Here is a 288,358-nt window from a genome sequence, read left to right as displayed (position 1 = left end):
TAAAACATTTGCAAATTTTCATGAAAATTCTGCAAATTGTAGAGGTCTATAGTGAGCATTAGTATGTGCAATTTGAAAGCCATACATTGCATAGCTTGGCGGCCATTTTGTTTCGTATGCGCCATTTTTAAAAACTATAAAATCTTCTTCTCCGAAACCGCTTATGGGACAGACTTGAAATTTTGTTTATAGAGTTATCTTATGACTAACATTCAGATTTGTTCAAGAGAAGTTGATAGGTCATGTGGTTTGGCAGCCATTTTTAATTGTTCAAAATTGCTTAACGATATATTTAAATTAATAATAAAACAAAAACCGTTTTACAAAAATGCTTTATTTTTGCCATGCTTATTGACATCTATAGTGAGCACTATTGTGCGTAATATGGAGGCTGTATATCTTACGATCGGGCAGCCATCTTGGTTTACGCGAAAATTTCGAAAGTCTATTTTCTCTGCAACCGCTTTTATAAGATCTGTGAAATTTGCTGTACAGTCTTATATTGTTACCTATATTCATAATTGCTCATTAGGAGAGAATCAGTCACATGATGCGGCAGCAATATTGGTTTTATGTTTATGGTAATTATTTGTAATTCAATACTTCCTCTTTTGAGTCAATTGCTCACAGAACACAAATTACTTATGCTAAACTCTTGAAATCAGGTACGCTGGTACAGCCTATTGCAATGCTACATCTCATGCAATAATTAACACATAGGTCATAAGGTTACGCAGCCATATTGTTTTTTGCGACAAATTTCGAGAACTGCTTAATAATCTTTAGCTCTGGAACTGCTTATGTTGCAACTTTGAAACTTGCTGTGCTTAGAGATGCTATGACCTAGATTTTCCATTGCTCAACAGAAGTGACTTGGTCACATGATGTAGCAACCATCTTCCATTTTGCGAAAATCTTTAAACATCTTATTCTCTTAAACCGCTTAGTGCAATAAAGCGCAATTTTGCACGTATGCTCCTTGCAAGGTCCTCTACCAAGATTGTTAAAATTGTGATTTTTCCATAATCAACATGGCTGCTGTGAGACATTAACCTTTTTATCGCCATTTAATTGCGTAATTTTGCACTTTATACATTAGTTTTACAATATTTAACAATATTACAGTGTAATAGACACATGATTTCACATAGTCATAACCCTTAAAGACAATATTGCAGTTAAAATTCGCATTGCGCAATCGCCTTCGTGAAATAAAACATTTGCAAATTTTCATGAAACTTCTGCAAATTGTAGAGGTCTATAATGAGCATTAGTATGTGCAATTTGAAAGCCATACATTGCATAGCTTGGTGGCCATTTTGTTTCGTATGCGCCATTTTTAAAAACTATAAAAATCTTCTTCTCCGAAACCGCTTATGGGACAGACTTGAAATTTTGTTTATAGAGTTATCTTATAACTAACATTCAGATTTGTTCAAGAGAAGTTGATACGTCATGTGGTTTGGCAGCCATTTTGAATTGTTCAAAATTGCTTAACGATATATTTAAATTCATAATAAAACATAAACCGTTTTACAAAAATGCTTTATTTTTGCCATGTTTATTGACATCTATAGTGAGCACTATTGTGCATAATATAGAGGCTGTATATCTTACGATCGGGCAGCCATCTTGGTTTACGCGAAAATTTCGAAAGTCTATTTTCTCTGCAACTGCTTATGTAAGAACTGTGAAATTTGCTGTACAGTCTTATATTGTGACCTAGAGTCACATTTGTTCATGTGGAAGGAATTGGTCACAAGCTGTGGCAGCCATATTGGTTTACGCAAATATTTTGAAACTGTGTTTTCTTTCCAACCGCTTATGTTAAAACTGTGAAATTTGCTGTATAACCATATATTGTCACGTAGAGTTACATTTGTTCATGTTGAAAGTATAGGTCATATGGTGTGGCAGCCATTTTAAAAAACGCAAACATTTCGAAAATGTGTTTTTTTTCCAAATGCTTATGTTAGAACTGTAAACAGTTGTTATATAGCTTTATTTTGTGACATAACTACTTATATTGCATTGCAAAAATAATGCGCTGGCCACCTCTATTGCTGCTTGCAGCTATATTTATTATTATTAGGTGGCCAGCAACAAAGTTGCAGGACAACCTATTGTTATTGTTCGGATTATTATTATTATTATTATTATTCTTTTTATTCCGCCAAGCTTTGTATTCAATTGCCTATAACTGCTTAACTGTTTTTGCAAAGCTCTTAAAATCAGGTATGCTGGTACAGCCTATTGCTGTGCTACATCTCATGCAACATTGAACTCATAGGTCACATGCTCTGGCAGCCATATTGCTTTTTGCGACAAATTTCGACAAATGCTTAAAAATCTTTAGCTCTGGAACTGCTTATGTTACAACTTTGAAACTCGCTGTGCTTAGTGCTACTATGACCTGAAATTGCTATTGCTCAAGAGAAGGGCCTTGGTCACATGATGTGGCAGCCATCTTGCATTTTGCGAAAATATTCAAACATCTTCTTCTCCTAAACCGCTTAGTGCAATGACGCGCAATTTTGCACATATGCTCCTTGCAAGGTCCTCTACCAAGTTTGTTCAAACTGCGATTTTTCCATAATCAACATGGCTGCTGTGAGACATTAACCTTTAAATCGCCATTTAATTGCGTCATTTTGCACTTTATACATTAGTTTTACAATGTTTAACAATATTACAGTGTAATAGACATATGATTACACATAGTCATAACCCTTAAAGACAATATTGCAGTTAAAATTTGCGTTGCGCAATCGCCTTCGTGAAATAAAACATTTGCAAATTTTCATGAAACTTCTGCAAATTGTAGAGGTCTATAGTGAGCACTAGTATGTGCAATTTGAAAGCCATACATTGCATAGCTTGGCGGCCATTTTGTTTCGTATGCGCCATTTTTAAAAACTATAAAAATCTTCTTCTCCGAAACCGCTTATGGGACAGACTTGAAATTTTGTTTATAGAGTTATCTTATGACTAACATTCAGATTTGCTCAAGAGAAGTTGATACGTCATGTGGTTTGGCAGCCATTTTGAATTGTTCAAAATTGCTTAACGATATATTTAAATTAATAATAAAACAAAAACCGTTTTACAAAAATGCTTTATTTTTGCCATGTTTATTGATATCTATAGTGAGCACTATTGTGCGTAATATGGAGGCTGTATATCTTACAATCGGGCAGCCATCTTGGTTTACGCGAAAATTTCGAAAGTCTATTTTCTCTGCAACCGCTTATGTAAGAACTGTGAAATTAGCTGTACAGTCTTATATTGTTACCTAGATTCATAATTGCTCATTAGGAGAGAATCGGTCACATGATGCGGCAGCAATATCGGTTTTATTTTTATCGTAATTATTTGTACTTCAATACTTCCTCTTTTGAGTCAATTGCTCACAAAACACAAATTACTCATGCTAAACTCTTGAAATCAGGTATGCTGGTACAGCCTATTGCAATGCTACATCTCATGCAATATTGAACTCATAGGTCATAAGGTTACGCAGCCATGTTGTTTTTTGCAACAAATTTCGAGAACTGCTTAATAATCTTTAGCTCTGGAACCGCTTATGTTGCAACTTTGAAACTTGCTGTGCTTAGTGATACTATGACCTAGATTTTCCATTGCTCAACAGAAGTGACTTGGTCACATGATGTAGCAACCATCTTGCATTTTGCGAAAATCTTTAAACATCTTCTTCTCTTAAACCGCTTAGTGCAATAAAGCGCAATTTTGCACGTATGCTCCTTGCAAGGTCCTTTACCAAGTTTGTTAAAATTGCGATTTTTCCATAATCAACATGGCTGATGTGAGACATTAACCTTTTTATCGCCATTTAATTGCGTAATTTTGCACTTTATACATTAGTTTTACAATATTTAACAATATTACAGTGTAATAGACACATGATTACACATAGTCATAACCCTTAAAGACAATATTGCAGTTAAAATTCGCATTGCGCAGTCGCCTTCGTGAAATAAAACATTTGCAAATTTTCATGAAACTTCTGCAAATTGTAGAGGTCTATAGTGAGCATTAGTATGTGCAATTTGAAAGCCATACATTGCATAGCTTGGCGGTTATTTTGTTTCATATGCGCCATTTTTAAAAACTATAAAAATCTTCTTCTCCGAAACCGCTTATGGGACAGACTTGAAATTTTGTTTATAGAGTTATCTTATGACTAACATTCAGATTTTTTCAAGAGAAGTTGATACGTCATGTGGTTTGGCAGCCATTTTGAATTGTTCAAAATTGCTTAACGATATATTTAAATTCATAATAAAACAAAATCCGTTTCATAAAAATGCTTTATTTTTGCCAAGTTTATTGACATCTATAGTGAGCACTATTGTGCATAATATAGAGGCTGTATATCTTACGATCGGGCAGCCATCTTGGTTTACGCGAAAATTTCTAAAGTCTATTTTCTCTGCAACCGCTTATGTAAGAACTGTGAAATTTGCTGTACAGTCTTATATTGTGACCTAGAGTCGCAGTTGTTCATGTTGAAGGAATTAGTCACAAGCTGTGGCAGCCATATTGGTTTATGCAAAAATTTCGAAACTCTGTTTTCTTTCCAACCGCTTATGTTAAAACTGTGAAATTTGCTGTATAACCATATATTGTCACCTAGAGTTACATTTGTTCATGTTGAAAGTATAGGTCATATGGTGTGGCAGCCATTTTAAAAAACGCAAACATTTCGAAAATGTGTTTTTTTCCCCAAATGCTTATGTTAGAACTGTAAACGGTTGTTATACAGCTTTATTTTGTGACATAACTACTTATATGGCATTGCAAAAATAATGCGCTGGCCACCTCTATTGCTGCTTGCAGCTATATTTATTATTCTTTTTATTCCGCCAAGCTTTGTATTCAATTGCCCATAACTGCTTAACTGTTTTTGCAAAGCTCTTAAAATCAGGTATGCTGGTACAGCCTATTGCTGTGCTACATCTCATGCAAAATTGAACTCATAGGTCACATGCTCTGGCAGCCATATTGCTTTTTGCGACAAATTTCAACAAACGCTTAAAAATCTTTAGCTCTGGAACTGCTTATGTTACAACTTTGAAACTCGCTGTGCTTAGTGCTACTATGACCTGAAATTGCTATTGCTCAAGAGAAGGGCCTTGGTCACATGATGTGGCAGCCATCTTGCATTTTGCGAAAATATTCAAACATCTTCTTCTCCTAAACCGCTTAGTGCAATGACGCGCAATTTTGCACATATGCTCCTTGCAAGGTCCTCTACCAAGTTTGTTCAAACTGCGATTTTTCCATAATCAACATGGCTGCTGTGAGACATTAACCTTTTTATCGCCATTTAATTGCGTAATTTTCCACTTTATACATTAGTTTAACAATATTTAACAATATTACAGTGTAATAGACACATGATTACACATAGTCATGACCCTTAAAGACAATATTGCAGTTAAAATTCGCATTGCGCAATCGCCTTCGTGAAATAAAACATTTGCAAATTTTCATGAAACTTCTGCAAATTGTAGAGGTCTATAGTGAGCATTAGTATGTGCAATTTGAAAGCCATACATTGCATAGCTTGGCGGCCATTTTGTTTCGTATGTGCCATTTTTAAAAACTATAAAAATCTTCTTCTCCGAAACCGCTTATGGGACAGACTTGAAATTTTGTTTATAGAGTTATCTTATGACTAACATTCAGATTTGTTCAAGAGAAGTTGATACGTCATGTGGTTTGGCAGCCATTTTGAATTGTTCAAAATTGCTTAACGATATATTTAAATTAATAATAAAACAAAAACCGTTTAACAAAAATGCTTTATTTTTGCCATGTTTATTGACATCTATGGTGAGCACTATTGTGCGTAATATGGAGGCTGTATATCTTACGATCGGGCAGCCATCTTGGTTTACGCGAAAATTTCGAAAGTCTATTTTCTCTACAACCGCTTATGTAAGAACTGTGAAATTTGCTGTACAGTCTTATATTGTTACCTAGATTCATAATTGCTCATTAGGAGAGAATCAGTCACATGATGCGGCAGCAATATCGGTTTTATATTTATCGTAATTATTTGTAATTCAATACTTCCTCTTGTGAGTCAATTGCTCATAAAACACAAATTACTTATGCTAAACTCTTGAAATCAGGTATGCTGATACAACCTATTGCTCTGCTACATCTCATGCAATATTGAACTCATAGGTCATAAGGTTACGCAGCCATTTTGTTTTTTGCAACAAATTTCGAGAACTGCTTAAAAATCTTTAGCTCTGGAACTGCTTATGTTGCAACTTTGAAACTTGCTGTGCTTAGTGATGCTATGACCTAGATTTTCCATTGCTCCACAGAAGTGACTTGGTCACATGATGTAGCAACCATCTTGCATTTTGCGAAAATCTTTAAACATCTTCTTCTCTTAAACCGCTTAGTGCAATAAAGCTCAATTTTGCACATATGCTCCTTGCAAGGTCCTCTACCAAGATTGTTAAACTTGCGATTTTTCCATAATCAACATGGCTGCTGTGAGACATTAACCTTTCTATCGCCATTTAATTGCGTAATTTTGCACTTTATACATTAGTTTTACAATATTTAACAATATTACAGTGTAATAGACACATGATTACACATAGTCATAACCCTTAAAGACAATATTGCAGTTAAAATTCGCATTGCGCAGTTGCCTTCGTGAAATAAAACATTTGCAAATTTTCATGAAACTTCTGCAAATTGTAGAGGTCTATAGTGAGCATTAGTATGTGCAATTTGAAAGCCATACATTGCATAGCTTGGCGGCCATTTTGTTTCGTATGCGCCATTTTTAAAAACTATAAAAATCTTCTTCTCCGAAACCGCTTATGGGACAGACTTGAAATTTTGTTTATAGAGTTATCTTATGACTAACATTCAGATTTGTTCAAGAGAAGTTGATTCGTCATGTGGTTTGACAGCCATTTTGAATTGTTCAAAATTGCTTAACGATATATTTAAATTCATAATAAAACAAAAACCGTTTTACAAAAATGCTTTATTTTTGCCATGTTTATTGACATCTATAGTGAGCACTATTGTGCATAATATAGAGGCTGTATATCTTACGATCGGGCAGCCATCTTGGTTTATGCGAAAATTTCGAAAGTCTATTTTCTCTGCAACCGCTTATGTAAGAACTGTGAAATTTGCTGTACAGTCTTATATTGTGACCTAGAGTCACAGTTGTTCATGTTGAAGGAATTAGTCACAAGCTGTGGCAGCCATATTGGTTTACGCAAAAAATTTGAAACTGTGTTTTCTTTCCAACCGCTTATGTTAAAACTGTGAAATTTGCTGTATAACCATATATTGTCACCAAGAGTTAAATTTGTTCATGTCGAAAGTATAGGTCATATGGTGTGGCAGCCATTTTAAAAAATGCAAACATTTCGAAAATGTGTTTTTTTTCCAAATGCTTATGTTAGAACTGTAAACAGTTGTTATGTAGCTTTATTTTGTGACATAACTACTTATATGGCATTGCAAAAATAATGTGCTGGCCACCTCTATTGCTGCTTGCAGCTATATTTAATGTTAGTTTTTTTAGTTTTTTTTTTTGGTAATGTAGCTTTTTTATTTTGTGTATTATTTATTTTTGTAAAACAAGTAATGTTAGGGTTTTTTATTTTAAAGGGATAGTAAACACCAAAAATGTTATTATTTAAAAAGACAGATAATCCCTTTATTTACCATTCCCCAGTTTTACATAACCAACTCTGTTATAGAAATTTACTTTTTACCTCTGTAATTACCTTGTATCTAAGCTTCTGACGACTGCCTCCTAATCTCAGATTAGACTTGCATTACAGGCAATTAGTGCTGACACTTAAATAACTTCATGTGCATGAGCTCAATGTTATCTATATAAAACACATGAACTAACGCCCTCTAGCTGTGAACAACTGTCAAATGCATTCATATAAGAGGCAGTCTTCAATGGATTAGAAATTAGCATATGAGCCTACCTAGTTTTAGCTTTCAACTAAGAATACCAAAAGAACAAAGCAAATTTGAAGATAAAAGTAAATTAGAAAGTTGTTTGAAATTACATGCCCTATCTTAATCATGAAAGTTTCATTTGGACTTTACTATCCCTTTAAACTTAGGTTTTAATTTTGTTTCACAGGTAAGTTTTTATTTATTTTAAGGTAGTTAGTATATTTTAACTTTAATTTAGGTGTATTTTTATTTTGTTAAAGTTATAAGCTGTTAGGTTTAGGGGTTAATAGTTTAATTTAGGTATTTGCATTGTGGGGGTGGCAGTTTAGGGGTTAATAGCTTTATTTAGTGTTGTGATGTGGGGGGATGGTGGTTTAGGGGTTAATAGCTTTATTTAGTGTTGGTGATGTGGGGGGATGGTGGTTTAGGGGTTATTAGCTTTATTTATTAGTTGTGATGTGGGGGGATGGCGGTTTAGGGGTTAACAGCTTTATTTATTAGTTGCAATGTGGGGGATGGCAGTTTAGGGGTTAATAGCTTTATTTAGTGTTGTGAGGTGGGGGAATGGTGGTTTGGGGGTTAATAGCTTTATTTAGTGTTGGTGATGTGGGGGGATGGTGGTTTAGGGGTTATTAGCTTTATTTATTAGTTGTGATGTGGGGGGATGGCGGTTTAGGGGTTAACAGCTTTATTTATTAGTTGCAATGCAGGGGGTGGCGGTTTAGGAGTTAATAGTGTAGTATATGGGTGTTAGTGTACTTTGTAACATATTTTTGATGTGTTTTTTGAAACTTTTTTGAATGAATGCGAAATGGATCATTGCAGGTCATATCACTTGCAGGAAAGCCATACCGCGCCACTTGTAATATCAGGTAGGTGACCATTCTGCATGCAAAGACAATTTTATGTGCGGAAAAGCCATAGGCCTCTATTTATCAAGGTCTGTCGGACCTGATCCGACAGTGCGGATCAGGTCCGACAGACCTCGCTGAATACGGCGAGCAATACGCTCGCCGTATTCAGCATTGCACCAGCAGCTCACAAGAGCTGCTGGTGCAACGCCGCCCCCTGCAGACTTGTGGGGTGTCAATCAACCCGATCGTACTCGATCGGGTTGATTTCCGGTGATGTCTGTCCGCCTGCTCAGAGCAGGCGGACAGGTTATGGAGCAGCGGTCTTTGTGATAAATATGCCCCATACTGTGTGACTTCTAATCTCCCATAGAAAAAATAAAGTTCCTTGAAAAATCCATGGGGGGGGTTGAAGTTAGCATGGGGTACACTTTAAATATTAAATACTGTAGCTAATACATCTTTTTATATGCTTTTTTTATTTGGGTAATAAGTCTTTGGTTTATTTTTACAAAATCTCGCCATATTTCAGTTTGTGAGATAAAACAGCAAGAACTGTAGGGGGCAATGTTTAGAGAACACAGGAAACCTGGCAGAGAACTTTCAGCTACATTTATGAATTGCCCCTCTTCAGCATACTGGCATAGGTGGGTAAACTCATTTTACAATAAGTAAAAATATACACTTTAAATTTTTGTATTTGTATTTAACTTTTTATTACATTTGTATTCTGTATGCTAAATATTTATTCTTGTGTAACTTAAATTCAGATCTACTTTTTTCTTAACATACAGTTTTTGAAGAAAAATGTTTACATTTTTTAATGCAATTTAACAGTACACATTTTACTGTTTCACATAATTTTTAAATTACTTGTTTTTGTGAACTCTTTTGTAATTTATGATTTTCCTTCCATACTTAAAGTGAAAGTAAAGTTAGTCCGTTTATAACACATAAATATATTCTATTACATTGTACTACTAAGATCGCTAAGTTGAATTTTTCAATTTCTTTATTATTTCAAGTTTTATTAAATTATTAAATTTCCTACCAGTACCATGCTAACTCCTCCCATCCTCTACTTCCTAATCTTTCTGTGTGGTGACGTATAGAGCGGTCCCACCCGCTCTATACGTATCTTAAAAGCACGTTCACAAATAACATTGCATGCGCATATCGGCGCTTTCTCAGTCTACCGTGCGTGCGCTTATCTGCAAAACCCTGTTTGTTTCAAAATAAGCGAGTGTGCATGCGCGAAACGGGAGCGCGCTCCTAATATAGTAAGGGCTGAAAAATAGTTGCGCATGCCCAGAACTAGAAGTAGGCGGATGACGTGGTTTGACGGCCGCCTAACGGCCAGATTTTCAATTGGGTATGCGAACAACGTGACGAGTAGAGAAAAAAAAAAAAATTAACGGGTTGAATTAGGAGAGTAAAAGAAAATGATTAATTACGGTGATAACTTTTTACCGGTAAATTTAAAAAAAAAAACATGAATGAAAGTCATATTATTTTGGCACTAAGAATGTTATTTAACACTGCAAACCAGGTAAGTTTACTTTCACTTTAATGAGCCAGTAAAAATCCTAAGACCTAGATTTGGAGTTTGGCGGTAGCCGTGAAAACCAGCGTTAGAGGCTCCTAACGCTGGTTTTAGGCTACCGCCGGTATTTGGAGTCACTCAAAATAGGGTCTAACGCTCACTTTTCAGCCGCGACTTTTCCATACCGCAGATCCCCTTACGTAAATTGCGTATCCTATCTTTTCAATGGGATTTTTCTAACTCCGGTATTTAGAGTCGTGTCTGAAGTGAGCGTTAGACATCTAACTACAAAACTCCAGCCGCAGGAAAAAAGTCAGTAGTTAAGAGCTTTCTGGGCTAACGCCAGTTTCTAAAGCTCTTAACTACTGTACTCTAAAGTACACTAACACCCATAAACTACCTATGTACCCCTAAACCGAGGTCCCCCCACATCGCCGACACTCGAATAATTTTTTTTAACCCCTAATCTGCCGACCGCCACCTACGTTATCCTTATGTACCCCTAATCTGCTCCCCCTAACACCGCCGACCCCTGTATTATATTTATTAACCCCTAATCTGCCCCCCTCAACGTCGCCTCCATCTGCCTACACTTATTAACCCCTAATCTGCCGACCGCAAAGCGCCGTCACCTACGTTATCCTTATGTACCCCTAATCCGCTGCCCCTAACACCGCCGACCCCTATATTATATTTATTAACCCCTAATCTGCCCCCCACAACGTCGCCTCCACCTGCCTACACTTATTAACCCCTAATCTGCCGAGCGGACCTGAGCGCTACTATAATAAAGTTATTAACCCCTAATCCGCCTCACTAACCCTATAATAAATAGTATTAACCCCTAATCTGCCCTCCCTAACATCGCCGACACCTAACTTCAATTATTAACCCCTAATCTGCCGACCGGAGCTCACCGCTATTCTAATAAATGGATTAACCCCTAAAGCTAAGTCTAACCCTAACACTAACACCCCCCTAAATTAAATATAATTTTAATCTAACGAAATTAATTAACTCATATTAAATAACTTATTCCTATTTAAAGCTAAATACTTACCTGTAAAATAAATCCTAATATAGCTACAATATAAATTATAATTATATTATAGTTATTTTAGGATTAATATTTATTTTACAGGTAACTTTGTATTTATTTTAACCAGGTACAATAGCTATTAAATAGTTAAGAACTATTTAATAGCTAAAATAGTTAAAATAATTACAAAATAAATACTAACCTAAGTTACAATTAAGCCTAACACTACACTATCAATAAATTAATTAAATAAACTACCTACAATTACTTACAATTAACCTAACACTACACTATCAATAAATTTATTAAATACAATTCCTACAAATAAATACAATTAAATAAACTAGCTAAAGTACAAAAAATAAAAAAGAACTAAGTTACAAAAAATAAAAAAATATTTACAAACATAAGAAAAATATTACAACAATTTTAAACTAATTACACCTACTCTAAGCCCCCTAATAAAACAACAAAGCCCCCCAAAATAAAAAATGCCCTACCCTATTCTAAATTACTAAAGTTAAAAGCTCTTTTACCTTACCAGCCCTTAACAGGGCCCTTTGCGGGGCATGCCCCAAGAAGTTCAGCTCTTTTGCCTGTAAAAAAAAACATACAATACCCCCCCCCCAACATTACAACCCACCACCCACATACCCCTAATCTAACCCAAACCCCCCTTAAATAAACCTAACACTAAGCCCCTGAAGATCATCCTACCTTGTCTTCACCTCACCAGGTATCACTGATCCGTCCTGGCTCCAAAATCTTCATCCAACCCAAGCGGGGGTTGGCGATCCATCATCCGGTGGCTGAAGAGGTCCAGAAGAGGCTCCAAAGTCTTCATCCTATCCGGGAAGAAGAGGCGATCCGGACCGGCAACCATCTTGATCCAAGCGGCATCTTCTATCTTCATCCGATGACGACCAGCTCCATCCTGAAGACCTCCACCGCGGACCCATCTTCTTCCGGCGACGTCCAACTGAAGAATGACGGTTCCTTTAAGGGACGTCATCCAAGATGGCGTCCCTCGAATTCCGATTGGCTGATAGGATTCTATCAGCCAATCGGAATTAAGGTAGGAATATTCTGATTGGCTGATGGAATCAGCCAATCAGAATCAAGTTCAATCCGATTGGCTGATCCAATCAGCCAATCAGATTGAGCTCACATTCTATTGGCTGTTCCGATCAGCCAATAGAATGCGAGCTCAATCTGATTGGCTGATTGGATCAGCCAATCGGATTGAACTTGATTCTGATTGGCTGATTCCATCAGCCAATCAGAATATTCCTACCTTAATTCCGATTGGCTGATAGAATCCTATCAGCCAATCGGAATTCGAGGGACGCCATCTTGGATGACGTCCCTTAAAGGAACCGTCATTCTTCAGTTGGACGTCGCCGGAAGAAGATGGGTCCGCGGTGGAGGTCTTCAGGATAGAGCCGGTCGTCATCGGATGAAGATAGAAGATGCCGCTTGGATCAAGATGGTTGCCGGTCCGGATCGCCTCTTCTTCCCGGATAGGATGAAGACTTTGGAGCCTCTTCTGGACCTCTTCAGCCACCGGATGATGGATCGCCAACCCCCGCTTGGGTTGGATGAAGATTTTGGAGCCAGGACGGATCGGTGATACCTGGTGAGGTGAAGACAAGGTAGGATGATCTTCAGGGGCTTAGTGTTAGGTTTATTTAAGGGGGGTTTGGGTTAGATTAGGGGTATGTGGGTGGTGGGTTGTAATGTTGGGGGGGGTATTGTATGTTTTTTTTTACAGGCAAAAGAGCTGAACTTCTTGGGGCATGCCCTGCAAAGGGCCCTGTTCAGGGCTGGTAAGGTAAAAGAGCTTTTAACTTTAGTAATTTAGAATAGGGTAGGGCATTTTTTATTTTGGGGGGCTTTGTTGTTTTATTAGGGGGCGTAGAGTAGGTGTAATTAGTTTAAAATTGTTGTAATATTTTTCTTATGTTTGTAAATATTTTTTTATTTTTTGTAACTTAGTTCTTTTTCTCTTGTTAGGTGTATCCAGTCCACGGATCATCCATTACTTGTGGGATATTCTCCTTCCCAACAGGAAGTTGCAAGAGGATCACCCACAGCAGAGCTGCTATATAGCTCCTCCCCTAACTGCCATATCCAGTCATTCTCTTGCAAGCTCTCAACATAGCTGGAGGTAGTAAGAGGAAAGTGGTAAAATATAGTTAGTTTTTTCTTCAATCAAAAGTTTATTGTTTTTAAATGGTACCGGAGTGTACTATTTTATCTCAGGCAGCATTTAGAAGAAGAATCTGCCTGCGTTTTTCTATGATCTTAGCAGAAGTAACTAAGATCCACTGCTATTCTCACATATGTCTGAGGAGTGAGGTAACTTCAGAGGGAGAATGGCGTGCAGGGTATCCTGCAATAAGGTATGTGCAGTTAAGTTTTTCTAGGGATGGAATTTGCTAGAAAATGCTGCTGATACCAGATTAATGTAAGTTAAAGCCTAAATACAGTGATTTAATAGCGACTAGTATCAGGCTTGCTATCAGAGGTATATACTCTGATTAATGTGCAATATAAAACGTTTGCTGGCATGTTTAATCGTTTTTATATATGCTTTGGTGATAAAACTTATCGGGGCCTAGTTTTTTCCACATGGCTGGCTTTATTTTTGCCTAGAAAGTTTCCTGAGGCTTTCCACTGTTATAGTATAAAAGTTACAGTTGGTGCAGTTAAAATTACAAACTGTGACATTCAGCTTCCCTCAGCAGTCCCCTGCATGCTATAGGACATCTCTGAAGGGCTCAAAAGGCTTCAAAAGTAGGAGCTGTGGCAGTTGTTATGATTGTTTAAAAAACATATTTTTCGTTTTGTTAATCTGTTTTTTCTATTAAGGGGTTAATCATCCATTTGCAAGTGGGTGCAATGCTCTGCTAACTTGTTACATACACTGTAAAAATTTCGTTAGTTTAACTGCCTTTTTTCACTGTTATTTCAAATTTTGGCAAAATTTGTTTCTCTTAAAGGCACAGTAACGTTTTTTTATATTGCTTGTTAACTTGATTTAAAGTTTTTTCCAAGCTTGCTAGTCTCATTGCTAGTCTGTATAAACATGTCTGACATAGAGGAAACTCCTTGTTCATTATGTTTAAAAGCCATGATGGAACCCCATAGGAGAATGTGTACTAAATGTATTGATTTCACTTTAAACAATAAAGATCAGCTGTTATCTTTAAAAGAATTATCACCAGAGGATTCTGACGAGGGGGAAGTTATGCCGACTAACTCTCCCCACGTGTCGGACCCTTTGACTCCCGCTCAAGGGACTCACGCTAAAATGGCGCCAAGTACATCAAAGACGCCCATAGCGATTACTTTGCAGGACATGGCGGCAATCATGGATAATACCCTGTCAGCGGTATTAGCCAGACTGCCTGAATTCAGAGGAAAGCGCGATAGCTCTGGGGTTAGACGTAATACAGAGCGCGCCGATGTTTTAAGGCCCATGTCTGATACTGCGTCACAATATGCAGAAGCTGAGGAAGAGCTTCAGTCTGTGGGTGACATCTCTGACTCGGGGAAACCTGATTCAGATATGTCTACTTTTAAATTTAAGCTTGAGAACCTCCGGGTGTTGCTTGGAGAGGTTTTAGCTGCTCTGAATGACTGTGACACAATTGCAGTGCCAGAGAAATTGTGTAGACTGGATAAATATTACGCGGTGCCGGTGTGTACTGACGTTTTTCCAATACCTAAAAGGTTTACAGAAATTATTACTAAGGAGTGGGACAGACCCGGTGTGCTGTTTTCCCCCCTCCTATTTTTAGAAAAATGTTTCCAATAGACGCCACCACACGGGACTTATGGCAGACGGTCCCTAAGGTGGAGGGAGCAGTTTCTACTTTAGCAAAGCGTACCACTATCCCGGTCGAGGACAGTTGTGCTTTTTCAGATCCAATGGATAAAAAATTGGAAGGTTACCTTAAGAAAATGTTTATTCAACAAGGTTTTATCCTGCAGCCCCTTGCATGCATTGCTCCTGTCACTGCTGCTGCGGCGTTCTGGTTTGAGTCTCTGGAAGAGGCCTTTCAGACAGCCACTCCATTGACTGAAATACTTGACAAGCTTAGAACACTTAAGCTAGCTAATTCTTTTGTTTCTGATGCCATTGTTCATTTGACTAAACTAACGGCTAAGAATTCTGGATTCGCCATCCAGGCGCGTAGGGCGCTATGGCTTAAATCTTGGTCAGCTGACGTGACTTCAAAGTCTAAATTACTTAACATTCCCTTCAAGGGGCAGACCCTATTCGGGCCTGGTTTGAAGGAAATTATTTCTGACATTACTGGAGGTAAGGGTCATACCCTTCCTCAGGACAGGGCCAAATCAAGGGCCAAACAGTCTAATTTTCGTGCCTTTCGAAACTTCAAGGCAGGTGCAGCATCAACTTCCTCTGCTACAAAACAAGAGGGAACTTTTGCGCAATCCAAGCCGGCCTGGAAATCTAACCAGGCCTGGAGCAAAGGCAAGCAGGCCAGAAAGCCTGCTGCTGCCTCTAAGATAGCATGAAGGAATGGCCCCCTATCCAGCAACGGATCTAGTAGGGGGCAGACTTTCTCTCTTCGCCCAGGCGTGGGCAAGAGATGTTCAGGATCCCTGGGCATTGGAGATCATATCTCAGGGATATCTTCTGGACTTTAAAGCTTCCCCCCCACAAGGGAGATTTCACCTTTCGAGATTATCTGTAAACCAGATAAAGAAAGAGGCATTCTTACGCTGTGTGCAAGACCTCCTAATAATGGGAGTGATCCATCCAGTTCCACAGATGGAACAAGGACAGGGATTTTATTCAAATCTGTTTGTGGTTCCCAAAAAAGAGGGAATCTTCAGACCAATTTTGGATCTAAAGATCTTAAACAAATTCCTCAGAGTTCCATCGTTCAAAATGGAAACTATTCGGACAATCCTACCTATGATCCAGGAGGGTCAGTACATGACCACAGTGGATTTGAAGGATGCTTACCTTCACATACCGATTCACAAAGATCATCATCGGTTCCTAAGGTTTGCCTTTCTAGACAGGCATTACCAGTTTGTGGCTCTTCCCTTCGGGTTAGCTACAGCCCCAAGAATTTTTACAAAGGTTCTGGGGTCTCTTCTGGCGGTCCTAAGACCACGGGGCATAGCAGTGTGGCCCCTTATCTAGACGACATCCTGATACAGGCGTCAAACTTCCAAATTGCCAAATCTCATACGGACATAGTGTTGGCATTCTGAGGTCGCATGAGTGGAAAGTGAACGAGGGAAAGAGTTCTCTTTCACCCCTCACAAGGGTTTCCTTCCTAGGAACTCTGATAGATTCTGTAGAAATGAAAATTTACCTGACGGAGTCCAGGTTATCAAAGCTTCTAAATTCCTGCCGTGTTCTTCACTACATTCCGCGCCCTTTGGTGGCTCAGTGCATGGAAGTGATCGGCTTAATGGTAGCGGCGATGGACATAGTGCCATTTGCGCGCCTACATCTCAGACCGCTGCAATTATGCATGCTCAGTCAGTGGAATGGGGATTACACAGATTTGTCCCCTCTGCTAAATCTGGATCAAGAGACCAGAGATTCTCTTCTCTGGTGGCTATCTCGGGTCCATCTGTCCAAAGGTATGACCTTTTGCAGGCCAGATTGGACAATTGTAACAACAGATGCCAGCCTTCTAGGTTGGGGTGCAGTCTGGATTTCCCTGAAGGCTCAGGGATCGTGGACTCAGGAGGAGAAACTGCTCCCAATAAATATTCTGGAGTTAAGAGCAATATTCAATGCTCTTCTAGATTGGCCTCAGTTAGCAACCCTAAGGTTCATCAGATTTCAGTCGGACAACATCACGACTGTGGCTTACATCAACCATCAAGGGGGGACCAGGAGCTCCCTAGCGATGTTAGAAGTCTCCAAGATAATTCGCTGGGCAGAGACTCACTCTTGCCATCTATCAGCGATCCATATCCCAGGTGTAAAGAACTGGGAGGCAGATTTTCTAAGTCGTCAGACTTTTCATCCGGGGGAGTGGGAACTCCATCCGGAGGTGTTTGCTCAATTGGTTCATCGTTGGGGAACACCAGAATTGGATCTCATGGCATCTCGCCAGAACACCAAGCTTCCTTGTTACGGATCCAGGTCCAGGGACCCAGAGGCGACGCTGATAGATGCTCTAGCAGCACCGTGGTTCTTCAACCTGGCTTATGTGTTTCCACCGTTTCCTCTGCTCCCTCGACTGATTGCCAAAATCAAACAGGAGAGAGCATCGTGATCTTGATCGCGCCTGCGTGGCCACGCAGGACCTGGTATGCAGACCTGGTGGACATGTCATCCTTTCCACCTTGGCCTCTGCCTCTGAGACAAGACCTTCTACTACAAGGTCCTTTCAATCATCCAAATCTAATTTCTCTGAGACTGACTGCCTGGAGATTGAACGCTTGATTTTATCAAGGCGTGGCTTCTCCGAGTCAGTCATTGATACCTTAATACAGGCACGAAAGCCTGTAACCAGGAAAATCTACCATAAGATATGGCGCAAATATCTTCATTGGTGTGAATCCAAGAATTACTCATGGAGTAAGGTTAGGATTCCTAGGATATTGTCCTTTCTCCAAGAGGGTTTGGATAAAGGATTATCAGCTAGTTCTTTAAAGGGACAGATTTCTGCTCTGTCTATCCTTTTGCACAAGCGTCTGGCAGAGGTTCCAGATGTCCAGGCATTTTGTCAGGCTTTGGTTAGAATTAAGCCTGTGTTTAAACCTGTTGCTCTTACATGGAGCTTAAACTTGGTTCTTAAGGTTCTTCAAGGAGTTCCGTTTGAACCCCTTCATTCCATTGATATCAAACTTTTATCTTGGAAAGTTCTGTTTTTGATGGCTATTTCCTCGGCTCTTAGAGTCTCTGAGTTATCAGCTTTACAATGTGATTCTCCTTATCTGATTTTCCATACAGATAAAGTAGTTCTGCGTACAAAACCTGGGTTTTTACCTAAGGTAGTTTCCAACAAGAATATCAATCAAGAGATTGTTGTTCCATCATTGTGTCCTAATCCTTCTTCAAAGAAGGAACGTCTTTTACATAATTTGGACGTAGTCCGTGCTTTAAAGTTTTACTTACAAGCGACTAAAGATTTTCGTCAAACATCTTCCCTGTTTGTTGTTTACTCTGGACAGAGGAGAGGTCAAAAGGCTTCGGCAACCTCTCTTTCTTTTTGGCTTCGGAGCGTAATACGCTTAGCCTATGAGACTGCTGGACAGCAGCCCCCTGAAAGGATTACAGCTTATTCTACTAGAGCTGTGGCTTCCACCTGGGCCTTTAAAAATGAGGCTTCTGTTGAACAGATTTGCAAAGCGGCGACTTGGTCTTCGCTTCATACCTTTTCAAAATTTTACAAATTTGATACTTTTGCTTCTTCGGGGGCTATTTTTGGGAGAAAGGTTCTACAGGCAATGGTCCCTTCCATTTAAGTACCTGCCTTGTCCCTCCCTTCATCCGTGTACTTTAGCTTTGGTATTGGTATCCCACAAGTAATGGATGATCCGTGGACTGGATACACCTAACAAGAGAAAACATAATTTATGCTTACCTGATAAATTTATTTCTCTTGTAGTGTATCCAGTCCACGGCCCGCCCTGTCCTTTTAAGGCAGGTCTAAATTTTAAACTACAGTCACCACTGCACCCTATGGTTTCTCCTTTCTCGGCTAGTTTTGGTCGAATGACTGGATATGGCAGTTAGGGGAGGAGCTATATAGCAGCTCTGCTGTGGGTGATCCTCTTGCAACTTCCTGTTGGGAAGGAGAATATCCCACAAGTAATGGATGATCCGTGGACTGGATACACTACAAGAGAAATAAATTTATCAGGTAAGCATAAATTATGTATTTATTTTTTGTACTTTAGCTAGTTTATTTAATTATATTTATTTGTAGGAATTGTATTTAATTAATTTATTGATAGTGTAGTGTTAGGTTAATTGTAGGTAATTGTAGGTAGTTTATTTAATTAATTTATTGATAGTGTAGTGTTAGGTTTAATTGTAACTTAGGTTAGTATTTATTTTACAGGTAATTTTGTAATTATTTTAACTATTTTAGCTATTAAATAGTTCTTAACTATTTAATAGCTATTGTACCTGGTTAAAATAAATACAAAGTTACCTGTAAAATAAATATTAATCCTAAAATAGCTATAATATAATTATAATTTATATTGTAGCTATATTAGGATTTATTTTACAGGTAAGTATTTAGCTTTAAATAGGAATAAGTTATTTAATATGAGTTAATTAATTTCGTTAGATTAAAATTATATTTAATTTAGGGGGGTGTTAGTGTTAGGGTTAGATTTAGCTTTAGGGGTTAATCCATTTATTAGAATAGCGGTGAGCTCCAGTCGGCAGATTAGGGGTTAATAATTGAAGTTAGGTGTCGGCGATGTAAGGGAGGGCAGATTAGGGGTTAATACTATTTATTATAGGGTTAGTGAGGCGGATTAGGGGTTAATAACTTTATTATAATAGCGGTGCGGTCCGCTCGGCAGATTAGGGGTTAATAAGTGTAGGCAGGTGGAGGCAACGTTGAGGGGGGCAGATTAGGGGTTAATAAATATAATATAGGGGTCGGCGGTGTTAGGGGCAGCAGATTAGGGGTACATAGGGATAATGTAAGTAGCGGCGGTTTACGGAGCGGCAGATTAGGGGTTAAAAATAAAATGCAGGTGTCAGCGATAGCGGGGGCGGCAGATTAGGGGTTAATAAGTGTAAGGTTAGGGGTGTTTAGACTCAGGGTACATGTTAGAGTGTTAGGTGCAGACGTAGGAAGTGTTTCCCCATAGCAAACAATGGGGCTGCGTTAAGAGCTGAACGCGGCTTTTTTGCAGGTGTTAGGTTTTTTTTCAGCTCAAACAGCCCCATTGTTTCCTATGGGGGAATCGTGCACGAGCACGTTTTTGAGGCTGGCCGCGTCCATAAGCAACTCTGGTATTGAGAGTTGAAGCTGCGTTAAAAATGCTCTACGCTCCTTTTTTGGAGCCTAATGCAGCCTTTATGTGGACTCTCAATACCAGAGTTATTTTTATGGTGCGGCCAGAAAAAAGCCGGCGTTAGTTTTTCGGGTCGTTACCGACAAAACTCCAAATCTAGCCGTAAGATTTTTATATAAAATATTTAGTCATTCATAATTAAACAACTTTAAATTACATGTTCATTATTTATTTTGGCCTCTTTTCTTGTAATTTAACTATGACAATTGTGGATTTTCTAATTCTCCAAATGTGAAATGCACACTGCTGACTTATCAAAGCTAACCGTGCTACATATATAGTCCTTAAATGGCTTTAACTGGCTTTCAAAAATGTATTCCAAATACATGGTGTTTACTGTTGATTTAAAGGCAGGGAACACGCCTTTGCCAGACATTTGCCAGAATTCCACCAGAGGCTTCAGAGTACTGGCAACATTTCCTAGAGAATGCTGCAAGTCCAGAGACAATCAGACCCTTAGTTATTTTTAAGTGGTCAGATTGATCCTAAAACTCATAGCAGAGGCCAGGGTCATGCAGTTAGAGGAACTGTTAATGCAACCAGAGCCCTGTAATGTGCTGAAGAGTTGGGGCTTAGACCTGGGGTTAGTGCACGGCAAACTATGGGTATCTCGGTGCCTGAAGAGGATCTATAAGGGCGGGCTAGGTTTAGTGCCTAGGATCTGCAGGCTTCTTCATTTTTACTTTACTGACTATCAGCTAGATTACGAGTTTTGCAGTATGAGGGGTGCGGTGCTAACTTGCACGTTATTGTCACCAATCACTTACCTACAGCGCTGGTATTATAGGTTGTCATAAAACCGGCATTAGCAGGAAAGAAGTGAGTGTAGAGCAAAACTGTGCTCCATACCGCACTCCAATACCAGCGCTGCTTAAGTCAGTGGTGAGCTGGTTTTACGTGCTCGTGCACGATTATCCCATAGACATCAATGGGAAGAGCCGGCTGAAAAAAAGCCTAACACCTGTAATAAAGCAGCGTAAAGCTCCGTAACGCAGCCCCATTGATTCCTTTGGGGAAACTAAATTTATGTTTACACCTAACACCCTAACATAAACCCAGAGTCTTAACACCCCTAATCTTACACTTATTAACCCCTAATCTGCCGCCCCTGACATCGCCGACACCTACATTATACTTATTAATCCCTAACCTTCCACTCCGTACATCGCCGCCACTATAATAAACATATTAACCCCTAAACCGCTGCACTCCCGCATAGCAAACAATAGTTAAATATTATTAACCCCTAATCTGTCGCCCCTAACATCGACGCCACCTACCTACATTTATTAATCCCTAATCTGCCGCCCCCAACGTCGTCGCCACTATACTAAAGTTATTAACCCCTAAATCTAAGTCTAACCCTGACACTACCTAACTTAAATATAATTAAAATAAATCTAAATAAAAATTCCTATCATTACCTAAATAATTCCTATTTAAAACTAAATACTTACCTGTAAAATAAACCCTAAGCTAGCTACAATATAACTAATATTTACATTGTAGCTAGCTTAGGGTTTATTTTTATTTTACAGGCAAGTTTGTATTTATTTAACTAGGTAGAATAGTTAGTAAATAGTTATTAGCTATTTACTAACTACCTAGCTAAAATAAATACAAATTTACCTGTATAAAACCTAACCTGAATTACACTAACACCTAACCTTACACTACAATTAAATAAATTACCTAAATTAAATACAATTACCTAAGTTACAAAAAAACCTAAACACTAAATTACACAAAATAAAAAAAGAAATGACCAGATATTTAAACTAATTACACCTAATCTAATAGCCCTATCAAAATAAAAAAGCCCCCCCTAGCCTAAACTAAACTACCAATGGCCCTTAAAACCCACCACCCACACAACCAACCCCACAAATGAAATCCGAACTAAAAAAACCTAAGCTCCCCATTGCCCTGAAAAGGACATTTGTATGGGCATTGCCCTTAAAAGGGCATTTAGCTCTTTTTCAGCCCAAAAGCCCTAATCTAAAACTAAAACCCACCCAATAAACCCTTAAAAAAAACATAAAACTAACCGCCGAAGATCCACTTACAGTTTTGAAGACCGGACATCCCTCCTCAACGAAGCCGGGAGAAGTCCTCAACAAAGCGGCAAGAAGTCCTCAACGAAGCCGGGAGAATTCTTCATCCAAGCCGGCAGAAGTGGTCCTCCAGACGGGCAGAAGTCTTCATCCAGACGGCATCTTCTATCTTCATCCATCCATCACGGAGCGGCTCCATCTTCAAGACATCCGGCGCAGAGCATCCTCTTCTTCCAACGACTAACGACGAATGAAGGTTCCTTTAAATTACATCATCCAAGATGGTGTCCATTGAATTCCAATTGGCTGATAGAATTCTATCATTCAATCAGAATTAAAGGTGAAAAAATCCTATTGGCTGATGCAATCAGCCAATAGGATTGAGCTTCAATCCTATTGGCTGATCCAATCAGCCAATATGATTGAGCTTGCATTCTATTGGCTGTTCCAATCATCAGCCAATAGGATTTTTTCACCTTTAATTCCGATTGGCTGATAGAATTCTATCAGCCAATCGGAATTCAAGGGATGCCATCTTGGATGACATCACTTAAAGGAACCTTCATTCGAGAAGAGCCGTGGAAAGAAAAGGATGCTCCGCGCCGGATGTCTTGAAGATGGACCCGCTCTGCGCCGGATGGATGAAGATAGAAGATGTCGTCTGGATGAAGACTTCTGCCTGTCTGGAGGACCACTTCTGCAGGATTGGATGAAGACTTCTCCCGGCTTCGTTGAGGACTTCTTGCCGCTTTGCTGAGGACTTCTCCCGGCTTCGTTGAGGATGGATGTCCGGTCTTCAAAACTGTAAGTGGATCTTCGGGGGGGTTAGTGTTAGGTTTTTTTTAAGGGTTTATTGGGAGGGTTTTAGTTTTAGATTAGGACTTTTGGGCTGAAAAAGAGCTAAATGCCATACAAATGCCCTTTTCAGGGCATTGGGGAGCTTAGGTTTTTTTAGTTAGGATTTTATTTGTGGGGTTGGTTCTGTGGGTGGTGGGTTTTACTATTGGGGGGTTGTTTGTATTTTTTCTTACAGGTAAAAGAGCTGATTTCTTTGGGACAATGCCCCGCAAAAGGCCCTTTTAAGGGCTATTGGTAGTTTAGTTTAGGCTAGGGATTTTTTTATTTTGGTGGGGGGGGCTATTAGATTATGTGTAATTAGTTTAAATATCTGATAATTTCTTATTATTTCTTTTTTATTTTGTGTAATTTTGGTAATTGATTTAATTGTAGTGTAAGGTTAGGTGTTAGTGTAACTCAGGTTAGGTTTTATTTTACAAGTAAATTTGTATTTATTTTAGCTAGGTAGTTAGTAAATATTTATTAACTATTTAGTAACTATTCTACCTAGTTAAAATAAATACAAACTTGAATGTAAAATACGAAATAAACCACAAGCTAGCTACAATGTAACTATTAGTTATATTGTAGCTAGTTTAGGGTTTATTTTACAGGTAAGTATTTAATTTTAAATAGGAATTATTTAGGAAATGATAGTAATTTTTATTTAGATTTATTTTAATTATATTTAAGTTAGGGGGTGTTAGGGTTAGACTTAGGTTTAGGGGTAAATAACTTTAGTATAGTGGCAGTGATTAGGGGTTAATAAATGTAGGTAGGTGGCGTCAATGTTACGGGCAGCAGATTAGGGGTTAATAATATTTAACTATTGTTTGTGAGGCGGGAGTACGGCGGTTAAGGGGTTAATATGTTTATTCTAGTGGCGGCGATGTCCAGAGTGGCAGATTAGGGGTTAATAATTTTATTTTAGTGTTTGCGATACGGGAGGGCCTCAGTTTAGGGGTTAATAGGTAGTTTATGGGTGTTAGTGTACTTTTTAACACTTTAGTTATGAGTTTTATGCTACAGCTTTGTAGTGTAAAAATCATAACTACTGACTTTAATTTGGTTTACGAATATTGCGGGATAGGCTGTACCGCTCACTTTTTGGCCTCCCAGAAAAAGCTTGTAATATTGGCGCTATGGAAGTTAATTTGCTGTACGGCCAAAAAAGTGTGCGGTGCCCCTAAACCTGCAAGGCTCGTAATACCAGCGAGAGTGAAAAAGCAGCGTTATGAGCCTTAACGCTGTTTTTTCACTCATACTGCAAAATTCGTAATCTAGCCGTATGATACAACTTAGATTTCTGTGCTAAAGGTAGCACTATTTGTGGCCCCTACTGACGTAAGCCTGTTGCTTGGTTATTCTCATGGAAGTCCTGGCGTTTTTGTCTTTACATTGCTTTCCTGGTTTAGACCCCTGCTTAGGTCCTGGTTTATGCCTCTTGTCTTTACACTGATGTAAAAACTGATTTACTGGCTACTGACCTCTGGAACAGAACTTTAACTTTCACTTTCTTCTGTGATGTTTTGGTTTCTGATGGATACTCTGGAATTGAACTTGGCTACTGACTACTCTCTTGGATTAACCCTAATTTTACTAGATAATAATGTCTTACATGAGATTATCCCCAGAGACCTTAGGCTATATAAATGCCCAGCATTTGAATTAGAAGAGGTGGAATTCACCACCGATTGGGACAAAGTATTTCATGATTGTTCCATGACACTCATACAAATTTTTTAATTAGCTACAGAGAACACAAACTTGATAAAATAAAAATGCTATTGACGCCTTACTTCCCAAAATTCAAGTCTTTCAATCTGATGACAATTTAAAAAAACTTAATGATAACATCCAGGATAGGAACAATAAATTATGTGCAGATCTCAAGAGAGCCAAACACAAGAAATTGTGTAGGGACAAGGAGGACTATAAGAATGATGAGGTTTATACTTATAACACAAAAGAGAAAACTATTCAAGCAACTAAAGAAATGCAGGCTGACAACTTAAAACAAAATCACAGAATGAGAGAATGAGAAGCAACAATATGAGAATAGTAAAAAGCCACAACTTTTGGCCCCCAATTGGCAAAACAAAAATAAAAATCATAAACAGTCTTTCCATAATGGTACATATACCAAATATAACAAAGATTACCAACATTATCATGCACCTAAACCATCATGGAATAATAATAGACATAAGAATCAACAGAACACACATGTGCACACTCCCAATTATAGGGGTAACAATGGGAACAACACCCCAAAGTCCAATTTGTAGCATAATAAACAACATTTTTTCACTCCGCCTTACTTACGCAATGGTAGAATACAAGAAACAAAATCCACACATACACCTGATTTTAGAACTCAAAACAGTTTGAGGTATATACAGATACTGTGCAACATCATAATACTAGAAATGATTCGGATACACAGGGTGCCAAACCTAAGGAAAATTTTCATATGAATAGAACACATGCTAATAAACAATGGGAAGAAAATAGGAATAATGGCAACTAACTCCATTTTATAGACCATGCCGTTCCACCTCAGGGACGACATCGAAGTCTAAAAGAAGTTGAAGATTCCACAAATTGGAATCTAAGAACAACACCAGGAAAAAGAAGAAGGGGAAGCTGGGGATCTAGAGAGGGAGAAAGATTAAAAAACACAGATATAAAAAGAATGAGATAGAACAAAACAAGGCTAATATCTTTAATCTCTCCAGTACAACTCTTGGGAATAGGGAAATAAATCTTTTATCCAAAGGCCTAAATTTTGCCCCTAAGTCTGCTCCAGACAGATTTCAGACTTACATAGATATTCAGAAATATATACGTAATTTGACACTAAAGATATATTTTATTAAGAGTACCCCACATATTAGACCTAAACAACAATCTCTTAATAATTCTGACTATCAAACCATTGGAGTTTTAAATAGCCTGAATGACGCTCCATTAGAACCCAACACCTAAATGTCAGGGGATGACCCACTAGGGAACGTATTAAATCTATCCACCCAACATTCAGATTCCACTATTGAACATAGTCACTTCAAAAGAAAGTTGTCCTTCTACCCATATACAGCACAGGGTGAATTTATTACAACTTTTAATAAACTGGTATGTAAAGATTTAACAAAACTATGAAAAAAGAAAGACAGTGGGTCACAAAATATAATGACAATTTAACTCTAGAAGAGAGAAAGACATTAAAATCCCTACAGGAAAATAGAGATATCATAATTAGGGCAGCGGACAAGGGGGGTGGGGTAGTCATCCAGAATCACATTGACTATCTAGAAGGGGCATCAAATATTCTCAATATCATATTGAAAGACGCAAAAATTGACAGCATTCTTAACACTGATGTCAACTTTTTAACGGAATCACACCCAATCATACCAACTTTTTACCACCTGCCCAAAGTGCACAAATCCCTGATTAAGACACCTAATAATCAGTGCCCCCTAGTAGTCTGTTGCTGATGCCATGATTGTTGGCATGATACATTTAAGGAAGGGTCTCAACCCATATACATCTGATTATATTTATAGTAATAGAGATGGGTAGCAAAATTTGCATGCTTTATTTCACAGATGCTCTTTTTATTTTAAAGTCTATTTTTGTTTTAAGTCTATATATTTTTTAGTTCCTTACATTTGTTGAAGTCTAGCCATAAGAGTTAAGGCAATGATATTCTATCTAGAAAATTTGTGTATTTTAGCTGACTGGTATTGGATCTAATGAGGTATGACAATACTTAGACCCCTATTATATATGTGATATTTGAATATGCTCTAATACCAACTCTGATAACTGGATATCACATATATGTATGTTTTAATGAAAATGATTTATATTTTTGACTGTGCTTCAGTACATATGGTTTAGTGATAATAAGATACTAGGGGTGTTTACCATGAGCGTTTTTCTAGCTCTTCAGACATTGACAATTCTCTAATTTATTGCATAGTAGCTCTGTACAGATAACAAACATTCCCCTTATGCAAGTACAGGGGATGGTAAATATAACTATAATGCTCCACTTGACTTTGGCGGAGTAACAGCTGCATAGTAGGTGTGCTTTGACCAGTGACTTATTCAATATGATTTTATTTACCTCACCATAATACGAAAGTGGATTATATGGATCTGACAAAGTAGGGGTATCATCTAATCCTCATTGGACATATGATACACACTTGTCCACATAGATAGTGTACCAGGATGAGTTACTGTGTTGCAGTGTGTAACATTGTGACAGGTTCAGTATATTAAGTATCATCCTCCATATAGTATTACGTGTCACATGATTGGGCAACAGTAGTTGTGAGAATTACCGGTAGGGATGGGACTTCCGGTGTTACGAGTCTATCACATACTATCACTGATATCTAGGGACATGTACTATTAGCCCATAACATACAGAGGCCCTACAATTGAGCTACTTATCTAAACCTATGAATAACATAAGCCTTTTTTTACTTCTTTACACTTTTTCACCTACACGATTTTTCGTAAAACCGGAAGTGAAGAGACTTCCGGTTTACTGAAACGCATGCATGTGTTTCAAACACGAGTGCATAATAGACTTGTGCGTGGCGAAAAAATTAGTTTTGTTTCGGATCGATTCGGATGTTTTCGAATTTCGTTTTCGGATTGATTCGGATACATTCGAATGCATTTGTTTCGGATTCATTCGGATTCATTCAGATTCGAATAAATTTGGATTTATTCGGATGTATTCGGTTCTGATTCGATTCATAAATTCGGAAGTTCGGTATGTGTTAGGTGGGATGTGCTGTGTATTAGACTAGTATTATGTACTGTAATATTAGGTGTAACCCATAGCAGAGTGATATAAACTAATATACAGTACAATACTAGTGTAATTGTGATTAGTTCATGGCCATCCGAATGTTACAAATAAATCCGAACTAATTCGGATTTATTCGTTAGATTCGGTGCTACGGTAATTCGGAAATTCAAATCGATCCGAATCTCTGAATTTGACATATTCGGAACGAAACGAAACCCACATGTCTAGACTGAATAATATATGGGAGTGTTTGATTTAACACTAAGGTTGGTTTTATACCTCACAAGTGTAAATTTGTTATGAAGCACTATAAGTGACTATGTAAATGATTATGGCAATAATTTGCCTTCTTTTCTTTTTCTTCTTCTAACAATGTAACTAAGCTATAATATTTCACTTTACAACGGAAGTGAGGGAACTTCCGGTTTCAGTGAAACACATGGCGTGCGTTCCACTGCACTTCACAGGAACTTAATTATCTGACACAGGTGGTTTGTATTGTTTTATGAATGTGATTGTTTAGCACTATATAATATTATGATGTGACACTGTTTTCTATTCTGATGAAGGGCTCTGTGTGAACCCCGGAACGTCAATAAACATTAGTTTATGACCCACTACTAACAAGTCCTGAGAGTGCTTTCGTTTGTTGCAGTATATATATATATATATATATATATATATATATATATATATATATATATATATATATATATATATATATATATATATATATATATATATAGATAGATATACCAGTGGATATAAAAAGTCTACACACCTGTTAAAATGTCATGTTTCTGTGATGTAAAAAAATGAGACAAAGATAAATCATTTCAGAACTTTTTCCACCTTTAATGTGACCTATAAACTGTACAACTCAATTGAAAAACAAACTGAAATCTTTTAGGTAAAGGGAAATAAAAATAAAAAACTAAAATAATATGTATATAGCCAAAGTGTTACTCCACTGAAATGTTCATGAATAAAACTATATTTTTGTATAAGTTGATAAACATTTCGTTCAACATGAGTTCACACAATCACAACCAGGGCCTCCATTACATATGCAGTGTCGCCCGCAAAATCCTCCGCCGCCAGATTTTACACGATTTTGGTATTACATATACGGCGTAGCATACAAGTTACACCGTATATTTCACCCGTTGCTCGCAATAATTACTCCCATAGGCAAACATGGGACCGCTTTGTAAATCGGTATCCAATATCCAGCGCAAGGCCTTACGTGGCGAAAATGGAGAAATCTTACTCCATTTTTACCTCGCCATAAAAGGCAGCTGTAGCAGGCCTTGCGCTGAGTATGGGAGCACCGTAACTCCCGAAAATGCCTGCAAAAATAAACTAACACCTAACGCATGCGCAATGTCTATCTACCTGTCAACCGCAATCCCCCACCGCAATAACTAATAAAGTCTATTAACCCTTAAACTGCCATAGCCCACAACGCAATAAACCTAATCAAATATTAACCCCTAAACCGCCAAAGCTCACAACGCAATAAACCTAACCCCTAACCTAACCCCCCCTAACCTAACCCCCCCTAAATAAACTAAAATTAGCTCATTTACAAAATACTAAAGTTACCATTAAATATAAAAAAATGTACACTACTTCTAAAATACAAATAAACTAAGTATAAATTAAAGGGGCAGTCTAATCAAAATTCAGGAGTAGACTGTCCCGTTGAGCAAGAATTACAGAAAATAAAAAAAACTAAGATTACAGAAAATAAAAAATAAAATTACAAAATTTTAAATAAATTACACCTAATCCCTATGAAAATAAAGCCCCCCCAAAATAAAAACACCCCCTAATCTAATCAACTACCAGTAGGGCATTGCCCCAAGATAATCAGCTCTTTTGCAGAAAAAATACACACAGCCCCCCCCACCAGTATACCCCCCCACCCACCAAACCACCCCCCAAAAAAATACTAACACTAAAAACGCTAAACTACCCATTTCCCTGAAAAGGGCATTTGTTGGGCATTGCCCTTAAAAGGGCATTCCGCTCTTTTGCTGCCCACCCTATCTAAATAAAATAAATCCCCCCAAAAACCCCTTAAAAAACCCTAAGTCTAACCCCCAAGTGGTCCTCACCTGTCCTGAAGTTCAGCGGAGAAGGTCCAATAGAATTTCAGTAGCTCTTATCCTATTGGCTGATTTGAACAGCCAATAGGATTTCAGTAGCTCTCATCCGATTGGCTGAATTGAATTTGAAGGCTCAAATCAGCCAAAAGGAATTGAAGGGGCGGCATTTTTAATCGCGTACCTTGAATTCCTATTCAGTGTACGGCGGAGATCATATGAAGAGGATCCTCCACGCTCCATGGCTCCGCGGTCGCCGATCTTCAGTTTCACAGTCGCCGGTCTTCAGTTCCAGAGTCGCCAGTCCTCAGTTCCAGAGTCGCCGGTCCTCAGTTCCAGAGTCGCCGGTCCTCAGTTCCAGAAACGCCGGTCTTCAGTTCCAGAAACGCCGGTCTTCAACTCCGCTCCGCACCGGCTGGTTCCTGGAAGAAAGAAGACGTCGCCGCTTGGAAGAAGACTTCACTGCCTGGAACAGGACCTTCTCCGCTGAACTTCAGGAGGTGAGGACCACTTGGGGGTTAGACTTAGGGTTTTTTAAGGGTTTTTTGGGGGGATTTATTTTATTTAGATAGGGTGGGCAGCAAAAGAGCTGAATGCCCTTTTAAGGGCAATGCCCAACAAATGCCCTTTTCAGGGCAATGGGTAGTTTAGCGTTTTTAGTGTTAGTATTTTTTGGGGGGGGTTTGGTGGGTGGGGGGTTTTACTGGTAGGGGGGCTGTGTGTATTTTTTGTGCAAAAGAGCTGATTATCTTGGGGCATTACCCTGCAAAAAGTCCTTTTAAGGGCTACTGGTAATTGATTAGATTAGGGGGTGTTTTTATTTTTGTTTTGTTTTTTATTTTCATAGGGATTAGGTGTAATTTATTTAAAATTTTGTAATTTTATTTTTTATTTTCTGTAATCTTAGTTTTTTTTATTTTATGTAATTCTTGCTTAAAGTGACAGTCTACTCCTGAATTTTGATTAGACTGCCTCTTTAATTTATACTTAGTTTATTTGTATTTTAGAAGTAGTGTAATTTTTTTTATATTTAATGTTGCAGTGTGTAACATTGTGACAGGTTCAGTATATTAAGTATCATCCTCCATATAGTATTACGTGTCACATAATTGGGCAACAGTAGTTGTGAGAATTACCGGTAGGGATGGGACTTCCGGTGTTACGAGTCTATCACATACTATCACTGATATCTAGGGACATGTACTATTAGCCCATAACATACAGAGGCCCTACAATTGAGCTACTTATCTAAACCTATGAATAACATAAGCCTTTTTTTACTTCTTTACACTTTTTCACCTACACGATTTTTCGTAAAACCGGAATTGAAGAGACTTCCGGTTTACTGAAACGCATGCATGTGTTTTCAAACACGAGTGCATAATAGACTTGTGCGAGGGTTTTTTAAGGGTTTTTTGGGGGGATTTATTTTATTTAGATAGGGTGGGCAGCAAAAGAGCTGAATGCCCTTTTAAGGGCAATGCCCAACAAATGCCCTTTTCAGGGCAATGGGTAGTTTAGCGTTTTTAGTGTTAGTATTTTTTTGGGGGGGTTTGGTGGGTGGGGGGTTTTACTGGTAGGGGGGCTGTGTGTATTTTTTGTGCAAAAGAGCTGATTATCTTGGGGCATTACCCTGCAAAAAGTCCTTTTAAGGGCTACTGGTAATTGATTAGATTAGGGGGTGTTTTTATTTTTGTTTTGTTTTTTATTTTCATAGGGATTAGGTGTAATTTATTTAAAATTTTGTAATTTTATTTTTTATTTTCTGTAATCTTAGTTTTTTTTATTTTATGTAATTCTTGCTTAAAGTGACAGTCTACTCCTGAATTTTGATTAGACTGCCTCTTTAATTTATACTTAGTTTATTTGTATTTTAGAAGTAGTGTAATTTTTTTTATATTTAATGGTAACTTTAGTATTTTGTAAATGAGCTAATTTTAGTTTATTTAGGGGGGGCTAGGTTAGTGGGGTTAGGTTAGGTTAGGGGTTAGGTTTATTGCTTTGTGGGCTATGGCGGTTTAGGGGTTAATACTTGATTCGTTTTTTTGCGCTTAGGGTTAATAATTTTAATAGGTAGTTTGCTATGTTGGGGTTGGCGGATTTAGGGGTTAATAATTTAGTTATTACTTGCGGTATGGGTTTGATGGCGGATATAGGGGTTAATAGTTTAATTAGGCATATTGCGTTGTGGGTGGTTGTCGGTCTAGGGGTTAATACAGTTAATATTAGTAATGAGAGGGGGGACTGTGGATATAGGGGTTTTACGTGTCATGCTTATTTTTGGGAGGCGTGTTAGACTTTTACGGGAGATTTGTTATTTTATTTACTTTTCTTAGGCGCCGGCAGTTTCTAAAGTGCCGTAAGTCACTAGCGACTCCAGAAAATTGTCTTTACGCTCATTTCTGGACATCGCTAGTTTATCAGACTTACGGCACTTTATGAACTACCGGTGGGGTTTATGTAATACCCCGATGTGCGAGGTGAAATTAAGGACGGCGCAGGTTCCCACGATTGCGCCGAAACCTGCGCTGTATATTTGATTGCGCCCCAGATGAGAGGAAAAAGGGAAACAGTCTTCTGATCTACCACAAGTTCCCAACCTACCTTTGGGACATACTTGCCCTAGTCTATATCTTGCTTCCTACATATTATTCACAATTTAAGGCTTTACTTTTTTGTATTGTTTTTAACCAAAATTAGTACCCTTTATCAAATTGTAGTTTATGATACATCCATTGCATTTTTACATGATGAAATAGAAAAAGGTAACAATATCAAAGATCTACTATTAAAGGGACTACATAGTCAAACTTGAAATGTGCATGAATGCATTTCAACTTGAAATAGACAAATTTCTGCAGTATGGATGTATTAGCAAAACTACTTCTAGTAAAATTATCATTATGCATACTCAGAATGACAAGACAGGGGGGGGGGGGGTTTATCAAGGGTCGAATGGCCCCTGATGCCCCTGTTTCCGTGTGAGCCTTCAGGCTCACCGGAAACAGCAGTTATGAAGCAGCAGAGGCCCAAGGCGGAGGTCCATCAATCCGACCTGGAGGTCCTCTTCATGTGATCATCCGCCGCACACTGAGGTTTGAAATGCAGGGTACCCCTTTTATACTTGGGGTACCATTGCATTCATATTGGCTGAAAATTTTGAATCTGCCTATAGGAATTAGGGCTTCTAAAATCCTATTGGCTGTTGAAATTAGCTAATAGGATTTAAGCAGCTCTCATTCTATTGGCTGATTCAATTTTTTTTTTAAATTTGTGTTTCCATGAAATAGTGAACTGTTATCAGTGCCAGAGTTCTACATTCCAAAGACCCTAATGACTTTATTTGGGAAAACTGCAGGAACTTCCAGGTCTTTTCTTAGATAATTCAGTAAGAATCCTGTGAGACCACCACATTCTGAATGGGAACATTTTTCTTACCCCACAGTCTTTATATCAGGTATCAGAACTTTATGGTCTCTTTTATTACTGTTACTAAGTGCAAATGGTGCCGTTTCTTTTTCCTTGTAATAAACGGTTTCCAAAATAGGACATAATTTGTAACAGCATTGATGTAAATAAATAAAATTTTGAATTCTACTGTATACAAAATAGTTTGGATATGTTGTTGCACAAAACATAGATAGATGTATATTAAAACGACAATCAACACCAGAAGTTTTGTTGTTTAAAAAGACAGATAATCCCTTTTCCTTTCCTAAAATATGGAGAGTCCACAACGTAATTCCAATTACTAGTAGGAATATCACTCCTGGCCAGCAGGAGGAGGCAAAGAGCACCACAGCAAAGCAGTTAAGTGTCACTCCCTTACACATAATCCCCAGTCATTCTCTTTTCCTCTGTCAATGGAGGAGGTGAAGTTTGGTATCTGAAGATTTCTGTATCCTTTTTTGGGTTCTTTTCCCTGCAAGCAAGGATTTGGGTTTAGCTGAGTCCATGACAATCTCCTCAGTAGAGTAGTGGTGGCTTTTAAGCAGTTAGGAATTTGTGAGGCGGTCCTTACTTTGTTTCCTAACATATTGCTACCCTAGTCATAGAAAGCCAGAGTTGGTTACTCTGTTCTTTCTTTTTTCTACAGGTCTCTGTAAGGAGTATGTGTCCTTTTACACCTTGTGAGCTGTCTTCCTGCCGGACAGCTAGACTGCAGGTAAGTGCTTTTTTGTCTTCTAGGCACTAGAGACTTTGCACTTTAGAAGATCATTAATTTTTGAAGTAAAAATAATTGGGAAATAGTAATCCTTTAAGCAGGATTCACTAGGCAGTGTGCAGGCACAATGTATGGGGCTAGGGGTTAATTTTCCCTTATATAAGGAATATTCCAATGTGGCTCATTTTTATTATCTTTTTGTATGTCAAAGGGTTTTTAATTGGGCTTTTTATGGTGACTGGGAGCTGCTTACGGTATATTTGTCTGTAGATTGTTTATGAGACTTTTACTTTGACCGTCAATTGCTTACTCTTTTATTAGAGGCGGTTTCTCTGCTTACTACGCAGTTATATAGAAACATGTGCTTTTACATATCTGCACAGTTCCGGGTTTTGCCGATCATGTGACCCTAATAATTCCGACAAGGGAGCGGAGCGGTTTCACTGCTTTTTCTGCAGTTGGATATCGGCTTGTGTGCAGTCGCTTGCTATTGGTCTCTGTGCTGATTTAGAGTCTCCTAGAATCGTGGTAGGCACCTCAGTTCTGCTGAGGTGTAGAGGTCCCAAGTTTTAGTTTCCCTTTATTTTGGGCTGTTATCCATTATAACGTTTTAGAGAAAAAAGACATGGATAATGAAATTGTTGCTCTTGATAAATGTTTATTATGTCTAGATACACAAATTGCTTCACCTATGAGCCCAATGTCTTTTAGGATGATGCTGTTCAGGCAATGCCACAGCTTTCTCCTCAAACATCCCAAGCCTCAATGGTGTCACATACGGTGCTCTGCAGTTCCTCTCAGCCTGTGTCGCGCTGCTCTAGCTGTTGCTAGGGGCATGGCGACTCCTTCCCTGCTCATTGCCAGGAGTTGTGTCGGGTTCGGATGCGTGCGGCGCTGATGTCATTGCTGCACGCTCTTCTCTCCCTGATGCCAGTCCGGACACCTGTGGCGCGAATCCTGCGCCTATGTAAGTCCTGTCACAATGATCTATCATGGCCCAAGTATAATATAATGCTCGTGATATACTCTTCTATCAGACCGAACTCGGACAGTAGTCTTGTTATCCCGGCGTCTAGCCGGAATGATAGGTAATATCTCAGAGCAGAAAAAGTTAGTAAGATGAGGAAGGCGGCACTCACCACAGGCAGGACAGTCCCCAGTGTCAACGGCAGAGCAGTCCATGGCAAAGCACTAGAATGGTCAGACAAGCAGAGGAGTGAGGGGATTTAGTAGAGATCATGCTTAGAGGTACCCCTATGTTATCCCCTAAGCATTGGCTTTTCCCGGCCGAATGTCACAGTCCTTTAGTTGGTGGGTGTTGGATCCACAATAAAAGCATAGTCTCAATCTCCTTCTTCTCTGTCTTTCAGACTCTGTAGGTTTGAAGGAGGAGAGATCCATGGGTTCCTCCACTGAGGTAACTGGAGCAGCTGAGGGGGTAGATGATGCTGCTGAAACCGGATGAATAGGAGGAAGGGAGGGAAAGACCCTCCTTGTTCTGTCTCTCTCGGCTTGTCCCTCCTGAAAGCGAGAGTCCAGACTGATACAAAGCTTTATGAAGTCATCCAAAGAAGGAGGACTATCATGATAAGTGAGTTCATCTTTGATGCGTTCATGCAGACCCTTGGTAAAGGTTACCTTGAGAGCACTGCCATCCCAAGTGATTTCAAGTGCCAAGATGCGAGACTCGATGGAAAATTGTGCCACAGTTCTATTGCCCTAGCGGAGGTCCAGGAGAGACCCAGGCTAGGGCCTTGTTTTTCAGTAAGGAAATGAAAAAGGGGACCATTGACTGGTGAGACTGAATGGTGTGAGGACCATTGTGGAAGTGCAGCCTGCATTGGTTAAGAAAACCCCTGCAATCAGTAGTACCTTCATACTTGTCAGGCAAAGGTATCCGGGGTATACTTTAAGAAGCAGAGGAAGAAGTCACAGTACTAGGAGTAGGGACTGGTGGTGAGACACCATGAACAGTATTCCTCGCTGTAACTAGTAAGGAGAGTTGAGCGGTAATAGCCTCTAGCTTGGAATCCATATTCTGCAACTGTGTGGTATGGGTTCCCAACATCTGTCCCTGAATATAAACAGCTTGTGCCACCTCATCTGGCTCCATGGCCCAAGTATAATGTAATGCTCATGGGATACTCCTCTATCAGACCTAACTTGGCTAGTAGTCTTGTTATCCCAGCGTCGAGCTGGGATGATAGGAAAAATCCCAGAGCAGAGAAAGTTAGTAAGATGAGGAAGGCGGCACTCACCACAGGCAGGACAGTCCCCAGCGGCAACGGCAGAGCAGTCCAAGGCAAATCACTAGAATGGCCAGGCAGGCAAGGCTTGGCAACAGTAAAGCAGTCCAAGGGCAAACCACTAGAATGGTCAGGCAGGCAGGGTTTGGCAATGGTAAAGCAGTCCAATGGCACACCACTAGAATGGCCAGGCAAGCAGGGTTCGGCAACAAAGAGGCAATCCAGAATAACAGGGGTTAATAAGCAGAGTAGTCAGACAAGCAGAGTTCAGCAGCAGTAATCCATCCAGCAGTTTAGGGGGTAAACAGGCAGAGTAGTCAGAGAGGCAGGGTTCATACACAAATAGGCTAAATGAAGCAACAATCTATCACACTCAGTAGCACACAAAGTAACACCTTCCAATTTATCAGATACTGCAGTTGTCTGCGCCTGTATCTTGGGTCCAGGATCTTAGCTACCTCATATTCAGGGTCACCACGGACCAGAAGGAGGAAGGTCCACAATGAAATCCATTGTTATGTGTCCCCATGGTTGTTTGGGAATGGACAATGATTGGAGCAGGCCAGGAGGCAAGGATCGGGGAGTTTTATTGGAAGCACAAGTTGTGCAGGCTTTCACATAATCCTGAGCGTCAACCCTGTCAAAAATTGGGGTCTAGGTTTATCGGCCCTTACAAAGTCCTGAAAAGACTGTCTCTTGTTGCCTACAAAGTGGCCTTGCCCAAAACCCTGTGCATACACCCAGTCTTCCACATCTCACTACTCAAGCCTTACATCAAGTATAGATATACCTGACTCCAAGCTCCTCCTCTTCCTCTCCTGGTCCATGGTGACCCTGAATATGAGGTAGCTAAGATCCTGGACTCCAGATACAGGCGCAGACAACTGCAGTATCTGATACATTGGAAGGTGTTACTTTGTGTGCTCCTGGGTGTGATAGATCATTGCTTCAATTAGTCTATTTGTTTATGAACCCTGCCTGTTTAACTACTCTGCCTATTTAACCCCTAACCCCTAAACTGCTGGATTGATTACTTACCTTCCTCATCTTACTAACTTTATCTGCTCTGTGATATTCCCTATCATTCCGGCTTGACGCCGGGATAACAAGACTACTGGCCAAGTTCAGTCTGATAGAGGAGTATCCCATGAGCATTACAGCCTGCAGATTTTGCTGCACATGTATCTTCTGCTGTATCTGCAGCATTACCTGCTTTTCCTATGCTGGGAAAATGCAAGAGGTAAATTAGACATTCAGATAGTAAGGTTCCTGTTCCACCTACTGCTATGCAGCTTGCCCTCCCTCATAAGTCTGATGAGGATACATCGGTAGCCTTTGAGGGTGAAATCTCAGATTCAGACAGTATAATTCCTTCATCTGATACTGTAATGGTTATGAATAATTAAATATGATTCATATTACAGATAAGCAACTTCCATGCTTATAGTGACTTATGTGACTTATAAATGTGTGTAGTGGGATGAGCCCCCCCCCTCCTTTGATCCTTTGGTGTATGTGTGAGAGGGGGTTTGAAGCTGCTTTGTTTACCTGAAGAGGTAGTTTGGACAAACAACTGTGCTGGGGAGGGAGGAAGCAAGGAGTTAAACACAGCACATGGGGTCTCCAATTTGGAGAGGACACAGAAAGTTGTGCAGACTTGGTGCTCTGCATTTGGAATTAAAGAACTCTTTGTTACTGGACTGAACCAACACCAGAAACTGTTCTATAAGTCGTGCAGACAAGAAGTTCCCTGGACAGAGGTATTTCTGAGTATTGCTCTAACCTGAATGCACTGGTATATTGAAACCTGAAATTCAGATAGAATTGATGGCACCACTCAAAGATTTAACACTGGGTCTTTTACCGTTCTATAATAAGCTCAATGGCCTTTATTATATATAGTTAATGTGGTTAGGTGCTATGTATCAACACAGTTACATTCCAAATTTGTTAGTTAAAGAAACTAACAGAAAAAGATACTATATAAGCACTCACATGACCCCAAATTTTCTGGAGTTGAAAAAAAGAATTCACACAAATTAAAACATTAATCTTTATTAGAAATATTAAAATATGGGTTAATTTAAAACTAAAATGCTGGTGTTCCCAGTACAACGACTGAATATAGGAGACTAGAACCTCTAAATAATGTGATCTGGTGATTACCAACGACAAGAATAATTGGCAGCTACTAGAGAAACTTAGACCAATAGTGGTATGACTAAATATATGATCTCAGCAAATGCTGCACTAATTCCTAATACTGTGTATTAGCACAATAATGTTAGAGTAACTGAGAATGCTAGATAGCAATAATCAGTACTTATAGGTGTACCAGTTGCACTGTACCAACTCAGTCTGGCTGATTGAAGACTTAAATCATTAAATTATATAAGTTATTATTGGAAAAGTGATAGTGGTGCTGCTGTTATCATATAACTTATATTAAGTCTTGAATAATGGACTGAGGCTAATGTGGTTCATAGATTCAAATAGGAATTATCAACTAAAATAACAGTGGATGGCTGTTAGTAGGATTACTCAGTGTGTATAAATTAGATATGAGGAAATTAATAGTGCTTGGTGTATACTTATCCGATCAAAAGACAGCTGATTCAACCCTGATACACAGTTCAGTTACTTGAAGCACAGCAAATATTGAAACCTGAAGCCATCACTCTTAGCTAAGTATTATCTCAGTGTAACATTGTTATCTATAATTCTTGTAATTACACTTTTTGGTATATTGCTAATATTACTAGAAATTTAGGTAAAATATATCATTCTATATTACAATTGTGTGTGTATTTCTTTCCATATAATCAATCGTAGAACCAAATATTATATATATAATTTGTATACCAATATACCAATGCAAATTTAATGTTGTAAGGTTTCTCTGATTACCTTAAATATAAGAATCAGGCCACGATCACAACAGATACTGAAGAAGTAAACTTCAAATTTAAGCTTGAACACCTTAGAGTAGTGTTAAAGGAGATATTTGGAGATATATGGCTACTTTGGATGACTCTGATTCTTCTGTCGTTGTCAACCCTAAGAAGTCTAGAAAACTTAAAAAATACTATAATGTTCCTTCCTCTCTGGAAGTGTTTCCTGGTCCAGACCATGTGATGGATATTATTTTACAGAAATGGGAGAAGCCAGGGATACCTTTCTCCTGTCTCCTGTCTTTAAAAAGATGTTTCCTGTTGCTGACTCCATTAAAGATTCATGGTGCACAGTGCCTAACGTAGAAGGGGCTATTTCTACTCTGGCTAAGAGAAATACGATCACTATAGAGGATAGCTGCTCCTTTAAGGATCCCATGGACAAAAAGCTGGAGGCTTATTTGAAAAAGATATATGCTCATCAAGGTCTTCAATGGCAACCTGCAGTTTTATTTCCACAGTAGCAAGAGCGGCATCTTATTGGTGCGACACCTTGTCTGAATCAATTTTAGTAGAGACTCCATTGGAGGAGATCCAAGATAGGATTAAGGCTCTCCAACTAGCCAATTCCTTTATTTCTGATGCTAACATGCAAGTTATTAGACTGGGAGCCAAGATGTCTGGCTTCACTGTCTTAGCTCACAGGGCTTTGTGGCTAAAATCTTGGTCAGCTGATGTTACCTCCAAGTCCAAGCTTCTGGCGCTTCCTTACAAGGGTAAGACCTTGTTTGGACCTGGTCTGGCAGAAATAATTTCTGATATTACGGGTGGAAAAGAGTCTTTTCTACCACAAGACAAGAAGAACAGACCTAAAGGATATCAAAGTAATTTTCATTCTTTATGTAACTTTAAAGGTCAAAAGTCTTCCTCTCCCCCTTCCAAGCAGGAACAGTCCAAGTCTTCTTGGAAGCTCAATCAATCTTGGAATAAGGAGAAGCAATCAAAGAAGCCCTCAGCTGAGTCTAAGTCAGCATGAAGGGTTGGCCCCCTATCTGGGATTGGATCAAGTGGGGGGCAGACTTTCCCTGTTTTGTCAAGCGTGGATATGAGATGTCACAGATCCTTGGGCTGTCAACATAGTATCTCAGGGTTACAAAATAGAATTCAAAACTTTCCCCCCCAGGGGCAGTTTCCTCCTCTCAAGATTATCTGCAAACCAGGTAAAAAGAGAGGCATTCTTGAACTGCTTTCAGTACCTTTCCTCCCTGGGAGTGATTGTTCCAGTTCCAGTAAGGGAACAGGGTCTAGGATTCTATTCAAATCTGTCTGTGGTTCCCAAATAATAGGGAACCTTTCAACCCATTTTAGACCTAAAGTGTCTCAACAGGTTTCTCAGGGTACCGTCCTTCAAAATGAAAACGATTCGTTCCCTTCTTCATTTGGTCCAAGAGGGTCAGTTCATGATGACCATAGACCTACCTGAAGGATGCATATCTTCATGTTCCCATCCACAGGTATCATCACAAGTTCCTAAGATTTGACTTTCTAGACAAACACTTTCAGTTTGTGGCTCTTCCGTTTGGCCTTGCCACAGCTCCCAAAATTTTCTCAAAGGTTCTGGGGGCTCTCTTGGCAGTGATCAGGTCTCAGGGAATTGCAGTGGCGCCCTACCTGGACAACATATTGGTTCAGTCACCATCTTTTCAACAAGCAAACTCTCATACAGAGATCTTGTTGTCTTTTCTACGTTCCCACGGATGGAAAGTGAATCTGGAGAAAAGTTCCCTTGTTCCAGCTACAAGGGTGGTATTCTTAGGAACCATAATAGATTCCCTATCTATGAAAATTTTTCTGACAGAGGTCAGAAAATCCAAGATTCTTTCCTCTTGCCTCTCCCTTCAGTCTACTGTTCGGCCATCAGTAGCTCAATGTATGGAGGTAATTGGTCTGATGGTCGCTTCTATGGACATCATTCCCTTTGCTTGATTCCTTTTGAGAGATCTGCAGTTATGCATGCTCAGACAATGGAATGGAGACCATTCAGATCTGTCTCAGAGGATAGATCTAGACCAGTCGACAAGAGACTCTCTCCCGTGGTGGCTTGCTCAGGAGCATCTGTCTCAAGGCACATGCTTCTAGAGACCTTCCTGGGTGATAGTGACCACGGACGCCAGCCTTCTAGGCTGGGGAGCAGTCTGGGACTCATTAAAGGCTCAGGGACTATGGACTCGGGAGGAGTCTGCTCTCCCAATAAACATCTTGGAGGTGAGAGCGATTTACAATGCTCTGATGGCTTGGCCTCAATTGTCCTTAGCCCGGTTTATAAGGATCCAGTCAGACAACATCATCTCAGTGGCTTACATCAACCACGAGGGAGGAACTCTGAGTTCTTTAGCCATGAAGGAGGTGGCTCGGATTATTCAGTGGACGGAAACGCACAATTGTTGTCTTTCTGTTATCCATATTCCAGGAGTGGACAACTGGGAAGCGAATTTGCTGAGCAGATAGACATTTCATCCCGGGTAGTGGGCTCTGCATCCAGAGGTGTTCTCCAGGTTAAACCTCAAGTGGGTGGTGCTGGAGTTGGATCTGGTGGTGTCTCGGCAGAACGCCAAGCTTCCAAGGTATGGTTCAAGGTCAAGAGATCCTAAGGCCACTCTGATAGATGCTCTTGTGGTTCCTTGGGTTTTCGGTCTGGCATTCCTGTTTCCTCCATTTGCGCTCCTTCCACGAGTCATTGCTCATATCAAACAGGAGAGAGCGTCAATAATTCTAATAGCTCCTGCATGGCCTCGCAGGATCTGGTATGCAGATCAAGTGAAGATGTCATCTCCGACACCTTGGGGATTTCCTCTGAGGAAGGACCTTCTAACTCAGGGTCCATTCCTCTATCCAAATCTTGTTTCTCTGAAGCTGACTGCTTGGAGATTGAACGCTTAGTTCTGGCTAAGTGTGGGTTTTCTGAGTCAGTCATTGAGGCCATGCTACAGGCTCACAAGCCTGTTACTAATAAAATTTACCATAAGGTATGGCGTAAATACCTTTATTGGTGTGAATCCAAAAGCTACTCTTGGAGTATGGTCAGGATTCCTAGGATTTTGTCCTTTCTCCAGGAAGGTCTTGAGAAAGGGTTGTCAGTCAGTTCTTTGAAACGTCAGATTTCTGCTTTATCTATTCTTTTACATAAGCGTCTGGCAGATGTGCCAGATGTTCAATCTTTTTGCCAGGTCCTGGTCAGAATCAGGCCTGTGTTTAAACCTGTTGCTCCTCCTTGGAGCCTTAACCTTGTAGATATTAAGTTGTTATCTTGGAAGGTTTTGTTTCTTATTGCTATCTCTTCTGCTTGGAGAGTTTCGGAACTCTCAGTTTTGCAGTGTGATTCACTTTACCTTATCTTTCATGCAGATAAGGCGGTTCTTCGCACTAAATTGGGTTTTCTTCCGAAAGTGGTTTCGGATAGAAATATTAATCAGGAAATTGCTGTTCCTTATCTCTGTCCCATTTCTTCTTCTCATACGGAACATCTATTGCACAACTCGGATGTTGTGCATGCTCTAAAATTCTACCTTCAGGCGACTAAGGATTTTTGCCAGTCTTCTGCCCTATTTGTTTGTTTCTCAGGAAAGCGTAAGGGTCAGAAGGCTACTGCTACTTTTTTTTCCCTCTGGCTGAGAAGTATAATTTGTTTTGTTTATGAGACTGCTGGTCAGCAGCGTCCAGAGACAATTACAGCTCATTCCACCCGGGCTGTCTCCTCTTCTTGGGCTTTTAAAAATGAAGCTTCTGTGGAACAGATTTGCAAGGCTGCAACTTGGTCCTCTTTGCATACTTTTTCTAAATTTAACAAATTTGATACTTTTGCCTCAGCTGAGGTCTCTTTTAGGAGAAAGGTTCTGCAAGCAGTGGTGCCTTCTGTTTAGGTCTGCCTGTCTTGTTCTCCCTCCCTTTTCATTCCGTGTCCTCTAGCTTGGGTATTGGTTCCCACTAGTAATTTGAATGATGTCGTGGACTCTCCATATCTTAGGAAAGAAAACAAAATGTATGCTTGCCTGATAAATTTCTTTCTTTCCGGATATGGAGAGTCCAAAACCCCACCCTTAATTAAGACAATAATTTTTTACTAAACCTCAGGCACCTCTACACCTTTGTGTTATTCCTTTTTCCCTTTCACTTCGGTCAAATGACTGGGGATTATGGGTAGGGGAGTGACACTTAACAGCTTTGCTGTGGTGCTCTTTGCCTCCTCCTGCTGGCCAGGAGTGATATTCCCACTAGTAATCGGAATGACGTTGTGGACTTTCCATACCTGGAAAGAAAGACATTTATCAGGTAAGCATAAATTTTGTTATTACCCATTCCCCAGTTTTACATAACCAACACAGTTAGAATAATATACTTTTTACCGCTGTGATTACCTTGTATCTAAGCCTCTGCAAACTGTTCCCTTATTCTAGTTATTTTGACAGACTTGCATTTTAGCCAATCAGTGCTTACTCCTAGGTAACTTCACGTGTGTAAGCTCAATGTTATCTATATGACACACATGAACTAACGCCCTCTAGTAGTGAAAAACTGTCAAAATGCATTCACATAAGAGGTGGACTTCAAGGTCTAAAAAATTGGCATATGAGTCTACCTAGGTTTAGCTTTCAACTAAGAATACCAAAAGAACAAAGCAAAACTGGTGATAAAAGTAAATTGGAAAGTTGTTTAAAATGGCATGCCCTATTTAAGCATGAAAGCTTATTAGGAGCTTGACTGTCCCTTTAAAGGGCTAGATTACAAGTGGAGCGTTTTTTTGCGTTTTTGCTATAGTGAAAACTCATCTAGAATTTAAATTTTTGCGCTATTCGGATTGTGCTGGTAATACAAGTTGAAAGAATTTGTTTCTCTAGCGGTAACCCAGATTGCGCAAAAAGTAAAAAATTGCGATTGCATTTACGCATTCCCCCATAGAAGTCAATGGAGAACAAAAGTTAAAAAAAAAAAAAATAACACCCACTCTCGTGCAAACACCATGACATATTCTCATTAGCGCAAACCCAACATGAAAATATAAATATTTCATATTCCAATTTTCTTTGCGTAACGGAATATGTTCTATTTATTCATTAATAAATATTTCTACATATATCTGATATTTTTTAAAACAAATATATATTTATACATATATATATATATATATATATATATATATATATATATATATATATATATATAGGTATAGCTATAAACAATATATATATATATATATATATATATATATATATATATATGAATATCTAAATACATAGAACATATTCTGCTTTGTACAGAACATTAGAATGTGAAATATCTACAGTAAATACATAGTTAAAACCTTTATTAAATATGAATATGCATAAATATGTTTTTTTACATGTTTTAATCTACTTAATGGCGAAAGGCTCCAATCCACTTATATATATATATATATATATATATATATATATATATATATATATATATATATATATATATATATATATATATATATGTGTACATATATATATTTATGTATTTATATGTCTATATATGTTTGTAAATACATATAAACACATATAAATGCATTAATATATAAGCACACATATTTAGACATAAATATACACAAACATATAGATCTTTAGACATGTATATGTATGTATCTCAATGTTAAAGCCATTCAGCAGTTGTTTTTTTAACACCTGAGATCTCATATCTTTGAGCCCTTATTACTTTTGTGTGCAATATTTTTTGTGAATATTTTTTATTAGTCAGCGTTAATATGAGTGTAACTATACTTTGTAATGTATTTTTTAAGTTTTTTTTGTGCAACTTTTTATGTCGAAATATTTAACCATATCTCTGAAATCGTAGTAAGGATTATTGAGTAAATCAAGATTGTGCTAGCAAAATCGCAATTTTGCTCAACTTGTAATTTCAGCGTAATTGAAAGGGGGGCACAAACGATCGCGGAAACCCTCACAAAATTGTTTGCGCGCCACTTGTAATCTAGTCCATATTGATGTATATTTAGTTTGAATGGGTATGTGACTATAATGAATTATTTACAGATCAGGAAAGAAGTTTCTATTGTATTGTATTAAGAAAATGATTATACTATCTCTGCATTTCTTATGTAGTGCCAGACATTCCCATTCATTCTTTATGACTGCAGTGGTCCCTTCAATCTCTACAGTTTCTGGTACTTATCTAGGCAGCCTTCACAAAAGCACACTTCTTTCTCTTAGAATATGTGTAAATGTCTAGTTCTTAAAGGGACATTAAAGTTAAAAAAGAAAATGCTCTTATTTGTTGGAACATTTTATCGCATGGATGCTTGCATATAGCTATGTGTTTAACAACCACAAAGGGGGCTATTCACATAGTTTATTCAGTTCCAGGGCAGCAATACACTATTGTGAGCTAGCTGAACACACAAGACAAGCGGTATATGTGTGAGCCACTAGTCTCCAGCAATAGTGCATTGCTGTGTCATATGTTTATATATTTTTCAAAAAGGATAACTAAAAGTGAATTTAAAAGTGTCTTACAATTACATGTTCTATCCAAATCATGAGTATAACTTTAAATTTGCTGTCCCTTTAATAAAGATCAATATATTTTTTTAAATTGCATTTTTTTCTGGTTTCCAGGTTTGACCTTACAGCACAGCATGTCCAGTATATTATAGTTTATAATATATATGCATACCTGTAACCTATTATAGTTTATTAGGGATCTCAGATACTACCCATATGTTTATTTAAAAGTTTTCCTTTGATTTGTTTGCCAGATGGTAAAGTATATTAACCATAACATTATACAACCTAATGGCTGTAATAGAAACATTTCATAGGTAATGTATATAAGCAATTGTGATCAGCCTGCATGCAGCGCTTGCTTATGTATTCTGCTTCCACTAAAGATGTTCAGCTCAAAGAAAGAAAAAAAAAAGTGATTTCTGCTGAACAGCTGCAAATACAGAGCTGGGTATCTAACTCTTGTCATTTGTTGTACTGCAGAAGAGAAAACGGCAGTGACAGGAGTTAGAGGGTTAGGGATTCCTGAGAACAGCGATGTAGGAACCAGCAGTTTGTGACAGGCAAAACTTATACTGGTCCAGTCTTTCAGCAACAGCAAGAAGTAGTTAGGGGATCAGTTTCATTCTTTCTTTCTCTCCTGAATGTGGGCGGAGGGAAGTAACTCATTGTGGAAACCTATAAAAAGAAAGTAGCTGAGATCATAAAAGACCAAAGTGAAAAGGGGAAGCCAAGAGGAGACACACATGCACATGGCTTGTTTGTTTGTGTGTTCCAGTGAATGTGCAGAGTCAAATGGAGGTAAATTACAGCAGGAGCACTGCATCCTTATAACTTCACAGCTGAAAGAGCATCCTGAATGGGACCTGTTGAGTGTCTGAAAAAGCAGCAGCTTAATCCTAAATATACTGAGCTGAGCATTACTTTAGATCAAATTTGGATGCTTAAAATTGAAAATCTATAGGGCAAAATTATATTAAAAAAAAAAATCTGCTACCTTCTCCAATATCTCACAGTTGTATTTTACTTTATCATTTTTAACAACAAAAATAAGCAGCACTAAACCTGCAAGTTAAATTTATTTTAAAAGCTGAAGTGATAATAGAGATTTCAGGCTTCACTGAACATTTTAATGTGCTTGTTTCTCTACTAGTTCTGCAGTGATTCTGTTAAATTAATTTTAACAATGTGCATTCTCTCCTATAATTGCCTGTCCCTGATGTATTTGAAGTAGAGAAGAAGGAACAGTTTCTGCATTTTGTTCTTTGGACTGTTACTGAAGCGTTGCATTGCACTGCCCTTCTTGGCTTGTGATGAGGCTGAACATGGTCATGCTAGCATGGAATGGGGAATGCTGCTGCCTGCTGCCTCTTCTGGCTGCGGTGCTGATGGTGGAGACCTCTTCACTTGACACATCTAGATCCAAAGCTAACTCTATAAAGGCTATTCTGGTGGAGCAGACACCAGGTTTGGCCACCAACAGGTCTACTAGCATCTTGCATGGTATCTCCCACAAGAAAGGAAAAAACCTCGGACAGGTAAGAGTAGTGGAAGAACACTAATGCTTGTGCTTGAGTGCTGTTAAAAAATTCTGGTCAACTTATATACAACAATTCGTGTGTGTGTGTGTTTGTTATTAATAAATATTTTTTTCTAAAAAAATTGTGTATATTATGTGACTTTAGAAAAAAAAAAGTTTAAATGTTCCACTTGTTGATGTTCTACAATGCTAACCTCAAATGTTTTTGGGTCTTTACAGTGACTTGTGAAAGTGTGTTGGGTCATTGTGGTCACAGCAAATTCTTACCTTGCAGAGTCCCTTAGTTAACTACTTTTATTACTGTACATATGTTCCTTTATATAATATTGTTTGGCTGTGTAGAACACTATGACCTCTGTTATGAGCCTAAACTCTTTAATTTAGAATACTCAATTAATGGTAATGCAGACATGATGCCAATCAAACCAAGACTAACCTTACAAACTCACCATATAACAGGTACTCAGGTTCATTAGCATATATGTTATCAGACTGGTGAACAGATTGCTTTGTATGCTCAAAAAACATGTTGAAATGTTCATTTATGGACAAATATTATATCTTAAATATTTTTTATTAAGGTGTTGAAATTCAGGATTATCTTTTATACCTAATCAGAGATAGAAATTACATGCTGATTAATTTACTTGGTAATTCATAAAATACATTTTAAACAATATAATATCATTGTATGTGGCTATTATTATCATTATTATTAATACTAATAATAATAATTATTTATAGTGGTATGTATGGATCCAAAGTGCTCCGAATGTTATTCAGTGATTTCTGGAGAAACAAAAACTTTTTGAGCATCTTCCAAAGTCTTCTTTTGGGTTAGACCAACTTAGATTATTAAGCAAGTGAGTTGCCTAAAGGATATGAAAAATATACAAATTATTTATCCAGAAATTTAAAAGTTATGACATTAGGAGCTGATTCCATACGAGTTGAAAAGCTAAACACATAATTTGTCTATAAATATCCATATAATCTTTAAGAAAGAGTTATGTAAAAACAATAGTTTAAAATGTTTTCAGCTGGAATCAAGTCCACTCTTATTAATATTCCAGTCATATTTTCTTGGGCACATGATTACATTTCATTAACCTGAAGATGGAGTATACATAACTATAGCTTCTAAGAATAAGCCTGAAAGTGATACTTACAAATCAGAAACATTAATATTCAGTAATCAGTACATTCATATTGGCAACTGTGAACTGTACAGCTCAACCTTTACGTTTGATGGGTTATGTCTGTACATATTGATTCTATATACCACACATTAAAGCTAGGAAACTTAAAAAAAATAATCCATCTGGCAAGCAGGTATTGAATGGCTTTACTGAGGGAAAACAGATTGTGACTTAACCCATTCCGGAAAGAAACGCATTAAATATTTGCTGGTCACATAAAGCATAAACTTGGTTACTTAATCTAGACAGTTTTTTTTTTATTTATTTATTAATTAAGAAACCAGATTATAACATTTTATTTCAGTCTTCTGTAAAATTGTTTAGAGGTTCAGTTGTGATACCAAGTACCTTGTCAATCAACATCATGTACAGATAATGAATTCATAGCATCCTAAACAGACAGTTATTTCCTGCACCCCATTTTATCCCACACAGCATCTGGCTCAAATTAACTTGGTTGTAGGGTTGTTGTTTTTTTACAATGAGGTAACCTGCAATGTACATCAGAAGATGAATAAATATTTCAACCTGTCATAGGAAAACAGACATCATAATCTTCACTTAACTCACAAACTGATGTGGAAACTGCAACATAGTCTATATAAACAACAATAAAGATTCTTGTAAGGAATAAAACACAAAGCACGTTAGGTCTAGCCTCCCTTTACTATTAAAGTGCATGCCATTGAAACATATGTATGTATGTATAAATAGATAGATAGATCTTTATCTATCTATCATCTATTTATTATCTATCTTATATCTATTATCTATCATCTATCTATCTATCTATCTATCTATCTATCTATCTATCTATCTATCATGTTTCACCCCACCCATAACAGATATTTTGTTACTTTATTGTTCTAACCACTTGTGAGTCACATAAAACTTTTAAGAAATCATCTGGTCAATTGTTTTAAAGGCAATAGTGCTTTTTTGCAACCATGTGCTTAAGATTTAGCTATCTATCCTTTAATTTTAAAATTTTAGATGTTGCATTGAACTGACAATTTTGAGACATTTAAACAATACAATGCTTCTTCCCAAATGATGCAGCATTTTTTCCAACTGCTAATGTTCTCAGTCTTTTGCAGTTTGTTAATTTGTTTAGGACTCAAATTAATTGTTCACATGTAACCCATATTTGTTTTTTTGTCTCAACACAGTTAGTCTGGCAATTTGTAAATTGCTTACAATTGGAAAATTGATTTTTGGATATATCATTTGTTTTCAAGTGTGTGTTTTTTTTGTATGTGTATGTTTTTCTTAGGTTGATTATTTATTTAAAGGGCAGTTTTGGTTTTGATTATATAAAAGAGGTTCAAGAAAACTAAAACATAATCTAAGCCACAAACCTCTGACAGATGGAAAATATTAAGAGAAAAAATATTCAGTGCTAATTAGGATTTTGTAGAATGCTAAGTTCACTTTAAACATTCTATTTATCATCTTTGTACTCTTCATGGTTGCATAGTTTTAAAGTTCATATTTGTTGTAATTACATAGTATTGTCCTTTATTGGAACAAATACTCTAAACAAGCATTAGAATAAGGTCTAAATTGTAGTCTGTTTTATGTATATTTATTTCCCCCCCATAAATCAGTGTCATTATGTACCCCGACTCTTGTACCTAGAACTATGGAATTTGACAGTTAAAAAATTAAATTAATACAATAATAGTAATAATAATAATAAAAAAAAAATAATGTACCCAATGGGTAGTCTAAAAAAATTAAATTATAAATATGTAGAATTGATACGTCACTTTTACTTTTACAACAAAATCCTTAAAACAATTGTTAAAAATAAATAAATACAAAGTTGCCTTATTTTATTCTAACATAAGTTAGTATTTTTTATTCATAGCTTGAAATAACTGTCCCAAAAGAAAGAAAAAAAAGTTTAATTTGGCTTCATTTTTCCAATAATATGTTTATTTTCCTTTGCATATTTTTAGATATCCTGCCCATCACTAATGCTACTGTAAAAATAGTGATTTTTTTTTTGTTTTTCCTTGAAACCATTTGACAGGGCTTTCAAGGTAGTGTATAATATCTTACATTCCCAAAGGATTGCTCTGCATTTACTGAGTGGAATATAAAAAGTCATGTCTTGCACTTTTTCACTTCTGTATTTATGTGACAGGGTCATGAAAGCCAAACACTTTAAGTATTGGTTTTCAAATTTTCTACTTAGACATAAAGAGAAAAATATCCAGTCTAAAAAAAAAAAAAAAAGAAAATGTAAAAGTTTTAAAAAAAGAAAATCATTTATTTCAATGCAACTGCTGACCAAACTATTGGGAGGGGAAGATATAATATATTAATTGTTTTGCTGCTTCAAATGTCATTGCAGTAGAGGTATTGTCCCAGGAGTCTCCAGCAAAGAGCACACTGCCGTTCTCCTTGATATAAATATATCAGTGAGAACCAAAGAATGAAGTGACATTTAAAACTATCTGGATCAAGTATTTTCCTTCAGGGCTAACATGAAAAAAGAAACCCTTGGTAAAAAAAAAAAAAAAAAAAAGGAAATCTCAGAGGTGTTCAGGTCTAAAACATGATTTTGCCAATGATGAAAGGGCAAAGGGATGGATTTCTCAGAGTCAGACATTATTAGCACCTTGAATGCATTCTTATTCATAAGTGTATAGACAATGAGCCACATTAAAAAATACTTCAATGGGAGCTTTTGACTGGCATCCAGTAAGCACCGTGAAGAACACAACATGAACACTATAAATGAGATCATTTCAACTAACATAAAAATATATAATATAGCAAAGGAATTTATACACAGTGCAAAGGTAAGCTATTTTGTTGCATTCCACAAAAAAATATTATTTTTCAATAAAAACACAAATACTTTGATTCTGGTTTCATATGACAGTGCACAATAGGCTGAGTTAAATAAATTCCGCAAATCCTTGCAAATTAATCTTACCATTCTTTTGACTTATTTTTACTATGAAATTAACAAAGAAAAGTGGTTCAATTTCAGAGTAAGCAATTTTAAATATATATATAGAAAATAAAACTCCTCTTCTGTTATTTACAACATTCTGTAACTTCTCTCACTGGTCTCCCACACCTCCTGTCTCCATTCATTGTTCAATATATCTATGAACAATTCTATCTATATTGATTAGTATGCTTCAGACCTGAGGAAGAGAGAGCACTCTCTCATAAGGTTGTCTTTTACTATGTAATGTCAGTCCAATAAAAAAAGTTATCCCTGCATACTGTAATACTCTTGCTATTTTGATAATAAACTACTGGAATAATATGGCTACTATATATATATATATATATATATATATATATATATATATATATATATATATATATATATATACACATACACACACTATATAAAAACTTGTTAACCTACTCACCAATACTGTATTACTGTATTGAAATATGAAGTGTAAAAGGAAATATATATTTTCTCAGTTATATACAGATTTTATATAAAATTAATGTACTATTAAACTTCAGATACATTCACTACTGTGAAAGGCACACAAGTGCCATTCCATAGGATAATCTATTAAGCAATCTCCTTCTTATAAAGATCACTTCTGTTTCCTTCACTACTTAGTTGAATCACAAAATTCTTAACCTTCTAATCCAGAAGTATAAAGAACATCCCAAAGCAACCTAGAGAACCTCAAGAGATGCTGAAGAACTGGCCGTTCAGACATTAGTAGCTCAACTTAAAAATGTCATTTCATAGGAATCAAATGAAAGGTTGCAGTTGCTTTAAATGTGTTTTATTGACACCACCAATTAGCAAACTTAACCAGATACCTAGTAAACTCTTAACCATTTGGCTAAACATGGAAGCTAAAGATTATGGTTGTTACAAACCACATATCTAGCTGGGAAATAAGTAATGAAAAATAATGCTTTTGATGCATTTTCAAGATTTAAAAGGTATTTTATATTTATTCCTTCCTACTAAAAAGCATATAACTTAGTTTATTATATATTATTTTGGTGTTGGTTAAATGGAAATTAAAGAGCAGTATAAAAATGCTGTACTGCATTAAATAATTTTCTTATTGTGCCAGTGCTTGGATATGTGTTTAACCCTGTAAAGCGATTATGAGTGGAGCGTGAAATGTGCCCTGGTATTAGAAGTGAAGCGCAATGCGAACCTCTGTTTAATGAAGTCTAGAGCAAAGTACTACCGCAAGCTTGCGGTAGCATTAACCAGCCACTAGTAATGGCACATTAAATTAATGCTCCACTAGTAATCTAGCCCATAGTCAGTCTTGTAGCAACAAAACATTGCAAATCCTAAACTAAACATAGATTGATGAGCCAATCAGACAATGCATATGTGCATAGCCTCTGACGGTTTACACCTCCTCCAAAATGTATGCTTCTTTGAATAACTCCTGTGAAAGCTCTAAACTAGCTGTTGTAGGCATTTTTAAACACAGGAGAGTACCATTTCTTACAGCTCTTTATTTATTTATAACTTGTATCCCCCTTTAAATAATATTTTGAGAGTAAATATTAGCTTTTTAAAAGGCATATTTGTAATATTTAAATAAGGTTATGGATAAGAAACATTGACCACAAAAATTATTGAATGCATGAGTGGGAAACATTTGTTTTATACATAAAAAAAGATTATGTTGAAGCTCGTCATATTGAAACCAACAGTAGGTGTCTAACACCTGCAAAGGAACCTGCTGCTAATCCAATCAGCAACACATGACTCAGATGTTTGACTAGCATTGATGAATGGATCAGCAGCAGGTTCCACTCTGAACCAGCCATGCTCTGCGGGTCCTGAGGTGCTCTTCTATTGTGTGTTTAACCCCTTTGCGACTGTCAATAATCATACAATTGATTCACAATTTTTTGACTTTTATGACCCTTTAAGCATAAAACAAAAAAAAGTTATTTTAGTAAGCACAACATGCTTTTTAAATTAATAGATTAGAAACACCCTATTTTAGGATTCAATTAAAAAATGGAGTATTTTAGTGTAAACATAAAATGCTCTATTTTGTTACATTTTAATATAATCAAATTCTATTTTTTTTTTTACTATGTATTTACATAGTCACAATCATGCTTTTTGACACTCCAAATGAGGATACAGGAAAGCAAATGAAAATTAAGCATACATTTGTATGCCCCAATAACTTGCTATATTTGCATATTGAGAAATAGGGGTGTTTTTGGAGTACAAATTTGACTTCATAATTTAGTCTTTTATAATAGTTAAATGGACATTAAAGTGTAAAAAGAAAATGTTCTAATATGCTGAAGCATCTTCTTATTGCACCAATGCTTGCAAATAACTCTAAAGGGGTTAAACACATGCATTTAGTTCCAGACCAGCAATGCACTACTGAGAGTTAGTTGAACAAATCTGGTGAGCCAATTAAAAGAGGCAAATGTGCATATCCACCAATCACCAGCTGGCTCTGAGTAGTGTCCCTGAGCCTACATATGCTTTGCAACAAAAGATACAATGAGAACAAAGTAAATGTGTACAAATAAAGTGAAAAGTCTCTTAAAATGACATGCTCTGGGCCCCAAGTACAAATCGTCAGATGGTGAATGTTCCAAGCTTGGAAACTTGTCTGCCCGTCTTTGTGGTGAGCGGGCAGTGGAAGCTTTATATCTGCTGCCTGTATGCACTATTGCATAAAGATTAATTACCATGTGCAGTGCCGCCCCTTTCTCTCACCTGACTTTTAATTGCCTGGAATGATTGGGTTTGGGGGGGATTTATAGTATGATCGCTGCTTTAAAACGTTTGGAAAGCATGGGCTCCAATGTAGCGTTCCCTGTATAGTACATAAAGCCCAGCTATATGAATAATAAAAATGTAATTTTCCCTTTCAGGTACCTTTAAACACATAGTAAAAGAAGAAATAAAATTTAAAAATAAAAATGCTCTAACAAAATAGAGCAATATTCCTTTACACTAAAATGAGTTTATGATTGCATGCACCATTGATTAACCTAGGAATTTTAAATCTGTTTTGTTCGTTTGTAGAAGTTCCTAGCTTGTCTAAAAAAATACAGCTTTGTTGACTTTACAGTTAAACTTTGAACGAGCTGTAATGTGACAGCATGTAATATGGGTTTATTAGTTCTGAATGTCTGCTTATTATACATACAGTTATCGCAAAGGTCGATTTAGATGTTTCCTCTCCTTAAAACTGTATGAGCCTCCTATTGTTGACACGCAAATTTTAAGAAAACTATGAACACCTGTTTGACGTGTGCAGCTGAACTTATCTAAGATTTATGATTCTCCTCAATTGCTCATAAGATCATAAAACCAAAATTGTGTAACAACCACACATCTGCTAGGAAGTCAAGGGAAGGAACAAAACATGAGGGATTTTAGACATGCACCATAGTCAATACTGATTCATTGCTAAAGAGAGTGAATGAAAAAACAGCACTGTAGACTTAAAGATAAAGATATCACTAAATTCCATTCATGTACCAGTTTGTGCATATGAATAGAGTTCCCTACATAAAAACACTGTTTTGTTTACAACATTATTCCACTTGATAAAGTTTTTTTTAATGCTTATGTGGAAAATACTATCCATATCACTCTTCTGATCTATTGCTTTTGTATACACTAAAGGGACATCCAGTGTTTTTATTGTTTAAAAAGAAAGATAATCCCTTTATTACCCATTCTCCAGTTTTGCATAACCAACACTGTTATATTAATATACTTTTTACCTCTGTGATTACCCTGTATCTAAGCCTCTGCAGACTGATCCCATTACAGTTCCTTCGACAGACTTGCATTTCAGCCAATCAGTGCAGTGCTGACTCACGAATAACTCCACAGGATTGATCACATGTTATCTATAAGGCACACATGAACTAGTGCTGTCTAGCTGTGAACTACTAAGAAAATGCTCTGAGATAAAAAGCGGCCTTCAAGGGCTTAGAAATTAGCATATGAGCCTACCTAGGTTTAGCTTTCAATAAAGAATATCAAGAGAACAAAGCAAATAATAGTAAATTGGAAAGTTGTTTAAAATTGCATGCCCTATCTGAATCATGAAGGTTACATTTTGACTACACTACCCCTTTAATGTTAAAGGAACCTGAAGCAATGCAGCCCTGTATCTGAGTCCCTTTAATAAAGTAAACTAAGTAAACAGCAGGTGTTGTGTTATTTATTGAGCTAAAGTAAGTTTTATTTATGCCAAAGCAGCATTTTGTTTTATCAGTAAACAATGTGTTAAAGATACATGAAACCCAACATTTTTTTTCTCCATCATTCAGTTAGAGCATACAATTTTAAACACATTTCTAATTTACTTCTATTATCAAATCGTCTTCATTCTCTCGGTATCTTTTGTTGAAAAACAGGGAGCTAAGCTCAGGAGCGTGCACATGTCTGGATCACTATCCATTTGCAAGAACACTAGATGGAAGCACTGTTTTCTGCCATGTAGGGCTCCAGAAACTAACTTAGGTATCTCTTCAACAAAGAACATCACATCTTTTTTTCCGTATCCAATATGGCCAATATTTACATAAAGAAACACACACAAACCTTAGCAGTTAGCCGCACATTAATTATTATTATTATCTTTCTTTGAGAGAAAACAATTAGAATTCCCTGCTCTCTAGAAATTTACAATCATAGCTGTAGTATACATTGCAAACCATACTACAAATAGCATGAGTAAACATGAGTAAACATATTCATTATTATCATATTTGAAACAATCTATGTATATTTTTATTCATGAATAGATATCTCATATTTTATATAAAAAATAAGAGATTGCTATGGCATAGTATTCCATTTGTAAATGTTCAATAAGCCAAATTAAAAATGATACTAGTAGAAGAAACAGTTTGAGGAATGTGTGCCTGTTTTTCTTAACAATCCTATTAAAAACAGGGGCACTTTCATTCATCAAAGTTTACATTTCAGCCGTTTTGTTAAAATACTTACCTTTTCTTCATGAAGCCGAACAGCTATTTCTCCCGCCTGTTGCTCATCTCTTCTTACGTCAAAAATGAAGAACCCGGCTTCCTCCAATCACGTCTTACCCCCCAGAGCAAACATTGCCTGAGGCGATACAGTGATTGGAGGAATTTGGATTCTTCATTTCTGACGTAAGAAGAGACGAGTGGCAGGCAGGGGAATCGCTGGTCGGCTTCATGAAGAAAAAGGTATTTTAACAAAACGGCTGAAATGTAAACTTTGATGAATGAAAGTGCCCCTGTTTTTAATATGATTTTTAAAAACCGGGCACACATTCCTCAAAGTTTACATTAATTTTAAGATCTAAACAAAACCAAAAGCTATGAGTCAAAAGAAAACCCAGGTGTACATTGTTGTTATAAATAGAAATCCAGGAGTCATTAGCTCAATTGAAAAGAAAATCTGTAAAATCTTCCATTGGTAATCATAAATTAAGCATGATCAGCATCATCAATCTATTTAATTGAGCAAGAACTGACTAAGTGTGAAGTCAAATTAATGGCATCTGGAAAACAACAATACTTTAGAAAAAAGAAGCTTTGTTTTACAAATAATAAATGACAATTCACTCACAAGATGGCATCAGAGCACTGAGATTGCACAAGTGCACTCTTGCAATTTTATCCCCATTTAGAAAAAACTAATTTGAATTTTGGGATATTGGCCAGCATGTGCAAACAAATAATGCAAGCTCATATACTCATTCAACTTCAACGTATCTGACCTCTGAGTGGTCAGAATGCTACAACCAAGTAAAAATGGATTGTGAACAGATACTCATGAGGTTGCTATGGGGCCTCATTTGAAAGATGTTCAGAATTCAATGAGCCTTACTTCTCCACAGATTTGTTAGTGAGCGTTCCTGCCATTATCATCTATAAATGTGTGAGTTTCCAAAAACAAAATCTCTTTCTTTTACTTTTGTTCAAGTCTTTTTTCTGTCTTATGTTTGAGTGACCAAATGACTGTATGAGAATATGTATTTAGTTAGCCAATGGTGACTATATAGATCCCTCTCTTCATGTATATAGATTATGTTAGCACGGAATCTGTTGGCGCTCTACAAATAACCGATAATAATAATAATAATAACTGTTTTATTGGGGGTCTTTTTTCCCTTTTACAATTTATCTTATAATGTTTAGAAGGCACTTTTCACAGTGAAGTTCTTATGCTCCGAGTGATGAATAGTTACAAGATAGATGCAGATTCATTTATTATAATGGAGAGCACCACCCAACTCGCAGGTGTGACAAGAGTAGGGAACAAATCTTATTGAATTGCAAAATTTTTGTGTTGTAATTTTGTTGCAAGTTATTTTCCTCAAGTGGTTTTTATTGAATCTAGCCTAATATCTTAATAAGTAGGTGATTTACTTTCAACACAAATATGCAAATAATAATTTAAAAAGTTACTAATATGTCCTTTTAATATATTGGTTAATGTGGATAATTATTACATAATAGAAGACAAAATATTACTCAGTTCCGATACCTTTAGTGAGAACATTTAGTCATAAAACAGAAATTGTGGACATAAATCCCTTTAGAATTTAGAACAATACCAGAGAGAAAACTATAAATAGATGGTTGAAGAACAGAAAAAGAAAACACATAATACTTGCAATAATGTTCTACAGGGATTTGTATGAAAACCAGATAATTCTGAAAACATATTAGGTCAGATTATGAGTGGTGTGCTAACAGTCACGCTCGAGTGATATCTGTTTAATTGCGGCTGTTTGCGTTCGTTTGATGTAGCGCTCGTATTACAAGATAAACGTTAACAAAATCGCATAATTGAAATGAATGCAGGTCAGGATAGCGCGACCTCAGAGCTCTGGTTAAGTGTTTTGCAAAAAAAAAGCATCACAAAACACATCAAAAATACATTACAAAGTACAGTTATATTCATAATAAATCCTATTATATAAAAGGCCAAGTTTGTTTGTCCGAAGCTGTCATGCGCAGTAGAGACAGCACGAGGACAAACACACCTGGCCTTTGAGATCCCTACCTGATCTGCAGCCGAGGTTGGCGTGGCCGTAGCGTGAAAGGGGCGTGGCCGGGCGCGGTCGCTCGCAAGATAAAGGGGAGAGAGAAAGAGAGGGGGGAGAGATAAAAAGAGAGGGGGGGAGAGATAAAAAGAGAGGGGGAGAGAGAGAGAGAGGGAGGGGAGAGAGAGAGGGGGAGAGAGAGAGGGGGGAGAGAGGAGGGGGGAGAGAGAGAGAGAGAGAGAGGGGGAGAGAGAGAGAGAGAGAGAGAGAGAGGGGGGGAGAGAGAGAGAGTGGGGGAGAGAGAAAGAGAGAGGGGGGGAAGAGAGGGGGGGGAGAGAGAGGGGGAGGAGAGAGAGAGAGAGAGAGCAGGGAGAGAGGGGGGGAGAGAGAGGGGGGGGAGAGAGGGGGGGGGGGGGGAGAGAGGGGGGGGAGAGAGAGGGGGAGAGAGAGGGGGAGAGAGAGAGAGAGAGAGAGCAAAAGAGAGGGGGGAGGGAGCGCAAAAGAGAGGGGGGAGAGAGAGCAAAAGAGAGGGGAAGGAGAGAGCACAAGGGGTGGGACCGCTGTACTGCAAAATATGGCCCGTGTGAACGGGCTTTAGGACTAGTAAAAAATATTTCCTCAGGAAAGTCTGCAAAGGGCTTAACGTAGAGATACATACTATACTGTATAAATGTCTAAATATGTATATGTATGTATATATATATATGGAGGCAAGTAGAATGTTACAGTTCAGAAGAAAACTGTGAACAAGCAGCACCCAAGATTGAGCTGATTGGGGGAAGAATAATTAGCAGCTGTTAAAGAACATATATATTATAAGTGAAACCAGGTTCCACAATTAAATATATAAGTGAAAATGTGTGTGCAAGTGGAAACAGCGCTTTAAGAATTCTATTCTAAAACTTGAGCTTGATACTCTGTTTCCTTAGTACAGTTTCTTTTAATGCGTATGTATTCCCCTTTGGGGATACCTCTAAGAACATTTCTGGGATGACATGATTCATATTTTAGAAGGGTATTGCCGGCTGTATCTTTCCTGTACATCCTAGTTTGTATTGAAGACCCAACTCTGCCCTGGACTGTGAGAGCCAGGAAATTAACATTTTCACTACTGTGTTTCCCTGTGAACTCAATTTCAAATTGATTACAGTTTAGATATTTGCAGAAATCATCTGCTGTTTGTTCATCACAGTCCAGGACAAAGAACAGGTCATAAATATAGCGAAAATATTGTATTATTATGTCTTTGAAGGGGTTACTCGTTTGGATGTCTGTTTTACCATCCGTTTTAAAGAATAAAGTTTGATATATTTTTTTTTAAGTAAGCCTTGCCTGGAGTCTCCTATTTATCACATCCCTTCTGAGGGTGCTTCGAAATCCCAAATGGTATGAGCGCTTTTCTTCGCTGTGTGATGTGTATATTTCATTGGCGCGTGCTTGGCAGTTCCGCCTGGAGTAGCAGCCTATCGTAGGATCGTATCAAGGGGGTGTGTCCCCGCCCACGCTCTATCGTGTCGGTTCCCTGATCTCGCACCGGACTTACAGGTGGGCGCATCTTACAGGGTCTCTGTGACATTATATATATATATATATATATATATATATATATATATATATATATATATATATATGAGACTCCTTGCCCAGTGTGCTTAGAGGAATGTGGCTTCACCTCACTGACGAGGCCCATAAGAGGCCGAAACGATCGTCTGGGGTTGTCATGTTCCTTGTAGAACTAGCTGATGAGCTGTTGTTCGTTCCTGGTAGAGCGCTTCTGTCTTCGTATGCAAATATATATATATATATATTTATATGTGTGTACATATGTATTAATTTCTATCTATCTATCTATTTACAGACATATATACAAATATAAACACGTAAATACATATGAACACATATATAGACTTATATTTAAGTGCATTGGAACCCTTTGCAGCTAAGTAGATGAAAACATGTAAAAGCATATTTATGCAATGTTTATATTTAATAAAGGTTTTAACTATGTATTTACTGTAAATATTTCACATTCCAATGTTCTGCACATTAGAATATGTTCCATGTATTTATAAATAGATATTCCTCTCTCTCTCTCATTGGGTTTGCGTGAGAGTGGGGTATTTTTTCTCCACCTTTTTTGCTCCATTGACTTCTTTGGGGGAATATGTTAACGTGCGTGCGATATTCGAATTTCTGCTTTTTACACGAGTGAGCAAAATGTTTTAACTTTTAACTTGTAATACGCATGGTACTTTAAACTTGTAATACTTCTAGATGAGTTAGTGCATAAGCGGGAGCAATAAATACCACTCCACTCGTAATCTGGCTCATAATAGGTTATATTAAAGAAACTCTTGATTATATATGTTCATAGCAATAAATGTGTAAATCCTTAGCAATATGAGGTAGAAGAGTTTTATAGAGAGTAGTTGCATAGAATCTTGTTATAAATAATCATAGTTTAACAGCTGTAGTTTTAGTAAACCGCTAATTTGAAAAAAAAAAACAAAAAAAAAAAAAACCAACAGCAACATATAAAAACAGTAAGAGAACCAACAGAAATATACAAGATGTTAAGATAGAAAGCAAAAAACAATTAATGTAAGTGTTTTTGTGAGGCCGGTTATCACTGATATTTTTTACCCATAGTTGAAGACTGTAAAAAGTTTTCATTAGAAGCCTGATTTTTTAAAAAAAGTTTAATTCTGTGGTGCTAATAAAGAATTTGGTAATTAACAACTAAATGCAAATCACTACAAAAAATGACATTTAAAAAGTCTGGAAACTAGTGTGGAATATAATTTTTGCAAATTTATTATTTGGGCCTACTTACAGTTATGAGACAGACATGTATAAAAACTGGACTTCATTAAAAAGTAGCTCAATTTACCTAAATGTTCCCTTATAAGAAAAGTTATTTATACAGAACCTGTTTATGTTAACTAATGAAAACTTTCAGTAACATAGGGAATGTAGAAATGTGTGACTTATCTAATATATATGTAGATTTCATAATGTATTTTATTGTCATGGTTATAAGCACTAGAGAAGAACATTTTCTTAGATCATGTGTTAGTGAATATAATTTACTTGTATAGTGTGCAACAGATTAAAACTGCTTAATTTGCAGACAAAATGATGAGTACATAGCATAATCTGTAGGTGAAGAAACAGACTGAAAATATAAAAGTTTTCCTGGAGCTAAGATTTTGCTTAACAGAAATTTTAAAGTGTTAATGGGACACAGTACTGTATAATTTGCTTCCCTCAATATGTTTTAAATGAATTGTTATACCTACTACAGAATTTTAAATGTACAGGGAGTGCAGAATTATTAGGCAAGTTATATTTTTGAGGATTAATTTTATTATTGAACAACAACCATGTTCTCAATGAACCCAAAAAACTCATTAATATCAAAGCTGAATATTTTTGGAAGTAATTTTTAGTTTGTTTTTAGTTTTAGCTATTTTAGGGGATATCTGTGTGTGCAGGTGACTATTACTGTGCATAATTATTAGGCAACTTAACAAAAAACAAATATATACCCATTTCAATTATTTATTTTTACCAGTGAAACCAATATAACATCTCAACATTCACAAATATACATTTCTGACATTCAAAAACAAAACAAAAACAAATCAGTGACCAATATAGCCACCTTTCTTTGCAAGGACACTCAAAAGCCTGCCATCCATGGATTCTGTCAGTGTTTTGATCTGTTCACCATCAGCATTGCGTGCAGCAGCAACCACAGCCTCCCAGAAACTGTTCAGAGAGGTGTACTGTTTTCCCTCCTTGTAAATCTCACATTTGATGATGGACCACAGGTTCTCAACGGGGTTCAGATCAGGTGAACAAGGAGGCCATGTCATTAGATTTTCTTCTTTTATACCCTTTCTTGCCAGCCACGCTGTGGAGTACTTGGACGCGTGTGATGGAGCATTGTCCTGCATAAAATCATGTTTTTCTTGAAGGATGCAGACTTCTTCCTGTACCACTGCTTGAAGAAGGTGTCTTCCAGAAACTGGCAGTAGGACTGGGAGTTGAGCTTGACTCCATCCTCAACCCGAAAAGGCCCCACAAGCTCATCTTTGATGATACCAGCCCAAACCAGTACTCCACCTTCACCTTGCTGGCGTCTGAGTCGGACTGGAGCTCTCTGCCCTTTACCAATCCAGCCACGGGCCCATCCATCTGGCCCATCAAGACTCACTCTCATTTCATCAGTCCATAAAACCTTAGAAAAATCAGTCTTGAGATATTTCTTGGCCCAGTCTTGACGTTTCAGCTTGTGTGTCTTGTTCACTGGTGGTCATCTTTCAGCCTTTCTTACCTTGGCCATGTCTCTGAGTATTGCACACCTTGTGCTTTTGGGCACTCCAGTGATGTTGCAGCTCTGAAATATGGCCAAACTGGTGGCAAGTGGCATCTTGGCAGCTGCACGCTTGACTTTTCTCAGTTCATGGGCAGTTATTTTGCGCCTTGGTTTTTCCACACGCTTCTTGCGACCCTGTTGACTATTTTGAATGAAACGCTTGATTGTTCAATGATCACGCTTCAGAAGCTTTGCAATTTTAAGAGTGCTGCATCCCTCTGCAAGATATCTCACTATTTTTGACTTTTCTGAGCCTGTCAAGTCCTTCTTTTGACCCATTTTGCCAAAGGAAAGGAAGTTGCCTAATAATTATGCACACCTGATATAGGGTGTTGATGTCATTAGACCACACCCCTTCTCATTACAGAGATGCACATCACCTAATATGCTTAATTGGTAGTAGGCTTTCGAGCCTATACAGCTTGGAGTAAGACAACATGCATAAAGAGGATGATGTGGCCAAAATACTCATTTGCCTAATAATTCTGCACTCCCTGTATGGGGAAATGTTTCTTCATGTTTATTTTTGTACTTGAAATATCTGTTTTTGTCAATTGAAACTATCACCTGCTGTTCTCAAAGACATGTCCATAAAAATGGGATAAGCCCTCAGGTAACCACACCTGCTAATGTCATCTATGTCTAAACACACTGCCTAATAGTTAGGTGTTGAAAACCTTATTATTATTGAGGGGTTCAATGAGCACAACCAGGTATTTTAGATACAAAAACCTCTCTCTTTCTCCAACCCCCCCACTTGGATATTAATAAGTGTTATGTCAAATATTTACATAGTTTTTCTACTGGAATATGTTTGTTATTTATATTTTCAGTATATTTTGTGGTTTCTTCAGGCAAAAGCAGTTATAATAAAATAAGGGTTAAGAAGTTGTTTGTAAACAAATAAATACACTCCAGCAGGTAAAAAATGACCATTCAGAACAAATTAAAAACTGGAAAATGTTAGAGTACATTGTTTAACTCCCTACACCTCCAGCATTACCTTCTGATTTAAATATTCTGCCTTCTGTTGGTTAGTAATAATGTACAGTGGATTCAGTGCCTGCAGGAGCACAACATTTAAGTTTGAAATTTGCAGATCAAGAATTTCCCAAATTTGTATTTTTACACTGGCATTTAAATATACTTTTTTTCCTTGGTACATACAAAATAAGCTTGAGGACGTCTCTGATAAGCATCAACTTGTGGATTTGGGAATATCTGTGATAGAGGCAAGGGAACAATTCTGAATAAATTATGTAACATTCTTGTGGTTCTATACACCGCCATGTATTGCTGCAGCACCCCCCAAACACCCATGGTACTAGCTGCCCTGAATTTGGACATTATATACATGCCCAGTGTGCTACTTAGAGCAAGGTCAGTAAGTAAAATGTGGTATTAAAAAAATAAAAGATAGGGATGTATAGCAGAAGATGAGATCCTGCTTCAGTTTGTCTCTGCACCGTAGATATTTATTTTTGTGATCAGATCAACATTTTGCATCCTAAATTTTATGATCTTGAAAGTCCACTGGACCAGTCAGTAACTGAGGAATGAACAGAGGTTAGGTATGTAATGTGTGATATTAAAATACTTCTAGAGCAGCAGAAGAAGTAAATATGCTCAGAGCTAGAAAATAAAGCAAACCGTATCATAGCTAATTTGATCTATTGTATGTATTTTGATATAATTATTTATCCAGGCAAATGCTTAATAATTTTGTACAATTAACTTGTTAGTTCCCTGGTAGTAATAGAGTTAAATAGCTATTAGTTTGTGATGTTTGCTGAGCAAATGCCATCAAGATGTACCACATTTATTTTTGTTTTTCATAACTGTAGAGACAATTATTATAAGAGAGCTTGTTTAGAATCACATACTACAGATGAGTATTAGAATACTTTAGAGTGATTCAAAACAGTTAAAGGGAAATTATATTGTAAACGTTTTTCCTCTTAAATGTGTTCCCAATGATCCATTTTACCTGCTATAGTGTATTAAATTGTTTAAAATAGTTCATTTACCTTTATTTTGTCATTTGAAATAGCTGTTTTGTCGTGTTGATACTGTCACCTATACTTTACAATTATAATTCTGCAGTACTGGCTTTAGAAAAGCTATGTGAGCAAGAGGCAACAGCAGAAATCATATTTCCACTGGGAGGTGGGAGAGAGTAGCCCTTTTAAAATGGTGTTTCTGAATAAAATGAACTCTTATCAGCTGCTTGTCTGAGTATATTGTCCATTTGGGATAGAAATGTACTTATAACACTGCTTCTCAGAAAATAGCTCAGTTAGTGCTAATATTTTAAATTAAACTAACTATTGTGTGTGTGTCATGTGCTAGCAAAGGCAAACTCAGCTTGATATTCTCTTTATACTGAGTGAGACATGAGAAATAACTTCCTATATCTTCAGTCGCTTCTCTTCCAAATGTTCCACAAAGTGAATTGATCTATCTTTTATTCCTATAACCACAAAGGAAATTGATCTATCTTTTATTCCTATAACCACAAAGTGAATTGATCTATCTTTTATTCCTATAACCACAAAGTGAATTGATCTCTCTTTTACAATTTAATTTGCATGTCTTTACCCACAATCTCTAGCATGCAGTGAAAGTTCTGTGTTCCTAGGCAATATGAAGAAATTAGTCATGTGACATTCATGTTTGTGCAAATTAATGATTTTACTTAATATTTATTCATTTTGTGCACTGTGATTATGATATTAAAAAGATTCCTAAAAATACATTTGTTACTCCACAATAAAAACTGCAGGTTTTAATTAAGAAGTTTTCATTGAATATGATAGAGTTACAGCATACCTCCAAATACTAATTTATAAAAGAAAAAAAAAACATTATGGATATCTGCAAGGGATTTCTCTTAATTCCTGGGTGTAGGAAAAGGAAGACAGTTTTTTTATTTAAAAGTAAAATCTAGTAAAAGGATGTATAAAAATATTGTTATGGTACACATATTTTAGACAAATTCTAATCCCATCAGCAGTCAAATCCATAAATATGTTTTCTTTATCCATAAGAGATTGATAAGTAGCTAAACATCTGGATTGACTACATTCAATACTGTAAGTGAACAATACAGGTGTTTTAACACCATTTTCAGTAACCTACACAGAAGCAAAACCAAATGAGCCAATGCCACTAAACCCGCTGCCACATATTTTTATATGGTGTTCCCTATTATAAGGGCAACTGCACAGTTTACTGATAGATGTTACATGATACAGGCGGTGGGGAAATGGAATGAAATTTAAAAATTTGTAAGCAACAATCAATTTGTAAGCATTTTTTTTATTATGCATTTGTTTATTCAGCGATCCCATAACCAACAAATGCATTGGTTATGACGTGATATAGCCCTACTTAATATTAAAGGAACACTGAACCCAATTTTTTTTCTTTCATGATTCAGATAGAGCATGGAATTTTAAGCAACTTTCTAATTTACTCCTATTATCAATTTTTCTTCATTCTCTTGCTATCTTTTAAAGGCAGGAATGTAAATCTTAGCAGCCAGCACATTTTAGGTTCAGCACCATGGATAGCGCTTGCTTATTGGAGGCTTACATTTACCCACCAATAAGCAAGCATAACCCAGGTTCTCAACCAAAAATGGGCTGGCTTCTATGCATCACATTCTTGTTATTTAAATAAAGATAGCAAGACAACGAAGAAAAATTGATAATAGGAGTAAATAAGAAAATGTTGCTTAAAATTGCATGCTCTATCTGAATCATGAAAGAAAAAAATTGGGTTTAGTATCCCTTTAAAGGGAGATGAAACTCAACATATTTATTTCATGATTTAGGTAGAACATACAGAGAGTGCAGAATTATTAGGCAAATGAGTATTTTGACCACATCATCCTCTTTATGCATGTTGTCTTACTCCAAGCTGTATAGGCTCGAAAGCCTACTACCAATTAAGCATATTAGGTGATGTGCATCTCTGTAATGAGAAGGGGTGTGGTCTAATGACATCAACACCCTATATCAGGTGTGCATAATTATTAGGCAACTTCCTTTCCTTTGGCAAAATGGGTCAAAAGAAGGACTTGACAGGCTCAGAAAAGTCAAAAATAGTGAGATATCTTGCAGAGGGATGCTGCACTCTTAAAATTGCAAAGCTTCTGAAGCGTGATCATCGAACAATCAAGCGTTTCATTCAAAATAGTCAACAGGGTTGCAAGAAGCGTGTGGAAAAACCAAGGCGCAAAATAACTGCCCATAAACTGAGAAAAGTCAAGCGTGCAGCTGCCAAGATGCCACTTGCCACCAGTTTGGCCATATTTCAGAGCTGCAACATCACTGGAGTGCCCAAAAGCACAAGGTGTGCAATACTCAGAGACATGGCCAAGGTAAGAAAGGCTGAAAGACGATCACCACTGAACAAGACACACAAGCTGAAACGTCAAGACTGGGCCAAGAAATATCTCAAGACTGATTTTTCTAAGGTTTTATGGACTGATGAAATGAGAGTGAGTCTTGATGAGCCAGATGGATGGGCCCGTGGCTGGATTGGTAAAGGGCAGAGAGCTCCAGTCCGACTCAGACGCCAGCAAGGTGGAGGTGGAGTACTGGTTTGGGCTGGTATCATCAAAGATGAGCTTTTGGGGCCTTTTCAGGTTGAGGATGGAGTCAAGCTCAACTCCCAGTCCTACTGCCAGTTTCTGGAAGACACCTTCTTCAAGCAGTGGTACAGGAAGAAGTCTGCATCCTTCAAGAAAAACATGATTTTCATGCAGGACAATGCTCCATCACACGCGTCCAAGTACTCCACAGCGTGGCTGGCAAGAAAGGGTATAAAAGAAGAAAATCTAATGACATGGCCTCCTTGTTCACCTGATCTGAACCCCATTGAGAACCTGTGGTCCATCATCAAATGTGAGATTTACAAGGAGGGAAAACAGTACACCTCTCTGAACAGTGTCTGGGAGGCTGTGGTTGCTGCTGCACGCAATGTTGATGGTGAACAGATCAAAACACTGACAGAATCCATGGATGGCAGGCTTTTGAGTGTCCTTGCAAAGAAAGGTGGCTATATTGGTAACTGATTTGTTTTTGTATTGTTTTTGAATGTCAGAAATGTATATTTGTGAATGTTGAGATGTTATATTGGTTTCACTGGTAAAAATAAATAATTGAAATGGGTATATATTTGTTTTTTGTTAAGTTGCCTAATAATTATGCACAGTAATAGTCACCTGCACACACAGATATCCCCCTAAAATAGCTATAACTAAAAACAAACTAAAAACTACTTCCAAAACTATTCAGCTTTGATATTAATTAGTTTTTTGGGTTCATTGAGAACATGGTTGTTGTTCAATAATAAAATTAATCCTCAAAAATACAACTTGCCTAATAATTCTGCACTCCCTGTACAATTTTAAACAACTTTCCAGTTTACTTCTAATATCAAATTTGGTAAATTCTGTTGGTATCATTTGTTGAAGGAGCAGCAATGCACTACTGGTTTCTAACTGACCACATGGGTGAGCCAATGACAATTGGTATATATATGCAGCCACCAATCAGCAGCTAGAACCTAGGAGTAGGGATGGGCGAATGTGTTTATATTCGAATTCGAATGATAGAACAAATCTTATTGTAGAAATTTGATTTACATAATCGAATGCTGAAAAGAACGAATATTCTTAAAAATTCTATAATCAAATGTTATCTACAGTTTTCGAATGTCACTTTCGATTTCAAATATTCATAATTAGATTGAATGTCCACTTTCAAAATTTTAAATGCAACATTCGATTTAGCAAATACTTTTCAGAAGTTCAATAGTTCATGTGGTAGGGAATTTAGTAAATTGATACATTATAGATACAAATATATCAATTACAATGTTTCTATTTCGAATATTGCATGATTCGAATATTACATTTAAAGAAAGCATTAGAAATGCTATTACAAATAAATAACTTTGAATGTTATAATGTTGCACAAACATTCGAAATTCGAAACAAACTAACAAATGTGCTAAAATAAGTTTCATTTTTCGAATGTTGCGAAACATTTGTGCACTCCTACTCCTGAGCTTACCTAGAAAAACCTTTCAGCAAAGGATAACAAGAGAAAGAAGCAAATTAAATAAAAGAAGTAAATTGGAAAGTTAAAATTGTATGCTCTGTCTAAATCATGAATGTCTGATTATGACTTTACTTTCCCTTTAACTGAGTTGATAGATGCTTAGGGAGAATTGCACAGGCAACGTGAGTGTAGGCAGGATAAAGTTAAATAAAACAATGTATTAACAAAATCATTTTACTATGAAACATACATACTACATTGCTATTGCACACTTTATACACTAACCCATGTATAAATAAATGCCAAAACATATTAAACCACAAGCAAATACATATTTATTTACAATATATGATCATAGTCGTTAAAGGGACATGAAACCCAAATTTTTTCTTTCATGATTTAGAAAGAGCATTCAATTATAAACAACTTTCTAATTTACTTCTATTATCTATTTTGCTTCATTCTCATGATATTCTTTGCCGAAAACCATATCTAGATATGCTTAGTAGCTGCTGATTGGTAGCTGCACATAGATGCCTCTTGTGATTGGTTCACTGTGTGCATTGCTATTTCTTCATTAAAGTATATCTAAAGAATAAAGCAAATTAGGTAATAGAAGTAAATTTGAATGTTGTTTAAAATGATATTCTCTACCTTAATCATGAAAGAAAATGTTTGGGTATAGTGTCCCTTTAAGTGAGCGTGGACCACAACAACTTAATTTGACATAAAATATGTTTCCTATTTCAGTTTTTTTCCCACCAGAATAAATTAATATTCATTATAGTCAAAAACGTATTATATGCATAGATTGTAAGCTGCAATCTTTAATGTTAAAACTAATAACTTCATATACGTTCCAGATGTCAAAAACTAATGTAAATAAACAAAAATATGAAGTACAATTATCAAAGTGATTGTCAAAAAGTGGAAGGAACATTAAGTATTATCTATGTTTAAAGTACTTTTCCATTATTATATGCATAGATTGTAAGCTGCAATCTTTAATGTTAAAACTAATAACTTCATATACGTTCCAGATGTCAAAAACTAATGTAAATAAACAAAAATATGAAGTACAATTATCAAAGTGATTGTCAAACAGTGGAAGGAACATTAAGTACTATGTTCAAAGTACTTTTCCAGTAGGTTTTGTTATATACATATATATATATATATATATATATATAAATATATAGGTGTATAGATAGATATAGATATATATATATATAAATGTATTTGAAACAGTGAGAAACGTTGTTTAAAGTATTTGGAAATCTTGATAAAAATGTATGTTTTGTCAGTAGTATGCAGAAGCTGTAAAACACTTTGCATCATAACCTGTATTTTAAATTGCAGAACTGCTGATTGTTGCTGATGATTAAGTATGCTCTTACTCACAAGCTGCACTGACATTTGAGCAAGTGCGCTGTTATTACACTCTAATCATCACTTTGGGTTAAAAGAAGGCTACACATAATATCTACAGTTGTAAAATAGCATGGCAGAGTTGTCTCTTTAAAAGGGCATTCCAGTTGAAAGTTAAATACACATAAATGAATTACGTTGTTTAATAGAAACATATATATATATATATATATATATATATATATATATATATATATATATATATATATATATATATATTAGCAAAAATACTTCTATTAAAAATTATCACTATTCTAGTGTAAACATTTTTTCGTTGCATGTGCATGTGCAGCATAGCTAGAAATGGTGTGTGCTTTTAAATACTCTAGCTGCTTAGAGTGCCAGTGAGGGTCAGTATTATATTAGCAATTAACACATTGAGTCATTACTAGATGATATAAGCACCCTAAGCAAGTGCTATGTTTAAAATGCTGGTGCATGGTACATGCTAAAATACTCTCTTAAAATAGCTTTTACTATAAGTATTTTTGATAATACTTGTATATTGCAAAAAATGTTCTATTCAAAAGTAAAATGCACCCCGGTCCATTGCAATTTTGGCTGGAATGTTCCTTTTAAAGGGACAGTCGAGTCCAAAAAAAACTTTCATGTTTCAAATAGGGCATGTCATTTTAAACAACTTTTCCATTTACTTTTATCACCAATTTGCTTTGTTCTCTTGGTATTCTTAGTTGAAAGATAAACCTAGGAGGTTCATATGCTAATTTCTTAGACCTTGAAGGATGCCTCTAATCTAAATGCATTTTAATCGTTTTCACCACTAGAGGGCATTAGTTCATGTGTTTCATATAGATAACATTGAACTAATGCACGTGAATTTACCATGGAGACAGCACTGATTGGCTAAAATGCAAGTCTGTCAGAGGCTTAGATACAAGGTAATTACAGGGGTTAAATGTGTATTATTATAACTGTGTTGGTTATGCAAAACTGCGGAATTGGTAATTAAGGGATTATCTATCTTTAAAAACAACAAAAATAATAAGGTAATCTGAAGGATAATAACATATTGATTCATGAAATTTTATTAGGTATCTGTTGAGTTAATTGCACTCCACAGCTACATGTGGGAAGTGCTTAACAGACCAAGTCAACCCTTAAATTAAGTTGTCAAGAATGGAGTCAACCCCAGTTGAAATAAAATTAATTATTAGCACAGAATGCAAGCAGACATATGACTATAACCTACAGTAAAAAAAGTAACTTGCTTTAGTATTAAAGTTAAAAAACATAGCACATTGCTATTGTGTACATACTGTATGGTTGTTTAATAAAACTTGTTTAAAGTGAAGGTAAAGTTACCTTATTGTTGATGTATTCTAGCATTCTGTTTGTCAAATCAATATGACTTTCATTCATCATTTTTCATATCATTGTGTATATATGAAGTTATTCACGTTTTTTTGGGGGGGGGTTTCGTGTCAATCATGTTATTCTAAAAACCAATTGAAATTCTGGCCGTTAGGCGGCCATCAATCCACGTCATCCGCCCTTTGATTAATTTGCGCTTGCGCAATTAAATTATTCTTCCAATCAGAATCCATGCATGCTCCCGTTTTGCGCATGCGTATTTGTAACAGTAAGGAATTCCGATACTGAAAAAAGCATTGGTGATTATCGCATGCGCAGATGAAAGTGAATTTATCAAGTAGCCCAGGACATACTTGAAAACGAGAGAAATCTCAATGTATCCTTTCTGGTAAAATATTTTATAAATAAATAAATACAGTAGTGCATGCGCAGTTAGAGACGTAGAGAGTGGGTGGGACCGCTCTATACGTCACTAAGCTGAAAACCAGGAAATAGGGGTTGGGAGGAGTCACAAGCAAAACGTTAGGGATTTATAAAGATATATATTTTTTAAACTAGAGATGTAATAGAGAAAAAAAACTTAGCGATTTTGTTATATTAATATTAACAAATGCAGGGCTCTGTTTTGTAAGTAAAATTTTACCTTCACTTTAATGTTTCATGAAAATTGAAACCTTCTCAGTGTAAATTAAATAAATAAAAGTTTGTTTTGTCAATAAACTGTTAAATGATTTGTTAATTACTTTAGTATTTTATAATTACAGACACTACTAATTATTAATGTCTTGTCATAGCAAGTTGCTGTGTTAACTTGGTTATTGATGCCTTTTTTGTTCTTGCAATATTCTTAGGTTTGAAATGTCAGCCATGCTTATAAGATATGAAAACAATACTAAGAAAACTATTTCCAGTGTGTAAAAAAAAATCACTGCACATGTATTGTACAACTTTGTAATTCTTCTTGATGCCATTAGAGGGCAGATGCTTACATTAAATAAACAAAATATAACTGCACTGTATAATGTCAGTTCATACATGAGGAAGAAATCTTGAGCTTGTGTTTCATTATAGAAAAAAGATTGATAGCCCAGTAAAAAAAAGAATCACAGATACTACATTATTTTTCAGTTTGTTGTTATGAACAGCTGTTTTTTCATTCATTAACTTCTAGGCTACTCAGATGTGCAATACATATATTCTTCTTTATTTTGAAATACTGAGATTGTGAAGTCAAACACTATTTCTATAGCTTCGGTGTGTCAGTGATTATCAAGACTATTGTATTTAATTAAAGTCACATTGTACACACAGCATTGTAGACTCTCTCATCAACTTTCAGTTATTCTCATATTTTTAGTATTAACTATCTCAAATTAGGAACACATACCAAATGTTTTATTTGATTAAAGATATTAGCAAATTCCAGAAAGTTTCTACTAAAAGGGATTCAGAGAACTTTGACAATCCAGGATCAGTGGTGCACTCAGTTCTCTGTCTTATAAACATCTATTATGATCTGCACTATATTGAATTGCAACCTGCACACTGGGCTACATTCAATTAAACTAATTACTGGGACCTCAATGCACAGACAAACATGAGACAAATATAGATAAAGGTGAACTTAGAACTTGGAATCTAATGAACCTTACACCTTCACCCTTTATATAAAGCTCACTGTTTTCAGACGTAATTCAGAGGGTACCTTGAGTGACTTATTTAAACTAATTAGATGTGATATATTTTTTAAAAAATTATTAAAAGTGCTTATATTTACTAATTCAGTAATGTGTTTAATGTAAAATTCATTCAAGTATATTTATTTGAACCAACCTTGTCAACTTTGAAAGTATAAAAAATGCTCTATTATGTTAACCCCTTAGTGACCAGAGCACTTTTCCATTTTCTGTCCGTTTGGGACCAAGGCTATTTTTACATTTTTGCGGTGTTTGTGTTTAGCTGTAATTTTCCTCTTACTCATTTACTGTACCCACACATATTATATACCGTTTTTCTCGCCACTAAATGGACTTTCTAAAGATACCATTATTTTCATCATATCTTATAATTTACTATAAAAAAAAATATAAAATATGAGGAAAAATTGAAAAAAACACACTTTTTCTAACTTTGACCCCCAAAATCTGTTACATATCTACAACCACCAAAAAACACCCATGCTAAATAGTTTCTAAATTTTGTCCTGAGTTTAGAAATACCCAATTTTTACATGTTCTTTGCTTTTTGTGCAAGTTATAGGGCCATAAATACAAGTAGCACTTTGCTATTTCCAAACCACTTTTTTCCAAAATTAGCGCTAGTTACATTAGAACACTAATATCTTTCAGGAATCCCTGAATATCCCTTGACATGTATATATTTTTTTTTAGTAGACATCCCAAAGTATTGATCTAGGACAATTTTGGTATATTTCATACCACCATTTCACCGCCAAATGCGATCAAATACAAAAAATCGTTCACTTTTTCACAAATTTTTTCACAAACTTTTGGTTTCTCACTGAAATTATTTACAAACAACTTGTGCAATTATGGCATAAATGGTTGTAAATTCTTCTCTGGGATCCCCTTTGTTCAGAAATAGCAGACATATATGGCTTTGGCGTTGCTTTTTGGTAATTAGAAGGCCGCTAAATGCCACTGCGCACCACAAGTGTATTATGCCCAGCAGTTAAGGGGTTAATTAGGGAGCTTTTAGGGAGCTTGTAGGGTTAATTTTAGCTTTAGTGTAGTATAGTAGACAACCCCAAGTATTGATCTAGGCACATTTTGGTATATTTCATGCCACCATTTCACCGCCAAATGCGATCAAATTGAAAAAAAAGTTAAATTTTTCACAATTTTAGGTTTCTCACTGAAATAATTTACAAACAGCTTGTGCAATTATGGCACAAATGGTTGTAAATACTTGTCTGGGATCCCCTTTGTTCAGAAATAGCAGACATATATGACTTTGGCGTTGCTTTCTGGTAATTAGAAGGCCGCTAAATCCTGCTGCGCCTCACACGTGTATTCTGGCTAGCAGTGAAGGGGTTAATTAGGGAGTTTGTAGGGAGCTTGCAGGATTAATTTTAGCTTTAGTGTAGAGATCAGCCTCCCACCTGACACATCCCACCCCCTGATCCCTCCCAAACAGCTCCCTTCCCTCCCCCACCCCACAATTGTCCCCGCCATCTTAAGTACTGGCAGAAAGTCTGCCAGTACTAAAATAAAAGGGTTTTTTAAAAAATAAATAATTTTTTTTTAGCATATTTACATATGCTAGGGTGTAGGATCCCCCCCTTAGCCCCCAACCTCCCTGATCCCCCCCAAAACCGCTCTCTGACCATCCCCTCTGCCTCATTGGGGGCCATCTTGGGTACTGGCAGCTGTCTGCCAGTACCCAGTTTGCAAAAAAAAAGGGCTTTTTTTATATTTATTTGTCTTTTTTCTGTAGTGTAGCTTCCCCCCCACACAGACAAACCCCCACCACCTTGCTGATCTTTTTTTTTTTTTAAAAATATTAGGGCATTTAAACATTTTTACTAACTCATTTTCTGTAGTGTAGCGGTTCCCACCCGCTCCCTCCCCGTGCACGCGCCCGCCCCCGCCCTCCCGTGCACGCGCGCGCGCCCGTGCGCGCCCCCCGCTCATCCCCGCCCACGATCCCGCCCCCCCTGCACATAACCAGGGCCATCGATGGCCGCCACCCGCCTCCCGGTCCGGCTCCCACCCACCAACGCCGGGAACCACCGATCTCCGGTGCAGAGAGGGCCACAGAGTGGCTCTCTCTGCACCGGATGGCTTAAAAAAGTTATTGCAGGATGCCTCCATATCGAGGCATCACTGCAATAACCGGAAAGCAGCTGGAAGCGAGCAGGATCGCTTCCAGCTGCTTTCCAAACCGAGGACGTGCAGGGTACGTCCTCAGGCGTTAACTGCCTTTTTTTTGAGGACGTACCCTGCACGTCCTCGGTCGTTAAGGGGTTAAAGCATTTTATTATTGCACTGTGGCTTGGATTTAACTATGTGTCTTACCCCTGCAAAAAGATTAAACACATTGTTAAAGTCAGCTTCAGAGCAGCAATAGACTGCTGGGAGGTAGCTGAATACATCTGGTGTGCTAATGACAAGAGACAAATGTATGTAGCAACCAATCACCAGCTAGCTCCCAGTAGTGCATTGAGGCTGTTGAGGATATGCACATATGCTTTTAAACAAAGGATACCAAAAGTACAAAATACATTTGAAATTTAGTTTCTTAAAATCGCATGGTCTATCAGAATCATAAAAGTTTAACCTCTTAACAACAAACGGCAAGACATGCTTGTCATCAGCACAATGCATTATGTAAGGATGAAGACCATGTGAATTCATTGGGGGGGGGGGTGCGCTTTTGGAGCTACGCAGCCCCAACCTGTATTTGCCACCAGAGGAGTCTTAGGATACTGGTGATGAGAGCCTGAAGTGCTGAGCTGTAGGAGGGAGCTTTTGGGAGCTGGATAGGGAATATTTAAACCCCTTGATCTCAGCTGTTCTTTCAAATGCTGTGTGTTTTGGTGGAATATTGTATAAGCACACATAAAAAAATAGGTTTAGCTCACCAGTAATGCCTGAAGACTTTCAAGAACTTTTGTTTTAAAGCCCAGAAACACTTCTTTAAAATAAAGCCTCTGTATCAGTTTCAATAGCCAAGTAATCACTGTGGTAATTGTGATCACCTGACATGAATACATGTGAATTAGTTTGACTAGAGGATCATGGGAACCCCTATATGCAGACCAAAGCTGTATAACTATACCCAAATGCTCTTCTTTATATGAGTATTAACCCTTCTTTTGCCTATAGAGTTTAGAGGGACAAAACACAATATTTTTTATAACCTTATTTATTAAAGGGTCAGTAAACATCAACATTTTTTTCATGGTAATTATAAAAGTTGTTTATTATTTATTGTTTAATGTACTTATCTTTAAAAACTAATTTAGCTAAATGTTATAATATTTTTTTTTTGGATACTGCCAGCCCCAGCCTGTGCTCCAATTTTTTTCGTCTCTGGCTTCATGTCAATAATGATCCTATGAAACCAATGAAAGTAATCCTGCCGTGCCCCTTCCTCTCTGACTGAGCGTGCTCACAATACTGTCAATCATCACGCTGTACATCCTCTTACATAGTTTTATTGTGCAATTTTTCCTACTCCCCCACTCGCTAGATGTTATTTATAACGCTAAAAACATTCCCTCCACTCACTATTGCCTGACTTGCACTGTTCTGCAAAGTGAAAGACACTACTGATCTTTAGCAGCAGAGCAGGGGCGGAACAGAGTAGAACGCATGTGAGCTATGCCACAACAAGGAAAGCCGGACAGAGAGATGGAGAGAATTTGCTCCATTGTAGTCTATGGCACTACAGATATGGGCGGCCATAGGCTAAAGCACTGGCAGCTTTGAAAAAAGAAGAAAAGCCTACACATTGTGGGCGGCCGGGAGACCAATACAAGTAGGTTCTTTGCAGGGAAATAAAAACTTTATTATAGTCTTTTATGAAAAGAGACAGGCTTTTTTTAATATTTTGAAATAAATAATTTTTTTATTTAATTAAAAACTAAATTGTGTACTGTGCCTTTAAAGGGCCTATATGTGACCAACATCTCCAAACTCTAAAACAGCTGAACACAGGAGTGGAAATGGCTCATCAGTTAGAGGGTTCATTTGGACTTCCCCCATACTTTAAATCTCAAGTGTTTTCTTGTACTGAAGTGTGAGCAATTTTTGTTTCTTGCATTTTAATATGACCTGAAAAAAAGCCTTAAACACTGCCAGGAAACTCCATGTTCTGCCTGGTCACAAGCACTGCAAGCAAGATTCAGTATCTGTTTACAAAATAATGGCTACATGGGTAAAACTACTTTTTCTACCTACTGTATATATGTGTGTGTGTGTGTGTGTATTAGAAGTGGTGGAAATAGTGCTTAGTTGCAAGTGGGAAACAAACCCCCCCATATAATATGGATATACAGGTAGTCCCCGGGTTAAAGACATCCGACTTAAGTACAACTCGTACTTACAAACGGAGAATGTAGAGCTTTATCGCCAATCCTTCTTTCCAGGATAACCCAAAATAATCAAAATCCAAATGTCACAAGGACAGAAAGAGATGTGAAATTTTCTGAACAGGGGCACAGATAGCAAAACAAACTTTTTCCTATGCTATCCAAAACTAAAAAAATGTTTGCCTAGAATTTCATCTAAAAAAAGTACCTGTTCCAACTTACATACAGATTCAACTTAAGAACAAACCTACAGAACCTATCTTGTTCGTATCGTTATCGCACCAATAGCACAAAGACAGTATTAGCACGCTCACCTTGCTATACCTCAATGCTATGAGGTATAGTGAAAGCCCAAGGATGGAGTATTGTACCTTTATTCGCCCCACTGAAATCTTGTTATTCAAGAGTCAAAGGGGTCAATTTATCAAGCTCTGTACGGATGTGCAGCGGACATAATACGCTACATCATATCATGTCCGCTCGCTCTTTAGTAAATTGACCCCAAGGTGTTTGTAGAGCTAGAACTTTAAACTGCAATCCCTCTTAATTGGATTTAGCTTTTTTAAGTCCTGCACCCAGTTTTAATTGAAAAAACAAACAAATCTTTATTTATTTAAATACAGAGTTATTTTGCTACTCCTCTATAGTATACTGATTCCAAAGAATATATAATATGAGAAGTTTTAAGTTAAAAGTTTGTGGTGTAGATTCCTGGTTAGGGCCCAAAAACTATATGTAGTTCCTTTGAACCTGTGTAGAAACCTACTTAAATTACCTCAATCCAGTATGATGTAAGAGCCGCGTGTTTCTGGTGTCCTGGGTGGTTATCCTGTAGGGCTATGCCGCATTCTAATCGTCACCTTCACTGTCTCTTGAAGTATGATACTCTTGCAATCTCCACGTGGTACATATGGAGTTTGCAATTGGATTAAAAATAGAAAAGTAGTGACAGAAGAAAGGTTAATACTATTTATTAAAACCAAAAAACAGATTCCAAAATATGACCTCAATAAGCAATTTGAGCTATTTTAAAAGCAGTATGAACGTCTGTTCGTTTTGTGCAGTTCCGGAATAACAACCAATTGTCATGCTGTAGTGAATATATTATCCTTATTATTATTTTTATTATTATTATTTCAGTAGTGTACACGCAAAGTGTATTATGTGTTTAGACACAATAAATATTATGGAACCTCTATATCTTTCTGATAATGTAACTCAATATTTATATAATAGCGGTTACCAACTTTGCAGGGGCAATGTGTGCAATTTAATAACACTCTGAATTATATCATTTGCAAAGGATAATATATATAAAACCTTAATCCTTTTAGTTCTGATTCGTCTATTAATTAAACTGAGACAAGATCAATAAGCAAACTTAGTTTATTAAAATAATTATTAGAAATAATAAGCAATATTTGAATAAAGCAAATCAATAAGCATACATCATTACAATGATTTAATGATTATCAGGTTAAACTAATGAAAACAATCACTAAATTATTTTACTTGCAGTAGCTTGCATGTATTATAGAGAAACAGAATTTTTTGTTATTTAAATTATCAGCATAGCTGGCAAGAATCAGGTAAACTAATAATCCTGGCAAACCATAAGGAAATTATATTATTACCAGATTCCCTATTGACCCAGTGTTATTGTCGACAGATAAGACCAGGTTAACAGGAATTACCTAACAAAATATTTGTGACTATAAAGGGCAAAGCAGAATTGATTAACTCCCCTGATTCAATAATAAAACTTTGAATATAAATGTAAAGAACATAAACCATATTAACAAAACTGTTTCATATAGGTTTGATTCATATTTATCAACATTGCAGGATCCTTCACTGGGGTTCAGTGTAAAAAGACCCTCTTAGGTTACCCATGGACCCTCTCTTGCCATTATCATGACTTGTCTTGTCAGCTTAGCCTCCCATCTCCTCTGGATAGGGTGTGGTCATCATGCATGCTCAGTGTGGCCCCTTGTGCCATCTGCTTGTGTCCCCCTCTCCCCCTTTTGTGGGTGAGTGTGTATTTTATGGAAAATGCTTAATTCCACCCCAACTGATAAGGTTAGGTTCACATAAATGATTGGCTAACACTAATTACAGATTAATTAACATTTTTGTTGATAAGCTAAGATTTAGCAGTTAGAATATTTGTCCCTCAGAAGATGGCACTCGTCACTAAGCTATAACAGACAAATATGTATTTTGTAAATATATTCTGAAAAACAAGTCAGTATCTCGATTTGACCGTTAACCAAGGTTGAACCCCACTAATGTTTATAGAAAAAGAGACTTACTGGAACCATATATGAAAACATGGGGATATTTGTGGATATTTATACCAATAATATAATGATAGGAATCATGCAGCTATGTTGGGGACCTTGAATAAAAGAGGCTGCTTCCGGGTGGTAAATCGCCATAGAACAAGCCACTGAGCTGTTGTTCGTTCCTCGTAGAGCGCTTCTCTCTTTGTATGCAAATTATTATGACCCTGGGGAAGTCTCCCTATGGGTGATGGGGGAAACCAGACGTGGACTCCTTGCCCAGTGTGCTTAGAGGAATGTGGCTGCACCTCACTGACGAGGCCCATAGGAGGCCGAAACGATCGTCTGGGGTTGTCATGTTCCTTGTTCAGAGGAGAATTGCCTGGTATTTCAGGGCTGGACTGACCATACTTGGCAGGATCAGACTGATATACTTCAAGAAAGTTTTCTTCTGTGAAAAGCACACTGGTCTAAAAGAGGCTGCTTCCGGGTGGTAAATCGCCATAGAACAAGCCACTGAGCTGTTGTTCGTTTCTGGTAGAGCGCTTCTCTCTTCGTATGCAAATTATTATGACCCTGGGGAAGTCTCCCTATGGGTGATGGGGGAAACCAGACGTGGACTCCTTGCCCAGTGTGCTTCGAGGAATGTAGCTGCACCTCACTGACGAGGCCCATAGGAGGCCGAAACGATCGTCTGGGGTTGTCATGTTCCTTGTTCAGAGGAGAATTGCCTGGTATTTCGGGGCTGGACTGACCATACTTGGCAGGATCAGACTGATATACTTCAGGAAAGTTTTCTTCTGTGAAAAGCACACTGGTCTAAAAGAGGCTGCTTCCGGGTGGTAAATCGCAATAGAACAAGCCACTGAGCTGTTGTTCGTTCCTGGTAGAGCGCTTCTCTCTTCGTATGCAAATTATTATGACCCTGGGGAAGTCTCCCTATGGGTGATGGGGGAAACCAGACGTGGACTCCTTGCCCAGTGTGCTTAGAGGAATGTGGCTGCACCTCACTGACGAGGCCCATAGGAGGCCGAAACGATCGTCTGGGGTTGTCATGTTCCTTGTTCAGAGGAGCATTGCCTGGTATTTCGGGGCTGGATTGACCATACTTGGCAGGATCAGACTGATATACTTCAGGAAAGTTTTCTTCTGTGAAAAGCACACTGGTCTAAAAGAGGCTGCTTCCGGGTGGTAAATCGCCATAGAACAAGCCACTGAGCTGTTGTTCGTTCCTGGTAGAGCGCTTCTCTCTTCGTATGCAAATTATTATGACCCTGGGGAAGTCTCCCTATGGGTGATGGGGGAAACCAGATGTGGACTCCTTGCCCAGTGTGCTTAGAGGAATGTGGCTGCACCTCACTGACGAGGCCCATAGGAGGCCGAAACGATCGTCTGGGGTTGTCATGTTCCTTGTTCAGAGGAGAATTGCCTGGTATTTCGGGGCTGGACTGACCATACTTGGCAGGATCAGACTGATATACTTCAGGAAAGTTTTCTTCTGTGAAAAGCACACTGGTCTAAAAGAGGCTGCTTCCGGGTGGTAAATTGCCATAGAACAAGCCACTGAGCTGTTGTTCGTTCCTGGTAGAGCGCTTCTCTCTTCGTATGCAAATTATTATGACCCTGGGGAAGTCTCCCTATGGGTGATGGGGGAAACCAGACGTGGACTCCTTGCCCAGTGTGCTTAGAGGAATGTGGCTGCACCTCACTAACGAGGCCCATAGGAGGCCGAAACGATCGTCTGGGGTTGGCATGTTCCTTGTTCAGAGGAGAATTGCCTGGTATTTCGGGGCTGGACTGACCATACTTGGCAGGATCAGACTGATATACTTCAGGAAAGTTTTCTTCTGTGAATAGCACACTGGTCTAAAAGAGGCTGCTTCCGGGTGGTAAATCGCCATAGAACAAGCCACTGAGCTGTTGTTCGTTCCTGGTAGAGCGCTTCTCTCTTCGTATGCAAATTATTATGACCCTGGGGAAGTCTCCCTATGGGTGATGGGGGAAACCAGACGTGGACTCCTTGCCCAGTGTGCTTAGAGGAATGTGGCTGCACCTCACTGACGAGGCCCATAGGAGGCCGAAACGATCGTCTGGGGTTGTCATGTTCCTTGTTCAGAGGAGAATTGCCTGGTATTTCAGGGCTGGACTGACCATACTTGGCAGGATCAGACTGATATACTTCAAGAAAGTTTTCTTCTGTGAAAAGCACACTGGTCTAAAAGAGGCTGCTTCCGGGTGGTAAATCGCCATAGAACAAGTCACTGAGCTGTTGTTCGTTCCTGGTAGAGCGCTTCTCTCTTCGTATGCAAATGATTATGACCCTGGGGAAGTCTCCCTATGGGTGATGGGGGAAACCAGACGTGGACTCCTTGCCCAGTGTGCTTAGAGGAATGTGGCTGCACCTCACTGACGAGGCCCATAGGAGGCAGAAACGATTGTCTGGGGTTGTCATGTTCCTTGTTCAGAGGAGAATTGCCTGGTATTTCGGGGCTGGACTGACCATACTTGGCAGGATCAGACTGATATACTTCAGGAAAGTTTTCTTCTGTGAAAAGCACACTGGTCTAAAAGAGGCTGCTTCCGGGTGGTAAATCGCCATAGAACAAGCCACTGGTAGAGCGCTTCTCTTTTCGTATGCATAGTAACTAAACATGAATTATTTTGATAAGGTACAAAAACTTCACAGTAAGCAATTATATACTGACAAGCAACGCTAGCTAATAGCTACATATTAATACTGATATATAAAATATATATGTGTTTGTGTACCTAAATCTATAAGTAAATACACATGATCAATTTTAACCCTATATTATAGACATATGAGATTAATATGCAATATCAAAATGGTGAATTTTCCCAGACAATTGTCCTGACAATGCAGTAAAAATTTATAAAGGGATAGATTACAAGTGGAGTGGTCTTTCTGTTTTTGCTATTTTTCGCTAGTTGGATTGCACTCATATTACAAGTTGAAAGTAAACTTTATTTTTCTCCAGCGGTAACCAAAATCGCGCTTAAAGGGACACTGAACCCACATTTTTTTCTTTCATGATTCTGATAGAGCATGCAATTTTAAGCAACTTTCTAATTTACTCCTATTATAAATTTTTCTTCGTTCTCTTGCTATTTTTATTTTAAAAAGAAGGCATCTAAGCATTTTTATTGGTTCAGGACTCTGGACAGAACTTTTTTATTGGTGGATGAATTTATCCACCAATCAGCAAGAACAATCCAGGTTGTTCATCAAAAATCTAAACTTACATTCTTGCATTTCAAATAAAGATACCAAGGGAATGAAGAAAATTTTATAATAGGAATAAATTAGAAAGTTTATGTAAAGACAACAGTATTCCCTTGTGCAGCGCTCAGTGCTGTAGCTGTCAGTAAAGATAAAACACACTGTTCAATGTCCCAAAACTGGTAACCAGTTCAGCTATCAATTGCTGTCCATAAGATTTCAATGACTTGCCGGATACAATTAAACAAATCCCCCGTTGTATGTAATATACGGAGTGAAAAAACGTACTCAGATTATATTCACTGCTCCTCTGTATGTGGAAACCGCCTGGGAATCCCCAGTGATTCCTAAGAGGTCAATCCAAACGTACAAAAAAGGCGAGGCAAAGGGACAGGTACAAATTAAGAACATCAATTTATTTTAAATATGGTAAAAACAAACAGTCATGTCGTCAATATCAAAATGGTACAACAAGCTGGTGTAGCAGAGGTCTTACACGTTTCAGCTTACACCTTCCTCATAGAACGTGCTACACCGGTTACTAGCGGCGACTTAAGTACTATCTGATTGCTAAACACCTGTTACGATTTTCACATCACTAGAGAGCATTAAAGGGACATGTTTAAGTGCATTTATAATATCGTTGTTAAATGTAATCCTAAATATAAACTGTCACATATTGCTAGTAAGCTTTTTCTTTAACAACTATAGCACCTAGAGATTCACTATTCTCAGCCTACTCAAAGCAGTACTTATAGCTAGTTTAAATATAACCGATTCTTTCATACTGCAGAAGAAAGATAATCATTATAGTACTGCACTTATGTCATATACCTTAATATAATATAAATAGAAAAAGAAGTTAATATCAGACTTTCCCTTGGATGGGCTATTAGAAATCCCTTTGCTCAAAATTAAATCGTCCCGACTTACTAACTAGAATAACAATAGTAATAATTTGAAAATATATATACTATGAGCCTGGAATAAATCACAGCTCCAACCAAAAGTTCTCAATTTAACAGGAATAAAATATATATACAGTATATATATATATATATATATATATATATATATATATATATATATATATATACATTGTGTCAGTTCTTATATAGATAACATTGCAATAAGGACAAGTCTATAGTCTTCCTACTAGTGGCACTGTAGACCCACCACCACCTGTATACAATCAGCTATATATGAACTCAACCTTTTATGGGAGATAAATAATATTCTGTATACCAGTAGCATAATGGATACAATACAGCGTCATATTATGTAGGAAGTATATAGACATGCAAAGTTGCTCTTTTTAAACAGTATTCATATTCCTAAAGTAAAGAAAGTTGCTTACAATTTCATGCTCTATCTGAATCACAAAAGAAAAAATTTGGGTTCGATCACGTTTTCACATTCCCCAAAACCTAACACCCACTCTCTCATGCAAACACCATGACATATTCTCGTTAGCGCAAATCCAACATGAAAATATGAATATTTCATATTCCAATTTTCTTGAATATGTTTGTTTGTAATATGAGCATACCTGATCGCATACTGTAATATGTGCAAACATGATTGCATACTGTAATATGTAGGGATGGGTGAATGTGTTTATATTCGAATTTGAATGTTAGAACGAATATTATTGTATAAATTCGATTTACATAATAGAATGTTGATAAGAACAAATATTCTTAAAAATTCTATTATGGAATGTTATTTACCATTTTTCGAATGTCACATTTGAATTCAAATGTCACATTCGAATTTGAATATTACATTTATAAAACACAATTGTAGACTAGAAATACTATTTCGAATTTAAATGTAACATTCAAATTTGAATGTCACATTCGAATTCGAATATTACATTTATAAAACACAGTATTAGACTAGAAATACTATTTTGAATTTGAATGTCACATTCAAATTCGAATTTCACATTCAAATTTGAATATTACATTTATAAAACACAGTATTAGACTATAAATACTACAGGGAGTGCAGAATTATTAGGCAAGTTGTATTTTTGAGGATTAATTTTATTATTGAACAACAACCATGTTCTCAATGAACCCAAAAAACTCATTAATATCAAAGCTGAATATTTTTGGAAGTAGTTTTTGGTTTTTAGTTTTAGCTATTTTAGGGGGATATCTGTGTGTGCAGGTGACTATTACTGTGCATAATTATTAGACAACTTAACAAAAAACAAATATATACCCATTTCAATTATTTATTTTTACCAGTGAAACCAATATAACATCTCAACATTCACAAATATACATTTCTGACATTCAAAAACAAATCAGTGACCAATATAGCCACCTTTCTTTGCAAGGACACTCAAAAGCCTGCCATCCATGGATTCTGTCAGTGTTTTGATCTGTTCACCATCAACATTGCGTGCAGCAGCAACCACAGCCTCCCAGACACTGTTCAGAGAGGTGTACTGTTTTCCCTCCTTGTAAATCTCACATTTGATGATGGACCACAGGTTCTCAATGGGGTTCAGATCAGGTGAACAAGGAGGCCATGTCATTACATTTTCTTCTTTTATACCCTTTCTTGCCAGCCACGCTGTGGAGTACTTGGACGCGTGTGATGGAGCATTGTCCTGCATGAAAATCATGTTTTTCTTGAAGGATGCAGACTTCTTCCTGTACCACTGCTTGAAGAAGGTGTCTTCCAGAAACTGGCAGTAGGACTGGGAGTTGAGCTTGACTCCATCCTAAACCCGAAAAGGCCCCACAAGCTCATCTTTGATGATACCAGCCCAAACCAGTACTCCACCTCCACCTTGCTGGCATCTGAGTCGGACTGGAGCTCTCTGCCCTTTACCAATCCAGCCACGGGCCCATCCATCTGGCCCATCAAGACTCACTCTCATTTCATCAGTCCATAAAACCTTAGAAAAATCAGTCTTGAGATATTTCTTGGCCCAGTCTTGACGTTTCAGCTTATGTGTCTTGTTCAGTGGTGGTCGTCTTTCAGCCTTTCTTACCTTGGCCATGTCTCTGAGTATTGCACACCTTGTGCTTTTGGGCACTCCAGTGATGTTGCAGCTCTGAAATATGGCCAAACTGGTGGCAAGTGGCATCTTGGCAGCTGCACGCTTGACTTTTCTCAGTTCATGGGCAGTTATTTTGCGCCTTGGTTTTTCCACACACTTCTTGCGACCCTGTTGACTATTTTGAATGAAACGCTTGATTGTTCGATGATCACGCTTCAGAAGCTTTGCAATTTTAAGAGTGCTGCATCCCTCTGCAAGATATCTCACTATTTTTGACTTTTCTGAGCCTGTCAAGTCCTTCTTTTGACCCATTTTGCCAAAGGAAAGGAAGTTGCCTAATAATTATGCACACCTGATATAGGGTGTTGATGTCATTAGACCACACCCCTTCTCATTACAGAGATGCACATCACCTAATATGCTTAATTGGTAGTAGGCTTTAGCCTATACAGCTTGGAGTAAGACAACATGCATAAAGAGGATGATGTGGTCAAAATACTCATTTGCCTAATAATTCTGCACTCCCTGTATTTTGAATTTGAATGTTACATTCAAATTGAATGTAGCATTAAAATTCGAATATTACATTTATTAAACACAGTTGTAAACTAGAAATACTATTTTGAATTCGAATGTGACATTCGAATTCAAATGTGACATTCGAATTCGAATATTACATTTAAAAAACAGAGTATTAGACTAGAAATACTATTTGGAATTCAAATGTGACATTTGAATTGGAATTTAGCATTCAAATTTGAATATTACATTTAATAAACAGAGTTGTAGACTAGAAATACTATTTTGAATTTGAATCTTACATTCAAATTCAATGTCACATTTGAATTTGAATATTACATTTCGAACTTGAATGAATACATAGCTAAACATTCTATTATTTGAACAAATATTTTCGAATTTTATAAAAAAATTTGAAAATGAATATTCGAAAATAGAATGTTAGAATGTTATATAAACATTCGAAATTTGATTTGAACGAACAAATGTATCAAAATTCATTTTAAATTTTGAATTTTTAGAAACATTCGCCCATCCCAAGTAATATGCTCATACAGGACATACAAATATGAATATTTCATATTCCAATGTTCTTTACGTAATGGAATATGTTCTATTTATTAATAAATAAATATTTCTACATATATCTGATGTTTTTTAAACAAATATATATTTATACCTACAATATATATATATATATATATTATTATATATAGGTATATAGATATATAAAGATATACATATGAATATCTATTTATAAATACATAGAACATATTCTGCTATGTGCAGAACATTGGAATGTGAAACATTTATAGTAAATGCATAGTTAAAACCTTTTATTAAAAATGAATATTGCATAAATATGCTTTTACATGTTTTCATCTACTTAACGGGAAAAGGCTCCAATGCACTTTTATATTTTAACAATTTCCTGTTAGTGGAGCACGGCTATGTGCCGTAATGAGATGTTTTTTGTCTTGAAGAAGGCTCCTAAGAAAGCAGAAACGTTGACTTTGTCTTTTGATGACCTGTTGTTACTCATAATAAACATTTTTTGTGACTACAAAAATCCTGAGAGTGCCCTTCACTTAAAAAGAATTACTATATATATATATATATATATATATATATATATATATATATATATATATATATATGTCTATTTTTTGGTGGGTGGGAGCGGTCCCATGTCTTTGAAGATGGGAATCTGTTTACAGATAAAATTATACATTATTCAAGATATATGGACGATTTATTGTTTATTTTTCAGGGTAATGATGAGACCACTAATGCCTTTTGTGAATATTTAAATCAAAACAATTGTGACATGAAGTTTATAGGAGAACATAATAGGAGAATATACTATACTATTTAGAAAACCTACAGCTGGAAATACCACATTGGGTTTTGATTCGTCACCCTAAGAGTGTCTTTAAAGGGATCCCCAAAGAGGAATACATTATGGCTAAACTCAATTGTACTAATGAGAGAGATTACCAGGAACAAGCAAATATAATTACTAAATGCCTTAAAATGAGAGGTTATCATGATATAATCTTAGAAAAAGCTAAACAAACAATTAGATCATATACCAAGAAATAATCTATTGAAAATAAAAAAGAGAAATTAAGCAAAAACAGAATATCAAACCAAGATTTATTACAACATACAGTATGGAATATGGTAGCATTTGTAATATTATACAAGAGTCTTTACCAAATCTATATACAGATCCTGTATTAAAGCGTATCTGCTGGCATTTATCGATGTGCAGCAGACATGATACGCTACAATGCATCATGTCCGCTCGCACTATGATAAATCTACCCCATAGAACCTATTATGTCAAGCACAGCTCAGCACTGCATGTTTTTGATCTGTGGATATAAAGAATATAAATAGATAAAAAGAAGTCAAGAAGGTCTTTGTGAAATGAAGTGTGGATATGAGGACTTGAAATGTGATATCTAGAACATAATACATTTTGAAAGAAGGCATTACTTCATCTTTTACTGAGAGCAGTGGCTTTTAATATTGTAAAATATTTCTTATTTTATTCAGCTGACTCATATAAATACCTAGGTACATTTACATTTATAATCTTGTATTATACTCTTCATTCAACATTATGTTTTACTAGAAAATATTTCTATTATTAGTATTAATTTGAATCATGCCTCAACCGGGTTACCAGCGAAATGTAAAAAGATGATGAATCCAACCCTTGTTCACTTGCAAAATAATTTTAAAAAATTGCACAAAAACAGCTGCAGGTAGAGAACGGCAGGGACAATGAGGAACTACTGACCAAGTGACAGATCGAATAGACTAGCATGACAATGGCTGGTATAATAACGAGAAATACCAGGCACAAAAATCTAACCATCCTGCTGAAGCTTGTGTTGCTTTAACATAGTGTTCTGAGGAGTCTGCAGAAATTTTTCTCGGGGGAGGGGGCAAAATTAAATGACCAAACAAAAAATGGCCATTCTAATGTGGAAATGGAGAGAACTGCTTGTTGTGCACACTTAGTTTAAAAAACATTTGCTCATTGCTATCAAAAGATTGACTGAAGTAGGTGGTCATGCTACAATATAAAGTCCATTTGCTCCACTCTAAAATCTTTGATAGTGTTAATTGGGCGATGCACAAGTTAGCAAATGAGACATACAAGAGACAAGGAGGGCAGTCCCAGAATAAATGTGAACTTGATGGACTGCACAGTAGCCAAAAAACAAATGTAGATGTCAGTTAGCACGGTGCCTGACAGTGGTTGATTCCTGTACTGTAAATGGGTACTAAATATAGTTTATACTTTTAAGGAGACCTTAACCTTTACTTACAACAATTTTTAGTAGAAGGTAAATGATATGCTATATTAAAACCCGATATGCAATAATATTACCTGCTTGTTTTATGTAATATAAGATTGTTAAAATGAACAGGGTTTGCACACATTCTTGTTTGTGCACCGTCTTTTTATTGTCTATTTTATAATTGTCTATAATTGTCCTAGATTAATGGACCATGCGCCCTTTAGAAACTCAACAATTTTCTAAGTTAAAATTCGGGGGCAATGTAAAGACAGAATTGCAAAGTTGTTGTTTTTTTAACACATAATTAAACATTTTATATTACAATCTCAAAATGTTAAAACCTTTAGCAAGTTGCTGTTTTTTCAATTAGGCTTCTTTTTTGATAGCGAGGTCTAGCCCCCAGTGGTGAGATCGCACAATTTCAAGAGGTCTTCTGGAGGAAAGGAGGGAGGCCATAATAGCACGGTCTTGCCGCAAGTGGTGAGACCCGTGCTATCATGAGCTGAAAAACTCTTAAACCCATACAATTTCTTAACTCCATTTTTAAGGTAATGTTTTGTTTTTTAAGTCAATCCTTACGTTTTTAAGTCAATTTAGGAACTGCTGATAAAAAAAATTTCATTTATTGATTGGAATATTCAGAAACAAAATAGCTGCTATATAGTGTTATAATGTTTTTGTGTATGATTTGAAATTCTTTAGAATGTTTACATGACTTGCATGAACACCATAATCTCACAGTTCACATCTGCTACATACTGATTCCGCAATGAACGAACCTATAAATTATACGTTTTATATTAGGTGTCCCATAATTATGGGTAAGTAATAAATACATTGAATTAATCCTACAAACATTAGTTTTTTGAATATTTTTCTGTAACAGGGGCAGTTTTTAAAGGAAATGATGTATTTTCTGCAGTGAGACGTTAATTGTAATTTTATTGCAATCTGTCATTTCCACGTGAGCTAATTAACTCATTTCTAAATATACAATTACGGATTTTCTTCTGCAGTTATTTTCATGTGGTTTAAGCTTTAACATTTATTTACCAACAAACAAACAAAATTGCAGGATGTGTTCTGTAGTTGTATAGTGTGGTTTTGCAGATACATCTCAGTGATTCTTAATTCTCTCCTCCTCAGACTAAAAATCTGGTACAAGAAACCACAATTCTATTTGTAAGTCAGTTTAATTCTGTAAAGATGTTTACTGTTTCCCATGAAACAATAACAATATCTCCAAGACGTTAGCATAGGAGATTTTAGGGAATAAGTACAGTGATAGAACTACTTTAAATAATGCAATCCAGGAGGAATATGAAAGCAGAGAATAGCATTCAAGGAATATAAATTTCCCTACAACAAAAATAAAGGGGCTGATTATCTAAACGTCACTAGATCAGACGTAGTTTTTCACACCAATCCTTGCAGGGGCTGCCCTGATGGAATTATCTTCAAAAAGTAGCAGTCTCTGTGAGTGGCGAGATGTCTCCTATTAAAGTTAAGGGTGCTCACTAGATAGGGAAACTTTACTGTGTAGGATGAAGTTAGTGAACAGGAGGTGCACTTTAAACATTAAATCCTGCAGCCAATATAAATCACATTACGCTGCTTTCTGCATATAGCATCTTACAATCGCCTACATTTTCGTATGCATGTTCTTGTCTATTAGGGTTATAAGTATTTTGTCACAACGTGGCCAATTTTTCATTTACGAGAAAAAACTATGAGAACTGTTTTGCAGAAATGATTAGAGAATTACGCTGGGATCAGAGAGAATATTTCATATACGCCCATGGAACACCCATGTTCAACCCATTTTATGAAAAAACAACAATTACGCTTTGTATTTTGTAGTTATAAGTAAGAATTTTTATGTTTTTTTAGTACATCCAGTGTACTTAAATTATGATTTATGCCGTACATATTTCTATGATTTATTCCTGTGTAATTTGCTTAAAAATTTATGTTTTTGTTAAAAAACAATTTTCGGTGAACAATTTCACTACGATTTTTGATGCACCTTAACAATACATTTTTTCCCCTATGTATTTTTTGTGTGAATGCATAAATTATTAATTTTGTATTATTTTTAAATTACAATTTGAATTGTCCACATTTGTAATGTGAAAATTCAGTATATGCCCCTTATTGGCTTTATATAATTCCACCAGGGGAATAGAAGTAATATTGAGACTTTTAGATAATCGGTCCCAAAGTTTTAAACTGTGGACAGGTAAGTGCAAATGGTTAATATATTATTTGAAAGGCTGAAGGTAAAGCAAGCGCTGGCATTTTTTTAATGCCCCTCTAAAAGTTTGCTACCATGAATGATGACTGTAGTGTCTTTGGGTTTGCAGGTAATGTGCCTACAGCAAATCTTAAGGTGATATACCCATATTCAGTGTACTTTTTCTTGGCAGGGAAAAACACAGAAAGTAGCTCTGGAATATAATTTCCAACCATCCTGTAGAATTGTCACAGCACCTTGGTATCCTGATTTAAAGGGACTGATCATGCCCCAGCCAGAAATGACCACAGAACTCACAGGACCACCCACATCCCCACCCATCCATATGTATTCTCACCCCTCGCACATGTTGCCCCACCCACAAATTACCTGTATGTCACTTCACACAAGCTTTTCACCCCCCCCCCCCCCACACACACACACATTTCAGAACTTATCCTGCAGATGTTGAGAGGTATGCTGGTAGAAGATTTTAATTTATAGCACTTAAGCCTATCATTCAAGATAGAGTGTACCACTTAAACAAAGTTTCAAATTTACTTCTATTATTCGAGCTACCTTTTTTCTCTTGGTGTCCTTTTTAAAATTGTAGCTTTTTTTCCATGACAATATACTGAAGTAGGCTCAGGACAGAAACATGCATGGGTCTTGACCACCATATGGTAGTTGAGTCTACAGAAATGTCTGTAATAAATTGATATATATAGTTTCTAGACCATTGCACTCTCCTTATGCTATCTTAGTATATTTTCACAGAAAGAAGCTAAGTTTCAAATACGGATACCATTAGATAAAAAAAAAATGCATTGGAAAAGATTATATATATATTTTTTTTTAAATGGTATGCTCAATCTCAATCATAAAAGGTTAATTTGACTTCCCACTCCCTTTAATGACTCTAGCAAGAAGCCAGAGATCAAATGTATCAATGTAAAAATCAACAACAGCACAACAACAAATAAAGATGGTCCCTTGTCCAATCTAAACTGTGGGAACTGAGGCCACTGGGTTGCAGAACATATTCAAGAGAAGACATAACCAATCACATTTGTAACTGTCCTCAATCCCTGCATGATAAATGAGGGAGACTTGTCCCTTGGGAGAGAGAGGAAGATAAACTCCAATCACACTAATGGCAAAGTCAAATATGCAAAATATTTCCATTACAGCCATTTTTTCCTCTTAGTCTTCATGGGTAAAATACACTTGACCCTAAAGTGTTTACTTGTAGTGGAAACAACCATTCCCTCCAAAACTGTGCAGAGCGTCTGGGAAGAAGAAGGAAGGAAATATTGCTTGTTTAGTTTCCCTTCTCTCCAGAGTATGGACATTTATAGAAATGACAGGGATGACAGCTGCTGTCTACTAAAACCATTTAAGGTCTGAACATATTTTTCCTAAGCCAGTTGCCAAAATAGAATTTTAAATACTTTATTGAGCATTTGCTCTTCATTTTGTTCCACATTACACTATATAAAGCTTCACAAAAAATAACTAGCAGACTTTTCCTCACAGCTTCCTCCCTCGGTCCCTAAAGTTTGGCAAAGAAGTGTGAAGCCTCCTGGGAAATGTCAACTGTTTTATATAGTGATCCCGAAGAAAGGGACACTGCTGTGTTTCATCTGCTCTCAGTGACAGGGATTTCAGTGGTTTTCTTCACCTTCCTTCCTTTCTTTGATGCCAGCAGCTATGTACTGTGTGTACTATTCAGTGTGAGCAACCGCTGCTGTTTTAACAATAATATTTATATCTCCAAGGCCTAAGCTGCTCTTGCCTAACATGCGAGGTAGATAATAAATGGGCCTTTAGTTTCACAATGTATACTTTAATCACTTTTGCTTTCATTTGAATATGCAGAAAGTATAATTAAATCCTGTCTGTTGGCCATTTAGGGGTGTAATAGCACAGTTCTTACTAACAGCTCAGAAACTGTGCCATTTCTTCATGCCCTAGGCAGTTAGGCATGGAGAAATAGCTTGGTAGTGCTACTGTAGGCCAGATCCATGCTGTTACAGCCCTGAAAACTCCAGTTTATGTCACTGATGTTAAGGGAACAGTGTTAGCGCATCATAGAGCATATTGTAAAGGGCATTTTAATGTAAAACTAAAAATCCCTTTTTCCTTATAGTATTTCATTTTCAAACAAAAAAACTTTGACATTCCCACAGGAACGGGATAGTTGGGAGGTGTAATATAAATGTAATTAAATCATCACATACAGATGCAATGTATTGCTTCTTCTCAGAAGGACACAGCTGGTGATCCAATCAGGCGCGGTATAAATGAATTAGATGCAGCAGAAATTTTGCAAGGGGGAAAAATACTTATATGTCCTGACAATATTGTTACCATGTACAAATGATATAGGGCTAGATTACAAGCGTAGAGCTAATTTATTTGCACACCTGTAAATGGCAAATTCACCTGTTTACTGGCGCACGATAATTAACCAGCCATTACAAGTGGTTGGTTAATGCTACCACAAGCTCACGGTAGCAATTAGCTCTATCCAAAAATTAACCAGATCTCTCGTTAATTTTCAAAATGTGCCCCAATTGCCCCCTACATTAAGTATAGTGTGGGTTTTTAAAATAAAAAAAATTTAGCATTTTTTTAATTTTATTTTTTAAAACTGCACAAATTGAGCAGGTGTGAGGTGTTTGAAAAGAAACAGCACTGAAAAGTACCTTTACATTGTGGTCTATGGGGACTGTGTGTTCCCTGTAAATATATATATATATATATATATATATATATATATATATATATATATTATATGGGTTTAAGACAGAGAAGAAATCCTGAGCCAGGTATATCAGGATGAAAGACAGGGAATTCAGCACTCTTTTCAAAAAGTATTTTATTTAGCTCAATAAAGTAAAATGAGGAGTATCCAAAAAATAAACTTACGTGGCCACAAGAGAGGACAATCTCTAGCATTTATTTATTTAGCGAGACATATTGTTTAAAAAACAGATACAATATGTCTAAATACTATGGACCAAAAATTGTACATACAAAAGAAAAAATATAAACACAAAATTATAATACAAACCTGACCGGTCAGGGGTTAGTGTGAATGCTTGAACATAGTACATATACTGACAAAGAGTTTCAAAAGGTATACCAATATTACAGCAGATAGCTTAATCTGCTGTGTTTTATCATGTCAGACAGAGATATCTCATTGTATGAACCGTTGAGTAAATGTATTTCATAGGAAGCCTTTGTCAGACTACTACACCCTGCTGCGAGCGGCACCTTCAAGTATAAGGTTAATTGCCGGGCAGGTATAAGAATGGGATCTAAGTAGATACTGACATTGCGCCCAAGAAAATATAGTGTAACTATGGGCAGTACATATAAGGCATGTCAATGTCGTGTACATACATTTATATGAGCAGTTATATTAGTGAGACACACTTATTAAACTACTACACCCTGCTGCGTACGGCACCTTATTATGTAAGGCTTAATGCCGTGCAGGTATATTAATGGGATCTAAGTAGTTATTAATAATGTATCTCAAAATATGTACATACGTCTGTTAATAAGCAAGTAGCAAACAGTATAAGCGTAAGCATAGAAAATAGCTCAGCAGAAATGAGTAACGGACAGATAGTAGCATATATTTCTGTTAGTTGCTAGGCAGTCTCGTGCAAGCAGTCTTAAATACATGAGGATGAAAAGTTCATGATGGGAATGGTAAGCATAAATGCAAAGTAGAAGACTGCATAGTAGTTTTGCATAGTGATGGTGTTGTTTAGAGACTTGCAGTTTTACCCTTACAACCGGGTAGCGATATCCAGATCATATGTGCCTATTTATCAGGCAAGAGTTATAGTAGCATACGACCTGTTTCCTGCACATTCCTGCACATTCCAAGGACTAGTAGATGATAAAAAGTCCTTTTTGGATCCCCACAGTCATCTTACAGGAGATCCTTCGTTAGCGTTAGCGTTTAGTTTGCAAAGCGTCTATGTTCAGTGGCGTTCACACAGACCACATGTTCCGTGTCGGCTTGTCCAATGCCGACGCGCGTTTCACCCGCTGGGTGTGTCGGGCTTCGTCAGGGCGTAATGACGTAGGGAGCTTCTCCTCTCCCTTTTAAGCTTAAGGGAATGCACGCCCCTATTGAAAAGCTATAGAGTTCAATAGTGCTAAACAGGATAATTAAAAACATGAGGACTCACTATATAATATTCAGATTCTGATATTGGTAATATTGAAAACATAGCAAGCCTAACTTTTAACCTAAGTGAAAAATTATATAAAACAAAATATGTACAAAATAAGTCATGATTTGGTCATGCATATTATATGAAAAATACAGAAAAGTTACCAAATAAAATTTACGCCAATAGGGGCCCTGAATTCAAAAAACTCAATTGAAAAATTGTATTATATTACAACAGTGTAATACTACTATGAAATTAGTACTCAATTGAGTAATTTTATTATATCACTGTATGGTAAACGAATGTCTGAAAACGAGAATGGGATTAAGATGACAACCATGCCTTATAAAAAGCAGGCCATGTCTATCCTGTCATTCAACCCATTGGGTATCTGGGTTTGTAGGATCGTGATCCACCTACATTCCTTCTGGAGGAGGACTTTATCGTTATCACCCCCTCTGTTATTAGTAATACCTCTGTCAATACCAATGAATGAGAGGGAGTCAGGATTGCAGGCATGAATTTCTTCAAAATGTTTTGCCACATTACTCTTGGGATTTTTATATTTAATGTCATCCCTATGTTCAGTTATCCTGTCCTTTATGGCTCTCCTGGTTTTACCCACGTAAAAACGTGGGCAACTGCAGGAGAGGAGGTAAATAACCCCTTCAGTACTGCATGTAATGTGGTGTTTTAATTTGTATATTTTGCCTGTGTGGGTTGAAAACACTTTAGTTTTTATCATGTATTTGCACGCCACACATCTTCCACAGGGATGATTTCCAGTGGACCTATGTGTGGTAAGCCAATCTGTTTGTTTTTTGAGTGATGTATATTGACTTCTCACGAATTTGTCTCTCAGATTGGGTGCTCTTCTGGCAGTGATTGTGGGGTGATCTCCTACCTCTCTAGATACCCCTTCATCACTCGTTAAAACGTGCCAGTTTTTCTCCAGTATCTTTCTCAGGGTTTTCCAGTGACAATTGTAGTCCGCTATTAATCTAATTGGACCCTGTTTTGCTTTTTGCTTGGGTATAAGAAGTTGCTCTCGATTAGAATTAGCTGCTTCATTTAGAGCTATATTGACAACTCTTTTAGAGTACCCCCTATTTAAAAAACGTTGGTGCATCTCTTTAGCATGCTCGTAGTATTTTGTTTTAGTGGAGCAGTTACGACGTAGTCTGAGGAATTGGGGCAGTTCCTCAGACTACGTCGTAACTGCTCTAAAAGAGTTGTCAATATAGCTCTAAATGAAGCAGCTAATTCTAATCGAGAGCAACTTCTTATACCCAAGCAAAAAGCAAAACAGGGTCCAATTAGATTAATAGCGGACTACAATTGTCACTGGAAAACCCTGAGAAAGATACTGGAGAAAAACTGGCACGTTTTAACGAGTGATGAAGGGGTATCTAGAGAGGTAGGAGATCACCCCACAATCACTGCCAGAAGAGCACCCAATCTGAGAGACAAATTCGTGAGAAGTCAATATACATCACTCAAAAAACAAACAGATTGGCTTACCACACATAGGTCCACTGGAAATCATCCCTGTGGAAGATGTGTGGCGTGCAAATACATGATAAAAACTAAAGTGTTTTCAACCCACACAGGCAAAATATACAAATTAAAACACCACATTACATGCAGTACTGAAGGGGTTATTTACCTCCTCTCCTGCAGTTGCCCACGTTTTTACGTGGGTAAAACCAGGAGAGCCATAAAGGACAGGATAACTGAACATAGGGATGACATTAAATATAAAAATCCCAAGAGTAATGTGGCAAAACATTTTGAAGAAATTCATGCCTGCAATCCTGACTCCCTCTCATTCATTGGTATTGACAGAGGTATTACTAATAACAGAGGGGGTGATAACGATAAAGTCCTCCTCCAGAAGGAATGTAGGTGGATCACGATCCTACAAACCCAGATACCCAATGGGTTGAATGACAGGATAGACATGGCCTGCTTTTTATAAGGCATGGTTGTCATCTTAATCCCATTCTCGTTTTCAGACATTCGTTTACCATACAGTGATATAATAAAATTACTCAATTGAGTACTAATTTCATAGTAGTATTACACTGTTGTAATATAATACAATTTTTCAATTGAGTTTTTTGAATTCAGGGCCCCTATTGGCGTAAATTTTATTTGGTAACTTTTCTGTATTTTTCATATAATATGCATGACCAAATCATGACTTATTTTGTACATATTTTGTTTTATATAATTTTTCACTTAGGTTAAAAGTTAGGCTTGCTATGTTTTCAATATTACCAATATCAGAATCTGAATATTATATAGTGAGTCCTCATGTTTTTAATTATCCTGTTTAGCACTATTGAACTCTATAGCTTTTCAATAGGGGCGTGCATTCCCTTAAGCTTAAAAGGGAGAGGAGAAGCTCCCTACGTCATTACGCCCTGACGAAGCCCGACACACCCAGCGGGTGAAACGCGCGTCGGCATTGGACAAGCCGACACGGAACATGTGGTCTGTGTGAACGCCACTGAACATAGACGCTTTGCAAACTAAACGCTAACGCTAACGAAGGATCTCCTGTAAGATGACTGTGGGGATCCAAAAAGGACTTTTTATCATCTACTAGTCCTTGGAATGTGCAGGAATGTGCAGGAAACAGGTCGTATGCTACTATAACTCTTGCCTGATAAATAGGCACATATGATCTGGATATCGCTACCCGGTTGTAAGGGTAAAACTGCAAGTCTCTAAACAACACCATCACTATGCAAAACTACTATGCAGTCTTCTACTTTGCATTTATGCTTACCATTCCCATCATGAACTTTTCATCCTCATGTATTTAAGACTGCTTGCACGAGACTGCCTAGCAACTAACAGAAATATATGCTACTATCTGTCCGTTACTCATTTCTGCTGAGCTATTTTCTATGCTTACGCTTATACTGTTTGCTACTTGCTTATTAACAGACGTATGTACATATTTTGAGATACATTATTAATAACTACTTAGATCCCATTAATATACCTGCACGGCATTAAGCCTTACATAATAAGGTGCCGTACGCAGCAGGGTGTAGTAGTTTAATAAGTGTGTCTCACTAATATAACTGCTCATATAAATGTATGTACACGACATTGACATGCCTTATATGTACTGCCCATAGTTACACTATATTTTCTTGGGCGCAATGTCAGTATCTACTTAGATCCCATTCTTATACCTGCCCGGCAATTAACCTTATACTTGAAGGTGCCGCTCGCAGCAGGGTGTAGTAGTCTGACAAAGGCTTCCTATGAAATACATTTACTCAACGGTTCATACAATGAGATATCTCTGTCTGACATGATAAAACACAGCAGATTAAGCTATCTGCTGTAATATTGGTATACCTTTTGAAACTCTTTGTCAGTATATGTACTATGTTCAAGCATTCACACTAACCCCTGACCGGTCAGGTTTGTATTATAATTTTGTGTTTATATTTTTTCTTTTGTATGTACAATTTTTGGTCCATAGTATTTAGACATATTGTATCTGTTTTTTAAACAATATGTCTCGCTAAATAAATAAATGCTAGAGATTGTCCTCTCTTGTGGCCACGTAAGTTTATTTTTTGGATACTCCTCATTTTACTTTATTGAGCTAAATAAAATACTTTTTGAAAAGAGTGCTGAATTCCCTGTCTTTCATCCTGATATACCTGGCTCAGGATTTCTTCTCTGTCTTAAACCCATATAATCTATTCTAAGGGTCTGCACCACATTACTGTTATATTTAAGGCCATACCAGTATTTGATTATGAACTGGTGGGTCACTTTATATTAGCTCACAGCAGCTGCGTCCCCTCCGTCATTTCCCCTATATATATATATATATATATATATATATATATATATATATATATATATATATATATATATATATTGCATACATATATGCTTATAACATGGTCTGTTTGCATGACTCTATATTTGTGTTAAACATCTTTACAAAAGTTAAACAAAATAAAGCATTATAGTATTACACTAACATTTGCTTGTAATTTTTAATCTTGTGTTTCCTCACCATAATGCATTTCAAGAATTCATATTTCTTTGTTTTTATTTAAGGATTCATTTACATTTATTATTGTAGGAAAGAAAAAGAGACTTCTTTTCAATGTGATGTAAGTATGCAGACAATGCAGGAGATAGAATACCTGGCCACTGTACTGAAAGTCACAGTTTTTAACCATTTATTCAGGGCACTTGGTATTTTTGTTTTTAGTTTTCATTCTCATGCTTTGGAGCTCAGACTCCCTACATTTACCAAGCTAATTTGTGTCTATGGTGTAAGCCCAAACAAGTGGAAGGGTCACTTTACATTTTTAACTTAGGAAAACCTAGAAAACTCAGGAAATATAGATTTTTTTTAGTGGTTGTTCAAATCACACTCAAGGCAGTTTTGCAGTTTCATATTTTTTAACCCTTTTGTATTAGAGCTTATACACATATTGCTAAAACTAACACTTAGAGGCCTATCTATCAAGCTTCGAATGGAGCTTGATGGCCCGTGTTTCTGGCGAGTCTGAAGACCGCTGCTCCGTAACCCTGTCCACCTGCTCTGAGTAGGCGGACAGGAATCGCCGGAAATCAACCCGATCGAGTACGATCGGGTTGATTGACACCTCCCTGCTGGCCGCGAGTCTGCAGGGGGCGGCGTTGCACCAGCAGCTCTTGTGAGCTGTTGGTGCAATGCTGAATACGGAGAGCGTATTGCTCTCCGCATTCAGCAAGGTCTTGACATTTGATAAATAGGCCCCTTAGCATGATCCAGATAAGGATATGAGCCAATCAGTAGCAAGTACACATGCACCTATTACCAAATGTATCTTCTTCTGACGTTTCTATGGGGCACGCTTTTGTGCAACTTTATGTGTTCAACCCATTTGTAGACAAAAGTTTACATTTGTTTAAAAATAAAATTCCCTAATGAAATTATTTATTTTATTTTTGTCCATTTAAATTATTACTTATTTCATTTTTTTTTGCTTTTCAATTAAACAGGATTTTGCTTAACACTGAAAATGGCCTCTTAGGGACCAAAATGTGTTTGCCAGTATTTTATGTCTACATTTTTGCAGTTACACCTTCCAACCTGATGCTAAATTTCCAACTGTTGGTTGGGAATTCTGGGGGTATAGAGTAGAGCAAAGGATGCACTATAATAGCTTGATTGTGTAACTATGTAGTTTCAGCACTGAGGGCCCAACAATCAAAACACAAAAACAAAAAACCTCACTGACACTTGCAGGGGTGCCCACAGGAAATTATCTAAAAAAAAAAAAGAAGGTATTTTCCTGTGTGTTGCAAGATGTCTTCCATAGAAAGGAATGGACCTCGCTGAAAAAAGAAACTATACTGGGGAAAGTAAGCAGGGGTCGTGCTTTCTAAATTAAATCCCACAGCTAATGAAAATCAGATTACTTTGCTTTCAGCCATTTAGTATTTTACAATTACTTATAATTTTGTATACATGAGCTTTTCTATGGTATAATAAGTGTTTTTCTGTATTTTGACACAATTTCACCATTTTTTCTTTGTGAGAAAAAAACAGCAAGAACTGCAGGGGGTAATTTTTAAAGACTATGCCATGGAATGCCCCTGTCCAGCCCGCTAGCAGAGGCAGGAAAATGAGTGTTACAATAAGGAAAATAATATCCTTTGAATTTCCAATTATGATTATATGTATTTATTATGATTTCTACTGTGAGCCATAAATGGTTTTTCATTTTTCCATAAAAAAACAATTTATGCAGAACAATATTTTTACAATTTTGTAATGTGATTAAATAATGCATTTTTTACTGCATATTTGCATTTCAATATTATATTTATTAATTGTATACCATTTTATTTATAAATTACAATTTTGTGTTAGTCCTATCATATTGTCTGCATTACCTTCACATACTTAAAAATAGGGAATAGCCCTTTGCGAGAGGTAAAAACTTTGGAGTATTAAGACAGTAGCTTCATATTAATGGTGAGATTTTTTTTAGAAAATCTCATGAGCCCAGACAGCTTTAAATAATCAAATCCATACTTACTTAAGAGACATAGGGGCCGATTAACTATGCCCTGAATGCACCTGTTTCTGCGTGAGCCTTCACCTCTGAGGGGGCGGCATTGCACAAGCATTTCACAAGAAATGCTTGTGCAATAATAAATGCAGACAGCGTATACTGTCAGCATTTATCGATAGCAGCGGACATGATCTGCTACATCGGATCATGTTCGCCCGCACATTGCTAAATCGGTCTCCTATACTTGATTTTAGTGATAGTATCTGATATTTGAGTCTAGTCTCTTATGTTATATATAGTCCTCTATTTAAGGTATCACAAAAAGTACTTTCAAAACAAAAAGCTCAGCTCTATGTATTTCAGGGATCAGTTCACCTTCATTAGTAGAGGTAAAAAATGCAGTAACAAATAAACACAAACACAAGCAAATGTTCACAAAACCTTATATTATTTTGTGAAAACATAGTATATAGTATATCACTGCAAGAAATAATTTGTTATTCTACAATGAATATTTAGGGGTTACCAGAGGAGTAGTTGTTTATGCTTTTACTTAAAGGGACATGAAAATAAAAAAAATTCTTTCATGATTCAGATAGAGAATACAATTTTAAACAACTTTCCAATTTACTTCTATTATTTCATTTGCTTTCTTCTCTTGTTATCATTTGCTGAAAGGTTTATCTAGGAAAGTTCATGTGCAGCAGAGAACCTAGGTTCTAGCTATTGATTGGTGGCTGCATAAATATATCGATTGGGATTGGCTCACCCATGTGTTCAGTTAGAAACCAGTAGTGTATTGCTGCTCCTTCAACAAATAATACAAAGAGAATGAAACAAATTAGATAATAGAAGTAAATTAGAAAGTTGTTTAAAATTGTATTCTCTTTCTGAATCATGAAAGAAAAATGTGGGGTTTTATGTCCCTTTAATGTATTGCAAATATATCAGGGTGTTTATTCCCACAAAATAGGATTAACATATAATAAGGGGCGGAACTACAGGTGGTTCAGCCAGTGCCACTGTACTGGGGCCTGAGAAGGGGGGTGCGCTCTCAAAGGTCTGAAAAAAAAAGAAACCTTTGTGTGCTATTTTTATTTTTTAGACCCAGACCGTGGGTCAACTTTTAGTGAGTCCTCCTGATTGCGCTTGGTCCTACAGTGTGCAAGAGACTGGAAAAGTGTGTGAGACTGTCAGAGTGGAGAAGGCGACTTCGCGAAGCGACTTGTCAGTTGGGTAACTGGGATGAAAGGAGGCATTATGATGATGTTCTGTACCAGTGTTTTTATGTAATGGTAAGCTGGTGTGCCGCCAGCAGTTGTTTGTTTTTCCTACTAGGCGCTGGCGGCACATGACACTGGCTGCCACACAGATTGCTTCCCACTCAATCCCACGGTGTCTGCCTGCCTCAGTCTGTATTGAAAAGGGAAAGGGGGGAAGGTAACTGGCTGCTGAATTACTGAATGTTATTTAGACAATTTTCTTTGCTGTGTTATGTGATAACAATTGATTTGGGGCCAGATTACACGTGTAGCATTAACTGCGCTAGAATTAGGCTTTTTGCGCCTGAAAATACATAGAAACACATATAAATATATAAATACATATGTATTTATCTATATTTTTCAACAATAAAAATTCTGGAGAAGACGGTCCCTTTAAATAATAGGGAGTTAGTGTTTGACCAGTCACAGAGGAGGGGTTCCTTTAGTGCAAGGAGTGACTATCTATTTGTAGTTGCTGAGATGCCTTTCAGTTACAATTAATTCTGTTTGGGGGCAATTGTTGTTATATATTGATTGGAACTATTATTTTGAGGGGGTTTTTTTTGGGGGGGGTATGGGGGGCTTAAGACAGAAACCTATTGGTAGAAAATTCCAAACAATGTGGAATAAAAATAGAAAAATAAGTGTAATTTTATTCTTTATATTGCAGTGATAACCCTGCTTAAGGCTTTTCTTCTACCCAGAATTCACTGAAAGTGCAAGTAACTGATTGGATAAGAGAATGCAGAGATATTGACCTTATAGATGAACCTGAACTATATGAGATATATGTCTCTTAAGAGTATTGTTTTGTGTTTGTTTCTATTGTTTTATTTTGTCATATGTTCTTGCATTCCTAGTATTTCTTGGGAGACTGGTAAACATGGCTAGCAGCCAATAGTTTTGATGGCACACACCGCTGTTTTAATGTCTCTGTTAAAGTGAATTGTACAGCTCTGACTAAGCGATCAGCAGGGATTTGCATTATTCAGAGTGGGCAAAGAAAAAAAAACAGACTGATCTAAGAATAAGCTAAAAGAATAAGAGTCTTTATATGGAAACGTGAGATTATTTTAAAAAGACAACAATAAATCCAGTTTCAGTTTAAGGTTTTTCAATCTGTCCAAAAATACCATAAAATGATCATGGAAGTATTTATAATATCTTGTTTACTTCATGGTATTTTAATTTCTGTTCCTCTTATTCGCTTGGTCTTCAAATCTGCCATTCTGCTATGATATTATTCTGTGATTAGCAAAACATTGATCCATTCTATCTATTATCTATCTATCTAATATCTATCTATCTATTTATCTATGTATCAATATCTATCTATCTAATATCTATCTATCTATCTATCTATCTATCTATCTATAAAAAAAATTAAATATCAGGTCTTGCAAACAATAGTTGTAAGAGAAACACTCAAAATATTGTCAATTAATCACTTAGAATATTTAAAGCAAATGAACAGTGTTTTAAAAAAAAGTTATGCAAAATCATATCTCAGCTATATTTGACAACTTTGCCAACTTTATTCCAATTCATACAAAGAAACTGAGTTTAAATGTGTTAGGCTCCCTGAGATAAATCTATAATATCTGGAATCCTACATTTGTACAGGGTAATCACGTCATCCACCTAACAAACCCTTTAAGGGAACAACAAGGAGGGACCACATTGTGTGAATAGTAAATGACTCAAAATTCTTGAAACTGCAGATTTTTTACCCACAAGGAAATAAGCACACAAATGTGCTTGTATGAGCAGTCTGAACAATTAGCAGCGGTCCAGCATACTGTCACTCTGCTAACGATTTCCCAGGCTCAGCATCCGTCCTCTATCTTATATTGTTGCCACACTAAGCTGTTTTGACATCGAGCACACAATTGACGATCTGAACTAGCTGCTGCCCAGTGAAAACCATTCACCCAGTTTGGTTTGAGGAAGGTGAGCAGACAACAAGGGTTTTTGGAGCTGATGAGCTCTGCATGACTAAGTACATCCAGATGTCCTACACCATCAGCAGAAGCAGCAGAAGGCCACAAGCCCCTGGTAAATTTTCCACAAAGATTTTCACTGTGCAACAGGTAGTTTAGCTCTCCAACCGTGTGCTTGACATTAAAACAACTAAGTGTGGCAACTATATAAGCTAGAAGACGGGTGCTGAGCATGGGAAATCAATCCTTACCGGAATGGACTGCTGCTAATTGATCAGACTGCTCCTATTTCCTTGTGAGTATAAAATCTGCAGTTTCAATTATTTTGAGTAGTTTACTGTTCACACAGTTTGGCGCCTCCTTGTTGTTCCTTTATAGGGTTTGTTTGGTGGAAGTTTGCTGTACTGGATAAAGGAGAAGAGCTGCCTGACAGATTTGTGGACTTCTCCATTCCTATTCTTTTGGACTACTTGTTTGTGTCTCTTGGAATGGACTTGTTTAGTTACTCTTGATTAGCTCCTTATAGGAGTAGGGTAAGTAAGTTAAACACAAAAACAAAAACATAAGCAGCCAAAGGAAACAATAGAAAAGGAGACTGTCATAAAAATGATTCACTATTGCTGATTGCAGTTTGTCACAGTAGTACTGAATAATTGACATATATACAATAAAAAGACAATATAATGGACTTACTTTGAATTTGAACTGAGCAAAATTTTTTTGTGGACTATTTCAAAGTTAATTTTCCCTCCCCCTGTATCATGTGGCAGCCATCAGCCAATCACAAAATGAATACACGTTTATACTGAGCACTTTTGCACATGCTTAGTAGGAGCTGGAGACTCAGAAAGTGTGCATATAAAAACTATGTGCATATTTTGAAAATGGAAGTATATTGGAAAGTTTTTTAAATCGCATGCTTTATCTGAGTCATGAAACTTTAATTTTGATTTTAGTGTCCCTTTAATTTGTTTTATAGGTGCACTGAAACTTTTTGAATAAAAGTTCTTATAAAGTCTGATGATATTTTTTCTCATAAAGTCTGATAATACTTTTGTCATAAAGTCTGATAATACTTTTGTTGTCATAATTTAGTTTGGAAAGTGTTTTCTTTCATGACTTTAATGTTTTAATTTCACCAGGAAGCCCTTATGTTCATTACAGCAAAAAAAAAAAAAACAAAAACAAAACACATCAAAAGGCAGAATAATCTAGACCAAACTAGTTACAACAATAGATTCAAGAAGTAAATGTTCTAGAAAAATCTGTGAAAATCTTGTGGAGGCTTAAAATAAGTTTGGTGATGGGTCTCAATAATACGTTTTGATGGGTTTACACAGGATAACAAAAAAAAACAAAAAAAAACTTTTTCTCATGACTTGGCTTTAACTTTAAAAATGGATTATAACCAGAGGCTTATTTAATTTTTAATGACCCAGTCACAGGAAACTCTGCAACCCCCAAAATAATTCATACCCCTCTGCCTCATTTTTTCTGTTCATTGGAGGTAAGGCAGTCTAAAAAAGGAAAAAGAGGCACTGCATGTGTGTATCAATCAAAAACAATCAAGGAAAAAAAAAAAAATACCCTATATTATATAGCTTCTTATTTAGGAGCATATTCTTGTGGATTACAGACTTCAGTCTTTTTTGTCTACCGCAGTTCTTTGTTTATTGATTTGCTACAATAACATTAGATACATAGAAGGGCTTGTTTTTGATACACAAACAGTCGGCTAGATTACGAGTTGTGCGTTAAGGTAAAAAAGCAGCGTTAACTGGTCTTAATGCTGCTTTTTTACGCCCGCTGCTATTACGAGTCTTGCAGGTTTAGGGGCCCGCACAATTTTTGGCCTTACCGCAAACCGACTTACATAAACTTTGTAAACCCTTTTTTCTTTGGGACTTCCATAGCACCGGTATTACGAGTCTGTCTTGGGAGGCCAAAAAGTGAGCGGTACAAGAACGCATTCTAAAGTCAGTAGTTATGAGTTTTACACTACAACACTGTAGCATAAAACTCATAACTAAAGTGCTAAAAAGTACACTAACACCCATAAACTACCTCCCTCCCGCATTGCCGCCACTATAATAAACATATGAACCCCTAAACCGCCGCACTCCCGCCTCGCAAACACTAGTTAAATATTATTAACCCCTAATCTGCCGCCCCTAACATCGCCGCCACCTACATTATACTTAATAACCCCTAATCTGCTGCCCCCAACATCGCCAACACCTACATTATATTTATTAACCCCTAATCTGCCACCCCTAACATCGCCGCCACCTACATTATACTTATTAACCCCTAATCTGCTGCCCCCAACGTCACCACCACTATATTAAATTTATTAACCCCTAAACATAAGTCTAACCCTAACCCTAACACCCCCTAATTGAAATATAATTTAAATAAATCTAAATAAAATACTATCATTAACTACATTATTCCTATTTAAAACTAAATACTTACCTATAAAATAAACCCTAAGCTAGCTACAATATAACTAATAGTTACAATGTAGCTAGCTTAGGCTTTTTTTATTTTACAGGCAAGTTTGTATTTATTTTAACTAGGTAGAATAGTTATTAAATAGTTATTAACTATTTAATAACTACCTAGCTAAAATAAATACAAATTTACCTGTAAAATAAAACCTAACCTAAGATACAATAACACCTAACACTACACTATAATTAAATCAATTCCTTAAATTAAATACAATTAAATAAATTAAATTAGCTGTGAAATGGAGTGACTGTGTGAGGAGTGACTGTGTGAGGAGTGACTGTGTGAGGAGTGACTGTGTGAGAAGGAGTGACTCTGTGAGAAGGAGTGACTGTGTGAGAAGGAATGACTCTGTGAGAAGGAGTGACTGTGTGAGAAGGAGTGACTCTGTGAGAAGTAGTGACTGTGTGAGAAGGAGTGACTCTGTGAGAAGGAGTGACTCTGTGAGAAGGAGTGACTGTGTGAGAAGGAGTGACTCTGTGAGAAGGAGTGTCTCTGTGAAATGGAGTGACTGTGTGAGAAGGAGTGACTGTGTGAGGAGTGACTGTGTGAGGAGTGACTGTGTGAGAAGGAGTGACTCTGTGAGAAGGAGTGACTGTGTGAGAAGGAGTGACTGTGTGAGAAGGAGTGACTGTGTGAGAAGGAGTGACTCTGTGAGAAGGAGTGAATGTGTGAGAAGGAGTGACTGTGTGAGAAGGAGTGACTCTGTGAGAAGGAGTGACTGTGTGAGAAGGAGTGACTCTGTGAGAAGGAGTGACTCTGTGAGAAGGAGTAACTCTGTGAGAAGGAGTGACTGTGAGAAGGAGTGACTGTGTGAGAAGGAGTGACTATGTGAGAAGGACTGACTGTGTGAGAAGGAGTGACTGTGTGAGAAGGAGTGACTCTGTGAGAAGGAGTGACTGTGTGAGAAGGAGTGACTGTGTGAGAAGGAGTGACTCTGTGAGAAGGAGTGACTGTGTGAGAAGGAGTGACTGTGTGAGGAGTGACTGTGTGAGAAGGAATGACTCTGTGAGAAGGAGTGACTGTGTGAGAAGGAGTGACTCTGTGAGAAGTAGTGACTGTGTGAGAAGGAGTGACTCTGTGAGAAGGAGTGACTCTGTGAGAAGGAGTGACTGTGTGAGAAGGAGTGACTCTGTGAGAAGGAGTGTCTCTGTGAAATGGAGTGACTGTGTGAGAAGGAGTGACTGTGTGAGGAGTGACTGTGTGAGGAGTGACTGTGTGAGAAGGAGTGACTCTGTGAGAAGGAGTGACTGTGTGAGAAGGAGTGACTGTGTGAGAAGGAGTGACTGTGTGAGGAGTGACTGTGTGAGAAGGAGTGACTGTGTGAGAAGGAGTGACCAGGGGATGACAGGGGTGACTCCTGTCAGGGGCCCAATGAGCCAGGGGGCCCCATGAGGCAAGAACTAAAAAAAAAAAAAAATTTTTTTTTTTTTTTTAAATTTTGGCAGCCACCAGTGGGTACTATAGCAGAGTGCTAATTGAGCATGGGAAATGTTATTACAAGGAGTAAAGTATTAGCATTTGAGAGGATTTCTTAGTGTGCACTAAACCACTATGCTCAGTGTGAGACAGACTTTGCACTTTGTACAGTGTGTGCCTGAGTCAGCTGGCAGATCACTTTCATTTGAAGAGGAGGTAGGACTTACTTAGCAAATGTTTTTTATTTCTTTGTGCAATTTTGGATTGTAACTTCAGTGTGGTAGTAGTTGTATGGTGGGGCTAGGGGTCCATAAAAACACATTTTTTTAGCAGCAGTGTATTTATGATTATTTGACAATGCTGTAGAAATTCTATATTTAAAACCATGCAGAAATGTTTCCTCCTCAATACACAAATGGTAGATGCCCTTTTGGCAGATATGCATTTTATAGATATATTACATTCCAGTTTACTGCCCCTTTATGCAAGGACTTTCCAGATGCAAGGAGGCATTTTATCTAAGATTTTTACATCTGCATAAAATTTTAAACTCTCAGACTAAGATTGCTCAGTGTTTGAAATGAGACCGGTTAACTTAAAACTGTTCAGTTTACACTACAGCTGACTTAGTTTTGAAATACATACCAACAAGCCTAAATCCTGAATTTAACCAGATATAATGGTATGAGTACCACAGTTTATGGTCCCACCAAGACCATATAGAGTACAGCATTTTCAAAATCCATAAGTACAGCTGACAGATGGGAAAATTTGTACACTATATTTGAAGTGGTGCTCTTGGTTGGGGAAAATGGGAAAAAAACAAACAAACATATGTCAACCTTTTAAAGGTACTTTTCTTCATCTACCCATCTACCCAGCTCATTAATGTACAATTTTGAATTCACAGAATTATTTTTGTTTGCACATTTACAAATATGATTCTTTAAAAAGTGATCTCTTAATTTCTGCATTTTTTTTATCATGCATGTCACATACTGTTGATTTAGGGGATGCAAGGTGCATAAATGTTTCCTCCTGTGAGTGTTTCTGTGGGTGTATGTGTTTATGTCTTTGTGCTTTGGTTTGTGTCTCTATGTGTATGTATTTTTTATCTGTGGGTCTCTCTGTGAGGGTGGGTGTTACCATGTGTATGTCTTTGTGCATTTTCTGTGGATGTCTGTGAGGGTGTGTGCATATGTATTTGAGCTTTTTATATGGGTGTTTCTGTGAGGGTGTTTGTGTGTATGTATGTATGTCTGTGTTTTCTGTGGGTGTCTCTGTGAGGGTGTGTGTATGTCTTTGTGTGTTTTCTGTGGATGTCTCAGTGAGGGTGTGTGTATGTATGTCTTTCTGTGTTTTTCATGTGGTTGTCTCTCTGTGTGTGTGTATGTGTGTATATGTCTTTGTGTGTTTTCTGAGGCTGTCTCTGTTGGTGTTTCCTTGGGTGTATATGCAAGTTTGAGTTTGTGTGTGTGTCCATTGTCTGTTCCTTTTTAGGACATTTTGACCTTACTACTAATTATTCACATCTTTCTACAGACTTTGAGACTAACAAGACCTTTCAGCCTCCGAGTGACTCTGTGAGAAGGAGTGACTCTGTGAGAAGGAGTGACTCTGTGAGAAGGAGTGACTGTGTGAGAAGGAGTGACTGTGTGAGAAGGAGTGGTGCCTGAATACTGGTGCAGGGACCTTCATAAGATACGTGTGTATGCCGAAGAAAAAAACAGTAATATATTTTACTAGAAGCATTGTTGCTAACGGAAGTATATTGTAAAACTGCTTCTATTTTACATTGTAATACACCTATGCACAATTCAATTTTGACCTTTCTGTCCCTATAGTGGCAAATTAATATTGTGACATTTTGAATGTAGCCCACAAGTTACCTGTATCATCTCTAATAATCTGATATAAGTGTGCTAGGTTTATTGTATATTCTCTTAATTATCTGTATATATCTGCTTACTGTTTGCTGCTTATTGTTAGCGCCCCCTAGGAGTGTGGTGTATGTTTTATATGCACCACCCTCCTTATATCTTTTGTTATGACATTTTGAATGTGTCCTATAAATTTTCATGATAATGTAGCTAGTGTTGAAACAAAAAACCTTCAACATACAGTGGTAGCTTAACAATTTTCAGAAAGCTAGGGGAATGTTGCAAATGTGATAACTCCTAATTCATTAAAGGGACAGGAAACCCCAAAAATATATTTCATGGCTTGGATAGAACATAGGATTTTAAACAACTTTCCAATTTACTTTTATTATAAAATTTGCTTCATTCTCTTGTTATCCTTTGCTGAAGGGATAGCATTGTACTACTGAGAGCTATCTGAACACATCTAATCAGCCAATCACAAGAGACAAATGTGTGCAAGCACCAATTAGCTCCCACTAGTGTAAGATATGTGTGTATTCTTTTTCAACAAGGGATACCAAGAGAATGAAGCACATTTGAAAATAGAAGTGTCTTAGAATGACATGCTCTATCTGAATCATGCAAGTTTAATTCGGACTTTCCTATCCCTTTAATATTAAAATTCTAGAATAGTGTGAAAAATTCTGGAACTTTTAAATTTTGCACCTACAGTTTGTAATCACACAAGTGCTTAAATGTTTGACCCATCTAGAGAAGACTATGCAGATATGCCATCAGTTTAATTCACATATGTTAAAGACTGCTTGGCTTTAACCCCTACTCAACCTATATTAGATGAACTGTTGTGTATAAAGTACAAAACATACAAATATATATAACTGAGAATGTAAACAAATAATGTTCATGTTAGCCAACAGCAGTAGTGTTATTATGCTGAATTATAAAGACATTTGTCTAATCTTTTGTAAACTGTCAGCATTGTCTTTTCACACATTGAAAATTGTGAGAGTAATCATCACTAAGAATTCTGCGTCAGCAAACATATGTATTGCAGGTGTTAGAAATAGAAACTACTTTTTATAAAAGAAAAAAATCTGTATATGAATTAAAAATAGTGAGAAAAAATAGTCAATCCTAACATGTCATAGTTCACCTTCTAATTATGTTAATTTAGTTTTGTTATCCACTTTCTTTTGCTTGCAGTGCACCATATGATGTAAAATAATCGTACAGATTTTACAGAGAAAAATATCTCAAGGAAAAGACATCTGTTTTCACTAGACTTCTATTTGTTACTTATTTTGATTGCAGCTGACAAGAATGCACAAAATTCATAAAGGGACAGGAAACACACTTTTTTTTCTACCATGATTCAGATAGACCATACAATTTTAAACCATTTTGCCATTTACTTCTATTATCAAATGTGCTTCAGTCTATCTGTATCTTTTATTGAAGGAGCAGCAAAAGCAGTACTGGCAGCTAACTGAACACATCAGTTGAGCCGATGATGAGAGGCAGATGTGTGCAGCCACCAATCGACAGCTAATTCCCAGTAGTGCATCGCTGTTTCTGAACCTACCTAGGTATCCTTTCAACAAAGGATACCAAAAGAGCAAAGCAAATTAGGTAATAAGAGTAAATTGGAAAGTTGATAAAGGGACATAAAATTCCAAACATATGTATTTCCTGATTCAGATAGTGAATACAATTTTAAACAACTTTCCAATTTACTTCTATTTATAATTGTATGCTAATGAAAGAAGAAAATTGTGTTTCATGTCCCTTTAAATGTGCAAACTCTATCAAAGTCATGAATGTTTACTTTTGACTTTATTGACCTATTAACTTAGTCTTGAAAATGAATGTTCTAAGGAATGGTATCAGCCATTAATTATATTGAAACATAAATCAAAAAATATATATATATATATATATCATATAAAGCAAGCAGAGCTAAAGACTTATGGGTTAAATCCTGTAAGCAAAGAAAAGGTATTCAACACTTACACTTTTAGAAAAATATTTTATGAACTTAATAGTCTAGTGAATAAAGACTAAGATATAGTACAAAAAGTATTATGTTTTAACATCTCATTTTTTAATGATTGGATATTAAAATGTATTTTTTAATAAGTATTTTAACCAAGGAGTGCAGCCATTTTCATTTACAAATTTGGTTCTCCACCAAGACTTGGTCCCTCTGTGATTTCTTGTTTTACCTTGAATATGCCATAGGAGTGACACACTCGAGTAGTGTGGATACGAACAGAACATTTCCCTGTCCTCAGGGAACCATTGTTACCTTATATGTTCAAACCAGCAGTATATTATCCACACATTGCAAGTTACAGTTGATTTAAAGATTTTATTCTAAGGGGCTAATTTAACAATGCCTGGTAGACATAATTTTATGCAGCGTATCATGTCCACCAGACATCGCTGAATGCGGACAACATACACAGTCGGCATGCAGCATTGCACAAGCAGTTCGGGTTGATTGCTGTACGCTGGGTTGATCGCTGTGCGCCGCTCAGAGGCGGCGTATCCAGTTAAGGCGCAGCGGTCTTAAAGGTACACTAAACCCAAAGTTTTTCTTTCATGATTCAGGTAGAGAATACAATTTTAAGCAATATTCCAATTTACTTCTATTATCTAATTTGCTTCATTCTTTAGATATCCTTCATTGAAGAAATAGCAAAACACATAGGTGAGCCAATCACACGGGGCATCTGTGTGCAGCCACCAATCAGCAGCTACTGATCCTATCTAGATAAGCTTTTCAGCATAGGATATCAAAAGAATGAAGCAAATTAGATAATAGAAGTCAATTAGAAAGTTGTTTAAATTTACATTCTCTTTCTAAATCATCAAATAATTTTTTTTGGGTTTCATGACCCTTTAAGACCGCTGCTTAACTCCTGTTTCCAGCGAGCCTGAAGGCTCGTGCGGAAACAGGGCGAGTTGGCCCCATTCGGGGCATAGTAAATCGGTCCCTAAGAGTTCAACATAATCCATAGTTCCATTATAAGAAGAGCTGCATATATAGATAGGGCTGTATCACAAATCATACATATTTAATAGGACTAGAACACACTCATATACAATGGCAGGTCATACAAAATACCATTGCTAATTTCACCTACAAAAAATCAAGGATCCAAAAGGGCTTATTCATGCCGAAAGAACAGATATAAATATGAAGTAAGAAATTAATTTATGACAGCCAAATCCAAGATACATATTTGTTCCTACAGCAACAGAAATGCAGAAGACATAGTTCATAGTTCTATTCCTAAGATATTTGTTCTATGTGGAATTGTAATAAATATATGCTAGCTCATTCTGATCTCAGACTAGGGTTGCCAGCTTTCTTGGAAAGAAATACTGGTCATTCAATTAGCATTTCGATAAATAATTAATTATTTAATCAGCATAACTCAGGAACTAAATATTGTGTTATATGATTATTTATGTATAATTAGATTGCAACATACTTAAAAGAAGATCCACTATGATAAATAGGTCCATTATTTCTATATTTTCTACATTTACGTGAACTACCGGACATATTGATTGATTTATTTTACTTTCAGGAGTGTTTTACATTGTTTAGAAATAGTTCCTTTACCTTTATTTTGCCCTAAAATAGCTAATTATATCTGCTAAAACCACACCTATACTGAAACTATACTTTTGTATTATTTAAAGAAAAGCTTTGTAAAGAGGAATCAGCAGTAGCCCAGGGATGAATGGGAGTGGAAGAAACTAAAGTGTTCATTTTCAATTACTCTCTCTATGGACCTGATGATCTAAATCTCTCTGCTCATATGAGATGATCTAAAATGATCTTCCAGCACTGCAAAATCCCTAGTGAAATTCTTAAAAAGTATATTTTACTAAAATTCTCCAAGGGGAATTCCCTGAATTTCTGTATGTAAGGGACAGACAAGCACAGTGCAATATAGAACTACATGACATTACAGTTCTGCTGCATTTACACTTTATGTTTTGTATTTTATTATTACTTCATTTCAGATTAAGTTTTTTTTACATTTAAACTTTGCACTTTATATTTTGTGTTTTATTTTTTATACAGCGGGGTGTTTAGGATTGTGATTTTACAAATTCTTATTATGCTTTCATAGTTTCTGTGTAACAAATTTATATTTATGTGTATCTTTTATAAAATTACATTGCACTTTGTATTTCTTTTTTTTCTTTCAAATTAAACTGATGGCTTCATTTTCTTAGAGAACCTCATTACTTTATATAGACCCAATAAGCAAGATATTCTCTAATTTGGATATAAATAATAGTGCAGACTTCACAGGGGCTGAACTCACGGATTTCTATAAGAAAGTTGGAGGAACCTAGAAATATATATATATTTAGACATGTATATGTATGTATCTCTATGTTAAAGCCCTTTGGCTGCCTTTTTTTTCTAACATCTGAAACCTCATATCTTTGAGCCTTTCTAACTTTTGTGTGCAATATTTTTAATAATTTTTATTAGCTGGTGTTATTATGAGTGTAAGTGTACTTTTTAATGTATTTTTGTGTAATTTTTGTATTTTGCTAAATAGTTAACCAGAGCTTTTTTTGCAAAAAATCGCTGTTGCTCTCAAGCGTTCACGTTTACTTTGAACTCGCAATACCAGCAGTAAGTCCAACAGGCACAAAAACTTGCGATAAACCCCTTATCGCTTTTGGCGTAAACGTTTGCACTCCACTCATAATCTAGCTCTTAATTAGTAATAGACATGCGCAGAGACAAAAAAAATGTTTCAGACTAATTGTCATTAAAAATATATATTTTTTTTATCTCATGTTTGCTCATGAGTTGGTTAGGTAGTTGTTTGTTAATACAAATACCATTTTCATCTACTTCTTATCGAGAATGTCTTCAAAGCACTATAGGAACAGCTGGAGAGTGGAGAACAGCTTACATTTTTTTTTTTTAAATAGTTGCTAGTGCAACTGATAAAAGCCATCAGCAGTCCAAAAAAAGATGGATTTTTAAAAAATATTTTCTATAGGGTCAGAACTGGCCAAGAACAAAAATAAAGCTTACATAATTATTGTCTGACACAAGAATCTTTGAGCTTACAATGACATTGTTGGATTATTATTGAATATTGTACATTTGAATCCATTTCTCACCTGTAGAAAACTGCATTAAAGAATCAATACTTTTTTTGCATGCATTTATTTATTTTAGCATTTGTCAAAAATGCCCATGTCTAATAGTTAGTAATTAGTATTACAAATACTCTTTGGAATATATTGCAAAATATTATCATTGTTAATATCAATAACAATTTTATTCTTGAAGTTTGAGAAAAGACCCATTGTGGTTTAGAACTTCCCAATATCTTGAGTACCTGTAGTATAAATTCTTACTTTTTATTATACATTATAGCTGTGGCACCCAGGCAAAGCTGATTCATATTTCCTTCGCCCACTAACAGGAAAGGGAGTGGAAGACAGCTTATAAAGGAAAGCATGCGGTCATAAAGAAGGGTCAATACAGTCCCTAATGAACAGAATAAATATGAAGTGAAACTATGGAAAGTGAGTGACCGAATGGCAGGTTTCCTGTAGTTTAATGTGGGCCTGCTCCTAAGTCATTAGCAAATATGTAATAAATATCAGCTGTAGTGAATCATGTTGTGCTCTACCCCTATGATTGGCAAGCTTATGTTCTGTATTAATAAGAATCCCTGTAGAACCAGACATCTGTAAGAATGATCTTCACACAGAAATAGACCCAGAGGTCACTAAGAGCAAAATATGAAAGGAATATCTACAGAGCTGTCCCTATAACTCATATTAGTTAATTAATTAAAATGCTTTCAGGCACTACATTTGTATCCTGTTTCTTTTTATGGAATTTAATTTATATTTAAATGCATAATTATATATATATACATACATTTTAACATGTAATATTAATGCATTTTAAATACATTTTAAAGTGTATTTTAGTATTACATTTTCTGAATATCTACATTTAAATAGTTGTGATTAATTGACTCTTCTTTTCCAAACTGCCCTCGTTATAATTTACAAATATATTTCTCCAAACTACCCTAATAATAATTAACAAATACATGTGTTACGTGTCTTCCCGTATGTGTCTTTTTATTGGTATATTAAGGAGGCCTAATTAATGCAGTTGCTAGATGAAGAGTACAAAATAAAAATCATAGTCTTGAGTCAGATGGATTTCACAGGGCAGTCTCAACTTAGCTTGTGCTTTGTGGATATATACTTTTTCCAGAAACTTGGCTCATTTTCTAATAAAGACAACTTGAACCCACTTGGGCTGTTCAATAATGCTGTTTCAGTTGGCTTTCAGATAATAACCAAAACAGAGATTTGTCTCCAGATTGCTTATTTATATTAAAATAAGTTGGTATCAATCAAGACAATGTCACAACTTATATAATGTGATGTCAGGAACTATTTTAAGGAACATGAGTTGCAGTATGGGACCTGGGTAATTGCAACAAGGCAGTTGTAAAAAGATGGCTGATGAAAAATAGTAGAGAGGTTGGCTGAGACTGTTGAAAGTAAAGGGGGACAAACATATTATGTAGTCTGCACAGCTAAAGGATTAGAGGTCAGAGTAATTAGGACTGCTCTCCCGGTGATGTACAAATTGGCTCTGTGAGTAATGGATCACTTCAGCAATTTATATCAGCAAACCCCTGTAACTACATGCAATGGTGATCAGCTTGTAATACTTAATGTTATAATCTTTTAGATTATTTTATAGAATTTAAGATTATTTCAAGTACATTCTATCTACTAAAAAAAGATACAACATAGAATAGACCCCATAATCTAGAAATATCTAAAGGGTAGGCTATATGAAGCATAAGAGGATACCAGTATCCCTCCATCCACATTTACAGACATTAAAGGAACAGTCAAGTCAAACTTTCATGATTCAGATAGGGCATGTATTTTTAAACAACGTTCCAATTTACTTTTATCATCAAATTTACTTTGTTCTCTAGGTATTATTTGTTGAAAGATAAACCTAGGTATAAACTGATCTCTAAGCCATTGAAGTGCAGTGCATTTGAAAAGTTTTTCAAAGTTAGGCATTGCTAGTTCATGTGAGCCATATAGATAAACATTGTGCTCATTCCCATGTAGTTATTTAAGAGTCAGCACTGATTGACTAAAATGCATATCTGTCAAAACAACTGAGATAATGGGCAGTCTGCAGAGGCTTAGATACAAGGTAACCACAGAGGTACAAATTTTAATATAACAGTGTTGGTTATGCAAAAGTGGGGAATGGATTGGGTAATAAAGGGATTATCTATATTTTTAAACAAAAACATTTTTCAAGTAGACAGTCCATTTAATAGATGTTATTGATAAATATTGGAACATCTGCATTTGAACCATTTATCTTATAACCTAATTGTTCAGTGTGTAGGATTTAGCAGCACAAATTATTAAATAATAAATTGAAGAAAAAGGTAAAAAACAATTGCACTTTTAAGATCAAACTTGATATACTGTATTTTTGAGTAAATGATTTTATGCCAAATACATTTCCACCTTACTATGGTTTATTCAACGGTGTAATTAAGTGCAGAATTTTATTTCTATAACAAACTTAATATCTATTTTTCTTTGAAGAGAGATGGAAAAAACATTAAGCATTTAAGAAATAAAAAATAAACATGCACACAAATATCTGATGCCTAGTCCTAAATGTACAAATATTCTGCTGTTGCCAAGCATTTTGTTACCTCAGTTTCTGTGATTTGTTTGGTTTATTACTAATTTATCTATTTTAGTGTTTCCATGAGTGAATTGTTCTCTAAAAATAAAGTTGCTCATTCCTGGTTTGATGTTGTTTCTCTTGTAAATGAGTTCCTTCCTTTGATATATATTTCCCAGACAAATAAACCTTGTGAGGCTACTGACAAAAAAGGGCACATTTAAGGCATGTAATGCCAATACAGATGTTAACATATATGATTCAAATGGATAAACATATTTTTGGGAATATAACAATGTCCATGGTTTATTTTCATAGAAACATTAACATAGAAACACAGATTTTGATGGCAGATAAAGTATGATCTAGACTCTAATATGAATAATTGCCACCTATCTTCAAAATGAATCATATGTCTTTAATTGTTGTATTGTCATTAGGTTTTATAACAGCATAGATAAACAAAAAGGAATTGAAGAGATTTTGGTCTGGAAGGGCATTTAGTATCTTGAATATGGTCAACTAAGATTTTTATCTAATTCTGCTCGCTTGTCTTCTAACTTCTTCTCACTCAGAACTAGAGCTGCAACAACTAATCGGTAAGATTGATCATAAAAATAGTTGTCAAAGAATCTCATTATCAATTAGGTGGTCAGCGATTAGTTGGTTAATTGCACAGCACCCGCTGCTTCAATCCGATGAACTCTAGCACATGGTATTGTGCAAACATTTTTTTTTCTATCCGATTAATCGGATGATTATTGTCCGATTAATCAGATAGAAAAAAGATTTTAAAAATAAATAAATTCAATTTTTTTTGCACAATCTTAGCTGCAGTATATCATCAGGTTAAAGCAGCTGGTGCTGTGCAACTGACCCAACTAATCGCTGACCACCTAATTGATAATGAGATTTGTTGACAACTATTTTTATGATCAAACTTACCGATTAGTTGTTGCAGCCCTACTCAGAACACTTTTTTTGTTCTATCCAAAGCCTCCCTGTGCTTACACTGCAAAACCTAGCGAAGGTCTTAGGACCATGTAGAGACAAACACTGTCATAGCAATCAATTTATGATACATCTTTTCCATTGTTTGAGGTGTTGGGAAAGCTCCTTTAAAAGAGATGTAAAGTAAAGCAGTACAGACTGAATCAAAGAGGTCAATTTTCAGCTTAATTATTCTTGGTTTTATAGAGCAATGTTTGTGTCTTGGGGGTTGGGGTTGATTGCAATACTTTAGAAAAACGTATCAAATTATTTATCTACAAAAACCCTTTGACTTTAATGTTTTTTCTGTAGAAAATCATTAGATAGCTAAATAGTGTCAGTGCATATGCATGTTTAAGCACTTAACGACCAGCGACGTAACCTGTATATCACTGGTGTTTCTATGGGGCTTGATTTTTGAGGCCTGCAGGAGGGAGGGAGGTCATAATTGCACACGCTTGCCGCTGGCATCAAGACCCATGCTATTATGAGCCAACAAACCCTTAACGACCAGTTATGTACAGGTTACGCTGTGGTCATTAAGGGATTAAACAAAAAAAGTCTCCTGAAACTCTATATAGTTTTTTTTTTGCTTATGACTGTATGCAAGATATTTGTATTATATAAGAATGCAGATTCATGGACAAAAACTTCAGTCATAACTGAAAATAAAAAGCAGCCTTGTGCAAGCATAGCATAGCTTAATTTTGCTGTTACAGTAGCTCCCCCTAGTACAAAGGTACTTCATTACATCTACAGGGTAAGAGGAGAAAGAAAGAAAGAAAGAAAGAAAGAAAGAAAGAAAGAAAGAAAGAAAGAAAGAAAGAAAGAAAGAAAGAAAGAAAGAAAGAAAGAAAGAGCCAACAATTGAACTTTTAATTGTACTATGAATCACTAATAAAATACTTTACACATAGCCATGGAAGGAAATACGATAATAAAAGACTTTCAGGAAAATTACACATATCACTGGATTAATAAACATAGAATCTTTAAAAGCTATGTTGTGAAAAACTAACAAATTAATTGAGAGAATAAGAGAACATAATCCACAAATTCTAATAGTCTTTACCACCTTTTTTATGAATCTTTCCATAGATCTACTACCTCTTTTCTATAGCGGTTAAAATCAGCAAACTAAAGGTAGCCTATAATGTGCTGCTCTAAAGAAAGTCCAGTAGAATCATAGCGTAACCATTTATCAAGCACAAGCTGTCTAAAATACTAAGTAATTCAAGAATAACTTGGATATGCTGAAAGCCTGAAAAGATGTAAGATTACGTTTATTTAGCCACATATGGACACTGACCACATAGGTTTCTTTTTGCTATCAAAATATATATTACTTCAATCATTTGCCCTTATGTCTCTAGCTGCAGGGAATAACCAATACTTGATATTTTACTTATAAAAAGAGCAAAATATTTTTTTAAACAGGGTGCTTCTGTTAGATGTGATAAGGACCACAGAGGCATATTGTTTGCATTGGAGGAGCAAGAACATATTAGCTTTCGGAGAGGAATTCAAGAATGGTGCTTTGAAGTGGTTTGATAGCTGCAGTCTCTTGTGATGATGGGTTAAAGTGCATGCAGATCTGAAGTAAAAGGCCATTTCCTGTTTGAGCGCATTATGGTTTAATGTCTGCCTCAACAGAAAAGATTTACTTTGAAATTATATTTATTGGGGTATATCATGCTGCCTGGTCTCAGCCATCCCAACTCACTCATGTTATAAAATGATTTTGTTTCATGAATCTGCCTTTAATGTATCTTGAATGTCGACATCACACTTACTCTTTAACACGTTTTGACGTTTTCATTGAGCTTTTTGTGCCTTGTTTTGTTTTTCACAGATGGCCATAACAATAGAGTGCGCTACACAGGAATTTCAGTTCTATAAAAATATTTTATGGGCATTGGGCTTTGGCAGGAGTTATATGTTTTAGTTGGCACTATTCATTTTATTGCTATATTTACCCCTAGTAACCATGGGCATCACGTGTCTTTAGCATATCACACATATCTAATTTAACATGGCAGTTTCCATTATAAAATATAAATATTAAAAATAACACTTCCAATCTTTTTGTAAGGTTCTGCAAATAATGCCAATCCACAAAGAGTGCCAACAACTCATGGAACATTTAAGTTAAAGAGACCATGTACTAAATATAGTTTATAGATGAAAAGCAACAGCATGGTGTTTATTCATTTCTTTATATATTTATTTATTTTGCTTGACAAAAAGTGAACTAAAAGCTATTTTGAATAGAGCTAACAGATAGTCCGACTATTACCCATGTATCTTTTGCTCTCTGCCTAACAGGGATAGTTCTGACACAGGTTTATTCATTTTTCAAATGAACACATCCCTGTAATAGTCTCTTCTAGATCTAAAAATATTTTGTGTTTACCTTCCCACAGGACTTTTGTACACATTATGGGGCATATTTATCAAGCTCCGTATGGCAGACAGACATCACCAGAAATCAACCCAATTGGATACGATCGGGTTGATTGACACCCCCTGCTAGCGACAGATTGGCTAGCAGTTCACAAGAACTGCTGGTGCAATGAAAAATGCTGACAGCATTTGCTGTCTGCAATTATTGATGTGCAGCGGACATGATCTGCAATAGCGGATCATGTCCGCTCGCACTATGATAATTAGGCCCCTATAACCCCTTTTGACCACATGAGTTTTTCTAGCTGATCTTCAGTGTTCTTTGCAACTTCTCTCGGCAACTAAATGTATTTTTTCTAATTATCCCCTGTTCTAATGTTAAATCTTATTCAAAGTGAATTACTGCTATCATGTCAATATAAATTAAAATAGCACCGGTTTGCAATTAGTTGCATCTCTGTAAAACTATCCACACCAGAGAAAGATGCAACTCATTTTAAAATGTATATATATGTATACAGTAAATGTGTGTGTATTAATGTGTATATATATATATGTGTTTATATATATGTGTGTGTGTGTGTTTATTTGTATGTATGTATGCAAATATATATATTTACACATATAAACACATAAATACACATGTATACACATATATAATTTATACATACACATATACACATATTTAGACATATACCTATATACCGGTATATATATATATATATATATATATATAAACATATACATACATTTGAGCCCTTCCCAGTCAAACACCTTTCCATATACCATATCCCTTTTTACTCCTTTTAAAACCATTTTTCCAATATTAAAAATATTTTTTTTTAATTTAAACTATTAATGCTTTTTTTATGTTTTAAATGTGTTCTTTGAAAAAACATTTTTAACCCATACACTTTACATTAGGTCTTAATTTGTGTTAATTCTTCTAGCGCTATTAGGGCTTTCGTTCAAGTGCAACCCATAACTTTCAAATTGTAATATCAGTGCTATTTCTGGTAGATCTGATTTACAATGGACTTGTACTATCAAATTGCGCGCTAATGTCCAGCGATACTGTTGATCCCGTCCTGCGCTATCATTAGCATGTCATTTGTAATCTTGCCCAAAATATTTGTAATGTTACAGCCAAAAAACTGTTTTATATATGTCTGGAGAGGTTAGGCTTTGCTATACTTGAAGCACAAGTATCCAAGAGGCTAACCCTTAATGTAACCCCAGGCCTAAAGTAACCCTAACCCAGAATCCTGCAGTGGTAAACCTTTAAAATATGCTCTTATGATCAGCAATGTTTCAAGGCCAAGTTAATTTGCTTTATTGGATTGATGAAAACGATTAGATGTTGACGGTGACACCTATTCACTTAGAATGCCATATGAATTTTTATTTTGTTTACATACTCAAGCAAAATTATGGGTTTTTTTTAATATAATTTGTTTTAAACACATATTTGACATCTTGATATACTAGCACTCTCTAAGTTCAATTTCCTTGTTTTAGATAACAAAAAATTAGAACAACTGGCTGAGAGGTGTTTCTTATTGGTCAATTGTTTTTCCAGGTTTAAAGACTACTAACATTAAAATGCAGTGAGAGTATAGCCTTAATGTTAGCTTTTGCTTTTGCCTTGGTGTTAGTAGAAATAATGAATCAGTGGATAGAGAAAATTGTTCATGAAAGAGCACTAAGCAATCTGGAAACTGTAGACTAACAACATAAAACAAACAATGTGTATAACAAGTCAACTACTTGGAACATTTAGCAAAGGGAAAAAAAGCATGGCGTACATAATAGGCTGCAATCAGATTGCTCAACAATACTGCATTAAAAAGATAATAAGTTCAAAGAATAACATAGCCTTGGTGCTGCGTTAAGAATGTCTTGTCCATATAACAAGTAATTGGGTCATTAGAGAGAAGCAAGCTATTATGCTTATTGAAATGGCATTTATAGAAGAGAAATGCATTACATTTATTGCTAATTGTTGCTTTATTTGAAGAGCCTACATATAGATTTTTTTTTTATTATTGATTTAATAAATGCCTTGAATTTTATAAAGAGTTGATCATTTCTGGAATATATCATGCCTTGGAAATATCTACAACATTTGTAAGAAGACATTTGTCTCCCTATTACTTTTTATTGTCATATTGGGAAAGCCAATGCCATGTGGTACCTTCTGTGTTTTGGTTTTTGTAGGCACCTCAAGAAGAATACTGGTGGGTAAGAAGTGCTGCTTCTGAAACGCTTTAGAAAACCTTCCTTTATCATTGAACTTTTGTGGTTAAATATAGGTGCACCCTCAATAAAATTATCTTGTATATGTGGGATTATATCTATTTTGTTGGTTTGAAAAAGAAGGAGAAGCAGCAGGATATAGCAATTTAACACTTGATAATGCCGTCTTTATAGCAAGATCAGGTGTGACTAATGGACCCAGGTATCTTTTCACAAGGATGGCACAAAGGTAGAGAATATTTTGGCTAATAGTGTTTTTTTAAGAGATACTAATGACATATATTGTGAAATTTAAATCTGCTGAACTTTAAACTTTGAGACTCCTCATTATGGTTGATTTTGGAGTGTAGTGGACAGAGATTTGGGGTGTAATATCATTCTTGGACCATGGCAGCACATTGTCTCCCCTGGACAGTGACACTAACCAATTTCTAAAATATATTTTCCTTACTGGTGGTAAGTTCCATATAAATTCTTGCTCTCATCTTCAACTATGAATTTTTATTTATCTGTCATGTAGTATCATGTAGTATGTAGGGGAGATTTAGTGCACAAACCTATTCTCCAAAATTAATTTAAACACACCTCAGTCACTGTTACCTCCAAGGTGTGCGCATCTTATTTTGAGACAGGACAAAGCAGATTTTCAAGTGCACACAGCTGACACAGTGATTTTTTTTGTCTTAACGTTTATTACAACACGCAGGCTATAACTATATAACCTTCTGAAAGAGGAGGGTGGGACTGGGTGGCTATGTCTAAGTGTAATTGACAGTTCCAGAAGGGTAGTGGGTGGGGCTAGGACAAAGTAGCTGAGATAACTTTGGCAGGTCATAGAATCCCAATAAAGACTTTAGATTGTAAAGACTGCTGCAAATATCGTACTCTTGGTAACCAGGGGCCAGGGGTTTCAGCTTCTTTCCTTATCATTTTAAAGATAGCATAACAATTTTAATACAATAAATTCCATGGGTTAAATGTGCTCACTCTCACTATTGCATTCAAAACATTAATATTATTATTATTTAACAATTAGTTTATTTAATAAGAATAATTTAATGCATGGAGGCCTATTATATTATATTATTGTGCGTGTGCATATATATATATATATATATATATGTTTATATATTTTTTATAAAGCAGGATAGTATAAATTATTTTAAAGTTGAGTTCTCAAATACCAGTTAGTTCAGTCACTGCTCCACATGTGAATAAATAGTCCAATCTGTGGTCTTTTATGGGCCTATAACTGACAAAGGCTGAAGGCCCATGGATTTGATCTGAGGTGTAATTATTTGCAAAAAAAAGTAAGAGGGCAACATGGTCTGAACTGATGGCTGTTGAGAGCATTTTTATTTAATGGTGCCAATAAGCCTAATCTAATGTCTGGTCAACTCACCTACTGATTTCCCATAATCACCTTCTGGTCATCTGGTATTTTTATGGAGGACAGCTACAGAAAGACTATTATCATTGCCATTACTATTATTACTATTATTATTATTGCTGCTTTTAATCATAACAAGCTAAATTATCAACCCTAAGAACCCTTATAGATGGTTCCCTTTTTTATTGACTTCTTATACTTAGTACAATAATGTGATTCCTTTTTTCAGTTGTTAAAATGTTGGTGAGTTTTTAAAATAACTGACAAAGGCAGTCATTACTTTTTTCACATCTTGCTTACTGTTAAGTAGACTAATTTTCAGGTAGATTACGAGTTATGCGCACTATAGGGAATTTAAGGAAAGCATCAAAAGTTGCGTTATTTAACTCTCTATAGGGCTGCCATTACAAGTTTTGAAACAGCCGCCTTGTGCATTCGATATGGCTGCATTGAGCTCCATACCGCAGAAAATACAAGCGCTTTTTTGATGGACTCGTGCATGCTTTCCCCAAAGACATCAATGGGGAGAGCGGGTCAGACAAAAACCTAACACCTGCGATCGCGGAATGAAAAGCTCCGTAACGTAGCCCCATTGATGTCTATGGGGAAAAAAAGTAACGTTTAAACCTAACACCCTAACATAAACCCTAAGTCTAAACACTCCAAATCTGCTGCCCCCGACATCGCTGCCACCTACATAATGTTATTACCCCCTAATCTGCCACACCCGACATCGCCACCACATACATAATGTTATTAACGCCTAATCTGCCGCCCCGACATCGCCGCCACTTACATAATGTTAATAACCCCTAATCTGTCGCCCCGACATTGCCACCACTCCTAATCTGCCACCCCTGACATCGCCGCCACCTACATAATAATATTAACCCCTAATCTGCTGCCCCGATATCGCTGTCACCTAAATAAATCTATTAACCCGTAATCTGCTGCTCCCAATATCACTGCCACTATACTAATGTTATTAACTACTATTCCCTCGCACCCCAACATTGCCCACACTATAATAAATCTATTAACCCCTATTCCGCCACTCCCCGACATTGCTGCCACTAAATAAAGCTATTAACCCCTAAACTCCCACATCACTACCACTAAATAAATCTATTAACCCATAAACTGCCAGCCCCCACATCGCAAAAACCTAAATTAAACTATTAACTCCTAATCCTAACCCTAAACCTAACCGTAACCAAAATCAAATCAGCAAATAGAAATGCAAGGGAAGCCATTTTGAATCGCGTACCTTGCATTGAAGATTCAGTATACGGCGGCGACCGTATGAAGAGGATGCTCCGCGTCAGATGTCTTCAGGATGGACTCGCTCCGTGCCGCCGGGATGAAGATAGAAGACGCCGCCGGGATGAAGATAGAAGATGCCGCCGGAATGAAGATGGAGCCGCAGGGATGAAGATGGAGCTGCTGGGATGAAGATCCTTGAAGCGGGACTTCAGAAACTGTGAGTACCTAAAGAGGGGTTGGTGTTAGGTTTTTTTAAGGTTTTTTTAGGTGGGTATTTTTTTTAGTTTAGGGTTTGGGTTATTTTTAAAAGAGCTAAATGCCCTTTTCAGGGCAATGCAAAAGAGCTACATGCCCTTTTAAGGGCAATGCCCATACAAATGCCCTTTTCAGGGCAATGGGTAGCTTAGGTTTTTGTTAGAGTTAGGTATTTATATTTTGGGGGGTTGGTTGGGTGGTGGGTTTTACTTTTGGGGGGTCTTCGTATTTTTTTTACAGGTAAAAGAGCTATTTAACTTAGGGCAATGCCCTACAAAAGGCCCTTTTAAGGGCTATTGGTAGTTTATTGTAAGCTAGGGTTTTTTTTATTTGGGGGGGGGTTATTTTTATAGGGCTATTAGATTAGGTGTAATTCTTTTTTATTTTTGATCATTTCATTTGTTATTTGATTTTTAATTTACCTGATTTACTCATATAAAAGAGTTGTACATTGTCAGCAAATATTCATGTCCGTGAAAAAAAAAAAAATAGAAGATTTTGTCACTTTCAAAAAATGTGGTTCTGTGATTTGCTTTTATAAATTACTAAATACAAGTGGTATTTATTTTTTGTTTGTACATCATACAATATAAAGAAATACAAATTTTGATATTTAAATGTAGAACAACATACTAGAACATCTAGGCCTATGTGACACGTTCAGAGGGAATATGGATCTTAGTTTATTTATCACCTTATATAATTTTGCAACCAAAACACATTCCAGGAAACCTCTCCTCTATCACAACTGCAGGCTTTGAGACCCATTATTTTTTATGAATATTGTTTTGCTCATGCTTATATGTACTAATATCTTAAATATGTCAAATTTATTTGAGCTCTATTTTAAATACGATAACCAAAATCTTTTTATGAACGAGATACATTTCCTTCAGAGTTAACATTTTAAACAGAAATAAAAAAGAGGAATGGACGTATGTTTCACCACAATATTTCATGTGTACTAATGCCCATCCTTTTGTGGAATTACATTAATAAGCATTAGATGGTGCAAATAAATGGTGCTGTCAGCTAAGGTCATTTAAGAACCAAATAAACAAACAAATTTACCTCAGGTCTGTTATATATTTGCTCTACTTTGGACTCTGTTTAGTCTGTTTTTAAAATAAGTCAATTTAAAAATGCTGATCAAGTATTAAGTAAATGCTTGATTTGAGCTTTTCTAAGGTTAGAAAGTTAAGATTTATGACTAGAACTTTCAGTGCGATCAGCATAAAAATGTGATATGGCTGCACATGAAAGGAGCTCATAATTTACTTTAAGACAAAGAGCAACAGCTCAGTGAGAAAAAACAGAAGTACCACAGAATCAGCATTTGAAACAGACCTACATGACACTTATAAATGATCACATTATCCACTGGAAATGTGGAACTGATTCTTCTATTATTGTACTTGATATAGTGGATGTATACCTTGTACTCAGTATCTGACATACGTTTTATGTTTTTTTTTTTTAAAGCTTAACTTTATATTTGTAGAAATATTAAATGTGTGTCTAATTGTGCAGTATAATAAATATCTAAATGGAAAAATCTGGAAAAATCTCATTTAAAATAAAGAGCTTACTGTTTTGTGTGCTAATTGCAGGACCACTTATGCCCCACTCATAAAATATAACTCTGGACATGGTCTAGCCATTCACACCCCATAATAGCTAGTGCCACTGACAAAGTGCCTCGATTCTACCCCCAAACCACTGTGACGCTGCCCTAAAACAATGACAATTTGCCTATGTTGCATGGTATGAATCCTACCAACATTTATTGATAAGTTTCTTGTTAATGAAAGTCCTTTTTTGATTGCCACAAGATAGGATATTTTAAAATATATTACAGTGATTGTTTTATTGAAGGATATGCCTGTGTGCATCTTTCATTGGTTTATGTATTTGCCACTGTTCTACATAACATTATACTAAAAATTACCAGGGAAGATATTGCTATTCTAGTGAGTATATAAAATTGGATATCTCTGATTTAGAGGAACATATTAAAACACTGAAGATAAAAAGGCAGAGTAAATGGAATGCTTGATACTCAAAAAAGAAAAAAAGGGAAGCCGAACGACACATCAGTAATAATGGATAAAATATAACTTTTAAAGAACTTTTAATGAAGACACATAAAAGATACAGGTAAGTGGGAAGCCCCAGACAACCCTTACGCGTTTCGTGCCTGTTGTTGGCACTTAATCATAGGTGTCTGAAGCACCTTCCTGTTTCCTGTAGTGGCAGTGCACAGTGAAGGTCTGCAGCGGTGAGGAGTTTGAAAGCTTGATACTGTTGACTATTGTGATTTTTCATCAGAAAGATGATTCTTTTGTTGTAGGGCTTTTTCATTTGGCTAACTAGAAGTGTATTTAAAGTAAGATAGGGCATTAGGTGTTGGTCCTTTAGATTGTAATCTTGAGAGACTCTCTAACTGTAGCTCACTTTATATAAAAGTGCATCTACAACTGATTGTGCTTAATGGGCCATTAAACCCCAAATTTTTCTTTAATGATTCAGATCGAGAATACAATTTTAAACAACATTCCAGTTTACTTCTATTATCTAATTTGCTGAAATTTTTATATATCCTTTGTTAAAGAAATAGCCATGCACATTGGTAAGCCAATCAAATGAGGCATCTATGTACAGCCACCAATCAGAAGCTACTGAGCCTATCTATATATGCTTTTCAGGAAAGAATATCAAGAGAACGAAGTAAATTAGATAATAGAAGTAAATTAGAAAGTTGTTTAAAATGGTATACTCTATCTAAATCATGAAAGAAAAAATGTAGGTTTAATGTCCTTTTAAGGGCAGGGTGCTCCTTTCCTTTTACTTATGTTTGTCAATGTAAGTGTAGTAATGTACAGTGTATAGTCTTACGTAATGTCTCATTGTAAATTTTTATTATATTGTACACTTATTATATGAGTGGTGTAAATAAATAATGTGGACAGGATGTTATTGTTGACAGTGGTATAAATAAAAAATAATTACAAATTATATTATATAAAAAAAACATACTGACCCTATACAATTTATTAGAATTAATTGGCACTTTGGATGAACTTCTTTCTCTAAACCACAGTAATCTATTTGAAGCCGCTTGATCTAACACAAACATTCTAGTTAACCACACAAAGGGCTCCATTTATCAAGCTGTGGATGCAGCTTGCTAGCGCCTTTGGTGCAGGGGCGCATAAGCACGGAAGTGAGTCATGTCCGTCTGGACTGTCTTGAATGGGGCCCAAAGCCATAAGAGACAGGTGCATTAAAGGCGTCAAGGCTTTTTTGCAGATGTTCACAGAAGCAAAAGATACTCAACCAAGCAAAACATGACAGTTATGTAGTTGATGAAGATGATAATAATGGTGATTACTGCCTGTGCCTAATGTTTGTCACTTAGCCGGAAATACTGATCCATAAAATTTGTAGTGAACAGTTTTTTATAATTTTGAGTAATTTTATAAGAAATATAAAAAAAAAAAAAAAGACTAGACAATTCATTACAAACATAAATGAAAGGGACAGTCTAGATAATCCCTTTAATACTCATTCCCCAGTTTTGCATAACCAACACGATTATATTAATATACTTTTTACCTCTGTGATTACCTTGTATCTAAGCTTTTGCAGACTTTTCTCTTATTTAAGTTATTTTGACAGACATGCATTTTAGCCAATCAGGGCTGACTCATAAATAACTCCACGGGAGTGAGCCCAATGTTATATGGAACACATGAACTAGCGCTGTACTATAGCTTTGGAAACTGTAAAAATGCACTGAGATAAGAGGCGGCCTTCAAGGGCTTAGAAAATAGCATATGAGCTTACACAGGTTTAGCTCTCAACAAAGAATACCAACAGAACAAAGCAAATTTGATGTTAAGGGGCCTATTTATCAAGCTCCGTATGGCTCGCCAGAAACACAAATTATGAAGCAGCGGTCTAAAGTGTTTGACTGCAAAGTACAATAACATATATATATATATATATAAATAAATGTACCAAACAACCAGAAGAAAAGAACTGCAGCTCACAATATCAGTGCTGTAAATCAGGTAACGGTTTATTCATCCACAATCAAAGGGACATTGCAGACATTAAAACACCTGACATGTTTCACGCAGGCGTACCTGTGCTTCATCAGAGGTTATATACATATAAATGTATATACTGTACACTCCAATGTTCTTCACAATGCAGCAAATGTTCTAAGTATTTTATTTTAAATAGATCATCCTATATTTATCTGTATATACCTATACCTATACCTATATATATTAATTTATATATATATATATATATATATATATATTTTACAAAAAATACATCAGATATATTTTTTCAATCAAAAAAATGTTTGCAATAAAAAATATACGGCTAGATTTAGAGATGCGATTTAGGGGTGCGTTAGCTACGCGTGCTTTTTTTCTCCCGCACCTTTTAAATACCGCTGGTATTTAGAGTTCACAGAAGGGCTGCGTTAGGCTCCAAAAAAGGGAGCGTAGAGCATATTTACCGCCACTTCAACTCTCGATACCAGCGGTGCTTACGGACGCGGCCAGCTTCAAAAACGTGCTCGTGCACGATTCCCCCATAGGAAAAAATGGGGCTGTTTGAGCTGAAAAAAAACCTAACACCTGCAAAAAAGCAGCGTTAAGCTCCTAACGCAGCCCCATTGTATCCTATGGGGAAACACTTACTTCCTAACGCCTAGATTTAGAGTTCTGCGGCCAAAGGGGTGCGTTAGCTACGCTGGCTTTTTTCTGGCCGCATCTTTTAAATACCGCTGGTATTTAGAGTTCACAGAATGGCTGCGTTAGGCTCCAAAAAAGGAGCGTATAGCATATTTACCGCAACTTCAACTCTCGATACCAGCGGTGCTTACGGACGCGGCCAGCTTCAAAAACGTGCTCGTGCACGATTCCCCCATAGAAAACAATGGGGCTGTTTGAGCTGAAAAAAAAACTAACACCTGCAAAAAAGCTGCGTTCAGCTCCTAACGCAGCCCCATTGTTTGCTATGGGGAAACACTTCCTACGTCTGCACCTAACACCCTAACATGTACCCCGAGTCTAAACACCCCTAGCCTTACACTTATTAACCCCTAATCTGCCGCCCCCGCTATCGTTGACCCCTGCATATTATTATTAACCCCTAATCTGCCGCTCCGTACACTGCCACAACCTACATTATGTCTATGTACACCTAATCTGCTGCCCCTAACACTGCCGACCCCTATATTATATTTATTAACCCCTAATCTGTCGCCCCCAACGTCGCCTCAACCTACCTACACTTATTAATCCCTAATCTGCCGACCGGAGCTCGCCGCTACTCTAATAAATGTATTAACCCCTAAAGCTAAGTCTAACACTAACACCCCCCTGTTAAATATAATTTAAATCTAACGAAATAAATTAACTCTTATTAAATAAATTAATCCTATTTAAAGCTAAATACTTACCTATAAAATAAACTCTAATATAGCTACAATATAAATTATAATTATATTGTATCTATTTTAGGATTAATATTTATTTTACAGGCAACTTTGTAATTATTTTAACCAGGTACAATAGCTATTAAATAGTTAATAACTATTTAATAGTTACCTAGTTAAAATAATTACAAAATTACCTGTAAAATAAATCCTAACCTAAGTTACAATTAAACCTAACACTACACTATCAATAAATAAATTAAATAAACTACCTACAATTATCTACAATTAAACCTAACACTACACTATCAATAAATAAATTAAATAAAATACCTACAAATAAATACAATTAAATAAACTAACTAAAGTACAAAAAATAAAAAAGAACTAAGTTACAAATAATAAAAAAATATTTACAAACATTAGAAAAATATTACAACAATTTTAAACTAATTACATCTACTCTAAGCCCCCTAATAAAATAACAAAGCCCCCCAAAATAAAAAAAATGCCCTACCCTATTCTAAAATTAAAATATAAAAGCTCTTTTACCTTACCAGCCCTTAAAAGGGCCATTTACGGGGCATGCCCCAAAGAATTCAGCTCTTTTGCCTGGAGAAAAAAAACATACAATATCCCCCCCCCCCCCCAACATTACAACCCACCACCCACATACCCCTAATCTAACCCAAACCCCCCTTAAATAAACCTAACACTAAGCCCCTGAAGATCTTCCTACCTTATCTTCACCACACTGGGTATCACACCGATCCGTCCTGGCTCCGATGTCTTGATCCAAGCCCAAGCGGGGGGCTGAAGACATCCATCCTCCGGCTGAAGTCTTGATCCAAGCGGGCAGAAGAGGACCTCCGGACCGGCAAACATCTGCATCCAAGCCGCATCTTCTATGTTCTTCCATCCGATGACGACCAGCTGATCTTCAAGACCTCCACCGCGGATCCATCCTCTTCTTCCGACGACTAGACGAATGAAGGTTCCTTTAAGGGACGTCATCCAAGATGGTGTCCCTCGAATTCCGATTGGCTGATAGGATTCTATCAGCCAATCAGAATTAATGTAGGAAAATTCTGATTGGCTGATGGAATCAGCCAATCAGATTCAAGTTCAATCCGATTGGCTGATCCGATCAGCCAATCAGATAGAGCTTGCATTCTATTGGCTGATCGGAACAGCCAATAGAATGCGATCTCAATCTGATTGGCTGATTGGATCAGCCAATCGGATTGAAGTTGAATCTGATTGGCTGATTCCATCAGCCAATCAGAATTTTCCTACCTTAATTCCGATTGGCTGATAGAATCCTATCAGCCAATCGGAATTCGAGGGACACCATCTTGGATGACGTCCCTTAAAGGAACCTTCATTCGTCGTCTAGTCGTCGGAAGAAGAGGATGGATCCGCGGTGGAGGTCTTGAAGATCAGCCGGTCGTCATCGGATGGAAGAACATAGAAGATGCGGCTTGGATGAAGATGTTTGCCGGTCCGGATGTCCTCTTCTGCCCGCTTGGATCAAGACTTCAGCCGGAGGATGGATGTCTTCAGCCCCCCGCTTGGGTTTGGATCAAGACATCGGAGCCTGGGCGGATCGCTGATACCCGGTGTGGTGAAGATAAGGTAGGAAGATCTTCAGGGACTTAGTGTTAGGTTTATTTAAGGGGGGTTTGGGTTAGATTAGGGGTATGTGGGTGGTGGGTTGTAATGTTGGGGGGTATTGTATGTTTTTTTTCCAGGCAAAATTCTTTGGGGCATGCCCCGCAAATGGCCCTTTTAAGGGCTGGTAAGGTAAAAGAGCTTTTCAATTTGTATTTTAGAATAGGGTAGGGCATTTTTTTATTTTGGGGGGCTTTGTTATTTTATTAGGGGGCTTAGAGTAGGTGTAATTAGTTTAAAATTGTTGTAATATTTTTCTAATGTTTGTAAATATTTTTTTATTTTTTGTAACTTAGTTCTTTTTTATTGTTTGTACTTTAGTTAGTTTATTTAATTGTATTTAATTGTAGGTATTGTATTTTATTAATTTATTGATAGTGTAGTGTTAGGTTTAATTGTAACTTAGGTTAGGATTTATTTTACAGGTAATTTTGTAATTATTTTAACTAGGTAGCTATTAAATAGTTATTAACTTTTTAATGGCTATTGTACCTAGTTAATATAATTACAAAGTTGCCTGTAAAATAAATATTAATCCTAAAATAGCTACAATATAATTATAATTTATATTGTAGCTATATTAGGGTTTATTTTACAGGTAAGTATTTAGATTTAAATAGGAATAATTTATTTAATAAGAGTTAATTTATTTTGTTAGATTTAAATTATATTTAACTTAGGGGGGTGTTAGTGTTAGGGTTAGACTTAGCTTTAGGGGTTAATACATTTATTAGAGTAGCGGTGAGATCTGGTCGGCAGATTAGGGGTTAATTATTGTAGGTAGGTGGAGGCGAAGTTGGGGGCGGCAGATTAGGGGTTAATAAATATAATATAGGGGTCGGCGGTGTTAGGGGCAGCAGATTAGGGGTACATAGGGATAACGTAGGTTGCGGCGGTGTGCGGTCGGCAGATTAGGGGTTAAAAAAATTTAATAGAGTGGCGGCGATGTGGGGGGACATCGGTTTAGGGGTACATAGGTAGTTTATGGGTGTTAGTGTACATTAGAGCACAGTAGTTAAGAGCTTTATAAACCGGCGTTAGCCCAGAAAGCTCTTAACTACTGACTTTTTTCTGCGGCTGGAGTCTTGTCGTTAGATTTCTAACACTCACTTCAGCCAAGACTCTAAATACCAGCGTTAGAAAGATCCCATTGAAAAGATAGGATACTCAAATGGCGTAGGGGGATCTGCGGTATGGAAAAGTCGCGGCTGCAAAGTGAGCGTTAGACCCTTTCCTGACTGACTCTAAATACCAGCGGTAGCCCAAATCCAGCGTTAGGAGCCTCTAACGCTGGTTTTGACGGCTACCGCCAAACTCTAAATCTAGCCGATAGAGTATTGCAGCATATAGATAAATAGGTTATACCATCAGGCCCATTTATCAAGCTCCGTACGGAAGACTCGCCAGAAACACAACTTATGAAGCAGCGGTCTAAAGACCGCTGCTCCATAACCCTGTCCGCCTGCTCAGAGTGGAAACCAACCCGATCGAATACGATCGGGTTCTTTGACACCCCCCTGCTGGCGGCCGATTGGCCGCGAGTCAGCAGGGGGCAGCATTGCACCAGCAGCTCTTGTGAGCTGCTGGTGCTATGTTAAATGCGGAGAACGTATTGCTCTCCGCATTTAGCGAGGTGTTGCGGACCTGATCGGCAGTGTCGGATCAGGTCCGCAACACCTTTGATAAATTGGGTCCCATAACCTATTTATATCAATGGTAAAAATAAAATTATTCTTTACTGTCCTTTTAACCTGTAGACTAAGGGGCCTATTTATCAAAGGTCTTGAGGACCTGATCGGACAGTGCGGATCAGGTCCGCAAGACCTCGCTGAATACGGAGAGCAATACGCTCTCTGTATTCAGCATTGTACCAGCAGCTCACAAGAGCTGCTGGTGCAATGCCGCCCCCTGCTGACTCGCGGCCAATGGGCCGCCAGCAGGGAGGTGTCAATCAACCCGATCGTACTCGAACGTGTTGAATTCCGGCAATTCCTGTCCGCCTCATCAGAACAGGCGGACAGGGTTATGGAGCAGCGGTTTTTAGACCGCTGCTTCATAACTGCTGTTTCTGGCGATTCTGAAGTCTTGCCAGAAACACGGGCCCACAAGCTCCATTCGGAGCTTAATACTCAAAATTGTTATCACTGAAAAATGACAGCTAAACAGCTTTCAATGGGTCAAGGTTGCTGAATAAGAAAAGTTCAACTACATTGTGAAAATGGGCACTGGAAACTGATTTCTGGTGGATTGATATGCATGTGTTAAATTTCTCCCATGCAAGGTTTAGGGTTTAGGGAATGTTATTACCACAAATGCATTTGAAAAGCTTGTGATATTTTTTAACGGGTATTCAAAAGGATTGGAATGACTTTGATTTTGAAAAAAAACCCTGTTAAAATCTTTACAAGAATTCTAATGGAATAGAGTAAGGGACATTATTATTTGCTATTGATATCCTCACACATTTTTTTTTTTATTACCATTTATTAAAGTGAGTTATTTTACCTCATTGTTAACCCAGTTTGTATGCCACAAAACATATCTGCTTTACTAAATAAAATAACTAAGTAGAAACACTTTTTTTGTATCCACCAACATCTTCTCCTAACTTTTATTTTACATTTTATTGGGATTTTATTCCCTTTGACACTATCAGGCCCATTTATCAAGCTCCATACGGAGCTTGAAGGGCCGTGTTTCTGGCGAGTCTGAAGACTCGCCAGAAACACAACTTATGAAGCAGCGGTCTAAAGACCGCTGCTCCATAACCCTGTCCGCCTGCTCTGAACAGGCGGACAGGAATCGCCGGACATCAACCCGATCGAATACGATCGGGTTGATTGACAGCTCCCTGCTGGAGGCCGATTGGCCGCGAGTCAGCAGGGGGCGGCGTTGCACCAGCAGCTCTTGTGAGCTGCTGGTGCAATGTTAAATGCGGAGAGCGTATTGCTCTCCGCATTTAGCGAGGTCTTGCGGACCTGATCCGCAGTGTCGGATCAGGTCCGCAAGCCCTTTGATAAATGGGCCTGTGTGAATGCAAATAAATTCATTATATCTTATTTACAGAAACCCTACTGTCCCTCCTTCAACCTCTACAGTCAGGACAAACATCCCAGTCCCTAGGAACTGTCCTGGCTACACCCTTGACATGTTCTATCTCCATCCAACCCTGCTCACACTCTGCCCACAGGATGCCCATGGTGCCACCCCTCCTGCCACTTCTCTGCCAACTAAACACTGTTTGTCCACTACCCATAGGTTTTATCATCCGGTCCTGGAAATAGCTTGGGAAATGTGGGGAGGTATGTTATAGGAAGGTTGACTCATGGGGGGCCCATTTATCAAGCTCCAGATGGAGCTTGAGGGCCCGTGTTTCTGGTGAGCCTGCAGGCTTGCCAGAAACAGCAGTTATGAAGCAGCGGTCTAAAGACTGCTGCTCCATAACCCTGTCCACCTGCTCTGAGCAGTCGGACACACATCGCCGAAGATCAACCTGATCGAGTACGATCAGGTTGATCGACACCCCCTGCTGGTGGCCGATTGGCCGCAAATCTGCAGGAGACGGCGTTGCACCAGCAACTCACAAGAGCTGCTGGTACAATGCTGAATACGGAGAGCGTATTGCTCTCCGCATTCAGTGACGTCTGGCGGACCTGATCCACACTGTCGGATTAGGTCCACCAGACCTTTAATAAATATCCCCCATGGAGTAGACTTAAAAAATTCAAGAGTATTCTGTTTTTTTTTTTTATCTGCCATTAAACTGTATGTTTCTATGTTTAGAAATGTATATGATGTGATGTTTACTGTTATTCAGTACCCTCTGTAATTTGTGTGTAAGGTTTTTAGTAAAAAATGGTTTATAATCAAATTCTATTTAATAGAAATCTTAGAAATCTGTGGACAGGATAAAAAAAACACCCCAATTAAATATGAATACAAACAAATCCCTTATGTATTAATTGTCACATTACCTTGCTTTCTTTGTTATATAACATTTATTTTAACGTTTCATCATCTTTGTTGGATTGGCCATAATCATTTTTTCTGTATATGAATCATACAACTTTGAACAGGTGGATGCTTACGGTATTGTCAGAATTGAATAATCATAGGAAAAATCTGTTTTATTTTTCAAAATTGCAGTGATCTTAAAACAGACATCATTTGTATATGATGCAAGCATTGAAACACTAGCGTAGGAGGAAATAAAAAGAATGCCATTGCTTTCAGAATGCATTTTTGTTACTAGCATTCTAGACTCACATAATCCCTGCATCTCTGAAAAAATAGACTTTGCTTATGCAATAAACAGCGTCAGATTACTTTTCTTGGCTTAGAATTGTTGTTAGAAACAGCAATTTAGAGAATGCCAGCTGGGCCACCCACTATTGCGTGTGGTGACCATTATAAGGAAACTATAGCTTTCATGTGTAAAAAATGTACTCCAAAGGCTACAGGGAAAGTGTACCCAGACTGATGTTGTGCCAAGCATGCAGGATTAAACTTTTTAGAGGAGGTTGCTAAACATATCGGGAATATTGCTTTCAGCTGAGCAGTTGATCAAAAGAATGCTTAATAAGTGGCGGTGGTGGGGGGACCTGTATTAAAAGATCCAAGACTTTTGTTTAAAATGTATTTAATCATTAGGAAAATATTTTATTGTAGTCATTTCTGGGATATCAAAGCATTGGCAGCAAAGTGAAATGTGTAACCTGTTCCTGGTAAATGACAATGGATCAGATTATTACTGCAGTGCTAACAGTTACGGGCAAGCTTTTATCGGGTTTATTGCGGGCGTTGGCTGTAGCGCTCAAATTACAAGTTGAAACTAAATGTAAATGCGTGAGCACAATCGTGTTTTACGCTAGGAGGATTACAGCTTCCTCAGAACTCTGGCATTTACAGACATATACACATATAAATACATATGTACACATATATAAACACATAAAAGTGCATTGGAGCCCTTTGCAGTCAAGTAGATGAAAACATGTAAAATCATATTTATGCAATATTCATATTTAATAAAGTTTTATGCTGTGTATTTCCTGTAAATATTTCCCATTCCAATGTTCTGCATATAACAGAATATGTTCTATGTATTTATAAATGGATATTCCTTTATTATGTATCTAGATATATAGGTATAGATATATATTGTTCCAAAATACTAATCAGATATATATATATATATATATATATATATAAATGTAATAGAACAGATTCTGCTTTGTGAAAAACATTGGAATGTGAAATATTAATATTTTCATGTCGGGCTAGTGCACTTGAGAATATGCGATTGGATTTGTGTGCGAGTAGGGTTTTTTCCCCGCTTTTTTTGCTCCGTTGACTTCTATGGAGGAATATGTTAATGTGATTGTGATGTTTGAAGTTAGGCTTTTTGGGTGCATCAGGTAGACGCATGACCAAAAACATTTGACTTTCAACTTTTAATATAAGCGAGCAAAAAGCTTACTTTTAGCGCACAAGCGGGAGCATTAAAAACCGCTCCACTTGAAATCTCTCCCAATGTATTGTATGCTTAACCAGTATGATGAGCCATGCTAGAATTCATTATATCAATTTACACCAAAAAAACAAAAAATTATTTTAATAACCATAATCATAAATACTAGCTGTACGTCCATGTCATTCGCACACAGATTATTTTATCCTATCCTCAAGAACTATTTAAATGTTTCTCTTTCTTTCTTTCGCTATACTTTTCATCACACATCTCCTTTCATTATTCAATTTAAATCTAGCTTTTGCTACTTCATCTCCTCAATCTTTTTCCGATTTAACTGCTCACATCTTTTTATAAAATACTGAGGTATATTATACAAGAAATAGATATCAGTCACATACCTGAGGTGTATGTACAACCTATTCAAAACCCACCTTCATTGGTGAGATTTTGTTATGTAACAAATAATGCCTGGACTATGCAGTAATGCAATCAGCATACAATGTAATTTCTATTGTTCGACGTGACAAGTTTCATACGGTGAGTATTTTACGAGGAGAGTGAAAATAAATGTGTTTGGCCTTTGCAAGTTGTTCTGCTCCTAACACTGATTAATTAGCAATTTCCCCTCAGAAGGAAATGAAGAAGACTACTGAGACGTTGTATTAACACCCAACATTTTAATGTGGTTTGTGCACAGATGTTAATGGTGTATGTGTCTTATTGCGATGAGTATATATTTCCAAAACTCTTTAATTTCCACCAAATGTATTAATGTCACGAAGAAGTGTGAATATACTGAATCACATGAACAAACTGATTCTGGAGAAAAAGCAAAGTATGTGTAATAATTACATAACATTATGCAAAAACACCTGTTTTAAACAGAAACATTTTCCCACTTTGGGCTAGATTACGAGAGGAGCGTTATTTATCGCTCCTGCTCACACTCTAACTACGCTTGACTTCAGCTTTTTATTGCAAGTTGAAAGTAAAAAGAAAGTAAAAAGTTTTTGCTCGCGTGCTAACCGGACGCATGCAAAAAAAGTTACAATATTGCGTTAGCATATTCTCCCATAGACTTTATTTTTACAAATGTTTTATATAGTATATCAGGCCACACATTTAGACACTCGGGAAATATACCCTTCTTTATATTTTTTTGTGACTTGTAAAAAAATAAATGTGGCTGCGTTGTAATAGAAAAATATAAATGCAATGGAGAATAAATGTGCAAACTAATTGTAAATAATAAATAAAAACTAACAATTCTATATTTGAACAATGACACTTTTGCAGTAACTCCACATTTTTTAATATAGGGTCAGATTAAGTAGAGTGCTAAATTATCGCACGCCCGCAAACGGGCAAATAACCAGCCATTACAAGTGGCTGGTTATTGCTACCGCAAGCTTGTGTGATCTGAAAAAGTAACCAGAGATTAGATCTAAAAGTGCCTAAAAATAGAGAGCATTGTATTTTTTTATTAAAATTTTTGTAATTTTTTTTTTATTAAAAAAACTGTACTAGGCAGTTTTGGGGCTTTAAAGTTGGTAGGTGTGGGGCGTAAGAAAAAGTGCCTTTACATTGCGGTCTATGGGAACTGTGTGTTCCTAGTAAATATATATGTATATGCTTATATACATATATATATTTATGTGTTAATATGTGTATATACAGATATTAACACATAAATATAAATGTATATAATCATATACATTTATATTTACAAATTGCTGCCATCGCTGCACTACTTACCCCCTGCACTGCGTGAGTTCTTATGCCGTGTCTCATGGCATGAGAATGAGATTCCCATTTGAGCATTGCGTTCGCATTGCTTTCAACTTGTAATACCAGCGCACATTAGCATGCGCTGGTATTACTAAGTGGATCACTAATATCGATTTCAAGAAAACTATATTTAGCGGTCCACTTGTAATCTTGCCAATACTGTATACATCTGTGAGTGTACAAATAAACTTTTTAGAGCAAGATGGGTGGTAAATATGTTACTGCCATTTGATATCTAAAGGGTCAGTTAAAAAAAAACAAAAACAAAAAACACTCTGCTCCTTTTAAAGTGTGGTGTTTTATAGACATCAGAATAGTGACTGAAGGCTAGCTTACAAGTGGTATGCTATTGAGCTTTTGCGTTCGAGCGCAAACACCACTGGAAGTAAGTGTTTTACAAGGGAAGGTTAGTGCACGTATTACAAGTTGAAAGTAAATTGTTCAGGACTTTGGATATTGCCACAGCGTTAACTCCTTTTAGACAAAGTCCCCATAGACACTCTCCATTGAAGTCTATGGAGACTTTGCTTTCCTCAAAGAATAATCTATGTGCATGAAATATAGGGGCCTATCTATCAAGCTCTGAATGGAGCTTGACGCCCCGTGTTTCTGGCGAGCCTGCAGGCTTGCCAGAAAAAGCAGTTATGAAGCAGTAGTCTAAAGACCGCTGCTCCATAACCCTGTCTGCCTGCTCTGATGAGGCGGACAGGAATCACCGGAATTCAACCCGATCGAGTATGATTGGGTTGATTGACAACCCCCTGTTGGCGGTCGATTGGCCACGAGTCTGCAGAGGGCGGCGTTGCACCAGTAGCTCAGAAGAGCTGCTGGTGCAATGCTGAATACGGAGAGTGCATTGCTCTCCACATTCAGCAATGTCTGTCGAACTTGATCCGCACTGTCGGATCAGGTCCGACAGACATTTCATAAATACGCCTCATAGTCTTGCAGACCTTTGACATTCTAGTTGTCAATGTGTTGAGGTAATCTGAATTCCTGAAGACAAGTTAGATTGGCTTGATGGGCCACTTCTTAAGTACCATACGGCCCAGCTGCCCCCACAGCAGCTCAAGGGGTTGAGGTCTGGTGACTGCGCTGGTCACTATATTAGAGACAGAATACCAGTTGACTGCTTCGTCCCTAAATAGTTCTTGCATAGTTTGGAGCTGTGCTTTGGGTCATTGTCCTGTTGTAGGAGAAAATTGGCTCTAATCAAGCCCCATCCACACAGAGTATGGCATGACATTTTCTATGTGAAGAACATAGTAATGTAAAATATGCGTAATCTTAAGGTACGTTACTGAAATGTTACTTATAAAAATTATTTAAAATGATTAAACATACTGTAAAATATTCTAAATAATCCATAGAATATATGTTTTATAAAATGTTTAATAATTTTTATATATTTTTTTTATATTTAGTTTTTCAATAACTCGTCTTAAGAATACTAAGTTAAAATCTAAATCGCGAAACACAATGCGAAAAACGCATATTTTACATTCCTTTGTTCCTTACATAGAAAATAATGTACTTTTTTATTATTAAATATATATTTCTAAATAAATCTGATACTGTTCATGTAAAATACATATCTATACCTATACATCTGTAGTAATAGATATACAAGTATAGATGTATAGATATATATAGAAACATGTATTTACGATAAAAAGAACATTCGGCTAGATTACGAGTTTTGTGGTACAGCTATAACGCTGAAAAATTGCCCATTGCGAGTGGAATGGCCAGGGACGCATATTACAAGTAGCGGCGGTATAGCTATACCACAAGCATTTTAGCCTGTAATGCAACGTCCATTTCACACTCAAAAAAATATTACAGGTTGTGTGGTACGGCTGAAATGCTTGCGTTACAGTCTATACCGACACGATCTATACCGCCATCTGAGAGCAGTAAATATGGATTTTGCGTAACAAAAATGTTTCACAAAACTCATAACTAAAATGTTACAAAGTACACTAACACCCATAAACTACCTATTAACCCCTAAATCGCCACCCTCCCGCATCGCAAACACTATTTAAAACGTATTAACCCCTAATCTGCTGCCCACCCACATTGCGACTATTAAATACATTTATTTACCCCTAATCTACCACCCACCCACATCGCCAACACTATTTAAATACATTAACCCCTAAACCGCCGCTCCCCGACATCGCTGACACTATAATAAAGTTATTAACTCTTAAACCTCCGGCCTCCCACATCGCCGCCACTAAATAAACCTATTAACCCCTATACCTCTGGCCTCCCACATCACCGCCACTAAATAAACCTATTAACCCTAAACCGCCGGCCCCCCACATTGTAAAACACTAAATTAAACTATTAACCCCTAAACCTAACACCCCCCTAACTTTAAATTAAAATTACAATATAAGTATATTTAAGCAAAAAAAAACTTACCTGTGAAATAAAAATAAACCTAACATTAAACTATAAATGAACCTAACATTATTATTCTAATAAAATAAAAGAAACTACCAATTAAAAATTCTAAATTACAAATTTTAAAAAAATGATCCTAAGAATTTTTTTCAAAAATCTAACATTACACAAAAAACACTAAAATTATGAAAAATAAAAAATACTAAGATCACAAAAAATAATAATCTAAATTATTAAAAATAAAAACAATTACACCTAATCTAATATCCCTTTAAAAATAAAAAGCCCCCCCAAAATAAAAACACCCCCTAGCCTAAAATAAACTACCAATAGCCCTTAAAGTTAAAGTTCAAATCAGCAAACTGGATTTCAGAAGGTCTCATCCTATTGGCTAATTTGAATTTGAAGAATCAAATCAGCCAAAATGAATGCAAGGTACGCCATTTTAAAATGGGTACCTTGCATTCAACTTCAGTATACGGCAGTGACAGTATGAAGAGGACGCTCCGCACAGGATGTCATCGCCGGTCCAGGATGGCTCCGCTCCATGCCGCTGGGATGAAGATAGAAGAAGACGCCCCCGTGATGGATGAAGATGTCGCCGCCTGGATGAAGACTTCTCACTGTCTGGATGGAGATGGATGTCCGGACTTCAGGATCCATGAGTAGATATTCTGGGCTTAGTGTTAGGTATTTTTTTAATTTTTTGGGGTGTTTTTTTTTCAGATTAGGGCTTTAAGCAAATTGTAAAAGAGCTGAATGCCCTTTTAAGGGCAGGGAAATAGAGCTGAATGCCCTTTCAAGAGTTAGAGTTAGGTTTTTAATTTTGGGGGTTGGTTGAGCGGTAGGTTTTACTGTTGGGGGGACTTTGTATTTTTTTACAGGTAAAAGAACTGTTTAACTTAGGGCAATGCCCTACAAAAAGCCCTTTTAAAGGCTATTGGTAGTTTATTGAAGGTTGGGTTTTTTATTTTGGGGGGGCTTTTTTATTATTTTTTGTAATTTTATATTTTTATAATTTTTTAGTAGTGTTAGTTTTTTTTAATTTGTAATTTAGATTTTTTAATGGTAGTTTTTTTTATTTTTATTAGAATAGTAATGTTAGGTTAATTAATAGTTTAAACTTAGCTTTTTTATTTATTTTACAGGTAAGTTTTTATTTATTTTAAGATAGTTATATTGTCATTTTAATGTAAAGTTAGGGGGTGTTAGGTTTAGGGGTTAATAGTTTAATTTAGTGTATTGCGATGTGGGGGGGCAGCGGTTTAGGGGTTAATAGGTTATTGCAATGTCGGGGAGCGGTGGATTAGGGGTTAATAATTATATTTAGTGTCAGCGATGTCAGGGAGCGGCAGAATAGGGGTTAATAATTACATTTAGTGTCGGCGATGTCAGGGAGCGGCAAATTAGTGGTTAATAACTTCATTTAGTGGTGGCGATGTTGGGGAGTGGCGTATTAGGGATTAATAACTTTATTTAGTGGTGGCAATGTCTGCGAGTGGAGGATTAGGGGTCAATAACTTTATTTAGTGTGGCCGATGTCGGGGAGCGGAGGATTAGGGGCTAATAACTTTATTTAGTGTGGCCGATGTCGGGGAGCGGCGGATTAGGGGTGTTTAGATTAGGGGTTTATGTTAGGGTGTTAGCATTAAATGTAACTTTCTTTTCCCCATAGATATCAATGGGGTTGCATTACGGCGATCGACCATTCCGCAATTCAGGTGTTAGTTGTTTTTCTAACACCTTCTCCCCATTGATGTCTATGGGGGAAAGCGTGCACAGGCACGTACACTCAGCCCATGGCTTTTGTGTGGTATGGAGCTTAATGCACCATAATGCACAGCACAAGGAGGCTTTTCAGTAACTCGTAATGGCAGCGCTATGGAGAGTGAAATAAAGCAATTTTGTTGGCGTTATTTTTGCACCCTATTTAGCACAAAACTCATAATCTCGGCAATAATCCTGTAAGTGGAAAACATTGGAATGGGCCCTTATATCTTTTAATGCAATTTTTAAAAATATATATTTTAATCAGTGTAACTGTATTTTTAAATGTATTTTTGATGTTACTTTGTGCAACTTTTTTGTCTTGCATAGCAGTTAACCAGAGCTCTGAAGTCATGCTATACTGACGTGGGTTAAATTTGATTGCTCTCAAGTGAATGCATTTACTTTCAACTTGTAATAGGTGCTCTATTTCTGATGTGCTCAAAGAGCCATAAAATACGCCTTATCGTTTTGCTCAGTTGTACACCGGGCCTCCTACTCCTCATTCTATTCTGGTTAGGGCGAGTTTGCGCTCATAAGAACAAGGATAGACTGAGGAGTTTTAGAAAGTTCTCTGTTTCCGGCCATTTTGAGCATGTAATCAAACCCACAATTGCTAATGCTCCAGATACTTAACTAGTCTAAAATATATAAATACATATACATATGCAAAGTCTTCAGTCACGCTAACCAGACAAGTGCAAATCTAGTTAACGCTCAAGCAAACGTGTTTACTTTCAACTTGTAGTTTGCGTGTAAGTTAGTGCTGTCTCAATATTGCTTATCATGACTCACGCTAACAATAGCTCACCATTTATAATCTAGCCCTGAATTGGATGCTTATGCTTGGATATAAAAAGCAAATTATAGAAGAAGGGCATTTTCACCCTCTTGCCCCCCTCGAGACTCATATATGCAATTCAGTTTTCCAGGATAAGATTTAGAGGCCTATTTAACAAATGTCTGTCGGACCTGATCTGACAGTGCGGATCAGGTCCGACAGACATCGCAATACGCTCTCCATATTCAGCATTGCACCAGCAGCTCACAAGAGCTGCTGGTGCAATGCCGCCCCCTGCAGACTCACGGCCAATGGGCCGCCAGCAGGGAGGTGTCAATCAACCCGATTGTACTCAATCTGGTTGAATTGTGTCGATTCCTGTCTGCCTAATCAGAGCAGACGGACAGGGTTATGGAGCAGCGGTCTTTAAACCGCTGCTTCATAACTTGTGTTTATGTTGAGTCTGAAGACTCGCCAGAAACACGGGCCCTCAAGCTCCATCCGGAGCTTGATAAATGGGCCTCAAAGAGTCACACACTCACACATCAAGACACTCACATATGCGCTCTCATACACACGCACACACATACTCTTATACACACACACAGATTCACACACATGCACTCTCATACATGCACACACACACACATCCAGACAAACACATGCATTCTCACACACACACTCACTCTCAGACTCACAACGCCGCCCCCTGCAGACTCGCGGCCAATCGGCCACCAGCAGGGGGGTGTCAATCAACCCGATCGTACTTGATCGGGTTGAATTCCGGCAATTCCTGTCCACCTCATCAGAGCAGGCGGACAGGGTTATGGACTGCTGCTTCATAACTGCTGGGCGTCAAGCTCCATTCAGAGCTTGATAGATAGGCCCCTATATTTCCTGCACATAGAGGATTCTTTGAGGAAAGCAAAGTCTCCATAGATTTCAATGGATGCTTCATAACTGCTGTTTCTGGTGAGCCTGCAGGCTGGCCAGAAACACGGGGTCTCAAGCTCCATTCGATAGATAGGCCCCCTCGACTAGCAGTGTCCTAAGCACAAGTTAATCAGACATTCCCAATCTTTACAAACCCACTCTGCTAGCCAGTGCACAGTTATATCTCTATCTCTATATTTCCGAGTGAGAACTTATTGAGGCATGCTGCTAGTGGAAACACCAACATTCCATATTCAGTACTGCAAATAATCAGAACCATTAACACATAGAGGCCCATTTATCAAGCTCTGTATGGAGATTGAAGGGCCGTGTTTCTAGCGAGTCTTCAGACTCGCCAGAAACAGCAGTTATGAAGGAGCGGTCTAAAGAACTCTGCTCCATAACCCTGTCCACCTGCTCTGATGAGGCGGACAGGAATCGATCGGGTTGATTGACACCTCCCTGCTGGCGGCCGATTGGCTGCGAGTCTGCAGGGGGCGGAGTTGCACCAGCAGCTCTTGTGAGCTGCTGGTGCAATGCTGAATACGGAGAGGGTATTGCTCTCCGCATTCAGCGAGGTCTTGCGGACTTAATCTGCACTGTCGGATCAGGACCGCAAGACCTTTTATAATTTGGCCTCAATACCTTTTAAGCTAACAAGTGCTATCTAATTATTATCTAACCCCTATATAACTTGCTTTTATAGGTTGGAAATCAGTAATAGATTCATAACACTACATATTCCACATAAAAGATTTTTAATCATGCTGTTGAAAAATATGACAAGTGCAGTAGTATTTATTTTATTTTCTTAGCAATACAGGATACACTTATTATCTGCATAACATAATGTATATAGTGATCCCATTATATTGACCACAACAGTATTTGATTGTAAAATATTATAACAAATTGTTGCATTCTTATTCAGGTTTGATTCTGTTGCTAAAATAGAAAAAAAAGTTAAAAATAAAAAAGTTATTATGAAAAATCTCGCTCTGAACCTTTTTTCATCCACTATAAGTTCATTCTCCATTTAAAGACATCTGCCTTTCACTTAGCCAAGCAAACCTACTTCTCTTCTCTTATATCTATTCTTTTCTCAAAACCTAAACAACTCTTTTTTACCTTTGACTTTCAATTCTATCCACCTTTACCGCCCACTCCATCTCTCGTTAGTGCTCAAGACCTGGCAGACCCAGTCACACAATTTGCCACCCACTGCATCTTCCCCCAAGCCACTGAGAATTAAATGTGTTCCTTACTACCTTCCTCACACCTCAACACCTTCTCTGTCTCCCACCCTCTCCTGCTGTTAATCACATCTTCTATCCATCCCTTTCTACTGGTTCATTCCCATCTTCTATCAAACATGCAGAGGTTACTCCTATACAAACTACCACCACATATAACTGTTTCCACTAACATTAAAACTCCTGGAAAAACTAGTTTAAGACTGCCTAACCCACTTTCTGTCATCCAATGCCTTGCTTGACCCCAGGGATCAAGTCTTACAGTAAAAAAGTCTGGGAACTCACTAAGATACCAAGATTTAAACCGCCCTCACAATTATTATTATTTTATACACACTGCATTTATATGTATATGAACGTTTACATGTTTATCAATACTATACAATGTTTTTAGAAGCAAAATAACTTTGATATATATATATATATATATATATATATATATATATATATATATATATATATATATATATATATATATACAGTGGGACAAAAATGTATTTAGTCAGCCGTCAATTGTGCAAGTTCTCCCACTTAAGAAGATGAGAGAGGCCTGTATTTTTCATCATAGGTATACCTCAACTATGAGAGACAAACGGCGAGATTACGAGTTTTTGTCGGTAATGGTGTGCGTGACTAACGCACAGTTTTCCCTCACCGATCACCTAAAGTAATGCTGGTATTACAGGTTTTTTTCAACCCGGCGTTAGCCTCTAAAAAGTGAGTGGAGAGCAAAATTTAACTCCACATCTCACTGTAATACCAGCGCTGCTTACGTTAGCGGTAAGCAGGTAAAACGTGCTCGTGCACGATTTACCCATAGGAATCAATGGGGCAGTTTCGGCTGAAAAAAACCTAACACCTGCAAAAAAGCAGCGTTCAGCTCCTAACGCAGCCCCATTGATTCCTATGGGGAAATACGTTTTATGTCTACACCTAACACCCTAACATGAACCCCGAGTCTAAACACCCCTAATCTTACACTTATTAACCCCTAATCTGCAGCCTACTTTATATTATTAACCCCTAATCTGCCGCTCCGGACACCGCCGCCACCTACATTATCCCTATGAACCCCTAATCTGCTGCCCCCAACATCGCTGCCACCTACATTATATTTATTAACCCCTAATCTGCTGCCCCCAACATCGCTGCAACTATATTAAATTTATTAACCCCTAATCTGCCGCCGCCAACGTCGCCACCACTATAATAAAGTTATTAACCCCTAAACCTAAGTCTAACCCTAACACCCCCCTAACTTAAATATAATTTAAATAAAACTAAATAAAATTACTACAATTAAATAAATAATTCCTATTTAAAACTAATTACTTACTGATAAAATAAACCATAAGCTAGCTACAATATAACTAATAGTTACATTGTAGCTAGCTTAGGGTTTATTTTTATTTTACAGGCAAGTTTGTATTTATTTTAACTAGGTACATTAGTTATTAAATAGTTATTAACTATTTAATAACTTCCTAGTTAAAATAAAGACACATTTACCTGTAAAATAAACCCTAACCTAAATTACAATTACACCTAACACTACACTATAATTAAAATAATTTCCTAAATTAACTACAATTAACTACAATTAAATTAAATTAAATAAACTAAAGTACGAAAAAAACCCTACTAAATTACAGAAAATAATAAAATAATTACAAGAATTTTAAACTAATTACACCAAATCTAATCCCCCCAAAATAATATAAATCCCTACCTTATACTAAATTACAAATAGCCCTTAAAAGGGCTTTTTTGCGGGGCATTGCCCCAAAGTAATCAGCTCTTTTACCTGTAAAAAAAAAATACAATACCCCCCCACATTAAAACCCACCACCCACACACCCAACTCTACTCTAAAACGCACCTAATCCCCCCTTAATAAAACCTAACACTAACCCCTTGAAGATCACCCTACCTTGAGACCTCTTCACCCAGCTGGGCACAAGTGGTCCTCCAGAGGGGCAGAAGTCTTCATCCGATCCGGGCAGAAGAGGACCTCCAGACGGCCAGAAGTCTTCATCCAGGCGGCATCTTCTATCTTCATCCCTCCGGAGCGGAGTGGGTCCATCTTCAAGCCAGCCGACGCAGAGCATCCTCTTCTTGCGACGACTCCTGACGAATGAAGGTTCCTTTAAATGATGTCATCCAAGATGGCATCCCATGAATTCTGATTGGCTGATGGGATTCTATCAGCCAATCGGAATTAAGGTAGGAAAAATCAGGCATCAGGCGTTCGCACTGCTTCTCCTGAGATATTTGTTAATAGAAAACTTTATGGAAATTTAATAATTTTTTGGCATTAATTGGCATTTTTTCTGAAACTTGTGGGTTAATGCTAAGACCAGTGATACTTGTACTGTTACAATAGTGTAAATATAGTGGTTTTAATGCGATAGCGGCTACTCTGATAATTGCACTGTTACATATTATCAGTGCTATATATATAGTAACGTTTAAACCACACTATTTGGGTAACTAACTTGCTCCGTACACGGTATTTTCCTAACCTACCATTAGAGCACACAAGTCCTGTTACATAGGATCATCAATTTAAGTTTCTGGAAAATACTTTTCCTTTTTTCTTAAGAGAAGCTATGTTAATTCTGTAAATCTAGGGTGTTCCTCCTTTGGGACAGACCTTTTTAATCTGACTCATTAAACCAATGACATATTCTGTCATTTTAGGGATAAATTGTAGCTCATCTATATGAGATATATAGTAGTGCTACTCTATTAAGGTTCTAAAATTGAACTACTCCAATAGTAATACGTAGTAAATGTATTGAGATACATGATGTCTCTACGTAAATCACTCACACTATTCATATGATTATATAGAGGCAGGGATACACTACTTATCTAATTGAATAGTTGTTACCAAAACATTTTATCCACTACAATTATACCCTATTTTAGCTAAACTTTTCTATTTTATATGAATTAATAGAAGTTATATTTTAATTATTATTATCCTTTGTGCTAGTCTAGTATATGATAATTTAGGCTCTCAACCTAAGTGTGCCATATGATACCTCTGTTTTTCTCTCTCCTATTACTCAGTTTATGGGTGTTAGTTTACTTTTTAGCACTTTAGTTAAGAGTTTTATGATACGGCGTTAGCCCATAAAACTCTTAACTACTGACTTTTAAATGCGGTAGGAGTCTCGACAGGAGAGGCTGTACCACTCACTTTCTCCAAGACTTGTAATACCGGCGTTATGCAAGTCCCATTAAAAAGATAGGATACGCAATTGACGTAAGGGGATTTGCGGTATTCTCGAGTCGCGGAAAAAAAGTGAGCGGTACACCTGTACCTGCAGGACTCGTAATAACAGTGGGTGTTAAAAAGCAGCGTTGGGACCTCTCAACGCTGCTTTTTAACCCTAACGCAAGACTCGTAATCTAGGCGAAAATGTGGAAACAAATCTAGACAATCACATTGTCTGATTTGGAAAGAATTTGTTTGCATATTATGGTGGAAAATAAGTATTTGGTCACCTACAAACAAGCAAGATTTCTGGCTCTCACAGACCTGTATCTTCTTCTTTAAGAGGCTCCTCTATCCTCCACTCATTACCTGTATTAATGGCACCTGTTTGAACTTGTTATCAGTATAAAAGGCACCTGTCCACAACCTCAAACAGTCACACTCCAAACTCCACTATGGTGAAGACCAAAGAGCTGTCGAAGGACACCAGAAACAAAATTGTAGACCTGCACCAGGCTGGGAAGACTGAATCTGCAATAGGCAAGCAGCTTGGTGTGAAGAAATCAACTGTGGGAGCAATAATTAGAAAATGGAAGACATACAAGACCACTGATAATCTCCCTCTATCTGGGGCTCCTTGCAAGATCTCACCCCGTGGGGTCAAAATGATCACAAGAACAGTGAGCAAACATCCCAGAACCACACGGGGGGACCTAGTGAATGACCTGCAGAGAGCTGGGACCAACGTAACAAAGTCTACCATCAGTAACACACTACGCCACCAGGGACTTAGATCCTGCAGTGCCAGACGTGTCCCCCTTCTTAAGCCAGTACATGTCTGGGCCAATCTGAAGTATGCTAGAGAGCATTTGGATGATCCAGAAGCAGATTGGGAGAATGTCATATGGTCAGATGAAACCAAAGTAGAACTGTTTGGTAGAAACACAACTCGTGTTTGGAGGAGAGAGAATGCTGAGTTGCAACCAAAGACCACCATACCTACTGTGAAGCATGGGGGTGGCAACATCATGTTTTGGGGCTGTTTCTCTGCAAAGTTAACAGGACGACTGATCCGTGTACATGAAAGAATGAATGGGGCCATGTATCATGAGATTTTGAGTGCAAACCTCCTTCCATCAGCAAGGGCATTGAAGATGAAACGTGGCTGGGTCTTCCCAAACACACCGCCTGGGCAACGAAGGAGTGGCTTCGTAAGAAGAATTTCAAGGTCCTGGAGTGGCCTAGCCAGTCTCCAGATCTCAACCCCATAGAAAACCTTTGGAGGGAGTTGAAAGTCTGTGTTGCCCAGCGACATCCCCAAAACATCACTGCTCTAGAGGATATCTGCATGCAGGAATGGGCCAACATACCAGCAACAGTGTGTGACAACCTTGTGAAGACTTACAGAAAATCTTTGACCTCTGTCATTGCCAACAAAGGATATATAACAAAGTATTGAGATGAACTTTTAATATTGACCAAATACTTATTTTCCACCATAATTTGCAAATAAATTATTTCCAAATCAGACAATGTGATTGTCTGGATTTGTTTCCACATTTTGTCTCTCATAGTTGAGGTATACCTATGATGAAAATTACAGGCCTCTCTCATCTTCTTAAGTGGGAGAACTTGCACAATTGGTGGCTGACTAAATACTTTTTTGCCCCACTGTATATGTATATCTCAGGAGCGGATTGAGAGCAACCAGGGACCCCAGGCAAAAATCTGGCAAGGGACCCTCACTGCCTCCCCGTCGCCTCTTTTGCTTTTTTTTCCCTCCAATTTAAGGTTTCCTAACCTTTACTCTGAATTTGAAATAAATAGTAGATGTATTTTTCTGACAAATGTATTTTTGTTCTCCATTTGCCTGCCCCCCTGTATCATGTGACAGCCAATCACAGACTAGTATACGCATGCACTGTAAACTTAAGCACATGCTCATTAGTAGCTTGTTCCTCAGAAAAGGGTAAATATAAAAAGACTGTGCACAAATTGATAATGGAAGTAAATGTGGAAGTCTCTTAAAACTGCTGCTCTATCTGAATCAGGAAAGTTTAATTTTTACTTTAGTGTCCCTACATACCCAGAGACACAGACATATACAAAGACACACACACACCCAGACACTCACACTTATACACAGACAAACTCTCATACACACAAAGAGGCCGAATTATCAAATGTCTGTCAGACCTGATCTCACAAGAGCTGTTGGTGCAACGCTGCCCCCTGCAGACTCACGGCCAATGGGCCGCCAGCAGGGAGGTGTCAATCAACCCGATCGTACTCGATCTGGTTGAATTGTGGCGATTCCTGTCCACCTCATCAGAGCAGATGGACAGGATTATGGCGCAACGGTCTTTAAACCGCTGCTCCATAACTTGTGTTTCTGCTGAGTCTGAAGACTCGCCAGAAACACAGGCCCTCAAGCTCCATATGGAGCTTGATAAATGGGCCTCAAAGAGTCACACACTCACACATCAAGACACTCACATATGCGCTCTCATACACACGCACACACGTACTCTTATACACACACACAGACTCACACACATGCACTCTCATACATGCACACACACATACTTTTATACACACACACAGACTCACACACATGCACTCTCATACATGCACACACACACATCCAGACAAACACATGCATTCTCACACACACACACTCACTCTCAGACTCACACTAATGCACACTCACACACACACTCTCATACACACTCTAATGCACTCACACACATTCAGTCTGATACACACTCATACTCTCCCCCACACATACTCTAATACAAACACACACACCCTCTAATAAACACATATTCATTCACACACCCATACACTATAATGTGCGCACACATACATACATAAACATGCATAGATATTTACACACTAGCATACATGCACACATATACACCATCCATATGAATTCCACTGAGCAGCAGTGAAAAAGTCATTCAAGACCAGAGACAGAAGCATTTTATACCCGGCTTAAGGAGCTATTTACAATATACTGATTTCGTGCAGAGAAAAATCTCTTAATTGATATTGCCATTGACTCTCTGATCCTGGAAATCCTGGATTGACCTGCTTCATGCATCTTATTATGATTATGACCTCTTCCCATGCTAGACTGCAGGACTTCTTTCATGCAGCTACCCACACAAGATAACAAGGGCACTATTGAGGCAAACTTCTCACCTATTAAAATTTTTCTTGGATACTTTTTGTGTCAGTATCTCTGCATATTCTTTCATGTGAGAAGTGGTGCTAGCATTAATTTACACAAACTTTAGCAAACAATTGGGATTGAAGATCCCTGAAAGAATAATGCTCTAATAGCACTCTATGCCCAGACTTGTTTAGTAGACTCAAAAAAGAAATTAAAATTTAACTTTTATTGTTTATTTAAAACATGGGTGAACACACACATTTAAAATTTGTAGTCTAACCTTAGTAGCTATATCATGTGAGAACTATTATTAATCAGTATGGCCTTGTAACCATTATTGTTATCTAGTCTCACTGTATAACTGGTACTATTGATCTGGGTTGTTCTATACCTTGGTAAGTGTGATTCTGTTGTTACATTATTCACACTTTACCTAGAGAGTCAAATTAACGTGTTACTTGGCCTCTAGGGCACTATTGTTGCTGAGTGGATATATATATACTCTTGTCAGAATAATTCTGACCAACGCCACTTATTACCAAACACTATGTAGTATGCTTGCATTCATGACTATTTGACTGGAGAATATGCCAATGGCTAATTCTAGAGTGTACTTCTAACAGTGATTAAAGGGACATGACACCCACATTTTTTCTTTCATGATTTAGAAAGAGAATGCATTTTTAAACATCTTTCTAATTTACTTCTATTATCTAATTTGTTTTATTCTCTTGATATTCTTTGCTGAAAAGCATATCTAGATATGCTCAGTAGCTGCTGATTGGTTGCTGCACATAGAAGCCTCATGTGATTGGCTCACCCATGTGCATTGCTTTTTCTTCAACTAAGGATATCTAAAAAATGAAGCAAAATAAATAATAGAAGTAAATTGTAATGTGGTTTAAATTTTTATGTTCTATCTGAATCATGAAAGAAAGATTTTGGGTTTAGTGGCCCTTTAAGTATTAATAAAGCCTCTATCCAACCTAGGTTGTTATTGCTTTGTTGATTATATACATTTATTATTTATATTGTGTGGTGATCATGCAGTTCTGCACTATGTGGTCACAATTGTCGTTTGTTGACACGGGCTCCTGTATATTTTATTCTAACATTCAGTTGCTTATAATTTATATACAGTCATGCCTCCGGTATTTGTTGCCGTTACTTCAATTTTGGACCACTCATAACATTTGCTGCTGAATTTGCTATGCACTCATTGGTATGCACACCATTCAATGTTTGTATTGTTTTAACCACTTAGTATTGTGTGTTAACCTTTAGTACTACACCCAGTAGTCACAATTCTCGTGGTTATCACAAGCTCCTGTATATATCGTTCTAGTATGTAATAGTTTGTGTTACATATACGTTTATGCCTTCGGTATTTGTTACCTTAACTAAGGTTTTAAGCCACATCGAACACTTGCAAATAAATATACTATGCGCTCATTTGGTATGCGCTTGTTATATTATGATTATTATCGCTCTCGATCTGAGATATATATAGTTTTATAGATGTGATTCTATCTCATTATTGGCAAATGTGTTCATTTGGTTCACTCTTAGTCAGTTTAAGTGTTGAGACAAAATTGTAAACTGTAACTGTTATTTGAACAGTATCGATAGCTGTCCTCACTATTTGCCAATCCTGTTATACAATATCATCAGTTCTCAAGGATGATTTAGCAGGCAATAATATTGCTAAGTGATTTGTTCTAATATCCACAAATCAATCAATACTATTCTTCTGTTTGTAGCCGTGAATCATTACTTAGTTGCAACATATCATGCACTCAATTCATACACACCTCATTCATTTTTCTTACATTCTGAATTATAAAATATATATACAGCTATCTATTTTTCAGTAAGCATATATAATTGAGTGTTTTTAAACTCTTGTAATTCCACTGTTTGGCTTATGAGTAATAGTTTCGATCGAGTTTGTCGATCTTTATATACACGGTTTGTCGATCTCTATATTTAATTGGGGCTGCAAGATATATATTTATACTTGTATTATATAGTCAAATCTTTAGCTCGCCCCAATTGTTTATAGCCAACTGTGCTGTGCTTAGACGCTATAGTCTGCGCGTTGGTTTGTCAGGCTGAGTACTTCTACCTAGCCCCTATATCCCCACATGACTCTCCACTATTTTCCGGCATAGCCGTCAACCGTTAATTAGATACTGGTGTTAAGTACACTTTAGCTAGGTTAGAGTTTTAAAAAACATAACAATTGATAGTACCAGTTATACTGTGAGACTAGATAACAATAATGGTTACAAGGCCATACTGATTAATAATAGTTCTCACATGATATAGCTACTAAGGTTAGACTACAAATTTTAAATGTGTGTGTTCACCCATGTTTTAAATAAACAATAAAAGTTAAATTTTAATTTCTTTTTTGCCTCTACTAAACAAGTCTGGGCATAGAGTGCTATTAGAGCATTATTCTTTCAGGGATCTTCAATCCCAATTGTTTGCTAAAGTTCTTTCAAGCAGCATCTACCCTATGGAACACTCTCCCTTGCACTGTCAGACTTTCCCCATATCTGCCTTCTTTTTAACTTTTGTTAAGGGAAGCCTACCACTCAATTCAGTAACAAATTATTCTGCTTACATAATAATTGCCTTCATCATTCTCACGCCTGCGTCCTCATCTCCTGTTTCACACCCTCCTATCCTTCTAGTTTGTTAATTCCCATGGGAATAGGGCCCTAAATTCTTCCTGTATTTTTTTCTCAAATTTTGTCTTGTCTCTTACAAGTATTGCATTATGGTTTTACTTACATCAATTGTACTCATGGACAGTGCTGCAGAATATGTTAACACTTTATAAATAAAGTATAGTAAAAATAATAATAAAAAAAAAAATATTGTTCAAATAACAATGAGAAATATCTGAAAAAGTTTTTGCTACCTTTACTCCACATAGTCAGATAAATATTTTGTCTGTAAATGCAGAATATTGAAGGAATGGGATTTAAATCATGAATATATTAGAGAATGTCATTGACTCATACAATAGCCATAACTGCCCGCTGGTCACTGTTCATCAAAAACGTGTTATTTAGACACTACAGGTTTGTAGTGTTTGTGATTTATTGTAAGGCAATAATACAATGTAAGGGGACTTAAAAGTGCAAAAGGAAAATGTGCTCATAGGACCTAGATGAACACATCTGGTGAACCAATGACATGAGGCATATATGTATAGTCACCAATCACTAGCTAGATCCCGGCAGTGCATTGCTGCTCCAGAGACTACCTAGGAATGCTTTTCACAAAGGATAAAAAGAGAACAAAGCAAATCTGATGATATCAAAACTAAAAATCTCTTAAAATTGCATGCTCTATCTGATTTATGAATGTTTAATTTTGACTTAAATGTCCCTTTAAAAACAATGTCAACCACTGGGTGCTGCTGCTTCCTGTGAGCTGACTAAGCTAAATCTACCTGCATTACATGAACATTAGGCTATTTATTTGCAGTAGATGTTTGTATGTTCATGCCCAACTTTTGTGACAAGTCTTATTCAAACACAAATATTCTGTTGCATAATTTAAAATCATTCAGATTCTATATTTCAAATAAAAAACAAATACATGTATTTTAATATTGAACCTTATTACTTTTATTTTATAAACTGTTAAAAATGTTGGCAGAACGCTACAAGAATCACAGTGAACACAGACCAAAAAAATAAATAAATCATACTGTGACAATACAGTATAAGTTGTAGACAGTAGTCACTCTTCAGAAGGTACATGCACTAACACGTGTATCTACTTAAGATAAAATTAAAATATAAAAGGTATGATCACTATGTATCCAACCAAACCCTGTAACATCTACTAGATATATGTGTAGAACAGGAGACTAATAAATGACAGTTCTATGGATGTATCATTTTATACATAGTAAATGCATGGTTCCTTCTTCAAGTGACTTGTTTCCACTGTGCATTCCTTTGGAAGTCTAAAAGTATTATCTTCTTCATTTCCTCTCCCTTTGAGTTTCACAGCATGTGAAATATTGGTTTTCTTTTTCTAATTTCCTTTAGGGTTAAAACCTGCACCTTGTCTTTACTTTGAAGATTGCCCTTTTCCAAAGCCATTACAATGTAGATCACCTAAAGCATTTTTTGGTTGTCGTATATAATATACCCACAGGTTGGAAGATGTCTTAGAGTCTATTCCAGTCAGTAGTTTTAATATATTAGCAGACATTAAATGTGTGTGTGTGTATATATATATATATATATATATATATATATATATATATATATATATATATATATATATATATATATATATATATATATATATGTATATACATGCTATTTATACAGATTTTCTATATAAAAATGTATTAATGCATGAGTAATCCAGTATTTTATATTAAGATGAATGCCAGAATGATACAGCCAGCCAGAGGCTGTATCTCTTGAGTGTGTCTCGGTTGCTGTCATGGATGAAGCAGAACTGCTTGTATACACATCAAGTTTCTGCTATCTGCAAAATTTACACTGATATAGAGATCCATCTATAGGGGTAATCTTTCATGTCTCTCTTCCAGGTGCCAATATGCCTCTTCCTACCAATATAAACTACAGATAAAATGATCTACTAGTTAATCTACTAGTTACATCTTTAGTTAAAAAGACAATACATTCCTGTAGTTAATTTCAGCATTTGGGGGTCTGGATCCCAGATTGAGCTCATAGCATATTTAATATTTTCCCTTTCAGTGATGTTAGAAATGTATCTTTCATTTTAAATTCCACGTTTCATTCATATAGGAGATAACAATCATTAGGAATTGCTCCAAGCCATTGAGTGATATGCAATATTGCTTTAGTATGCCTTGATCTTATTCAACAAGATTATTTTTAGATGACTTAATGGGGCTACATGGCCCAACTGGGTTAAAGAAGAAGTCATTTTAAAATCTTTTTTTGCGTTGAGGTTTTTGAAGTTTTAGCTGTAACATATAGAATTGCTTCAAATGTCACTGTTATAAGACACATTAAACCAGTGTAATACTATTGTACTTTACATACAATAATCCTCATTCTTACACAGTTTGTTTATGACTAAAATTGTATTTACAATAATGCAGAAGCAAATCTATATGTGTGTGTGTGTGTGTAATAGAATGGTTGATAGATAAATAGATAGATATATAGATAGATATGTCAATATATAAGGCTTCATGTACTATGTGACGGGATGGAAAAGGTCCACGCAGTTATCATTGCAAAAGGATTTCCCTGTGGAGCACCACCCCTACAAGACCAATTGCACAAGAGCAGAGCCTTTCAATCTCCTACAACAAACAAGTTATGAGGGAGGTGGTAGAGAGGTCATCAAGCATTTTTCAAATTGGACTTAAGGAAGGGAATTTTCCGGTACAAAAAGACTACAGATACAGTGTGTATTTATGGGGTACTTGTAAAGCTCGGCTAATCACCCGTAAGGGTCTCAAGGCGCTGCTCATTTTATCGACCTCGGAAGGATGAAAGGCTGAGTGGACCTTGCCAGGGGATCGAACCTGCAACCCTTGGGTTGCTACAGAGCTCAGCCACAGTGCCTTAGCATACTGAGCTATCTGTCTGGCATTGTGTGTGTGTGGAGCTTCATGTGGTCTGTAACAATAGACTATCACACACATAGTATCCTTGTATGTTTGTACCTGTTACCCTTAGTGATCTAAAAGAACATTGGCTTTTGTTTTTAATAAATTGTACATTTGCTTTAAGCATTTGTCATTGTCTCTATCCAGTCTGCATGGGGTCTGCACAATAGAGCTAATAATCATGAGCTGTTGAAGCTCTAACTAATGTGAATATTCTTGGTCTGCCTTCCATATGGGGAGTGAATATTTACACATTATTATGCTATGATGTGTTTCTTTCTCTTCCTTTTGAGGAACATCGTTACTATTTGTTATTGTGGGACTGTTTCTATTAAATACTCTTTTCACTTTGGATATATTCCTGCATAGCGGTCTGTATTATTATCACTATTTGTGTGTGGTTTTTGTTGCACATTTTATTTTTAGTTTATATTATTTTCTGTGTTAACCACATTTTAGTGATTTTTTTATTTATTATTAGCATTCATATGACACCTGATAGGCTCCAAAGCATCCTTCGCTGCTTAGCATACAGATCTCATAGATCTGTAGACAATTGATCGTGTCGGATTGGATGAAAGATAGATAGATAGATAGATAGATAGATAGACCAATCTGTGTATCCATCATCTATCTACCTATCTAAGGGCTAGATTACTAGTAGTGCACTAACTTGCACACAAGCGAAAATGATTTATTGCAGCTCTTTGCGCTCATCAGAAGTAGCACTTGTATTACAGGTTGACAGTAAACGCATTCACATCGAGATGCCGACACTTGAGAGCTCTGGTTAACTATAATGCTCAACTAAAATGTTGCACAAAATAAATAAAAAAATATATATTTAAAGTACAGTTACTCTTATAATAAAAAGGCTGCAAAGGGCTTTAATATATTATAAACACGTCTAAATATGTATATATATATATATATATATATATATATGTGTGTGTACATATTTATTTATATATTTATATGTGTATATATGTATTTATAGACATATATACACATAAAAACAAATAAGTACATATGTATATATATATATATATATATATATATATATATATATATATATATATATATATATATATATATATATAATTTAATCAGTCCTGGACTGATAGTAGGTACACTTAGGGAGCACTTACATTCCTTATAGGCTATATTAAGTATAGAGCAATGAGATTTCCTGACTACACCACTAGTAGTGCCATTAGTGCTTTTCCTTTGTGTGATATACTGTATATATATATATACCTGTATGTATATATCTATACTATAATCGCGTTTGTAACGCATTCGTCGCCCTGTCGCCAGTTGTGCACGCATCCTCAAAGTAATATTGGCTAAGCGAGGCAGCCAAAAGAATGTTGGCTGCGTGAGCAGCTAAAAGAATCACTGCATCCAGGTGGATTCCGCAGCGCAGACAAACCCAAAGCCTTAAAAAAAAAACATGCAACTGCACGAAATAACTAAAAAACACTTAACCGCCCGCAAGAAATAAAAATAAAAACACGTAACAACTCGCACAAAGTATAACAAAAAACCTAACCTCCTGCACAAAGTATTAACAAACACCTAAATCGTCAACCCCCACATCGCAAAACAATTAAGTCATTAACCCCTAATCAGCAAATAACCACCCACATCGCAATAAACCTAATTAACCTATTAACCCCTAAACTGCAAAACCCTCACATCGCAAAAGAACTATTTAACCTATTAACTCTTAAACAGCCAACCCTCCACACCGCAATAAACTTAATTAACCTATTAACCCCTAAACCAGCAAACCCCCACATCGCAATAACCCTAATTAACCTATTAACCCCTAAACCACCAAACCCCCACATCGCAATAACCCTAATTAACCTATTAACCTCTAAACCGCCAAACCCCCACATCGCAATAACTCTAATTAATTTATTAACCCCTATACCGCCAACCCCCCACAACGCAAATAACTAATTCAATTACTAAGTCCCCTAACCTAACACCCCTAAATAAACCCCAATTACTACTAAATTACAATTCAAATAAAAACTAACATTAAATTACAAAAAAAGTCTAACATTACAGAAAAAAATAAACAAAATTATCAAAAATAAAAAAAATTATACCTAATCCCTATGAAAATAAAAAAGCTCTCCCAAAATAAAAACACCCCCTAATCTAAACTACCAATAGCCCCCCAAGTCCCCCTTAACAGTAAAAATTCCCCACCCACCTAACCCCCCCAATAAAAAACCTAACATTCAAAAAAACCAAACTACCCATTGCCCCTAAAGGGGCATTTGTATGGGCATTGTCCTTAAAAGGACATTCGGCTCTTTTTCAAGCCCAAAAAAACCCTAATCTAAAAAAAAAAAAAAAACGCAAAATTCAAATAAAAAAGCCTAAACCTAAGCCATAAATAGGTACTCACTGTTCCTGAAGTCCGGCGGAGAAGGTCTTCTTCCAGACGGATCCATCATCTTCTGTTTGCATCCGGAGTGAAGGCGGCGTGGAGCAGAGGTGCAGAGCTCTGTTCCCGATGCCTGGATCCTCAATTGCGGCGGTCCTCGGTGGTGTGGAGGCTCCTCTTCATGCAATCGTCCATCGCACACTGAAGATTAATTCAGCCAATATGATTTCAGTAGCTCTAATCCTATTGGCTGATTTCAAAATTTCAGCCAATAGGAATGCAAGAAACCCCAAATTTATTGAGGTACCTTTCATTCAATCTTCAGTCTACTTCAGTCTACCACAGACATCGGATGAAAAGGAGCCTCCATGCTGCCGAGGACCGCCGCCAAGGTCTGCCACTGAGGATCCAGGCATCGGGAAAACAGCTCCGCAACTCCACTCTGCGCCGCCTTCACTCCGGATGAAGATAGAAGATGATGGATCCTTCTGGAAGAAGACCTTCTCCGCTGGACTTTAGGAACAGTACCTATTTGGGGCTTAGGTTTAGGCTTTTTTTTATTTTTATTTTTGGGGTGCTTTTTTAGATTAGGGTTTTCTTGGGCTTAAAAAAAAGATTATTGCCATTTTAAGGGCAATGACCATACAAATGCCTCTTTAGGGGCAATGGGTAGTTTAGTTTTTTTTTTTAGTATTAGGTTTTTTATTTTAAGGGATTTGGTGGGTGGGGGATTTTTACTGTTAGAGGGGAGTTAGTATTTTTCAGAGGTAAAAGAGCTGTTAAACTTAGGGCAATGCCCTACAAAAGGCCCTTTTAAGGGCTATTAGTAGTTTAGTATTTGATTGGTGTGGGCTTATTTTGGGGGGGGTATTTTTATAGGGGTATTAGTTTAATTTAAATTTTTTATTTTGAATAGCTTTGTTTATTTTTTCTGTAATTTTTTTTTATTTTTTGTAACTTTAGCTTGGGGGTTTGTATGTTTTAAACATAGTCTGCCCTCTGGGCAGGCTTATCGTCTACTATATATATATATATATATATATATATATATATATATATATATATATATATATATATATATATGTACACTGCAGTCAAGTAGATGAAAATATGAAAAGCATGTTTATGCAATATTCATTTAACAAAGTGTTAAACTGTGTGTTTACTGTAAATATTTTACATTCCAATGTTCTTCACATAGGGGAATATGTTCTAAGTATTTGTAAATAGATATTCATATATTTATGTATATAACTATACCTATTTAGATATATATACTGTATATTTCCATATTCATATGATGGCTTTTTGATAGAAAAAAAATAAATATATATATATATATATATATACTGTGTATTCGGAGTTTGGATTTTTTATGTATTAATCTATCTGTCTGTCTATCCCAGGATAATAAATTATTTGACGATACATATTGCTTTTGATATAATCAGATTTTAAAAAGTGTGCTAAAGAATAAATCATATTTTTCACTTTGGGGAACTAGCTTGGCATGTGTAAAGATTCACCAACTCCTGACAGAGTTTAATGCCTAGGGGAGGAGCCATGACCCAAGAGCCAATGAAACCTAATTGACTGCGTCAGCCATGATGTAATATAAACAAATTATGAAAATGTCAGGAAGAAAGTGGGGCCTCATTCTGACAGGCTGCAGACACAGCTAAAAGCTACCAGTGATAGAGGACACTAAAAGGATATAAACCATGGCTAAAATGATCTGAAATCGGTGGATAATTCATTGTTAATTATTGCCTCCGATTTTTATTTTATTACATAATTCATAGTTTTATTTGTAATAGATTTATTTACTAATATTATGGATGCATGTCAACTAAGTTTATTATAAGTTAAATATGTGTACTCCCCATTCACAAGCATGTGTAGTGTGACCTTCTCTTTTTTATTAAACCCCTGTTAATCATCCTTAACTTTGTGTTTAATTGCTTAACACTGAACAGACAGAAACCATTCCAAATAAAACGTAGTTATGTTTGACTATATAAATGAACTAAGTGTGCTGGTACGTTTCTACATTTTTCTTCACTTGGAAAGACGTCATTTTAATTCACAGTAAACAGTGTGTGTGGTTTTAGAAACGTTTCACATTCTTGTGATAGATCAATTTAAGTAATAATCTTACCCCTTAATGCACCTGCAAAAACAGCAATAGCTTAGCATACTTCTAAAGCTGTTGATTTGATGAACAACTTCAAGACCTCACACATAGCAAAGCTTCCAGTCACTTACTTGCTTTTGTGATCTCCACTAAGTGCTATTTAGGTTTGTCAATCTGGAATCAATTTTTTTTTATCAATATAATAAATGTAGCTTTTAAAAAATATGTGCACAGATTAGCCCATGGCTACATATCCCATGCCATTGTGATATTGTATAATTGGAAGGATTAGGTTGCCTTTGCCTTTCGATGAGCTTTTGGGTGAAAGGGAAATGGCAATATAAAAAATAACAATATGATCAAATTCATTAGGGCATGTAATTCTTGCATTATTAAAGCAAGTATTTTATCACCTAGATTACATGTTGAATGCAGGGGACATTATTTTGTAATTGATTATGCATAAACAATAGTTCTTCATCAGATATTAAAAGTTGTTTGAAATGTTTAAAGGGACAATCTACACCAACATTTTTATTGTTTAAAAAGTTACATAATCCCTTTATTACCCATTCCCCAGTTTTACATAACGAACACTGTTATATTAATATACCTTTTTATCTCTGCAATTACCTTGTATCTAAGAATGTAATATAGTGTTTTTTTTAGGGAATACTTTTCAATTGATGCCCCACAAATAAATTATCCCATAAGGAAGTCTAGAAACTCTAGAATAATAATAATAATTGTTCTTATCAATTGAGTAACGTGGGGGGTGCTCGCTGTCCGTAATGCAAAATGTATAATGAAGGTAAAGAAAGATGGACAAGAGTTGCGAGCACTCAAGGAAACGCAGAATATATTATCACATGCCTATGCATGCAGGGACAAAGGGGACCCAGCAGGGATATAAAATAAAACTTTTATTTAGAGTTAAACTAAAAAATAATATATGTAATATGTACGTGCATTACAACTTAGATTAATATAGGAAATTATTGAGCTGGCAACCACACCGTAGTAGGAACTATCAAGGAGTTAACAAATAACACAGCTTCTAATGAGGAGCTAGTAATGGCTACAAACTGAGGAGCAGTAACTGAATGTACTGCCAAGAAAAAGCACCGTGATAAATTAACTAAGGTGCGAGGCTGTCCCCGCAATCAATACTGCTAATAAAGGTGCAGGTCCAAGGCAGACCAGGGAATAATGGCGTTTTCAGTTTAACAAATTGACACACTATTATGGGGAAGCACCATAACGTAATGAATGAAAAGCGAGGCTAGTACCCGCAACAATTAAAGCTAATAAAGGTGCAAATCCAAGTATAGGAAATTAATATAAGTAGACAAAGGTAAGTATAACAAAATGCTACCAATCCAGTAAAGTAGCCAAAATATCACACTACCCTGGAGAAGCACCATAACCAGTTAACTAAAAAGCGTGGCTAATTCTCGCAACAAATTGCGCTAATAAAGGTGCAGGTCCAGGGATAGTGAGGAAGCTGCTATAAGTTAAATAACTTAAAATATAATTATAAATCTAAACTATAATGGTGGCTGCCAGCTCAGGGAAACGCCTGATGCGCATTTCGCCGACAGTGGTTTTGTCAAAGGCTCAATAATTTCCTATATTAATCTAAGTTTTAATGCACGTACATATTACATATATTATTTTTTAAATTAACTCTAAATAAAAGTTATATTTTATATCCCTGCTGGTTCTTTTTGTCCCTGCATGCATAGGCATGTTGATAATAGATTCTGTGTTTCCTTGAGTGCTCGCAACTCTTGTCCATCTTTCTTTACCTTCATTATACACCTTGTATCTAAGACTCTGCAGACTGTCCCCTTATTCCAGTTCTTTTGACAGACTTGCATTTTAGCCAATCAGTGCTGACTCCAGTGGAGTGAGCACAAAGTTACCTATAAGGCACACATGAACTAGTGATGTCTAGCTGTAAAAAACTGCCAAAATGCAATAAGATAAGAGGTGGCCTTCAAGGGCTTATAAATTACCATATGAACCTACCTAGGTTAGCGTTTAACAAAGAACAAAGCAAATTTGATAATAACAGTAAATTCGAAAGTTGTTTAACATTACATGCCCTATCTGAATCATGAAAGTTTAATTCTGACTAGACTTTCCCTTTAGTCAAAGTATTTTATGTATCCAATGCATGTGCAGTGCACCTTATACTTTACATGGCAAGCACAAAAAGGTAGTAGTGTGTTACGTGTACTCGTATTGCAAGTTCACTTGTTAAGTTCTATACTTCTGAGATATACAAAATGCCACTTTCTTTCTTAATTCTTTTGAAAATCAGGTATTAAATGTTAGCATTTGCTATTGTGCATTCAAAACTTGTAACTTAAAAAATCCCTCTACTACTTGAGCTGAATTTTTGTTATCCATTAGGTTTGCACTCCAGCATTTTCCAACATGAATTTTAGAGCAGGGCTTCCTATAAATCTATTATCTGAAGGAAATTACGCACCTGTGATATCTCACATAAATAGTGGATGATTATTGCGCTAACCATTGTCTTATAATATGAGCGCAGAGATGCAAGCGGTATGGATTTTACCCAAACGGTATTAGCGCTATATAGTGATTGTATTCTTCTTGTACTCCACTTGTAATCTAGGCCTAGACTCCCCCCCCAAAGGCTCGGATGTTGGAAGCATTTCAGCTTCCAAGCAGAACATAGCTGGTGAATGGTGGGTTGTATAACTTTTGTTCCTAATTGTCTTGCAGGTCACATCTGGTTCAGAAGCTGCAATGCTTTTATTTAACAGTCGGGACTTTGCTTATGTGTTTAACCCCTTTGTGGGGATTAAACACATAATTATATACTGTAGAACCGGTAATGAAAAACCAACATGCTCTAATTCATTACACCTCTATGCAATGTTTCTTAAGTATTAAGTCTAAAAGTACGGCTAACACCAAAAACTGTAAGACCAGCATGCTTTGCTTCTATTATTACAATCATTTTTGTCTTTACTAATGCTCCCCTATTCTCTTTTGCAGAATTATTTTTGTTGCCTTTGTAAATATACAGTTATAATAGATAGAAAATAAAAACTAATATATAAATATGGAATAAATGCTGCCCTGAGGAAAATAGTGTAAGATAATTATATGCAAAAATAGTCTATAAGGACAGCCACAAGCAATGAAGTAACATCACAAGTGTATGTGTTTTTGGCATCTCTCTCAGTAAATTTGGGCCATACTTTATAGACAAATTGCAGATTTTGCTGAACTACGAATATAGCCCCCAGTATTATATCTTCTGGCTCAATATGAAAGACTCATTTCCAGGTTTCTTTATAAAAGCAGTCAATGTTTTGTATTAGAAAATGTTGTACATTTTCTTTATTTTCTGGCTAACTGAGCACATCGTATCTAGGGATATCAATGTCATTTTGCATTCCAGATGCTGCAGTAATGTTGAAATAAAGTTCCATAGAAATACAGCTTTCTATCTGAGATCATTTAGTATTATTCCTTTTCGTTTTAAACTTAAACGGACATTAACATATCTGTTTTCAATGTTGCTTCTAAAAGAGAGCATTTGAAAATGTATATAAATGTGCTCAAACAAATATTTGTTTTATGCTCGTATATCTATGTTTAATTTTATTATATAAAAATGAGCATCATAAGGATTTTAATGTTTATTTTACCTTGTATTGTTATTAATTATATACAAACTTTGCATAATTGTGAAACATTTAAATAATGAACACAATGTTTACTACTTATACTGTTTTAATGTGTTTGGTCGTCAGAATAATATGTTAATTAAAGGGACAGTAAAGTCAAAATTAAACTTTCACAATTCAGTTAGAGCATGCAATTTTAATCAACTTTCCAATTTACTTTTGTTATCAAATTTGCTTCGTTCTCTTGGTATAATTTTGAGTTTACTGTCCCTTCAAGTATTCTTTGTAAGATTGGTCTTTGGGACTATTTAAACTGCTGGCTTATCTGACTGCAGGATGTGTTGAAACACGTTATGTGTATCAGTCTGACTGTAATGTTTGGTGTGCTATCAGCAATGCTGGAGTTAGGTTTTTCTGTCTATGTGCAAGTATTGTTTTTTTATATATGATTTTTATTGTGAAATATAGTAGGTATGTAAAAGATCATAGACACAGTCACTGGCTTATCTATTCTAAATTCCAAAATGTATTTTCCTTTTACCCCTTAACAACAGCTGGAATTTTTATTCTAAGAGGTTAAATAGTGCAAGTCTCGCTGACCACACTATTTGTGAATGCCTCAGGGAATGAAAAAATGTAGCAATAGCACGTCTCACCACTATTGCAGAGACTTATGCTATTACAGGGGGTAAAACCCCTTAGGACATGCAACATCCAGAGTATGTCTGTGTTGTTAATGGGTTAATATTGTGGTACTAAGTGGAACCTTAATTTTCTAGTAATTATTCAATGCCATATAACCTTTCAATATTTTTCTAAACATCTATGTATAGCCAATACAGGTCATTTAAATGAATGCAAGCATACAATTCAATGCACCTTGGATTCAAAGTCCATTAAAGGGTCATGAAACCCAATTTTTTTCTTTCATGATTTAGAAAGAGCATGCAATTTTAAACAGCTTTCTAATTTACTTCTATTATCTAATTTGCTTCATTCTCTTAATATTCCATGCTGAAAAGCATATCTAGATATGCTCAGTAGCTGCTGATTGGTAGCTGCACACAAACTCCTCGTGTGATTGGCTCAGCCATGTGCATTGCTATTTTTTCAACAAAGGATATCTAAATAATTAAACAATTTAGATAATTGAAATAAATTGGAATATTGCTTAAAATTGTATTTTCTATCTGAATAATGAAAGAAAATTTTTGGGTGTAGTGTCCCTTTAACTTTGAGTCATATACATCGGAAAAAAACAGATAAAGGTATAAGACACTTTGCAAGATTCTTTGAATTGGAAAAGTTTAAGTAATTTTCTCTGCCTTTTCAGATTGTTCCAACAACAAACCACAACTGTTTTTATTTACTGTCTGCATAAATAAACATTTTTGTAGTAATGATCTTGAGGTGTAAGTGTCAGTATATGAAGAATATGCAACTTGAAATGACTGATTTGAGACCTAAACTTGGTTGTTTTTTCTGAAAATGGTTCATTATGCCTAGTAAAAAACTGTGCAATATACTTTATTATTTATTTTAATTACTAGCGCGGCAGAATCTGTTGGTGCTCTAATAATAACAATAATTTAACTCTGCAAATTGATCGCATATTCTCATGTGCAGTAACCCGACATGAAAATATGAATATTTCACATTACAATGTAGCAGAATATGTTCTATTTATTCAGAAATAATATATAATTTTGTAGGTAAAATATATATATATATCCCAACCGCCCGCGCTCCTGTCCGGTCATGCCCCCGCCATGCCCGTTACTGTCGGCCACCCCCGATCCGGTCCACCCTCTCTGCTGTCTGATCCTCAGTGACTGATCCTTCCTTATGGCCAGGTATGTTTGTTCTTGCTCAGTTTCTACTGCGCATTACAGCTTCGGACAAACATAATTTGATTTTTTTTATATATATGAGATATATATATATATATATATATATATATATATATATATATATATATATATATATATATATATATATATATATATATATATATATATATAGGTATATATATATATATATATATATATACATAAGAATATCTATTTAGAAACACATAGAACATATTCTGCTATGTGCAGAAGAACATAAGAATGTGAAATCTTTACAGTAAATATATAATTAAAACCTTTATTAAATATGAATATTGCATAAATATGTTTTTATCTACTTGACAGCAAAAAGCTCCAATGCACTTATTTATGTCTTATGTGTGTACATATTTATTTATCTGTATATATGTCTGTAAATACATATATACACATATAAATAAAAAATACACATATATTTTTTTTATATATATATATATATATATATATATATATATATATATATATATATATATATATATATATACTGTATATTTATATATACACACACATACATATATATGTATGTATCTTAATGTTAAAGCCCTTTGCCTGCCTTTTTTTCTAACACCTGAGACCTCATATCATTGTGCCCTTATAACTATTTTGTGTAATATTTTTATTATTAGATGGTGTTATTGTGAGTGTAACTTTACTTTATAATGTATTTTTGGTGTGCTTTGCACAACTTCTTAGTTTCACAAAACAGTTAACCAGAGCTCTGAGGACAAGATAATCATTCTAGCGTAAATCGTGATTGGGCTCAAGCGATCGTGTTTACTTTCAACTTGTAATACCAGTGGTGCTTTTTATCTAGGTATAAAAGTTTTAATATGTATCAACAACTTCTTTAAAAACCTACTTAGTTTTAGCATTACTTTCCATAAAATACAATTTAACAGCTTTCAGCATTGCTCTGGAGGAAGCCTTTTTAGAAACCAGTTAAAATGTAGTAACACAGAATCCAAAGGCAGAGAGAGGGAGGTTTTTAAGAAAAATAATAACTCTAGAGTAACATTATTATGAAAAAAAGCCATTGAATGCCCACATCATGAATTTACAGTTTAAGATGGCAATAATATCTCAAATTTTGTAAGACCTTTGTAAAACCCATTGTAATTACTCAGTCATGAAAAATAAAGAAGCAGGTAATAATTCATCTTTCTATCAGATTTTTTAATATTTGCACTGATATATAATAGGAATATTACTGTTAACTCTTTGGTATCACTTTTATAATCAATCTGGCTGCATGCCTTAAAGGGATATGAAACCCATTTTTTTTCATGATTCAGACAGAGCATGCAATTTTAAGCAACTTTCTAATTTACTCCTATTATAAATTTTCCTTTGTTCTCTTGGTATCTTTATTTAAAACAAGTTATTGGTTCAGAAACTGGGTATAGCTTGCTTACTGGTGGCTAAATGTAGCCACCAATCAGCAAGCACTACCCAGGGTGCTAAACCAAAAATGGCTGGCTTCTAAGCTTACATTCCTGATTTTTCAAATAAAGATTCCAAGAGAACAAAGAGAAATTAATAATAGGAGTAAATTAGAAAGTTGCTTACAACTGCATATTCTATCTGAATTATTATTAAAGAAAAAAATTGGGTTTCATATCCCTTTAACTTGTTTGCACTGCAACATTTCCTACCAGAACGTTTGAATTTGTAAGTAAACTGCAGCATATGTATTGTTTTCAAAACAGCTGCTACTTGTACAAATTAAGAACAAAAAGAGAAGAGTATTGTAATTACAAACTAAACCACCGGTGATTTAATTCTTCTCTTATTTTGTGTAGTCTTTTAAAGCAAATTAATAAGCCATACATTATGTGTTTTTATTCTGTGAGTTTTAGTGTGCCCTTTTTTTCATTATTTGTAGCCAGGTATGGGAAATGAAATTGCTCTGCATGTGATGATGAGACCTAAATAAAGGGACTTTACACATTTTCTCCTATGCGTATGAGAGAGCAGCAGTTATAACTCAAAAAATATGTATGCCTATAAAAGTTAAAAATAAAATAAAAAGTATGTCAGCATCTCTTGGGCTCCTAGAGTTGTATACTTATTAACCAAGTTTTATTACACTTGAAAAACTATGACAATTTTTTCACCATTATTTTTATCCAGTTAACTTTGATCATGATCACCTGTGCTCACAGAAAGAAACATCCTAATCTATTTGCAGATGAAATAGTTATGCAGAATGTCCCTCCATTCTCTTTATCATTATATCCCATCAGAAGTTTAATGTGTATCTAATACTGACTGTCTTAATAATATTCTATTTGGATGTATGTAGGCAATGAAAGTGTTAAACTCAAGTTTTCTGGCAAATAGGGTTGGTTACCCCTAGACATTCAAGGGTATATTGTATGTAATGAGCAATATGTACTTATATACAAAGGGTTAAAATAGCACATCTTTGTCCAATTAATTAATTGTCTGTGTTAATTAATTGGACATTAATTAACACAGACAATTAATTAATTAATTAATTAATTAATTAATATTTTGGAGAACTATTCTATTTGCTATATTTGCACCCAGGTAGCTGCACCAGGAGGGAGGATTCGTTCTAGCTGGAATTTATATATATACAATGAGGAGGAGTAGGGAGGCTGTCTATTGCTGAGAAATGTACACTTTCTCTGAGGGAACGCTATAGTGAAACACGCATCAGGGGTGTCTACCGAGAGCATTGTCTCTCTTTTTAACTGCTTACTATAGCTATTTATATATGCTCATATTTAGAAATCGCAACCTGTGTGGGGCAATATTCTAAATGAGTATATTTAATTAGAATTTTCTTTAGCAACATTTGCCATCAGTAATGCTAATTTTAATAGTAGCTCCCGGATTGTATAAGCTTAGTTTATTTGTATTAAATCAAACACTTGCTTAATTTTCAGCGTAATATTTAGATCACCCCCACATATAAATAATTTTGAATGCAGATTACCTATAGGAATGGCTATGGTTTAAGTGTTTTAAAGGGACACTGAACCCAATTTTTTTCTTTCATGATTTATATAGAGCATGCAATTTTATGCAACTTTCTAATTTACTCCTATTATCAATTTTTCTTCATTCTCTTGGTATCTGAATCTGAAAAAGCAGGAATTTAAGCCAGCCCATTTTCGGTTCAGCACCATGGGTAGCGCTTGCTGCCGGCTCTTAGGCTTACATTCCTGCTTTTTCAAATAAAGATACCAAGAGATCGAAGGGAAATTGATAATAGGAGTAAATTAGAAAGTTGCTTAAAATTGCATGCTCTATATGAATCATAAAATAAATAAAATTGGGTTCAGTATTCGTTTAAGTGAGTGTTTGAATGACTGTTTTGTTAAACAACAATAAAATAACAGTGTGAATGGGGTTATATGGTTTTTATTAATTTGGAAAAAAAAACTTTTTCTTTTGTAATAATAAATTGATTGTCACAGTATTCAGCATCTTTTTTTGTTGTTTTTCTATTCACTACTTATTTGAAGTTGTCAATATTGTACTTATATCCTGCCAAAAAGGCTTCCTATAATTGAGGTGATTTCATAGCACTCTTGGGAATTTACTTATTGATACCTCCCAAATCCCTTTTTTCAGTATTATAATACTTTCATTTGCTTTTAAAACAAGATCTCATTCACAATACTATATAATAAATGCAATCAGCTCATTTACATGTCTTGCTTGAACATTTCAAGGCACTAGTCTATGTTGCATACTGTTTTCAAACACATTACAAAATGTAGTCTATATTTAAAACAAAATGTCAAAAATCAACTCACCAACAGTTTTTTCATCATATTAACCAGATATACAGATTTTGTATAGTAGTTGAAAAGGTGATTACGATCCCTTTCTGTTAATACAGTAGGCAGGCATCTAACATCTGCATATAATCATTGTTTACATATGTATAGCTATACCACTAATGTTACTTATTTTAGGAATTGCCTGTGTCAAATATTAGTGAAGCGCTCTTTAGTGAGACACTAAAAGGGGCTGGGTAAACAAAAAGAGCAGACTAATTATGTTAGTAGTCTTAAAATCAGCACAATGTTATTAAAAAATAAGCAAAACTTTACATTTTTATAAAAATACTACCAGATGGGCTATATATATATATATATATATATATATATATATATATATATATATATATATATATATATATATATATATATATATATATATATATTAGACATGTGCGATTCGTTTTGGTTCGATTCGGAAATTCTGAAAATTCGGCAAATTCGGCGATTCGGATCGAACCGAATTTCCGAATTAAAATTCTGCCGAATTTTCCGAATCTAACCGAATCGAACCGAATCGATTCGTAAATTCGGATGGCCATTGGGATTACACTAGTATTGTACAGTATGTTAGGTTAACACCCAATATACAGTATAATACTAGTCTAATCCCACCTAACGCTTACCGAAATGCCGAATTTACGAACCGAATTGAACCGAATCGAACCGAATCCAGCCGAATTTCTTCGAATCCGAATGAATCCGAAACGAATCCGAAACGAATCGATTCATAATTTTCCGAATTCGAATCGATCCGAACCGAACTTCGAAAAATTCTGAATCGATCCGAACCGAACCGAATTTTTTCGCCATGCACATGTCTAATATATATATACATATGTGTGTGTGCACTGTGCATGTAATATTTTATTTTAATATCTTTTACATGTTTTTTGTTATGCTTTTATACTAGCCATTTAATTCTGGTCTCAAGTTGCAGTAACTTTTTCAGAGCTGCTATGTGTTGCGCTCATGGGCAACACATACCATTGACTTGTAATACCAGAATGTTTTGGGTGCCGGCACACGATATTGATAGCGCAACCTGCGCTATCATTAGTGCTCCACTTGTAATGTTACCATTATTTGTTATTCTTCTTTTATGCTAATCTATAAAAAAAGCTTATGGACAATTCTTTATCTTTAGTTAATTAGATAGTTTCTTGCTTTGCATCGTTCAACATGATCTCCTCTAAATGAATATTCATCATGTACTGAAGCCTAAATTCCTAAAACTATTTAAAAACTCCATCTATGTTTACCAAGTGTATTCCCCTAGTATCATTCTGAAAACTGAAATAATTTATTTCTTAACACCATCATTTTCAGCCTACTGGCTGTTTCTTTATCTTAAGTCTCTACATGGGCCTTTTTAGATTAAATGACAGTATTTGTGCAATATATTAAGACAGTAATAGGAAAGAGTAACAAGAGAAAAAAACGTTCTCTTCATTTCCCATGGTTTGCTTTCGATTAGAGGTGGAATATAGATTCAACATGTGTGACATTACAGCCCCGCTTTTAATAGAAGATAGAATTTCATGGTTTTGGTTCCAGGGCAAACTCGTCTTCATGAAGATGCTGCTGTTTTCAATTTGGAATTGTTTACATATAATTATTATAGCAAAAAGGCATTGGATTTGCAAACCTTTCTCCTGAGTATGAGATTCGTGAGGCCAGGCTTTTTAATGTTTTCCAATTGCTTGAATGGGTTTGTACTTGGAAATGTATTATGATCATGTGATGGACGTAATTCTGAGCTAGACTGATTGCACTGGTTACCACTGATCAATTGATGTCAATTGAATTACATACTTTCTTGTTTTCAATACATCTTTAATATATTTTTTCAGAATTCAAGTTGTTTATTAATAGAATTTACATGACTCATAATCGTGCAAAAGATTAGAAAGTTTATTCTCTTTTGTAACATGCTAAATATATTAATATAATAAAAGTACTCTTACTACAGTCTACAGCGTAATAAATGGGATTCTCTGCATTGGTTTACATAGAATATCAATATAAAATGCAAAGTAAGGTCAGATGTAAATTTAAAGGGACAGGAAACTCCAAAATGTTCTTTCATGATTTGGATAGAACATTCAATTTTACACAACTTTCCAATTTACTTCTATTATCAAATTTGATTTAGTCTCTTGTTTTCCTTTGCTGAAGGAACTGCAATAAACTACTGGCGGCTAACGGAACACATATAGTTAGCCAATCACAAGAGACAAATGTGTGCAGGCACCAATCATAAGCTGGCTCCCACTAGTGTAGGATATGTGCGCATTCTTTTTACAAAAAGGATACTAAGAGAATGAAGCAAATTTTAAAATAGAAGTGATTTTAAGTGTCTTAAAATGACATGTACTATTTGAATCATACAAGTTTAATTTTGATTTTTCTATCCCTTTAAGTTCTGTAAATAGTGTCTCATTCATATCTGTAGGTCCATTCAGTGGCGTCACACAGGGGGTGCGGGTCGCACCTGGGTGACACCCTCCAGGGGGTGACACCAAAAAAAAAAAAATTTTTTTTTTTTTTTAAATTTTATTGAAATTCAAAGAAATACAATGTTGAGATGCATAGATTTTTTTTATTAGAGGGGCTGGCATTTGTGAACATTAGTGGGACTGGGGAAGTTGTAGACACACAATTTTTTTGCCCCTTGAGCCAGTGCTGCAATTTCAACAAATAGTTTTCCCGGCTGCTTTTGCTTGTTTGTACTTTGCTTCTCCCCTGCCCAATTTCTCTATGAATGTCGGCTCTCTGGCCCGTATGTATCATTACACACTCTGCTGTGTGTGTGATACCAGCCCCTTCACTCACACAACCAATTGCAAGAGAGAAGGGACTGTCAATCACTGAGAGTGAGCAAGCTCTTGGTGATTTCTCTTTGCCACCTCAGAGGTGGCAAAGAGTGTAAGACGCAGCGAACCTACCCCACAAGGGCTCTGGAGCAGCTTACACTGCTTCGTACATGGAGCCCTAAATATTTAAATATATAGCTATGTGTGTGCATGTATCGCTCTCTCGCTCTGTATATATAGATAAATATATACATATATATATATATATATACTGTATATAATCTAACCTATCTCTCTTTCTCTGTCTATCTATGATCTACAGTATATGTTCATCCATTTATCTATATACACATCTGTTTATGTATGAAACCAAATAAAATTATGCATTATTTAAATATTGTGCATAACTTCTCCTACAGAAAATGGTATCTTTCACATGTCAACTTTCACAAATTAAAGCCCTGTTTTTAAAAATACTATTAAAAACAGGGGCACTTTCATTCATGAAAGTTTACATTGAAGCCAATCTTTTAAAATACTTACCTTTTATTCCTAGCAAGGGTGAAACACCAGAGCAGTGATTCCCCCACTTCCAGGTAGTCTCTTCTTACGTCTGAAATCATGCATCCGGCTTCCGCCAATAACGGCTTCCCCCCCAGAGCAAACATTGCCTGAGGCCACGCCGTGATTAGAGGAAGCCGGATTCGTCATTTCTGAAGTAAGAAGAGGCGTCCTGGAGACAGAGGAATCGCTGCTCCAGTGTTCTACGCTTGCTAGGAATAAAAGGTAAGTATTTTAAAAGAATGGCTTCAATGTAAACTTTCATGAATGAAAGTGCCCCTGTTTTTAATAGTATTTTTAAAAACAGGGCTTTCATTCGTAAAAGTTGACATTCACTTTAAAGTGAAGGTCAATTTCGATGAATTAGTGCCCGGTTTTTAATAATCCTATTAAAATAAGGGCACTTTAATTTATCAAAATTGACATTTCACTTGTTTTCTTCAAAAACTTACCTTTTAATCCTGACAGCTGCTCCAGCGATTCCCCCGGCCGTCGGAAGCCTCTTTGTACGTCAGAAATTACGACTCCGGCTTCCTCCAATCATGGCTTCCCCCCGGGGGAATTATGGCCTGAGGCAATGCCGTGATTGAAGGAAGCCGGATTCGTCATTTTGGACCCGCAAAGAGGACTTACGACGGGCGGAGGAAGCACTGCAGCGGCTGTCAGGATTAAAAGGTAAGTTTTTGAAGAAACAAGTGAAATGTCAATTTTGATGAATTAAAGTGGCCTTATTTTTAATAGGATTATTAAAAACCGGGTACTAATTCATCAAAATTGACCTTCACTTTAATGGTAGTAACCTTATCTCAGTGTCTTTATTAGTAAATAGCTAGTTATGGAGCCAGTGTTTGGACAAACAATCTGTGCTTTGACCTTTCACTTCTCTTAAAAAAAGTTAAACAAATATTGGTTTCAACGCATTCATTTTACACACTGTAATATTATTATTTTCCAGCTGCTAGAAAGGACATGCCTAGAACCTTAGGGATGTTAGTTTTATTATTGGTCATTTATTTGCATACTTCTAAATTTACACAAATAAGTGCTATTTCTATTCTTCTGGGATTGACATTCCAGTCATTCCAAATAATGAAAACCAGTGCACAGTACTAGAATCGTGAAATCTTAAAAAAGTTCCAGAAAAAGTTATTTCCATAATCTATCCTAGTTTGACTTGTTGGATAACTATAACCCTGAAACAATACAGTACAGTTGTAATATAGATTTACCACAGATATCATGTGAACTATCTTAAACTGTGCTTTCTCCAAACCCCTAACACTACTAGTGTAACTCCAAGTTGAGACTTTTGGTACTGTTCCCCTATGTCTTTTTAAGCACTTGTATTGGGTAACAAAAATAGAAAGCCATTTAAGGGACGTTAAACCCTTTGAGATATTTAATATAAAATGTTTAATAATGTGCAGTGAAAATACATTGCAATGTATGTTCATTATTTATTTTGCCTCCTTTTTCTGTAATTGAACTCACAACAAGCCTAACAATAGTATATATTTTTCACTTAATTGGCTAACAATAATAATGTAGATACTGCAAAACAATGTAAGTTATGCTACAAAATGACCGTATCAAGCCTAGTCTATTCCTGTAATAAATTGGGATTGACTCTTTCAAACAGTGCTTGGGGTTTGGAGAGATTGGCCATTGAAAAACAAATACAACAATTGTGATTTTAATAAAGTCAGAAAGTAATTCCCACTTAAAGGGACAGTAAAGACAGTTTTTTACTTTTAATGATTCAGACAGAACATGCTACTTTAAACAACTTTCCATTTTACTTCAATTGTCAAATTTGTTTTGTTCTCTTGGTATCCTTTGTTAAAGAGTACATCTAGACAAACTGATTGGTGCATAGGAGCATGCATAAATTTTTTTGAGCATTCTATGGCTGACTGTTTGTAACTATGTATAACATTGCTATAAACAAGATGGCCAAGGACACATGCAGGCTCCTCAGCTCACTTAGGGTTACTCTTTAGCAAAGGATGCCAAGACTGATAATAGACTGATAATAGGAGTACATTAGAAAGTTGTTTAAAGCTCAATGCTCTATCTAATCTATGTTAGCTTAATTTTGACTTTACTGTCCCTTTAAGTGGTATGTTAATTTATTGCAAGGCAACAGAAAAAGTTTAGTAAATTACAAGGTTCTTGTTTCCATTTGTGTTGCAAACTGTGTAAACTGGTGGTAACAAGTATCTTAAAGGGCCACTGTAAGTAAATATTTTCTATGCCTGTTACTAACTAACTACCCCAAATACGCTTTTTATCAATAGCATTTCATTAACATATCTCTGCCGTATATCAGAAATCTTGTCTGAAAATTTAATTTTCTTCCAAACCCAGTCCGTGGGTATCCTTTGCTCTGTACCAATCCGTTTACAATACCTAGGTTTCAAAATGGCGCTTTAAACACAAAGTTATTGGTTTAAGTATTTTAAACATGCAGTGCTTAAAATAGTGGGCAGGATAACGTGACATCATCGGCAAATAAAAGATATAACTTTTAGAACGTTATGAATCTTCGTTTTGGAGAAAATATAGGTCAGTAGGTTTTAATTAATGTTTATTAACTTTAATATGTTAGTTGTTTAGCTTAAAAATTATAGCAGAAAGTAATCCTTTAATTAAAGTCTATGGAGATGTTTTATGCTTGCACCAATTTGCAAAGTTTACAACAGCAATGGAAACTAGTGGCTTGATTATTAGTGGAGCGGTAGTTTGTGCTTGCGGACGAGTGTTAAAACGCTAGAAGTAATTTTTAGCACCTCTGAGATTTGCACTCATATTACGAGTTGAAAGTAAAAAGTCTGTGCTCTCGTATTCGCAAAGTTGCGGTAACAAATAGATTGTGAGAAGTCGCAAATGCAAAATCGCATTCTCCCATTGGGGAAGATTTAATAAGAAGCAGATGCTGCTTTCTACCCTTGTAGTTTCCAGCTCACCGGAAACTGAAGTTAAGAAGCAGCGGTCTCAAGTCCGCTGCTCCTTAACTTCTCCGCCACCTTCTAGGTGGTGGACTGTACCTACAGCGAATCATATCCGCTCGACATATAATAAATTGACCCCATTGACTTCAATGGGGCCAAAAAATGTTGAAAAATGACCTAACACCCACAAGTCCCACAAACATGATTGTGTTTATTTAAAAGCACAACATAAGAAGATAATATTGCATATTTCATAATTTGATGTCCTGTACATAGCAGAATATGTTGTATTTATTCTTTAAGAACTATTTAAATATATATATGATGGATTCTTGCAGAAATGTATATGTATACCTATATATATTTACATGATTATATATAGTAGACTTAAAATTTCTAGTGGTCCACTAGTCTGGGACGACTTAGAAATTTGACTTTTTCCTATCTTTAACATTGAGTAGACTAGTAACTTTTTTCCTCTGGGCTTGTAGCTTTTTTTTTTGAAAATCAAAGTTTTTTATTGAGGGATACCAGGAGTACAAAATTAAAGCACAATAAACATTATACAAAAAGTAAATACATTATACATCACAGGCTTGTACATTCCTAAAGTCTCCAGTATAATATAAAATAATCACGTTCTGGCGTTCCCTCTTTTCTATTTTGTTTTGTTTCCTATGTAGATACATAATAAAATGATAAAATGATAGAATTTAAACAACCCTGGTAAGTTATACTTCCTATAGAGTGATATATTAATTATAATAGAGGTGTATTTATTTTTGAAGGATTGACAAATTATAGGGAATCATAACAAGTTGCTCCTATTAGATACACGTGAACAGGGGGCAAAGAGCCTCATTTTCATGATAAACAAAAGACTAAGAGCAACTTATGGCAAAGTGATGTTTGTAGCGGGTTAATACCGCTTATTTATCCACCTAATATAAGAGTGGATTATAGCTATGAGGGCGGGGGACGGAGCTATAGATGCTATTAGAATTTACAAACTTTCCAGGCTGTCATCCTTATAGCTGAACTCTATACATACGCTTGCGTAGAAACCTGCTCAAATATTCTGGGTTTTTGTGTATAATACGGGTCAGATTACATTCTGGAACAATTATTCTCTTAGTAGAGTATCAGGATGTATGTAACATGAGATATAAGGTAGGTAATATAAAACATAGAATAAAACGAGATATAAAGTGCTTCTAGAGGAGCTCCTCTCCTGGGGAGATGCCATCTACCGGCGACAAGGGAAAAGGGAGTAGGGGTATGACCCGCAGGCAACAAGTACCGGCGGGAAAGGAAGGAGAGGAGTCCCTTCTGTATTATTTACGTATAATGCCAATTCCACTGGCCCGGCCGCAACCAGCAGAACAAGCCTAGATTAGTATACCGAACCCTTCTAAGTAAACATACATTATCCATGTATACTGCAACATCCTGACTCACAATTAGGGTGTCTAGAGTGAACTTTCTAACTTAGAATGATTTGAAAGTATAACCTTGACAGATGTCAGTGATATACCAAGAAAAGGTTACCTGTCTGGAGCAAGCTTATGTTATTGAATAGGAGCCCTATTGAAGTGCATTTAAATATAAGCAATGATATCAACTTGGGGTATCCTTTTTAGCATAAGAAAATAGATAACACCTATATCCCAAGGCCACAACACAATTCCAACCCTAGTGCACAAAATATACAGTGCTGGGCAAGAAATATGGCATAAAGGACCACGGAACATAAGTAGCATCTGAGGACGTGGGCAATCTGGGGCTAATTAAAGAATGAGGTTTCATCTCTTGGTAACCAGTCTTGAAGGGAAATACTCCAGGCTTGCAATTTTTTAGTTTTAGTAAACAGAACCTCTAAACATAAAAATATTAACATAGACTTCTATAAGTATATATCAGTGCGGGTCGTATAGTGTGACTGTATACTGTGTTGAACTAAATGAATATTAACATTAATAGAAATTTCTTCAGTGAATTATAAACTCTTACCAATAACTTTCATAACCTATACATATAGTAGGGACCCAAATTTATAGATAAATGACTCAGTTGTTAGAGGATAAATATGCTCTGTGCAGATGCCATCAATACTTATCAGAGATATAGCGTGTGCAAACAGAGATAAACCAAGCCGCCTAGTAAAACAAAGTAACTAGCATAAAGTACATTGAGGGGTATGGTATGTATAAGGGCCTATGAAATAAACTTTAAAACTATCAAGATCTAGAGTAATTGGTAAACAAGTAATGGACATATTTTACCCATAACAAAAACCTATTGGTGCAGAGTAATATATTAACTAAAATAACTTTTACATCACTACATTGACCTAGAGAAAACAAACATCTTTTAGGTAGCAACTTTGAGCACTCTGTATATATGGGAATATGCGGGAACAAGTTATATACCAGGTCCTGAAACAGTATTCAGTTTATATGGAGATAAATCTTGGGTCTCTAGGTCTTCCGAGAGGTAGATACCCCCCAGCCCTAAGAACGCAAAAGTCACTTATCCAATTCCCAGTCTATGAGGCATCTCTGTTAGCAGTTCTGTACCTGAGACCTCTATAAAGCTATGGCCATCTCCCTCGGACTGCAATACCATCCGTACAGCCATCAGTAAGAGTAGAAGCTTACCCCTCGACTGGAGATTGTTCTGTGGTTTTGTTGGGCTAATGTACCAATGGTCTCCGATAGCAGTGTTCCCCACCGAATACAACCTGACCTTTAAGTCTCTATTTCTAACTGGGGGAACGGTCAAAGTGTTCCCGTCACCATCTTGAATCGACAGGTCGGCAGTCTCCCTCTCTCTCTCTGAAAAATTTCTGTCAGTGTTGATGCTGGAGATCGGGTTCACCGTGCGGATCTGTGCCCTCTGTGAAGACCGGGCAATATCCGCTGAAGTATTAGGTTGGTGATCGGCTATATATGAATGGCAAGCGCCATTTTCCACTTGCGGTGGGGGGGAGGAAGAAACGGCTGATGATTTAGCCACATATTGTAGCTTCCTAGTGTGGGGTCTGTCTATCTCTCCGTTTATACTCCCTTCTGTAATAAGAGCTTCTTGCAACCCGAGGGAGTAGAAATCCAGTTTTGTTTCCAGCTGTCGCAATAAGAGAATGACGATCGCCATCTTGAAAAAGGTTCAGCTCTATTATAGCTTAATATGTCTTTTGCAAAGTTATCTCTGCGGGCTAGAATGTCAAGTATTGTTGTCGCATCTAATCATATAAATTCTTATCGACCAGTATACTGCAATAGAGGAGCCATATTATTCGGTAACTCTCCATTCTGTAATAAGCATGGTCGCATGGGTGATCCTCGGCAAGAAAGTAGGATCCCCTTAAGCTGTATGTCCTCCAGCCCTTCTTTATCATAATAACTGCTGTTATTCCGACTGAGACGCTAAATCTCATAGCCTTGGTGATGATTTTCAATGATAACTTCTGTTAGAAAGAATATAGAGTCAGGAGCTTCAGCTAAACACGTCTTGCTCCATGGCTGGCTAGCTCCGCCCCCTCGGGCTTGTAGCTTTTAACCCCTGATTAGTATTTTCATAGATATACACAGATATATAGAAATATATATTTTAAAATACATAGAAGATATTATGCTATTTGCAGAACATTAAAATAGATAATATTTACAATAAATATACAATGTATCACATTATTAAATATAAATATTGCATACATATGAAGTTTTATGTTTTCATCTGCTTGACTGCAAAGGGCTCCAATGCACATACATATATATATATTTAGACATGTATATGTATGTATCTTTATGTTAAAGCTCTTTACAGTCCTTACTTTTCTAACTGAGACCTCATACCTACAGTCCTTACTTTTCTAACTGAGACCTCATACCTACAGTCCTTACTTTTCTAACTGAGACCTCATACTACAGTCCTTACTTTTCTAACTGAGACCTCATACCTACAGTCCTTACTTTTCTAACTGAGACCTCATACCCACAGTCCTTACTTTTCTAACTGAGACCTCATACCTACAGTCCTTACTTTTCTAACTGAGACCTCATACTACAGTCCTTACTTTTCTAACTGAGACCTCATACCTACAGTCCTTACTTTTCTAACTGAGACCTCATACCTACAGTCCTTACTTTTCTAACTGAGACCTCATACTACAATCCTTACTTTTCTAACTGAGACCTCATACTACAGTCCTTACTTTTCTAACTGAGACCTCATACTACAGTCCTTACTTTTCTAACTGAGACCTCATACTACAGTCCTTACTTTTCTAACTGAGACCTCATACCTACAGTCCTTACTTTTCTGAGACCTCATACTACAGTCCTTACTTTTCTAACTGAGACCTCATACCTACAGTCCTTACTTTTCTAACTGGGACCTCATACCTTTGAACCCTTAGAACTTTTTTATGCATTTTTAAAAATAATTTTTATTAGGTAGTGTTACTGTACTTTTAAATGTATTTTGTAACACTTTTTTTGTCGAGCACTGAGTCGCATTAATCATTCTAGTATAAAACCCTGTTGCACTCACATGTTTACATATACTTATAACTTGTAATACGAGCGGAATTTAAATTGCATGCAAACTGTCACGAACACCCGATAGCACACCAATTGTAATCTAGCACTAGGTGTTATATATATATATATATATATATATATATATATATATATATATATATATATATATTATATATATATATATATATATATATATATATATATATATATATATATATACAGGTGTGTATATATATATATATATATATATATATATATATATATATATATATATATATATCTCAAATTTTCAAGCCCTAAGTTACTAGCCAGCCCAAAATGTTACTCGCCACATTTGATCCCACCACTACCTACCTACACCACACCCACTAACCGAACCCCTCTTTGAATATGTTTAGCCAATGTGAACACCTTATTGTGCAGTAATATTTTAATATTATTTTTGTTTTATACCAGTAATTAAATATTGCATCAAGCAGTAATAAATTAACAAAAATAGGTGCATAGCAGTTAGCAGCATCAAATAGGGTTCTGGAGAAGACAACAGCTGGACAGAAAAAGGAAGTTGTTGAACTGAGAGAATGCAGAGAGTGTTGACATTAATGTGAGGTCATAGCAGACCTGGAAAAATTGTTATATAGCTATCATCTCTCATCTATCTTTCTCCACTGCCTCCTCTCTTCAATCTCTATTTTTACCTCCTCCCTTCTCTGTCAGGCTATGGGGCCGATTTATTAACAGTCAGATGTACATGATCCGTTGTAGCGGATCATGCCCACCCGACATTGCTGAATGCCGACAGCATACGCTGTCGACATTTAACATTGCACAAGCAGTTCTGGTGAACTGCTTGTGCAATGCCGCCCCCTGCAGATTTGCGGCCAATCGGGGTGTCAATCAACTCAATCGTATGAGATTTCGGTGGATTGATGTCCGCAGCCTCAGAGGAGGCGTACGAGTTTAGGAGCAGCGGTCTAAAGACCACTGCTTCTTAACTCCTGTTTCCGGCAAACCTTAATAAATTGGCCCCAATATCTTTCTCTCCCCTCTCTCATATCTCTTCACTTTTACTTTTTTTTCTCTTCACTCTTTCTTAACACTATATTTTACTACACTATCACTTTTCCTCTCCAATCTCTCTCAATCTGCTGCTGTTTACCGTCTCAAAAGTAACAGTCTAAGATCTAATGGGGTCCCTATAGCTTTAGAGGTATATTATATCCTTTAATATTTGTAGCAGGTAGCCCAACATTCACTCACTAAATTTCACTCGCCACTGTTAAATTTCCACTCACCAATGGCTAATGGGCCAGTGGAAATTTTGAGCTCTGATATATGCATGGACTACTAACAAATTGCAGTGGCCAAATAAGACTGTTTCCCAACTATTTTGCCCACATCTGAATAGAATAAGTAAAATCGACAGCAAAGTTGCTGTATACGAATTAACTTCTTTTTGCTTTTACAATCAAAAAGTATGGATGTTTAGTGCCTTTTTTTTAATTTACAGGCCTATCCCTGCATCAGTGATAAAGAGTGTGAAGTTGGAAGGTACTGCTACAATCCTCACCAGGCTCCTTCCTCATGCATGGTCTGCAGAAGGAAGAAGAAACGTTGTCATAGGGATGGCATGTGCTGCCCTGGGAACCGCTGCAACAATGGTAAATGAGCATATTTTAAAGTGCTTAAGATGGTGGAAGTGATCTGTCAGGTGTTTTAGACTGAGCTCACACCTTTTGTGAGCTAATTTCATTCTGCAAAGACTTAATTCACTGACAAATATACATTTATGTACATAGCTTAATTATTTATTTTTAGTCTTAAATATTTATCATGAGAGAAGCACAGTATCAGGAAAACACTACATTTGTTTACCTATGATATGTTTATTTAAAGGTACAGTTAACTGAGAGTAAGCTTTTAGTCAATAATACCTTAATATGGCCTTGTACTTTGTACATATTGGCTTCAATACAGAACTAAGATGTGTGTGTATATATATATATATATGGCCATTTTACCCGCCTCACACGTTGAATTAAAGGGATATGAAACCTAATTTTTTTCTTTCATGATTCAGATAGTGCAAGCAAATTCAAACAACTTTCCAATTTACTTTTTCATTTTTTCTTCGTTCCCTTGCTATCTTTTGTTGAAAAGCAGAGATATATGCTCAGAAGCAAGCCCATTTCAGGAGCACTTTATGGCAACATCTTTGCAAGAATGTTATTCATTTGCTAAAGCACTTGATGGCAGTACCACTTTTTACTGTCATGTAGTGTTCCAAATGCCTACCTAGGTTTCTTTTCAACACAGACTACCATGGGAACAAAGCAAATTTGATAAAAGAAGTAAAGTGGAAACTTTTTTAAAATGTTTTTTTTCTGTCTAGATTACAAAATATTTTTGGGGGTTTCATATCCCTTTAAGGATGTGTGGTTAGGTAAAGATACTTACACTGTATTGTTCTAAAGTATGATCAGGAGTGTGCACGCTTATTGAGCCCTACGTGACAGCAGTGTGTGTAGCCATGTTATACAAGCAACCTGTGGAGGGAGGCTGAATGATAGCAGAGAACACTCACAGCTCTGCCTTTGCTTACTACTCCTGTGAACACTGGTTGGATATCTCCTATATAGACACAGAGAAAGATAATTTGTTCAAACTGTCTTCATCAAACAGTACTTCTAGCTAGCTATATGGTCACTAGCTTAGGTTTACCATACAGTTTTATTAAACAGTGTCTAAAGATACTGCTCTCTAAAGCTCCCTCTACAGGTTGCTTGTATAAGATTGCTACACACACTGCTGCCACATATTGCTTAAGATGCATGCACTCTTCTGAGTCTACTTCAGTATGCCCCATCCACCATTGTCCAGTTTTAAAAAAAGGACACCAAAATCTGAGATAGACATACCTTGACAATTTGTTTGCTTTTTAAATTGTTCACTGTCTGAATCATAAAAGTTTAATTTTGAGTCCCATATCCTTTTAAAAAATTTTTTTTAATATACTTAACATGTTTATTAAAGGTATAACAAGTTTGTAATGTTCCTAAGCTAAAAATAAAACAACTTTTTGTTTGTACACATATGGATGCATGTCCAGGTCAACCAAAAGAACTGTGGGGTATGTCTTTACCAACCAAAAAGCAATTACTGGGTATAAGTTGTCTCAGTTGATAATTTTGCCCATATTAAAGGGACATGAAACCCAATTTTTTTCTTCATTATTCAGATATAGAATACCATTTTATACAAAATTCAAATTTACTTCTATTATTAAGTTTGCTTCAGTTTTCAAATATCCTTTGTTGAAGAAATAGCAATGCACATGGGTGAGCCAATCACACAAGGCATCTATGTGCAGCCATCAATCAGCAGCTACGGAGACTATTTAGTTGTTTAAAATTGCATGCTCTTTCTAAATCAGGAATGTACCTTTAATATTGCCCTTATTACTTTACCATTGCAGACTTAATTATAGAACAGTGCTGTATCAAGTTAAAATGTTATCATCACATGCTTTGGATTAGGAAACAAGTTTTCAAGCATACATAAATAAATATTTTTATGAACAGGAAATTTTGAAGGGATAAAATACCATTATTGTAATATGTGGTAAACTTATATAAGACTCTGGGCAATTGTGGAATTTATTGAAATACGATTACTTAAGAAAAAAAATGATATTCTGCACAATATATGTATATAATGGGACATCTTAAATTCCAATAAATATTTACATTCAACTTTCCAGACCACATAGATATGGATAAGGTACTTAACATAAAATCTATGTGTAGTCATATTTACATTTATAACCACTTTTAAAGAGCTCAGATTTCAGTACTAAAATCATGATATTTACTGGGGAATGAGATTATGTCCATAACTGTTCATTAATATATCTGTAAAATTGGATTTATACCATAGAATAATGTCACACAAAAATAGAAATTGTAAGTCAACAAGCTTTTGTATTTTAAGACCCTGTTTATTGCAACAAATTATTGTGACAAAAAATTATTATAATAATAATATTGATGCACCTATTTTCTTTATTTGTTTTTTTTTCCAGGTACTTTTCTCTTAAAAATAGAATGTTGAAAAAAATATATGTTTAAGGGTATAATCCCAAATAAACATTACTCTCCTTTATTGCTTATACTATGTATAAAAAAATATACCACTACGACAGGCTGTATAGCCTATAGTTTATCCATTGAAAACAATATGCCATTAAATCCAAAATTGTTGATTTTTTTTAATGGCAATTTAATCTTCCAATAAAATGTGTTTAACCTATTTAAATCTGGACCTCATTAAGATCTGTTTACAAAGTGTGAGGCCAAAATGCATAAGACTGTAAACTTACCTGCGGGCCAAGTTCAAACATGTGAGCCTACTTCCTGCAATGTAAGAAGAAGCGATCATCAGACCGCTGCTCCTTACAACTCTGGTGGCAGATTGAAGTCAACCTGAACATGCTCGCTTGAGGTGATTGTCAGGCCCTTCTCTCCTGCCATTAGTTGTGCAAGAGAAGGAGGTGGAATTACACACTTGCTTGAGTGTGTAATGGTACATATGGGCAGTGGATGTACAGAGTCCGCAGAGTCTGCTCATTCATCACAAAGCCGTGCAGATAGGTCCTCAAATTGAGAACATTGTCCACACATCATGTAGTAAATGGGGCCCCATATCTATCATATTATTCTGCCAGTGAATCCATGTCTCACAACTGTTTCTTTATTATGAGGGTAGTTCCTTATTTAAAAGAAAATCCCCCTGTCCATCCTAGGGCCCGATTCTCTAAAGCTTTCTGGTCTGGCAAGATCAAAAAAGATGCCTGAGATGCCTCAGTTTCACAAGGCGCCTAAGGAATTGTTTCTTAAAGGCAATTTTTACCTTCGGAACTGAGTATCTTATTAAGAGATGTTCACTAATATGCTGTTCATGAAGGAGAGACACTTATTTTACAATAACACACACGTTTATGTCTCTACTTTTTTAACGTGAATAAATAAACTGGACGTTTACAACGGCAAAGAATTCCTTTTTTTCTTCTATATACTTATTTTACAATTTAATGCTTAATAAAATATGCTGATGATTTCTCTCCATTGATACCATCACATTTTTGAGAATTGGGCCCCTAGTCTCATAAATACCTTTCTTTCTAAAAGGTTGCCATCTTTAAATTGGAAATTCTAGTCACAATCAGTGCCCTTATGATAATACACTGTCTCTCTTCATAGAAATGCTATATTTTAATAGGCCATCTAAAAGAGAGAAAGCAGGAATAATGCACCACCATGTTAATTGTAAATATATCACTTAAAGTCATAATGTTTGCAACACTGATGTCATGCTAGTGTAAGAGGAGCAAAAGCACATACAGCTTACTACAAGATAACACGCTTCTTCTTTAGCTTTAACTGTTAAGAAGTATGCAATTATCACAGTTAATGATACTAACCAAAAAGTTTTTTTCAGACAAAGGCAAGTTTACTTCATACACCTTAAACAGGACACCACTACTAAAATATTTTTTTATAACTCAGGTTTTTATATTTTAGATATTTCATTTTTTTTTCATGATATACAGTTTCTCACAAAAGTGAGTACACCCCTCACATTTTTGTAAATATTTTATTATATCTTTTCATGTGACAACACTGAAGAAATGACACTTCACTGCAATGTAAAGTAGTGAGTGTACAGCCTGTATTGCAGTGTAAATTTGCTGTCCCCTCAAAATAACTCAACACACAGCCATTAATGTCTAAACCATTGGCAACAAAAGTGAGTACACCCCTCATGTCCAAATTGGGCCCAAAGTGTCAATATTTTGTGTGGCCACCATTATTTTCCAATACTGCCTTAACCCTCTTGGGCATGGAGTTCACCAGAGCTTCACAGGTTGCCACTGGAGCCCTCTTCCACTCCTCCATGACGACATCATGGAGCTGGTGGATGTTAGAGACCTTGCGCTCCCTCACCTTCCGTTTGAGGATGCCCCACACATGCTCAATAGGGTTTAGGTCTGGAGACATGCTTGGCCAGTCCATCACCTTTACCCTCAGCTTCTTTAGCAAAGCAGTGGTCATCTTGAAGGTGTGTTTGGGGTCATTATCATGCTGAAATACTGCCCTGCGGCCCAGTCTCCAAAGGGAGGGGATTATGCTCTTCTTCAGTATGTCACAATACATGTTGGCATTCATGGTTCCCTCAATGAACTGTAGCAACCCAGTGCCAGCAGCACTCATGCAGGCCTAGACCATGACGCTCCCACTACCATGCTTGACTGTAGGCAAGACACACTTGTCTTTGCACTTCTCACCTGGTTGCCGCCACACACGCTTGACACCATCTGAACCAAATAAGTTTATTTTGGTCTCATCGGACCACAGGACATGTTTCTAGTAATCCATGTCCTTAGTCTGCTTGTCTTCAGTAAACTGTTTGCAGGCTTTCTTGTGCATCATCTTTAGAAAAGGCTTCCTTCAGGGACGACAGCCATGTAGATGAATTTGATGCAGTGTGCAGCATATGGTTTGAGCACTGACAGGCTGACCGCCCCAACCTTTGAACCTCTGCAGCAATGCTGGCAGCACTCATACGTCTATTTCCCAAAGACAGCCTCTGGATATGACGCTGAGCATGTGCACTCATCTTCTTTGGTCAACCATGGTGAGGTCTGTTCTGAGTGGAACCTGTCCTGTGAAACCGCTCTATGGTCTTGCCCACTGTGCTGCAGCTCAGTTTCAGGGTCTTGGCAATCTTCTTATATCCTAGGGCATCTTTATGTAGAGCAAAAATTCTCTTTTTCAGATCCCCAGAGAGTTCTTTGCCATGAGGTGCCATGTTGAAATTCTAGTGACCAGTATGAGAGTGTGTGAGAGCTATAAAACCAAATTTAACACACCTGCTCCCCATTCACACCTGAGACCTTGTAACACTAACGAGTCACATGACATCGGGGAGGGAAAATGGCTAATAGGGCCCAATTTGGACATTTCCACTTAGGGGTGTACTCACTTTTGTTGCCAACGGTTTAGACATTAATGGCTGTGTGTTGCGTTATTTTGAGGGGACAGCAAATTTACACTGTTATACAGGCTGTACACTCACTACTTAACAAGTGTCATTTCTTCAGTGTTGTCACATGAAAAGATATAATAAAATATTTACAAAAATGTGAGGGGTGTACTCACTTTTGAGATAGTTGTTAACTATCACCTAGATTACGAGTTTTGTGCTAAATAGGGTGCAAAACTAAGACCAAGAAAAATGCGTTATTGCACTCTCCATAGTGCTGCCATTACAATTTACTGAAAAACCTACCGCACAAAAGTAAACCTTCCCACCCAATCAAACCCCAAAAATAAAAAAAACCTAACTCTAAAAAATCCTAAGATACCCATTTGTATGGCATTGCCCTTAAAAGGGCATTCAGCTTTTTTACAATTGCCCAAAGGACCTAATCCAAAAAAAAAAATATCCAAAAAAACCTAACACTAACCCCATGGGTGGGAGGGAAACTTTCTAGCTTTAAAACCACTAGAAATGACCTCTAGCTTCTGTGTTCACTATAATGAAAGATTAAGTGTTTTACTTTTAAACTCTAGGAATGAGTTCCAGATTCCCTTGAGGAATACACTCACCATCTATTCACCATCAAACTGTGTATAGCACCCCTATTGAGCTTTGAAGGGCAGCACATGGTCTGTCAAGAGGTTCCATATACTATGCGTTCTGTGTCTTTCAACTTTTCCACCACCTTTTAAGCACCCCCAAATTTTAAGTTCTAGAACCGCTAATGAATACACTCCCATGGCGTCTCTTGTTCTCTTCTACTCCTTTACCGGCCTAAGTCTTCCACCAGCTCAAAACCCCATCCTTTAAAGTCAAGAATTCCCTATTAAAAAAAGAATGAATTTATATTTTTTTATTCACAATTTACTCATTGCATTTCATTTCTAATTCATCTGTTTATGCCAATTGAAAGATTATTTATTTACATTTTTTGCAAAAACAATTGCCTGTTACTTCTCAGTAAGTTCATATTGTGCAACAAAGCTATAGTTTATATATTTTTGCTTCCATTTTAAAATAAAATACATGCTTTACTGCAAACCTTAATTACATGCATACCTTTTTAATTAGAGCTGATTTCAAGTTTGTAATTTGTGTCTCATATGGAGGGATAATTAATGTCAGCTAAATTCCAATGTGCTGAACCTCTCTGAAAAAGTCTGAATTCCTGAATTGTTTTTCTCAGACATCAAGCTGTGCTTTGTATGACGTCAGAACAATGATTCACATTGTTTGTCTGCTGATATGACCATCAACATTTACACTCCCTATTACCATCAAACAATTATATATATATATATATATATATATATATATATATATATATATATATATATATATATATATATATATATATATATATATATAAAAAAAACATCAGACAATATATATATATATACGTATATATATATATATATAACCATCAGACAATATATATATACGTATATATATATATATATATATATATATATATATATATATAGTAACAAGGGAGAGCACTCTCACTCAGTATATCAACTGCCAGAGTGCTAGTGTAATTAAATATAGCTGAACACAAAACTGTCACTCTCTGGTCTTTCCAAAAAAATCTTTAACTGTGAAAGTAGTGACGTTTCGGGGACAAAGTATCCCCTTCCTCAGGTCACAGTAAAAGATTTTTTTGGAAAGACCAGAGAGTGACAGTTTTGTGTTCAGCTATATATATATATATATATATATATATATATATATATATATATATATATATATATATATATATATATATATATATATATATACCAGCCAAGTGTAAAGAACATAAAATGTAAGATATTACGGAGTATATTACAAAGATTTACAAATTGATTCACCAGTAAGGTGTCTGTGAAAGAGCAACCCTAGGCACTTGCCTATATTGCCTAAGGAGAAATTCTATCCTACTTAGGTTTTTTTTCCAAACTAAGACATGGATCACAATGGATTAAAGCGACATGAAAGTCAAAATTAAAATTTAATAATGCAGGTAAAGCATTTCATTTTTATACACTTTTACATTCACTTCTATTATCAATTCTCTTTGTATTCTTTGTTGAAAACCTTCTAAATAAACTTAGCAGCAGCAACACGGTGATGAGAGTTAGATGTTGATTGATGGCTACACATATTTGAAGTGGTGGGATTCAGCCGGTTCTTACCAGTATTTGCAAACCTGCTCCTAAAATGCCCCAGGTTCTCAAGAACAGGAGGTTGGTTGATGCCATCTTCCTTAAAGAGACTGTATATTGTAAAATTGTCTTTCCCTTAATATGTTTCCAATTTCTTGTTATACCAACAGCAGAGTACACAATGTATAAAAAATTGCTCCATTAGGTCTATTTCAATCAATGCATACTACAGTCTTATCATTTGATATAGACAACTGTTTTTAAGGAGTTAAACCAGTAAGGCTGAAAGTGTAAAGCACAGTGCAAATTATATAACTCTTTGTATTATAGAGAAGTTAGAGAACCTGTGAAGAAAAAAGTGACAGACGCACCCAGCGACTCACGATATCAATTTTATTAATGTTACACACATATGCACAATATATTGCACTTACTAGAAGTAAGAAATTAAAAAGCCTCAATAGGAATCCTTATGGAGAGTTCCCTTACCTTAAGTGCTCACAAAGTCTCCGGTTCTCAGGGCAAATGTCCGTAATGAATGGATAGGGCTTGATAGATGTAATCCCGAGCTCAGGTTTAGAGCCCTCTTTTCTAACCACTGTTCCGGACTTCTTCGCCTTGCAGCACTGTTCTCCTCCTGCTCTTCCTGAACGCTTTTATGTTTGTCCCTGGATTCCATTTACTATTTAAAATTGCCGGGCTTGCTGTTAAGCTCCGCCCACGAAATCCTCAATCGTTTTCTTATTGGTCCATTAGTCTGTTACACCCCTATAATAGATTATCTGATACTTTGTTTCTAGTTCATCAAATGGACTGACATTTTTTAAAAAACAATTACTAGCATAATACTTTCTGATAAAAAACAATAAATACAATAAAATACACTAAAACAAAGCAACAATTCATTATTCCATATCTGCGATAAAAATTCTTACATTTAAAAACACCAAGTTATACAGACCAAATTCATAAAAAATGCATACTAAAATACTTAGTAACTTCCTAAAAACATTTACATATTACAACATTATCATCGGACATGATTTTCTAATTTATACCAGAAGATTATAGGTACCATTCTATTAATACCTACTAATATAGAGCTATATTCCTTATAACATAAAGGCTTGCAGATCTATATCGATATTTAACCCGTGTAGTGTCATTTGATGAAATAGAAACAAAGTATCAGATAATCTATTGTAGGGGTGTAACGGACTAATGGACCAATAAGAAACGATTGAGGATTTTGTGGGCGGAGCTTAACAGCAAGCCTAGCAATTTTAAATAGGAAACGGAATCCAGGGACAAACATGCCTGTTGATAAAGTCTGCCCGTGAGCAGACGAAACGTGTTCAGGAAGAGCAGGAGGAGAACAGTGCAGCAAGGCGAAGAAGTCCGAAACAGTGGTGAGAAAAGAGGGCTCTAAACCTGAGCTCGGGATTACATCTATCAAGCCCTATCCGTTCATTATGGACATTTGCCCTGAGAACCGGAGACTTCGTGAGCACTTAAGGGAACTCTCCATAAGGATTCCTATTGAGGCTTTCTAATTTCTTACTTCTAGTAAGTGCAATATATTGTGCATATGTGTGTAACCTTAATAAAATTGATACCGTGAGTCGCTGGGTTTCGCCTGTCCCCTTTTTTCTTCACAGTTTCTTGCATCTAATGGACTGACAAGCTACAGCAGTCCAAGAGTAAAGCGGCACCAGACTTTGGTAGTGATTTAAAAGGACCATTACACACAGGAGTATGTTGACCTTTACAGGTAACATACATCTCAAGGAATATGAAGTATATATCAAGGCTGATTCAGCCATTTGAGTTTATTATTGGACAACATCAATATTTAAAGTTAAGTATTGTATAGTGCATATGGCATTGATTACATAGGATATGTGTGTATATATTTATATATGGAAAGGTCTTGCTGAATTTGTATAAACCAGAAATACTTGAGATAGTGGGAATAGGTTCTTATTGGACATTCCAATAGTCAGTGGAGCGCAGCTACAAGTTAAAAGTTTTAGGTTAGTGAACCTGTTGCTAAAATTTCTGAATCCCACCACTGCATATTTGCCTCTTATCTTTAGCTCACCAGATGTTTTCAGCTAACTCCCAGTAGTGCATTGCTTTTATGTAGTGCATTGCTTCTATGGAGTTGACTTTAACTATGTGTTTATCCTGTTTGCTACTGAGCCATGCTGGAGGTGTTTTTAGTTGTTTGGCCCTCGTGCTTACACATAAATTTTGACTTTTTTTTCTTGGAGGTACAAAATATACACCTCGGTTTTTTTCAGCATACCAGTCATTTTTTTGAAATTAACTTTACTTTACAGAAATATTATAATATTGGTAAATGCCTCAAAATGAAATGCAAAAAAAAGAAATAAAGAAAAAAACTGTGTGATTTTTTATCATGTGCATAGTAAATAGCAGCACAGGAGTAATTATTTCCTAATTTTATTCTCCCACGTTTAGCATCAGGTCACATTCTCAAAAGAGTAAAATGTATGATTTTATACTTGTTTTGTTCTATTAAAATGAACCCTTTAACTGCTAACAGTTCCACCCCAGTGCTGAGCTGTTTTGTAGTTTTTAGATGCTGCTCACATTTAGGTCTTACTGTAGACTATATTTTTCAGTGAGACCCAGCAGATTCAAACTATACCAATATTATATTTATATCTAATGGGAATGGAGACACCTGCAACAAAAAATGTGAAACAAATGCATTTTAATTAAAAATGTAGGTAATAAACAATAGTGTGTGTGTGTTTTCTCTTAAACTCTACAGTAAAAAGTTGTTGTATTCAAATAAATAAGGTCCTTTCAGTATATTTATGTATCTTTGACGTGCACATAAGGGTTCCCATGAGCCTCTATTCAATTAAATGGATATTTATTCATGTTAGATGATCACTATTATGACAGTTATCACCTGGCTATTAAAACCATTTTTAGGGGGCCTTATTTTAAAGGGCTTCTGGGTCTTTAAACAAGGATCCTGGAGGTCCCTAGGCCTTTTTGATGGTCCATTAAAAGTTGAAACTGTGCTTAAACTGTATACCACCAGGACACACTTTCAAACCGTGAGTCTTGTGGAGTTTCTAGGGATTAAGGGATTAATTATTATCTAGCTCTAATAAACCCTGTGTGTCTTCCTGGTTCTTATGGGTTTCTACGACTTGGTGACAATACCAGCATCCTGGATTCCACCAGAGATGCGGGCAGGGGCGTCACTAGAAAATTTGGGGCCCCTTACTAAAGCAGTGTTCAGCCCCCCATACTTTGCCCCCCCCAAAAAAAAGCCTGCCACCATGTCAAGGTAGACTCTAGCAAGGGGAAAATAAAATACTTATTTTTTCTTTACATATAGTAACAAGGGCCTTTAGTTTAATCTTAATACATACACTTAAAGGGACATGAAACATAATTTTTACTTTCACAGTTCATACAATTTTAAACAAATTTACTTATATTGTCAAATCTGCTTTGTTTGCTTGGTATCCTTTATTATTATTATTATTATTATTATTATTATTATTATTATTATTAGGTATTTGCAGAGCTTCAACATATTCTGCAGCTCTATAAACTTAGGTATAATATGCATAAAAAAAACGGGTAGGGGGCCCTGCCAAGACTTATACTGTTGCAGTTCAGCTCTCATGAAGGTGATTTATAAAGCAGCAGGGCTCGTATGTTACGTGCTTGTTCAGGAGCAGCAATGCACTACTAGGAGATAGCGGCTGATTGGTGGCTGCATATATATGCTTCTTGTTATTGTCTCATCTGATGTGTTTATCTAGCTCCCAGTAGAGCAATGCTGCCCCTTTAAATAAAGAGATACCAAGAAAACGGAGCAAATTTGATAATATAAGTTAACTGGAATACCTTTATAAAACTGTATGCTTTACCTGAAACATGAAAAAAAAATTGGTTTCATGTCCCTTTAAGTTACAGATCAAAAGCTCCACAAAGTATGCACACATTTCATAACTTCAAGGGACATAAAACCCACATTTTTTCTTTTAAGATTCAGATAGAGCATACATTTTTAACAACTTTCCAATGCACTTCTGTTATCAATTTTGCTTCATTTTCTTGGTATCCTTTATTGCAGGAGCAGCAATGCACTACTGGGAGCTAGCTGAACACATTGTTAAGCCAATGACAATAGATATATACGTGCAGCCACCAATAAACAGCTAGCTCCAGCTTCTGAGCTTAACTAGGTATCTTTTTCAGCAAAGTATATCAAGAGAACTAAGCAAATTAAATAACAAAAGTAAATTGAAAAGTTGTAAAAAATTGTGTGCTCAATCTGAACCATGAAAGTAAAATGATGGGTTTCATGTCCCTTTAATACAAATGCTTCAGGAAGCCTGTTTTTAGCTAATTCCTCCTAGAAACCAAGAAATTCATAACAGAAAAAAACAAACAAAACAGCTCAGGCACAGCTTATCTGAATTAACAGTAACACAAAATGCTTTTAAAAGATCATATGCTTCTATATTTTTTCAGAACCTCTTTACTTTGTACACCAAAGTATTGCAACTTCAGTATTTATCTAGATATTTAGTTCAACACCTACCTAGAAACTACATATAGATTGCAGATATGTAGAAAACTACATATAGACTGCAGACATGTAGAAAACTACATATAGATTGCAGACATGTAGAAAACTACATATAGATTGCAGACATGTAGAAAACTACATATAGATTGCAGACATGTAGAAAACTACATATAGATTGCAGACATGTAGAAAACTACATATAGATTGCAGACATGTAGAAAACTACATATAGATTGCAGACATGTAGAAAACTACATATAGATTGCAGACATGTAGAAAACTACATATAGATTGAAGATATGTAGAAAACTACATATAGACTGCAGACATGTAGAAAACTACATATAGATTGCAGATATGTAGAAAACTACATATAGACTGCAGACATGTAGAAAACTACATATAGATTGCAGATATGTAGAAAACTACATATAGACTGCAGACATGTAGAAAACTACATATAGATTGCAGATATGTAGAAAACTACACATAGACTGCAGACATGTAGAAAACTACATATAGATTGCAGATATGTAGAAAACTACATATAGACTGCAGACATGTAGAAAACTACATATAGATTGCAGATATGTAGAAAACTACACATAGACTGCAGACATGTAGAAAACTACACATAGACTGCAGACTTGTAGAAAACTACATATAGACTCCAGACATGTAGAAAACTACATATAGATTGCAGACATGTAGAAAACTACATATAGATTGCAGATATGTAGAAAACTACATATAGATTGAAGTACTTTGGTGTTTGCTTTGTGTACAAACTAATGATATGCTTCCAACTTATTTTTTTCAGATGCTCATTATTACTTTGTACACCAATTAAACACCAAAGTACTGCAATCTATATGTAGTTTTCTACATGTCTGCAGTGTATATGTAGTTTTCTACATGTCTGCAGTCTATATGTAGTTTTCTACATGTCTGCAGTCTATATGCAGTTTTCTACATGACTGCAATCTATATGTAGTTTTCTACATGTCTGCAATCTATATGTAGTTTTCTACATGTCTGCAGTCTATATGTAGTTTTCTATGTCTGCAATCTAAATGTAGTTTTCTACGTCTGCAATCTATCTGTAGTTTTCGACATATCTGCAATCTAAATGTAGTTTTCTACATGACTGCAGTCTATATGTAGTTTTCTACATGTCTGCACTCTGTATGTAGTTTTCTACATATTTGCAATCCATATGTAGTTTTCTATATGTCTGCAGTCAATATGTAATTTTCTAACATGAAAAAAGAAAATTCTGGCAGCACATAGCATTAAAAATTCAAAAAATTATATATGTAATTTTCTATATGTCTGCAGTATATATGTAGTTTTCTACATATCTGCAAGGTATATGTAGTTTTTCAACACTAACAAAATACTTAAAAAGAAAATTAGAAGCAGTTCATTATATTAAAGGGACAGTAAACCTTAAAAATAATGTTATGTAATTCTGCACATAGTGCAGAATTATATAACATTATATTAGCCAAACATTTATAAAACATAATTTCCCCTATTAATTTAAAAAAAAAAAAAACGCTGTTTCGCTGAGTAAATATAACAGACCGCTCAGCAGAGAGCAGAGAGCGGGTCTGTGAAACAGCGTTTTTTTTTTTTTTTAAATTAATAGGGGAAATTATGTTTTATAAATGTTTGGCTAATATAATGTTATATAATTCTGCACTATGTGCAGAATTATATAACATTATTTTTAAGGTTTACTGTCCCTTTAATTCACCAAGACACCAAAGTACTGCAATTTATGCTTCTAATTTATTTTTTAGAGGCTCACTTTTGAAAAAGTTCCACACTTCTAACAAAAATGTGTTAATTGTAGTGTAGATCTTTATTCAGAGATGAAAAAGAAAAGATTAGGGGAGGCGCCAAAGGCAGTCTGTTTTAAATAATTATAGTAAAAAAACAGAAATTGATTAGTAAATATTCAAATCACTATGTATGAAACTCCAAATAGTTGTTTATAATTTATTACAATTATTTATAATTTAATACAATTCATTGGTACACAAAATCATTTAATAAAACATAGAACTTCCTTAATTCATCAATTGACACCGGTGTCTAAAAAAATAAAATCGATTCTAAAATACTCACTTATTATCTAATTGATAAAGGCTCTATGGGAGCCGATACGCGTTGATGTGATAACCTACCAGTGGAGAAAGTGGAAGTGGAAGGCAGAGGATGGAGGTCGGAAGCGCAATATCGTGCCACTACTTCTAAAAACTAAGGTAATCTGGACACCAACCATAATATTGAATAACAAAAGTCTAGAGGATTCATCACCAAGGTAAAAAGTTCATATACGTTCCAACAAACCTGCAGGTTAAATTTGTGGCTCTGACAAATATTGTTCTCACAGAGCAAAAAAACTTTTTTTCCTTTAAAGTCAAGATACAACGCTGTGGTTTTATCTACTGTGGCTGTGACAAATATTGTACATTCAGAGCAAAGAAATCCTTTAAAATCAAGGTTTTAATAGCGCTGAGTAAATAAGTATGTTTGCAATTGGGATTATCCATTGTATCTTTTTATCTGTTGGACATAGTTTTTAAGATACATTTTAGGATACTAGTATTTTAGGATATATATCATTGTTTTTGTGTACAAATGTTATAATGTTTTATTAAGATCAACCATATGAGAATATATATATCCAGATGAACTATAAGTTAAGATTAAGTTTAGATTAATGCATCTTTGACTTTTTAGATAATAAGTGAGTATTTTAGAATCGATTTTATTTTTTTAGACACTGGTGTCAATAGATGAATTAAGGAAGTTCTATGTTTTATTAAATGATTTTGTGTACTAATGAATTGTATTAAATTATAAATAATTGTAATAAATTATAAACAACTATTTGGAGTTTCATACATAGTGATTTGAATATTTACTAATCAATTTCTGTTTTTTTACTTATAATTATTTAAAACAGACTGCCTTTGGCGCCTCCCCTAATCTTTTCTTTTTCTACTTTATATGTTTTACAATTAGGTAACTTTTTTTTTAAACATATTAGTTACACTTTGTGAGAAGTGTGACTATTGGGATAGGCTAGTGCTGTGAGACTGTAGCCCTAGACAGGTTGTAAGTAATTAAATGCTTCCAAAGTTTCAATTTATTTTTCAGAAGGTCATCTTTGAATAAAGTTAAAACAGGTTGTTTTAACTTTATTCAAAAATGACCTTCTGAAAAATAAATTGGAACTTTGGAAGCATTTAATTACTTTTGAGTAGTGTGTGACTGTGAATAAAATAAATAATAATAATAATAATTAAAAAAATAAAAAATAAATAAATATATATATATATATATATATATATATTATAAATTCTCAAATAGTTTCCAGTACTTAGGGCCCCTGCTCACCCTCTCTGACTGAGGTAGTGCCAGGCCAGCAGTAGTAAACTCTGGGCACAGTGTGTGGTTGGGGCCCAGCAACCCCCTTCACCCCTCAGCAAACAAATTGCTTCCCTCTGCCTCTGCTGCAGTTCCCCACTGAGGCAATTAGGCCCCCCGGAACTCATCACTGCCCCCCAGTCCCTACTCTCCCCCTATGAGTGAGCTAGACTAGTGCTGCTTGCCAATGCAGCTGGAGCACACGGCACATTGTTCAAATTGGGCCCGGTAACACCTTAGCTCTTTCCTCTCTGCCTCTGCTCCCTCACTGAGGCTGTCTGGATGTTGGGCCCAGCCTGTTAATCAGGCCCCTGGCCCCAGCAGAGCAGAGTGAAACTTCCTGTTCCCTCTGCATGCGCGTGCGGTCCCTACTCACCCTGTCTCTCTGAAGTCACTGAGGCAGAGTGAGATTCTTCATCGCCTCTGGTCCCACTGATCCCAACAAAAATGCACTTTAAGGCAGTACCAGCAGCTGCAGCACTTAGCTGGAGGTCAGGCTGAGCAGGCCCTTTGAGAGCTTGGGGCCCCTGACTGCAGTCACCCCCTGATGGTGGCCCTGGATGCAGGAGTAAATGCAGGAGTAAATGCAGGGGGGTCACAATGAGTTCCAAAAGCCCCCAAAGATTACAAATGGTTGACATCCACATTAAATACATTGTGCAGATAAAGACTACATTTTGGTATTTGTACTAAAAGGGTTCAAAATCAGATGACAGTTATTTTTGACTCTATGCACCATTTTGACAATGTCTGCATTCTACTACCCCTTTCCAAACTCCCTCAGCATAGCAAACAAATATAAAAAAATCATAGCAAAAGCATAAAATTGTTGTACTAAATGTCATCCTATACAGAATTTTCCAAAATATCATCCAGCTTTACTTTCTTTCAGTTCTCCCAATTATTTTAATTCTTCTATTTTTTTTTTTTAGTTCAGAAAACATCAATCTATGAGCTATAATATAAACAGTACAACAAAATGAGGTTAGCGGTAACTGCCAGGTTATTAATCTTACTATGGAGATTACTATATACCTAGAAGGTCATGAAACCCCTTATTTGAATTGTGAAACCTCTTATGATATATTATTATGGGGAGGAGGTAATAAAGGCATCTTGAAAAGCAACAGAACCCCAAAAATAGAACCAAAGTTAAGAGATATTTGTCACTGCCATGAGAATCAGCTGGCAGTGGGCAGACACAGGACCACTTATTTGAAGGAGCAAGATCCCCCTGGTTTTGTTTAATTTGCTTATGGTTCTGACAGACAGTTACTGTTAACACAGTGGTGCATATAACACCTTCTTTGAAAGAGCAGCCTCACATGTTTAACAGCTTGCCCCGTTGTAGTGCACATTTTGCGGTGCAAGCGTCCCTTTTGTAACCCAGAGGACTATGAAAGGCACCAAGTCACTTGAGGCAGTTTAGGGGTTAATGGTATAGGGAGAATTTGTGCACTGGGGGTTGTAGTGGTTCACAATTTGTGCATTAGGGTTAAAAGTGTGATAGAGCAGAGGTAAGGGAAATGTTTATGCAGTTGATAATTTTTTTGTGCCTTTGCTATTAATTTGCTACAACTTTGGGCTTTTTTCCATTGAGCCTTAAAAAAATGGAGCTACCGAAGTTGCTAACAGCTAAAAGTAGTTTACGGCTTCACTTTAGTACCAGATTTCCATCAATTTATTTTGCGTAGTGCGTGCAGTCACTCTTTTTGTATAGGTTTAAGCAGTGATGTGCGGTGACTTCAGAGGCTGGTGAGGCAGTGTCTAGGAATCGGATACGCCTTCATTCTTTAGATATCCTTTGTTGAAGAAATAGCAATTGCACATGGGCGAGCCAATATCTATATGCAGCCACCATTCAGTATCTACTGAGCATATTTAGATATGATTTTCAACAAAGGATATCTGATTTTCTTCATTCTTTTGATATCCTTTGTTGAAAAGCATATCTAAATATGCTTAGAAGCTATTGAGCATATTTAGATATGAATTTCAACAAAGGATATCTGATTTCCTTCATTCTTTTGATATCCTTTGTTGAAAAGCATATCTAAATATGCTCAGTAGCTAATGAGCATATTTAGATATGATTTTAAACAAAGGATATCAAAAGAATGAAGGAAATCAGATATCCTTTGTTGAAATTCATATCTAAATATGCTCAATAGCTACTGAGCATATTTAGATATGCTTTTCAACAAAGGATATCAAAAGAATGAAGAAAATCAGATATCCTTTGTTGAAATTCATATCTAAATATGCTCAGTAGCTACAAAGCATATTTAGATATGCTTTTCAAAGGATATAAAAGAATGAAGAAAACCAGATATCCTTTGTTGAAAATCATATCTAAATATGCTCAATAGCTACTGAGCATATTTAGATATGCTTTTCAACAAAGGATATCAAAAGAATGAAGGAAATCAGATATCCTTATTCTCATTTTTTAATAAGTAACAGATATTTTCAAAGGGTTAATAACCATTGGGCCACTGACTTCACTATGAATTTATACAGGGTAGATCCCCCTCCATGTCATGTAATTGTTTTTAGCCTGGCCCAATGGTGTTTTTTGGCACAGAAATTGATGCCAACACTGGCATAGGTGACATAATTCTCATTTTTGAATAAGTAACAGATATTTTCAAAGGGTTAATAACCATTGGGCCACTGATTTCACTATGAATTTATACAGGGTAGATCCCCCTCCATGTCATGCAATTGTTTTTAGCCAGGCCCAATGGTGTTTTTGGCACAGAGATTGATGCCAACACTGACATAGGTTACATAATTCTAATTTTTGAATAAGTAACAGATATTTTCAAAGGGTTAATAACCATTGGGCCACTGATTTCACTTTGAATATATACAGGGCAGATCCTCTTCCATGCCATGCAATTGTTTTTAGCCTGGCACAATGGTGTTTTGGCACAGAAATTGATGCCAACCCTGGCATAGGTGACATAATTCTCATTTTTGAATAAGTAACAGATATTTTCAAAGGGTTAATAACCATTGGGCCAGGCTAAAAACAATAGCATGGCATGGAGGGGGATCTACCCTGTAGATATTCATAGTGAAATCAGTGGCCCAATGGTTATTAACCCTTTGAAAATATCTGTTACTTATTCAAAATTGAGAATTATGTCACCTATGCCAGGGTTGGCATCAATTTCTGTGCTCAAAACACCATTGGGCCAGGCTAAAAACAATTGCATGGCATGGAGGGGGATCTACCCTGTATATATTAATAGTGAAATCAGTGGCCCAATGGTTATTAACCCTTTGAAAATATATGTTACTTATTCAAAAATGAGACTTAGAGCACCTATGCCAGGGTTGGCATCAATTTCTGTGTCAAAAACACCGTTGGGCCAGGCTAAAAACAATTGCATGGCATGGAGGGGGATCTACCCTGTATATATTCATAGTTAAATCAGTGGCCCAATGGTTATTAACCCTTTGAAAATATATGTTATTTATTCAAAATAGTAATATTTGTAGTGGTGCCAACGTATGCCCTTTTTTCAAGTTTGTATATCTGTTATATAAAGAGATTCCACCTCTGTGTAACTACATTTATATGAATCATATTATTATTTTAATAAAACCTATTTTTTTATTTAAAAAAAAATTGAATAAGAAACCAACTTCCATGAATAAGAAACAGAATTTCACGAATAAGAAACAGCTTGAATAAGAAACCAACTTCCTTGTCGTGTGACTGAGCCTGCTGGGGCCCTGGGCCATCTTTTCTTTTCTTTTAGGCGGCACTAAGTTGAAGTTAGATAACTTGAGTTGAACTTGTCAACTTGATATACATTTATTACAACGAACTTGCAGCCTCGCTGCCTCTATAGTCAAGGGAAGTGACTTGACTATTTTGGCAGCGAGGCTGCAAGTTCGTTGTAATAAATGTATAAGTTCAACTTCAACTCACGTTATCTAACTTCAACTTAGTGCCGCACTGCCGCCTAAAATAAAATATTGACCCAGGGCCCCAGCAGGCTCAGGAGTCACTATAAAAGGCTAAGGCCCGCCACCGCCACTGACAGTCTGAGTGACACCTACCTATCAATCTAATCACAATTATTATATCACATCGAACTTAGTGCCGCACTGCCGCCTAAAATAAAAGATTGGCCCAGGGCCCCAGCAGGCTCAGGAGTCACTATAAAAGGCTGAGACCCGCCACCGCCACTGACAGTCTGACTGAGTGACACCTACCTAAATCAATCTAATCACAATTATTATATCACATCGAAGTCGATTCGAAGTTAACACAGTCACACAACAACAGAAGACAGTGAGTCAACCTGAACCCGACACCACTGACCTACCTAAAAAGATGCACCGCTGCCAAATATAGATAACAACAACAAGTTGAAGTAGTCTTCTACGCTCCGGTTGCAATCAATGCTGACTGAATGTTAATAACGGTCGTTGTTCAGTACCTCCACGTCTGACTCTAGTCTGCGTTGAGCTGCTCTGAGACACGTGACCGCACGCAGAAGGATCTATTTCATTCCCGCCCGGCACTCAGAGACAGCCAGCCCCAGTCAGATTCAGATGAGTTCTGAATTCTGAATCTGATTGGCTGAGAGTCAGACTAGTAGTGAGACGACTGAGAGGCGGCCAGGACGGAGGCTAGCCTCCTGTGGAAGCGTATGGGGCGCATTGGAGAGCACTGCATTAGCACCTTTTCTCCTCTGGTGGCAGTCTCTCAGCGTCCCATACACTTCCACAGTAGTCAATGCATTCATATTGCGCAATGCAAGGACAGCTGGCTGTCCTTGTCTTGCGCAATATGAATGTATTGATGTATAAACAGTGAGTCGGTTTTAATAAAATTTACACAGAATCATGATTTTGGTGGAGGGGTAGGGGGGGTCACCTTATTTTATAAAAAAAAAAATATGAAAAAAAAAAAATAATTTTTTTATTTTTTAATTTTAAATAAATGCTGCCTGTAATTACATAGATTGGCCAGGGGAGGCGCTGCCTCACCTGCCTCCTGTGACTGCACGTCACTGGGTTTAAGTTTATATTGTGTTAAAGCTTCCATCCGACATCGGATTTCTCAAAGTTATTTGCTATGGTAACCCCACGTTTAACATCTGTGATCCTTACCTGTTATCACCTCCTAAAGAGAAACAAAAACAAAGATACACTTAGTTATAATACATATTTTAAAGGGGCAGTCAAGTTCAACATAAACTCTTATGATTCAAATAGGGCATGTCATTTTAAACAACTTTCCATTTTACTTTGATCACACATTTTGCTTTGTTCTCTTTATATTCTTAGTTTAATGCTATACCTAGGTAGGCTCAAATGCTTGAAGGCTGCCTCTAATCTGAATGCATTTTGAAAGTTTTTCACCACTAGAGGGCGTTAGTTCGTGTGTGTAATATAGATAACATAATTAACACTAGACTCAAAAAAAAAAAACACAATTACTTGTAATATGAGCACAAAGATGTTTACACATTTTACCGCTTGTATTTTAGCCCTCCCCTTCTAATCTAGAGGTTTGTTTATAGTGAAGCAGATGATCAACTGCATCCTAGGAGGGTCAAGTCCCCTTATTTGATAGAGGGGAGTATGTCCTTTCAAATGAGGGGGTCACTTGTCCCTTTAGCCTAAACAGGAGGCGATATAGGGGCTCAATTTATGTTTCCTCCACCTCAGTTTAAACAACATTCTAAATGCTGCTGCAGGTAATCATTATTTTATCGCAGCAATAGCTTGCAACTTAATGGGCATGTGACCCTAATTTGAAAGAGTAGACTACATTCTGTCAAATGAGGGGTCACTTGTCCCTTTTTTAGAGCCCCATCCTCCTCAGGTCAATAAGAACTGTATCCCTCCCACCTCTGGTTAAAAAGCATTTTTAGTGCTGCCGCAGGTAATCACTGTTTTTAGTAGTCCCACCCCCTTGTGATTATACCACATGCACCAGTGGTGACATCACAGGGCCTGCAGAAAAGAGACAGCAATGGGGAAGGAGAATTCTTTCCCCACCTGCAGTGAAGGGGTCCCCAGGATCTAGATCCAAAGGGTCATGCACATTTACTTCTGCAGTGCAGAAGAGGTTGATAGTGTAAGTGCAATAATAATAATACAATTCATATTGTAGCGTTCTTTTTTTGCACTTCTTGTCCCATTAAGTGATTTTTAACTATCCCCCACTTAACCATACAATATATAATATAAATATATTAATTAAAAATATCTGCATACCACAAGAAGATACTTGTGTTCACTGCATTTGTAATCTCTGCCAGTTTGCAACACACTGACTGTAGTTGGCAGCTAAATGTCTATAGAATCTTATCTTTGCAACCGTCTCATTTCTGACAGGAAGGATCCAGTGTGTATGTTTCTGGGTGGGTTTCAGTATATAAAACTTGTAGAAATGCATTCAACTTTGTGGCCCTTAAAAAAGTTGGACACCCTTGTTTTAACTTTCCCCACTTTTTAGTACTGCTAAGCTACTAACATTACAGAACATTTGAAGAGTTGCAATGAGTTCTGGGAGTTAAAGTGAAGGTAAAGTTAATACCCGTAGAATTCATCAATGATTACAATATAATAAGTTTACTATGATCGCTATTTTTTTTTAAGCATTTGTTGAAAAAATTAGACTTGTGTTCATTATGTTTTTTCCTACTGTTACAGGGCAAACTCCTCCCATCTTTTACTTCCTATATTTCTGTTATGTGACGTATAGAGTGGTCCACCCGCTCTATACGTATCTCTAATGCACGGTCACGAAGATCCTCTCTAATGCGCATGCACGAATCAGAGGTTTCTCAGTCTACCGTGCATGAGCTTCACTGCGATACTGGTCTCCAATGCGCTAGAAACATAGTACTCAATGAATAACAATAATGTATTCATTCAGTACTATGTTATTTGGGAAAGAGAACAGCTTCTTAGTTTTGGAGCCGTCCATGAAAGCAGATGACGTCTGCTGTTTTTTGCCTAAGCAATCCAATGCACACGCGCAAAACGGAAACGCGCTCCACACATAATTTGGCCGGAAAAAAATTTGAGCATGTGCAGGCTAAGATGTGGGTGGGTGACGTAATTCGACGGCCGCCTAACAGCCAGAATTTCAATAGGATATATAAAAAACGTGACCTAGAGAGAAAAAAAAAATATATAGGCAGATTTAGGAGATGAAAATAAATATATGGATTATGGCTATAACTTTTTTAAGAGGGAAATTCAGAAAAAAACTACGAATTAAAACATATTGTTTTTTGGAGAACAATATTACTGTGGATCGCAAGCATGGTACGTTAACATTCACTTTAAGAGACATATACCATACAGTCTATCATAAAAACTCCCATACAACAATAATCTATTAAGAAGTAAAATATGCACAGCAAAATGTACACAGTGTCTAAACTAGGCCCTCACAGAACCTAAAACATCTCCACATGTTTTTCCAAACGAAGAAACATTTCAGAATATAATTTAATGTTTCAACTGCAGGATAAATGTCTCTCATTTAACTCTGGGTGGTCACAGTGTTTATTGTCCTGCCATGCAATATGCTGAATTCTGTTTTCCTTGCATCAGTGCATTGTGATTTGTAAATTAAAATGATTGCAGTTTTTGTTAAAAGAATACAATAGGGAACAGGAATGATGTAAAGCTGAAGCCTAATTGTCTGCAACATAAACATTGATTTAGGTGGCAGATAACAATTGAAAAGGCACATCTAGTCTCCCCATATTTCTATCTGAAATACAGTCTTAGTTAATTCTCAGTATAGCCTCATGCATATCCCTGGCATTCTTTGATTTCCTTACAGCAGTTGCCCTAACAACTCTATTTAAAAAAATGTTTCCATCACAATATATGAAGAGACCTGATTAGTGATTACATAAATTATTTCTAAACTTGCTTCTTTCAAAGCTGAGGCCTTTACCCCATCTTTGTTTGTAGGTAATGTTGTTAGAAAATGCTTTCATTCTCTTCTTTATTAAATTCAACCTTCTCTTGTCAAGGGTTTACATATTAACCCCTTAAGCCAATTGGATGTAGGTACTATTTCACACAGTACTTTTACAGCAGAGACTACAGGCAGGATCAGAAGGCATCTGCCTGTATATGGTAAATAAGAACTGATCATTCTCCCTTTAACATATGATGGCAGATTGAAGATACAGAAAGTGACACTGTCTATATCGGCTTGCGTTGATGCCGTGGGCGGTAAGCTTGGTATTGTGTGGGCGGCGCATCGCAGAAGGAAGGGGAGGGTTCCCTATGCTATAGAAAAAAAAATTGGTGAGAGAGGGGGAGGGACCCCTGCTCTAAAGAAAATGTTATGACAGGGGGAGGGGGTCCCTATAGATAATCGCTTGGAGGGGGAGGTGAGGTGGGATCCCTACACTACAGAAAACCTGATAATATTAATAAATAATTTATAAAAATATAATACAAATTTCTATAAACTAGGTACCTAATTTGGTGGCTACTAGTGAGAGGGGGAGGGTTAGAGAGCTGTTTGGAAGCGATCAATGAGGTTGGATCAATGAGGTTGGAGGGTTGAGGGTGAGACACAGGAGGCAGAGTAGGGGTCCTTCCCTAACTTTTGTCCGGGGCCCTTGATAGGCCCTTGATAGGTCTTAGTTTGCCCCTGTAATAAACTGATTCACTACCGGGAATATTAAAAGTGTGGTGCGCAGCTACAATAAATGGCCTTCTAATTACCAAAAAAACAATGGAAAAGCCATGCACGTCGACTATTTCTGAAAAAAGGGGATCTCAGAGATGCTTTTACAACAACTTGTGTTATGACTGCACAAGAGATATGTAAATAATTTAAGTGAGAAACCCAAAGTTTGTGAAAAAGCTAACAATTTTTTAATATGTTCAGATTTGGCAGCGAAATGGTAGAATGAAATATACCACAATGGGCCTAGATCAATACCTTGGGTTGTATACTAAAAATTATATATATATGGTTTTGATAGGTAAATTTAAAAAAACAAAAAAAATATTTATGTTTAAATGGAGTGATAGCAAAAATGCAAAAAAATCTCCTTTGGGCAAGTTTTTCTTCCTAGTAGCGAAGGGGTAAATATAATGATGTCTTTCCTTGTTTGTTTGATTTTTTACAACTTTGAACCATTTAAATAGCCTTTCGTTGTACAGTTTTTAGCAGTGAAAAATAAGGTACTCTCGACCCTAGAGCTAGTGTGAAATTCCCCAAAGCCTACTCTCTATATCCCGTTATTCTCCCACAACGGTTAAACAGAAATAAACATAAAAATACCAGAGGTGGAGAGAGTGGCGCTAAAAAAGCTGGGAATATAGAATTCTCAATCAAAAAATACAATATATAAATTCCGTGAATTTTAAAATATTGAATTTATTAGAGAAGATCTGAGTATGAGTTTAAAACAACTCCTGTGTCGTCTTTGTGCAGACCACTGAATCTATCAAGATCGATAGATATTTATAATAAGTTTGTTTCTGGGAGTCACTTCTACGCGTTTCGGCTCTCCAACGAGCCTTTATCAAGAACTTCTTGATAAAGGCTCGTTGGAGAGCCAAAACGTGTAGAAGTGAGTCCCCGAAACAAACTGATTATAAATATCTATCGATCTTGATAGATTCAGCGGTCTGCGTGAAGACGACACAGGAGAATTTGAAGTCGGCTGTATTTCCAATGGCTGTCTGTATCAGCTTCCACAGGATTACAACCTACACATCTCCTCTTGGATCGGTAACTCACAACTCAGAGGCCCTGTAAGACTTTCTTTTCAGCTTCACGCCAGGAGCAAGGATATATTATCTCAGATGACATTTAATGTTCTCCGGATGAAAATTTCTTTGATTAGTTTGCGCACACTCAAAATTGAGGTTACAACCTATTCTAAAAGATCAGCCGACGCTTAGTACCTATTTAGTAATTTGAAAAGTTTTGACTCTTTACTGACTATTGTATTTTTTATGAACTTATGTGTTTTGCTTAGTTATCACATCTAATCTCATATGTTATTTGGCAGACATAGGTAGCTTTTATTCGTTTAATGCATTTGTATTTACTTAGGTCATTATCTACACTGTAGCAAATTTTATTTACTGTTTCTTGTGTAGACTTTCTAGCCTATACACGCTAGATATTTTCACACGTAGAAATATTTGGATTTCCTTTTTATTTATATAGATTATATTGTGGCCACAATTGTTTAGATTGTTTACATTTTATTGTTTTATATGAGATGCAATTATACTTAGTTGTTTTAAATGAGAAACTCGTACTCAGACCTTCTCTAATAAATTCATTATTTTAAAATTCACGCATTTTATATATTGTATTTTTTGATTGATAATTCTATATTCCCAGCTTTTTTAGCGCCACTTTCTCCACTTCTGGTATTTTTATGTTGTACAATTTTTACTTCATTTTTATATTTCTGAGCATAATGTCTCCTGTAAAGTGTAATATGTGCATTACTATTTTTGCTGTTAATACCTATTCTGATAAACCAAACATTTTACTGGCCTTTCCTGCCATGATACTGCATTATTTATCAAGGTACAGATTAGTGGAAAAATGTATTTGTAGATTATTTTTTTGTTGCTGTTAGGGAAGGGTCATAAAAACTATGGGGCTGATTTATTAACCAGTGAATCGCCCCCAATGCATCTTTTTTCCTTGTGATCCTTCAGGCTCGCCAGAAACAATAGTTAAGAAGCATCGGTCTTAAGACCGCTGCTCCTTAACTCTTCCGCCACCTCTGAGGCGGCAGACAGCAATCAGCCCGATCAAATACGATCGGGTTGATTGACACCCCCTGGGCCACAAATCTGCAGGGGGTGGCATTGCACAAGCATTTCACTAGAAATGCTTGTGCAATGATAAATGCCGACAGCATATGCTGTCTGCATTTATCAAAGTGCGGCGGACATGATCCACTAGCAGATCATGTCCGCTGCACTTTGATAAATCAGCCCCTATAAGTAAACCTTGGGTTTTTGGATTATAAATAAATCATTTTAAATTTTCAGTGTTAAATTTAAGATCCCTTTTATTAATTTGATTAATTTGACAGATTTTTTTTTTTTTGCAAAACAATGCCACCTTTTTTAAAGCAATCCACCAATATGACAAATGAATATATTAAAAAAAACAGGCTCAACAACTAACTCCCGAGTCACACCACTAGGGACTGCCACAAATTTATAATCTGCCTTATGTTATAATATCTTATATATCATTTTTTATGTAGTTATATTCCTTTCCATGGTATGGTATGAAAACTTGTGCTAGAGATAGCTGGATTACAAAAAAGAATAATAATAATAACATGACTCTATATTGTGCTTTTTTTGTTCAGCGTATTTAACCCTTTCGTGACAGGGTTAAAGTGTCTACATCGGAACACCTGTTCCGATGTAGACAAATTGAAACTACGCGATCGTGCATACGATCGCGAGATTTCAATTATTGGATCGCATCTGGGGGGCGTCCCTACAACCCTAGGAACGCCCTCCAGACCGCGATCAAGTCCTTGAAGCGCAGAAGGCTTCAGGACAGCCGTTTGATATGACGTTCTATTCCGTCATAACGGCTTTAAAGCCCAGTGTAAATATGACGGAATAGAACGGCATAACGGCGTTAAAAGGTTAAACAATAATTCAGCATACAAATAAGCAATGTGTTATTAAACAAACCAATTTATTTTTGGAAAAATAAATGAACAACTGTCCAGATTGTGAAAGACTTTAATAGCCAAATAGGTCACAATGGAAAATCTAAAATCAGCACATTTATTAAAACATCATATTAAAAAAAGGCATTAGGCTCTTATCAAAGCATTTATTTAGTTTGGCAAACAAAATGCACGTTTAAATAGACACACAAAGTGCCAATAAAGCTGTTGAATTATAATAAAGAGTTCAGGTCACAGAAATATACTAGTCAACACTGTCATTTTGCACCATCTGGCTGCACATTGAGGTTTCACTAAGGAAATAAAATATAAATTCCAATGGAATGGATATCTGTTGTCTTTATTTCATTTTCCAAATGGGAATATAACTTGTATAATCATCCTTGCTCCTGGGTATTAATTTATTGAGGTGTCTGTCGTCTTGGCGACCTTGGGTTAAAGAGAAATGTCTCAGCTGTTAACTATTTTCCAGATCATTAAATCTTTTTTTTTTTTTTTTTATGTTTTTCAACCTCTACATATAATTTATTGAGAAACTGTGTTAAAAGTAATCATTACATAGATTAAAGGTAATGAGTAGATTTCATGCTTGTTAAAAAACATGTACCAAAGCACTGGAAGCAACTATTGAAATGCTGAATTATTCTACCATTAAAGGGAAAGAAATAAACCTGTGTCACAATAGTGCAACAATTACACATTCTAATTCATAAGGACTTGTCAATTTAACACTAGCACCCCTGCAATTGTTTGTTAAACACATAGTTAAAACACATAAGGAACTGCAAAGAACTGCTGGTTCTGAGTGGATACAGCTGGTGAACCAATCAGCAGCTTTAGTCACACAGGGGTCATGAAACTGGCATTGCTGATTGGATTACCAGCAATTCTCTGCTGCTCTTGAACAGTACATTTAACTATGTGTTCAACCCATTCGAGGTTGTTAAAATATACACCTGTTTGGTTGCTCGTGCTAAAACGACATGCTGCAATTAATTAGTGCATTTAACTTTTTAAAGTACTATAAATTGGGATACTAAACTTCAATAAGTTGGGCATTGACACCAAATATATATTTCTCTTGTTAAGTGTATCCAGTCCACGGATCATCCATTACTTATGGGATATTAACTCCTCCCCAACAGGAAGTGCAAGAGGATTCACCCAGCAGAGCTGCTATATAGCTCCTCCCCTAACTGCCATTACCAGTCATTCTCTTGCACCCAACGAATAGATAGGATGTGTGAGAGGACTGTGGTGATTATACTTAGTTTCATACCTTCAATCAAAAGTTTGTTATTTTATAATAGCACCGGAGTGTGTTATTCCTTCTCTGGTAGAATTTGAAGAAGACTCTACCTGAGTTTTTCTATGATTTTAGCCGGAGTAGTTAAGATCATATTGCTGTTTCTCGGCCATCTGAGGAGAGGTAAACTTCAGATCAGGGGACAGCGGGCAGATTAATCTGCAAAGAGGTATGTAGCAGCTTATTATTTTCTGACAATGGAATTGATGAGAAAATTCTGCCATACCGATATAATGTAAACTCAGCCTTAAATGCAGTAGCAGCAACTGGTATCAGGCTGTCATGTATGTATATTTTACACTTCAGTATTCTGGGGAATGGCACTTCACTGGAATTATACTGTATGCATAAAACTTTAGCCTAATTTGCAGGGACTAGCAACAGGCTTTTTAATAACACTCAATTTATTAATGTTAAACGTTTTTTGCTGGCATGTAAAATCATTTAATTTTCTGAGGTACTGGGTGAAAAAATGTTTTGGGCACTATTTTTTTTTCCACTTGGCAGTCGTTTTATTTAATTTATGACAGTTTACTGATCTCTCTCACTGTTATGTGTGAGGGGGAGATTCAGTCAGAAGTTTATTGTCTTCCCTGCATGATCCGGTTCATCTCTACAGAACTCAGAGGTCTTCAAAACTTGTTTTGAGGGAGGTAATCACTCACAGCAGAGCTGTGAGATTGTAGTTGACTGTGATAAAAAAACGTTTATTTCTGTATTTTTTTTTTATTTTTTTTTTCTGCTATCAGGGTTAGTTATCCTTTGCTAAAATTGTGTTTTTTACAAAGATTTGATGCTATAACTTTTCAGTTTATTAATTTTCAACTGTCATAACTTTTTCTGTGCTTCTTATAGGCACAGTACGTTTTCATATTATAGTAAATTACTTGAAAAGTATTTCCAAGTTGCTAGTTTATTTGCTAGTGTGTTAAACATGTCTGATTCAGAGGAAGATATCTGTGCTATATGTGCTAAAGCCAAAGTGGAGCCCAATAGAAATTTATGTACTAACTGTATTGATGCTACTTTAAATAAAAGTCAATCTGTACAAATTGAACATATTTCACCAAACAACGAGGGGAGAGTTATGCCGACTAACTCGCCTCACGTGTCAGTACCTGCATCTCCCGCTCGGGAGGTGCGTGATATTGTAGCGCCGAGTACATCTGGGCGGCCATTACAAATCACATTACAGGATATGGCTACTGTTATGACTGAAGTTTTGGCTAAATTACCAGAACTAAGAGGTAAGCGTGATCACTCTGGGGTGAGAACAGAGTGCGCTGATAATATTAGGGCCATGTCAGACACTGCGTCACAATTTGCAGAACATGAGGACGGAGAGCTTCATTCTGCGGGTGACGGTTCTGATCCAAACAAACTGGATTCAGATATTTCAAATTTTAAATTTAAGCTGGAAAACCTCCGTGTATTACTAGGGGAGGTGTTAGCGGCTCTGAATGATTGTAACACAGTTGCAATACCAGAGAAAATGTGTAGGTTGGATAAATATTTTGTGGTACCGGCGAGTACTGACGTTTTTCCTATACCTAAGAGACTTACTGAAATTGTTACTAAGGAGTGGGATAGACCCGGTGTGCCGTTCTCACCCCCTCCGATATTTAGAAAGATGTTTCCAATAGACGCCACCACACGGGACTTATGGCAAACGGTCCCTAAGGTGGAGGGAGCAGTTTCTACTTTAGCTAAGCGTACCACTATCCCGGTGGAGGATAGCTGTGCCTTTTCAGATCCAATGGATAAAAAGTTAGAGGGTTACCTTAAGAAAATGTTTGTTCAACAAGGTTTTATATTGCAACCTCTTGCATGCATTGCGCCTGTCACGGCTGCAGCAGCATTTTGGTTTGAGTCTCTGGAAGAGACACTTGAATCAGCTCCATTAGATGAGATTACACACAAGCTTAAAGCCCTTAAGTTAGCTAACTCATTTATTTCAGATGCCGTAGTACATTTAACTAAACTTACGGCTAAGAATTCCGGATTCGCCATTCAGGCACGCAGAGCACTGTGGCTAAAATCCTGGTCAGCTGACGTTACTTCTAAATCTAAATTGCTTAATATACCTTTCAAAGGGCAGACCTTATTCGGGCCCGGGTTGAAAGAAATTATCGCTGACATTACAGGAGGTAAAGGCCATGCCCTGCCTCAAGACAGAGCCAAACCTAAGGCTAGACAGTCTAATTTTCGTTCCTTTCGTAATTTCAAAGCAAGAGCAGCATCAACTTCCTCTGCACCAAAACAGGAAGGAGCTGTTGCTCGCTACAGACAAGGCTGGAGACCTAACCAGTCCTGGAACAAGGGCAAGCAGGCCAGGAAACCTGCTGCTGCCCCTAAGACAGCATGAATCGAGGGCCCCCGATCCGGGAACGGATCTAGTGGGGGGCAGACTTTCTCTCTTCGCCCAGGCTTGGGCAAGAGATGTCCAGGATCCCTGGGCGTTAGAGATCATATCTCAGGGATACCTTCTAGACTTCAAATTCTCTCCCCCAAGAGGGAGATTGCATCTGTCAAGGTTGTCAACAAACCAAATAAAGAAAGAGGCGTTTCTACGCTGCGTACAAGATCTTTTATTAATGGGAGTGATCCATCCGGTTCCGCGGTCGGAACAAGGACAAGGGTTTTACTCAAATCTGTTTGTGGTTCCCAAAAAAGAGGGAACTTTCAGGCCAATCTTGGATTTAAAGATCCTAAACAAATTCCTAAGAGTTCCATCGTTCAAAATGGAAACTATTCGGACAATTTTACCCATGATCCAAAAGGGTCAGTACATGACCACAGTGGATTTAAAGGATGCTTACCTTCACATACCGATTCACAAAGATCATTACCGGTATCTAAGGTTTGCCTTTCTAGACAGGCATTACCAGTTTGTAGCTCTTCCATTCGGATTGGCTACGGCTCCGAGAATCTTCACAAAGGTTCTGGGTGCTCTTCTGGCGGTACTAAGACCGCGAGGAATTGCGGTAGCTCCGTACCTAGACGACATTCTGATACAAGCTTCAAGCTTTCAAACTGCCAAGTCTCATACAGAGTTAGTACTGGCATTTCTAAGGTCGCATGGATGGAAGGTGAACGAAAAGAAGAGTTCTCTCTTTCCACTCACAAGAGTTCCCTTCTTGGGGACTCTTATAGATTCTGTAGAAATGAAGATTTACCTGACAGAAGACAGGTTAACAAAGCTTCAAAATGCATGCCGTGTCCTTCATTCCATTCAACACCCGTCAGTAGCTCAATGCATGGAGGTGATCGGCTTAATGGTAGCAGCAATGGACATAGTACCCTTTGCACGCCTACATCTCAGACCGCTGCAATTGTGCATGCTAAGTCAGTGGAATGGGGATTACTCAGACTTGTTCCCTACTCTGAATCTGGATCAAGAGACCAGAAATTCTCTTCTATGGTGGCTTTCTCGGCCACATCTGTCCAGGGGGATGCCATTCAGCAGGCCGGACTGGACAATTGTAACAACAGACGCCAGCCTACTAGGTTGGGGCGCTGTCTGGAATTCTCTGAAGGCTCAGGGACAATGGAATCAGGAGGAGAGTCTCCTACCAATAAACATTCTGGAATTGAGAGCAGTTCTCAATGCCCTTCTGGCTTGGCCCCAGTTAACAACTCGGGGGTTCATCAGGTTTCAGTCGGACAACATCACGACTGTAGCTTACATCAACCATCAGGGAGGGACAAGAAGCTCCCTAGCAATGATGGAAGTATCAAAGATAATTCGCTGGGCAGAGTCTCACTCTTGCCACCTGTCAGCAATCCACATCCCGGGAGTGGAGAACTGGGAGGCGGATTTCTTAAGTCGTCAGACTTTTCATCCGGGGGAGTGGGAACTTCATCCGGAGGTCTTTGCCCAAATACTTCGACGTTGGGGCAAACCAGAGATAGATCTCATGGCGTCTCGACAGAACGCCAAGCTTCCTCATTACGGGTCCAGATCCAGGGATCCGGGAGTGGTTCTGATAGATGCTTTGACAGCACCTTGGACCTTCGGGATGGCTTATGTGTTTCCACCCTTCCCGATGCTTCCTCGATTGATTGCCAGAATCAAACAGGAGAGAGCATCAGTGATTCTAATAGCGCCTGCATGGCCACGCAGGACTTGGTATGCAGATCTAGTGGACATGTCATCCTGTCCACCTTGGTCGCTACCTCTGAAACAGGACCTTCTGATCCAGGGTCCCTTCAAACATCAAAATCTAATTTCTCTGAAGCTGACTTTGAACGCTTGATTTTATCAAAACGTGGTTTTTCTGAGTCAGTTATTGATACCTTAATACAGGCTAGGAAGCCTGTTACCAGAAAGATTTACCATAAGATATGGCGCAAATACTTATATTGGTGCGAATCCAAGAGTTACTCATGGAGTAAGGTTAGGATTCCGAGGATATTGTCTTTTCTACAAGAAGGTTTAGAAAAGGGTTTATCCGCTAGTTCCTTAAAGGGACAGATTTCAGCTCTGTCCATTCTTTTACACAAACGTCTGTCAGAAGTTCCGGACGTTCAAGCTTTTTGTCAGGCTTTAGCTAGGATCAAGCCTGTGTTTAAAACTGTTGCTCCACCATGGAGTTTGAACTTAGTTCTTAATGTTTTACAGGGGGTTCCGTTTGAACCCCTTCATTCCATTGATATCAAGTTGTTATCTTGGAAAGTTCTGTTTTTAATGGCGATTTCCTCGGCTCGAAGAGTCTCTGAGTTATCTGCCTTACATTGTGATTCTCCTTATCTGATTTTTCATTCAGACAAGGTAGTTCTGCGTACTAAACCTGGGTTCCTACCTAAGGTGGTCACTAACAGGAATATCAATCAAGAGATTGTGGTTCCATCTTTGTGTCCTAATCCTTCTTCGAAAAAGGAACGTCTGCTACACAATCTAGATGTAGTCCGTGCCCTGAAATTTTATCTACAGGCAACTAAGGATTTTCGACAAACGTCTTCCCTGTTTGTCGTTTATTCTAGTCAGAGGAGAGGTCAAAAAGCTTCGGCTACCTCTCTCTCCTTTTGGCTTCGTAGCATAATACGGTTAGCCTATGAGACTGCTGGACAGCAGCCTCCTGAAAGAATTACAGCACATTCTACTAGAGCTGTGGCTTCCACTTGGGCCTTTAAGAATGAGGCTTCTGTTGAACAGATTTGCAAGGCTGCAACTTGGTCTTCTCTTCATACTTTTTCCAAATTTTACAAATTTGACACTTTTGCTTCTTCGGAGGCTGTTTTTTTGGGAGAAAGGTTCTTCAGGCAGTGGTTCCTTCCGTATAAAGAGCCTGCCTGTCCCTCCCGTCATCCGTGTACTTTAGCTTTGGTATTGGTATCCCATAAGTAATGGATGATCCGTGGACTGGATACACTTAACAAGAGAAAACATAATTTATGCTTACCTGATAAATTTATTTCTCTTGTAGTGTATCCAGTCCACGGCCCGCCCTGTCACTTTAAGGCAGGTAATTTTTCCATTAAACTACAGTCACCACTGCACCCTATGGTTTTCCTTTCTCTGCATGTTTTCGGTCGAATGACTGGTAATGGCAGTTAGGGGAGGAGCTATATAGCAGCTCTGCTGGGTGAATCCTCTTGCACTTCCTGTTGGGGAGGAGTTAATATCCCATAAGTAATGGATGATCCGTGGACTGGATACACTACAAGAGAAATAAATTTATCAGGTAAGCATAAATTATGTTTTTCTCATTGACCTGCAAACATGTTAATACAAATAAAGCTTGTTACCACAAAAAACCATCATTATACTGATCAACTAAAGCACTTGCACTCAACATATTTTTTATTTTATTTCCTAGCTTATACATTGTAAATCACTTAAAATAAAGATAAACACAAACAATATTTTAAAAGAAAAAAAAATTGCTTCAAGAGATGACTTGCCCCTGGTAGCTTATATATATTGCAGCAATGGATAGATGTGTGTGTGTGCGTGTCTATGTGCGTGTGTGTGTGCGTGTGTGTGCTTGAAAAAGTCTGCTAAGGTGGCAGAGGAAACGCGTTGTGTCTGTGGTGTTCCTGCATTTGGATGCTTTGTTTTCTAATTTGGTGTTCAGCCTTTTGACTTGATAAGCTGGTGAACAGAAGGATCGTTCTGGACCTCCAGAAGTCTGGCTGCTAACATAAGCTGTCGATTTTATCTTACACCTTGTGTGTGCATTTTTATGCGCAGTGTATTTGTTCTAATAAACTTTTAAGCTACTTTGAATCTGGGTTGCGCTTGTGTTCTTTTTTCCAGATAACTCTGTGTATGTGTTTGTGTATGTATCTGTGACTGTGTGTGTGTGTGTATAGGGCTGCACAAAACTTAAATATGTCACTGGTGCATTTAATAAATTAATAGTGTCTTTAACCACATTGCTATCAATCATAACATTAAAAATGGTAGCAAAAAATAAATAAAATAGTAATGACATCTGTGTTTTCTGACAGGTATTTGCATTCCCGTTGCTGAAACAATCTTGACTGCTCATATACCAGAGCTTGAAGGCCGTCCCAAGAAAAATGGACACGTGTCTGATAAGGATATTGATTGGCAGAACATTGGAAGGCACCATTCTAAGATGCCACATATAAAAGGTACATCTGTTTCTGTTGTACACATTTATACAAAGGGAATAAATATTGATTGTCAATGCAAAAGTGCATATGGATTTTTTTTTACTGTTTGTTACACATACAGTGGGGCAAAAAAGTATTTAGTCAGCCACCATTTGTGCAAGTTCTCCCACTTAAGAAGATGAGAGAGGCCTGTAATTTTCATCATAGGTATACCTCAACTATGAGAGACAAATTGTGGAAACAAATCCAGACAATCACATTGTCTGATTTGGAAAGAATTTATTTGCATATTATGGTGGAAAATAAGTATTTGGTCACCTACAAACAAGCAAGATTTCTGGCTCTCACAGACCTGTATCTTCTTCTTTAAGAGGCTCCTCTGTCCTCCACTTATTACCTGTATTAATGGCACCTGTTTGAACTTGTTATCAGTATAAAAGTCACCTGTCCACAACCTCAAACAGTCACACTCCAAACTCCACTATGGTGAAGACCAAAGAGCTGTCGAAGGACACCAGAAACAAAATTTTAGACCTGCACCAGACTGGGAAGAATGAATCTGCAATAGGCAAGCAACTTGGTGTGAAGAAATCAACTGTGGGAGCAACAATTAGAAAATGGAAGACATACAAGACCACTGATAATCTCCCTCGATCTGGGGCTCCACACAAGATCTCACCCCGTGGGGTAAAAATGATCACAAGAACGGTGAGCAAACATCCCAGAACCACACGGGGGGACCTAGTGAATGACCTTCAGAGAGCTGGGACCAACATAACAAATTTTACCATCAGTAACACACTACGCCACCAGGGACTCAGATCCTGCAGTGCCAGACGTGTCCCCCTGCTTTAGCCAGTACATGTCCGGGCCCATCTGAAGTATGCTAGAGAGCATTTGGATGATCCAGGATTGGGAGAATGTCATATGGTCAGATTAAACCAAAGTAGAACTGTTTGGTAGAAACACAACTCGTCGTGCTTGGAGGAGAGAGAATGCTGAGTTGCAACCAAAGAACACCATACCTACTGTGAAGCATGGGGGTGGCAACATCATGCTTTGGGGCTGTTTCTCTGCAAAGGGAACAGGACGACTGATCCGTGTACATGAAAGAATTAATGGGGTCATGTATTGTGAGATTTTGAGTGCAAACCTCCTTCCATCAGCAAGGGCATTGAAGATGAAACGTAGCTGGGTCTTACAGCATGACAATGATCCCAAACACACCACCCGGGCAACGAAGGAGTGGCTTCGTAAGAAGCATTTCAAGGTCCTGGAGTGGCCTAGCCAGTCTCCAGATCTCAACCCCATAGAAAACCTTTGGAGGGAGTTGAAAGTCTGTGTTGCCCGGCGACAGCCCCAAACATCACTGCTCTAGAGGAGATCTGCATGCAGGAATGGGCCAACATACCAGCACAGTGTGTGACAACCTTGTGAAGACTTACAGAAAATGTTTGACCTCTGTCATTGCCAACAAAGGATATATAACAAAGCATTGAGATGAACTTTTGATATTGACCAAATACTTATTTTCCCCCATAATTTGCAAATAAATTCTTTCCAAATCAGACAATGTGATTGTCTGGATTTGTTTCCACATTTTGTCTCTCATAGTTGAGGTATACCTATGATGAAAATTACAGGCCTCTCTCATCTTCTTAAGTGGGAGAACTTGCACAACTGGTGGCTGACTAAATACTTTTTTGCCCCACTGTAGGGACAATGTACATGATAATGATATAAAAAAGTCACAATTGTCGCTAAGGTTATTTTGTCTAAATGTGTTATGTGTTTGATAAAAGTTCTACAGTGCACTGTCAAGCTATACTAAAAAATGATCAAAGGAGAATACATTACATTGTAATATTCTTTATTGTTTTATTCTTCATATTATCACATCCAAAAGAATTATAAACTGTTAATTATTAAAGGTTCATTCTAATGCAAAAAGACTAATTTTCTAGATTAATATCAGCCATTTTCTACTGTCTTTTAGCACTAAAAAGGGCTTATATATGACATAGGACAGTCTTGTTCAAAGAGATCACAATCCAATTTCTTTATATCTTTTAACAGATTTTTGGGCCACTTTCCTCTAATCAAATTTGATAGCTAAGGGACTTGATAAAATTCCAAACTGGCCCTTTTGACTTATGAGCAAGTATTTCAAGATGTTTTGGAGTGAATCTTATGTTTGCCATTCTGTCATGCTTGTTGGCCTTAAAACAGAACTTCTAAAATAAGGTTTTTAAAAGATGCTATTTTCCTTTGAAGTATTTTGTTTCACAATCTGGTGACCGTAATAGAAATCGTGTGATGTTATGCAATCCATAGTATTCCTTTTAACCCCTTAACAACTAGCAACCTACCCTGCACATTGCTGGTCATTCAATGGTACTGCACTAAAATAGGAGGCCTACAGGAGTGTAAGAGGTTGTTGCACAGCTCATTTTAGATCAATAATGCACAAAACTGAGTTGGCTTGATCAATTAAGATTTAAACAAATATGATAAGCAGTTTCACAGTTTCATCAATATAAATAATTCACACAACACACATGCCACCATTACCCATTATACCCCTGTCCAAATAGTTTTATTATTTATTAACCAATATTGCTATTGTTATTATTAACTGTACAAATGGATCAATCAAAATACAAAAAGCATAGTAAATTAACAGGCACAAGTCTAATATACAGATGTTCAAAACAGCCAAAATTAACTGTTCCCCAAAATGCAAACAAAGTAGGAAACTAAAAAATACAGAGATAGAAATAGATAATAAGCGATAGAGCTCCAACGGCACAATACCATGAACAGGATATGGTTAAAGGATCAGTCAACACAGTAGATTTGCATAATCAACAAATGCAAGATAACAAGACAATGCAATAGCACTTAGTCTGATATGCAAATGAGTAGTAGATTTTTTTTTGACAATTTTAAAAGTTTTGTCTTTTTCCACTCCACCTGTACCATGTGACAGCCATCAGCCAATCACAAATGCATACACGTACCATGTGACAGCAATCAGCCATTCACAAATGCATACACACTTATTCTTACACATGCTCAGTAGGAGCTGGTGACTCAAAAAGTTTAAATATAAAAAGACGGCACATTTTGTTAAGGGAAGTAAATTGAAAAGTCGTTTAAAATTACTGCTCTATCTGAATAATGAAAGTTTAATTTTAACTTGAGTGTCCCTTTAACATCATGTTATATTCACAAAGGTTGCACACAATACAGTGTAAAATCCAGCAGTCTAAGAGTATTAGCAGCTTTCTAGCTAGCTGTGTATCATTGAGATCTTTACAACAGTTCCTAACTATTAGCCAAAGCAATATTGTTTGAAACTTTGTGACACTTTCTTTACTCCAAATGATGTATCGGTTGCCAATAGACATGTGCACATGCAAAAAATGTGTTCCATCCAAATGATTTGTTTCAGATTTTTTTCAAACATTATGTTTGGAAAAAATTTGCCCATGCAAGAATTCAGTTTGGATGAATATTGGATTTGGATTTATTATTGTTATTTCATTTGGGAACAGCTAATATTGACAACTAATATTTACAAAAATCTTACATGAACAAATGAACAAATTGATTTTGGCAAACAATCATTCATTTTTCACTCAGGCAGTATGTTTAGAACAATGAAAAAAACTCATAAGTATGGCTTGTGCGGGAGGTGATGTAATGAGAAGGATTCCATGATACATAAATGGTGGCAATGTGCCATGATACAACCCTTCTGAAATAGAGATTAATACTTTTGCTTGATAACTCTTCGGAGATTCTTTTTCCGCTATTAACTATTAACCACATGCAGATTGTTAGATTAGAAGGGGCTATTTCAGATTTCACTAAATAGTGCAAAGTCATTGATAGCAAGGGCCTGGAAATCAAAACACTTCTTATTCACTGTAAGTCTACAGGCTACACAATATAAAATTATCACCTGACTATATGCTGTGTGTCATGTGACCTTTTACATCACCGGATACGTGATTTAAACAACCAATCACATATTGTGTAGTCCGGAAAAGCGTTAAAGAAGTACAACTACATTTTCTCATACAATATATCAAGTACATATGTACATTTAAGGAACACCCACTAGCAGAGAAGTATACAATAGAGATAAAGCCAAGGTACAGGATTACACAATTTATCTGGATGTATAACAATAGATTATACAATTAAAACTACTTTCCAATTTATTTCTATTCCCAAATTTGCTTAATTCTCTTGGTATCATTTGTTGAAGGATCAGCAATTAGTTAAAAGTTCCTAGCTGAACTAATTTGTTTTGTTCTGTTGGTATCATTTGTGAAAAGCATACCTAGGTAGACTCAGGAGCAGAAATGCCCTATTGGGAGCTAGCTGCTGGTTGATGGCAGCACTTATATGCCTCTTGTCATTGGCTTACCTGATGTGATCAGCTAGTTCCCAGTAGTGCATTGCTGCAGCAAAGGATAAATAAAGAATGAAACAAATTTGACAATAGAGGTAAATTGGAAAGTTGTTAAAATAATTTTGGTTTTCATGTTCCTTTAATGTAATATCTATACCATCTTAATGGCTATTTTATTTGTATATATCAAACTTAAAGGGACAGTATACACCAATTTTCATATAACTGCATGTAATAGACACTACTATAAAGAATAATATGCACAGATACTGATATAAAAATCCAGTATAAAACCGTTTAAAAACTTACTTAGAAGCTTCCAGTTTAGCTCTGTTTAAAAGGTTACTGGAATACCCACTGCAAGCGGGAAATAGCAGACACTCCTCCCCCTTCCTTTGCATATGAAAATACCCTTTACACAAATAGAAGCAAGCTGGAGTAGGTATACGTCGGTATTCTCCTAAAACTTTCGGGCTTGGTAAGGAGTCTGAAAATCAGAGCAATGTTAAGTAAAAATAAGCAAAACTATCCATTAAAAAAAAAAACATAATCTGTATGGACTATATAAATGGATCATCTGCAAAACATTTCTGCAAAGAAAAATCTATTGTATAATGTCCCTTTAACAACTGGGAACACATTTTGTGCAATTATCATTACAAAACCCATTTGTGGCAGAGACGTTTTAACGGCCAAAACTATTAGGGATTGTGATCACTTAAAAACCATGATGGGAATATTAGCTGAACTTCAAATAATGATTTTGTCTGAAAATATTGGAACCCTTTTAATTAATCCCGATAAGTTTAACCCATGCAATGACATTTAAGGGACAGTATACACCAATTTTCATATAACTGCATGTAAATATCACTACTACAAAAGAATAATATGCACAGTTACTGATATAAAAATCCAGTATAAAACTGTTTAAAAACTTACTTAGAAGCTCCCAGTTTAGCACTGTTGAAAAGGTTAGCTGGAACACCCACTGGAAGTGAGAATTAGCAGACACTCCCCCCTTCCCCCTTCCTCTGCATATGAAAAGACTCTTTACACAAACAGGAGAAAGCTGAAAAAGGTATATATCAGTATTCTTTTCAAATTTTAGGGCTTGGTTAGGAGTCTGAAAATCAGCACAATGTTATTTAAAAATAAGCAAAACTATACATTAAAAAAAAAAAAGCTGTATAGGCTATATACATGGATCATCTACAAAACATTTATGCAAAGAAAAATCTAGTGTATAATGTCCCTTTAAACGCACAGGTAAAGCCCTGCATGGAAACTGCAAGCTTATTGAACCATTAGTATATGGACAATTAATATTAATGTATTTGTGTAGCTAAACCTATTGGAGATGGTAATTGCATACAGTATATATACAGCCATGGGTATTTATATAAGGCTGGACAATGTTAAGAACACATTTTGCAATCTGAGACAAATATATGGGAGAAACATCAGCGTATTTAAAGGAGTAAAGACTATAACATTTCTAGGCATATCCCACAGAATCTGTATACTTACTATCATCATTTTCCTGGAAACTTTCACACTGTATAAATGTGCATGTGCTGTTGTGGCTTTTATCAAATATGTTTTACAGCATTAGAATCCAATTTTTGTTAACTAGAAGGTCATGTCTTTTTCTTTACAAACATCACATGATTTTGCTTTTATTTATTTATTTTTCTCAAAATAAGCTCTGCTTAATTATGTATTGTTATTTTTTTTGGAAATGTTAACTATGTGGGTGTGTTCAAATGTTACTTTTAAATATTTGTATATTAACATTTGAACATCCTCAAAGTTTTATTTGATTGTTACATGTGTGTTGACATCTATTGTATAGAAACATTCATATAGTATATTGGATGTGGAACAGGAACACAGACACTCACTAACCTCTAATATTTATTTAAAATATTCTACTAAACTTTTCTAGTGTTTATTATTTTTCATTTGAATATTATATTTAAACAAAATGCCACATTAAAATGGTAAAATTAATTACATTGTAATTTTTTAGGGCATGAAGGAGACCCTTGTCTAAGGTCCTCTGACTGCATTGAGGGCTTTTGCTGTGCCCGACATTTTTGGACAAAAATTTGTAAACCTGTTTTACACCAAGGGGAAGTTTGCACCAAGTTAAGAAAGAAAGGATCCCACGGCTTGGAAATATTCCAGCGTTGTGACTGTGCAAAAGGTTTATCCTGTAAAGTATGGAAAGATGCAACATATTCATCAAAATCTAGACTTCACATATGCCAGAAGATATGAGCATTTGCTGAGAAGTTATGTTAATTGCAGACTGTTAAATAGCAGAAAGGTACGGAAAAGTTGCCTATAATAAAGGACATTGCTGGTACTCAGAAGCAAACACTGAACTGAAAGTGAATATAATTTGAACTGGAGATATTGGAGTCTACGTGTGTAAATATATCATTTGCGCCAATGAAAACTCATAAAATTGGTATTTACTATTTTAACAGTGCATGCCCACTGATTTTACAAAAAGTATGTATGTATGAGCGACAATAATGCATAAATAATCTATGTTTGAATATTATGTCTAAATGCGTATAAAATAGAAAATCCAGTTTCCTGTATGCTGACATTGAGTTCATGACATACAAAATACAAAAGATCTTGTCAAGGTAATACAATTATTACATTGTATGATAACCAATCAAATCTCTGCTATATCCTGTTTTTGTTTGTAAAGATTTTGTTTTATTTTATTTTTTTTAGCATACAAGATTGCTTTAATCTTATTACCATTTTTAACGTCACCAACAGTACTAGAGAAGGGGAGTATTACTCAAAGTGTATGTATAAGATAATTAGTATTAAATTATATCTGTTATGAAAAATACAAATCTACAAAACACAGAATACATAACACATTCAGAAATAGATAGAACATTTTTTTTCATCTAAAACATCATAGTGGTTTAGAGAATTATATGAAAAAGTGATATCATATATTCTTCAAATCAGTGTGGTATAATAATAATAATATATACAAACTATGATATCACATTATTGTAATCATCATGTGTAATAATAACAACTACATGAGTAAATTAGTTCTTGCTAATTCTCAATCTATTCCATATTTTTATGTGGCCTTGTCTAGAACTCAGTATTTTCTTGAATAAATAAATATGTTTTTTTGTAAACTATTATATTGTGATTCATTATATTACATAAAACAATATAAATTCAGTTTCTATATTGTCTTGAAGCCAAACATATAAACAATAATCACAAATGTAAATAAATAATAGCTCATAGACCTCTCCTTGATTTTGTTAAACAGTAAACAATAGTCTAGGAGTAATAAAGAGGTTGATACAATATAAGACAAACTTAGTTTTATTCCAGTGATAATATTCCTGAAACTTTAATTTGCCTTACAATGACACAGAAAGATTTCATTGGACCTTTGTGAATTTGATTTCCCTTTAATGGCATATTTAAGCATATGGTAAACAACTCTTTACCCACTTGAATGTAGAAAATGGTAATGCTAAAATGCTATGTGTACATATATATATATATATATATATATATATATATATATATATGTGCGTGTGTATGTGTACAAGTGTATATATGTATTTACAGACATATATACACATATGAACAGATACATACAAATGTATATATATATATATATATATATATATATATATATATATATATATATATATATATATATATATATATATATATATATGTGCATTGGAGCCCTTTGCAGTTAAGTAGATCAAAACATGTAAATACATACGTATGCAATATTCATATTTAATAAAGTGTTATAGTGTGTGTTTTTTTGTTAAAATTACACATTCCAATGTTCTGCACAAAGCAGAATATGTTCTAAGTATTTAGAAATAGATATTCCAATATATCTGTATATACCTATATATAATTATATATATATATATATATATATATATATATATATATATATATATATATACTGTATATATTGTACCAAAATACCATCATATATATGTAGAAATATTAGTTTTAATAATCAATGGAGGGTGCTACCAAAGGTATTACAAATCAAAACAAGAGCAAATAGAGTAAATATGTCTCAATAATATTGTTAACTATTATAATAGCAGCCATTATAAACAAATGAGTAGATAAATAAAAACAGAGCTATAAAATCATATATACAGAATATTTATTTCCAAATTAAAATGACTAACAATCAGTGAAAGAGTCTATAAAAGACACAGTTATATACATACTGATGCAGAAAGTAAAACATTTAAAATCTAATAAAAAACAGCAAAAGATATAGGATACTTAAAAATGCTAAAAAAATTGCTAAAAAAAAAGCTAAAGAGCTGTAAATAGCAACACTTGCCTGGCCAGACCACAGCTCCACAACGCTTTTCAGGGACACGCCCCTTCATCAACAATTCAAATGTTTTAGTTTCTGCATCAGTATGTAAATATCTTTAGCTGCTAGTAACTAGTGCGTTCTTCTTTTAGCACTGTCTTAATGCTTACTATTTGATACAGTGCTAGCATTTTGTATGTTTTTGTATACACATTACTTATGCTGTTAGTAATTAGTGTGTTTCCCTTGCACTTTTTATATATATTGCCAGCATTTAATGTGTCTTGCATTTGACTTATTGCATAAACATATTTTATATACACCAATTGCTTGTATCGATACATTGACTTTTTTTTAATCATTTTTTAATTGTTAAAATTTTGCTCAAACAAGAGATCCTGCAATAATAATATATGGTGTCAAGTGATAAGTGAGCCCCACATTGTTTGATCTTACTGACAGACAGATATATTTATATTCCTTGTGTCTTTTTTAGACTTTTTCACTGATTGTTAGTCATTTTACTTTGGAAATAAATATTTTGTATATACGATTTCATAGCGCTGTTTTCTGTGTTTTTTATATATGTAGAAATATGTATTTATGAATAAATAGAACATAGTCTGTTATGGGAAGAACATTGGAATGTTAAATATTCATCTTTCCATGTCAGGTTAGTGCACGTGAGAATATGCAATCAGGTTTGCGCGAAAGTAGTGTGTGTGGTTTTTTTGTCCATTGACTTCTATGGGGAATACATGAATGCGCTCGCAATATTCTAACTTCAGCTTTTTGTGCTCGAGCAAAAACAGTTTACTTTCAACTCATAATACAAGTGCAACCCAATGAGCACAAAAAGCTTACTTCTATCTCAATTAACACTTGAGCTGGAGCGTTAATTAGCCCTTCACTTGTAACCTTGTAACAAATTAGAATTACAGTGTGAAAGTTCAAAATGTCTATGTATTGTTATCAATGCCTGAAAAGCCTTGAAATCTTGTAATATAAGGTCAGATATCAAATTCAACAGCAGATCTTGCAAAGTTTTTTTGCAATTGCCATATAAAAAATGTCAAATGTATGTAACACACCTAGGATACATCACAGTTCCTCTTGTTCATTTTAATGCAGGCTTTACAACTTCTAAGAAGGAAACTGATGAAGAAGATTGATGGTTACTTGCAAATGCTGCTCCTAATTGGCTATGATGACTTATTCTGCCTGGGAGCTGTGTGGGCTGTTCATGTGGTTAGCTGGGATCAGTATTGCAAACATAAGGCATTCTAATGAATTAAAAGCATCTTAATCTTGCATAAGAATATCCCTTAAGATATTAACGGACAAAAACTAACATTTTTCCAGAGTTTAAAATTCTTCTTCATAGGGAAAAAGCAGTGCAATTCCTGGTATCAACTCTTCCTTGATGGAAAAATTTCACCTTAAACTAATTATTTACAATTCAATATGCTGCATGAAAACAAAGTCATAAAAATAATTGTATTAGTTTCATAAAACAACAGAATGTTTGGTAGAGAGAATTTAAAATAAAAGTTTGTTATAATAAAAAAGCTTTGTGCTCTCTAGTAAAAAATAATCAACTTTTAATGGACTTAGAGGCAAAATAGGCTATTTTACTCTTACATCGGGAGCAGTCAGTCAGATCAGGATCCTAAACTATGCTTCATCCACATCTGATAAACTACCGTTAAGTTCATAAGTATTGGACAGTGACACAATTTTTATAGTTTTGTCTCTATACACCACTACAATGGATTTTAGATGAAGAAATGTGATTGAAGTGCAGACTTCAGCTTTAATTCAAGGAGGTAACAAAAATATAAATAATATAAAAGTATAAATCAATAAGAATTACAGCAATTTTCATATATAGAGGTATAATTATCAAAGCTTCAATCCCCAACTAAGGATTGCGGGAGGTGGGGAGACCACTACACTACAGAAAATAAAAAAATAATAATAATAAAAATAGCTGCCAGTAGCTAAGATGGCAGACAATAGTTAGAGGGCGGATCCTACACTGCAGAAAACAGATAAAAAAAATTTGATTAAAAATAAATGCCTTAAATTTTCATATTGGCAGACTGTCTGCCAGTACCTAAGATGGGGGTAAATAATTTCAGTGAGAAACCCAAAGTTTGTGAAAAAGTTTCTTGGCTGCACATATCTAATGAATATATGTATACACCTATACCTATATATAATCATCTATATATATATATATATATATATATATATATATATATATATATATATATATATATATATATATATATATATATATATATATATATAGGTGTAGATATATATTTTAACCAAAAAACATTTTATATATATGCTAGTTGGTAAGCCTGCTCAGAGGGCAGTCTATGTGTTGTTAATAAAAAAAAATTAAACCTAATCCCTATGAAAATTAAAAAGCCCCCCCCCCCAAAATAAAAACACCCCCTATTCTAATGCTGAACTACCAATTGCCCTTAAAAGTGCTTTTTGTAGGGCATTGCCCTAAGTTAAACAGCTCTTTTGCCTTTACTAAAAATTCTAAGTCCCCCCTAACAGTAAAACCCACAAACCCACCAAACCTCCTAAAATAAATAAACATACCACTACAAAACCAAAACTATCCATTGCCCTGAAAAGGGCATTTGTATGGGCATTGCCCTTAAAAGGGCATTCAGCTCTTTTGCTGCCCATCCCTAATCTAAAATAAAAAAATTTAAAAAACAAAAACAAAAAATAAAACCTAATCCCTATGAAAATAAAAAAGCCCCCCCAAATAAATACAACCCCTAATTAAATGCTAAACTACCAAAAGCCCCTAACAGTAAAACCCACCACCCACCAAACCCTCCAAAATAAATAAACCTAACACTAAAAAAACTAAAGTATCCATTGACCTGAAAAACATAATTTATGTAAGAACTTACCTGATAAACTCATTTCTTTCATATTGGCAAGAGTCCATGAGCTAGTGACGTATGGGATATACATTCCTACCAGGAGAGGCAAAGTTTCCCAAACCTCAAAATGCCTATAAATACACCCCTCACCACACCCACAATTCAGTTTAACAAATAGCCAAGTAGTGGGGTGAAAGAAAAAGGAGTAGAAACCATCAAAAAGGAACAGGAAATATAATTGTGCTTAATACAAAAAAATCATAACCACCATAAAAAGGGTGGGTCTCATGGACTTGCCAATATGAAAGAAATTAATTTATCAAGTAAGTTCTTACATAAATTATGTTTTCTTTCATGTAATTGGCAAGAGTCCATGAGCTAGTGACGTATGGGATAGCAATACCCAAGATGTGGAACTCCACAGAAGAGTCACTAGAGAGGAAGGAATAAAAATAAAAACAGCCATTTTTAGCTGAAAAAATTAAATTCACACCCAAAAGAATAACGGCTAGATTACGAGTTGTGCGTTAGGCTGAAAAAACAGCGTTAACAGGTCCTAACGCTTCTTTTTCACTACCGCTGGTATTACGAGTCTTGCAGGTTTAGGGGCACCGCACACTTCTTTGGCCTTACCGCAAAACGACTTACGTAAACTTCGTAAAGTCTTTTTTCTATGGGACTTCCATAGCGCTGATATTACGAGTCTGTCCTGGGAGGCCAAACGCATTTAAAAGTCAGTAGTTAAGAGTTTTATGGTACAACGCTGTAGCATAAAACTCATAACTAAAGTGCTAAAAAGTACACTAACACCCATAAACTACTTATTAACCCCTAAACCGAGGCCCTCCCGCATCGCAAACACCAAAATACATTTTTTAACCCCTAATCTGCCGCTCCGGACAACTATAATAAACATATTAACCCGTAAACCGCCGCACTCCCGCCTCGCAAACACTAGTTAAATATTATTAACCCCTAATCTGTCATCCCTAACATCGCCGCCACCTACCTACATTTATTAACCCCTAATCTGCCGCCCCAATGTCGCCGCCACTATACTAAATGTATTAACCCCTAAACCTAAGTCTAAGCCTAACCCTAACACCCTCTAACTTAAATATAATTACAATAAATCTAAATAAAAATTAATATTACCTAAATAATTCCTATTTAAAACTAAATACTTACCTTTAAAATAAACCCTAAGCTAATAGTTACATTGGATCTAGCTTAGGGTTTATTTTTTATTTTACAGGCAAGTTTGTATTTATTTTAACTAGGTAGAATAGTTATTAAATAGTTATTAACTATTTAATAACTACCTAGCTAAAATAAATACAAAAGTACCTGTAAAATAAAACCTAACCTAAGTTACAATAACACCTAACCTAACCCTACAATTAAATAAATTAACTAAATTAAAAACAATTAAATAAATTAAATTAAATTAGCTAAAGTACAAAACCCCCCCACTAAGTTACAGAAAATAATAAACAAATTACAAGATATTTAAACTAATTACACCTAATCTAATAGCCCTATCAAAAATAAAAAAGCCCCCCCAAAATAAAAAAACCCTAGTCTAAACTAAACTATCAATAGCCCTTAAAAAGGCCTTTTGCAGGGCATTGCCCCAAAGTAATCTGCTCATTGGGGAATTAAGGTAGAAAAAATCCAATTGGCTGATCCAATCAGCCAATAGGATTGAAGTTCAATCCTATTGGCTGATCCAATCAGCCAATAGGATTGAGCTTGTATTCTATTGGCTCAGCCAATAGGATTTTTTCTACCTTAATTCCAATTGACTGATAGAATTCTATCAGCCAATCGGAAATCTAAGGGACTCCATCTTGGATGACGTCACTTAAAGGAACTGTCATTCAGTAAGAAGACCTTGTTTGAAGATGATGCTCTGTGTCGAATGTCTTGAAGATGGACCCACTCCGCGTCGGATGGATGAAGATAGAAGATGCCGTCTGGATGAAGACTTCTGCTCGTCTGGAGGACCACTTCGCCTGGCTTGGATGAAGACTTCTCCCGGCTTTGTTGAGGACTTTGGCCCAGTTGGATGAAGACTAATTAATTAAACGCAACGCAAAATGAAATTTTTTGGCACTAACAACATCCGAAAATGATGCAACTCGCGTCATGGCAGACGCAACCTTGTGCAAGGAAACCTGGCATCAACTAAGACGCCAGAAATGACTAATTTGCGACACCGAACGTACCTTTACGCCAAAAAAATTCTCGCGCCAAGAATGACGCAATAGATATCAGCATTTTGCTACCTCACAAATGTAAATTTGCCCACGAAAATGAAAAATAGTCAATTTAAAGAAAAAGACTATACCCCAGGTAAGAAAAAATAACTTCCTAAAAATGTTTTTTCCAATTTTGAAACTGATAGTCTGCAAAAGGAAATATACATAAACCTGACTCATGGCAAATATTTATTTATAAAATATTTTACCAGGAAGGATACATTGAGATTTCTCTCGTTTTCAAGTATGTCCTGGGTCCACAAAACATTGCATTGATACAATAGGGTACAATAATACAAAAAAAATATTAATACATAACATATGCAGAATTTAACATAGAACAGGTAGGAAATATATAATCAACCATGACAGGTGCATTCTGTTTTGAGATATGCAGAGAGGGATCTCTTAAAGGATTTTAGACTTGGGGAAGGTTTTAAAGTGTGCAGGAGGTTGTTCCATAATTGTGGTGCTCTGTAGGAAAAGGAGGATCAAGCTGCTTTCTTTTTGTATGGAGGCAGACTAAATAATGTGCTGGTATTGGATCGGAGGTTATAGGAGGTGAAAACAGCCGGGGAGAGCATTCTGCTCAGGTAGGGTGGGAGCTTCCCAGAAAGGCTCTTAAACACAAGGCAGGAAAGATGGAGGGTGCGTCTGGATTCCAGTGACAGCCAGTTTAGTTCTTTTAGCATGTCACAATGGTGGGTCCTGTAGTTACATTGTAGCACAAAGCGGCAGAACGAGTTATACAGTGTATTAAGTTTATTAAGGTGAGTTTGCGGTACAGGTGCATATACTACATCTCCATAATCCATGATTGGCATCAGCATTTGCTGTACAATCTTTTCCTTTACTGTAGGGCTGAGGCAGGATTTGTTTCTGTACAGGGCACCTAGATAGAGTTTAGATGCAAGTTTTTCTATGTGGAGGCCAAAAGATATATTGGGGTCTAACAACATACCCAAGTATTTGAAAGAGTGGACTGCGGTCAGTGTGCCATTTTATTTTGTTTTAATGCATAGATGGGACTTTTGTAGTTTGCATAATTTAGGTACGGTTCCAAAGATCATTGTGACAGTTTTTTCAGTGTTTAGGAAGAGTTTGTTTTTTTGAGATCCACTTTTCTACCTCTGTGAACTGGTCTTGGAGCACTGCCTCAAGCTGCGGCAGATCGGGTTTGTTTGCATAGATTACTGTGTCGTCTGCGTACATGTGTACAGTTGAGGATTTGCAGACATTTGGCAGATCATTTATAAATAATGTGAATAGTAGGGGGTTGAGAATGGAACCTTGGGGAACACCACACGTGACTGGGAGAGGGAGGGAGTCACTGTCAGAAATGGAGGCATACTGTGATCGATCCGATACATATGATCGAAACCAGGTTAGCGGACAATCACCAATACCTGAATTTTTTAGTTTGAGCAGTAGTATGTTGTGGTCTACTGTGTCAAAGGCCTTTACAAAATCAAGAAAAATAGCTCCAGTTAGGTCTCCTTGTTCCATGCCAGTTTGGATGTCGTTGCAAACTTTTAGGAGGGCAGTTGTAGTGGAGTAATTTGGGCGAAAACCCGATTGAACAGGGGTCATATAGCTAGATTGTTGATAATACTCACATAGTTGCGTATGGACGCATTTTTCTAGGATTTTTGACAATACTAGGAGCAATGATATTGGGCGATAGCTAGTAACCATGGTTAACTCACCACTTTTATGGATAGGCACTACTCTTGCAGTCTCCAAATTTTGGGTATGTATCCAGAAACCAAAGATTCATTAATTAGGGTTGTGACAGGTTTAGCAATTGCTGACGTGCTGAGCTTCAACAGCATTGCTGCGATTTGATCAGGTCCAGACTGGTTTTTCATTTTTAGATTATTAAGGTGTTTATTAACGACATTGATGGGTACAGGTCTAAAATTGAACTTATCTATATTTGGTCTTTGTAGATTTAGTGGGGCCTGATCCACATTTGTAGTTTCAGGATGCGTGTCATTTATTAGTTTGTCAATCAGGGTGGTGGAGCATCCGACAAAATAATTGTTAAAGGCATTTGCTACTTCTAAGGGAAGTTGCAGGGTTTGGTTATCCACTTTGACAGTGGAGGGTTGGGAGTGGATTGGGGGAGTGTGTAAGTTATTTATGACTTTCCAAAACTTTCAAGGGTTTGATATGTTATTTTTCAGATCTTCACAGAAATATTGGGCCTTGGCCAATTTTGTCTGTTTAGTGCATATATTTCGCCATTTTCTATATACACAGTGATCGTTCTTAGAGCCAGTATGCTTGAACTTTGACCACAATGAATCCTGAAATTGGTACATTTGAATGAGGTCAGCTGTGATCCAATTCATATGTGCTCCTTTTACTCTCACCTTATGCAGCGGGGCATGCAAATTCCAAACTTGTAGGAGTTCGGACTGAAGGAATTCAACTGCAGAGTATAAATCTGGAATTAGGTTTAATCTGTGCCAGGGGAGGTTCTTGATGTCATTTAGAAATGATTGAAGATTACATTTTTTGAAGGATCTGGTGATTTTAACCTTGGGAGAGGATTTAGTAGAAGTCTACCTGTTGCTTGCAAATGGCAGTTTCAACAGCTGAGTGAAAATCCTTGTTTTGGGGCAGAAATATATTTCAAATTAGTCTGAAAGAGAGAGATATATTAGGGTCATGATAGGCCTGTAAAAAGTGTTTTAAAGGATTGGGGAGGGTGCATTTATGGACATTTGAGCTAAGGGTTATTCATGCAAAAAACAAAAGATCAAAATATTACAGAGATAAGACTGAGGTATTACAGGGGGGTGAAATAAAACCATTAAACAAATAAATAGACAGATATATGGGCCAGAGCTGCTTAAATTAACTTAACATATTGGGCAGACATAACGTGGATAAAATATGCAATGTGCTAAGAGTATGTAAATTAAGACTAGCACAGCCTGTGATTTTAAAGTCATAGTAATATATACATTTAAAATAAGAAAATAAAAATAACCAGTAATATACAAACACATACAATAAAAACAACTTGGTAGATAAAATATAATGAAGAAATTGTTTTCCAGAAGTCTACCTGTTGCTTGCAAATGTCAGTTTCAACAGCTGAGTGAAAATCCTTGTATTTTCTGGGAGTTTTGGGGCAGGAATATATTTCAAATTAGTCTGTTGCTTGCAAATGGCAGTTTCAACAGCTGAGTGAAAATCCTTGTATTTTCTGGGAGTTTTGGGGGCAGGAATATGTTTCAAATTAGTCTGTTGCTTGCAAATGGCAGTTTCAACAGCTGAGTGAAAATCCTTATATTTTCTGGGAGTTTTGGGGCAGGAATATGTTTCAAATTAGTCTGTTGCTTGCAAATGGCAGTTTCAACAGCTGAGTGAGTATAAGTACATTACATATATTTAGAACTTTATAATAAAACATAAAGTGCCAAACCATAGCTGAGAGTGTCTTAAGTAATGAAAACATACTTACGGAAAGACACCCATCCACATATAGGAGATAGCCAAACCAGTACTGAAACAGTAACAGTAGAGGTAATGGAATATGAGAGTATATCGTCGATCTGAAAAGGAAGGTAGGAGATGAATCTCTACGACCAATAACAGAGAACCTTTGAAAAGATTTTCTGCGAGGAAAACCATAAAATCAATAGGCAATACTCTCTTCACATCCCTCTGACATTCGCTCTACTCTGAAAGGAATCGGGCTTCAAAATGCTGAGAAGCGCATATCACAGAAGAAAATCAAGCGCAAACTTACTTCACCACCTCCATAGGGAGGCAAAGTTTTTAAAAACTGAATTGTGGGTGTGGTGAGGGGTGTATTTATAAGCATTTTGAGGTTTGGGAAACTTTGCCCCTCCTGGTAGGATTCTATATCCCATACGTCACTAGCTCATGGACTCTTGCCAATTACATGAAAGAAAGGGCATTTGTATTGGCATTGCCCTTAAAAGGGCATTCGGCTCTTTTGCTGCCCATCCCTAATCTAAAAAAAAAAAAATATTTGAAAAATAAAAACCTAAGTCTAACCCCCAAAAATTAAAAAATTAAACCTAAATTTAAATTAATCTAAAATAACAGAAAATAAAAAAATCTAATATTACAGAAAATAAAAAAACTAAATTATCAAATTTTAAAAAATGATACCTAATCTCTATGAAAATAAAAAAGCCCCCCCAAAATAAAAACACCCCCTACTCTAAGAATAAACTACCAGTAGCCCTTAAAAGGGCTTTTTGTAGGACATTGCCCTAAGATAAACAGCTCTTTTACATTAAAAATACACAAAGTGGGGCGTGTCTGGGCAGCGACCCAGGATGGTCGCAATATCTGAGACTGGCTATGAGACTCTAATGATCTACCGATTATTAGAGGTTTTTGACAGCATCAACATTGTGCAAGGACATATTCAGCAGCCTCATGTTTTTCTGAGAAGATCGATATCACTCTTTGCTGTTTACATGACTGTCCAGCCCAGATCTGGACCGCAAGGACTCTAGGCGGCGGCCTATTTGCAGAGTTCCTAGCAAATTTATGATTTCCTAGCAAATTTATGCTACCTATCTGTGTTTAACTATACCATAAGTCCACAAGTATGTCTCCATAGATACAATACCATCCTGGCCCCCATATAACTTCTACTAATTATTCAGTTTGCAATGGAGGCCTCCTTGGGTAGTAGTCTGCCTCAACCTGATTTGTTATATTTGCCCCTCCACTTGTGGGGTTTAGCCCTACAGGCTTCCATGTGGCTTTTATGTTACTGCATTAAATCCACCACAAGATCTAATTGAATAATTTTGCTGGGTCTCTTTATCTCACAGATTTTGCATAGTCTTATAGTAGATTCAATGTACTGTCTGCGGCCGAGATGGTACGAATAGCACATAATCCTCCCTCACTCTTCTTATAATACGTAGAGATCATATGTAAAATTCTACTACTACTTGTGGTTTTATTATACCTTAAGCTTATCCACCTAAATAGGTGCATATGGAACCTGTATAATATAGTAGTCCCTGAGCAGGCTTCAGTCTTTACCCTAGAACGCATGTTATTCACTATATCTACTTTTAAAAGAGGTTCACCATGTTCTGCCCTAGCATATATTTAAGTATTAGCTCTAGGGCTGAGTCCTGAGTATTGGTATTTTTATTTACCTAATAGTAGCTCCAAGTCTTTGGTAGTTATAGCTCTCTGCTTGATCTCTTATAGGAAGGGCCCAAGAATTTGCCCCAAATTTCTGTGTTAAGCCAATTATTTCCTATTTTGACAAGTGCTTTAAAGCTGCAGCTACTTGCTCAGATGTCAATGGTTTAATACCTTCACGCAACTTTATAGAAGCATATTTATAGATATAAGTTTATGGCCTTTGGGGGGCCTATCGGGTTCTCATAGAGTATATAAAACATTGTGTTAAGCTACTTATTTCCTATTTTGATAAATTCGCTGCAGCTGCATTTTCAGATGTTAATGGCTATAATTTATCCTTAACGTTTATATAAAATTGCATTAACGCGTTGGGTCTTAGATAGGCCCTGATCATATATCCCCCAATTTACCTTATTTCTGTGGGGGTATGCTTCATTTTAACTTTTGCAGATAAAAGGGGGGTCTTGTGATACAAACATATGATGTTTATATTAAAGATTAAAAAATGAGGTTTGTCACTTGAGATCCAAAAGTGGTGTCCTCTGTTGAAGTTAACCTCCCATAGTGTAGACCTTTCCTATTGAGGCCCAAAAGTGACCTTGCGTGACATTAGGGAGGTGTAATGACCATCAGGCATATTAGTTACATTCCTTATGTTTGTACCTCTTGTCTGGAATATGTAGTGTATATTGGAACTATGTGGTGCTATGATGTATTTCTCACCATTACTATGGTTTATTGTTGAGTATTATATGTATGCCTTGTAATAATCCTCAAATAAAAATTAAATTTTTTTAAAAAAAAAATACACAAAGTCCCGCCAACAGTAAATCCCCCCATCCACAAACCCCCCCAAAATAAAAAACCTAACACTAAAAAAAACTAAACTACCCATTGCCCTGAAAATGGCATTTGTTGGACATTGCCTATAAAAGGGCTCTTTTACAAAATGCCCACTCTAATCTAAATTAAGAAAAAAATTAAAAAACCCTAAGTCTAACCCCCAGGTTGGTACTCACCATTCCTGAAGTCCGGCGGAGAAGGTACTATCCCATGCGGTGAAGTCTTCTTCCAAGCGGCGACCTCTTCTTTCTTCTTCCAGGAACAATCCAGCTCGGAGCAGAGCTGAAGACCGATGATCGCGGAGCTGAAGACCGGCAACCCTGGAACTGAAGACCGGTGACCACGGAGCCATGGAGCATGGAGGATCCACTTCATACGATCGCCACCTTACACTGGATAGTGAATTCAAGGTACGCAATTAAAGATGGTGTCCCTTGAATTCCTATTGGCTGATATAATTCTTCAAATTCAAATCAGCCAATAGGATGAGGGCTACTCAAATCCTATTGGCTGTTCAAATCAGCCAATTGGATGAGAGCTACTGAAATTCTATTGGCTATTCAAATCAGCTAAAAGAATTTTAGTAGCTCTCACCCTATTGGCTGATTTGAACAGCCAATAGGATTTGAGTAGCTCTCATCGTGTTTATAATTAAATAGAACATATTCTGCTATGTGAAGAATATTGGAATGTGAAATAGTCATATTTCATGTCAGGTTATAACACTTGTTTAAACGTGATTGAGTTTGCGCGACTTATTAAGTGTTACTTTTTTCACTTTTCGCGCTTCGTTGAAGCCTATGGGAGAATATGTTAAAGTGGTTGTGATATAATTTTGGCTCTTTGCACGCATCAGGTTAGCACTCATGGGAAAACATTTCACTTCCAACTTGAAATAAACATAAAAAATTACTTCTAGTGGAGTTAACACGAGAGCAGGAACGATAAATAGCATTCCACTTGTCATCTAGCCCTGATTCGGGTGGGTCAAGGTGACGCAGACTTTATCACTTATGCCCACTTTTTCTTTTTGAACCATTCACAAATAGATGCCATAGTCCCAGCATTTTCAATGGGCTCAAAAGAATGCCTGCCCCCTGGTTAGTTTTCTTGATTAGGCTAGATTTTGTAAAGTTGTTTTTTACCAAAAAATAATTTTGTGATACGTTGTCTTCTGTAGTTGGTCCATTCTTTTAGTGTTGCTAAGCTCCTCAGTGCGTTTCTTCTTTTTAATAATGTACCAAATTGTTGATTTGACCATTCCCATTGTCTCTGCTATCTCTCTGAGGGCTTTGATTTTTTTTTCTTCAGCCTAATGATGTCCTTCTTTACTTGCATTGACAGCACTTTGCAACCCATATTCACCTAGATTACGAGTTTTGCGTTATGAGTCAAATGGCAGTGTTGTGGCCTTTTAGCCTGTAACGCAACATCAGTACCACACTCCTAAAAATTATGTTTTTTAATGGAATTCCCATAGCGCTGGCATTAAGAGTTTTGCGTTCTGGCTAAAATACAAGCGTTACACTCTAAAATGACAAGATCCGTAACGCCTTCTAAAGTCAGTAGTTATAAGTTTTACGCTACAAAGCAGTAACATAAAACATATAACTAAATTGTTAAAAAGTACACTAAACACCCATAACCTACCTATTAACCCCTAAACCAAGGCCCTCCTGCATTGCAAACACTATAATAAATTATTAACCCCTAATCTGCCGCTCCCGACATCGCCGCCACTAATAAAATGTATTAACTCCTATTCCGCCGCTCCCTGACATCGTCACCACTATACTAAAGTTATTAACTCCTAAACCGCCGCCCTCCCGCATCGCAAACACTATTTTAATATTATTAACCAATAATCTGCCGTCCACCCACATCGCCCCCACTATACTAAAGTTATTAAGCCCTACACCACCGCCCCTATAATCAACCTATTAACATCCAACCGCAAGCCCCCCACAATGAAATATACTAAACTAAAATATTAACCCATAAACTGAAAGCCCCCACATCACAATAAACTAAATTAAACTAGTAACCCCTAAACCTAACGCCCCCCTAACGTTATATTAAAATAACAATTTCACTATCTTAAATTAAATTAAAACTTACCTGTCAAATAAAAAAAACTAAGTTTAAACTACCAATTATACTAATATAATAATTAAACTAAATACCAATTAAATTAAACTAACTACCAATTAAAACAATCCTAAAACTACTCTAAAAATTACAAAGCATCTAAATACAAAAAAATACAATTCTAAGTTACAAAAAACAAACACTAAATTACAGAAAATAACAAACGAAATTATCCAAAATAAAAAAGAATTACATCTAATCTAGTAGCCCTATCAAAATAAAAAAGTCCACCCAAAATAAAAAAAAAACCTAGCCTACAATTAGAAGGGCCATTTGTGGGGCATTGCCCCAAAGTTATCAGCCCTTTTACCTTTAAAAAAAACACAAAGACCCCCCCCAACAGTAAAACCCACCAAAATAAAAAACCTAATTCTAAAAAAACCTAAGCTACCCATTGCCCTGAAAAGGGCATTTGTATGCGCATTGCCCTTAAAAGAGCATTTAGCTCTTTTACTGCCCAGACCCTAAACTAAAAAAATAAACACCCAAAAAATCCTTAAATAAGACTAACACTAACCCCATGACGATCTACTTAGAGTTTTTGAAGTCCCGGTTGAACGATCTTCATCCCGGAGTTGAAGTCCTGATCTAGGCGGCGAGAAGTCTTCATCCAGGCGGCATCTTCTATCTTGATCCCGGAAGCGTGGAGCGGGTCCATCCTGAAGACATCTGGCGCAGAGCATCCTCTTCATACGGTCGCCAACGTACACTGAATCTTCAATGCAAGGGACGTGATCCAAGATGGCGTCCCTTGCATTCCTATTGGCTTAAAAATTGAATCAGCCAATAAGAATTAGAGCTGCTAAAATCCTATTGGCTGTTCAAATCAGCCAATAGGATTTAATCAGCTCTAATTCTATTGAATGATGAATCAGACAATAGAATGAGAGCTGCTTAAATCCTATTGGCTGATTTGAACAGCAAATAGGATTTAAGCAGCTCTCATTCTATTGGCTGATTCATCATCCAATAGAATTAGAGCTGATTAAATCCTATTGGCTGATTTGAACAGCCAATAGATTTTAGCAGCTCTAATTCTGATTAAGAGGATGCCTCGTGCCAGATGTCTTCAGGGTGGACACGCTCCGCGCCTCCGGGACCAAGATAGAAGATGCCGCCTGGAAGAAGACTTCTTGCCGATTGGATCAGGACTTCAACTCCGTGAAGAAGATCGTTCAAGCGGGACTTCAAAAACTGTAAGTGGATCATCAGGGGGTGAGTGTTAGGCTTTTTTAAGGGTTTTTTTGGGTGTTTTTTTTTAGTTTAGGGTCTGGGCAGTAAAAGAGCTAAATGCTCTTTTAAGGGCAATGCCCATACAAATGCCCTTTTCAGGGCAATGGGTAGCTTAGGTTTTTTAGATAGTTTTTTATTTTGTGGGTTTGGGGGGGTGGGGGTTTGTAATGTTAGTTGGTCTTTGTAATTTGTTTTCACTAAAATAGCTGATATCTTTAGGGCAATGCCCTACAAAAGGCCCTTTTAAGGCCATTGGTAGTTTATTCTAGATTAGGTTTTTTATTTTGGGGTGGGTTTTTTATTTATGGGTATTAGAATTGGAATATTGCTTTATTTTTGATAATTTGTTTGTTATTTTGTGTAATGTAAATTTTTAGGGGGCATTTTTTTTAAGCAAAAGGGCTGTTTAACTTAGGGCAATGCCCTAAAAAATGCCATTTTAAGGGCCCCCCAAAAGGCCCTTTCAAGGGCCCTTGGTAGTTTGGGGGGTGAGGGTGTGTATAGTGTTAGGGGGTGTTTGTATTTTTTGGGAGAAAAAGATCTGTTTAACTCAGGGCAATCCCCTTCAAAAGGACCCTTTAAGGGCCCCCAAAAGGCCCTTTTAAGGGCCCTTGGTAGTTTGGGGGGTGGGGGTTTGTATAGTGTTAGGGGGGGGTTTGTTTTTGTTTTTTGGAGCAAAAGAGCTGTTTAACTCAGGGCAATACCCTTCAAAAGGCCCTTTTAAGGGCCCCCAAGAGGCACTTTTAAGGGTCCTTGGTAGTTTGGGGGGTGGGGGTTTGTATAGTGTTAGGGGGTGTTTGTATTTTTTTTTGGAGCAAAAGAGCTGTTTAACTCAGGGCAATGCCCTACAAAAAGCCCTTTTAAGGGCCCTTGGTAGTTTATTGTAGATTAGGCTTTTTAATTTTGGGGTTGGTTTTTTTTGTAAAAGGGTATTAGAATAAGAATAATCTTTTTTTTTTGTTGATAATTTCGTTGTTTTTTTTTGTAATGGTAGTTTTTTTTGTAATGGTAGTTTTTTTTGTAATGGTAGATTTTTTTTGTAATGGTAGGTTTTTTTATTTTTTGTAATGGTAGTTTTTTTTAAATTTTTTTGTAATGTTAGGTTTTAGTGTAAGGAAGGTTAGGTTTTATTTCACAGGTAAGTTTGTATTTACTTTAGCTAGGTAGTTAGTAAATAGTTCATAACTATTTACTAACTAGTCTACCTAGTTAAAATAAATACAAATTTACCTGTGAAATAAAAATAAAACCTAAGCTAGCTACAATATAACTATTAGTTATATTGTAGCTACCTTAGGTTTTATTTAGTTTTAAATAGGAATTATCTATACTATAATTGTGTTTCTAATGTCCGTCGCCAGTTGCGCACGCATCCTCAATGGAATGTTGGCAGCGCGAGGACAAAATAATTCACCTGGATGCAGCAAAGCTGCATCCTGCTGCATCCCGGTGGATGCAGCAAAGGCAAATGGAGCATTACAAAAGCAAAAACTAACCGCCCGCATCAAGTATTAAAAAAAACCCCAACTAATCGGCCGCATCAAGTATAAAAAACAAAAACAAAACACGCCCGCACGAAATATAACAAAAAAACAACCTCCTACACAAAGTATTAACACATACACCTCAAACCTCCACATTGCTAAATAATAAAGTAATTAACCTCTTAATCACTTAACCGTCAACCACCCACATCGGAAAACACCTAATTACCCTATTAACCTCTAAACCGCCAAACCCCCACATCGCAATAAACCTAATTATCCTATTAACCCTTATTAGCCAATAGGATTTCAGTAGCTCTCATCCTATTGGCTGTTTTTAATTTGAAGAATCAAATCAGCCAATAGGAATTCAAGGGACGCCATCTTTAATTGCGTACCTTGAATTCACTATTCAGTGTATGGCAGAGATCGTACAAAGCAGATCCTCCACGCTTCATGGCTCCACGGTCGCCAGTCTTCAGTTCTAGGGTCGCCGGTCTTCAGCTCCGCAGTCATTGGTCTTCAGCTCCGCTCCACGGCGGATGTTCCTGAAAGAAGAAAGAAGAGGTTGCCACTTGGAAGAAGACTTCACTGCCTGGAACAGGACCTTCTCCGCCGGACTTCAGGAACGATGAGTGGCAACCTGGGGGTTAGACTAAGGGCTACTGGTAGTTTATTCTTAGAGTAGGGGGTGTTTTTATTTTGGGGGGGCTTTTTTTATTTTCATAGGGATTAGGTTTAATTCTGTAAAATTTGGTAATTTCATTTTTTATTTTCTGTAATGTTAGCCTTTTTTATTTTTTGGAAACTTATTTTTTTTTTATTTTTTGTAACTTTAGAATGTATTAGTTTAGGTAATCTAAGGGGGTGTTAGGTTAGGGTGCTTAGTTATCTAAATAGTTATTTGCGTTGTGAGTTTTGGTGGTTTAAGGGGTTAATAAGTTAATTAGGTTTATTGCGATGTGGGAGTTTTGCGGTTTAGCGGTTAATAGGGTAAATAGGTTTATTGTGAAGTGGGGGTTTTGCGGTTTAAGGGTTTAGTTAGTTTAATTATGTTCATTGCAATATTTAAGACAGTAGTCCATTATAATTATAGCATTGCTACACCTGTAGCTTAAATATTTATATAAAAGAAGAGTTACAAAATAGGTTGTTTCTACATCTGTAGTTTAAAAAATAATTAGACTGCCCTCTGGGCAGGCTTATCGACTAGTTTAGTTAATAATTGTAACTTTAATTTAGCTCTAGTTTCATTATGTTAAAGTTAGGGGGTGTTAGGGTTAGGGTTAGGTTTCTGGTTAGGGTTAGGATAAGGGTAGGGTTATGTTAGGGTTAGGGGTTAATATAGTTTAATTTAGGTTGTTTCAATGTGTGGGGGCTGGCGGTTTAGAGGTTAATAGGTTTATTTAGTGGTAGTGATGTGAGAGGCCAGAGGTTTAGGGGTTAATAACTTTATTTAGTTGCAGCGATGTTGGGGAGCGGCTGAATAGGGGTTAATAACTTTAATATAGTTGCAGCGATGTTGGGGTGCGGTGGAATAGGGGTTAATAACTTTAGTATAGTGGCAGCAATATCGGGAGCGGCACATTAAGGGTTAATAATTATATTTAGGTGGCGCGATATCGGGAGCGGTAGATTAGGGGTTAATAACTGTAGGCAGGTGTTGGCTATGTCAGGGGCAGCAGATTAGTGGTGTTTAGACTCGGACTTTATGTTAGGGTGTTAGGTTTAAACTGTATTTTCTTTTCCCCCATAGACATCAATAGGGCTGCGTTACGGAGCTTTAGTTTCCGCGATCGCAGGTGTTAGTTTTTTTTTTGCCGGCTCTCCCCATTGATGTCTATGGGGAAAGCGAGCACAAGCAGATCAAACACATCGCTTGTTTTTGGTGCGGTATGGAGCTCAACGCAGCAATATCGCCCTTACAAGCGGGGTTTTTTAAACTTGTATTGGCAGCGCTATAGGGGGTTAAATACTTTTGTTGCGTTCTTTACTTTCCCTATAGCGCTCAAAATTTGTAATCTAGGTGATGGAGAGTACAGAACAACAGCTTTGAAATTCAAATTCCACATTTGGAAGGAAGAAGATGTATTTTAACAGCTTAATTGTTAATAAAATAATGAATACAGTTGTCCATGAAAATGTCAATTAACCTATTCATTTTGATTCCCTGAGAAGGAGAAAACTACTTATAAAAAGTCTTGTAATTCCTAAACCATTTACCCAATTTGAATATAAATACCCTTAAAATAAAGCTGGCAGTCTACACTTTAGGCACCAATTCATTACATAACTTTCTTTCTAACAGCCAAAAATAACTGATTTTATCAATGTCCAAATATGTATAGACCTATCTGCATGTGTAAATAAAATTAAACTAAAACTTAAAATAGTTTCCAAAAGGGTTATAATTCTGTAAAGATTTAGCATATAGAAAAAATAAATAAAAAATATTAAAATATTAAGGAATAGTTATATTGATTATATTGATGTTACCCTCTGTTACTGAAAACAATAAGTGCTCATGGGCCTAGTTAGACTGTCTTAAAATTGCAGAGGTGCCTCGTTGTAAAGGAGAGATATTTGAAATTCATTGAACATCACTTCAGCTATATTTTACAGCTGTTTATTGGTAGGCCTTCATTGCCATTTTATCTCTCCTCTTCTGTCTCTGAACTACTAATGCACACGAATCTACTAGAGCTTTCTGTACTTTGTTACTTCATTAAAGGGACAGTCTAGTCAAAACTAAACTTTCATGACTCAGATAGGGCATGCAATTTTAAACAACTTTCCAATTTACTTTTGTCATCAAATTTGCTTTGTTCCCTTGGTGGTATTTTTGAAAAGCTAAACCTAGCTAGGCTCAAACTGATTTCTAAACAGTTGAAAACCGCCTCCTAGCTCAGAGCATTTTGAAAGTTTTTGACAGTTAGACTGTGCTAGTTCACATGTATCATATAGATAACATTGTGCTCACTCCCGTGAAGTTATTTAGGAGTCTTCACTGATTGACTACACTGCATGTCTGTCAAAGGCACTTAGATAAGGAGGCTGTCTGCAGAGGCTTAGATACAAGATAATCACAGAGGTAAAAAGTGTATTAATATAACTGTGTTGGTTATGCAAAACTGGGGAATGGGTAATAAAGCGATTATCTATCTTTTTAAATAAGAAAAAATTTGGTGTAGACTGTCCCTTTAAGGAATACAAGGGGGTAGGTCCCTCTATATATTCTTAAATGTTTTTACTCAGGCTCACTTTCAATGTTTACCTCATGTGGATGGATAATATTTCATGCAACTAATAAACTTTATAGCATTCATCTTGTGTTTATAAATTATATTGATTAATACACAAAATTTGTTTTTCATAGTCATTTTTTATTTTTTTGTTTTAAACAAAATGAGGTCTGATTAAGATGTGGAAGAAGCAGAAGTGTGGTATCTAGAGGTCATTGCTGACAGATTTCAGGTGTTCAGATATGGGACACACTTCCTTTACCTATAAATCTCACACGTTGAACTCAAACATGGGACTTCATGTATCAAGCAACATAAGCCGCTTTAGAGTCCTTGCACAGCATGCTTATTCATGCAAGCCTGCTTGCCACAAGTTATGATGATGTGGTCTAATCTATCCTCATTTGAAAGGCCCTGCTCTCCAAAGTAAGGAAGCTTGTCTTTTCATGATTTGATAAGTGGGTCCAATGATCTCTGAAAAAGTGCGATTGAGGTGCAGAAAAGTATCAGATCTATTGTCTGTATTGCCATGTGTAGGGTCTTTGTGCTAGGCCATTATATCATATCTTGAGCATTAAAGGAAACACACTTGCAAAACAGTTTACATAAATGTTTATAATTGTAAAACATTTGTATATTTCTTTTGTTATTGAATAGTGGTCTCCCTGAATAGTGCAAAATGTGTCCCCAGAAGAAGTCTGTGGGCGTTCTGGTTCATTTAAGAGGCATAGTTTGGATTTTCCCCCAAACCTTAGCCCTTCAGATGGAAATTATAAACACTGTGAAGTATATTGTCTGAATATTGTGTCTTACTATTTCATAATTTATAGATGCTGTCTCATTTTTTGTTTGATTTCTCATTGTTTTTAAATTTTAAATTTGTGCATATGTGTAAGGTTAACTGAGGGTTACCTTTTTGGTTTGCTGGATTTACTTGTGCAGGAGATGTTCTTTTAGCCAAGATCAGAGTCAAGACGAAGTCTATAGCCATATACGTAAACTGGAACCAGGTGTCCAAGAAAAAAAAGCCAGGGTCAGGAACCAGGAGTTTAATCTCTAGTCAATATATGGAGCAAAGAGAGTATCCAAAAGAATAGTCCAAATACTGTTCAAATGATCAACAGACAGGTAATCTGTCCAAAACCGGTAACTCAGCAAAAATGGAGGCAAAAATACAGGATCCCGAAGGTAAGCCAAGGTCATAACAGGAAAGAATTGTCAGGATCATCATAAGCAAATAACCAAGCTCCAAATAACATTTTTACAGGTCTTTTAAAGCTTCTTATGCCACTTATGGCGCACTTTCTACCACAGGGTCACTTACAGTGTTAGAGTCACAAATAGAGCTGTCCTCAATACAGATCTCACAGCCTGCCCTATGTTTAGTGCTAACACAGATGCGCATTTGTTTTCTGCAGTTTTGAAAGCATTTTTGTGATGGTGATATCGATCACAGTGGAACTCGTTCTTGCACCAAAAAGTGAACCTTTAAATAGATAAAGCTTTATTGATTATAATTAAAGGGCCATTAAACCAAAAATCTTTCTTTCATGATTCAGATAGAGAATAGAAATTTAAACAACATTACAATTTACTTCCATTATTTATTTTGCTTCATTTTTTCAATTTGTTTAGTTGAAGAAAAAGCAATGCACATGGTGAGCCAATCACACGAGGCTTCTATATGCAGCAACCAATCAGCAGCTAGTGAGCATATCTAGATATGCTTTTCATCAAAGAATATCAAGAGAATAAAACAAATTAGATAATATAAGTAAATTAGAAAGATGTTTAAAATTGCATTCTCTTTCTAAACCATAAAAGAAAAAATGTGGGTGGCATGTCCCTTTAAGCTTAACTCACAACTCACAAATGTGGCGAAGGATGGGTACAAATCTTATGTAATCTTATCTTTTATGAACTACACAATTATCTGTTATGATGTTGCAGTCAGTTTTTTTTTTATAAATAATAGTTAAAAAAAATGTGCTTTATTGAATTTATGCCATTGCTATAATGAAGATTTAAAGTCTTATATCTCCAAAACGAATGCACAATTTTCCAAAACCAGTTAAAGAGTTCTGGTTCTCTTTTTTATTAAAGATTGTCTTTTACCCAATAGCTTATTAGAAATTCTAATGTTTATAATACTGGCTCCCAGCAGTAGTATGCAATAGTGAAGCTGAAAGAGCTGGTATTATTAATGCCAGCATGAAGCATCAACTATCTTCTAAGGCAATACATTGTGTAACACCTTTTGATTCTACCTAGAATAATATAATGTCTTATTTATAATTATTCTTTTTTTAAATTACAACACATTTAGAAATATTTTAAAAGCATTTTAATTAATAAAATCATTTAGGGCCCTATGTACTAAGGCCGGTGCTTGGGAACCTGTCCGCTCAGCTTTGCATCAAATGGGCAGTGGACCCAGTACGTCCGCTGCCTAGATGTATCATACACTTACTTGAATGTGTAATGCCTTCTCTTGAATGACCAATTGTGTGAGAGAAGGGCTTGTCAATCACCCGAGTAGCATGCGCTTGGTGATGTCAGTACATCATCTCAGAGGTGGCGGAGAGAGAGTAAGTGCATGTTGGACTCTGCCCCGCAAGGACTCAAAAGCAGCTTACTCTGCTTAGTATATTGAGCCCTTGAAGGGAGTACTGAAAAAAGGGTTTCTCCTTAATGTTTTTTTTCCATTGACTTGTTATACCAGCTGCAGGTTTATTTTGGTATATGAATGTTTCTGCTAACTGAAACCACGATTCCATACAGTGGGCTGTTCTTGTAGGGAGAGAAGACCTTATTGTGTTATCTTTCTAATTATTTACACAAAATCCTTCTATCTTCCTTATTATTGTTTACTCAAAGGTCAATACTTAGAGAGAATAATGGGAATTGAACAAGTTCCTCTCTGTCACAGCCCGTCCTCTGAAAACATTATTCTATTTAAACCTTCTTGCTTACATGTAGAATTGTTTAGTAAAGGTGGGCATACAATAAGCAAAATCAGATGTTTCAAAAGAGAAAATAAAAGTGAATGGGTTATTTGTAAACAATCTAATGCACTCCAGTAGGTAAAATTGATTTTTGGGAACAGATTAAGGAGGAGAAAATATTAGAATACATTGTCCCTTTAATGTATATACAGTATACAGTATACACATACATACAAACCATTTTTTTAACTATTTTTTTAATGTCTTGGGTTCCAGCTTGTAAATGGTTTACACTTCCTTTGAGCAGAAGCAAAGTGGTACCAAGAACTTATACCAGTAATTAGTAGCAACAGTTTTGTAATGCTGTGACAAAATCAGTTTTGAGTCCTATAGATGATGTGAGCTGTCACTATTAATGCAAAGCTTCTAGGAACTCACTACTGGTATTAATTTATGTATCAGAATAAATATGGCATTTGATCTGCTAGGATTGCCAGCTGAGGTTTTTTTTCTTTTTAATGTCAGTATATTAAATATTTTTTAATAATGACACCATTTGTGACTATACATACATAATACTAAAGGGATAAGGAAGTGTTATTTCAAGGTAGAAAACCCTTTACTATTTTTAACATTAATACTGGGTACAAGAGAATTCTATAATTTTAAGAACATTAAAGGGCCATGATACCCAAATGTTGAAACACTTGAAAGTGATGCAGCATAGCTGTAAAAAGCTGACTAGAAAATATCACCTGAACATCTCTATGTAGAAAAGAAAGATATTTTACCTAAAAAAATTCCTCAGTAGCCACATACCATTGTAAAGGACAAATCAGCAAATCAGTATGTCTGTCCCGGGACAGATAATGGAGTGAGCTTACGTGCACAGTTTACTATGAAATCTCATAAGAGTTAAGTGAAATCTCATGAGATCACAGTAAACGAGTTCATTACCTTAGCACTGCTGAGGCTGATTGGCTGCTGTTCATTTCTTCATTTTTTTTTTACCTGCAGCTGAGCAACAGCTGAAGTACATTTTCTTACACAGAACTTACTCTGCTGAGCTGAGGAAATTGTGAGGTAAAATATCTTCTTTTTTTATATAGAGATGCTCAGGTGATATTTTCCTGTCAGCTTTTTACAGATATACTGCATCAGTTTCAAGTGATTTAGCATATGAGTATTATGTCCCTTTAATAAGTAAAATGTTTCTAGTGTATTTTGATAATTCATTAGGAGAATTATGAATGAAACCAAACTTGCTGAGATATTGGGGCCTACTTATCAAGCTGTCAACTTACTTGCATTCGACGGCACCAATACGCTCGCCTAAGATCGCCTAACATCGCTGCCGCGGACCTGAATACGTTCTCCAAAGTTACCAAAAAAGCTGTAAAAAAGCCACGCACCAAGTACGGGGCGATGAGCAGCGGACTGTTGTTAACTAACAGTCATCGATCTCGCTGCTCTTCAGCGTTTTCACAGCTTTATTGGTATACTGTCACTAAACACCCACACTATACTACACTGTTTTACCCCTATCCCACTGCTCATGGACCCCGCCGCAACTAAATAAATTTATTAACCCCTATCCTGCCGCTCCCGGAGCCCACGTCACCTACATTATGTTATTAACCCCTAATATGCCGCCACCTACATTATGTTATTAACCCCTAATCTGCCCCCCTACACTGCCGCCACCTACATTATGTTATTAACCCCTACTCTGGGCAGAAGTGGTCCTCCAGACGGGCAGAAGTCTTCATCCAAGCCGGGCAGAAGATGACGTCACTTAAAGGAACCTTCATTCGTCAGTTAGTCGTCAGCAGAAGAGGATGCTCTGCGTCTCATGTCTTGAAGATGGACCCGCTCCGTGCGAGATGGATGAAGATAGAAGATGCCATCTGGATGAAGACTTCTGCCGTCTGGAGGACAACTTCTGCACGGCTTGGATGAAGATTTTTGCCCCTCTAGAGGACCACTTCTGCCCGGCTTGGATGAAGACATCTGCCTGTCTGGAGGACCACTTCTGCCCGGCTTGGATGAAGACATCTGCCCATCTGGAGGACCACTTTGCCCAGCTTGGATGAAGACGTCTCCCGGTAAGTCGATCTTCAGGGTATTAGTGTTAGGTTTTTTAAGGGAGTATTGGGTGGGTTTTATTTTTAGGTTAGGGCTTTGGGCCGCAAAAGAGCTAACTGCCATTTTAAGGGCAATGCCCATCCAAATGCCCTTTTTAGGGCAATGGGGAGCTTAGGTTTTTCTTAGTTAATTTTTTTTTTGGGGAGGTTGGTTGTGTGGGTGGTGGGTTTTACTGTTGGGGGGGTTGTTTTTTTTACAGGTAAAAGAGCTGATTACTTTGGGGCAATGCCCCGTGCTAGGGTTTTTTTTATTTTGGGGGGCTTTTTTTATTTTGATAGGGCTATTAGATTAGGTGTAATTAGTTTAAATATCTTGTAATTTGTTTATTATTTTCTTAAATTTAGTGGGGTTTTTTTTTTTGTACTTTAGATAATTGTATATAATTTAGTTAATTGTATTTAATTTATGTAATTTATTTAATTGTAGTGTAGTGTTAGTGTAACTTAGGTTAGGTTTTATTTTACAGGTCAATTTGTATTTATTTTCGCTAGGTAGTTATTAAATAGTTAATAACTATTTAGTAACTATTCTACCTAGTTAAAATCAATACAAACGTGCCTGTAAACTAAAAATAAAAAATAAAAACACCTAGATTACGAGTTTTGCATTAGAGGCTGTGCGGTGCTAACGAGCAGTTTATGCTCACCGCTCACTTACAGACAGCGCTGGTATTACGGGTTTATACAAACCAGACAAGAAGTGAGCGTTGAGCAAAATTTTGCTCATTACCCCACTCCAATACCAGCGCTGCTTAAGTCAGCGGTGAGCTGGTAGTGCATGCTCGTGCACGATTTCCCCATAGGAATCAACGGGGAGAGCCGGCTGAGAAAAAGTCTAACACCTGCAAAAAAGCAGCGTAAAACTCCTTAATGCAGCCCCATTGATTCCTATGGGGAAATAAAAATTATGTTTACACCTAACACCCTAACATGAACCCCGAGTCTAAACACCCCTAATTTTACACTTATTAACCTCTAAACTGCCGCCCTCGACATCGCCGACACCTACATTATAACTATTAACCCCTAATCTGCCACTCCGGACACCGCCGCCACCTACATTATATTTATTAACCCCTAATCGGCCACCACCAACGTCACCGCCACTATTCCAAATTTATTAACCCCTAAACCTAAGTCTAACCCACAATATAACTAATAGTTACATTGAAGCTATCTTAGGTTTTATTTTTATTTTACAGGCAAGTTTGTATTTATTTTAACTAGGTAGAATAGTTATTAAATAGTTACTAGCTATTTAATAACTACCAAGCTAAAATAAATACAAAAGTACCTGTAAAATAAAACCTAACCTAAATTACACTAACACCTAACACTACACTATAATTAAATTAATTCCCTAAATTAAATACAATTAAATACAATTAAATGAAAGTACAAAAAAACAAACACTAAATTACAGAAAATAATAAACAAATTACAATATTTTAAAACTAATTACACCTAATCGAATCCCCCTAACAAAATAAAAAAGCCCCCCAAAATAAAAAAATCCCTACCCTACACTAAATTACAAATAGCCCTTAAAAGGGCCTTTTGCAGGGCATTGCCGCTGTTGATGGCTTGATAAATAGGCCCCATAGAATCAAGATGGCAAGTCATGTTATCTTTAAATTTTAAATAATAAATTGATTTTAAATTGAATGTATTCGTATTAAAACAAACTAAACACACTATACATTTGAAATAATATAAAAGAGTTGGCAACCTTAGTCTAACTTTTCAGCATACCTCAGTCCAGGAGTATGGTTTGGTGATTCAGTGAAGTGATTTTGGGGAAAGTTTGTGCATTTTGCAGTGGGGTTGAAGAAAGCATTAAACAGAGGGGCGCCTCATGTGTGTATCAGCATATTCAGATATGAGCAAATGGATATTCAAGCCTAATTTATACTCACATTTGGTGAAAGTACACTTATATACTAGTAGGAACAAGCTAGTAACTTGGGGTGTACCAGCAAACCCTCTCCTGGCTCCAGCGAGGTATGCAAGTGCAGTCCAATCCACTACAGAAGTGGGCAACTTCAGTGACTCAGCTATGGTATAATGATAGGTCAGACAAAAACAGGTGCTTCCACTAAGCTTGTAGTAAAAAAGGTTTATTTAAAACTTCCAAGAATTAAAAACATACAAGCAGTGGCTATAGGGGGCATGTGCAATATACCCCCTATCTAGGCAACGTGTTTCTCAGCCTTAAAACTGTCAGGCATGAAGCACATTGTAACAAACAATTCTTTTAAAACAAAGTCTGATCTGCCGTGGGGTTGGGCAGATCCAGGATTTCCATAGATAAAACATAAATTGAGAAAAGAATGACAGGGGGATGTATCTCAAAATTTTGGATCACGTTGTCTTTAAATTTCTGTAAGATTGTGAGCAATATCTCAGTAAATTTGGTTGCTGTATTAAAAATGTATGTCATTTTTAGGATGGCAAGATTGTCAACCAAATTGAAGATTATTATGCTACTATATGTTCCCAATCTTGTGCAAAACCCAAAACTTAATTTAGCATTTGCCTATTAATCCTAAAATAATTTATTCATTTTAAAATATTTTTTAAGCTCTTGTAGTACTAAACTAATAAGCACTTTTAAATGCCTTACAATGAAGGTTGATAGTTTTTTTTGTGCAACTAAAAATACATTTATCTAAAGCAATGTTTTGATTCAGCCAGCTTAAAGCCTCCAACCCAATATCTAGAAACCTGACTTAAATTCTTCTCCCTAAGGGACACTTTATTTCAGAACATTGGATGAGATTAAATAATTGTATTATGTTGCTCCTAACCACTAAACTTTCTGAACCCCATACAAGGTCCTTTTGTACCATAAAGTTTAATATGCGCATATAGGAAGATGTAGAAAGCAAACGTAACAAAATACACTGTTTATTTAAATACTGTTAATTTGTTAATATTGAGGGTTAATAATGATAAAATTAGTGATACTGGACACACTACCATGTACTCAGAAACATCCACAGCTATTCCTTCCAGGCCCAGGTAACATCATGATTATCACATAAGCACTTAAGGTGCTTGTACCATCTGGTAATAACTTAATTTGTTAATTGCTAACATGATACAAACCCCACTGGCACTCTGAGCAGCTGCAGTTTTTAAAATGCTGGTGCACTGAGAATATCTAACTATGCTTCACATGCACATGCAGAGAAAAAATGTTAACACTAAAACAGTGATAACTTTTACTAGAAGCATTTTTGATAATACATGTATATTGCAAACATGTGTAATTCATCTATGTGCATTTAAATTTTTTGACTGCCATGTCCCTTTAATAAAAAAAATACTTTTTATTTAGGCAAAAGCTGTTTTAACAGTACTTAAAAATTTGCCTTTTAAATTAAATTAACTTGGCTGAATCACAAATGTTAATATTATTTTAATACCATTCCTAAAACATAAGAACATATCTCATTGGCTGAATAAAGACGCATATTTTCTGAATTTTTTATAGATATCTTTAGATAGAAAACCATACATTCTCTAGAACTGTAGAACATATTTTTTTATTGTTGTATTCTTTGTTCATTCTTGACCTTTTTGACCAATGAAAGTTTGCCAGTTGAAGTCAAAATGTGTGAGGAGGTTAGGGTGTGTGGAATCATACAAGAACAGATACACAGAACGATTAAATTATTTTTAAAAGCTTTACTGATTGATAAGCAATAGAACAGTTGGTAGTTCAAATTAAGATCACAGAAACAGCCAGTATGATCATAGGCCCAATGCAGAATGCTAAAGTCCAATACAAAGTTCAGAATACTTGAGTAGGTTGCAGTAACAAAGTCCAATGGACATTAGTGCTTGAATTGTGCAGTAAAGGGTGAGGCTGTCACAGAATACCTGGTAGGTACAGCAGGCACAGCTGGTAAGAGGAAAGCGGACACTGTTACAGTATAGCTTCAAGAACAAGGTAAGCATACACAGGTATCAGGCAAGTCTGCTTGGCTTTCAGGAACCAGGTAAGCATATTCAGGTGCAAGGTAAGTATGCTTGGTCTATGGAACAAGGAGAACATATGCAGGTACAAGGTAAATATTCCTATGCTTACAGTACAGAGTTAGCTTTTATAGGTGCTCCCAGAGCTAAATGCTCTAGGTGGAAGTTATGGTAAGTAGGACATGGCCCTTTTAAATCCTGGCAGTGTTCAGCCACGCACATCTAGGGGAGCAGGAGGAGTGGGCCGACGAGATTGAAGCAATTGCCCTTGGTGTTTGCCAAGACCAGAGGGACACTACAGGAAGTGGAGCTCCCCAGGTAAGCTCCTTACAAAATAAAGTAACATACTTACAGTTTTATAGAAAGAAATCCAGCAAACCTCCCAGGCGTATGTTTCAACTTGAAAAATTTTATTTGAAAACCGTGCAAATAAAAAAGGTAAAACACAAAAATTGTCCCAGCAACCTGGAGCAAATAGAAAGTACGTCCTACGCGTTTCAGCAAATATCAGCCTTATTCATGGACATGATTCACTTAACATTAACATGCCTATTTATAACACACCCTTGTCATCAGGTGTATGAGCCCCAGGTAATTAGTTATTAATTAAAGGGACAGACCTATAGAATCACTATATTAGAAATCAGACAGGTTAACTCAAATGAGCCATTAATTTAGATGGTTAATGTTGTTATCATTCTAAATTTAAACTTATACATTGCAAAGAAATAAAAAAAATATTATATATATATATAGATTCTCATTGTTATATAACATATTATAATGAGTGTGTACATGATTAATAAGGCCTGTTATCCATCGGCATTATATGTAAAGTAAAGAGGAAATTCCTATACTAGAACACTGCCTTCAATAGTACACTACATTTATGCAAGAGAATATTAATAACAATATTTGCAAATGTATAGGTATATAATACAGGAGATACATGATATTAATATGCATCCCTTAATGGAATACCGTCAGAAACAGTGCACAATACATTATATGCTATATGTATAGGTGGGCTCGTTTATAAAGAACTATAAATTATTTTACAATTTATTAGTATAGTGCATGGAGCGATAGATATACATATATGCATATTATATGAGTCAGAGTGCATATTGCTAATTCTAACATCAAACTACCTTAAATAAAAATAATCTAATACACTCTACTGGCACTTAACGGGAAGGTATAAATATAGACCTATCTGAGCAGTGTTTCCATGTATCCATCTCTAGTGTATGGCAAAAACCCTCTTAAATCAAAGAGCACAGTTTCTGCAAAACAATAGACATTAAGAAATCATATGTATAATTCCTGTATATTAATGCCTCCAAAAATTAATGACATCACCTACTATGTTAAAGCCATCTGGGATCCTGGTTTTCATTTTGAAAATCCAGAAAGCCTCTTTGTGTGAGAGTTTAGATACTCTGTCTCCGCCACGTATGGCAGGTTTGATATAGTCAATGATTTGCCATTTCAGACTGTTCACCATCTTATTTTGGACATGTATAAAATGTCTAGCAAGGTCAGAGCATTCAATACCATGCTCAATATTTTTTAGATGCTCCCTAATCCTGTTTCTACACTCCCTGGAGGTGCACCCAATATATTTTTTCTTACATTCCACGCAATCTATCAAATAGATTGCGAAAACAGAACGGCAATTGGTATAAGTATCCAACTCATAAACCTTCTGTGTGGTATATGATTGGAAATTCTTAGTGGCTTTTGTGAAACCACAGGCAATACAATTGCTGTAATGACATTTATAATGCCCTTTTACATTTAACCAGCTATTACTTGTTTTTTGTATGTTTCTAAGTAAGCTCGGAGAAACAGCGTTACGGGAAACAAAATTACAACCCTTTTGTGCCAGATCTTTAAGACTGTCTTCAGCAGTCAGGATAGGAAGGTGCTTTTTCACAATATCACATATTGCATTAAACTGTGCACTATATGTGGTTACAAATGTAGGTCTGGAGCTATCAAAGGATTGTTTGTTGACTAGGCTTTTATTGTCTAGAAGGAGGGTTTCTCTATCTAGTCTACTGACTTCTAAGAGAGCACGATCAATTGTTTTTATATGATATCCTCTCTCTAATAGATCACTTTTCATTCTTATGCTCTCTGTTGTAAAGACTTCATTATCGGTACAATTCCGTTTCAACCTTGTGAATTGTCCTTTAGCAATTCCAAAGCCCATATGTTTTGGATGATTGCTTCGGCCATGTAATATGGCATTGGCTGCAATTGGTTTTCGGTATAAAGTCGTCTTTATCTTTTGGGTGTCAGTTTGACCCATCAGTAAAAGGTCTAAATAAGGAATAGATACTTTGCTACTCTCATAAGTAAACTGTAAATTGGCGTCATTAGAATTGAGGTATCGAATAAATTCCTCTAGTCTAGATGGACCTCCTGTCCAAATGAACAGGAGGTCATCAATATATCTTTTATACATAGTAATGCAATCCCTGAAGGGATTTGAATCTCCAAAGATGTGGCACGCTTCCCACCAACCCATATATAGGTTGGCGTAAGCCAGGGCAAATTTTGCCCCCATCGCTGTGCCACGCCTTTGGAGATAAAAAATTCCCTCAAATTGAAAAAAGTTATGAGTTAATAAAAAATCTAGAGTTTGGATCAGAAAAGACTTAAGATGACTATCATAATTGCTGAATCTATCCAGCATATATGAAATTGCTTCTAGACCTTTTTTGTGAAGAATAGTAGAGTATAAACTAACTACATCTATAGTCAGCCATTCTGCTGTATCAGTCCAGCATATCTCTTTTAGACATCCCAAAAGATGTTTGGTGTCTTTAAGATACGATGGGAGACTAAATACCACTGGTTGTAGTAAAGATTCAATCCATGTCGAAATGTTTTCAAATAAAGATCCTATACCCGCCACAATGGGCCTTCCTTTCACCTCCTCCAAGGATTTATGAACCTTGGAACCTTGGGGAGGTGATGGAATATGGGGGTAACAGGATTTAAAACATAGAGATAATCTACAGTGCCTTGGTCTGTAATCCCCATCTCCAATCCATCATCCAACAGTGATTCAAGCTGTTGCCTATATTTCTCAGTTGGATTAAATCTAAGGATTTCATAGACATCAGTATCACTTAGTTGCCTTCGAGCTTCCTCTAAGTAAGACTGTCTATCCTGCACCACCACACATCCACCCTTGTCTGCTCTCTTTATTACAATATCCTCCCTAGATTTCAAATTGTTAAGGGCTTTATATTGTTTTTCATTTAGATTTGGATAAGGGTGTTTAGTGTCTTTAGAAAGTGCAATGAGATCTTCTTCAATTCTATGATGAAAAGCTTCTAAAAACGGACCCCTATCTCTAGTTGGATAGAATATAGACTTTGGTGTGTATCCTCCATGTGTGCATTTAAGTGGGATTTCATCTATCACTGATTCCTTAGCTAAATCGTGCGCCATAAGTAGGTCACATGCCTCTGTGAAATCTACTATATCATGTATCTTTGGAAGAGGAACACTAGAGTAATTAGGATTTAGATCCCTAGTATTATCTGTTTCATCCTTTGTCCAGTTTTGTTTAGTTTAAGAAAAGACTAGAAAATAGGTAATATGAAAGATAATAATAATCTTAATAAAGTAATGATTTTATGGCTGATTAAAAAACTCTGAAACAATAACACTATAATTTAGAATAAATAAATCATATTTAATGAGATGAATTAACATCATTTTTACATTTTTTTTTTTTTTTTTAACAGATGCATCAAAAAAAGCCTGTAAGGAATCATTCTCATTAATATATTTCCCTATGTTTGGATGGATAACCATGCAATGGGGAAAACATTTTTATTGTCTTCTCCTCATTCCTCTCTTCTTCTACATTCTTGGCACCTTTTTGACAAAGTAAAGACTGCCAGTTGGACCCTTAATTATTCATTTTTGCTATTGGAACTTTATTTCTGGGAAAAGAGCCAAGACCACCAAATTCAATTCATTTAGAACTCTTTAATATCACCTCATTATTATGATTTTCATAACCTTTGGTTAGGACTGCCATTTAACTAGAGGAATTCGACTCAAATTATTATGTTTCACTAACGTGATGATAAGTTGCTCTAACAATGCTTCTAAAATTATCAAGAAAATGTGCCTACAAAGATAATAAAGGTGAATTTCAATAAAAACATTTTATCAATTTTATGGACATTATTCACATTGGATTCCATGTACAAAGTAGTGTAAGCTGCTTCGGAGCCCTTTGCGGGGCAGGTTTGTACAAGCGAGCCTGCTTCCAAAAATGTAAGAAGGAGCGATCATAAGACTGCGGCTTCTTATACTCTTTGCCACCTCTGACGTGGCAAAGAAAAATCACGAGAGCTTGTTTACTATCTGTAACAATCACTTCTCCTTGGCGAGTGAAGGGGCACTCATCAGAGTGTCTAATAATGCATATGGGCCAGCGGACAAACAGATCTGCTGCACATATGCAGCAAAGGCATGCGGACAACTTTTCAAGTTGAGAAGCATGTCCGCACAACACTTGATACAAGGGACCCATTGTGTCATTTTGTTTGTTGTCAGAGTACAAACTAAGCACATCTTAAATCTAATTGATAATTTCAAATGGAATTCATCTTTATACACTGTTTTACCGTCTTACTCTAAAAAGTAATTTCAAAGGGAATTGTCACACGTTTTAGACAATGGCATGGAAATAGGATTTATTGATAATAAGACTGCAGAGTTTTTATACATGGATACATCCTTTATCCAAATTTTCATCACCCACCAAAGATTCATAATTCTTTGGAGGATGTAAAATGATGTCCAATAGTGAGTGGCATAGGCTTTCTCCTTGAACATCTTTCACAATGGCTAGATGCTATTCTAAATCTATTAGTTATTTCTCTTTTTAGCTTTCTTAGGGATATTAAATCACATCTTAAATCTTATGGATAATTTCAAATGAGATTCATCTTCACTATAGATGTAGCTTCTTTATATTTATGTATATCTCATTCTCAGGGTCTTAAAGCAATTTGTTTTATTCTTTTTTTATTTTTATTATTTTTATTGAAATTTTCAAAATATAAAGCACGTTTGATTAGACAGACAATGGATATTAAACATTATACGTTGTTTACATCATTCAATGTGTTATACATATCCGTGTCTATCCTGTTTATTCACAGTTTTAACCCACAGTACAAATTACAGTCTAACAGTCTTTCTGAGGTATTCAGTGGGATTATTCCCTGAGGCTTTAAAGCCTTACATATTTTGCAATACTGTGATGTTAGAATAACAACAATACAAGATGAAATATACAATTAACAAAAATAACATCTAAATGAAAAATAAATAAACAAACAAACAAACTGCAGAGATTTACTTGCTAGAGGTGATCTTGGCAATATGGGTCCATACACTTCATGTGGTGTATTAGTATTTGTGCATACTGTAGACATATGCTTGCGTCATAAATTATAACTGATCATTTAGGGTTTAATGGTTCATAACTCATATATCATATATCACTACCCACCTTCCTTCAATTATTTTGATTGGCTTGAGTTTTCAGTGTTCTTTATAAGTATTATGTTATATATTTAGTTATTTACTAATTTATTTATTTACCGATCCCTTGTACGTGTCCCAGAAGAATGTCATGTCATTATAAAAGGTTAGTCTGTTTGATTTAAAATAGAAGTATCTTTCTAGTGATAATGCCTCTTGAACTTTCCCCCTCCATATGTCTGTTGTAGGCAAGTTGTTTAATTTCCAGTGTGAAGCTATTAACTGTTTGGCAACATTTAACATAATGTGACCTAGGCTTCTTTTGATTGTGCAGTTTATGTCTGTAAGCTCATTGAAGAGACACACTAATGGGGTAGGTGCAATGCTGCTCGACAGTACTTTATTTATTTCATCTATCACCTGCTCCCAGTATGTGTTTACCTCCTTACATGTCCACCATATGTGGCTCATGGTCCCTGATTCTTGGAAACACCTCCAGCATCTGTCATTAGCTGTTGGGAATAAGTATTTTGTCCTACTTGGTGTCATATACCATCTGGCCAGTACCTTGTAATTTGTCTCTAGGGCGTTTGTTGTATGTGCTGAAAAAGCTATATTCCGGAAAAACCTCTCCCATGTCTTTGATTCCTGATGTCCAAGTAATTCCCTTTCCCATCCCCTTACAAAGTTATGTGGTTTAGGTGATGTGGCGGTAATTAGAAGCCAATATGTAATGGATATGAGTCTTCTTTGTGGATTAGCACTGCTACAAAGCTGCTCAAAAGGTGTTAACTGTCTTGTCAGGTTGGGTCTGTTCCTATGTGTGTATATATAATGATTGACTTGGTGATAGTGTAGCCAATTCCTAAAGAATCCATTGCCCACATTTTCCAATTCATTTCTGGGTTTTAGTTTCCCTTGGTTTGTAATTCGTGATATTGTAATACATCCCTCTAAATCTCGGACTGTACTTTTATTATATTCTAAACCTGTTTTGAATTCTGGATTTGCCAAAATGGGGGTTAGAGGAGAATAGGAACTAGAGACACCTTTAATTTTATCACATATCTCCCTCCAGTCTATTATTGTGGCCAGGACTGTGGATGTGGCCTTTTCTACTATTTTTGGTATAAGTTTGGGAGTCCAGCAAGCTCCTCCCAGTTGGCTAACCCCCACGAGATCATGTTCGATTTGAATCCAATGTTTGGGATTATCTGGGTCGTTCCTGCACCATTCTATTATTCTTTGTAGGGATATTGCTTTTTGATATAGTAGTAAGTTAGGTACCCCCAATCCTCCCATTTCCCTAGGGGCATACATTGTTGATTTATTGACCCGTGGTGGGCGTTTCTTCCAAATGAAATCATAAAATATTTTTTGAAGTTTATGTATATACATATGAGTATGTGATAGTGGTAAAGTCTGCATTATGTATAGGATTTTTGGTAGAAGCATCATCTTCACTGAGTTGATTCGCCCTAGCCATGAGGAATTTTTTGAGAGCCATGATGAGGCCTGATTAGATATATTATTCACAAGTTTACCATAGTTGGTAGACCGCGTAGATTCTATACTATTCGTTAAGTGTACACCTAAGTATTTGATAGAGGTTGATTGAACTGTGTATGTGTAGTTTTTTTTACATGTTGATATGTCTATGTCTGTCATGTGGATAGGTAGGAGTTCAGACTTACTTGCGTTTACTGAGAAGTTGGATACCTCGCCATAGGATTGAAGTTCACAGCGTACCGCAGAGAGAGACCTCAGTGGATCAGCTAGAGAGAGTAGTATGTCATCAGCAAACATAGATAATTTATATTCTTTTTGGTTGATGACTATGCCTTTTACATTCCCATTGTGTCTAATTTTACTTGCTAATATCTCTAATGAGAGAATAAATAAAAGTGGGGACAGGGGGCAACCCTGTCTTGTTCCATTATTTATTTCAAATTGCTCAGATAATGTACCATTAATACGAATTTGGGCTGTTGGGAAAGAATATAATGCCATTACTCTATTGATAAAGAGGAGTGGGAAATTGAATTTGAAAAGAGACGCTTCCAGGAAGGTCCAATCTAACCTATCAAAAGCTTTCTCAGCGTCTATGGAAAGCATTACGGAGGGGATCTTAAATCTATTAATATGTTCTATAATATTTAATATTTTGATCGTGTTATCTTTGGCCTCTCTCCGCGGTACAAATCCTACTTGATCTGGGGAGACTAGTGTTGGTAGTATATTGTTAACTCTAGCGGCCAATACCTTAGCGAAAATCTTTAGGTCGATGTTCAACAAAGATATTGGTCGGAAATTGGCAGGTGTGTCATGTTTTTTACCTGGCTTGGGGAGCACAGTTATGTATGCCTGTAACATTGTATCTGGAAGTGTTCTACCCTCGTCAATCTGATGAAAAGTGCTTAGTATGTGAGGTGTTAGAATGTTCCCAAATATTTTATAGTATGATCCTGTAAACCCATCGGGGCCTGGGGCTTTATCATTTTTCAGAGATTTGATGGCCTCATGTATTTCTTTCCCACTGATTGGTGACTGTAGTTTTTTGCCATCTGTCTCTGTGAGTTGAGGAACATGGACATTTTCCAGATATTGTTGACACTTAATATTATGCTCATCACGTGGCCTGTTGGGATGTATATTGTACAGCATGTGGTAATAATTTTTAAAGACATTACCTATCTGTTTTGTATCTTCAACTCTATTTCCTGAAGGATTATTTATTGAGTGTATGAAATTTTTAGATCTTTAAGCCTTAAGAGATCTGGCTAGCATTCGCCCTGGTTTATTAGCGTTACAGTAATATTTTTGTTTTAGTTTATATGCTATACTATGCGCTTTCAAGTGTAAATGAGATGACATTTTAGATCTATAAAATTTTAATTCATCTAAAGGGTTGCACTTATGCAGGTGATCTAGATGCTCTAGTTCTTTAGCTAAGTGGTGATATTCCTCTCTTAGACGCTTATTTTTTAAAGCTCTCAGTTTAATTAAAACTCCTCTTATGTAGCTTTTATGGGATTCCCATATTATCGTTGGAGTTTCCTCGCCCTGTGTGTTGTGATGAAAAAATTCTTTCAATTCCTGTTCAATATTTGACTGTATCGATGGATCTAACAAAAGAGAGTCGTCTAGTCTCCACATAAAGTCTTTCATTGGGGCTGATGGCCATTTAAGGGTGCATCTGACCATAGAGTGGTCGGACCACGCTGTGTGTGATATATTGGAGTCTAGTGTGTGTGCTAAGATTATATGATCTAATAGTATAAAATCAATTCTGGAGTATGATTTATTGGGATTAGAGAAAAAAGTGTAATCTCTCTTCTCAGGATTTGCAATTCTCCATGGGTCATGTAGGCCAAATATTTTAATGAAATTCCATACTGCTCTAAGGGTGCGTTTTGTCACGTGTATATGTGGGTTTGTGCTGTCTAATTTGGGGCAGATAGGTAAATTAAAATCCCCCATTACAATCAGTTGTCCCTTATGAATATCCTGAATTCGTTTGATCAGGGATGTGAAAAATGCTGCCTGCCTTTGGTTGGGGGCATATATGTTCACTAGTGTCACAATTTGGTTGTAGAGAATGCCACTTACAGCTAAAAATCTGCCTTCTGAATCTTTCGTCTGTTCTAACAATTTAAAAGGTATGTTGTTATGTATCAGGATGCTCACTCCATTGATCTTTTTCCTGTGGTGGGCACTATGGTAGGATTGGGTGAAGCTACGATGAATGCCCTTGGGGATGGATCCCTTTTTAAAATGAGTCTCTTGGAGGCCTAATATCTCCCCTTTCTTTGTATTATATCCCTAAAAGCTATTGATCTCTTATACTGCCCATTAAATCCTTTGACATTTTGAGATATAATGTGAATGTGTGTATCTGTCATCTTTTATTTTGTAGTCTCCCCATGTGCATGTTCTCATTACCCATATGTTTAAGTAGATATCTCTGCTTAAAGAAAATAAAAATTAACCTAACATATTGAAACTTAACAATATAAACACATATAACTTTTAACTCAACAAAATACTCGTAGGAGGAAATGACTAGTAAATTCCATGCGGAATCTAATCAGCCCACTAAGTATTTCTTAGATTTGTTACTTACCATTCATCTTTTTTTTTTTTTTAACCTTTTACTAAGGAATTAGCCAGACAACCTTAACACGCAATATCAAATTACTAAAACCGTAAGTGCAAGAAAGAACATTATGAAAATGCTATACATCAGGAAATATCTTGTTATCTTTACAATGGACATTTCATATCAACATATCATAACCCAGAATCATTCAACACATAAAATATGGAGCATATCTTATAATAAGATTTCGCATTTGAACTTCATGCATGCCAACACTGGTCTTACCACTGGGATTAAACATCTTAAATCAGTCTTACTCAGCCCGTCTGGGCTCCAGAGTTCAATGAAGATTGATTTGTTTTCTTGACCTTGACTGTCTGCCATTCTCTACGCTGCGGTAAAGGTGTAGAACAGTTCATTGGTTGTGCAGAAGTGATTTGTCCTGGGTCTGCATCTCCAGAGGGTGAGGGGATTTCAAGCTTCTTGCAAAAGTCTCCAATTTCTGAGGGTGATGTGCATATTGCTCTTCTATTCTTCCAAATCGCCACTAGATGAAACGGGTGGCCCCATCTGTAATTAATATTCCTGTCTTGTAGATGTCTTGTGAGTAGAGAAAGCTCTTTCCTCCTGATGAGAGTTCTAGTGGATAGGTCAGCAAAAAACTGTAGTGTAGCACCATCTTTTTGTATCGGCCGCTTTTCTCTTGCTGCTGTCATGATGTTTTCCTTTATCTGGTAGTTGTTAATCCTCACTATCACATCTCTGGGAGGTGCTGCCTCTGGGGGTTTAGGCCTCAGAGCTCTATGAGCTCTATCTATTATTACATCTTGGGTATCGGTTGTATTTCTTAAGGTTGAGAACAGGGATTGTAGATATTCCTGTAGGTCAGTGGTTTCTATGACCTCAGGAATCCCTCGTATTCTTATGTTATGTCTTCTAGATCTGTTCTCCAGATCCTCCAGCTTGTCCTCCAATTGAGTGATTGTCTTGTCTTGTTGTTCCACTTGGTCGTTCAAACTGGATAGATCTGAAGATTGTGCTTGTGAGGCCTCCTCTAAACTCTCCACTCTGTTTCCAATTTCAGTGAGGTCTTTTTTAAGATCTGCAATTTCCTCTTTGATGCACTGTCTCACTTGAACTATAAGAGTTGAGAAGTCTTTCTTTGATGGAATGGATGACAGCACATCTTTTGGAACTGATACCATGTCAGATTCGCCATCAGATTCTGATTCAGAAGAACCCGAAGATGGCTGTGATCTTAACGATATTTGTATTGGGTCTTTGGGCATTGGTGAGGGTGAGGCTTTAAAATAGTCATTTACAGTAGGTTTCGTGAGTCCCCCCACTTTACTTGTTTTCCCTTTCCGCAAGTTCTTCCCTGGCGACATTTTTGCCAGATCCAAGAATATCTGAATATTTGACTTATTTCTGTGGCTATTTGAGCAATAAATGTCCACCGTGTGGTTATGAATCGTCTCTTTATGCCTCAAACCCCAGAGCTGTTATTTCAAGCCCAGTGTTTCATGATATCCACCTATATTAAGTGAGATGGGATTTGCTGGTAGCTGCAGTTTAGTTTAGCGATATGTGTGCCATTAACATATTGATTTGTCAGCTCTGCAGTGTTACTTTTATTTCCATTTCTTTACTGCTAGTTTCAGATCTGTATTAACATCGTCTAGATTGTATGCTGGCAGTCTATATTACCGTGTATTAGCATGTGTCCCACACCTAGACATCTTACCAGAGCTCATGAGGTTATATTTATGTCCTTAAGTAGTGTGTTTCCTTGTGCTGCCCCTTTCATACACAGATCAGTTCTTTTAAGTAGTATAAAACAAGCCTACATATGTTTCCTTAAGAGAATGTCTTTATATGCCAAATAAAAACAGCCCCAGCTGGTATTAATCTTCGGTTTGTTGTAGCATAAATTAATCCCCTGTTTCAAACTTTAAACATCAGTTCAGAGGTCTTACCGGGAGATTACAAGTGCGTGTGTTGCTTTTAAGATGGCGCCCGGCACTTCTGTATATTAGCTTGCGCACTTTTATTGTTTATCTTGCGACCGGTTCTGAAATCTTTAATGCCCTTTGGGGGACTCACCCTGTGATATCAGTGAGTGGATCATAACTTATATGTAGCGGTATTGTCGTTCACTTACATAGGTTGCTCTGTAAACTGTCGGCGGCTGTATCGCAGCAATGGCTGATCTCTTTTTCATTTTTAACGTTTCCCTTGTAGTCAGCTCACATTCCGGTTTGCTAGGGATGCGATGTCTGGACTGTTGGAAAGATTTACAAGGTGATGGTACTCTTTTTGCAGGCTGAAGCTCCGGAGCTCACCTATAGTGAGGCCATCTTCTCCAAGCGCCGGCTCCGCCCCCCAGCAATTTGTTTTATTCTATCGGAATATTCTGATTTTATTTCCAATTGCTTGTTATAAGGGTAACAGAGTTTCTTCAATTTTTTTTTTCAAATTTGAGGGAGTTTTCTGTCTACAGAGATGGGGAACAGCTATGGGGAAAAGTTTGCCCCTTCATATGCCAACCCCTTTTTTTTAGGTTGGTGGGAGCTGTTCCACATTTTTGGAGCTATGAACCCCTTCAAATAACACATTTGCTTTTATAAAAGATATATAATAATATTCAGATACTTGTATAGAGCACAACCTCAAACTTAATCGACTCGCAGCCCTGATAACAGGTATTATTATTACCCAACTTAATGGTACTCATTTTACTGACCTCGGAAGGATGAAAGGCTGAGTGGACCTTGCCCGGATCAAACCTGCAACCCTTGGGTTGCCACAGATCTCTCTAACAGTGCATTAGCACGATGAGCTACCCGTCCAGCTTAATATTGATGATCTTATTTTTATATGGAGGGGGGGATACATCTAAAGCCATCAAGTTTGTTGATATGCTTAACCAAAAAGATCTGAATCTTAAATTCACATATGAAATCCTTTGTAAATCGATAACATTTCTTAGATGTGATCCTTACAGGCAATTCAGATGGCACAGTAACCACAGATGTTTTCAGAAAACCTATAGCAGGCAATGCATTACACCATTCTAAATCTTGCCATCCAGAACATATACCCATTGCAGTAGCAAAAGGACAATATATTTGTTTAAAAAGAAACTGTAGTGATGTTAACATATAAGCAAAGAGCAGCTGAATTAACTAGCCGTTTAAAACAGAGAGGTTATTTACAAAGGGTAATTAAAAGAGCAAGATCAGAAGTTAATACTTTACAAAGAGATCATTTACTCCATGACAAATCTCAGAGTAGTAAGAGTGATACATTCCAGGGTGTTACCTTTGTCACCAACCATAGTGCAATATGGAGAGATTTGTAAGATTGTTAAAAAAACACTTCAATCTTTTGGTTGCTGATGATAAATTAGTAAAATGTGTTGATCAGGGACTTAGATGTTCCTATAGATGTGGTTTATCTATTGGCAATTTAGAGTCACCTGTAGAAAAAGAGGTCGTCAGTAGCTGGTTTAAGTAAAATATAACTGAAAACATAGAGGGTTTGTACCCTTAAACACTACAGACTAACATGTTTTGGCTAAACGCCGTACTCATAGACCCTAAAATTAAATGCATACATTGATGATGATATATATATGCATCCTTCAGAGGAGGGGAAGGGGCAAATCTAACACCAATAGTTGATGAAATCATACTCAGAGTTCAGACCAAAAGGTAACTTGTTACCTGCTAATAACCAATTTAACGTAAAAATGTGGTAGGTGGCGCAAAAATGCTATTCCCGGTATGAGTTTTTGATGGTGATAAAATTAAAATTAAAATAGCATAAATTTGTGTAACACCTTAGATATAATATTCCTTTTTCAAATTACCACAATACTATATTTTTAAAATATGTAGATTTATTATTGGTTTAGCATATTATACAAATAAAAATAAAAATAAAAATTCCATACAATTGAAATGAATACTTTAAATATTAGACACCGGTGTCAGTTTAACTTTAGCCGTATGTACATATATGTTTTCATAAAATGTTTTCATAAAATGCGCAAATGTAAAAGTAAATTAAAAACACTTTCTTTAAAACACAATGTTCAATAGTTATATGCTGTACTGTGCATATGTTTGGATTTCATTTGCATATATATGAGGTATTGACCTTAAGTATCTTTTATACTTCAAACACTATATGTGTATATTATTATTGAACGTATAGTGGATATATTATTAAGATACCTTGTATCTGTATTCAGTAGCTAATGCTCTATTTAGAGCAGTTCTGAATTTGTAGTAGTCAGATAACCCCGTTGTTTGAAAGTTAGCCGGATTGTTTACCGCTATTATGAGGTGGTTTGGCCAGGCCCGTTAGGTGCTTGACTGACAGTTACCTGTTTGGGATTTTCCGTTGTTGTGCGGTTAAATAAACGCTGCTCTAGGTGATTTTTTTTCTTTATCGTCGGTCAGTGACCGTGCAATCTTTCTCCGTTGCAGCTTAGTGTACCCTTTTGGTTGCTGAAATTTGGTGTCGATGATTTTCTTTGCGGTTAAGTAAATGCCGCTTTGGGTGATTTTGTTTCCTGTCAGTCAGTGACCGAACTTTCTTTCTATGTTGCGGCTTGGGGATCCTTGTAGTTCTTGTTGCTGGGTTCCGATGATTTATTGCGGTTCAGTATGCCGCCAACAGAAGTCTTCACAGTTGGACTACTGGTTTTCACTCTTTGGTTTGGAGGTTATTTCCACGATGGAGATCCAGTGTGGTGGTGTTTGCTGTCCTTTATTCTCCGCTCTCTCTCCTCTAGGTCAGTGACCGAACTTTTCTTGGCTAGATGTGTGGATGTTGTTAAATAAATGCTGCTGAATGTGAATCCTAGCCAGACAGGTGGAGGCAAAATTTCGTTGAAAGGTGAAGATAGATGACTTCCTATGATGAGTGATCAGAAGCCCTCCTTTGGGTCTTTACACAATCGATCTGTGGTACTCTGGTATCTACGCGTTTCGGCTATACAGCCTTTTTCAAGATACCTGTGTGATGGATTGGCCTCCTATTTATACCCCATTGGGGTTATCTCATAAAGTTCTGGATGTTTTTAACATGGTGTATAGTCTTCACAATTTTGACTTTGCTTATTTTTAAAGTTGTTCATGTGAATGTCAGATCACCACTTTAAATATGGCTAATTTCAACATTGTTAAAGATTTTAAAATTGAATATTATGGAAGTAGGATTATTAAAAAAGGAATAAAAATTTCCGCCGGTGTTGAATCAATTTTAATGGGTCATTGTTCTTAAGAGAAGTTTTTTTGCGCAAATTGGTCCCCTTTTTTTAGTTTTAGTATATATATATTTGGGGTATGTTTGTCTCAATTATAAATTACATTAAATGTTCAGTTTAATTTAATTAATTAAGTGAGGTCACCCTTCAGTGCACAAGCTTACATAGTGAACTTTTTCTAAGTTGAATAACTTGAACTTGAAGTGGACTTTGGATGGAGTTACTGATATACATGTTTGATACATGTCAAACACTTTAATTTTTTATAGATTAGATCTTAAGTTCTAACTACTATTTGAGCAGATGTTTCATTGAGCTTCTCTGTGTCAGTATAATGGAAATGTTTGTTCCTACGATGAAAATTATTCCAGTTGATTTTTGTGTCTAAAAAATGTGTCTACGAGTCTAGTTTTTATACCTAGGTGTGTTTGCTGTAATTGTATTGGCTTGTTTGTCAAATGGATTTAAAAGTGAACTTATTTAGTTTCTCAAGGATATTTCATGGATATTTCGGTTTAGTGAAAGTAATTTTACTAAGTTACCGGAATATGGTCATCTGTATGGTTCTAATTATAAGATGGAATTTAAATCTAACTCGCTATTTAGGCCTTTAGGATGTAGAGTGCCCATTTCAAAAATTAATTTTGCTTCTTGATGAAGAAGTTTTTTTACCAAAATTTCTACCTCTACCATCTGACTTTACCTTTCTAATTCCCCAAAATTTAATTTCTTTTGGATTCCCTCTATGTACTAATTTAAAATGTGCATAAAGTCTTGTGTTGTCTTTCTCTTTTTCAATGCTAAGGATGTGTTCCCTCATTCTGTCCTTCAACTTTCTACTTGTTTGACCTAAGTACTGAAGCTCACATGAGCATTGTATGAGATATATAATGTTATTATCTGTGCACCTAATCACATCATTTATTTTGACTTCTTTTTTTGTCACGGTAGATTTAACTGAGTTAGTTTTAGTACTGTATTTGCATGATTTACAATCATGACAGGGGAAGTAACCTGATAATGTTTCATTTTTAAGATTATGTTGACTTAAATTTGTTCTATGTTTATACTCGCTTGGAGCTAGAATGTTTTTCAAGTTCGTGGCTTTCCTGAATAGAATGTCTGGATGATGTTGAAGTCTTTTGCCTATGATAGGGTCACTTCTGGCAATATGCCAGTGTTTTTTTATTATATTTTCGATTTGTTTATGTTGGCTGGAGAAGGTGGTGATGAAAGGAATTTTATAAGGGTCTTTTTCTTGATTGTCTATACTGTTATTCTTATCCTTCAAAAGGACCTTTCTATCTATTTGTCTAACTTGTTTGTTTGTGTCTGCTAGCGTTTTATGGTGATAACCTTTTTCTATGAATCTATTCTGTAAGATCTCAACTTGTTTATCATAGTCTGATAATTCTGTGCAATACACAGATTATTTTCGTAGGTGGATTTTTGTTTAAAATTGGTGTGGATGTAGGTTGAGGTATAGTTCGTTGTGGTTTCTAAGGGATTTTTCAGAAAATATTTTTTGAGAGCTAATTTTCTTGTGAATTGATTAACATTTATTAGTGTCTCAAATTTATTGATTTTGCATGATGGTGCAAATGATAGACCTTTGTTAAGTACTGATTTTTGTTCATCATTTAATGTAAGTTTGCTTAGATTAAAAATACCTTTGGATTCTATTTCGATTTTTTCATTGCTTTTTTTGGTTCTAGCTCCCCTTCCTCTATTTCCTCTAATCGTCTTTTTCCTTTCGGTGGGTCGAGGGTTTGATTTGGACCTTCTTCTAAAAAAGAAGGTCTAGTGTTGTGTGTTTTATTGGATGTGCTAGGAGATCTATGGTCATCTTCCTGAATTAGTGCACTAAATCTATTTGGATGTTCTATATTTCTATATTCTGCATTTCTTTCTAGTGAGTGATTGGTCGTGCTTTGTTTTTTCTTGTGTCTTTTCTCCATGTGTGATTCTTTCATTTTTGGTGAATGTGGTTCCCTATAATGCTCTTTGGGTGTGTCCCAGTGAGTGTTTTCTGTGTATTGATTGCTCCAAGTGGAATTATAATTATTATGATCATATCTATCATCCTCAAATCTTCTTTTGTCAAAGTGTCTAGAATCTTGAAAATGGGGTTCTCTGTTTTGACCTCTATAGTAAAGGGGATTCTGTGGTCCTCTGTTGTGATTTTTATATTGGTCACTTCTATTCCAATGTTGATCATTTCTATTCCAATAAGTATTACCTTTATAATGGAAATGTTTGTTCCTACGATGAAAATTATTCCAGTTGATTTTTGTGTCTAAAAAATGTGTCTACGAGTCTAGTTTATATACCTAGGTGTGTTTGCTGTAATTGTATTGGCTTGTTTGTCAAATGGATTTAAAAGTGAACTTATTTAGTTTCTCAAGGATATTTCATGGATATTTCGGTTTAGTGAAAGTAATTTTACTAAGTTACCGGAATATGGTCATCTGTATGGTTCTAATTATAAGATGGAATTTAAATCTAACTCGCTATTTAGGCCTTTAGGATGTAGAGTGCCCATTTCAAAAATTAATTTTGCTTCTTGATGAAGAAGTTTTTTACCAAAATTTCTACCTCTACCATCTGACTTTACCTTTCTAATTCCCTAAAATTTCATTTCTTTTGGATTCCCTCTATGTACTAATTTAAAATGTGCATAAAGTCTTGTGTTGTCTTTCTCTTTTTCAATGCTAAGGATGTGTTCCCTCATTCTGTCCTTCAACTTTCTACTTGTTTGACCTAAGTACTGAAGCTCATATGAGCATTGTATGAGATATATAATGTTATTATCTGTGCACCTAAGCACATCATTTATTTTGACTTCTTTTTTTGTCACGGTAGATTTAACTGAGTTAGTTTTAGTACTGTATTTGCATGATTTGCAATCATGACAGGGGAAGTAACCTGATAATGTTTCATTTTTAAGATTATGTTGACTTAAATTTGTTCTATGTTTATACTCGCTTGGAGCTAGAATGTTTTTCAAGTTCGTGGCTTTCCTGAATAGAATGTCTGGATGATGTTGAAGTCTTTTGCCTATGATAGGGTCACTTCTGGCCATATGCCAGTGTTTTTTTATTATATTTTCGATTTGTTTATGTTGGCTGGAGAAGGTGGTGATGAAAGGAATTTCATAAGGGTCTTTTTCTTGATCGTCTATACTGTTATTCTTATCCTTCAAAAGGACCTTTCTATCTATTTGTCTAACTTGTTTGTTTGTGTCTGCTAGCGTTTTATGGTGATAACCTTTTTCTATGAATCTATTCTGTAAGATCTCAACTTGTTTATCATAGTCTGATAATTCTATGCAATTTCTTCGTATTCTTGAAAATTGGCCTTTGGGTATGTTTCTCTTCCATTTGTTATGGTGGCAGCTTTTGTAATCTATATAACTGTTGGCATCTACTTGTTTGAAAAATGTTGTGGTGGTTATTCTATTGTTTATTATTGTTATTTCAATATCTAAAAAAATAATCTTTGTTTTGTTAAATTCATGTGTGAATTTTAAACCAAAATCATTAGTGTTAAAATCTGATATAAATTGTTCCAGTAGTTCTACATCACTCTTCCAAATGATGAAAATGTCGTCTATGAATCTTTTGTAGAGCACGAGATTCGCACCCCATGGGGTTTCTGATATGAATTTTTCTTCAAAATATCCTACAAACAAATTTGCATAGCTGGGTGCGAATCTCGTGCCCATGGCTGTAACTCTTTTTTGTAAATAATGATTTCCATTGAATGAAAAGTAATTGTTTCTTAATATGAATTCTATGCAATCAATTATGAACTCCTATTGTGGTTTTGGCATTTCTGTGTCTTTAGTTAAAAATGAATTGGTGGCTTCTAGTCCTTTGGTGTGTTCTATGCATGTGTATAGCGAGCTCACATCACATGTTACTAAAATATAATTGTCTTTCCAATCTATGTTTTCTATCAAATTCAAAAAATGTTTTGTGTCTTTAAGATGTGATGTTATATTTTTAGCGTATTTCTGAAGAAAATAATCTGTGTATTGTGATAGATTGGAAGTTAAGGAGTCTATTCCTGATATGATTGGCCGTCTGGGCGGATTTGTGGTATCCTTATGGATTTTGGGCAAAAAATAAAAAACTGGTGTTCTTGGATGTTCTAAAAGTATAAAATTTAGTTCTTGGTTATTTATTATCCCTTTCTGTTTTGCTGAAAAAATTAATTTTTCCAAATTATTCTTCATTTGTTCTAAGGGGTTGTTCATTAATTTTTTATATGTTGCTTTGTCGCCCAGTAATCTGTTGGCCTCTTTAAGGTAATTTACTGTGTCCATAATGACCAACCCCCCTCCTTTGTCTGCTTGTTTTATGATGATGCTTTTGTTCTCTTTGAGATCTTTTAGGACTGCATTTTCTTTTTTACTTAAGTTCCATTTTAAGTCCTTTTTCACATCTAATTTTTCTATGTCTTCTTTTACTTTTTGTTCAAATATTTCTATCGCACTACCTTTTTCATGTGTTGGATTGAAGGTGGATTTTTGTTTAAAATTGGTGTGGATGTAGGTTGAGGTATAGTTCGTTGTGGTTTCTAAGGGATTTTTCAGAAATATTTTTTGAGAGCTAATTTTCTTGTGAATTGATTAACATTTATTAGTGTCTCAAATTTATTGATTTTGCATGATGGTGCAAATGATAGACCTTTGTTAAGTACTGATTTTTGTTCATCATTTAATGTAAGTTTGCTTAGATTAAAAATACCTTTGGATTCTATTTCGATTTTTTCATTGCTTTTTTTGGTTCTAGCTCCCCTTCATCTATTTCCTCTAATCGTCTTTTTCCTTTCGATGGGTCGAGGGTTTGATTTGGGCCTTCTTCTAAAAAAGAAGGTCTAGTGTTGTGTGTTTTATTGGATGTGCTAGGAGATCTATGGTCATCTTCCTGAATTAGTGCACTAAATCTATTTGGATGTTCTATATTTCTATATTCTGCATTTCTTTCTAGTGAGTGATTGGTCGTGCTTTGTTTTTTCTTGTGTCTTTTCTCCATGTGTGATTCTTTCATTTTTGGTGAATGTGGTTCCCTATAATGCTCTTTGGGTGTGTCCCAGTGAGTGTTTTCTGTGTATTGATTGCTCTAAGTGGAATTATAATTATTATGATCATATCTATTATCCTCAAATCTTCTTTTGTCAAAGTGTCTAGAATCCCTATTTTGTTCCTTATTCCAATGTTGGTTATGGCTGTGTTGGTCATAAGACCTTTGGTATCTGTGTCTATAATTAGATCTATTGTGGTTGTGGTGTCTATTGTGATTCCTATTTTCCATTTTATTATTCAAACTGTTTTATGTTTCTTTGTGTTCAGCCTGTGTTAAATGATCTGTCTCATTTATTTGTTTTTTATTGCTGAATAGTGGTCTGTGGTTACCCTGTGTGTCACTTGTCTCTTTATTTAAAGTCCCCTTGTAGTCTTCAGAGTCTCTATTGAATTTCCTCCATTTGACTTCTAGTATGTCTTTATTCAGATCCCCTAATTTCTTAGCTATTTCTTGTTGTTTAGAGTTGGATGACTCTGTTAATGTAATTTGATCTAATGCTTCCTTACATTTTTGGATTTTAATCCCCAATTCTTGTATGGTTAATTCCCTAGATTTTATGATTACTTTTATAAGTTTAATAGAGGCAGTTTCTAAAATGTCAAACCATTCGTTATTGTGTTCTTCATTGAGTTCAAATGTGCAGTCTTTCTTAAGACGTAGTCCTCTCGGGACCATGCTCTCTTTAAGATATTTGTTTAAAAAGGCCAACTCTAATTTCTGTTTATTTCTTTATATAAAATATTTTCTAATTCACTTAATGTATCTTTTTCACTTGTGTACTCTTTCTCATTGTATGTGGAATCTGAGGGGTCTATCCTGTTTTGTATATTTTCTAGAATGCTATCTCTAGTGCCGAATATATCCATGTCTATGTGGAACTATACAACCCTGTAGACACCTTTCTTAACAGTCTAGGGATAAAAAGGAATTTGAATAGTCAAAAAATGGTTTAGACTGTAAGAAGGTGGGGAATGTGCTCACCTGAAAAACTGTTATCCCAAAAGTAATGAAAAAATGTAAAAATGTGGTAGGTGGCGCAAAAATGCTATTCCCGGTATGAGTTTTTGATGGTGATAAAATTAAAATTAAAAGAGCATAAAATCATGACATATCCAATACTAGCTGGCGGAGCAGCAGCTCCCAATATAGCGGTTTACCATGAGGCTTCTAGGTTAGCCCATATCACGGCTTGGGGGCTGGAGTCTTCTGAAAGTAGGTGGGCAGAGCTTGAGCAGGCGTCTCTACCAAAGGGACTTAACCTGCGGGATCTTATCTGGATCCCAAAACATTCCAGGAAACCAGAGCTAAGTCTAAACTACATCATAGCTACTAATTTAAAGTTTTGGGATAAAATTCACCATAGGAATGCAATAGCTCCACATCCCTCCCCGACCCACTCTATCGCAGGCCTTTTGGGGGCCTTAGCAGATTCACATCCCCAGGAGTGGAAGGCACTACAGATTCGGAGTGTAGAGGACTTGATCTCGGATACGGGTTTACTCTCAGTCACTCTTTTTCAAAGCAGATTTTCCCCCTCACCCCTGATGAGTTTTGAGTTCTTTCGATTACGAAACTTTCTGCGTGTTTGGGGTTTTACCTCGGGACCTCTAAGATCCCGAACTTTGTGGGAGAGGCTTTGGGACGCAAAATATCTCGCCCCAAGGGTATTCTCTCTGGCCTACTCCGCCCTCATACAAGCACCTATATATAACAAATCTTTCTATATCATGCATTGGGAGGGTGCTCTGCATTTTAACGCTTCTGAAGAGGAATGGAGGTCTGCAACCCTGTTAACTAAAAACGCGGTTCATAGTACTACCTATTTTGAACTTTATTTTAAGATCCTGACACAATGGCATTACACTCCCTTACGCCTATTTCAGATCTCCAAAACAAATTCTTCTATGTGTTGGAGGGGATGTGGCAAAGTGGGATCCCCTGCCCATATGTGGTGGGAGTGCCCTAAGATTCAGAGAATCTGGACCAGGGCATTCTATTACTGCACCAAACTAGGTTTGGCGGAATCTAGTCGGCCAGCTGTGGCACTATTTCATTTATTCTCTGACAAGATACCTCGACACTTAAAATACCTGTGCATATATATTTTCATGTCTGTTAAACTAAATATCGCTAAGGCATGGCTCCAACCTAAGGGCCCTAGGTGGAGCCAGATTAAGTCTACAATGGTACATATTGAAGCTATGGAATGCGCGGTCTTTGCAGCTAACAACAAAATCCCGATTCACTGTCTATGCTGGGAAGCTTGGCGACAATGCCTAGAAGGAGAGATTATCACGTGCTAGCAATGCCTTGTGTTTTATGTAATAGGATTATAGATGACGCCAGACATAGGGTGTGGAAGCTGATCGCCGGTGGGTTCTCCTGTAGGGATCCAGAGCTTTTGGGACATTTAGAACCCTCCCACCCGCCCTCCTCACCCTTTACCCTCCTCCCCCCCTTTTTTTTTTTTTTTTGTCTTCCCCTTCTTTCCCTTCCTCTCTTTCCTAAACTATGTGGTATACATTTGTTGAGTTGCTCTTTCTCTCGCTTGATATCAATAACCAACTCGTTAACTCATGTTTATATTATATAGTGTTGTCTACTGACTGTTAATGAACCATTGTGTTCAGTACTACAAAAGTAAAAAATTATATGAGGTTTGTCTTATGTTGGAACTCTACTTATGATTTCATATCGTCTAACCTTACTCTGTCATTGGAAACTATTGTACAATATGCTACTAGTGACCTGTAACTGATAGCTACTGAGCTTTTACTGTATAATGATGTTTCCCGTTGTTACATGAGTTTCGCCTGTTATTGTATTTGTATGTCATTTTATCATAAACCTCAATAAAAATTATTTAAACAAAAAAAATAAAAATTAAAATAGCATAAATTTGTGTAACACCTTAGATATAATATTCCTTTTTCAAATTACCACAATACTATATTTTTAAAATATGTAGATTTATTATTGGTTTAGCATATTATACAAATAAAAATAAAAATAAAAATTCCATACAATTGAAATGAATACTTTAAATATTAGACACCGGTGTCAGTTTAACTTTAGCCGTATGTACATATATGTTTTCATAAAATGTTTTCATAAAATGCGCAAATGTAAAAGTAAATTAAAAACACTTTCTTTAAAACACAATGTTCAATAGTTATATGCTGTACTGTGCATATGTTTGGATTTAATTTGCATATATATGAGGTATTGACCTTAAGTATCTTTTATACTTCAAACACTATATGTGTATATTATTATTGAACGTATAGTGGATATATTATTAAGATACCTTGTATCTGTATTCAGTAGCTAATGCTCTATTTAGAGCAGTTCTGAATTTGTAGTAGTCAGATAACCCCGTTGTTTGAAAGTTAGCCGGATTGTTTACCACTATTATGAGGTGGTTTGGCCAGGCCCGTTAGGTGCTTGACTGACAGTTACCTGTTTGGGATTTTCCGTTGTTGTGCGGTTAAATAAACGCTGCTCTAGGTGATTTTTTTTCTTTATCGGTCAGTGACCGTGCAATCTTTCTCCGTTGCAGCTTAGTGTACCCTTTTGGTTGCTGAAATTTGGTGTCGATGATTTTCTTTGCGGTTAAGTAAATGCCGCTTTGGGTGATTTTGTTTCCTGTCGGTCAGTGACCGAACTTTCTTTCTATGTTGCGGCTTGGGATCCTTGTAGTTCTTGTTGCTGGGTTCCGATGATTTATTGCGGTTCAGTATGCCGCCAACAGAAGTCTTCACAGTTGGACTACTGGTTTTTGGCTCTTTGGTTTGGAGGTTATTTCCACGATGGAGATCCAGTGTGGTGGTGTTTGCCGTACTTTATTCTCCGCTCTCTCTCCTCTCGGTCAGTGACCGAACTTTTCTTGGCTAGATCTGTGGATGCGGTTAAATAAATGCAGCTGAATGTGAATCTTAGCCAGACAGGTGGAGGCAAAATTTAGTTGAAAGGTGAAGATAGATGACTTCCTATGATGAGTGATCAGAAGCGCTCCTTTGGGTCTTTACACAATCGATCTGTGGTACTCTGGTATCTACGCGTTTCGGCTATACAGCCTTTTTCAAGATACCTGTGTGATGGATTGGCCTCCTATTTATACCCCATTGGGGTTAACTCATAAAGTTCTGGATGTTTTTAACATGGTGTATATTCTTCGCAATTTTGACTTTGCTTATTTTTAAAGTTGTTCATGTGAATGTCAGATCACCACTTTAAATATGGCTAATTTCAACATTGTTAAAGATTTTAAAATTGAATATTATGGAAGTAGGATTATTAAAAAAGGAATAAAAATTTCCGCCGGTGTTGAATCAATTTTAATGGGTCATTGTTCTTAAGAGAAGTTTTTTTTGCGCAAATTGGTCCCCTTTTTTTAGTTTTAGTATATATATATTTGGGGTATGTTTGTCTCAATTATAAATTGCATTAAATGTTCAGTTTAATTTAATTAATTAAGTGAGGTCACCCTTCAGTGCACAAGCTTACATAGTGAACTTTTTCAAAGTTGAATAACTTGAACTTGAACTTGAACTTGAAGTGGACTTTGGATGGAGTTACTGATATACATGTTTGATACATGTCAATCACTTTAATTTTTTATAGATTAGATCTTAAGTTCTAACTACTATTTGAGCAGATGTTTCATTGAGCTTCTCTGTGTCAGTATAATGGAAATGTTTGTTCCTACAATGAAAATTATTCCAGTTGATTTTTGTGTCTAAAAAATGTGTCTACGAGTCTAGTTTATATACCTAGGTGTGTTTGCTGTAATTGTATTGGCTTGTTTGTCAAATGGATTTAAAAGTGAACATATTTAGTTTCTCAAGGATATTTCATGGATATTTCGGTTTAGTGAAAGTAATTTTACTAAGTTACCGGAATATGGTCATCTGTATGGTTCTAATTATAAGATGGAATTTAAATCTAACTCGCTATTTAGGCCTTTAGGCCTAGAGGTCAAAACAGAGAACCCCATTTTCAAGATTGTAGACACTTTGACAAAAGAAGATTTGAGGATGATAGATATGATCATAATAATTATAATTCCACTTGGAGCAATCAATACACAGAAAACACTCACTGGGACACACCCAAAGAGCATTATAGGGAACCACATTCACCAAAAATGAAAGAATCACACATGGAGAAAAGACACGAGAAAAAACAAAGCACGACCAATCACTCACTAGAAAGAAATGCAGAATATAGAAATATAGAACATCCAAATAGATTTAGTGCACTAATTCAGGAAGATGACCATAGATCTCCTAGCACATCCAATAAAACACACAACACTAGACCTTCTTTTTTAGAAGAAGGCCCAAATCAAACCCTCGACCCACCGAAAGGAAAAAGACGATTAGAGGAAATAGAGGAAGGGGAGCTAGAACCAAAAAAAGCAATGAAAAAATTGAAATAGAATCCAAAGGTATTTTTAATCTAAGCAAACTTACATTAAATGATGAACAAAAATCAGTACTTAACAAAGGTCTATAATTTGCACCATCATGCAAAATCAATAAATTTGAGACACTAATAAATGTTAATCAATTCACAAGAAAATTAGCTCTCAAAAAATATTTTCTGAAAAATCCCTTAGAAACCACAACAAACTATACCTCAACCTACATCCACACCAATTTTAAACAAAAACCCACCTTCAATCCAACACATGAAAAAGGTAGTGCGATAGAAATATTTAAACAAAAAGTAAAAGAAGACATAGAAAAATTAGATGTGAAAAAGGACTTAAAATGGAACTTAAGTAAAAAAGAAAATGCAGTCCTAAAAGATCTCAAAGAGAACAAAAGCATCATCATAAAACAAGCAGACAAAGGAGGGGGGTTGGTCATTATGGACACAGTAAATTACCTTAAAGAGGCCAACAGATTACTGGGCAACGAAGCAACATATAAAAAATTAATGAACAACCCCTTAGAACAAATGAAGAATAATTTGGAAAAATTAATTTTTTCAGCAAAAGAGAAAGGGATAATAAATAACCAAGAACTAAATTTTATACTTTTAGAACATCCAAGAACACCAGTTTTTTATTTTTTGCCCAAAATCCATAAGGATACCACAAATCCGCCCGGACGGCCAATCATATCAGGAATAGACTCCCTAACTTCCAATCTATCACAATACACAGATTATTTTCTTCAGAAATACGTTAAAAATATAACATCACATCTTAAAGACACAAAACATTTTTTGAATTTGATAGAAAACATAGATTGGAAAGACAATTATATTTTAGTAACATGTGATGTGAGCTCGCTATACACATGCATAGAACACACCAAAGGACTAGAAGCCATCAATTCATTTTTAACTAAAGACAGAAATGCCAAAACCACAACAGGAGTTCATAATTGATTGCATAGAATTCAAATTAAGAAACAATTACTTTTCATTCAATGGAAATCATTATTTACAAAAAAGAGGTACAACCGTGGGCACGAGATTCACACCCAGCTATGCAAATTTGTTTGTAGGATATTTTGAAGAAAAATTCATATCAGAAACCCCATGGGGTGCGAATCTCGTGCTCTACAAAAGATTCATAGACGACATTTTCATCATTTGGAAGGGTGATGTAGAACTACTGGAACAATTTATATCAGATTTTAACACTAATGATTTTGGTTTAAAATTCACACATGAATTTAACAAAACAAAGATTAATTTTTTAGATATTGAAATAACAATAATAAACAATAGAATAACCACCACAACATTTTTCAAACAAGTAGATGCCAACAGTTATATAGATTACAAAAGCTGCCACCATAACAAATGGAAGAGAAACATACCCAAAGGCCAATTTTCAAGAATACGAAGAAATTGCATAGAATTATCAGACTATGATAAACAAGTTGAGATCTTACAGAATAGATTCATAGAAAAAGGTTATCACCATAAAACGCTAGCAGACACAAACAAACAAGTTAGACAAATAGATAGAAAGGTCCTTTTGAAGGATAAGAATAACAGTTTAGACGATAAAGAAAAAGACCCTTATAAAATTCCTTTCATCACCACCTTCACCAGCCAACATAAACAAATCGAAAATATAATAAAAAAACACTGGTATATTGCCAGAAGTGACCCTTTCATAGGCAAAAGACTTCAACATCATCCAGACATTCTATTCAGGAAAGCCACAAACTTGAAAAACATTCTAGCTCCAAGCGAGTATAAACATCGAACAAATTTAAGTAAACATAATCTTAAAAATGAAACATTATCAGGTTACTTCCCCTGTCATGATTGTAAATCATGCAAATACAGTACTAAAACTAACTCTACTCTACCGTGACAAAAAAAGAAGTCAAAATAAATTATGTGATTAGGTGCACAGATAATAACATTATATATCTCATACAATGCTCATGTGAGCTTCAGTACTTAGGTCAAACAAGTAGAAAGTTGAAGGACAAAATGAGGGAACACATCCTCAGCATTGAAAAAGAGAAAGACAACACAAGACTTTATGCACATTTTAAATTAGTACATAGAGGGAATCCAAAAGAAATGAAATTTTGGGGAATTAGAAAGGTAAAGTCAGATGGTAGAGGTGGAAATTTTGGTAAAAAACTTCTTCATCAAGAAGCAAAATTAATTTTTGAAATGGGCACTCTACATCCTAAAGGCCTAAATAGCGAGTTAGATTTAAATTCCATCTTATAATTAGAACCATACAGATGACCATATTCCGGTAACTTAGTAAAATTACTTTCACTAAACCGAAATATCCTTGAGAAACTAAATAAGTTCACTTTTAAATCCATTTAACAAACAAGCCAATACAATTACAGCAAACACACCTAGGTATATAAACTAGACTCGTAGACACATTTTTTAGACACAAAAATCAACTGGAATAATTTTCATCGTAGGAACAAACATTTCCATTATACTGACACAGAGAAGCTCAATGAAACATCTGCTCAAATAATAGTTAGAACTTAAGATCTAATCTATAAAAAATTAAAGTGATTGACATGTATCAAACATGTATATCAGTAACTCCATCCAAAGTCCACTTCAAGTTCAAGTTCAAGTTCAAGTTATTCAACTTTGAAAAAGTTCACTATGTAAGCTTGTGCACTGAAGGGTGACCTCACTTAATTAATTAAAT

General features: G+C 36.4%; 1 protein-coding gene across 2 annotated transcripts; it reads left to right on the top strand.

The window, feature by feature from the left end:
• The first annotated feature begins 46,509 nt into the window (after positions 1-46,509).
• DKK2 (dickkopf WNT signaling pathway inhibitor 2) lies at positions 46,510-230,670 on the top strand. Of its 2 annotated transcripts, XM_053703520.1 has the most exons (5): positions 46,510-46,936; positions 47,367-47,673; positions 187,706-187,856; positions 222,931-223,077; positions 229,515-230,670. In XM_053703520.1, exons 2-5 carry the CDS (start codon positions 47,449-47,451, stop codon positions 229,763-229,765), a joined length of 774 nt encoding a protein of 257 aa, XP_053559495.1. In that variant the 5' UTR covers positions 46,510-46,936; positions 47,367-47,448; the 3' UTR covers positions 229,766-230,670. The 2 variants fall into 2 exon arrangements, with proteins under 2 accessions (XP_053559495.1, XP_053559494.1); XM_053703519.1 differs by having other exon boundaries at positions 46,510-47,673.
• Positions 230,671-288,358: the final 57,688 nt, after the last annotated feature.

This window comes from Bombina bombina, chromosome 2, assembly GCF_027579735.1.
Source record: "Bombina bombina isolate aBomBom1 chromosome 2, aBomBom1.pri, whole genome shotgun sequence".
Taxonomy (NCBI): Eukaryota; Metazoa; Chordata; class Amphibia; order Anura; family Bombinatoridae; genus Bombina; species Bombina bombina.
This window is presented reverse-complemented; position numbering and strand designations above follow the sequence as displayed.

Bases quoted from the DNA above. Each gene is read 5' to 3' on its own strand.
- DKK2 (XM_053703520.1), top strand. From the start codon at position 47,449: ATGAGGCTGAACATGGTCATGCTAGCATGGAATGGGGAATGCTGCTGC. The intron at 47,674-187,705 runs GTAAGAGTAGTG...TTTAATTTACAG, and splicing joins AAGGAAAAAACCTCGGACAG to GCCTATCCCTGCATCAGTGA. The intron at 223,078-229,514 runs GTACATCTGTTT...GTAATTTTTTAG, and splicing joins TAAGATGCCACATATAAAAG to GGCATGAAGGAGACCCTTGT.